The sequence below is a fragment of the Aulonocara sp. 'chitande type north' Nkhata Bay genome, linkage group LG13, assembly GCF_057382095.1.
Source record: "Aulonocara sp. 'chitande type north' Nkhata Bay isolate Kocher_YH1m ecotype deep benthic linkage group LG13, A_spYH_male_GT1.1, whole genome shotgun sequence".
Taxonomy (NCBI): domain Eukaryota; kingdom Metazoa; phylum Chordata; class Actinopteri; order Cichliformes; family Cichlidae; genus Aulonocara; species Aulonocara sp. 'chitande type north' Nkhata Bay.
Window position 1 is genome coordinate 7949281 of NC_141356.1, and position 252890 is coordinate 8202170.

Sequence of the window (252890 nt, forward strand, 5' to 3'; positions counted from 1 at the left end):
ACAAACTGCTGTATATGTTTTGTACGCTGGCCCTTGGAACTGTCTGCAGTCTGCGCTCAGGTGAGAGGACTGCACACCTGTGGCAACTCTATCCTGTTTGCTTTGACACCTCGTATGCCGTCTCCTTCAACAACATATCTGTCATGCCCACACCCTCCCACACCAAACACCACACACACATACACATACCACTTTTTTTATGGTATATGCAGTTAACTTGAAATGCACCAATTATGTCCCATCGCTGATTATTTTCTTGTCAGTTTTGGCAGAAAAATTATTAAAAAACAAATTAATTCCAAATATTTTACCTCAAGTGTGGCAAACTGTGTGGCAACCTCTTTCTGTGACAGCAGAATTTCTTTTCTCGCAGCTTAGCGTGCTGTTCTGCATAAAATGTGTTGAATTATGGGCTAAAACGGGCTTTCTGTTTGATGATGGCCTGCTTCCATCAACACTTGAACTGAGTCCTATGATCTGTTCTCTTACACTTCACTGGCTTCTTACATTTTTTTCCCTCTTTTTCCTAATTTTTTTCTTCAGAATCACATTTTCTCCTTCATCTGTCCGCAGATCACGCTAAGCCTTTGATAGAGATGGCAGTAGAGGGGGCATGGGAGCGACGGGGGTGGAGGTTGATGTGCGATTGTGGGTCGGGGTGTCAGTGGCTCCCCCAGGACCTACTATGAAAGGATGTGTCTGAATCCAGGGCCAAGTGAAGACAAAAAAAAAAAATGCTCTCAAAGAATAAAGAAGGGCTTTGTGTGTAACCATCTAGCCGTGATCGTGCTACAATCAGCGTTTCTAATTTGTCATAACATGTTTTGCCATTTGTTGACATCCGTCATCCACCCTTACAGAGAAGTTTCCACACTTGGATGCACGCTATTTGGATTACAATAAAATGTGGAAAATGTTCTTCAGAATTAAGTTTTTGTGGTAATTTAACCTCGATGTCACGTGTTTATCCCTTCAAATACAATACAAAAAGTGTGAAAATGTGTGAAGATGGAAAAAGGTGGAAAAAGTTGATTGCCTCACGGTGTAAGGTGCAATAAATCTATTTTTCTTTGTCCATTTTATGTAAATGTACTGTAGATATATGCATACATATTAACTGAGCCCCCAAAAAGTAGTGAAAGGTCCAAACAGTTTAATGTAACAGGTCCGGTATTTTCATTTAGTGCTTTCTAAAGTGGTTTTTAAAATAAATGTTCTTGTAGTGATGGATGTGTGCAGGGATCTGAATCAGCTGCAGCCATCTGGTCTTTTTTTTGAAGAGTCCCATTCTCAGGCCTACAGATCTGAAGCGAAGCGCTAGAATGTCTTCTCTGATATAGACATTCAAAACTAACGCCATAACAGCAGCCCTCTGACACTGGACATTCACATAACGTGACTTCTAAGTTTTCCAGCGTCTAGAAGGAAGGGAGGGCAGCAACAAGAGCCTCTTTCAGAGGCATTTCACCGTTGATTACAGCGGCTGACTGCTCCCCGCGTTTGAACAATGCGACCACGAGGCCTTCGTGATTTGTAGCTTTGCTGGATTCGGCACTTTTGATAAATCATTGAATCACCTTTTGGGGAAAAAAAATGAGGTAGAAAGATTAAACCAGCATGAGAACCATATGGAGACACGGGGAGGAAAACAGGGTGCACAGAAAGAGATATGCTCAGTATGTCACTCATAAATGTTAAATTCGCGACTTATATTCTTGTATAAATTAACTTTTGTCCAAATTTATGAAGCAGTCTCTCAAAAGACAGCTTTGTGCTTCAGTTACAAATACAGAGTTAGTCATAGCATGCAGGATTAATGAGGGAAATGATCACGAGACATGTTTACCGTTGGCCTGTCGAGTTGCTTTCCTGTTGCCTCTGGCTTGTTTGTGAGTCGTGTGATTTAGGACTCTATTAATCTACCTCTATGTTGTTCTTGATGTTTGCATCGAGTGACTGGCGGAGGGTTTATGTGAGGTGTACCTCCTTCGTCCTGGACTTGCTTAAAGCTAGAGCTCAGACAGGGAAAGTACAAAGCCTTGCCTGGTGGTCTGCACATATGCCTAGATGATCTGCCCAAAACAGCCTGGATGGTGGTGTGGCAAAGACACACCTGCTTTGTCAACACCATCTTCCTCACTACTGCGGCCAACTGAAAATCCATCCTGTATAATTGCAAAGACTGTAAGGCACCATAGATTTGAAGCAGATTTGATAGGAGAATACTGAATACTTAATCTGAACACTTAAATGGAGTTTGAGCCATGTGTGTAGATCCTTTGTTTCCTGCTGTTTGCTATTTACAAGCGAAGGTTTAAAGTTATTAGATTAGCATTTAGGTATTGATTTATTGCGGGAAATTTGAGAGTTGTGTTACAAAAAGCAGTTTAGGTTATTGTTTAAGATGTTGCAAATTATGTAATTAACCAAAAAAAAAAAAAAGACTAAAGCTATCATTTAAAGCCATGTGAAAAAAAAGTTTTCACAGGACCTTCATGGAGTTCTGTAAAAAACTAAATACTCCCCATGATTTAGTAGCTCGTAGAACCACCTTTAGCAGCATCAACCTGAATCATTTTACTGTCACTTTATTATCTCCCGTAGTTCTTTGAGGTTTGCAGGCATTCATTTATGCACAGCTGTTTTAAGGTCCGACCAATGTTGTCAGACAGATGTCGTTACATTTGACTCTAGAGTACTTTGGTATATAGAGGAGTTGACTGTGAAGTGCCCAGGTCCTGCGGCCCTTCATGCTTGAGAGTTAGTGTGCAGTGGTGGGTGCTGATGTGTTTTGTTTGGGTGGCACTGTGCATTATGGTCAAACATCTCCACTTTGTTCTCAAATGCCAAAAGAACATTCAATTCAATTTCAATTCAATTCAGTTTTACTTACAAAGCTCAAATCACAACCCCCTTTGAGCAAGCACTTGGCGACAGTGGGAAGGAAAAACTGCCCTTTAACAGGAGGAAATCTCCACCTCCAGCAGAACCAGGCTTAGGGAGGGGCAGCCATCTGCTGCGACCGGTTGGGGGTGATGGGAGGAAGTCAGGACAAAAGACACGCTGTGTAAGAGATCCAGAGATTAATAATAATAACTAATGATTAAATGCAAAGTGGTGTATAAACAGAGTGAAAAGAGATGAGTGGGAAGGAAATGTTCAGTGTATCATGGGAAGCTCACAGCAGCCTAAGCTTAATGCAGCATAACTAAGGGAGGATTAAAGGTCACCTGATCCAGCCCTAACTATAGGCTCTATCAAAAAGTAAAGTTTGAAGCTTAATCTTAAAAGTAGAGAGGGTGTCCATCTCCTGAATCCAAACTGGGAGCTGGTTCCACATATGTGGGATCTGAAAGCTGAAGGCTCTGCCTCCCATTGTACTTTGAAATATCCTGGGAAGCACAAGTTAGCTTGCAGTCTGAGAGTGAAGTGCTCTCTTGGGGTGATATGGTACTATGACATTTTTATGATACGATGGAGAGTGATGATGAGGAGAAAGATTTCAAATTTAGTTCTGGATTTAACAGTATGGGGGAAAACATGGTCTCTCTTTCTAGTCCCTTACTGGATTACTGATTACTGGATCAGCTGAAGGCTTATCAGGGAGTTTTTAGGACAGCCTGATAATAATGAATTACAGTATAAGTAATAAATAGCATCACTCTGAGAAGTCCTCTCCAGAAGTCTTGTGGCGTTCAGATGCAGCTTTGCAAACCTAGGTTGTTCTGCCATGCTCTGTGTTATGGCAAAGAGGCTTTCTCATGGCAACCCTTCCAAACAACCCATCCTTATTCAGTCTTTTTCTCACTGTACTGTCATGAACTTTAACATTTAACGTTCTAATTGAGGCCTGTAGAGTCTGAAATGTAGCTCTGGGGTTTTTGCAATTTCTCTAAGCATTACACAGTCTGACCTGGGGGTGAATTTTCTGGGACATCCACTCCTGGGAAGATTGTGACATTGTGTTAACACACACAAGAATGTCTCAGACTAGCAAACTGCCAAAACTTCTACCAAGAGTAAAATGATGAAAGATGAAATTGGCACACTCATCCAACACTGACACTGAAGCGTGCAACCCTATTAAAAAAACACCGTACCTACAGTGCAAGTACCTTGAAGAGCAGTTGTGAATATTTTTACTTTATAATTTACTGCTTTACTTAAATGGAAGTACAAATCTTTTAGACAGATCCCTTGTTTTTTATTTGTTTATTTTTTCCTTAGCAACAAACAAACCAGAAGTCTGTGATGTTCATCCAACAGAGTGATCCTGGTTTATCACCTTTGACCTCAAAGCCTCACCACCTGAGTGTTGCCGTGCCCCCTCCACACACCAACGTTCACCTGATGTTGGGACAGACAACCTGGTTCTCGAAACAGGGGAGGCATGACAGGGCAGGTCACCGGAGAGAGCGCAAAACAAAGAGTCAGATTTCACAGACCCTCTATCAATCAAACATCTTAGAAGCACAGTCCCACTACCTTCAGGAATCCCACTGGCTTCAAAGGGAAATGTGTGAGGGATTTTTTTTCCTCACTTCTGAACACAGGGTTGTTGTAGATCAGCGGCAGTGTTTATTGTCCTTTGTTGTAACATCCTCGGGCACAACCTTAGGATGTCACTAAAACCCTTTTGTGTTTACCCATATGGTAATAATACAACGCTGAAATAATACAGCAAAAAAAAAATCCTTTGTTTCCCATATTTGCAAAGTAATACTCAACGCTGCACAGCAAGCAGGGGCAAGATCTCGTACATTCCCAAACACAAATTAAGGCATGACAAATGAATTCACTTACGCTGTTGTGTGTGTTGCTAAATGCCAAGTCTGCTTTGTATACAGCTCGACGAAATGACTGGACTGAGACAAATGGGCATTGTTTTGGTGTGAAAAGCAGCCGAGACGTTTGTGCTGCTTTTCTAGATTTGCCACAGACTCAACTAAATCAGCTCAGGAAGGTGACTATAAGCATTGTTTGCAAAGTGTGTCAACCTCTGCCTCTATCTATTGTTTTTAGCAGTTTCTTTAAATGGTTATTGATCGGCCTGTTTTCAGGTGCTCTATAGGCTGATGTGGTTAGGCATGGATGTTTGCTTTGCTCCTTACCACCTTAGGCACTCTGTCTCCTTCGCACATCTACCCACCTCCTGCCTTGATTTGGCTGTGCACCTGTCTGGTGGAGGCAGCTGTGGGTGGGCGGGCCTTAGCTGTCAGTGGAACATTCCAGAGGAGAAGTCACCCCGTTAATCCCTTGGGTTTAGGCCAGACAGCTCCCCACCTCCTTCCCTCCCACCTTCATTACCTCCAGTACCCTCGGTTGCCTCCCTCTCTCTCTCTCGTTGTACTTTGCACGCGGTTCCCACTCTCAGCCCTGGTCAGGCTCAAATGGAATACTGCTATGTCAAAGTTGGACACTGAGAATGAGATTAAAGGACAAGTAACCCCCCTCCGCATGCACACCAACCCTCCAGCTCCCAGGCCCAGAGGTTTTAATCCCCCCAAATATTCAAGAATGGAAGAAAAAATCATGTCCAAATCTGTAGGCTTATTTTTGGGAAGGAAAAACATTAACAGACACAAAACTTATAGTGTCCATTTTACGTTTATATGCAATAAAACTGTGACTTTATCAGTCTTGAATCAATAATTGTTGTCATGAACACACGTTTTTAGAAATCTGCTGTCCATTCCCTCTGTTCTCCGAATGTGTGCCCGTGTGTGTAATTAGTGGGTGTGTGTAGGTGTGAAGACCATGTGTATAACTCTGTCTATTGGAATTTAAAACAAGAGTCTCTTTATCTCCCTGTGAAATTCTGATGTCAGGCCAGATCCCGAACTTGGCAGCCGCTCCATTCAGCTGGAACACATAAATGAGAAAAGTATCACAATTCACCCTAAAAGCACAGAAGATGACGCTCCCTTCAAGTTTTCCTTCGACTCTGCCGGCGCTCTATCTATAGCAGAACATTTTATCTCGCTCAGTCGGCTGTGCGGAAGGGGTGACTAATGCCGTGTGTGTCCGTGTCCAGCAAGGAAGGCTGAACTAGTTCTGGACAACAGCAACACTTGTGTTTTGGTGCAGGAAGTTTATAGACTACAGATGACTGATTGAAGCAGACAATTGAAGCAAACAGGGCCATATTAAATGTTTTGAAAACAAGTCTGATGTGTGTATGACAATACAGTGCATGTGGAAAGTATTCTCAGCACTTCACTTGTTCCACATTTTGTCAAGTTACAGCCGTATTCCACAATGGATTAAATTAATTTTTCACCTCAAAATTCTACAGTTTCTTCAGCATTGAAGGTCCCAATGAGCACAGTGACCTCCATCATCTGTAAATGGAAGATGTTTGAAACCACCAATAAGGCCTGTATGGTAGAGTGGCCAGACAGAAGCCATGCCTCAGTAAAAGTCACATGACAGCCTGCTTGGAGTTTGCCAAAAGGTACCTGAAGCACTCTTGGACCACGAGAAACAAAATTCTCTGGTATGATAAAACAAATATTGAACTCTCCAGCCTAAATGCCAAGCATCATGTCTGGAGGAAACCAGGCACTGCTCATCACCTGGCCAATACCATCCCTACAGAGAAGCAGCATGGTGGCAGCATCATGCTGTGGGGATGTTTCAGTAGGAACTGGAAGACTAGTCAGGGTCAAGGGAAAGATTAATGCAGATGAAAGATGAATGTACTGAGACATCCTTGATGATAACCTGCAGTCTGGACCTCAAAGGTTCATCTTCAAACAGGGCAACGACCCTAAACACACACCTAAAATAACAAAGGAGTGGCTTCAGGGCCACTCTGTGAATGTGCTTGAGTGGCCCAGCCAGAGCCCAGTGTTGAACCTGGCTGAACATCTCTGCTAATAAGTCTGAAAATGCCTGCGCACCCACACTCCCCATTCAACCTGATGGCACTTGAGAAAGTCTGCAAAGAAGAATGGGAGAAGCTGCCCAAAAATAGGTCTGCCAAGCTTGTAGTGTCATACTCAGATAATTTGAGGTTCATGCTGCCAAGGGTACTTCAACAAGGTATTGACCAAAGGCTGTGAATACTTATGTAGATCTTATATATGATTTATTTAGAATAAATTTAAAGCATTATGGGATATCGTGTGTAGATTTTTGAGATGAAAAATTAATTTAATTTGTTGGACTGAGGCTGTGACATGACTCAATGTGGAACAAGTGAAGCGCTGTGAATACTTTCCAGATGCACATTATGACAGAAAGCTGTATGAATAGGAAATAGATTGTCTGTCTTTGTATGAAGGAGAAAGAAAATCTACTTACCACTATTTTCCTATTTTATTTATTTAGCATTAGCATGTATTTGTCTCCCAAATGCACTCATACACTCTATGGACTCACCCTGCCTAAGCTCACTTTAGGCTCCAATAAAAACAGTACACACAATTTATGCTTACTTGAACAAAGTAATCCCATTTAAATTATATAATGAAAGCAAACAACCACTAAGAAAGTTGCACTAATTAAGCCACTGTAGCAAAAAGAATTATTCAGAGGGGAGGTAAAGTATGAAAAGGCCCCTTGTGTGAATTCACCTAGTCCTTTATGCTGCTTATTTTTCGTTTGCACCCCATTCATTAAAAAGTCACACCTCCTCTAGCAATTCATTTTCTTGAGTGTAATGTCAGACCGTGCTCTGCCATACTGGCTGGACTGCTGGGGAAGCAGTAAGAGAGAGGCTCCCAGGGTGCACGCTGTCCTCATGCTATTTACCCACAGACCAGAACCCCCTCTGAAGGCCAGGGGGAAGCCATGGCTGGGCCAGAGGCTATTAAAGCCCTGATGGCTTTTGACAGTAATTTCTTCATGAGTCCACAGCCCGCAGGGCCTGCCAGCAGTAAGATCGGGTGCCTCCTCTTGCCCATTAAAGCACACAAACTGTGCCCACAAATCACGCTCAATGGTATCTCTGTGCTCAGGGAGTGTGTTTGCACATATGCGAAAGAGAGAAGTGAGGAAGCACGACTAAGGAGAAGAGGAGGGGGGAACTGTGAGAAGGTCCTGGTAACTGGGCCAAAAGGTTTGGATGCCTTTCTTCAACTACTCCATCAGTTCAGGCAAAAGTCCAAGCCATCAGGGAAACATATTCGGAAAACCACACCTTGACGTGAAGCCAAATCATAAACTGTGTTTACATGCATTTGAGCCCAGGGGAGTAGAAACTACACAACAAAGCTCTAGCATTGTGTTGGTTATGGGACGGAGCTTTGGTAGCAGACATCTGGCTTGCTATAGGTTGATGCATTTGCTGGTACACCTGCAACTAGTATGGTGACCTTAACAGATTGTATGGTTGTTTGAGAAAAGCAAATGTTTTCGTGGGCATGGTGCTAACATCACCTTCAGGTTGACAAACCAGGAACATGGTTGGAAATTTAGAATTAGCAGATTGTATTTTAGTACATAGAGCATCACAGATGGCTGGAGCTAATCAAAAGGCGGTTTTTAAAATTATATATAGACAGGCTTGGTTGGATACTTTGTTTCTGGGAAACAGAAATCTAAATATCCTTACTACTTTAGGCCTGTTGCTTCAGATATAACTTTTCCTTTGCTGTGGATGGAGAGGGGACTTAAAAAGGCCGTAGGTTATCTATAGCTAATCCACCATCGGTTATAATCTCTCCTCTGGTTCCCCTGTGGTGTTAAAACCAGACCATTGGGTCGGATTATATCAAAGAAAGGAGAGCAATGTGCTAATCATAAATTAGAGGATAAGCCTGAGTGAGCAGGTCAGCCTGAGGTCAGCCGCTGAGCCCTATAGAGGATTGTATGTGTGAAAAGCCACAGCTTACCACTTAGCCTCAACATAATAAATAATCAGGCAGGAACAATGTACAGTAGTGTAAAGTGTCACGGCTGCTCTGAGCTCAGAGCTGTTTCTTAACAAAGAATCTATTGAAACTTTATTTTGACTCTTTGGGTTTACATTTAAGTATAGCATAATCAACCATACATGCGCGTGCACACAAACAGAAGCTCATATAATGCCCTTCTAATGGGCACTCATACTGTACAGAGCTGAGAATAGTCTATTTATCTGTCTTCAGTCAATATGACAAAACTGTAAAACAGTACCATCTATTTTTTTCAATTCTCCAACGTTGCCTTAGGGGAATTGGAAAACTGTCTTTAAATGGGATGATACACGACCTCTGCTATGTATGACTAATACTTGGCTCTTAAACACTGTGTCAACAAGGTGTTTTATTAAAGACACAGCAAGAAAAGACAAAATGGCAAAGACATTACAAGATTTATATAACGAGGGAAAATACAGAAGACTAATTGGATCCAAAGAAAGTCGCTGACCTGATTCCTCCTCTTTGACACATTAAGCAGACACAAGGAGCAAAATATATAAAAGAGTTCTTTATTTCTAGTAATCATGAATATATGCGAACATGTAGAATGTTGTTTATGATGCATCTTCCAAACATTCTTGCAAACTGCTTTACAAAGTACAGGAAAAGATGAAATAGGTCAGTACGTGAGAGATGGTAAGGTTATTGTAGCTGTGTAGGAAACGATCAGTATAAACACCTCGATATCATTAATACAAGAAGAAAAGTAAACTGGGGAGAAATGGGCACAAAAATGTAACATCAAACATGAAAACTTAGACAACTTTCAAAAGTACACTTTTTAGACACAAAAGGACACATACATTGTATGTGTTAAATATTTTTTGTTTTGTCAGGACATAAAAAGCTAACTACATAATTCACAGATTCAGCAGTCTGTTTAAATACCTCATTTCTACAAAGTGAATTTACATTTTTTTTTTTTAAAGTACAAAGTGCAAATACTATGGTTTCCATTTGCCGATTGGTGAGGGCGGATTCTCCAGATGAGAGGGGAAATCACTGTTGTAGGGCTTAGCCTTGCTTCTTTGAGGGATTCTAGGAAGAGGAAATTGAAGTTACTTCATTTGAATGTGCCCCTTTTTCAGAAATACACATTTTAAGGACTGCTTCAGTCAACACTACCGGAGACAATAACATTTCAGTTAGGCTGGAAATATGCAATGAAGGAAGAGTGTACTTACTAGTTTACTGGTTAAGCCTTCTCCTGGTATGGACCCTTTAGGATAAAAGAAACGTGACATGAATTTGAAGTATTATGGAGAAACTTTTGCAGAGTATAATTGTGCTGTGTAATTAAGCACTGCTGTTAGTGGATTCTGTTATTTGCAAGTACTGTAGCTAGGTGCTAGCTGGCTAATTATCACTTAAATGTTTTTAGTTGGTTAAAAACTATTGTTTTCCAGCTGACTCTGGTACAGCGTGCTGTAAAACATTATATTATGCCATTCAAGTGCTAATTAGACAACTTAGCTTACTCTTTTCAGGGGTGGGCAACTCCAGGCCTCGAGGGCCGGTGTCCTGCATGTTTTAGATATCACTCTGGGTCAGCACACCTGAATCACATGATTAGTTCATTACCAAGCCTCTGGAGAACTTCAGGACATGTTGAAGAGGTCATTTAGCCATTTGAATCAGCTGCGTTGGATCAATGACATATCTAAAACCTGCAGGCCCTCGAGGCCTGGAGTTGCCCACCCCGCTTTATGTCATCACTTGGCGTAGGTCACATGTTGCTGTTGGATTTTTGTTTTTGAAATGTGATTATAACTGCCCTTTGTGCATCACTTTGTCATATGGATGAACCCAAAATCTTTCTGGTGCCTCGTTGCCCCATTACTGGGCAATAACGTTTGGAGGAGAGGTTTAAAAAACTATGTAGCACAAATTTAGGGTGATTAGTTTACATTCATCTAACCTTCTTCCTTGGTCACCCCAAGGCAGCCCATGAGCTCCTGAAGAGACAGTGCTTTGTCATTGCTGATGTCGCAGTACTCCACGAACTTCTTAACACACTTCTTTGGCTTGGACTTCTTGCGCAGGAAGCGTTTGAAAGGCTTGATCTCCTTCTTTCCAATGTCCCCACTGGAGTTTTTGTCCAGCTGACTGAAATACCAGTGGACAACCCTCTCCTCCAGGGTGTGACTGGGGTCTGGCTCAGCCACCCTAAAGGTCAGGTACAAATCAGATTATCAGCAAGTAATCACATCTCTCTTTATGCAGCAACTAAAAAACAACTCAGTGAAATGCAGTCGCTCACTCTCAGTGGGGAAAAAAAGCTTTTCCCACTTTTCAGTGCACTCAAAATTGGTGAGTGGCATACATTTATGTGTTTGTGGTGAATGATTGAACCCACTGATCCATAACTAACCATAGCATGAATATACACACTTTGAAATGTCATACCTTCCCGCAGATGCTGGATCTGTGACAGCGTGCACCATGTCTGTCGACAGCGCGTCAAGAACACTTGTCAGGAACTCTGTTTTCTTAGCCCCGGGACAGCCTGGAAAATCAACCACAGATACATCGATGTGTGAAAGCAGGAATTATGCCCTTGTATGAAAGCGAGTGTGCAAACAAAGAGATTCTCTTGCAAAAAAAGCTTTGCAATAATGTTAAATGCTCTCATCATAGGTGGCCCAATAAATGTCTGGGGAGGGATGTCATGTAACAGCCGGCGTAGTTTTAATGTAGACGTCACATAAAAAGAGAAAAGAAACCCAGGACACTCGCAGTTGCTCCAATAAAGAATCAGAGCTCCCCTCCTGTGGAGGAGTGGAGGAAACCTGCCAATCATTGTGCAGTGTTTTTTCTTTCCACAGGTATAGGCATACCTGTTACTATTAACAAGATTTTACTAATTACTGAGGTGTTTGCTTTAAAGATATCCAAGCAGAGAGCAACAGACAAAATTTAGAACGCGATGTTCAACGTGTGGCGGGGTTACTCTATAAATGACTGACAGAGAATGGCAATATAATCAGACCATGAACCTATAGGGTGAAATGTGTCATTATCCACCCAGTAAAAACTAACAGTAAAGCATTATTGCATGCAGACTGATGGGAAAAAATTTAAATGAAGAACAACACTGGGTGAATGACCCTAATGACAGTAATTGTCTGTGAGCCCATTTTAAGGGTGAGGAGACCAAAGTTATTCCTTTAGAGCTGAAGGCTACAGAGACCTGAGGGATTCCAGCTCTTTTCTCCTTTCTCACAATCTTGTTTCCCTGCGCCGTTGGAGAAGAAGAAATTGTCCATAGTTTTCTGCTTTTTTTATGGCCCAGGCCTGCGGGGCCCGATTCTCCTGTGTTGGAGATAATAGCATGCTTTGCGTCTCTAACAGGTGGCGACCAGCATCGGCATAAACATCCAGCCTCTGCTCCACCTTTCAGGGCTTTAGCAGCTTGTACCGAGACCAAGGTTTTAAAAAGTCACATCCAAACTCTTCCGCGGTCTCCTTTACACGTTAAACAGACTTGTACTTAACTTTTAGTAGGCCCTCCCTGGCTCTTGCCCAGTAAAATATCTGACCCACCTGATAATAGCCAAAATGGTGCCTTGTGGACCTTCTTGTGGTAAATTAGTCTAGACAGTCAAATAATTGCACCCTCAGAAGGCAAAGTGTTTTTTTTATCTGGCTTCTAAATGAAGAGAGGTTCGTGGGATGCAGTGAGACTTGTTTGAGGCTCAGTGTTTTTCATGGAGAGCACCGGCGCTCTCTGTAATGCTGCAGGAATCTTAGCACGTCTGCAATTCATTCAGGGAGGGAAGCCATCATGTAATGTTTCAGTCGTTTCCTCTTAGCAGCAGTGCTTTCACTGTGGGGGTGGGACAGATCGGCTTCTGTATGTCTGGACACTGTTTAGCTGAAGGGAAGGACACGAATGTGCCTGCTGTCATTTGAGGGAAATTGTGTCTGGCCATTTTCCGTCCATTTCAAGGCTGCAGCAGTACACGGCTGCTGTCTTATTCCATAATAATTATAATTATGTAATACCAAAGTTTGACAGCTGCAGGACAGAATCAGGTTGAGAAAGCCTTCATGATTTCAATGTTTTTTCTTTTTGAAACGCAAAGAGCTGCACCACCATTCACAAGCCTCCATATATCTGCGGCCTGTAAAAAGTTGGCGTGTAAGTGCGTGTTTACATGTGTGTGCCTGTGCGTTACTGTCAGTAAGGAGCAGTGTTTTTGTACGGAGCCACATGGGGCTGAGCCCTGTCAGCACTCGCGGCCGCAGCTCCCAGCGCCTGCCCCAGTGCTGTCCCATGAGCCTGCTGCGGGGATAGAGTTAGCCAAATACTCAGCTTTACTTTCCTGGCTCTTCCTGGGCAAGTTGCTCCTTTCTCAAGTCTCGCCCCATAAACCTCTCAACACCAGCTCTTCAACAGCAAATGGGTTGCAGCAATGTGAAGGCAACGTTTATAATTATACCTGGATCGTACAGTAACACGGTTTACAGCCATTGACGCAATTGCTCATAAAGAAAACAAGATGCTACGTTTTTTTCTTCTTCTTCTTCTTCTTTTTTTTTTTACTGCATGAGCATACTGACTGATCAGGTGCAGATTTTTTTTGACAGGTTTAAAATTCGGTCTGTGCAACTTAACACATGCAGAGACATAATGTTTCAGTCTTAGGGTCTTTCTCACGGGATAGCGTCGCTGCTTTTTCTTCTTTTCTTTTTTTACCCCCATTGCCACCGCATACTTTCTGGAAAGCAAAAGATGAATAGCATTTGGTGGTCTACCAACCATTTATGTCTGTCTATGTCCCTCTGTTTTATATTAACTGTACAAGAATCATTGATGCTTGAGCAGAGACAGAGTGCTGCTCTCCTGCTAAACGCAGCACCTGCGAGCAGAGAGCTCAGCTCTGGCCTGGCGCACTCTTACATAAACAGTTGTGGAGAGGACTGGAACAGTGGTGGCTCTGTTCACATGCTGCTGGACTATTAACATGTTTACTAAACCACCAAAAAAAATTGCAAATTAGCCAAGCACCATTCATCTTTAAACTGTGATTTGGTTGTAGGCAGCGGTTGAACGCTGTATCTCTACTTCACCTATCTTTGGCTTAATGAGAGGTACAAGTTGTGCAGTTACGTGATGAGTAAAAAAAGCGAGTGCAGCCGAATGAAAGCTGGCGCATCTTTAAAAATGGTTTAGTCATCTCAGTGTGGTTTTGAATGTGAGTTTCATCACAGGGCAAGAAGATCATTTTAAGATCCACATGCATACAACAACTTTAACTACAACTTGACTTATTTTTAATGTAATATCTCCCTTGCTTTAGGAAAACTGGACATGAGACAGTTTTCCAAATTTTACTAACCACGGCAGAAGTCTCCTTGAAAAGAGTCCTGCAGCTGCATTTTCCTTCCAAAGTGACACATGTAAGTCAGATACTTTTGGCAGGTTACCGAGACCTGATTCTGTTTAGCGTCTCCAGCAGAAAGTTGTTAGTTCAAGTCCTACTTCCAGCATGAAGAGAAAGTGAGGCAGCACCAAATCATGTTTTAACTTTGTCTACATATAGCAATAAATTAGCCAAATGTTTTAGCCTACGGAACATGAATGAACAACTTTTTTGTGCGCATGTGTGTGCTTGTGTGTAAAAACAGTGAATGATAGGATAATGTAACACATTAGCTAATTTAACTCTGAAAAACATCTTAAAAACCCCTCAGTGCTTAGGCCCAGTAATGTATTGGCAAGTAGTTTGTTTTCTAAATATGCCTAAAAATAATGAAATATGCAGTAATTTAATTAATATTTAGCCCTATATGTTTGTAAGTAACATTCACATACTATATGCACCCAGCACCAGCAGAGTTTCACCTGTAACTAAGTCCGCTACATGACCTCCACCCCCAAAGTGATCTTCTGCCCTCAATATAGTTATCTACACTGTTATCAATCCCATGATCACCACCTATCTCTGGCATCCAATTATCCATTATCACTCACCTCCCTGCTGTTTCACCTCTTTGCTTTCATCCCACTATGCTCCAGCTTCCATGTCACTCGAAGATGAATTCTCCCCCAATCTGTCCCTATCTCCCTGCTTATTGACCAACGAAGGGCAGGGTCTGGCAATCCTCAACTTTTTAACAAGCGTTTCCTTGACCAACAGCACTAATGATGGTTTTACACACACGCATAGTTGCACTGTTATCACAACCTTGGAAACGAGGCAGCAGTTAGAGGAAGGCTGCAGAGGAACATCCCCGTGTGGTCTGGACACAAAGAAAAAACAGAGACCGAGTCCAGTTTTGAAAAACTTACCTTGGAGATGTCTGCTTTTATAATGGTCCTTAGGTTTAGCTGGGTGGGCCCTAGCATTGCCATCACATTTTGGCTGTTCATACCTGTGACAGAAAATGCACCACGTAAAAAATAAATAAATACAAAATCTGTTCAATCAAGGGAAATGGGTGAAAGGGACTGTCAATAACAGTGAAACTATCTTTACTGTAAAGTCAGAGAGGACTCCCATGCTTTCCAATTACCCATTGCAGTTAAATCTTAGGGATAGAAATAACTGTTTTGTGGCAAATCCAGGGGCTGTGAAACACATCCAATAAGAGGGGAAGGATTTGGAGCTGGTATGAGGATAGAAATGGGAAGGGAGATAGAAGTGTGGGAGACAGGGAGCGTGGGACACAAGGAAGCTTTCACAGTCTCCGTCGCAGAGCCCAGATTGCTGCTGTGCAAGTGGGCCAAAAGCTGGCCTGGGACAATGAAGAAAATCCATGCTTCCATATGCGTGCTAATGTGCTGTCTGGCACTCTGCCTGGAGCCTTGTTAATTTGATACCCAGCCATGCTGCTCAATAAGAGTGTACCAGTTCTCCAGTCTGCCAGGCTCACTGACCTATGACCTGCCACTCACCAGACCACCGAGACACTCTGCGCCATCAGCAATGGAGATGTCCATGTGTGTTCTTAGACGTGCAATCTCACAAGTCTGACATTTATGCAGTTTTACAAATCCCTGATAGAAAACCTGTTTTTAATCTCTGAAATTTATTTTTTTTCTAAGAGCTTCTTTTCAGTATTTTCAAAGTTTGCAGGGTTGAGAGCCTGCAGATATTAAGACCTGTTGTAAGATAATTCCAAATCTAGTTTTAGAACATTTAATGCAGAAGATGCTTGCCAAAGGGCAAAATGCAAGGTCATCTAGTTGAGCAGATTCTCTTTCTTGTGACCTCTCTGCTCTGTTAAGCTTGGCTAATGATCACTTACCTGCTTTGTGCAGCAACTTTTTAGTTTGTTTCCCACACAGAACAAGGCAATAAATGCCAAGGATATTTGCACAGGGTAATTAAGTACCACACATAAAGGTGCAAATATCTGTATACCACGTTGTTTTTTTTGTAGGTGATATTTTGCCCACCTTGTAGAGGTCCCAGGTATGGGCCGTCCAGTATCCACAAGCACACACCAGCAGTAGCCAGTAGAGGGGTGGCATTGGACAGGCTTGTAAAGTCCTCCTTGGGCACAGTCTGGTACAAATACAGCGTCGTTCTTGTGCTGCCTTGCCTCTTCTTGGGCAGAAAGCTTCTCCTGGTCACATGACGAGGCTGGGAAAGATCAGAGGTTATATAGGAATCAGCAAAGGTATTAGCGTATTGGTCACAAGAACGTAAGCACACATGCATGTGGTCTATAACCTGAGCTTTTGTTTTGATGGTCTGGGTTGTGTGACTTGGCAAACACTCACTCCAGAGAGGCACATTTGATATGAACAAGAGGGTATGTTTGAAGTTTAAATTTGGACTTAGTCCTAACCAGATCTGGCAACCACATTTGGAATTATACAACGTGCATTATGGTTGAATTAATTTCTGTATAAAAGCAAAACGCATGCAGCTGCTCTCTCATTCCATTCTAACCATTGCTGCAAATCCCCGAGGAGGAGGAGGAAGAAGACAAAGGGGTGGAGGACGAGCGCTCGGAGACAGGGTGTGTAGACTGCTATATCAGCCCCCCATGGCACTGTTTACGGACATTAACGGGCTAATGACTAAGCACGGGCTCCCCGTGCCCCAAGTTAAGTAAATATTTGGACACTCAACTGCCCTTTGTGGATGTGTGTGACAGCGAGAGAAACAGACAGGACAAAGGCAGCACAGTGGTCAGTTGGGGCTATGCTGTCAAACACCCACACAGACCGACACATAGCTGCAGGATACTGTAAAGTACCACAGACCTATATGTTTATATGTTCAGAATTCCCCTGAAAAAGTGCACGTTCCTGTCTTTTATCCATACATACAGAAAATGAAGTGGCTTGATGGGATTTTACTGAGCCTCACCAGGATCTAATCAGACTTTTTTTTCCTGCACAGCAGCCGCATTAAACAGAGGAATGGAAGGAGAGCTCTTCTGGCCATGAGGGATTTTTATCTCTTCCTCTTTTCGGTGCTTGCCTCAAGGCTCGCAGGCTTCTGCAGGATTATGGATATCCCTTTTCTTTGTTTATTTTCATTAGAGATCTTTACCCACACAAAAGAGACCAAATGAAATGCCTCCCCACTTTCTCAACCAACTTTCTTCGCTCCAGTTGTTCCGTATGGGCTCTCTTTGTTGGAGCGGGTGGGTTTTTTTTTCACCCCAATACCCCAAAGAGCATGTGGTAATCAAAACCATCAATGCTGCATTTCTCAAGCTTTTTATTGGTTGTAAATTATGATAATGGGATTCACACAGAAATGCACACATGCACAGAAGTTTCTCGTCTCTAGGCCAGCCTAAAATACTATTGTTTGTTACGAAAAGCTGCACATTTCCGAGACAACTGAGCTTAACGCGCGTGTTTGTAAAAAGAGAGCAGGATTGACCAAGCCGACTGACAGAAAATCATCTGCCCGTGCCATGTGAGGATATTTACAGGAACGCTGCAATGAGAAGAACCACAGAGAAGCAGATCCTCAAAGCCTGACGCACTCCAACACCAAGATGTATTGGTTTCACAACCCGCCATCTGTCCTTAAAAGACAGGAACAGCCTCAAACCACGATTGCTCACACAAGCTGGAAAAACACAGCGGGCTTTCAGTTGAGGTTTGCAAACACCCGCTCGCCATCATTAAGTAAAAAGCAGCCTTTGAAAACTCACATGGTGCTCTGGTTCTATTGTTCTGTCGGCTGCGAACCTGCTCCGTCCACAGAGTGGGGTACTGGGAATTGCTATCTGAAAGAAATCACCAAGGCAGCTTCATTAGCTTCAGTCAAACACATGCTCGTAAATCATCTGAAGCAAACCAAAACTCACAGCCTGTAAAATGCACATGAAGGTTATCATATCTCAAACTGCTGCAGTGGATGCGGATAATAAATTGCATATGAAAGCTGTGACCAGAGTTATAGCATCAAAAGATGGGTGGGTAGGCTAGAATCTATTATTTATCAAATGATCGCATTAGCGTGACGCCGTAAAACGCTACTTTGCTCAAAAAATATATAAACTAGTTATAAAAGTGCTCAAATGCAGCAGCTTTCCATTCTTTATCTTTGAAGTAAAACGTGGGAAGCAACTTTTCTACATATATAAGTACCACATCCTCCTGCTACTGCATAGCTGCTGGTTATTTAACTGACAAGTTCAATATTTCTGGCAGATTTCGATAATACTAATTTAATGACTCATTTTCTTATGCTACTGTTGGACTATGCTTTAGAATGAAATATGCTTCACTTGCTGTATACAATACACAAGAAAAAAATTTTCATCATATCTCATCATTACAAAACAGTGTTTTACTATAACGTTTTCCACAGTGACCTTTTTGGAGCATGGTGCTGTAACTGACTCGGGCAGGCTCTTCTGCCCATTTAAGGGTTTTTTTCTTTTGAGTCAGTCAGCGGTATGTCAGTAAACACAGGCACAGGACCAAACATTTTTTACTCACAGTCTGATGAATAACAGCTCACCTTCTTCGTGTTCGGGAGGCTGAGGATCGATCACTAGGTCGGTGTCATCTGCATTTAGAATGGAGAATATTTGCAAGGAGACTACAATTACGAGAGTACGCTAGATTAGAGAACACTTGAACTATGTGAGATTTGCACATTGCCCGGTCAAGAAGGATGGAAGCAGAGTTAGAGGGATGAAAAATGACCAAGAGAGGCTGCACGTGTGCTGAAAACTGAAAGATGTGACTTGCAATATGAGAAAAGGAAAGCTAGGAATGTAGTGGTCACATATTCCAATGGTATCACGTCATGCAACGGAGGGAGATCACAGTGCTACAGAGGACAGATTTTGATCAATTATAGTAAATTAAGAGAGAATTAGGACTGATTGTCCCTGATGTTCTTCTTCAATCTTTCATTTCCTGCACTTGGATTAGGAAAGCTGTGCGGAGGTGGCGGCGGCGCAGAAGAGGGTTAAAATGCAGTAGCCAAGTTTCAGATGAACCAATTAACAGCGGGAGAACTGAGTATGTTTGTTTGGTCTCCGTTTGTTTGATTTGTGGTGAGAGACAGCGATGGAGGTTTTGGAGCGCTTCGGGTGAAACCATGGCTGTAGGTGTGGTTAACCTCAGAACTGGTCACTCCTCCTGCTTGAAGTAAAGCCCCATTAATGTATGAGTCAGAGAATCTCTAATGGTTGGCTCCACAAACAGGGATTAGGCTCAAATACATTTTCTTTAACAATGACTTTCCATGGCAAAGTCAAATACAGTTATGGCAGCCATTCATCTCCTCAAACACGTAAGGTGGATAAAAATACGTAGAGTCTGTGTGCAGTGTAAATAACTGAGGCAGACGTGTTATTACTCTGCTCACTTCAAGGATGGAAATGCCATTTCAAAAAGTGCATTTATGATTTGGATTTATGATAAACCACTAATGGCCTATCTTTACTTTGTGGCCTTTTACATGACTGTAACACCTCTTTAAGCATGTGCCAGGAAACCCCCGTGCTATTTGTGGTCATATGGCATTAGTTTTACTGCTGTTTGTCAGTCGTCAGCTGCATATGATTCCAGCATGTGAATTTGTTAAGTCAAGTAACAGAAATGGCTTTATTGCAAAATGCTAAGTGCACATCTCTTCCTACTTTAAGAAATGCTGCAAAGGCAGCTGTGAAATGGCTTCTTTTTTCTTTATTTTTTTTTACTGATGGGCTTTTGCTGAATCAAAATATTGATGCAATCACTGCTATTTTGAGCGCTGGCACACCACAAACCTACAGTTTATTCTGCTTTTCACCACCCTGTTTATCCAACCAGTTCAGATTGAACCACAACCAACCCCTCCACCTCTTTTCCTCCCTCTTTCCTTCTCCCACAATCCCACCTCCTCTCTCAAATTTTGCATTCCCACTTGATCTATGCGTAATGACTTGGCTGGGTTCAGACAGACGCTATACCCAAGACTGTTTACACAGAGAGAAAGAGAGAGACAGAGCGAGAGAGAGGCACAGACATGAATGTCACACTGACAGGAATAACCCATCTGACAAACACAAGTGGATGTGCACACACTTTCTCTCTCTCTCTCATGCAACCATGCACTGTCACATACAATCACATAATGAGTCAATCTGAATGAACCCAAATTGGACTCTTTGTGAGTCAAATCACAGCAGTTAAACAAATTGTCTCTTAAGAGATGAGAAAGCTATACAAATTTTGGAGCGCAGTCACAGGGAAGCTTAGTGGTTGTATATCTGGAAGAGGGAAGATGCTTGATGAGAGACACAGAAAAAGTAGACTTGAGTGTGAACATTTCGCTGTATCTTATGACACTGTGGCTGAAAAAGGAACCAAAATGGAGAGAGGTTAGTGAAGGAGAACTTAAGATAAGTCAGCGGTCCTCCGGTCTTGCTCCTGCTGCTTGCCTGGTAAAGACAACAAGCAAGTTATAGGCACCAAAGCTGCCAGTGGTGTGCAAAGTTTATCACACACTCTTAACTCAAGACTGCTTTTATATCAGCCTTCAGGCAGCTCGAACGTTCATGAATTGACAAAATATTAGTGAGGCAAGCCTAAACAGGCGACCTGTCTTGAACATCTCTGACAAAGATGAAGACAAATAGACAGATACAAAGGAACACACACACACATTCTCAGTGCCAGCGTTGATAGGTACATACATGCACACGAACAAACACAAAAGCAAACATGCATCGCCAAGGAGCCAGCGTGCCTATGAGGGGGAACTTTTCTTGAATTCTCACCTGATTTACCAGGCTCTCTTGTGGTTGTCTTCTCCTGCTTTGATCCTGAAAAGCAAAAGGCTCAAATTAACTAAACATTCACAACCGTGCTGCTGATTTTTCCTTTTTGACAGAGACAACAGATTGGAAATCTTTGGCACGCTTTAAGAATAAAATAGGCTGACACACGGTAACTCTTAACCCCCTACCCACTTTTATTAAAGCCACCTAATTTAAAAGTAACACGCTGCAAGTCAGCTGGAATGTGTTTTATGAAATATTTAGGCTTCATATCAGCTTACCCCCATACCCTAACCCTAACCCTGCCAAATGCAGCAGAAACACTGCTGCAGCAAATATTACTTCTGCAGGCTTCTTACTATTGAGACAGCAACAAACTACAAGGCAGCCCCTTAGATGCAAAGGGATTTGATATTTTTAAATTTCACCTTTACTTATACAATGGGAGAGACAGTGCGTCATCTTCAAGACTGACCTGTTTTAAATATGTTAAAACATACACGTCATATAATCAGCTAACTGGAAAAATACAACTAAAACTAAAAAGACAGTAACAATAACACATCATGAACAGGAACGGCCATCCAGTAATCTTTTCTCCTTTGTCCTTAGAATTTGTTTAAATTCCTTGAGTTCAGTTAAACTGCACAGCTTCAAATCCTGTTGCAATTTGCTCCAAGTATAAGGAGCATTGTAAGAAAATGCTTTTTCCCCAAGTTCTGTATGTGGTGAGGGAACAGTGAATGTAATAAAGGCTTGTGAGCGGAGGCTGTAATTACTCTGTTTAGGTGACATACAGGAAGTTAGATACAATGGTGGCAATTCAGTTATTGATTTATAAATGAAAATAGACCAATGTATAGTCTGTGTGTAGACAGTGAAGGTAAGTTAACCAAAGAGTATAGAGTACAATGGTGGGTACAAGTTTTACATCCTGTGATGAATCTCAAGAGGATAAACCACATCCAACATCTGTAAAGAGCTAACAGCAGTGTTCATAGTGTTTGGCAGATGCTACCCTCCAGTGACATTTACATTCCTCGCAGCTGAACTTCGTTTCTCAATTCTGCAGCACAGATTTTCTGCCAGGCTTATTTTTACTAACGCCCCATGCCTTGAGCAACACTCAGTCCTCGTATGGCCCTCGAACCCTCTGGCCGTCAGTCCACTCGCTGACTGCTTTCCCACAGGACTGAATGCTACACCCCCACACAAACATAAAATGCCATTTTATGCTGTGCTGACTTTGATTTATCATCATTGCTACACTGAATTACTGAAACCAAGTGTCATACGTCAAGCATATTACAAAATTAGATGCCAAGAGCTGAGAACTGCAAATCTGAAAAGACTTGGGTTTTACTGACCTTGGCATCGAGGTTTCTTATTGGCCACTGCTGAGCCACTGATTGGCCGGCCATTGGGGGTAACACACCAGCAGTATCCAGTGTAGCTATGGCACTGAACCTGCAATCAAAACAGCATACACACACAGAGTCAGTACAAGCTGCATTTGGAAACCCATCATGTTAGAATCAAATTAAATGAAAGAAGAGTTTTATTTGTGCGGAACAAATGAGAATTTTTAGAAAAATGTTGACTGTTGGTATGGTTGTTAGCTTTGGCTTGTGCAGTAAAGTTAATATAATTCATAGAGTGTTGTTCGTTACCTCGCTGTACGTGCCATCAGGGTTGCAAACAGGCACAAAGACCTGTGGGAAGAGCTTCTTGGCCTGCTGCTCTGTGTACTTCTTCTCTGCTACACATCTGGATGTATCTGAGGAGCATCACAAATCAGCAAAATCACTAGACACGCTATTTTCTTATGGTCCACAACTATGTAAGCAACATACTTAAAAAGTCAGAAGAAGATGTCGAATTTTACAGACGATGAAGAATAGAAGAAACATGCAGGGAGAGAGCAGCGACGGAGGGGGAAACAATTCAAGACATTTCGGAAGCAGCAGATACTTGTGTGGCTGGGAATAGAACCAACACCCCCACTCTTATTAGGACAAGTCAGGCAAGCCTGCACACCGCCTGGTGGTAAAGCCATTACTGAGCGAGACAGCTCATGCTGCTCTTGTAAGAACATTCCAGTCACCCAAGAAAAGGGCTGATGCACGGGGAAAACCTGACCCTTCCTTAATGTCTGAGTCTGCCTCACTCTCCTCTAAAAACCTCGACCGTCTGAGAGGTTCAGCCAAGGTTGTCCTCTCAAGCTCAGCAACTTTTCATCCAAGTGTGCCTCCAGTTTTTGCACATCCCTCAAACCAGTCTTCCAAAGCTGCTTTATCTCACCTGGCCAGCAGCAGCAGCTGTACAAATGAGTATGATGGTAACTCAGTGTAATGCAGTAGCTACTGCAAAGTGCTGGATGGGCTTCAAATCGCACTGAAACAATAATTAATGCCAAGTTTAAAAACATTCACCAGTTTGATGGCAGTCTTGTTGCCAGCATGGCTTCTAGGTAGATTAGCCATGTGAGGTGGGATGTGCACTGCTTTCTCTTACTCTAGTGTGCACCCTTTGTGTGTGTGCGTTTTGCTGACTGGTGAGGAGAGCAGGCAAGATGCTGGATGCTCTGGAGGGAGGAAAATAGTGAATTGAGGAGCTCTAAAGTTAGCTGCAGTGGAAAACCCCAAAACCATCATCCTTCTCCAGGGGGCTCTGACCAAAAAGCTGACTGGAAAAAATGACAGGACACTTGAATCATCCTAGCACAGTGATAGAAAACAAATGTGGTGCCACTCTCACCATCTGCACAATCCCATCTCTGTGCTTTTAGGCAAGGCGAGACCTCCGGTTTATTTCGGGTGCTGTTGCTGTGTCTATACTCCGCCCCCCGCCCCCCTATCCAGAAGCAGTAGGGGGGTCCAAACTCTTATAGACCCGATGTTATTGACGCATACAATACGACTTTCATGGACCCTCGTGCCTTTCAGCTTCCTGGCTGGAATCCTCTATTCTGCGTCCCGGCACTGTCCGCCACATCCAGATGTCTGCTTAGAGACGTTGCCATGGAAACCCAGCACGGGCATAAAATTGTGGAATGCTTTTCCATCATATGACACCTCTTTTTAAGCAAACTTTTTTGCTCACATTCCCTGTATTAGAGGTCTAATGTAATGCGGTAAGAATGGGTCATTGTCCCCAGTCTACAGAGCGATGAACTAGCAGTATAGAGTGAGCCTGTGGGGCAGGGGTGAAAGGGTTCGGGGCTGAAGAACTGGGGTGTATGGGTTCTTCTTCCTTCCTTCAACGACTAACAATGAGAGAGTGTGTGAGCTTCCTGACCTCACAGGCTCTCCTTCCCTTTCCCTCTCTTCAACTTATCATATATATAAAGCTTTACATCCAGGATGATGAAATCTTTGTCACGATTTGTCAAGATATTTCTGCAATTTCCATAAATGAGGAAATCACTCATGTAATCAAAATAATTCATGATTTGTCAAATTAATGATGCGTCTCTCATCACACAAATGGTGTGAAATTATAAAACCACGCAGGCAGCAGTAAGCCCCCACTTCTACAGTGTCAAACCCACTTGTCCTCCCACCACTCAAAGAATCAATTATGCTGAAATGAATTTAACCCACAAGTTTCTACTGTGACCCCCCTCTGTGCATTTGAGAGCATCAGGCGGCGATGAAGCGTGACTCATGACCTGACCTTTGCATGGCCCTCGGCTGACCTCCAGCTGGGAGTCGCGGCACTTGGCTCGGAGGTACTCGCAGCGCGATGTGAAGGTCCTGCCATCGGAGGCGCACAGGGGCTTGCGAGGAGCTCCGCTGCATTCCATGTTGCAATCCTTATCCTGATCCACCCGCAGGAACTGCACAAGTGAGAAGGGAGGAGATAAGCAGAGAAATCAGTTGCTAAATGAGCCATTTCTGGGAATAAGTGTACTCTGCACCAAAACATTTTAATCTGCACACCAACAGGTAGGAGTTTTGAGGAATTTAGGAAGGCTGGGAGCTGGTGCTGGTGGAGCAAAATGTATTTTTGTGAAAACAAGCTACAACAGAAAAAAAAAAGCCTATTATTAAAAATCAAGTGCAAGAAGACACTGATAATCTGTACAAGACAGACACAAAGATGGGGCAGTGTTGCTGCAAATCTGCAAAGGTGCAGCTGTGCTTTGTCTTTGTCTAAAGGGCTAAAGAGGACTTGACTAACACTTCCTCTTTTCTTTGTCTGTGCCAACACCTGCACAGGTATTCACCTGGAATCACTGCTAAGGATGTTTTACTCAGCCATGAAAAGAGGAACAAGGACAGGAGAATCCAGGCTCAACGCATCGGATCACCTGTGTCAATGCCACCATTGTATCTGCCACCACGGTATGAAACTCCCTCGCCAGGCCACACAATGGGGCCGTGGTGGTGGAAAAGGTGGGGGGTGGCAACAAGCTGTGACGGCTACAATGAATTAAAAGACAGCGAATGGGTACCTGAATAAACTAGATGTCAGCGGGGTTTGTGCTGCTACAGTGTGAGCGGCTTCATAAAGTTTGCATGATTCATTCACTTTGGGCAGACTGAAAAAAACCCAAAAAACAAACAAACTTGATACTCATGCAGATGCAGGTGCACTTTCAGTCAGTCTTATCCACAGAGAAATACCTCGGTGAACTTTTGTCTCCTCTTTTAATAGAAATAATTGCACATATGAGACACTGTTGTTTTGTTCTAATTTTCCTAGATTCACAAACACCCCAAAAATCTCTGCATGTCATCTATTATACGGCAGACAGATAGACAGACAAGTGGGAACTTTCATCCACTCCCACTTATCAATCTGTGGCAAAAACCGTTTGCTAAAAAGGCTGTGGTAATGCCAAAGACAAAATTTGTTGTGTCTGACATCTTACAAATATACTGAGGAGGAGGAGGGGCAACTCCCCCTCCCCACCCCCCGCATTCTGACAGGCAGAGCTGCAGGGCTGCATGCACCTGGAAGAGGGTTAACAGGTAAGGTAAAGTTGCCCTGGGCCAGTGGGAGGGAGGGGTGGGGGGGGGGGGGGGGGGGGGAGGTAACACAGATACACTCTGTCAACCATGCTCATAAATCTCCCAATGGGTAGATCAGAGATGGTAGGCCCGTTCAAACACACTAGAAGAAGGAGCTGTGAGGGGGAAGATGAATGTGTTGGAATGAATCAAAGATTTTCGAAGGGTAAGTATAAAACTGTCACGAGGAAGACAAGAAGCTTTATACAGTGTCACAATGTAGATGGAGATGATTTCTGGGGCTACATTCATTTATAGTCTGTTGTTCTGAAATAAACAAGAGGTCTTACTCTTACTGTCTGTAATAACATGTCACAAATCATCAAACAGTTATCCTTTTAAGGCAGAACTGGGGAAATTATCCATTATATGTTTGCTCTCTCTAATTGATACCTGATCAATATAGAACACTTTGCTGTGACTCCAAGCTCTGATGTTCTTAAGATATTTAAAAGTAGAATGGGAGGCAGAACCTTCAGCGTTCAGGCCCCTCTTCTGTCAAATAAGCTCCCACTTTGGATCCCTTTCTACTTTTAAGATCAAGCTTAAAACTTTTCTTTTTGATAAATCCTATAGTTACGGCTGGATCTGGTGACCCTGAACCCTTTCTTAGTTATGCTGCTCTAGGGCTAGACTCCTGGGGGCTTCCAATGATGCATTGAACATTTCCTCCTCTCTCACATCTTCTAACTCTGTTTATACACCACTTTGCATTTAATCATCAGTTATTCTCAATCTCTGGCACTCTTCCACAGCGTGTCTTTTGTCTTGTCTTCCTCCCCTTATCCCCAACCAGTTGTGGCAGATGGCTGCCTGGTTCTGCCGCAGATTTCTTCTTGCTGAAAAGGACTTTTTCCTTCCCAATGTTGCCAAGTGCTTGCTAATGGAGAGTTGGTGTGATTGTTGGAGTTTTCTCTCCACCATGAGGTGATGGTTGTTATAATTTGGTGCTATATGAATGAAACTGAATTTAATTGATCTGTGCAGAAGATTCCTGTTCATAAAATATTAGTGAAATCAAGATTGAATTTGAAACAAACATCTGCACTTTTTGTCTTCAACTAAACACTTAAGATGTTCTATTTTTGGTTGCTTATGTATTTGGCTCGCTCTTGATAAACACAAGATCTTACATGTCCTGCCCCCACTCCCTCATTGCATCTCTCAGCTGTTTGAATTATTTGCATCATTGCATTTAACTGACAGAGTCCCATTAGTACAATCCTCCCTTCCTTCTGTTCCTCTTCTCTCCAGTGCTACTAGCTTCACACACAGGTAAGGAGGGCATACGTATTCAACACAGAAAGTCTCTCATAGCTCCCCCTTCACATTCAGACAGTTCTGAAGCCAATTACTACACTGATGGTGTCTTAGAGCATCCAACCCCACTTGGTGGTGACTGTCCAGCACTTGCCACAGCCAATGTACTGCCACTACACCAGCATTAGCCCCTGCCAGCCAGCAGACTGACATCGCAAACAGAGTCATTCAGCGGCTCAGCATCCTGCTAGAAGTCTGCTCTCCAGCACACACAGCATAGTGCCAAGCTCCAGCAAGTTTACAGTGAAGCTCCAAGAACGCAGCATGGAAAAACACAGTTGAAATCATGAAATCAGCCACCCATGAAATCAACCACCCAGACTCAGTTTCAGACATCCGAGTATTTATTTCTAAGTCGTTTCAAAGTTGGCCACACTGAAGGAAGTACAAAAAAATAAGATGTGAAAGTGAGGGAGAGGAAGAAACTTTGGAGACTAATGGTGCTTTGAGGGCTTCTTCCTCCTGTGTCCACCTAATTGTAGTTAGCTCTCTGCTACAGATCTCTGTGTGTTTTTTGCCTGTGGTGATGGATGGGTGAGGCTGAGGCAGAGCCCCGACACTCCCCTGATGTCTCATTCCAGCCTCTCTGAGTCGACACCATCATCCTGCACAGGAACATGGTGGAGAGTGATGGATGGCCTCTGCTTCAGCTACATGCGGCACAGACTTCCACCCTGAATTATCATAAAAGGAGACTCGTGCAAGTCTGAACACGCATTTTGACTCAAATCAATTTATTGCTCAAATCCCACTCCCGTCTACTTGCAGACATCTGGCGCTCACTTTCTCTGTTTGCCTTTCTCTTTATTTGGCCTCTCTCATGATTTTTTCCTTTTGTTCTTTGTGGGATCTCTCTTGGAAGATGCTTTTTGCATCTGCTCTAATAATACAGGAGGTTGGCAAAAGAACAAGAGACAGGCAAGAGAGGGCGAGGCGGGTGGAGTGTAAGGGAAATTTTTTTTTTCTAAGATCAACCAGCATACAAATCAAATCCTATTACCTCCCCCTGGCTCGACGGCATTGTGGGATTGAATGGGGTATGGAGGAGGCGAACCTCCAGCAGAGAGCGCATTGTAGGCTGATAAGAGCCTTCTGGGCTGGGAGGCCCCTGCTTCCAGCGCCTTGAGAGGCCCCTCACACCACAGCCTCACAGGGTCAATGGGGGCCCCAGCTGAGAGCTGTGGCAAACGTGTTAAATGCCCTTGCCGGGAGTTTCCTGTGTGGATGCTAGGATGCAAAGGGAATCATTAGTTTCCAGCATGGTGGAAAGGGAAGAAAGTGTCAGCCTTTAACCAGCCTACTAACTCAATCAAAGGAAAAAGGCATTTAATTGCTTTGAAAGATGTTAAAAAGAAAAGGAGGTGTCGCAAAAGGCCAGTGATAGTCATGTGATAAAGAAACCCGCCTCTTTGAGCAGGTGGAAAATTTTAGGAAAGCACTTGGGGGGCAACAGGGCCCATGTTAGATCAAGATTTCTACATAAAGATTTGAAAATGAGGCAGCCACTATTCTGTGTGCCCTCATCTTCTCACACACTATTTCATATTTCCATAAACAATGGAAAAAATTGGTCTCATGAATAACCCTGGGCAAATATCTCATATATTTAACTGCCTGTCTGACCTCAAATATGGACAAAATATAACATGAAGACATTTTCTTTTAACTAGTAATGGTCTCTCCTGTATATGTTAGACAATAAGCCATTAATCACTTGCAACCTTCTTTGTATAAGAAAGTTTCATGTGTTATTCCACTAAAGACAGTCTGATTAGCCCGTGTTGGGAGGTACGGCACACAATATGAAACAAAATTAAACTGAGGCACGCAACAAAGTAGAGAAGTTTCTCGTTCTTACACTCGTCTCCAGAGCACAGCAGATAATGTGTCATATCCAAACAACCACAAACACAGCTACACCTGTGTAACCTTTCTATTAAATGACAGTAAATGGTATCAACCATGGCACAAATAGAGAAACGCTCCTCACACTAATTATCTGTAGCCTTGGTCTGTGTGTGTGTTTGTGTGTATCAACTCAGTGAAGCATCTGCTCAGTACAACACTTCCTCCCACATTCCACAACTCTGTAGTGCCGTCAGGCAGAAAGGATCTCCGACCCTTCACCTGAAGGTTAACAACTCATGGCCATTTGTTTCCAATTGGATACCGAGGCATCTTCTCCAGAACCATAAATACTGGTGCTGGGAGAGGTGGCTGTCACATCAGCCTCTAAATCAAAAGGGGGAGCCTCTGACAATGCACATTCCACTCTCTATTAAGTGTCCTTTAGCACTGTACCTGCACTTGATCATGGCCATGAAATTCCCCAGAAGATGCACTTTCTGTCAGAGTTTAATGTAAGATGGAGAGGATGCTGCTGTAAACAATGCCATGTGCTTTAATGCAGAAGATCCCGGCAGCTCAGCCTCTGAAGAGCAACTAGAACAACAGGAGCAAACCAGACAGAAAGGCAGCAGAGCCGAGAAGCTGGCAGGCAGGTTACAGCAGCAAAACCAAACCTGCAAAGGATCTGCTGCACACCCACCAACTGCTTACAAACCTGTAGCCTTTGCTGTGCCAACACTCTGTAAGCTGTGGCGCTCAGTTTACATGACTGACAAAAAACACAGAGCCATTTTCTCAGTGCACAGCTCTAGTTGATGCTCTCTTGAGCTCTAAAATGGATTTCTGCCTCATATAAAACATCCGACTAATACAGCCCACTTCTTTTAGAGCAAGATAACCTCAGACTCAGACTTCGGTGTAAGAATGTGGCACAGTGTAGTAGTAATTGACTTCAAATGCGTCATTATAGGTATTGACTATTTTATTATTTCAGATTCTTAGACTAAATAGATCACAAGAAGCTTGACTTTTAAGAAAAGGGTGCGTAGGAACTATTTCTTTTATATTAAAAAATATTTTCCAGATTGTGAATTTTGGAATTTTATTCATAGAAAGCACAAGCACATCCTTTCCCTTTAAAACAACTTTTACTCATGAAATTGAATGACATTCATTCCGGGAGTTAAGTGCCTCCTCATACCTTGAGAGCGGAGAACTTCTGAACGCCTCCAGCGCACTGTAGACAGAGGAAGACCAGCAGTGGACAGATGCGCATCCTGACGCAGCGTGGTAATATACTCTCCAAATTACGCACGGTCCAAAATCGTGTTGGCAGGAGTTCACCTAGGCGCAAAACTGTCTATGGGAGAAGTCAAAAATTGTTTAAAATCCGCACCAGTCCTTTCGAAGAAGTCACTGGGGGTCGGTGGTGTATTTCACGTCGTTTCCTTGGTTTCGTCTGCCAGCCCGTTTGTGTAGACACGCTCCTTATTTCTGGCAGTCCGATAAACCCCCCCGTGTCCCTGACCTTTTCCCCTCCCACGGTGTCTCTTTCTCCCTCTCTTTAACTCAACTTCGTTTCTCCACACCCCCTTTTCTGCTACACTTGATTCTGTGGACTAGATCCCTTATCGGATGCAGGCGGGTCCCCTAGTCAGTCAGGTAGGCGTAAGCTTACGCCGTCAGCTGCTGGTAGTCAAACACGTCAGGTATTCTTTTCTTTCACGCAAGAAAGTGGTGTGAGGATGCTCAACCCCAGTGAAGAGAAAACACAGGAAGGGGTCAGAAAGTGTCTGCTAGGTGGATCAGCAAATACATTTTCGTTCTGGTGGACGCATACGCAATCACATTCAATTTTTTGATTATACGGCTATATACAATTCTCAAAACAAAGTTAGACAAGCCCCTGAGTTTCACACAATACAGATTAAAAAAACAAGGGGCGCCTAGAATAACAGATATTTAGGCAAACCATTAAACCATTCTCAGCTTTGTAACTATATGCTGTATGAGCACGAATCAGTTTGCAGTTTCTTCCCAATAACTCTCCATTCGCCGAGTCCACGGCCACTAGTGCAACGTTTCAGAGCGTCCCATTACGACTATAACGCCACCTAACGGTAGATGATAGTCTTCACAGCCTGCTCGATACACTTCATATGGTCAAATAGCTGTCGGGGATTTCGAAATTCTACACAGTCAGTTCTGACTTTTGCGTTTGTCAGAACTCCGCGTACTGTGTTTTCCACAAGTTTATTTTATTCTCCACTAGAAAAATTAGGCTGAGTTTTCAACATACATTTTTTTTGTGCAAGAATCAAAGAAACGTGACAAATAAGAACATAAAGCCTCAAATTATATCTGTTCCTCTTGGTGGTTTGTTTTTCAGTACCTGCACAAAAAGCCCTTCAGTAGGAAGGCATGTCTCGCCAAGAGTCCGTTTGTTTCCCGAATATATGTTTGGTCAAAACTGGTGTAGCCGAATTAGTATCATTAGTCATCTTTACAATACATTATGGTGAGTGAAAAGCACAGCTGTAAACAAATGGACAGATGCCGTCTCACGAACAGACACTAGCAAAACAATGAGGTTCATAAAATACATTTATGAAACCCTAATCAGAGCCCTAGCTTGCTCTTGTTCTCAGTTACACAGGTTTCATTCCCTAAGAGAAACTTAAGAAGAAAAAAACGCGGAAAGAAATGGTTATTCGTTTTTAAATTCACCACCCTCTACATATTTTTTGGCTTTTAGAAGAGATATGCGAAAGTTTGAGAATCAAGTGTTTCTTTTCGTGAACAACAAACTCAATTTCCCATAGTGCTCCAATTACGATGCGTGTCACTCCTACGTCACAGCTACTTCCTTCCGCTTCTTCCCATCTCTCCACCGCCAGCTGCGTGGTTTAGCGGCGGTAGCTAATTGAGCACATATTCTCTTTTTTCACTCCAGCATCTAAACTAGCTTGGACTAATAGCTAATACAATGTCATACCACGACGAAGAGGATGTAAGTACACATTTACTCCATCAGACATTTGTACGTTTTGACTGCAATAACAATGGCACACTGTTAGCTAGGTAGCTGTGTAGCTAGCTCGACTCCACCGGCATAGTATAACAGTGGCTTCAATGAGTTAGTGTGATATAAATTTACTCTTAAACCCTGCTTTAAGACAATGCAACCAAAAAAGTAGCTAATTGTCTGTAACTCTTTTTAGTGCATTTTTATTATTATAAAATATCACTATATAATCGATCAGGTGGTCGTTTCTCGCTGGGCAGATCAATATCAGATGCTGTAGCTGTATCAGTAACAAATGCCTGATTGCTTTGTTTCCTTACAGTACGATCCTTACTCCTACACAAACGACTACGATCTGCACACTGGTAAGTATACAAATAACCATCCCTTTTATACTCATACTATCTATTTTTACAGATACAATCCTCTTGTTTAGTCAGTCACACAACATAAGTAACTTTTAGAGCAGATTAAAGGATGTTCTTTTAATTTTCCTTGCAGGTGACCCTAAAGCAGACCTTGCCTACGAGAGGCAGTATGAGCAGCAGACCTACCATGTCATCCCAGAGGTGATCAAGAACTTTCTGCAGTATTTCCACAAAACCATCTCTGACTTGATTGACCAGAAGGTTTATGAGCTGCAGTCCAACCGGGTGTCTAGTGAGAGCATTGAGCAGAAGATCTACGAGATCCAGGACGTCTATGAAAACAGGTAAACTTAACTCTGTGCACATAACTCTCACACCGTGCGTGATCAATATGCTGACTTTTTCATGCTCTTACCTATTAAGCTGGAACAAGTTGACTGACCGTTTCTTCAAGACCTCTCCCTGGCCAGAGGCTGAGGCCATCGCATCACTTGTTGGCAATGGTGAGAGCGTTATCCATTACTTGTTCTACTTTTGATTTTGTATGGATAGTATCATTTTTATTCTTTATTGTTTGAGTGTGATTTAAAAAAAAAAAGATAAACTTGCACCGCTTAAGATTATTATTATTTATTTTATATATTTAAGATTTTATAAGAGTTTTAGGCCTCCTTTGTGTGGTTCAGTGGAGATGTTTCATGTTGTTTTTGTCTCTTGTGTTTTGCAGATGCCGTGTTTCTCATTCTCTACAAAGAACTCTATTACAGACACATCTACGCTAAAGTCAGCGTGAGTAGCTGCTAAATATGAACAGTCGTCTGTGTCTTTTTTATCACTGTCCAAAAAACTTTCTAGAATTTGGTTGGAAAAAAATATTTTCTGTATAATCAGGGTGGACCAACTTTGGACCAGAGATTTGAGTCCTACTACAATTACTGCAACCTCTTCAACTACATTCTCAGTAAGGAGCACATATTGTCCATACATTTTCTCTGATCCGTTAGTACAAGAACAGCAGCTATATGAGATCATTGTTGACTCTAAACAGATGCTGATGGGCCGGCCCCCTTGGAGCTGCCAAACCAGTGGCTCTGGGACATCATTGATGAGTTTATCTACCAGGTACATTACAGTGTTTTTAGAGTGCATGCTCAACAATCAATAAGATCCAAATAAAGAAAAGGGCTGATAGCTGTTGTTGTTAATGTTATCATTACTTTAAGCACCAGATAGGTGACATATTAATGAAGATATTCATGGTCTTTAATGATCACTAGTCCACGTGGCTAGAAAGCATATTTAAAATCCACTAACAAACATCTCTTCCACCTTCAGTTTCAGTCGTTCAGTCAGTACCGCTGTAAGACAGCCAAAAAGTCTGAGGAGGAAATTGAGTTCCTGAGGAGCAACCCGAAGATCTGGAACGTCCACAGTGTCCTCAATGTTCTCCACTCCCTGGTGGACAAGAGCAACATCAACCGTCAGCTTGAGGTCTACACAAGTGGAGGTAAAGAAGAGTGTTTTTATGATATTTATAGAAACAATGGAGTATTCATAGAAACCTAATTATTTTAAAATCTTGAATTATGTCAATTTAAGGCTTTAGAGTCCAGGACTGTATAGGTCGTGAACATGTTATGTGTTCTTGTAATGCAGGAGACCCAGAAAGCGTGGCTGGAGAATATGGACGTCACTCTCTGTACAAGATGTTGGGTTACTTCAGCTTGGTCGGGCTTTTGAGGCTTCACTCTCTGCTTGGTGACTATTACCAGGCCATCAAAGTCCTGGAGAACATTGAGCTCAATAAGAAGGTACGACCTTATTTAAGACCTCATGTAGAGAGAGGTCTGGTCTGCTCCCACTAGTGATGATGAGCGCTGGGATTGAGTGTCATTATGGAAATGTGTTGTTGGTGTTGTTTCCTCTTGTCCTAGAAGGATTGATACAATGCTGACAGATACTGATGTTTTTAATTTAAAACAAACAAACGATATTCTCCGAGGATTCTTGTGATAATTTGACTCGACACAGTTTCTGCTTTATCAGTCTTTATGCTCATGAAATTTAATGTGGGCAAAGTGAAGTTGCAGTAAAAAAGAAGGAACTCATTAATTTACCTGACACATTAACAATGAATAACTATTATAATACTTTATAAAGCAAATACATAATTCACAGTTCTCAGTTCTTCAGTAGCACGGGGTCATATAATTCATTTCATCTCAGAGTTTAAAGTTTCTATTAAATCAACCTTTGTAGCAACAAATAAAGTTTGGCTGATCTGTTGAAATTAAACATTAAAAAATGAAACTGCTCATTTTCTCTGTAATTCATATTTCTGCATATATTTTTTTTCTCCCTATCTTTCAGAGTATGTACTCGCGTGTTCCAGAGTGCCAAATCACCACATATTACTATGTGGGTTTTGCCTACCTTATGATGAGGCGCTACCAGGATGCCATTCGAGTCTTTGCTAACATCCTGCTCTATATCCAGAGAACAAGAAACATGTTCCAGAGGTCAACGTATAAATATGAGATGGTCAGTAACAGCAGTGGTTTTATTGTCTTATCTTTAGCTGTAGGTTCTTTTACTTATGTCTGTACAGAACGTGGTGAGAGAACTTCAGACAGCAACATTTGGGATGCGCTGATTTTCTTTAAAATGCTTTGACATGTGAATAATAATCAGGCACTCTCATTGTGTTGGATGATCAAACAGTATTATGTTTGGAACAGGTGTCATAATACCTATATGTTTTCTTCAGATTAACAAACAAAATGAGCAGATGCACGGCCTGCTGGCTATCGCTCTGACCATGTACCCGATGCGCATCGACGAGAGCATCCACACCCAGCTGAGGGAGAAGTACGGAGATAAGATGCTCCGCATGCAAAAGGGGTAAGACCTACACTCACTGCCTTGCTTTACAACATATTTGTTTAAGTTGTGAGTCAGTCCTTTTCTGTTTTACTGTTATGATTTTGTATTATGTAGAATGTTATATAAAGTGTGGAGCTTTGCTTATGGGATATGGAATCAGTAATGTATGACTTTATTAGCATTTGTGCTCGTAGCCTCAAACATTTCTTTTGATGCAAATGTTACTTTTACCATCTCAGAGATCTGCAGGTGTTCGAGGAGCTGTTCAGCTTTGCCTGTCCCAAGTTCTTGTCACCTGTAGTGCCAAACTACGACAACGTCCACCCGAACTACCACAAAGAACCTTTTCAACAGCAGTTGAAGGTCTTTGCTGAGGAGGTGCAGCAGCAGGCCCAGCTCTCCACCATTCGAAGGTGAGTCCCCCAACTTGTGAGTATGTGGAGGTTGTAGTTTTACCTGTAAAAGCTGGAGTAATGTACAAAAATATCCTGAATCTCCTCCAAACGTTTTGCCACACTTTACATATTTAAATCCTTTACATGAACTATTAGATTGTGTCTGAGTGCTTATACATGTCATCTAAGTCACAATATGTCATTGTAGCTTCTTGAAGCTGTACACCACCATGCCAGTAGCCAAGCTGGCCGGATTTCTGGACATGACAGAGCAGGAGTTCCGCATTCAGCTGCTCGTCTTCAAACACAAGATGAAGAATCTGGTGTGGACCAGCGGCATCTCAGCGCTGGACGGAGAGTTCCAGTCTGCGTCTGAGGTCGACTTTTACATTGACAAGGTGAACATCTTTTAAATGAAAGTGCTCTTTTTGATGTTTCTGTGCTGCTGTTTAAATAGCATGTCACAGGGCTGGATGGCTCTGAGGAATGCCTCAGGTGTTTAGTTTGGGTAAAATTAAGCATAAGATTTAAATTAAGTTTTACAGAAGTTAGATATGTGGATGTGGCTTGTTGTACTTTATATTTGATGGCATTTTCCCCACAGGACATGATCCACATTGCCGACACCAAAGTCGCTCGTCGGTATGGAGACTTTTTCATCAGACAGATCCACAAGTTTGAGGAGGTAAGCAATCGTCCATAATGCCTCTGAATGGGAAAATATTTAATATGTTTCAGATGCTAACTATTACAAGGTGTAACAATCTAATTTGAATATTAAAAGTTTGGAAATTAAACAGTTGTCTCTAATATTAAAATTAAAAACATCACCTGCTCCTTTGGTTTGCCCCGCACTGAAAAGATTTTGAATACAGGACTAATGATCACTTCTTGTGTCCCTACAGTTGAACAGGACTCTGAAGAAGATGTCAACCACTGCTACCACTGTGACATCAGGAACCGCTACAGGCCGATGAGACATCACATCACGTCTTCTAATGCCTCCTTCCAGTTTTTTGACAGCTATTATTAATGAAAAATTTTCTATGTAATCTAATAACAATAAAAGGATGGATTGGAGTGCAAACTAATTACTTGTATGTTTTTGCTCCCTAATACCAGGTGTGTTCCACTAGGAGGCAGTATTTACCACCTCACCACAGTTGCTAAGTCTTCTTTTGTAGTGTTATGTTCCTACTTAAGCTTTTGTTTGCGGGTAGAACAGACGTCAACTGTGAGGTAACTGGGGGACTAATATTTAGGTTTATTAATGTTTATTTTCAGATTCCCAAGCTTTTTGTTCCTGCCTGAGCTCGTTCTGCTGCATCAGACACCAGACATATGGCAACATCTATTGAGGTCAGAGGCCATTGCATAAGTCTTTTTATTACCACAGACCATCCCACAACATTTCCCAACACAGATCTCAGGGCTGGTGACAAAAATGACAAAGAAATAAAAACTTACAAAATGGGAATATAAAAAATCATTATTTTTTAAAACACACCACTCATCAGAAACCGCATTAGTTGTCCTGCAAAGGAAAACAGAACGACATGTCACCATAGCACAAAATACACATACTCAAACATCCAAAGTTGTTCCCTACCGATTTTGGTAAGCCAGCATATTTTTTTTTTCTTCAAAAATATCTTTTAATTCCGTCACATATTCTAGAAAATAAAAAAATAAAGCAAACATTGCTCATTGGAGCATGACTTTTACTCCCTCAGGTGGCAGTGTAAAGTCTCTGGGCACAATGCCTTCTTTATGTCTAGAAAATGGGATAATTCATAGTTTCCCCCATTTATAAGTCTTTATCAAGGCTTTCTCTAACTGCCCTTAATATCAAAGATTTATTTACTCCCTGTAACCCCAGTACCAGATAAGTCATCCTTCATCCACCATGTTCATCATTTAAGAAGTCTTCCTCTTCTTATGCAGGTTCTTGCTTTAACTGTGACTGACACAGTTATGCTCTTAAAAGTGAGCTGGACTAGAGTCTGAATGTTCTCTGCTGCTCTTCAGACGATCAAAAAGAGCTCAGGCCTCCTCATCCCTTTGTGTGAGGCGAAAACGCCACTCCGTGAGCATCACTGGGAAAATACAGAGGTTCCCCTGTATCCATAAAGTGTTCATCAATAAAGTCCCAACAACAACATCTAATATCTCATTCAACACAGACATAGGCATCTTTCAATAAGGAAAAATATCAGCGTGATAAGGAATTGTTATTGTCTCAGTCTCCCATTGACGGCCATCCGCTGGTCTGAGTGTGTGTAGCATCATTTTTATTCTATTTATTTATTTTGAGTGTGTGTGTGTGCGTTTGTGTGAGTGTCTGCAGTCCAGGCATGCCTTCAAAAAGTTTAGTGAGAATGAGGCACCTTCTGACGATTTTAAGGTCGTGGTTCAACAAGCTTCTCCCACAGGGAGGCTTAGTCCCTCTTTTCCACTCAGCTCTTCAAATAAAAGTTGATGAAACCAGTTTTTTTTTCTGTCTCGCTGAAGGAAAGTGTCAAGCTTGTCACTTTCCTTTATTAATATGTTTTCTTTTTAAATAAACCATCTCTTGACAAAATCCAACATGGGACCGTTTCCAATGCAAGATCCACCGACGCTGACCCAGTGCTGCGTTCGTCCTTTATCGGGATGTCTCAATGATGCACTGACGTTCGATGATGATGTTCCCTAGACTACACACACTGCTCCTCCAGTCCTTCCCAAACTTATCAGGGTGGCGGTGTGAAGGCACAAGGACACACACACACACACACACACACACACGAGTCGTGGTTTGCTCTCAGACCAGCGAGGCCTCGGCTAGTCATAACTCTGTGATCTCCAGCGGACTCTCAGACAGGGTGTCCCCATCCTTGTGGCGGTGCATCGGGGTGGACTTTGCAGACTCTGTACGGGCGTTGCGCTCAGAGTACAGCACCCCATCAGAATTTAGTGCCTCCAGAGAACGTGCCAGGGCCCGCTGGTCGTCCTCAGGCAGGCTGTTGAGGTCAGACGTGAGGAGCGTGCCTGTGCTGCCGTGGACCACGTGCACACCCTCAGACCCTTTCAACTCCACAGGAAGCTTGTGCTTGAAACGGAGAGTGCCCCGACCTCCACCCATACCCAGATGCTCATCGTCCTCGTCATCCAAATCGCTCTGGATCAGCTGTTAAAGGAGGACAGGAGAGGAGAGGGAGAGTGAATGAAGCTGCTAGCTATTAATGCTGGGATTAAAATGCATTAGGTTGACAAAGAAATAGCTTTGACAAGGTGCTAGAAAGGAGTAAATCAGTGGAATGAAACAGAAGTGAAATTAGTAGGTCACTGGAAGAAAAACACTTGAAACAAATAATCAGCAAATTTTAAGCTTAAACTCTGTTTGACCTGAAGTCTGGTTCACAGTACACGAGAAAGGAGAACCAGCAGGAAGGAATCATGTCAGAGTACTCAGACAAGCTGTCAGAAAGGGAACTGAGAGAAACAGAAGATCATTCTCCAGCAGACAGGAACACCTTCAGCAGGTGCAGAGAGCTCGTCCGTTTTTTGTAGCCCACCTCAGTGACAGATGAGATGTCTCCTTCGGTTGTGGATGCTGTGACAAGCCGTGCTGCAAAGAGCTTTTTCAGTCTCAGGTAGTCGTCCAGGACCACCTTGAGCAGGGAACCCTGACAGGATGGCAGTCATGATCAAACATAGTATGTAACACCATCCACCTTTGCACACCCGCGCTGTCACAGGACAGATAAATAAGAATCCAGAGCAGGAAGGCCTATCCCTGAAGGCACGTTAAAAGCCTATAATAGAGTCCTCAGGGTCTGCCTCTATATTTTATACTCAGGACCTCCTCCACTTCTTAAAAATAGGGGAAGGCTTGAGTTCTGGGAAAAGAAACTGTCCCGACAATTATGAGATGGATGGAGCAAAAATAAAAAAGAAAGTATGCGCATGTGTGAGTGCATTACTCCTGGTCTCACCTTGATAGGGCCCTCTCTCATGATATGGCCCAGTTTAGCAATGTTGTCGTACTCCTGAATTGCTGCCCTCAAGTAACAATCATCCTCAGGTTTCGCTTGAGGCTCTCGACCAAATGTGCCCTGTGAGAACAAATGATGAAAACGTTATGGTAGAGTATTTCATGGTAAACGATACAAACTCCCATATTCTACATCTCTTGAGTATTAAAACACATAGCAAAATTGTATCTATTAATATACTTGGGGTGTTATTGAGAAATACAAATGGATGTTGGTACTGACGTGAGTGCGTGCGGGGCTGTTCCACAGGTCAGTTATCTCACTCAGGTTCTCAGGCAGGTCATCCTCATGGTCAGCCTGAGCAGCCAACTCAAGGTTGCGACAGAATGGGTCCAGCCACACTGGATTGGCCCTGCAGAAGCATTAAATCCATCAGTGAGAGGTTATACAAAGGACCTTGCCTTTGAAGGCATCAAAATAAGCTTCAAGAAAATGGTTAATTCAAATGAACTTCCTGATCTATGGAGAAAGGAAAGAAATGATTGGATTATGTGTCTCTTTTCTCATAATTTGTTGTGCTATAGAAATGCTGAGGATACCTAATTATGGTGAAAACAGCTCAAATAGTCATGACAATGCAGTTAACTATGATTTTTACAACTATTTTGTCTGTAAGCTAATTATAAAGCTAATGTGCAGTTAGCTTAGTTTGATATAATGACACTGGAAACAGCTAGCCCGGAGCTATGCAGAGATAACACTTACTTACACTTAACACTTACTAATTAACATGTTAGTCTTGCTGTCACACGTTAAAACAACACTTTAGGGTTTTGTGGGGAATTAAATTCCAATAATATTTCTTGGGGTTGCAGGACGATGATTTTTAACTTTCAACTTTTTAGGTTGTTCACTAGTTTTGTATACTGGTCTTTTTATTTTCTTGAGCATTTTGGAGCATTTAATTCTTGTTATAATTTAGTCCTTTTAATTTGTTCCCTCTTGTAGCTTAAGATTAAGTTAAAACGTTTAGTTATGGCGCTTACTTCCTGTTTTATTTTGATAAAATCTAGTGGTGTCTAGTGTTTAGTTTTACTTCCCCTCCTGTATCACTGTCTTTCATTATTGTCAAGTGTCTTGTCTCCCTCCTGTGCCCTGCTCTTCTTCTGTCCTTTGTTGCAGTGTCTGTTAACCTCCTCTGTTATATTATTAATAAATACACTTATTAAGCATTTATTTGTTTATTGTTTTCTAAGTTAAGGAGAGGCATGCCTGAAAAAACAGAAGTTGTCAAACAACAAAAATCAAGTGAGACTTTGAAAAAACAGAACTTGTCAAAAAACAAACATCAAGTGAGAACTTTGTTGTAAGTGAGAACTTCTTGTAAATAATGTTAGCCAGTAAAATGTAAAAATAAAGCTATTATCTTACCCCTCAAAGGAGTACTTGTTAGTGTTGGGCATGTCCAGGATATCCATTAGTCCCTGGTTTCCTGTGAGGTAGAGGAAAGTTCAATGTAATGGAAAAACAGCTTTGAGTTAACTGATATTTTGTACTGTACATCAGCAGATAGCAAAGTCATTTCCTGATCAACAGATAAAGGGACCGTCCCATCAGTCGAGCTGCTTCTCACCTGTTGATCCTGCGACAATTGCTTTCAACTTCCTCTCATGTCTGCGTCAAACAAAAAGACACATTATGAGATCATAAACATGTTGATCAGCTGCTCAGACTGGTAGCGTGACTGAGCGAGTTTCAAACAATGTAAACAAATGTGCCTTAATACAAAATTCTTACACTCTGCGATAATGCCAATTCATTGTGACAAACAAAATCCCCGCAAAGCACAGCAGCACAGCCAAGATAATGATGACCAGCTGTGAAAGAGAAAAAGAAAGACACCTTAAAAGCACCAAAACCAAATAACATCTGCAGCAGGCTGGAGACTTCCAGAGTTGGCAGCTTTGCACACCTGCAGAGTAGAGATGTCGTCTGGCAGTTTGTCCCCAACAGCTGGCTGGACATCCACAACATTGTATTTTCTGAACAGGTTTCTCAGCTGCTCTTTGTTTTCATCGATCATCTGAATAACCCTGGAAAGTATTAAAAAAATCGGTTCAGAATGTGTAGTCCTTATATAAAAAAGGCCTTATTGCACTGGCCTTATTATTCCTAGTGTATGTGAATCAAAGTGCAACCACGCTGCTTTGGAGCGCTAGTGCATACACGACCTTTCAACGTCTAGGATGGTGTTGGTCTGATTGTTGACAACGTGGATGAGCATATCAGTCTGAACATAGCTCACTCTGCCCTTCTTGTCCACATGAAACTGAAAAAAAGGGTCAAAGATGTCAGATATCTACACACTGCAAACAAATCAAAGCATTTCTCTAAGAAAGCCTAACCTGTATGTCATCTAAATTGACAATAGCACCGGTGATGTTGGAGAGCAGGTTGATGAAATCTTCCTGGTTTGCACGAACAAAATCGGGAATCTCATTGAAGACTATCTTGACCCTCTGGTCATCCCGGAGAATATAGATATTCACATTAGTTGTTGTGCTGTGTCCAGCAAAATCACATGCCAAAATCTCAAGCTGAAAGTAGCCGGGATTAAAGGCTGTGAAGAGATCGTAAGTGCGGATGATGCCATCTGTCAAACCTGGGGAAATCAAGGGACAGCATTGTTTCTGTGTAAGAAATTTGCTTCACTCGGGAGCAAAAAGACTTTTGTCACTGTATGTACACCAGTACAACTGAAACCATGCAGAAAAGATCTGAAAATAGGCGGTGGTTTAAGTAACTTTCTCTGCGTCTGCGTGGGAAAATGGTTACGGGAAGCAAAATGTTCATGTGTGAGAACGCTGTTACTATTTGTTAACTCGGTTTTATTGAAGCCATTTCAATTCCTATAATTTGTTTGCAAACGAGTTCAAAGTCTGAACTTACTCATTTGTGACAGAGTCGTCCTTATCTTTTAAAACAATATGTGAACAGTTTTTCATCAAGTTTTTATTATGAGATATTTGACATCTGCATTTACTTTAAATCTCTCGCCATTGCTACACAGTGTTTTTGCCCTCTAGAATTCAGAAATACTTGTTGTGCAAGTTTCTTAAATTTCTTTTTTCTCACAGGTCAAAATGTACCCAAGATTAAAATACAATGCATTTTGGTTCTCCCTTCAGAGGATTTGCATTACAGCAATGCATTATAGAAACGCACCGATGATGAACATATTGCCAACATCCTCACTGCCGTTGCTCTGTGAGTGGAAGTAGCGGATCGTAACAATGTGGTACTGGACCACGCTGTTGTTGCCTATATCATTATCTATAGCCACCAACTTGATAAGCTCTGAGCCCACTTTGGCGTTTGCTGCAACTCCTAAAACAAGAAAGAAATGTATAAAGTAAATGTCGGCATCACATAGTCCATCATACAGATTTATGCAGGAAAGCAGGTTACCTGCAGTGTACTCTGTCTTCATGAAGCGTGGTGTCTGGTCATTGATGTCTTCCAGTTCAATCCGGACATCCAGCAGACTGGGGTCTTGAGCCGGATCCAGAGCTTTAGCCCGTAATGACCTCTGACCCCTGGGGGGAGTCCAGCTCTTGTTGCTGGAAGCCTTGATTATGATGGAGTAGACTGGGATCTCCTCTCGGTCCAGATCTTTGAGCACTTTTAACTCTCCATCTAGACTCAAGCCAAAGTTTCCGTCGCTGTTTCCTCCTTCAGGAAGAGACACATTTGGCCACATTAAACACTGAAGCTTCAAAGAGCGAACAAAGACAGCTAGATCCATACAAATGTCTTCATTATTCTCAAGCTTTTGAAGTACAAGGACTTTCATATGGCCACACAATAGAGATACAATAAGTTGAGAAAAACTTGTTTATAATCTTCCTAAATTCAAGACTTTGGCTACATCAGTTATTGAAGTGACTGAGAAAAAAAATCACAATTAACAGCAAAAACATGCTACTGTGTGTAAAGCACCGAGTGACCTGCAATAAAGTAGTAGACGATTGCATTGGAGCCCTCATCGGCGTCCACAGCTCTGGTTATGTTGCCCACAGTGGTTCCTGGAGGGGAGTGCTCAGGCACTGTCAGCTTCTGGTAAGGCAAGCCACCACGCTGGGAAGTGCACACACACACAGACCATGGGAAAATATTACATAAAAACACATGAACACAATCTCTTATGTACAGATGACCACATTTATGATGTATTCCTAGATCTGTGTGCTCACAGGCGGTTTGAGGAAGACAGGCTCATTGTCGTCGATGTCCGACAGCGCCACCTGCAGAGGCTGTGTGGTCTCATAAGGCACTGGCTGGCCCATGTCACGGGCCACAATAATAAGCTGAGAGAACAGTTTGCACAGGGTTAGCGTCACATACCTACAATTACACCAACTGAAAACACAAACAAACTCTGGTGACTCACGCTAAGCAAGGCCTGCTTCTCTCGGTCAAGCTTTGCAGTAGTAGTAATGACTCCAGTCACGGCATCAATGTGAAAGTTTTCCCAGTCTCTGTTACCGGCTCCCGTCTGCAGGAAGGCATAGCGCACTTCTCCATTGAGCCCCTCATCAGCATCTGTAGCATGCACTTCATACACCACCAGTTCTGGACGTTGTTCCTGTACAGAGCAAAGAAGGGCAGTGAGTGTTTGTGTGACTTGAACTAAATAACCTATCTATATTACTCAAATGCAAGAAATCTGTGGTTTATGAGAGGTTTCTATATTGTGATATGGTATGATGTCTCTCAGTTGGAAGATAAACAACTCTTGAAAGACCACAACCAAACCACAATAAGGGTTATTTTATTAGAGCCATTTATGATACTGATGGAGTGTCAGACAAATATGACTAATCCACATGAAATACATTTTATTAGCAGTGTATTAAAAAGGAAGTAAAAGTATAAGTTCAACTCTTCACAGTAAAACCAGTGACTCATTTCTTTTGAGCATTATAGTAGCACTAGAGTAAAGAAATCAGGACATATATATCCTCGCACAACAGAAGCGTACGGCAAAAGCACATGCTGACAACGATGACTTAAAGAAGGCTGTGAATGCAGATGGTACCTCTAAGATATGGATGATAGTTCCATTGGCAGGCCTAACAAACACAGGTCTGTTGTCATTGACATCTATGACTATGATGATCAGGTCCGCTGTGCCCCATAGGGGGGGACGCCCCTGGTCTGTAGCCACCACAGTCAGGTTGAAACGTTCTGACGACTGAAGCAGACGTCGAGATCGCACCAGTCCTGTGTTTGGATCCAGGGAGAACGCATCTGAAAAAGCGCAAGAGAAGACAAAGTTGTGATACTATTCTCTTTCCACCAATTATACAAGTGATTAAAAAGTAAAGTGTGGATATTTATTGGAAGAATTCAAGCTGTACCTAAGGTAGTAACTTTTAATTCAAAGCATAGTTCATTGAAAAGATTTAGTCATGTGACCCTATTGAGGATTTTATTGCATCTTGCGTTTTCATACCTGAATGGGGTCCTAACATGTTGTAGAGTACTGCACCATTCTCGCCTTCATCCAGGTCAGTAGCCTTTATTGTTATCACGGAAGTACCACTGGGCTCATTCTCAAACACACTGGTGTTGTACACTCGCTCTGAGAAGCGCGGCCGAAAGTCGTTGATATCGAGAACAGTCACCAGGACCTGATTTGACACATTATAATGCAAAAGGATATTAGGGATAGTATTAGCTTGGGCTTTAAGATCTGCAGAGTTTAGCTCAGCACGCAGTTAAAACAATAGTTCAAATTATAAAAATTATATATATATTATAAGATAAGCATTGGCTTCAAATTCATAGATTCTCCTGGTCGACACCCTTAATAAGTATTTGATCAAGTGTTTGCATGATTTGCTATTTTTTGACTTTGACAACACAACTTGTAAAATTGGCCTATTTCTCATTTCCATAAGGGTTCAATGAATCACCCAAATACTAAAGACATATTTACAATATTGTTTATGTGTAAACCAAATATTTTTGCCATCACGAACTACGATTTCTACCTGGACAGAGTTCTCTCGTCTCTTGTTTGGACTGTCGCCGGGATTGTCTCGGGCGACAGCTGTTAAAGTGTAGTGATCCTTTGTCTCTCTGTCTAGAGGGGACAGGATGTAGATCTCTCCCTAACGCAGAAGAGAAAGAATGATGAGGGGAAGAAGTAAAAGTGTTGACTGGGAGAACATATAGTTGACTCTGTGTTTATGACAGAACAGAAGTCAAATACGGTCAAATATGTACTGTAGATATTTTTAGATCCTTTTGCATAAACTTGTGTTTCCTGGTAGTATGCTCCTCAGTCCTGCCAGGAGAGATAACACAGTAAAACACTCCTCACTACTCAATAAATGTTTATTTTTTTCCCCAGAGGACAGAAATTCCACATTTTCAGTGGAACCTGCTGTTCAAAGGTTATGGATTGCTTCGCTTTAACCTTTCCACTAAAATCTCACACAGTGGAATGTTACATTTACTGTAACTACTCTGAGATGTTTTTGTTACACTTTAAGCAAAGCTTTGTCATTTTGGATTTTCTAGGAAATGCTAAAACAAAACTCTAATTGCAGAAACAAAAATAAAGCAATTTTATTTACACTAGATCAGATTTTGCTGGTGTATGAGTTCACTTACAGTAGATGGTCTGATTCCAAACTTGCCCTCTCCATCTACCAGGCTGTACTCAATCACTGCAAAGAGGCCAGAATCAGCATCTGTAGCACGGACGCGAACTATGGTGGTGCCTAAGTCTACATTCTCAAACACAGCCTCCTACAAACAAGAAAAAAAGAACAAAAAAACACTCATGCAGTACAATGCTTGATGACATTGCAAAGCAAGCTCATTTTTACAGTTAATACACTGGTGGCAGTTTACTGTGGTGAATTAATTTCATGGATTTTGTGTGCTCTTATTCATAATTTAATGACTTTGTTATTTCTCGGTTTGCTGTGTTTTGTCCTTTTCGGGCTCACATGCGCTGGTACTTTATTTAATTTAGACATAGATGTAACTAATGACACTAATAACACTGGCATCCTGAGGCTTGTACTTCTCCTGCGGTAGGCTCTTAAAATCTCCACAAATATCAAGTTTAAGCAGTGATCACAGAGAATATAGAAACATTTTAAGCAACAGTCCTACACAAATTTGCTTCAATTGTGTTCGTGTTTCTTAACGTCCTCTTTAATACCTGATATGACGGTTGTACAAAGACAGGGTTGTTGTCGTTGACATCTACAATACGCAGATAAACTGGCAGCTCAGCAATCTTGGGAGGAGTGCCGTGGTCCTGAGCACGAATTGTAAAATTCAGCCATTGAACCTGCTCAAAATCCACCGTCTGGTTGGCTACGATCTTACCTAGAAAAAATGGTATCACAATGATAGTCACGGTCAACATTCATATACTATAGCCTGTGTTTAGATTTTAAATTTGCATGACAACAAGTACGGAAAAGTATAATATAAACACAATTACAATAAAAACAAGTCAAATAAAAAAATAAAGCTAGTAAATAGTAGCTTGTAAATCTCATAAACCCATATTTTCACAGAACAGAACATGGCTCAGGCGGTTGGGAATCGCATCTGTAACCGGAAGGTCGCCGGTTCGATCCCTGGGCTCTCTGTCCTGGTCGTTGTGTCCCTGGGCAAGACACTTTATCCTACTTGCCTACTGGTGTTGGCCAGAGGGGCCGATGGCGCGATATGGCAGCCTCGCTTCTGTCAGTCTGCCCCAGGGCAGCTGTGGCTACAACTGTAGCTGCCTCCACCAGTGTATGAATGTGAGAGTGAATGAATAGTGGTATTGTAAAGCGCTTTGGGTGCCTTGAAAAGCGCTATATCAATCCAATCCATTATTATTATAGAAAACTTATTTAAACTGAGAAAATGTACCAGTTTAAGAGAAATAGTTTCTTATTTTGTTCTGTAGCTTATGAGACATTCAAAGTGTTTGCAATTTTAAATTAAGGAATATTATTCTGAAATCCTTTTACAGATGCAGTTTTTTTGCCTCTGCCCTCTTTACTTCTGAGTTTACTCTCAGTTTACTTCATTAGTTGCAAAATGTTTCAAAATGTGGCACCACCCCAAGTTCTTTGAGACATGTCAAATTCAAAATGAGCTAATATTTTTCATTAAAAAAAAAAAAATTTCAGTTCAAACATGTGTTTTTGTTGTATACTGTGAATAAAATAAGATTAGCAAATCATTGCATTCTGTTTTATTTGATGTTCCAAGTAACAGCATCTTAAATGAAAGCAAATCTAAAACTGGTGCATGCTGCGTTTGTTGACAGCATGCAGCCAACGACAGCCCACCAACTGAAGGGTCCTCCAGTCTAACGTATCCCCCTCGAGGCAAGTGAAGCAGTTGGTAGATGATCTGGCCATTGGGACCCTTGTCTGGATCTACAGCTGACACTGACAACAGCGTTGTGCCTGGCTGAGCTCCTTCTAAAATCTTCTCTGTGAAGTTAGTCACTCCAAAAGGCCGGAAACGAGGAGCATTGTCATTTACATCCAACACGTTGATGGTTAATCTTGCTGTAGAGGAGATCATGATATGAGAGATAAGTGGAAACTACTTAGGAAGTCACTTATAATAAACTGAAGGTTAAAGAGTCACTTACCATTGGGAACACTGCCTGACCTGTCAATAACATCGCTGGCATTGTCATGTACAGACACAATGATCTCAAATGTAGCTACCAGCTCTCTGTTGAGAGGGTTGCGTACAAATACCGCGCCTGAAAGTCCATATAAAGACACACAAAAGACCTGATATAGCCGGTATCCATCATCATTACTCAAAGTAAAGCTTTTTAGATCTAAACATACAACGCGGTAGAAATATATGTCTCACCTGTGTGTAGATCAATCCCAAAGGACTCCTGGAGCCCATCCACTGGGTTGTTCCCATCATCCTTTGCCTCCACGGAAATAATGTAATACTCCAACCGCGGATGCAGATCAGGGTCCTCGGCAGTCAGCGTGGCTACCACCACACCGGGCGGAGTGGACTCATTGACGTTTATCACGGTTACAGGCTGTATAAAACGTGGCCGTGAGTCGTTGACATCATCCAGGATAACAGTCAGGGTGGCCGTGCCAGACAAAGGGGGTGTGCCGCGGTCAGTTGCTATGATGATAAGACGGTATGATTCGCGCTCCTCTCTGTCAAGCGTGGTGTTGCCCACTAAGACAGCGCCAGACAGCGCTTCGACCACAAAGCGGTCCTCTGCGCCACTTTCCAACCGATACGTCAGCCATCCGTTAGAGCCAGAGTCAGCATCGGTGGCAGACAGTTGAGTCACCACAACACCTGGAAGAGACAAAGTAATGACTGGAGAGCAAATATACACACACACATTGTGATCAAGTATCACTACACCGAAGACAAAAAGCCCCTAAACCTCATACAGTGGAGGGGTAATACTTTTGTTTCAAAGTCCCTCCTCCCATCCCACTCACTGACCCAGATCATAGAAACAAAGCAATGCACACACCAGTCGGGCTGTTTTCAGGAAGTCGAACGCTGAAACTGGACGGGCTAAAGACAGGAGGGTTGTCATTTTGATCCAGGATGGTAACTGTGAGAGGTACGCTGTTGTTTAAACCTCCTATGTCCTCCGCAACCAGAAACAGCTCTACACGAGGCTCCTGAAATGCCTCTCGGTCCAACTTTGCTCCCTGGCGCACAAGTATCACACCTGGAGGGAGATACAGACTTTACCATCACACTTTTTAAAAAAAGAAATCTTCTTTCTTGTTACTGGAGAGTCACAATGTTACCAGTATCAGCATCTACGGTGAAGAGGTCCACCCTGGGTCCCAGCAGGCGGTACTTCACCACAGCATTACGTCCAATGTCTTTATCCTCAGCTAGAACTGGTCCATTTAAAACTGTTACAGTGGTTCCTACAAGACAGACTAAGATGTCAGGAATGAGGAAAAAGCTGTCCTCCCAATTTAAATCAATATGTGGTAAAAAGAAAAGTCATCTTAATTATTACACACTGAAAATTATTCACGTAAAATTCTTTGCTCTTCTTCTTTAAAAAGTAGTCCTTGTTTGGGGATAGATTTAGGCCTGTCACTTATGCTGACTTTAGTCTCACAATATTTCAAAAATAACATTGATCATCAGTCCTTACAAGGTAAAGGACTTTTGGAAGAAGTCTTCTGTACTGTCCCCAGGTCACGTGTTTGTTATTTGTGTTTTGAACAAATGTATTTTGTGTATCTGAAGTGTATTTATAATACAAGGCTATTTGTAAATCACTCGACAAAGTGAAAAAAAAAGCCTTTGCTGAACACGAACTGTGTGTAAACAGATTCAGGAAGTGGGTTAGACAGTGCTACAGACCATGTTGCTCTGCCATGCAGTTATAGGTTGCAAAGGTAGACACACACACACACACCCACACACACACGGATGCTACCTGCAGCAGAGTTTTCTGTGATTTCAGCCCTGTAGCTGCTCCTGGTAAACACAGGCCTATTGTCATTCTCATCCAAAATGGTGATAACCAAGAAGTCTGAATCCTGGTGTGTGGGACAAAAGATTCATGGAAAGAAAATGCTTAGAAGACTGTGTGACACAGCAAGCAAGAGACAAATATAGGTCAGTCAACCTGCAAACTAATATAGAGATATCAGACGTCAGATCAGACAGATTTTGCACTACTTTGTTGCATGCACTAATGGACTGCATTCAGACTCTTAGCGGTTCACATCTCTGCAGGCAAGAAGAACAGTTTCACACCTTTTCCCACAGATGCATGGTGCGTTTAAAGAAAACCTCACAACTGCAGTTTGATGAACTATGTTACTCTCGCTTTAAGTAAAAAGACCACATATGAACACGATGCAGGAAGTAAAGTATCAAAAAACAGGTGGGACATAGGTATAAACAGAAGTGTCTTATAACTCTTAAAGTATCAAAATTATGTAACTTTCAAAGATGAACTTCATTTGAACTCACGTATCACTGTACCTAGTAGAGCAAAATGGGCATAGAAAACCTTAGATTGAAAGTTTTTCTATTTTTCTTACATGAATCCACCGTTTGCACTTTGCACTTGTTACATTATATAACTTTTATAGTTGTGATCAAAGGTTTATATACAGTCATCATGGGCATGAATGTCATGGTAAATTTGTCACCATACAACTGAGTGGCGGGTGTGTCGGGGCTGGCGGTGTTCTTCCTGGGTCCACCTTGAGGCGGAGTCAGGCAATCTCCTTCACCTCCCTCAGTGGATTTCCTCCACTATCACTGCCTCCACCCTGCCCACTGAAGCTCTGGATTCCCTGCCACAAAACCATTCACTTGGGTTCACGACGACGCCTCCCAATTGGAAAACCGCTCTGATCCAAGTAAGCAGCCACACCTACTGAATCACTCCTCAGATTTCCTGCCTCACTTTGCCTCATTGTCTCTGTTCTCCCTGTGCCCTGGAGGAGACTGTAATCCTGTTCTGGTTAAACCAGTCATCTGTGCCCGTCTTCCGCTCCTGAGTTTCCCTAAGAAGTCTCCCCTCCACCTCACTGACGCTCCGCACATCTTCCCCATATTGTACATATTCATGTAAATAGTTGTTTAATATCTTGTGGGCTTGTTGTGGGTTTTGGTGTTTGTAAATGGCTTTGATATCACTGAATAAATCAAGTGTAAATTCATCGCTGAGCTTACTGAGTCTGCTTTTGGGTCCTTTCCCTCAAGCTGGCCTCCAGGTCACCTTGTGATAAACATGGGCTTTTAAACTTTTAAAACTTCGAAGTTTTCTTTTTCCAGTACAGCATGCATACATGCTTTTGGTAGACATTAACAAGCTTTTGCATAACTTAGGCTGGATATTTGACCATTCTCCTTGGTAGATTTGGTAGAATTCATATACTTTAGTTGGTTTCCTGGCACATGCTAGTTTTAAGCATGGGGTTAAGGTTGGGGCTTTAGGAACACCAATCAAAAAGCCTAACGTTTACTGCTTTATCCACTGGAAAACCAGTTTTGATGTGTGTTTGGATCATTTTCCTGTTGTAGCACCCAGCTGTGTCAAGTTTCAAACATCAAGCTGCTGATTTCAGGTGAAGTTGATGATGTCTCGTCTGGCCATAAAATCTATTCTCCAGAAGGCATTTGGCTTGTCCATGTGAGTCAGAACTCACCACCAACACAACGCAGAAGCTGGCCGCCCCTCCCAGAGCCTGGTTCTGTTGCAGTTTTCCTGTTAAAAGAGTTTCTCCTTTCCACTGTCATCAAATGCTTGCTCGTAGGCGTGTCTGATTGTTGGGTTTTCTCTCTGTTATGGTGGGCATCTGTTATTGTACAATATAAATCAACTTGAGGTCACTGTTGTTGTGATTTAGGGCTATATTACCCATTTGTGCCTTGTTCATCGTTCAAACTAAAGCAATCACCCAGAGTTTGAAGGGCTCATTTACATTTCATTCACATTATGGCAAGTGCTTTCGTGAAACAACTATTTGTGCATAACCTAAAAACCACGCTTGCAGTTAAATTCCCGAGATAAGCTGCAAAGACACACTATTTTATTTGCAGGCAGATGGGTTCATTGGTCTCTCTGTGAAACTGTCAGGGTGATAGCATGCAAACACTTGCAACAAATGCACACAGGAGAGTGAGCTTACCCTACGAGCGATGCGGGGATTCTCGGGGTTGTCTTTGACGGTGATGGTGAGTGTGTATTCAGCTACTCGCTCTCTGTCTAGTGGTCTGTTGACCTGGACGACACCAGTCTGTGATACAAACAAGAGACATATTTCACCCTTATCTAAAAAAAAAAGACAAATTCATATCCTGTCACATAAGCTTTTTATTTATAGTCTATACACAGCTAATGTATTTAGCTGGACTGCAGATTAAAGGGAGCCTAAACACTTCCATAGGTTAAACTAAACTGATAAACTGATCTGGGACTAAATCTAGAAGCTCTTGGATGCTTCTTTATCTTCCATCACCTGCTCCACCTTTTTCAGCCTAAACCCCACCACCCAGTTCTCTCACTGTGTCATTGATGTAGAAGGCTCCATCCTGGTTGCCAGCAGTGATGTTATAAGTGAGCAGTGCGTTGCGTCCGCTGTCTGCATCTTGCGCCCGGACTCTGGCCACAGACGTGTGTACTGACGCGCCTTCACTTACACTTGTGTTGTAAGGCAGGTTAAGGAGGACCGGGTCGTTATCATTGATATCAAGAACATAAACCCCCACCAGCACCTGAAAAAAATAAGAGCCACCTTTAAAAATAAAGGCATTCAGTTCAAGCTGGTTGAACAGCTATTAATAAACCCATAAAAACAAGACTTTATTATGATTTTTTTATATTGTGGGTTATGTGACATAAAGAGATTAAAAAAACTACAGCAGTCATTCAGGTGATATATAGTATCCTACATGTGGTTAATGTGTATAGTAAGCAAATAATAGAACTAAGCCACATTTAACACACAGTAACAGACATGGCAGAGTGTGTGGGTGCTTATGTGTGAAAGCGTGGCCCACCGAGCTGTTGCGAGATGGGGTTCCCAGATCTCGGGCTGTGACAGTGATGTTATAGAAGGCAGTGGTCTCTCTGTCGAGCTCTACATCCTTTCTCACTCGAAGCTCACCCTCCACTGGGGAAACCATGAACTCGTCTGACAGAAAAACATATAAGAGAGTGGAGATGCATATCAGTGTAGAAGGGGGTGTTCCTAGGCTTCTTATGTGACGTTATCTAAAGGTTCTCTACTTCACTAAAGGTGAAAAATGTCCCAGACCTTCACAGGACGCTGGGGATGTCCCTGAAACGCCCTGCCTCGGTTGTGAAAATGCTGCACGTCCCTTTTATACGACTATAAAATTTGGTTACTTAATAGTCAGGTTACAATGTTGCAAGGACATTTTGGACATGTTTCCAGGAAGTGTTACGAGACGGTGCCCTTCACAATAACTGTAATGTTCTCAGGATGTTCAGAGACGTTTTGAGGGATTTCATAACAGTTTACCGTCACCACAGCAAATCAGTCTGATACGAACTTTGGAAATCTCCACCGGTGATGCTGTACTCCACTTTGCCGTTGAGCCCGGAGTCTTCATCCCTGGCTCGGAGCGTCCACACCCGAGGCCCTGGCTGACCTTCAGTAACTTCAAAAGGTCCCTCGTAGGCTCTGGGAAAAGTGGGTGTCACGTCGTTTATATCCAGGACGTTCACCAACACCTAAAGAGGGGACAGGAGGGGAGAGTCAAATGAGAGCTGGTACACAGACGAAGGCGATCCTCGATAAAATGCAGAATGCATGTGGGAGGATTTCTATGTGTGTGTTATTCTGTAAATATAAATATGAGTGTTCGTCATCACTGTTGTGCTAGATGTCAGGCGAAGAGCAGGTTTTGGACACTGGTCCGTAGCTGTGACCACCAGCGCATAATGTCCGTTGCTGATCTCAAAGTCCAGCTCCTTCACAGCGGTAATTCTCCCCTAAATAAACACAGCATTAACAGAAGGTTAACATTTTTCTGCTGCTGCTTGTGACGCTTCAGCATAACTGCTCTTATGTCTCACCGTGATGCTGTTGATGTTAAAAGTCTGGATCAGGTTGCCTGAAGCGATGGCATATCGCAAGGTGCCGTTCAAACCCTCATCTGGGTCAATGGCCGTTACCGTAGCGATGGTGGCACCCACTGTCTCCGGTCCCTCGCTCAGCACTGTGACGTACTCCTCTTCGGGGAACTCCGGGGCGTTATCGTTCTCATCCACAATACGAACGTAGATGGTGGTTGAGGTCTGCATTACACACAGAGAAACACAGAAAAGCATTCACAGCTGCATGCTCTGTTTAGAGTGATTTTATTTATGTGAATGACAAAAAAACGATTAACTTGTGGCAACTGAAGCTGCAAGGGAGTCTCAATATGAGTTCATACTTCTTTTGTATTACAATTACAATGAAACTACAATGAGTTATCATCAGTTGGGCGTGCAAAGGTCAACAACACAACAAAACACTTGTGATGCTCTCATGTGACACTGGATATTCAGCATTCACTTTATATGAAGGAATAATAAAACAAATAAATAAAAACAGGTGCATTGTTTGCTGAAAGAATATCTTGTGAGAACCAAAACTGCAAAATCATGAAAGTGAGCCATAAAGCCCAGCCTGTTCCAACTCATTTCTGGTTGTTCAGATCTTGACACATCAGCAGAAGTAAAGGTATCACTGCAAGAGATAAAGGTCATGCAAGTTCCTGCTCCACCAGTTCCCCAACCAGTGCTGCAATAAGAACGAGCGACTAACCTGGCCCTTCAGGCTGGGGGGGTTAAATTCGTCATTCGAATTTTATAATGCTCCAAAAACAAAACCCACCAAGTGATAACCTGAATATCACCACAGCTTTGTTTACTCTAAATAGTTTTTGGCAAAATCAAAAAAAAGAAAAGACGTCAGTAAAACTTTCAAGGCCCAAAGGTGAAGTGCGATCGTTTTTCACAGGAAGATCAATTTACTTGTAAAAGAGCTCTCTTACTGTCACGTTTATGTTTTGTGTCCTCGTGATGCCACTGGGGTCATCTCAGTCTTAATTGTGCCTGAAAAAAATCTGATTGGAAACAAACAAAATCCCAGTTTGCTACAAACTGGATACTGAGCATTCGCAATAAACATTATTGAGATTTATCAGAAATATATTCTACCACTCCAAAACACGTCTTCCGGCCTGCAGACTATCACAGACTAAACGTCTAGATATTTCTAGACATACCTAACTAGAAGTAAAATCTTACAAGTCAGCAGACATTTCCTGATATTGTGACATCTCACAGATATAGTGGTCAGATATGCACCAGTCTGAAAATGTCCGTTAACAGAACAAGCTCATTTAGAAACAGTTTAATCACATAATTAGGGTTTGTTTTCTCCACCAAAAGACTCCAGCACCCTCAATACTATGTGCAACACATGTCGAGTCAACATATGTCTTGATGGTCATTTGCTAACTACCGTGTGAAAGCTAACAATAATATAAACAATGACTGAGCGAGCTGATAAGGTAATACTTTGGTGCGATTACAGTATGCAGATGTAAAAGCCTGCAGGCTGCCCCCAAAAATGTGATGATGCAACATTTTAAACTTTGCACCACTGAAAACAGCTCAAACTCTTTTAATATAAGTCTAACAGACAGGAACACAAAAATAAATATATACATAATTTTTAAATCCCTAAACATTTATATCAACATTGCCGTTAAAAAACAAACTAGTATCTGTGAGGCTCTTTTTGCGAGAAAGGATAGTGGGTGGGTCACTGAGAGCGAGAGAGAGAAAGGGAAACAATGAGGAGGAGCGAATAAGGGACTGTCACGCTGCTTCACAACTCAGAGAAGCTGGAGAGACAAGGGACGATAAACCTCCCCAACTGTTCTGGAGTAAAGTTCAGACAAGTCGCCTAGTTTTAGACTGAATGGGAAGAAAGTTGAACAAAGGCTACTTGTAGATCTAGTTGAAAGCCAAATGTTGTTTATCCGGACAGCCATGGAATGGGTCTCACTCCGTCGCTCATCAGTCTGGGGAAAGAAGTTCGTGTTTTGGTCGCTTTTGCTTTGCATAGCTGGAGGTAAGCACACACGTCCATCCTTTTAAGACTCGCTTAACTGGCTGATCCGGGCGTGTATGAACTTGTCAGTTGTGTTGTTTAGTGAGCGGCTAGTTGACTGGAGTCACAGATGGATTCTCTGTTTTAGAAAAGTCACCTGTCACACACTGATATATATATATATATATATAGATCTAAAAAGCATCTAGATGGACAAAACAGCCAACTTGCTGTGTCTTACGTGTCTGTACCAATGACAGTAAACCCTCTGCACACTCTGACTTTGATATTTTAACCTCTGTTAGCTTTTTACGACATGCACTTGAACGCAGCGACCCTGTAAGCCCGTTATTTTATCTCGCGTGTCTCTAGGTTTTTACTGAGTTGGTTTGTTGCTGTTTTGAGACAGAACATCTGGCGTGGAGCTGTTTAAACCGCCCGCCATGGATGCAGCCCAGTGGAGTGTAAATCCACCTTAAAGTCAGCGACTTTGAGCTTGACGAGATCAGAAGACCCCCCCCCCCCCTTCCCCCCCAGGTTTCAAAACAACTTGTAAAATAAATGCAGCGGACACGAAAAGAGGCGGCTGCAAAAACGCAAGAAGTTGATCCTCTGAAAGAAGTTGAGGAAAAGACTTCCTTGTGCGCAAGAACTGCACATAGTTTATCTTTTTAAGACGTCCGTAGGTTTCTGTTTTCTTGGAATTTATTGGGGATTCAGCTGGGAGCTGCGATCATACCCACACTTCATTTATTTATTTTATAAAAGGGAATTTGGGATTGGCTGAAGTTTAGGCAACTGACGGCGGAGGAGAGAAGAGATGCAGCTGTCGCCTCCGGGGTGTAGGGTCCTTCACTTCAAACGCCGCTTAAAAACTCGGGAGAGGTTATCAGCTTTCGCCTTTAGGATTTAAATAAGCTCACCCAAAAGCGAATGTAATGTTTTACTTAAACTCTATACAAATCAAAGCGTTTCTAGAGCAGTTGCTTGTGGGGATTCAGGTATAAAGCCAAAACATTCAGTGACTCAGATATACCATTTGATATGTTTCTGAATTGTTTATGCAGCACAATGAAATCCGTATCGTTTAAGACAGTTTCCTCCTTTCAGTCTTGTTATGTCTTCCTTGTTGGGACGTTTCCTTCCTTTCAGCTTATGATGAAAACAGCTGTTTTTGCCACTGCCAGCAGTGGGTGTCTTCCCCATAAAAAAAAACTGGAACCAAACGGTGCCAATTTTCCAACCAGTGAGTAAAAATAAAATTACTCATTCTTTCTCTGCCTCCTTTTCTGCTCGTGTTGTGGCAGGGATTGTGCTTGGTCACATGTGCCAGATGGGCAAATCTTTTACCTATGCAGCAATAAGCTGAAGATGGGGAGGGGGAGGCCCCGTCTTCGGCTTGAAATTTTTCTGGTCATCAGATTTTGAAAGGTCTGTGCATTTGTAGTAAAATCATAATATGAGTCATCAAAAGCAGCGGCCTTCATGCTGCTAGCAAGGGGTTTTCTCTCGCAAGGGCGTTTCTCTGAACAGCTCAAGGACACAGTGATGACCACTGTTGGTGGAACCTTGACTCTGCTTTCAACCTAATGCGACCTGAGATATGAAGACATTAAACTGTGCCAGAAAAGGTTTAACACTGGACGATGTAGTGAAAAACAGGAAGGCAAGGTCAAAGTAAAAAGAGGAAGTTAGTTTATAATAATGAAGTCAGTTTTTAAAAATGATGTAATCCCCGGATTTTTACCATTTTTGAAAAGACAGAAAGGCCCACGTCTGCTCATTTCCACGTCTGAAATGAGAGGCCACCTTCATTTTTAAAGTGAGGAAATAATTGTGCAATCGTGTTGTAAAACTTCTCACAAAGCTGTCATTACACAACCATTTACATGCCATTTATTATGTCAAGAAGAAAAGAAAGAGGAAGACAAATTAAACACACAAAGTGCACACGTTATTTTGGAAAATGCTGCCACAAATTTAGTTTACAAAGTACCAAGGGGCACATCAGATTATTATAAGAAAATGTAAATCTCTAAACGTTGACCTGCAGCTGTGACCCATAACCACTTCCCTTTGTGACAATGTAGAGTGTAGAGCAACATATTTAAAAGGCTTCCTGTTGCTGAAAAGGTGCATCTGTTTGCCATTTCATGCCAGGGGCTTTAACTGAAACTCTCTTACTTTAGAGAGGAGCTCGTCTCCTGCTGCTTTCACTAACACCCTGTAATGGGTTTGATCATCATTACCATTACAGTGGGTGTGAAAAGGGCAGGATATGTGTTGGGAAACAACACTTGCAAGTAGAGGATTAATGCAGTTTGAGAAAACCAGATTTATCTGAAGGGTTCAGCAGCTTCTGTAACATGAGGTAATATCACCGTGCAGACTCACCACAGGGTTATTCAAGACGTCAAAGGTGGGGAAATTTTAGCAGGGTTAATATATGTTTAATCAGCACAGACTATCATTCATGTCTGAACGAAAGAAAGCTGTCAGTGGCAACATGTCCTAAACAGGTGGCATTCTGCCTTAATACAAAGGAGGGCCTGTTTCTGGGCCCTCGGGGGCTATCAGGATTCTGAGAACAGTGATCAGAGGAGGAAACTTATATGTATAATTGAGCCAAAAACACGTCTGTTGTATACATGCAAGAGAAAATCAGACTGTTCCAGACACATGGCATAGCTTGTTGGTTTGGAAACCACATCGAGACAGCTCAGGTAGTACCGACACTGCAAACGCCACCCACTTGGCATGCTAAAAAAAATCATATTCATTTCCTTTGAATACCTATTTAAAGATCACAGCGTTGTCGGTAAGAAATGTGTGTGCACATTAGCTCTTCCAAGCTGTTCCCCCAGCAATTAGTTAACATTTAGCTATATTTACCGAAAAAAATGCTGTCTTTACTCTCGCCTTCGATATGCATCACTTCTGTGAAATAGGTCTACAGAAAGCTTAAAGAGCTGTCAAAATGAAATTAGGAGAAGAGGAAGGTAGGGTGGGTGTGAAACAGGAGAGGCGAAGGGCTTCCTCTCCTATTGTCCCACTAGGAAGCCATGAACAGTGGGGGGATAAAAGTTTCACTTTAATCACCATCCCAGGTCTTCCTATTGCTTTTCCTAACACACAATGGCTCCAGTAGAGTTCAGCCCCGAATACAGAATTATGGCATCGACCTAACATTGTGTTACACACACACACACACACACACACACACACACACACACACACACACACACACACACACACACACACACACACACACACAGGATGCACACATACTGTGCAAACAAATGTGCCAGCCAATGAAAGAGGAAAGGTGATCGACTGTTCTGCTGTATTTAACAGCAGCTGATTCTGTTAATATTTAGACAAAAACACTTGTGTGCTTATTAATTCTGGCTTGTTTGCACGGTGCAGCTTCCCCTTACAAATAAGTAGCACTGCCAGTAAGAGCCAGCAAGTAGTTAAATCCACTCTAATCACATTCAAAGCAAAAGTTTCTGCAGGCTTAGACGCATGTGGAAGTGCTTTCAGTGATTCACAAAAACATGGGTAGTTACTTTGGAGATTTAACTATCTAAATTATACAGCTACATAGAACAACATAACTGAACTTGTTAGGGAACTAATAAAACATGGGAGCTTTTAAATTACTTTTCTTTCTTTGATGAAGCTTGTCAGCTTATTTTTTTCATAACTAGCAGGGGAAAAGACTTTAAACGAAGCAGTAGCTCTCTAAGAAAACTATTAATAGAGAACGCACCGCAACAAGCAGGTCAGCAGAACAAGTTAAAATGAATCTGTGCAAACACAAAGAGTTAGGACCAAAGTTTTTAAAGTTTGGGATATGGCTGTAATGCGGCAGGCACAACAAAGTTAATCCCCCACTGTTTGAATGATCAAGTAATTGTGTAAGTAATGTGTAAACTGGTTAATGTATTGCCTCATATTGTAGGAAAGCTGATCTTTAGGGTTTTTTTTTAAATAGTTGTGTAGACAAATACAGTAAAGATGTGCTAGGAAATAATGACTGGCATTTTATACACATTTAAATAGTTTAATCAAGACTCTGATTTACAGGTTAATCCCCAACATTAATAGTGAGCATAAATCAGCAGGGACAGTCATCTCCAACGCTATAATTACTGGCATTGTGGGTAGTGGTCCAACCTGCTCGAGGTTTTTATCACATAAAGAAACACGAAGTTTGCAACATCTGAAGTTTGGCTTCATGGAATAATGAGCAAGAAACGGGGAGTGGAAGTGTTTATGTGCTGGGATAACTCAGGAAGGAAGTCCACTCCCCAAATTCTGGCATTGACTGAGACTCCACCCTGACTTTCCCAAACAGAGATATGGACACACACACATACACACACACATTTACTGTAAAATTTTGCCATGGTGTCATTATAAAAGATACACATACGTGGGCAAACTCTTCTTTCTCTGCAGTCCACCCACACACGCACCCGTGCATGCAGCCTTCCTGTAACTTTTGCAGCAGTAAGCATTCTTTAATCATCTGTTACAAAGGCAGATCATTACAAAATAATGAGTCCGTTGACAAAGCTAGAGAATGACAGCCTTTTTACGCTGCTCTTTTACAACATAGCGAGGCGTTATATAGGGTGTGCATTTTCCAGATCATGTGTCTGCTTTAAAGTGAGGTTCTGAGAGTGGCATCACACTGCCTAGCCTGAGGATGAGCTCATTTTGTTGTGTTTTTGCAATGCAATAATCATTGAAAGCACACAATTTATGTTTATCTATTCATGCATTCCACTGCAACACTGAAGAATTCACAACAGGATGTGGTTGAGGCAGAGAGTGAGAGAGGGAGAAAGGTTTATGCAATAAGCTGAGAACGGGCTCACAGCTGTGCAGCCGGTTTCCTGAATGTACATGAGTGTGTGCAGAAGATCTTTGAGCGTACCATCCTTTGAGATATTAATACACATAATCGATACACAACAATTGCTGTGTATTAATACCAAACAGCAAGATGATATTTAAAGTTAATAAACAGAACTTCAGTGGGATTTTTTTTTATACTGTCCCCATTTTAAGAGATGAAGAAGTTCCTGCCTATATTTCTGTAGCTCACAAAGAGGAACAAGAGATTTAACTCCCTCAGGACATTTGTATATTTTTCAAGACAGCAAACTATGCATGATTTTTAACCACAGTTTAAATGTACAAAATAGGAAGCAAACTTTGCACAAAAACCCAGGAAGCATGCAGAAGTGTGCCACTAAAGCCCATGTTAAGTTTGGCAGGTGATAAAATTACTGCTTTTACTGTGGTTACTTGTGCAATGACTCACTGTACCTGGCAGGAACTCAACTCAGCGCAACTTTTAGGTGTGCAACTAATTTCAGCAGACCTGCCATTTATTTTCTACATTAATTTCAAATTGCTCAAAACATGTTATTATCAAAATGTCACTGTAGGGTTTTATCCTTTGCTTTTTTAAAATCTTTCGTTATGTAATTTTTCCCTGGCAGTTTGTACCCTGGAAAGGCCCGCTGCCAAACCAGATGCGACTTATATTTGTACTTCCTTTTTTCCTCTGGTTTTTCTGGGTCATCTGTAATAGACAGCTATAGGGAATTTGTGTGATCTGAACCGAACAGAATAATAACAAGAATGGCTATTATTGCTTTGACCTTGTGACTCTGTGTTTGTCATTATGGTGAAATATAGTGCTGGAGACTTAGTTTAGTAAGTCTTTAGTAGGAACAACCAGAAAGGTTGCTTTGAGTACTTTGAGCTTTATGGGAGTTGTTGAAACAAAATAATAATAATAATAATAAAGCAATATATAAAACATCAGCAAATAAAAGACTCATTTTTGTTTTTGTTTTATTAGAATGAAGAAGTATAAACTTATATGATCCTACTTCTCCTTCCTGTCTTCTCGTTCCAAAGTTATACCAGCAAATGATCCGTCAGTGACGCACTCCACACTGATATGTATACGTAAAACATGTGCAGTTATACATCTATACATCCATTCAACTATACTATACATATCTGTACCCTTGGATTGACTCACACTCACAGCCACTTTCTTACACTTTACTCTACACCTACACTTTATCCCAATTTTAATAAATAATCATATTTATACTACATTGAAGTGTTATTAAATAAGCAAACAGAAATAAATCAATATGGCACAGTCTCACCCATGAGTACACACAGTGAAGATGCAAATGATCTGAGAACTCATTTGCATCACTGTTGTAGTTGGTGTGATCCTATTAAAAGCTGGCCACAAGTTTCACTGTCCCGCCTCTTTCAGTAGCGACACCCTAACATTAGCATCCCTAAACTTAAACATTTCTATGGATACGTAGAAAGGAGGAAGTACCATCTCAAAGGAAGTTGAATGCACTACATTCTTCCATTGCTTTTGTCTTTTCTCTCTAGCTAAAGGTGAGACACACCACGCCCAGCCCCATTCCACGCTGATTGCTTCTCCTCCCCACCTGTACTACACCTGTCCTGAAGGTGCAAGAGTCAACATGACGTGCGTCCAGAAAGGTACCCTGCTTTCCCCCAACGATGTTGTGAGGAGCACTTGGCTCTTCACAGCCCACAGTGACCAGCACTGTCATCCAGGAATGGGCCCAAGGAATTTTTCTCACCCACACCGTAACAGCACATTGCCACCAGGAGTGAAGATGGATCGCATGGGGCACAACCACTGGTTGATTCTAGAGAATGTGAAACCTTCGGACCAGGGCCGCTACTGCTGTGGGATTCTAGAATTCAATAAACATAGCTTGGTGCAGAAAGCCTACAACCATGTTATTCTACAAGTTATACCGCGTAAGTATGTCAAACGCTGTGAATGTGCACTAAGGTTATCAATAATATATTTTGCAAGAAGCTCAGGAGCTGATGTTGCTGAACAGTGAAACTGTTTTGACACGAGTGAGAACCGATTTATTTATCTCTTTCCAGCAAGGAAAGGATTTCAGAATTGCACTGTCTGGGATCCCACACCAACTGCAAGTACTGCAAGTAAGTATGAAACATTATTCAGGCCTTCAACCAATAAATGTCTGAGGCAGTTATTTCGTGATGTTATTAAACTCACAGCCTGTCTGTTGCTTCCCTAGGCTCTGTGCCAGTGGCCTTGGCTATAACAGCCTGCATCGTGGCTCTGCTGTCCCTGCCTCTTATTCTAGTGCTCGTGTACAAACAGAGGGAGAATTCACCGTTAGGAAGACGTATGTATTACTGATGTGCACAAACAGCTACACACACACTCACACTTAATTTCCACCTTTGGGCCACATAAGTCTCTCACACTGGACTTCCCATAGTGTTTGTTCTGACACGTTTCCTGTCAGTGAGCTCGATTAACTGTATTTCACACAGTAGGAAGCGCATTCATAGTCTTTTTGTAGTGTTCCGCTTTGTTTCAATTCATTTACAATGGCCCATTTCCTATTTCCTCTCTCCCAGGTGGACAAGAGCTAGTGAGGATGGACAGGTAAGGTTTCCCACAGGCAGCTGATCTCAGCGACCAGCTTCAAAACACAGCTGCTCCTTAGAATAATAGACTGTGAACACGGTGGCCACAACACTTGTGACACAATAGCTAGATTAAACCCACTAGCCTCATTAAAATAAACTAGTTAAAACCATGTATACATTTTTTTTCTTTTGCCATGATGTGTCCTGTATATGCAAATCCTACTGCTAATCATTTAAGTGTAGTGTTAAATTGTCATTACAGAAAATCCCTTATTAAATCCAAAGTGACAAACATGAAACTCTTGCATGTCTCTAGGAAAGTTTTGAAACAGTTTACTGGGTCATATTGAAAGTTGCTCACTTGTAATCATGCTTCTTCTTCATGTATGTGTGTGTGTGTTCAGTGAGGCTCTGGGCCATGAAAACCCAGTGTTTCGAGGGGGATCACCAGAAACAAAGACCCGCACTGTTTCTCAGATCATGACCAGGCAGTCATCCGAGACAGGTCGCCACCTGTTGTCCGAACCGGGAACACCCCTTTCTCCTCCGGCACATGGCGACGTATTCTTCCCAGCAGAAGGTAGGACCCCCCCCACCCTGCCTCACAACTTGTACTCATACAATATTCATGCTGAGACTGAGTCGCTGACATAAGGGACCTTCCACTGGTAAACATCAAAGCCCAAAAAGGCAGTGCAAGTCATCTCACTTTTAGAGGTCATTTACATGGCTTAGTGTGTTATATCTGTTGTTCCGATATTCTTATTGTTGTGAATGAATGCAAATCACTTTGTTCACATTTATTTCACACTCAAAAAAAGAAACACTTAAAAAACAAAAATGAAAAAGTACCGGAATATGCGTGTAACTGCATTGCACACAAGGGTTTTGCAAGACACCTATATCAAAATGTGCACTCAGTCTGGTAAAAGACTGATGCAATCAAGAACCACTAGTTCTTTCTGTGCTTTTGCTGAAACATCCTGCGTTTGGTGGAAGTGTTGGTGGAAAGATGCTCGTGAATTTGTAGTGCGTAGCTGCACACTCAAAAACAGCTGGGCTGAGTCTTGCATGACTCTGAAAATATATTGTGTAGGAGATTTCATCCCCCCCGCACACACACACACACACACACACACACACACACACACACGAAACCACCCCCTTACACTGTCCTCTTCTTAATTCTTCTCACAAGTCATTCTCCACCCATCAGCACTCTCATTGAACACTAATGGCTCCTTCAGTTGTTCCTTCTGACTCAACTTGAAATAATATTGAAACATTAGACACGGTTAAGGGGTTCAATCCTTAGTGTTTTTCTGCCGATTCCTGGGACACCTGTGCAGACATTCCAGGCATACTGAGGCGGATTGCCCCCATTTCCTTATAGCACGGTTTGAGATGTGCATGGGAAGAGGGTAAGGTACAACTTACTGAGTATACAGCCTTAAGCAACCCATAAAGGTTTCAACACTGTAATAGGTGAATATATGGACAAGCCTTCCTGAAGCTCAAACAGAAATGAGAAACATAAACATAAGGTAAAATTGTGCCATATGCTGCAGTTTTCGCCTCTTCAATCAAACATTATTCTTTTACTGGGGAGCTGGACGCCTTTTCCATTTCTTGGTGTGATCTCTATGTTTCCCGTCTGCAAAGAAAAGTCAAAATTATTGATAAAACCTTCATATGTTCCACATAAAAAACAATATCTTTGACATTTGTCAAGGAGGATTTTCCATGCCGGAGCTCATTTCCTTCAGTGGTCCACAGATGTTATGTTGAAATACACAGCTTCTCATAAGGTTTCATGTTACATGGATGGAGGCCACACTTTAGCTTTCTTCTTCATTTTTTCCAACTTGCTGACCTTAAACTTTGCGGAATTCAACAAGCAGCACTTCCCTGTTATCGCTAGCATGTCGCAACCCAGACCCAAGGCCTTGTTGTTCTGCTTTTTAATGAGTTTTCAGAAACACGAGTAGTTCTGTGGAACTGATCAGTCTCCATGTGTGTCTGTAGTACTCTGAGATGTGGGAGTTATGGAAAAAAAAAAGTTAAACAAAGGAAATTCTTTCAATTTTTTCATTTGACTTTTGAAAGATCAGGTATGTTTGAGGCAGGAAGTGCACATTTGCATGTTCGAACACCCCCATATCTAATTTTCCACATAACAAAAAAAGGAAAAGAAACGAATTGTATGTTTGTGTAGGTGGATAGTGATACCTACAATGATTTCTGTGCTCTCACTGACATGCACTGTCTTTGCTTGCAGCTGCCATCCCTGAGTTTCCAGAGTTCCTGTAGGTTTCAAGAGGAGCTGAACCTCAATCATCACTCAAACTGCTGATCTGGAAACAGCCCCGCAACTATCTTCCTCTTCTCTCTGCCTTCAGACGGACGCTCTCCTTCGAGCCATCTCAGAATAACCCCGGATTTTAGTCTGTACATTGTCTGGACCCAAGGAGGGAAAAAAGAAGGCTGCATTTCTTTGATTCATAAACTACTTCCACCTGCAACAACAGCTGCAGGCAAAAAGTGAACTTTGGCTCGTGACGACTTGTTGTGCTTCATTTTACATCCAAACACTGGCGATGGCTTGCAAACCATTCATTCGAATCAGGTACCTCGTTTGGATGAAACACACTGCTTATAATAGTGTTGGCATGTTTTTGATTCCAGCCCTAAATAACTCACTTTGCGTGACTGTCTGTATAATTTGTGTCAGTATTGCGGTTTCTATATGTCAGCAAGCACACCAACCATAGATCTATGCTATAGAAAATGTGCAGGGGTGGCATGTTGTTTAGGGCAAGTCAAACCCTAAAGAACTCACAATGATTTCTGTAAATTTCCTGTGTCACTCTTGTGGTTTCTTTGTAACTGTAAGGGGGCCAACCGAAGACTTATTGTAAATCTGTCTTTATGTATTTGCTAAATGCACAAGCTGTCTAAGAAACAATCCTATGTAAAAGACCCCACACAAGACTACTTTTTAACTTGTTGATGTTGTAACCTTTACACAAGAAGGCAGGAAGGTTACATCTCCAGGAAGCAAACAGTGTTGTTTTTGTTTTCTTTCTTCTTCATGTTTTTTTTTTTTAAAACCGAACAACTGGTGTGAGGACGACTTAACACCCTTTTCTCCCTTTAGTCATTTGACATAAGCCGTCTGCACCAGCGAACTCTCAATCATCAGAGAAGTGCCAAAGGTCTTGTACAAAAAAAGAACAGTTTTTGCTTTTACAGGCATTATGCTGTTCCTCTGTTTTAACTTGAACTTGCCATGTTTTCTATTTCTTCTTTGCTACCTCAGCTATGCGTAAACTCTGTTGCTTTAAATACTGTCTTTCCTTCCTGTGCTTCCAGAAACGCAGCCCTTCACAGTGGCCTTAAATATTCTCATAAAGTGCTGAAAATTGCAGGAAGAATTTAGAAAAAGCATTCAGAAAAGACGTTCTTGCTTGTGCTCGTGTACAGTTCAATAATTCTAAACAAAATGTTTATTGTTTTTTACTCTTGAATGTAGCTGATTTTTATTAAATAAAGAACAACAACAAAAACCTTAAAACAGTTTAATCACTGCAGTGGAAGTAAATCTTTTATGAATATTTTTGTTTTTTATTTTTTTTATTTGACTGTGGTAAAATATATTGTAGTATTCATTTGTATTTTATTAGTACGTGTGCAATGGGGCTGTTTGATAAATATCAAATATTTCAAGTGAAAGTGCGGGAAAAAAGCTTTAAAATGTTAACCTAAGATCAGTGAACACAACTTGGCTTAAGAGAAGAAGGGCGAACGTATATATGACAGCATTTTTGATATTATTTAGTGTGACTGTAAAAACCACCGGTGGGTTTTTTTCACACTGAGGTGTACAGGAGGTGCTTGGAGGAAATCCTCTCTAGAACGATGTGTAGCAAGTGTACAGTTCGGGTTATTATGTAAAGATGTTTTTATTCTCTAAGAGTTAATGATTGTTTTTTGTGTTTAAATGCTTGTGTTTTCCATTATGCCTGCTTATGTGTGTCTGTGTATGTGTGTTTTTAAAAAAAATCTGGACTGTGACCACATGTTGACATGAGCGCAAACGTTAACAAAATACAAAAAGGCTTGTAATTAGCATGTTTGTTCTGTATATTACCGCTGAATCCTGCTATTAGTGGCTTTTATAATAAAGTGGCACTTTAAAGCCTTGTGTCTCTCAGTTGTTCCTTTCAAATGGCAGGTCTCCAAAACTATTACATTACAAGGACATACTGCACTTCTGTCTGGGGAGCCATCACAGATAGAACAAGGTTGTTCCACTTGTGTGCTTCTAAGATGGTGCACACCAGAGGGAGACCGGCATTGAGGAGAGAAAATGATAAAACAAGCTTAGCATCTTGTTTCATGAGAAAAGACAGAGCTAGATGACTGATAAGTGAAAATCCCCGGTGATGGCCATTGTTCTCTTCCCAGCTTTTTCTCCAGCTTTACATTGACTATTTATACAATGCATTAAAAAAATGTGCATTATTATAGGTGTAAAGTAAATTTATAGCACAAAACTCAAGTACAAGTTACATGACAGTGGATGCCTTTGTGACTCATACAGTACTGTACATTATTCCTTCTGTATAAGCACACAAAGGGGAAAAGAAGAAATGTGAATTGTGGCTTTCGTTTTGACAAAATGAAAGCCATTTAACTTAAAGAGAATATCAAGAAACCACTATATTTGTCTTCCTGCATTTTATATTTGCCATATTTGTGCCTTAATTAGGTCAAGCAGATAAGAAAGCATTAAGCAGACCTTAACAGAACCCGTGTCTCGGACAAGAGTGTGAGTAAGATCAAAACTGTTATGTATAAGAAGCTGAATCCTCTTAACCAGTATTATTCAACTTTACTCATCATCATCATTTGTCCTGAAACTCACCTTGAAATTTCATTTAAGTATATTTCCCAGTTATTATTTTAACATCTATTTCTTAAATATAACACTTACATGTGTTATTTGAGAGCTTATATCCATTATTAGTACACTGAAAATAACCCATCTGTCTGCATACTGCTGGAGCCTATGCTAGGTATCATAGGGGCAAGAGGGAGGGTACACCCTGAACAGGTCGCCGGGCCAACACATGAGTCCAATTTTTAAAAATGGGGTAAATTACAAATCCCCAAATAGCGCTCGTAGGTGTCTGTTTTGTTTTCCCAACACAGCTGCAGTGAGTTTACTTTAATATCAAGTGCCAAAAATAACACATTCTTTTCATCCACTGAGCTGTGGCGTCTGGCAGTACTATTTACGTCACAACACAGATTGCGGCGGCGCTACGTGTTTGTAAATGTGGCCCATAGAGGCAGAACTATTCATGTCTACCTCATGCATGCACACTTACAAACACAAAAAATGGTTAGTTATTTATTATCCTGATGAATTCAGATTCAATACTCTCAGTGATCTGAGAGTAGCTAAAGGAAAAAATTGTTGGAATTGATATTAATAAGATATGTTTGCAGCATGTTGTAATGCCATGCTTACTGCTGTGCCCTACCGACAGAGGTGGCGTGCCGTCATCTTCCACGGTGACCGTTAGTCGGTACTCGGCCTGGCGCTCTCGATCGGGAGGGGATGGGCGCGTCACCATCTCTCCGGTCACTCGGTCCATGCGGAAGGTCAGGTCCTGGTTTCCAGCAGTGAGATAGTAAAACAGCATGGCATTGGGACCGATGTCCCGGTCTGTCGCCATCACACGGACGACTGATGTACCTCCTCCAACGTTCTGCAAAATACATCAAAAAAGAAGCCTTGTTAAATTATGGATCATCTGTGGTAGACTATAATAAAACTTACCAGCTGAATACTATTTCTGTATACACTGACATCACTGGCTTGCTTAGCTTAGATCGTGTGTCGAGTGCATCCCTACCTCATTCACGCTGACGTTGTAGCCCCTCTGGCTCTCAACAACTGGCGCATTATCATTAACGTCCAGTATGTTGATGGTGAGAGAGTGGTCCGTGTGTCTGGGAGGTGAGCCATTGTCAGTGGCACGGACCTAAAACAATACATGTGAACTGATGTGCATTAGAACACAAGCCTCAGCATGCATTTTGATACCTGGCATTAAACCCCACAGAGGATAAATAAACGAAACGCATGCACTTTGAATACTTTATTAAAATCTGTTTTCATTAACATCAATAATATTAAAACATGACGAGTAAATGAAAAACACTTGTGCCTTTTGTCTCTACAGAACAACAGTCTCAAAAAATGTCTATTTGGTTTTCAATTAAAAGCATCAAACATAAGGCCTGGGGGCCAGAATCGGCCCAGCAAACACTCCAATCTGGCCATTGAATGGCTTTGGAAAATGTGAAGTAAGATCTCGGACTTGAAACTGTATTTTCTGAACTTTTTGTACTAAAGAAAGACCTCCCCCATTGCCATTCATCCTAACAAGTGTAATTAATTAACTCTTTAATGGTTAAAAAATTAAAGATGTTTTTTCATAATCTACCACAGAGATTTTTCTTCGAATTAATAAGAACTTCATGTTTTATAATTACTGGACAGTCTGAGTCTAAGCTACCAGAACTTCCTCTGTAATTTTACACGCTTCTTAGAATTTAACCTCAATGCGTCATACTGACCAAGACTCAATGTTGAATTGCACTTCTTTTTCATATACAGAGACATTTCAATGATTTTAATATCTAATTAAACTTCCTAAACAGTGACAGAAATGGGGGTTATGTGTGTGGCCCAACATGTAAAATGTGTTTGGAGTTCCTGGTTAAAAGTATGACAAGTAATTAGTTCATTGTTGTGCTGAATCAGGGATGAGGTGTAAGTTTAGAGCATGAATGTGAAAGAGACACAGGTGTCTGGTAAAACTGTCCTATAGTAACTATAGTAATCTGACCTTCAGTAGATAGCGGTCTACAGACTCCCTGTCCAGAGGAGCATTGACATAAACCTCTCCGTAAGTGTTGTTCACAGTCTTGATCATGAACACATCTTCCATGTTGCCTGCCACCAGAGTGAAATTGACCTGGCAAAGAGCAACAAGTCAGAATGAGTGAAAGAAAAATGGGGGCAGACAGTCACTGACTGAATGTCAGATGATTACTTCTACTTACTGCAACCAAAAATGAGAGTGTGGGTATTTTTAATAGCTTTTCTTTCACATTAAGAAAGTAAATTAAGAAATAAGAAGTGAGAGTCCACAACCTGCGCAGTAGGAAGTAGCAAAAAAGGAAAATGTGATACTGGCAGCTTAAGTTGGCCATCGAGATGCCAAAATCTAAGAGAGCCGATGTGAAACTGAAATAAGTTTAATTTGACTTCTTGTATTGCAATCTGAGGAAGTAAATATTTGTAGTACTAGTGCCAGATTAAGAGATACACAACCTAAAATAAGGGAAACACAAGTTATAAATGTCACATTCACTTTTGAGATGCCGGGAAAGCACGCTTGCTTGATTCAGGATGTGTTAGGAACTAAGAAGTGAAAAAATAAAGCACCATATTTGGGAAGCAACGTCTTTTTTGCTCTTTGTCAGCTGTTAAGTGCAGTAAAACGTAAAGTAAAAGATATGATATTAAGCGCCACACACAGAAGATCTTTCATTATTTTCTGCTGTTTTAAAAAAAACCCTCACCAGTCCATTTAAACCAGCATCTCTGTCCCTTCCCAGAACTACTGCCACCTTTGTACCCTTGGGTGTGTTTTCCGGGATGGCGCGTGAAATATCAGATGTGATGTCAAACTCTGGACTGTTGTCATTCTCATCCAGAATGGTGATGGACACCTGTACAGAGGTACGATCGAATGGAGGTTAAATTCCACATTTGCAAAGTAATACTTACCTTGAACATTAAATAAACCCGGGCAAACAAAACATAATGATCACGTTACACAGCAAACGCATTTACTGTTGTACTTAACATTCCCCATAAAAAGAACGTCTTACCTTCTGCAGTTCCAGAGAGGGATGCAATTAATAAAAGAGGAAGGCCATTAGCTTTCTGCGCCAGAATAGACACAAACACATGAAGTAATAAATCCACAAGGCACAATAATAGGAGGGGTAGGCCCGAAACAACACCATTCACAACAAAGGGGCGTACCACAGTGGAGTCCTTTTTGGGTCCTCCATCATCAGCGACAACAGTCAGCGTGTACATATCACCCTTTTCTCTGTCCAGCAGGCCTGTCACTGTGATGCGGCCCTGAAACAACACACAGACACGCATCAGCAGATACGGTAACCATCATAGAGTCCATACAAGATGTAAGTCCCAGTGTGACAGCGACGAAAACAGAAGAAAATTAACAAGTATCACACAAATCAACAAAGGAATCCCCATTTCTCATCTATCAAAGGAATCAAATGACTTCAAAGCACCTAAAGCACTTTGATCAGCTTACAGTCATACAGCAACACGAGTGTTAGCCTAAATCACCGGGGACGAGGTGTTACTGAGTCGCATTGCGGTTAATGGATGAAGCACACATGAAAACAAGGCATGCACACTGTGATCAAATCATCAGTGACCTTTCTTCCACCTCACCGTGACGCTGTCTATCTTGAAGAGGGCTAGAGCTGCGGGCGACGTGTCGGGGTCGAAACGGTACTTCAGCTGGTTCAAGTTGTCGGCAGACTGCGCCTGCACCTGGACCACCTCTGTGCCTGTGGCGATGTTCTCACGAAGCGAAGCCTCGTAACCAGCGGAGAAGAAGGCCACGGCCTCATCCAGCTCATTAAGTAACGTGACGTAAACGGTGCAGAAGCCGCGGTGGAACGGCGGAGCTTGGTCGGTGGCTGAGACGTTCATGAGGTAGGAGGTCTTGGTCTCGTAGTCCAGGTAGTCCACAGTGGTAACCAGGCCGGTGCTTACGTCCACCTCAAACTTGCGGTCTGAGCCGGATACGAGGGCGTAGGCGACGGCTCCACCATCACCTGAACAGCAAGAGAGGAAAAAGGTGTCATTTCAAAGAAAAACAACTTATAATAAAAAGGTGTTTTTCCCCCCACCTACTGTTACTAAGAATAACAACTTTAAAAGTTTGTAACATTGTTTCGATGAAGCTATAGTTACAAAACGTAACCTTTTTCCTCAAGTCTATTTTTTATTAATCACAGTTGTCAACGCTGGTCTTTTGGCTATATGATGTTTATTTCGGTTTCAGGCCTGATCCTGATCTAATGTTTTGGAAAATGTATGTCACGGCACAAGATGCGTCAGAAGCTGCCTAAGCAACACTTTACCCAACGGGAAGTGAATAAGAGGAAGTTTGTGCCATGGAGCAGAAGTAGTGATTTAAATGCCAATTGCGATGTTTCGTGCGCACCATAGTTACAAAACCAGAGGGGAAAAAAAATAAAGAAGAGGTTGGTTTGTTCTCTTTGTGGAGGCACCCACTAGTGTTAGGTTTATTGATCTGCAAGCTGATGATCAAAGGCACAAGCTATGCTAAATAGCACAGCTAAATATGTATTTCCATTTGGTGTTAGATGAAGAAAACCTGATGCTGAATGGTTATTAAAAAGATCTGGAATCAAACATTCCCTTTTCTTGCCATATTTGAAACCGAACTTACCAGTATCACGGTCAGTGGCACGCACCACAATCACAGAGGTGCCGATGCCAGCGGTCTCTCTCAGGCCCAGACGGTTGTACTGTTGCTGGGTAAACACCGGCACCTCATCATTGGCATCGTCTACGTATATGATCACCTGAGGAGGAGACGGTTCACATTTCCTAAATAAATATATCGAACAGCCACATAAAAGACAATAATTTCACCTCCAAACAAATTGATTATAATGCACATATAATATATTTTTCATCGGATGTGGTTTCTCTGCTTCTCACCCTCACAGAGCTCCTCATGCTGCCCTCATCACTGTTGTACGCCTCCACTTCCAACATATGGGAGCTGCTGGTTTCTCTGTCCAGAGCCCTGAGGCCTCTTGTCACCAGTCCGGTGTCTCTCTCTATACTGAACAGATTGTTGCTGTTCCCTGCATGCATCACAAACACGAGCGCACAGACAGAGAGACAGTGAAAGGAAGGGAAGGTGAGATGAAGCCAAGAGACCTGAACAAAATTGCACATTTAACCTAGGTTTACTGAAGTCCACTGAGTGGGTCATTTCATTTGCTGACATGGCAAATTCAACTTGTTTAAAGAGCCCATCATCACAAGTACTCTGACTCTTTGGCAAGACCTGACTCATACACACTGAGTAAAGCTAAAGCACAGGAACCAAGAGGAATGATCAAATCAGTGAATCTTGAGAATTTTACTATGTTGACAATTTTCTAAAGAACGTATCTTCACAAAGCTGCCATCACATATTTTGAGACTGTGTTTAAACTTGTAGACATTCAATCAGCGAACAGGATGACCACGTGCAAAGGTTTTCTAAAGGACTGCGACACTTACCAGTGAGGATCCTGTACAGGACTCTCCCATTCTCTCCCTGGTCTGCATCTGTAGCTTGAACCTTTACAGACCAAAAATGAAAAAACAAATAAAGACATCTGCATTGTCTTAAAACATCTGCACAGGATCACGGAACTTAATCAAATGCTAAATAACATGGAAAAGCAAACCAGCTCCGGGAAAGGAAACAGCTCTGCAGTTGTTTTTGCTTTAAAATTGGCAAAGGCACGCTTTAAAAAAAGTGATAGTCTAATGGCAATTATTGCAACTTTATGTGAGAGCTATCATTGCTCAAAACTAAAATCATGACAGACTTAAACAGTTGGATTTGGTTACCACAAGGTTTGAGCATCTCAGTTTTTCTAGTCTCTTTCTCCGATGACAGACAGAACATTTCATATGCATTTTTAATAATTGTCAAGGCAGAGGGAGAAATCTGTATACTATCCCATGCACCACACATTGCCGGGTGCCCAGTGTCTTGTTGCCACAACAACCTCTTCGCAGCTTGGCAGCAATAAACTCTCTCTCTCTGTGTTACAGGCAGATGGCCAGAAACACCCAAAAAAAGCCAATCTCAGCACAGACAGCACGACTCCACAGCGTACACAGATAAACAGTGAAACCTATTGGGATGCTGGTGAATGGGCCATGTCATACGACTGACTTTCTGAATCCAGCATTGTCGCCGGCACTGGATGAGGCCGACTTTATGTCACACCTCGCTTCTCTGTGAATGTGTCAAAATCTGTGGAGGTACCTACAAAGTGCAGACTTAACTGCACACAGAAGAAACGCTCATTCAAGCACATTTACATGTGCAGTCAGGTGCACGCATATAGTGAGACCCACACTCTCGCGGTCTCTGTCTTGCCCTGTGTGTCCTCCTTTGCGCGCTCTCACTCCCTCCGTGAAGAGGGGCCCAACTTCAGTCTCATTAGTTTTATAAAGAGATGTAGAGAGGAGAGGAGAAAGAGGAGGTGAGGGGAGGGGGAGACGGGAGGAAAAAAAGTGGCTGGGGGTCAGATTGGTGAGTGATGAATAGGGCACTACACAGTGGAATGCACCACTTGGTCCATAAAAGGGGGTGCATGAAAGTGCAAGACTACATTGCGGAGCCAGATGTTGGAAGTGCAACCGTGTGGTGTAGACGCACAGCTTTTTTTAAAATCTAAGACTGTGTGTGACTGACAAAATATTTTATTGTCTTTGGCTCTGTGTCATTAAAGCAGCTGAGACGTATTACTTCTGTGATGCTGTTCCTGAGACTTTACCCCCTTTTCAACCCCGTTCCCCTCTTCCTCCCCAGCGTTTCCCCCTCTGTTTCTGGGAAAAGCCGTAGTTTGAGGGGGGAAAAACAAGAGCGTGCAGTTACAAAGTGTGGATCTACAAAACAGATCTGACCTCAACTACTGGAACGAAGCAAAGTTCTGCTTTAAAGTCTCCAAAGTGTCAGCGTGAGTATATATTTTCAAGGGATTTCAGCGTCAATATTAATTGCTAAGAATATACCACAACAGTAAATTATTGAAATCACTGGAGATGTTATATTGCTAGAATTCATTTTGTTTCTACTAGAAATTAATTATTAGTGAAATTGCGTGCACAGTCAGTTAAATTTGCAAATGTGAATCTGACAAACAAAGCGTGCTAGAAAAAAGTTTTGTTGGTTTCAAAACTAGCTGAGTAGTCAGATCTGGAGGAGCAACAATGTGGGGAGAAACAGAGGGAGAGCACCTTAGAGCCAGGCTGCCGAGCTTAAGAACAGCGCGTCTAATCACGAATATGTGCAAGCTACAATATGTGTGGGTGAGAAAGAAAGTTTGTGTTTGAATAGCTGTGTGTTTGTGTGTGTGCATGCATGCGAGTGCGGCGTATGTGCTTGGAGGCGCTGACTAATGAACTGACTCTCTAACGAGCCATCCTGCTCCACTGGCCTTTTCACAGCTTTCCTGGCATTTGGTCTTAAAAATAATTTCACGTCCCAATGTGTTTCCCTTAAACCGATAAGCCATGCTTTGTCTCCACTGAATTAAGGACGATGACATTTACAAATGTTACTATGCTGAAGATGGGAGGGAGGGATGGGGGTGGGTAATTGGAGACTGGGGTAGAAGAGGTGGGTTCCTTGCATTTTACAAGAGGGCAATTTAATAAACCCAATTTGTTTTACATTGAGGAAAGCCTGTCAAGCATTGACTGTTTTGTAGTCCTTGATTTAATAGCTACATAATTGCCGCAAATGCCAAACAGTCCCTGCATCTGGCTGTGCGTGCAGGCGTTTCTATGCATATTTGTGCATGTGTGTCATTGTGTATAATGAGCTCTTGAGTGTATGAGCCTAATTAAGCAAAAACATGAGAATAGGCCTAAAATAAACCTAGTCAGCAAAGTTAGGCTTGGCTGGAGATGCAAGCACGTCAAGAGAGCTGTTATGGCACTTTGATGGAGGCTGACCACACACACAGACACCCATACACACACACACACATGCATACACTGAAATTAGCCAAATAGACTAAAACCAACACTCACACAATCTCTGAAACATCCTGACTAATATAGCTTTCTCCTTCCAGAACCGAGACAATATGAACACCACTGATCCGGGCTCCAACGTCACCTTTACTTCTAACACAGAAAACATCACTCTGTCCACCCTCACCACCACTGCCACCTCTGTCACCATTCGACAGCCCCCATCTTATTCTTCAGACATCCACGACCCAGAATTCACCATCATGGTGGTGCTGGGGCTGTCGCTGCTGCTGGCAGGATTTGCAGCCTTCCTGGCAGTGTGCCGGCCCTCTGAACAGGACGGGGAAGCGAGCTGCGGGCCAGGGGAGAGTTCGACTCGTAGAAGGAGGACGTCCAGCGAGCCCCAGCTGAAGGTGTGGAAGAGGCTGGGCTCGTATCGGCGTTCGTACAATCTCTCCTTCAGACGGCCGCCTCATCGCAGGCCGCAGGAGCGCGAGAGCACACGCGCTCCCCTGCCTCCAACTCAACAGACAACACAGCCAGAGGCCAGCGGAGAACCCCACCTCACTGTGCCTTGTCTATTCGACTATGTTACCGAAATCTGACTTGAAGAGCACCTGAAGGACGATTGACTGTGCAGCAAACATCACTAATACCAGGAGAGAGTGAAGAGTGCATTTATAGTATTTCTCTAACCTTCTTTGAATGCTAGGTGGAGGAAACGCAGGAAAAGTATTTAAAATGTAGATAATCAAAAAGCATATTTTTGTTACTGATCCCAGGTTGAAGTTTGGATCACAGGTGATCTTTTTCATCACAGCTCTGTGCTATAGTCACAAGTGACTTTACAGTGAGCAAAAGAAATCAATACAGAAAATTTTAACACAAGACACCAGCAAAACGACTTGGAGGCGAAAATTAAGCCTCAGATGACAGAATATCACTTTAGTCTGTTTCTATATTTTCACTCAAATTCAAGCATCGCTACCCAACATCACACCTCTTGTTGCTCTGATGCACCGAAACCCATCCATCTGGAAATTCACACACCTTAAGACAAACACAGTCACGCTAGTCTCAGATTATGGGGGGACTCCCTGTATGGACAAGAAGACAAATGTAACTCAAGCCAAAAAGAGATCACTGTAACTCACTCAGTGTGTTTTAAGGAAATAAATTTGAGTTTTAAATTCGCTAACAGTGCCATTTCTGTCAGGATGTGTTTTGCAGTATATATGAGCGTGTGTTTGTGTGTGGTCGTGTGTATTTTTCACCTGAAGGATGCTTGTTCCTCGGGGAACACTTTCCAGTATGCTGGTCTCGTAACTGTTTTGGAGGAAGATGGGTCTGTTGTCATTAACGTCCTGCACCTCGACGAACACGGTAGCCGTGCCTGTCCTTCGGCTGCCAGCCGGACCGTTGTCTATGTGCAAAAACAAACACGTTTGCATCAGTTTCAAGGTTAACATCAATTTTAGACATTGATAACAGAAACAGACACACTCACTGACACAGACTAAATAATCTATTAATCCTCCTAAAAGAGATTTTTTATATAATATACTTGACTCATTAAAAACTGGGTCATTTTCAGCTGAATGAGGACAATGTGCACAGTTTTACATTATCTCTGCTTCTTCTCCCAGCGCTGGCGTCTCTGGCCTCTTCAGCAGATAAGCTACCCCCACTCAATGCTTTCCAAAACAGGAAAACCTCCGAGTTTTTGTTCTTTTTTTTCCACACAGGAACAAAGGCAGTTGAGCAATGGTCTGAAATCACTGCAGATGTGCAGGCAGTTTTTTTTCCTTACACCATTATCATGCATGCACAAAGAAACAAGAGCAGCTTTGAAGATAAACCACATTATTTAAATATATATATAAACACACAGTATGTAAAAATGACAAAGACAAAAGATCAAGTTTTATGACACACCTATAGCTTCTATGATCAGAGTGTACGCTGCTTGCGTCTCTCTGTCTAGACCGACCACTGTCCGAACAATGCCGTCTCTGAAACCCACGCTGAATTTACCATCCTGATTACCATCTAAAAATGAAAAGAAGTCACAGTTTTAGAAATTAAGCGCATTAATATCTGTACGTAGTAAAAGGCACATGCAAAGGAGCTCAGTACATACACAAACTCTCACATGCATGGATGGATTGAAGGAAGGTACGGGTGGCACACAAAATCTCCCGTGGCTTTAAAAACTTTAACTCAAGAACACAGAAAAACACCTCCCACCGTGACCTCTGACCTGTGATGAAGTAGCTAAGTTCAGCGTTGAGACCCTCGTCGTTGTCAAAGCAGCTGAGGCGGGCTACAGTGTGGTCTCTAGGGACACTCTCCTTCAGGGAAACATTGTACACGCGAGGGTTGAAGGTGGGCGTCTCATCGTTTACATCCAGAACTGACGCACGCCACACACAGAAAGACACGAGGACACACGGATAGATGCACATGAGGACAAATAAAGGCAGCAGGGTGGTGCAGTGAGTAGTACATTTTTTTTTCCTTTTTGCCTTTCTTGCTCAGGTGTCCTGTTCTCTGGCTAATGGCAGCAGATTTTCCAATCTTCTTCAGTCACATCCAGAGCAATCAGCCCAGTCCCCATTTGGGGTTTTACAAATCCCACCAGCAGGTGGCAGCATTTTATTCAGCAGATGTTTGAGAAATCAGAGGTGGGCTATTTGCCGTAATGAAGCAACTCTTTATTATTTCATTATTTTGGTTTTCAACTTTCCCATTAGGGTAATTTCAGAGAAAGCAAAGGTAAATTAAATCTGAATCTCTCACCTATGACAGTGAGGGTTGACGTAGAGGTACGAGGGAACTGTCCTGCATCATATGCAATTATCCTCAATTGGTACTGTTGGATCCGCTCACGATCCAGGACTGCTGATGAGGTGAGGACGCCAGTGGAGATGTTCAGGTAGAAATCGAGGCGAGGCATTCCCATCTGTAATGCTAGTGTAATCAAACCATTCTTATCTTCGTCAGGGTCCTCAACCTGGATCTACAGAAGAAAGAGAGGAAGCGATACAGAGAAAAGAAAACCCATAGAAGATTACTCACAGGGTAACAGATAGCAGATGGTGAATAAAATGTGGTTAAATTGTGTTTATTTTAACTGATTAAAACGTATTATTAAGTGTTGCAGTGTTATTTGGCAGTCAAGTCTTTTAAAAAAAGTGAGAAATTCCTTTAGGACTTTGTGTTTCTGTCTGTCATCGCCTATCTTCACTAAATATGGTGATAATATAATCCTCATTTAAAAGTTGGGACAGAAAATATAAATAAAAAAAGAATGAAATTACTTTGACATTTAATAATTCCAAATTTAATCACAATAAAATGCAGGAAACACAACAAATATTTAAATTGTTAAAATTGACCATTTTGAGAAACGTGTATATACGTATGTATGGATAGATAGAAACATATATATATATATATATACATATATATATATATATATATATATATACATATATATATATATATATATATATATATAAAAGAATAATAAAAAAAATTACACATGACATATAATGTAATTGCAAGGAGGTATTTCTGTAGTCTATTGATTACTAGATAGTGGAAAAGGGGTGGGATTAAATAAGCTTATGCTTCTTCCTGCTCCTTTTTGAACATGAAAGTTATTTGTAGTTGTGGTTGATCGTTTTACTTTTGTTTTGCTTTGTTCATTTGTCTCTTTTAATTCTATGCTGCTGTACTTTTTCAACATGTTCAAAATAAAGATTCAATCAAAAAAATCAAAAATCAAAAGTGTAAGCTCATTTTGAATTTGATGACAGCAGCAAGATTGTTGTTGCTCAAGACTTCTGAGTATTCTTTGTCCTATTTTTGGTTTGTGATGATTCAAAATGATTCATTATGATTCATGATGTTTCATGATTTTTCATCTTGTCCGCACTCTTCTGCTCTGAAGCCGTACTGTTGTATGACATTAACTGCGGTTTAGTATTGTCTTGCTGAAATATGGAAGGCCTTCCTGGATGTGAGCATGTGTCGCTCTAAAACCTGAATATACCTGTCGTCATTGATGGGGCCTTTCCAGATGTGCAAGCTGCCAAGCCAATAGGCACTAACACAGCCCCATACCATCAGAGATGCAGACTTTTGAACTGAGCACTGATAAGAAGCTGGATGGTCCCTATAGCGGCAACCTTCGGTCCTTCTTTGGCGCTTCTGCAAAACGTAAAGTTTCTGACTCGTGCTCTTGTTAAGTCTCTTGGATGCCTTCCGGTAGCAAAAAACGAGGCGAAGGAAAAAAGGGGCAAAATAAATGTTTTGCCCCTTTTTTCCTTCGCCTCGTTCTTTATCCTTCGATTTGTAAGGAAAATAAATGTTTTGCCCCTTTTTTCCTTACAAATCGAAAGGTACAAAACAAATGCCTCTGGTGGGAGCTCCGTTTATATTCCCTTTGTGTTACAACAAAAAATGACATTAAAACGGCGACGGTCAGAAAACCGTTGCTCCACGTCCTGCTTGCTTACCTAACCTTTTACCCACACCCCTCCGCATGCGGGTCAAATACACACCCCCTTTACGACATCCACCAACACTTTACAACAACAACAGACTAACAAAGCAGGATTAATTTATGGAGCACAGCATATTACATTATAACCTAAAATGATCAAGATTATAATAAAAACTTAAAGATCATGACAAATACTTAAATATGGCATGATGTAACTGAGTAAAATATTGGCCTGGACTTGGCTCCAACAGTCCCTGTTCCCTTTAATCCAAAGGAGTCAGTATCCATGTTTTACAAAAGGAATTTCAAATTTCAGTCAGTTTGACCACAGAACAGATTTCCATTTTCCCTCAGTCCATTTTAAAGTTTTGCCTCAGAGAAGATGGCAGTGTTTGTGCATCATGTTCACATACGGCTTCTTCTTTGCACGACAGAGTTTAACCTGCATTTGTGAATGAACCTTGTAAATGCAGACCTGTCTGAGGGCCTGGAGATCATGGACTGCACAGATTTTTAGAGACTTTTAATGATATTATGCACTTTAGATTTTGATATATTCAGTCTGCACAATGCTTCATCAAGGAAGATTCATCTGAAAATCTTCCACAATTTGTAGAGATAATTTACCAATAGTACCAGTAGTCAGATGGTAACAAAAAGAGGGAAATTAGTCCGAACAGAGGGGATTGCACTACCAGAAGGCAACATTGTAGACATCTAAAAAAGCTACAAGTACCTGGAAATTACAAAGGGAAATGGGAATCATAAAGAAGCCATTAGGAAAACTGCACCCCCCAAATACCTGCAGAGAGTAAGGCAAGTCCTGAAGAGTCAGCTGAATGAGAAGTAGAGGATCTGGGCAATCAACACCTATGCCCTGTCACTGATCAGATACCCTGCTGGGATAATAAGCTGGCCAAAGGAGGAGGTAGAAGCTACTGACATCAAGACAAGAAGCCTCCTCACCATGCATGGATTGTTTCAACCCAAATCCAGCACCTATGCACGCTAAGCGAACAGAAGGAGGCCGAGGACTAGTGAGTGTCAAAACCAGGATGTCCAGGATGAGGCAACAAACATCCATGAGTACATCAGGAATATGACCACAACCGACTGCGTGAAAACCTCAGCCAGAGAGAGTGGTAGGGTCCTCAAAGAGGACCTGAGCTTGAAGGATAAAGACCACCAGCAGGGCGAGAGGGGAAATTCTTAGATTTTTACACGTCCTAGTGCATTACTGGGTTATAAAATGAAATCCATGTAACAAATTGTAAGGAAGGATTTATGATAGGACAGAGCATAAAATAAAAAAAGTGACTAAATTAGTCACTAAATAGTATTAAATAAAACAATAGGGATTAAACAAACTTACGCTTCTCCTGAGTCCTTTTTGAACATGACTATTATGATTTTCACTATTAATTTTTTCCTTGCATCATTTTAACATGTACAAAATAAACCCCAAATGCAATGGAATACCATTTTACAAAGCACCAGTCTTTTATTTTACCCTAAAAAATGAGAATCCAATGGGAAGTCCCTCAGGTACTTCAGCCACAGATGGCAGATTAAGGAAGGTTGGGTCATTGTCATTGAGATCCAGCAGGTTGACAAATACTGTGGTGCTTGCTGATGCACGCAGTGGAGGTGTACCACCTAAAGAGGGCGCCAAAGGGATAGATAAAGATATATTTATATGCACGCACACACACACACACACACACACACACACATACACACACACCATATCTCATGGTCAAAGGAGTTTATTAGCCACCGTAAAGAGTTTCATGGTCAACATAAAACTTTAGGAATGAGGCTTGGAGGAAGAGGCTCATCGCTGAGAACTGAAAACTATAACGTGATAATGAGACATTACAATTTAAGCTTGCTTTTGGATCCCCTGTAATTAATAGGAGCATTTTACAAGCACAAACCAACATCATACTGCAACACACTACTCACGGTCGACAGCTGACACGACGATAGTCCTCATAAGAACCGTGTCCCTGGGGTTTGTGCTTTCCCTGTCCAGTGTTACCCCACTGGTGCGGATCTTCCCAGTACTGCTGTTGATGGTGTAGAAAGGATTTTCTGGATTGATACTGTATATCACTGTCCCATTCTCCCCATTGTCAGGGTCCACTGCCAACACCTGGACACAGAAACCAGTAAAGAAAACCCTTTACTTTCATTTGCCTGAGCTCTTCAGACAGCTTCCTCAAAACCGTTTACTATACACACATATATCACCCACATATAGAGATATATAAAAAGCTAAATTAGTGGTTTACTTTGCAAAAACAACTTAAAGATGAAGGGATGATCTGCAACAGAACTTTTCTGGTGAAAAAAGAAAGGAGGAAGAGGAAGGAGGAGGAACAAGAGAGGGAGGGAAAAGAATAACAGCAGCTGAGCATCGTGTACAATTCCTTTCAACTTTCCGAACACATCAGTCAGCTAAAAGAAAAATAGTAATGTCTCATTTTGTGACACAGAGTTGCGATGGGTGATGAATGCACGAAGCCGGGAGCCCAGCTAAAGCACAGGCTGATTTTTAAAGAGCTGATCAATTATTCAAAGCGCTGACTAAAAATGCTGGAAACTGGTTAATTGGTCATTAGAGGAACAAAGGTTTTGCAGGTATTTAATTATTAAGGGGACATGGTAGGCAGGCATCTCAGAGCCTCATTGATTAGCAACTGCACAGACAAAGGCAGGTGATATAAGACAGGGAGAAGTGCCTGACCGGGGCCCGTTGAAATGATCAATTCTGGCCCGAGCAGAGCACATTAAAAGATGGAGAGCAAATATATTAGCCTTGTCTATTGAACTGTGGTCCTCGTCTGACTGCAGAGAGGCAGAAAAGGGAATATTGTTTTGAAAGGCGATCTTCGAGGAGGCTTACGGTGTGTGTGTGTGTGTGTGTGTGTGTGTGTGTGTGTGTGTGTGTGTGTGTGTGTGTGTGTGTGTGGAGGCTGCAGCATTGATGGTGGGGTTCTCTGAGATTTGAGTGGGCTGATCCTTGCACTGGACACAGCGCCCAAATTCATCGGCTCACTGGACACCTCCAGGAGGACTCAGCAGGTGGCCTCTTGTCACCATGGAAACACTGGCTGGGCCAGGGATACACTGGGGCCAATTACAGGACTGTAAGCCTGGGTGGTCAGATTTATTGAAAAATGGTCAGAGGAGCAACTGTGTCTGTCCACTGTGCACATGGAGACACATACAGTATGCAGCGCAGTGCTGGATGCACCATGAAAGAAGTCAACTGATGAATAACTACAGGAGATTAGGAAAAAGTGGCAACATTTTAGCAGTGCAAAGCTTATCTACCATTTCTTTTTCTCCACCGTTTCTTCATTTCACTTTTTTTTGCACTGCAAGATGGGTTCTTGCTTATTTCTCTGCGTAGAAGCTGAATAATTTGCTTTGCGTATGACTGCGGGCTACATTTTAATTAGCAATTGGACTCCCTTAATTACACTCACTGACGCCTCTTTAATTAATGGACAATCAGGGCTTAATTAACAACAACACATTGCCAAAGACACCGGCAGGACAATGAGAGTTTGGGCTAATAGAGGAGTTTACTTTGTGATGACCTATGCATGACGGCCATTTGTCCATCGATAGCCGAGTATGTAAGCAGATCTATATTTCAAATGTTGTTCTTCAGTTAAAGCAGAAAAAAATGGATGATTCAATCTTCACACTTTGATCACTCTGTATCTGACACTGAGTATTTTTTTTAAAATTAAAAACACATCTTTGGCATGCGTTTTCAAAATCAGATTAATCAAATTAAGCTGCAAAATACTGATTCAAAACAGGAAAAAAAAAAAACCGAATCAAATGACAGCAGTGCACCAATCAAAAGATATAAAAAATTCAGTAACTTACTTCTAAATTCATTCACCACCCGTCCTACACGAAACTACTCCAGGACCACAGTACTGACTTTCAAAGTAATTGCAGTCCCAACATGTGCAAAGTTCAGGCTTTTGCCCCCTTTTAATATTCTCGACCTAATTTCAAGTGTTTTTTTTGCTGCTATGGTACAGGACGTTTTTGAAAAAATATATAAAAAATATTCAAAAACATGTACATGTGTTCAAATGGTTAGAATTTCTTACTGTAATGTTAATAAAAAAAAAGTCAAATTAGTCAAATTAGTCTGAAAACCTAGTGTTATTTTAAATAGCTCTATAATAACTCTCCTTCAATCACCGTGAAGGAGAGGTCAGAGGTCACACCCCACTCTACACCCCTAAAATATCAGAATTGATGTAATTGTGTTTACAGACAGAATGACACACATGCTAGTGAAAACATAACCGCGTTGGTGGAGATAATAAACATGTAATTTTAGTATTATTATTACAGTGTGCCAATGTTACTATTAGTAAGACCACCTAATGAATCAAGTTACAAGTTGGGCTAGAGACACTCACAGAGATGACATCAGTGTTGATAGGACTCATCTCAACTACGTTGGCATTATATGGCTCGTCTCGCCACATGGGGGCATTGTCGTTGATGTCCAGGATGGTGATGTTCACCTAAATTCAGCAGGAGAGGGAAATTATTGTCATTAACTGACTATACTGATGCAATATGATGAGCCAAGTCCGATTACTAGTACCTCATAGCTTTTATACGACAGAAAAAAAACATGCCATGGAGCGTCTATGCTGACGAAGCAGAATTTATTGATGTCAAATTATTGGTTGATGAGTGATATAAAATTGTTACCGTGGCAATCCCAGTCTTCTGCTGTGGGCCCACGCCTCCATCCACTGCTCTGACTATCAGGATGTACTCTGACTTCAGTTCACGGTCAAGCAGTGCTGTGGTAGTAATCTCTCCTGAAACACACATGGTATCAGATCAAAAGTGCCAAGAAAGGAAAAAGAAAACAACAAGAACAACAACAGCACACACTCAGAGAGTGCAAACCCCCGCAGAGACAGCTCACTTTACTTTAGCAAACAGTATTATATTTTATATGTATTCATTTTGTTTTATTTGTTCTTATTAAAGGTACTTTAAGAAGTTTGTAGAGTAGTAAAAAAAAGATTTCTTTTTCTTTTGATGAGGATCGCTGTGGACACGGGGTGCAAGCCAGTCACAAAGTGCACAGAAGCAAAGTAACCAAAAAAAGGTTGTGCATACACAGATTTAAGTAAGCCATCACTTCCAGCATGATCTTACAGTCAAATCTAAAATCAGTTTTCCCTGGTACAAAGACACACCATGCACACACATGTACCTGAGCGTGAGTTGAGACGGAACTGAGAGGAGCCCTCCAGGGAGTAGATGAGTGAGGCCTGGCCAAACTCCCGCGAGGCGTCCAAATCAGTAGCATTCACAAGCAGCACAGTAGCCCCTGCAGAAGGGGGGGGTTAGACATAAAGAAAGTTACAACTCACTGAAGTGAGAGACAGTATCATGGAGAAAACATGTGAAGTCTAGGAAAAGGGAAAGAAGGCAGGGATAGACGAGCAGCAGAGACAGACTGAAATGGCAAACACAGAGCTAGTGTCTTCACCGCCCCCATCCACAACTCGACTGATGGCATGACAGTGAGTGGGTTTATGGATTAGTGGATTATCAGCTTGTTTGGCACAGCCCATACTTGGCACAGACTTGATCAATACCCTGGCAGGCAGAGGGGATGAGAGGCTAGCCAGAGCCGCAGGGTTAGCCCTGAGCGCAGCCTTGCATCCCAAGCCTCGGGCCTTCAGCTCAGGGCCAAACACTTTAGACATAGTCTCCTAAACCTCGAGCCCCGGCCCAAGCAGCTCAGCTATGCGCTCCTTCAAAATCGGGCCCGAGGAATAAAAACTGGCCAGGATCTGGCAGAACTCGAGACAGAGAACAAGGCGGTCAAATATCTCATTTCCCTCTAGCGACTGGAAACTAATCTATTGTCTGGGATGAAAGAGTCTTTTGAATGCATGCATGAGAATGAATATAGCATCCAGTGATTTCCCTTGAATAGTCAATATCCTATTCTGACTGAGAATTTTAAAACATTATGCAAAATCAAAACAAATAAGACAGTGCAGGCCAGAGGATGGAAATAAAATAAAACATTTTAAAAAAGAAAAAAAAAAGGAAACACAGCCCCAAGACAGCAGAGCCATTTGTTGTATATCCTAATAGTAAGGCAATTCGAGTGAGTGGTGACTGTATGTGCAACACATGGTGTTTGTCTGGAGTGTTTAAGTGCTGTGTTGGCTGCGCCGACCAGAAAAATGTATTCTAGCAACTAAACTGTAACCCCAAACGTATGAAATGACTCACCAGCGATAATGTTCTCGGGGATTTTGATGATGTAGGACTGTTTGCTGAACTCGGGTGGGTTGTCATTTTCATCCTGGGGGAGGTACAAACATCAACAACAGCTTGAGTCAATGTGCTAAACAATGAGAAAATGCTAATGTTGCTTAAAAAAGAAGAGTTGCTGAAACTGTCGTCACACATTAACACTGAGATTAGCAAATTTGGGAATTAAGACAGTGAGAAGCACAAACGTTTTTAATAGCATCAGTGCTGGTGGAATCTCTTTGAAGATGGCTACTGAGCTGAAAGACCCTATAATATATTATTTTATGACTTCAAACACTTTGTCATGCCGGCTGCTGTTTTCACTGTCCAATCAGAAACTATTTTGTGGCTACTACACTAACTATCCCACCAGTGAATGCAATGTTAGGTGTTTTGTGGCTTTAGGAGAAAGAAAGTAGGCTGGACAATAAGTGGATTGATGCTCAAGCTGAGGTAGATATTAAAAAAGAAGACACTGTTGCAACAATATATGAGAAAATAGTTAGAAACATTATTATTATTGCTTCTAATGGCACTGCCTGAAGCAAAAGAGTAATCAGGGCCTGTATACTGATAGGAATCACGGACTAGAGCGTGCTACAGCTTCTGCTGAAAAACAGACTTTGTAAGAGTATTTACATTTCCTCACAACCTCCCACTCGCTGAATTAGACTATTTCACACCAACACATCCAGTTGTGTGGCTATTCACAGAGAGTTTCCCCACTGTGTGAGCCGCTGAGAAATGTTAACACTTTAACAACAGTCACTGGCACTATTATCTAGCTGGGCTCTGTGCTACGCTGGCGCAAAGCATTGTGTGTATGTGATGCTGCCAGCCACTGATAAACCCCTGTGGTGTGAGTCACGACACTGTGGAGGACAGCAAGAGAGAGAGAGAGAGAGAGAGGGAGAGCATAATGAATTTGGCACATCTCTCCCAGTTGTTTTACACAATATTTCTCTCTCTTGTAGGATGTGTACAGATATGATTACTGTCCGTGCATATCAAAGAATATTCCAACTGGATTCATCCATTCTACCGCCATTTTTTTCCCTCTTATGAACAAAAGGTTTCATGTCTAATTGATGGCTATCATGGGAAATGAGCTTAAGAGCCAGCAGAGAGACTGTTTATTAGTGTTGGGTTGTTCGTTATATTTTTACAGCTGTATTTATTGCACCTTAGCAAAGGTCAATATTCATTCTTTTTTTAGTCAACAAAAATACAATATTACACCTACAACCTGATTAATGTGAGAATTTGGACACATATTAGACAGCTTTCTGTGACCACAGTTCCAACGCGAGTCGTCTTGAACGTGCAAGCATGATGTCATTACTGCCTTTAATTAGGACATTTGAACGACCTCCGTTCACATCAGCATTCAAACATGGTTCAAAGATAACTTAAAAACCCAAAAGCATCATGAAATGAAACCATATAGGTGAAAATTTCCCGTGCATAGCATCACAATACGGTCTGTCATTACATTTGCAGGGAAACATGCATCAAAAGCTCTGAATCACTATCTTGTAGGATCAGAACCCAGAACCTCATGCAGAGTGTTTTCTTTCCTCCATCCTTTAATATATTAAAACATCTGTGATGCAGTGCGGGTGCGAGTAGACAGCTGTGACTTTTTCTAGTGCCTCAAAATAAGACATTTACTGATAAGACTGACAAGCGAACTGGAAGCTCAGATAGCTGCACAGACTGCGATAAAGCTGCAGACAAAGTTGCAGTGAGACACGGGTTAAAAGGATTGAGAAGGTAAACAGTGAAGGAATACTGAAAGCAATATGTAAGTCAGAAACATATGAAACAATCCACCAGATGAGGCTGGTGACACCTGTCACAAACTGCAATGTGGATTTTTATAAGTATAAGGAAGCTCTGTGTTCATTCACTACATATGATATAAGAGCTCTGTGGGCTTCTTTCCTATTTTTTAAAGGGTTTGACAAAAGTGTCTTAAAAGTGGGGAGACTGTAAGGATTTCTGTCGCAGGGTCTGGAATTAGAAAGAATCTCAGCTTTGATCAAAATAGTTACTATATAAAGAAGTTATTTACGTTGTGAAATATTAGTTGCAAATAAAGTCAATAAATGGGCATCTTTAAGTCTTAATGAATTACATGCAGGTTCCACATCAGCTAATCTTAAGAAAGAAAACAGAGGTTGAAGGCCGCTAGGGTACTAGTAACTTTTTTAAAGTTGTGTTTATAATCCTAAAAGTGCCAGCCGCTTAAGCATGCTGCACAATGGTAATGGGGAAATGCATGTTTTCTCTGATAGATTTAGCATTACTAACCTCTGTGACCTCTGTGCAAGCACTCTAGTTACACTGAACTGTTTGAGCCCTCTTAGACCTACCTTTCAGGTTTTATTTCCTGGAACAACTAACAAACCCCTGAACCCAGAACAACTAAACTTCAAATCACATCTGCTTGCGGGTTTGCTGTAAATAACTTTGGAAGAACAGCATTCAAATGTATTTGACATCCCGGGAAAAGATGCCATCCCGTTGGTGATAATGTGAGGTCAATAACATTTTTAGACATAAGCAAGGCTTCATAAAAGCTGCTATATGCCGATGGACAGTACATAGCAAGACGTGACAGTTGTTGCTTAAGGTCATTAGTCTTCATCTAAGAGAATGTACAAAGCACCGGATGGTAGAAAACGTTCACAGCTTGAATAAGGCTGCATACTTGTGATGTTTATATTTGGGTTATGCAGGTGGAAAACATGCTGAAGATTTAACCAAGTCAAAAGCTGTGTACTCGCAAAATACTGCTCTGTGTCTGCATTTGTTGACAGCTGTCAGCAAAAACTGCAGGAGGAACTGATACTTGAACCTCCAGTTGTGGCTGTGTGTCATTAAGTTGTTGCTGTTGTGTGTATGTTGCAGGGTTATACTTACAATCACCTCCACCGTAACAGGAACAGTGCTGTTGAGGGCTGGATTTCCCCCATCTTTGGCCATCACTGTCAGATAGATCATACCCTTGGGAACCATCTCATAGTCCAGAGGTCTGATGACACTGATCACTGGAGGAAGGTGCACAAACATCACATCTTAGTAAAATTGCTGGTCAAATAATTATTATAATCCCAAATAATCCAAGCAAAAACTTACGTATAAACAATCCTTGGATATATAATCTGTTTTTAGCTTAACGCGCACACTCTTAAACTCAACCACATCTGCGTACCTGCGTAACCTTCCACCATGATGATACGGAAGTAATCAGGGAAGGCCGACGCTGAAATGATGGTATATGTCAACACGTTGTTGGGAGGAGAATCTTCATCTGTAGCCTGTGATTGGGCACAAGGTGTGCGAGAGTAGACGATGTTAGTGACTTGTGGCTCAGTAGGCCTTTTTATACATCCGGTGTGTCTTAATGGTGGCAGACGTAATGCTGGAAGAGTGTGATAGCATGCTGGCTTAGCGGAATCAAAGGTGTGCTTTGTGCACAAAAGCTTCAGCTTTCTGGATCTGCTTTCTACACATGCATACAGTACATTACCACCTCCACTGCCGGCTTCAGGGCGGTACCTCAAAGCACTCTTATTTTGCCTTTTTACCTTTTATATGGAGCAGTGAGGTGTAATAATGGTGGGGTTTTCCCACCTTGAAAAGGGAGTGCAAAAGAAGCTATTGACAGGCAAAGTCTCGCAGAGTGCGATGGGACAGATGTTGCATTAGACAGTGATAATATTTATGACTATATGTCTGCACAGCATGGGTGTTTTTGAGTCTGAGTGTATATGTGCAGCCAGGAAAGTGTCAGTCAGCGTCGATATGTTATTGGACAGATTAAAGCTGATTCTGGCTATTAGTGGCGCAGGCGTCAATACTGGATGAACACCAACCGAGCCTAGACAAGCCAAGCAGGCAGAGGACAGATGAAACTGTACTTTGCAGGTCTAATCCACAACAACAACAACAACAATGATGACACCCCCTCATTATTCTCGAGTTGGCAGGAACTTAAACACGAGTCCTCCGGCTGTGAGGGGAGTCTACTGGGCCCTCACTGGCATCATTAGAGGCTGGACAGGCTGTCAAAAACACTCACTTGTTTCCCTCCATAACACAAATCTCTCCTCTTTGATTTAACGCCAGAGTGTTGAGTAAGCAATACCTTTCTTCCCCCACAACTTCCTAAGCTGTGGCTTTCTCTTCCAGACCGTCTTCCTCTATCAAATTCCGACAAATAGTTTTGCATTACCACTCAAAGGTAAGAGGAGTTGGGGGCAGCAAATCAAATAGATGAGCGGCTAAGGAAGCAAAGGAATAAGGAGTGTTGAGAAAATGAAAAAAGATTTAGCTAGAAAGCATAAGCGCAGTGGTAGGAGGCACAAATCTCCAAGGCAAAAAGCAAACAACACAAGAGCCTCTCTTTGCTTTGTCTCTCAAAACACCCTCTCCTTCTATTTCAGCGTTCTTTCGTTTCCTCCATCCCTCCCTGTTTTCCTGGAGTACTCTGTATGTGCGTGCGCGCACATTTATTTGTGTGTGCACAAGAGGTTCCAAGGCATACTGCTGACACACACAATTATGCGACCGGCTCCCTCCCTCCCCTTCCTCCTGAGGCGGCGTATTAATATCAGCAGCGTTTAAGGTTAGCTCAGACTAATCAAACACAGCGAGCCAAAGCACTGAGCCTGGCCATCAGCTCGGTTCCCACAATGCAAAAGGCAAACTGCCATAGTGTAACCGTAGCAGCGTAAAGCCACAAGGGATGTAATAATCTTTCTCTTGTGGGTGCAATCAAAGCAAACACTGACCCACTGGTTACCACTGTGCCTGCGCACCACTGCCTTATGTGTGGCAGTGACTGATGGCCAACACAGTAAGCTGACCTGTTCTTTTTGGATACAGTGCAGACAAACATATTACTGCGTGATTACAGTAACAGAGAAGGAACACGGAAGAAAGACGAGAAGGGCAGCAAAGCCAAAAGGTCTGGGAGTCAGATTTGTGGTGGGGTTTGAGTGAGATTCTGTATAGCAGGGTGTAGTTTTTATGTGAATGTACCAAATAAGTGCAAGAGAACACGGGGAAATATTCTGTCTCAGTGCTCAGTGTGTGGAATAATTTCATTTCAAATCAATAATAAATAAACATTATTTTTTATCTTACAACGTAGTTTGTTTATTGCAACCAAACAAACTGTTGCTATGCGGCACTTCAATACCATTATGGATGTTGATCTTAGTCTCGAGTGTTAATATTTAAAACCCGCGATGGTCACAGGTGTATGTTTATGGGGTATTTTACAGCAGCTATAAACGGGACACGTTTACAACACTGTCTTGTAAAGAGCATGTAATTTTGCCAACAAATTGTACAGTAAGCATGCTTTAAAAACTCCACCGCCTTTTGTGTGTAGGTGCTTCTTCGACCTTATGCGTTTATAATCACCCTGATTCGTGCCACTGACTGCACAGTCTGTTGGTTCTCTTGCAGAGAGCCCACGTACGCCTCCTTTTGGAAGAGTGGCGCGTTGTCGTTGACGTCCAATACGTTGACTCGGACCCTCCCCGTGGTCTCCTCCCCACCGCCGTCCTTCGCCAGCACAGTCAGCGTGAAGCGGCGCATTAACTCATAGTCAAGGCTGGCCTGCAGAACGACCCAGCCTGTCTCTTCGTCAATTGAAAACCTGCAAGAGAAAAGTGAGGTTAGAGGCCCATTTTTTTCCTCCCTGTGACTACAAGTGCACCGCACTAACTTTATTTCATAAGATTAATATGGCTAGCTCTGGCTGTAAGCACAGAAACCCCCAACACTGTCCCACGGACCACTCTCTACCACAGGAAATTTACATCTTTGGACTACAGCTCCAAAGGGGCCAATTAATTCTGGCAAGCAGCCCCTATGAAACTAGAAATCCAGAGAGTAGTTAGAAAATGACACAGCTCTGGGTGAGAGCCCAGTAGTCCCATGCAACTGGCACCCAAATCTTTTGTTTGTGAAAGGGAGCCAATCAGGAGAAAGCTGGCTTAAGAGATGGAGAAGGTAGCTAAAGACAGATTTTAAACTGTCATGCAAAGCTGCTCAAATATATATAATACAGAGTTGTGAGCAGGGAGGTCCCCGTATTGTGTTAAATAAATAATTAAATTATTTTGTTAAAGACAGAAAAATATACATATTATAGGAAGCCACAGTAATGGTGGTCTTTTAAAACACTGGCGATTATTAATGAGTGAATTATGTGAGTGTTAGTTTTTCTAGGTGTTTGTGGCCTGAAAAGAGCAGACGTTGAGATAAGCGCCAGACATTGTTGTAGCTCAGCTGTCTCTGGTGATGCTGTGTGCCAGAAACAGTGCGGTACAATTGTTAACAAGGGGCCAAATAAATGAAAAATTAATGTGTTTGTGTGTGTGTTTTTGTGTGTGTGGACTGATTGACTATGTGTAAGTGAGTGTGTGTGTGTAGCTGTGTCTTACTGGTCTGGCTCATCAGTGAAGTAGTACCGCACAATCCCAAAAGTGCCTGCATCTCCGTCTGTGGCCTAGACGGGCAAAAACCCCAAAAAACAAAAAGAAGACACACATTTAAAATCATGTTTATTTTTGTTTATTTGCTTCCCAGTAAAGTTTTACAGTATGTTCAGTTCCTGTCGTTTGTCGATTTAAATTTTTTATCCTGACTTTTTTTTTTTTTTTTTGCTTCTCATCCACTTTAACTTTTGAGTCACTTTCAATTTCAAGCATCATTTGGCTAAACTATTTTCATGTGGAAAAAAAAGTTTTGTGCCATGTGTCTGTGTACCTTGATTTTCTGTGCTGTAGCCAATTAGGAAGGGAAGTTAATGTTGAACTTTTGCGACATGATAGCAAAGACACATTATAATCTTTTTTTTTCACAAACCAGCCATGAAATATTCATCCCATTCGAGACAATGTATCTGTTATGCTATTCCTCTGCATACATTTGTGCCTGTCTGTGTTGAAGTGTGGGGCAGCATGAGCTCACTTGTCATGACTGCACTTTGCTCCTTTTCCTAAATTTCTCACTCTAACAGCTGTCTATGACTCTCTGATAAAACATGAAAGCCATGCTTCACGCTCCAAAGGTGTTGATTGGATTAAGTCTGATGGGAGGAGTGATACATTTTCCTCACCCGCATGACCCGCAGTTGCCTTAAAAGCAACAACAATTGCTGTCATAAGTTTTGCAGATAAAAGGGGTGTCAGAAGAAATACCATAGAAAGAGCAACACTTTTAGAAATCTTGTGCTTAATGAAATGCCACATTAAAGCAATCTGTCTTTGAAAAAACACACACAAACACACACGCCTGCTTGTGTACACGTGAACTGGCGTTGTGTTGGCGCTGATGGATCGAGGCTGGAGAGGGTGTTGTAATAGAGTTTCACTTGAGTGCCTCTACAGTCAGTTGAAGGGCCAGACTCAAACGTGTCTGCAGCCTGCTCTGTCAACCACAGTGCTGGTCTCTGTGATTCAGTGATGCCCCGATACCGACCTTATTATGTGGACCTCTGCGTACACGTGTGTGTCCAGAGTGTGTGCTTTTTTTTTCTGGAACGCAGCTGTGACATGTCCTTGTGAGCGCGGATAGCTGCAGCTATCAATGTGTTTTCCACTTCCTTCTAAAAATTACCCTATGCTGTTTAGCTGAAGCTTGTAATTTCACAGAGCTTCGAGTACATTGTCCGGGATGGCAAATCGATGTTTCTTTTTAATGTCCGAACGGCCCTTTCTCAGTTGTCAAGTGTAATGGAGCACATCCTGCTGAACAAGTAGAGAGCGGGTTGCTAAATACAAACGGAGTGTTTGGAAATCCAGTCAGGTTCTAATGTTAACCTTTGAGTTTTCATCTATTGAGTCTGAATGACTTCATCATTTAATGCCGCTCAGCTGGCTGCCCCCCCCTTCTCCGTCTTTGCATTCCAGCCCATCCCTTCTCCACTATCTTCCCCTTTTGCCTGCTGTCTTTTCCTCACTTTCCTCCCTGCATCCGAGCGCCTTTCCACGTTCTCCCCTCTCCTGCACGTATCTCCCTTAGCACACCCTTGGCCCTCGGTGCCTCCCTCCCTCCCTTTGCTCCCAGGTGAGTGACAGGCCCATAAGTGCTCCAATGATAGTGGCAGGGGTGTTAGCGTGACAGCTATCGAGGCAGTGACAGGAGCCCGAGCCCAGCCTGGGAGCCAATGTCGCTTCTGCTGCTACAGCCGAACTGCTCTCGCTACGACAGACAGACAGACGGGGCAGAGCGAGAGACAGGCAGGGAGAAAGAGAAATGAAGAGAGGTAGACGGCATCCACTCCCGTCCAGTCATTCACCAGCCAAACAATCGCCATGGTCCAGTCACTTTGCCAACTGTATGTCAAAGACTTTCAACTTTAGCCACAGAAGGCCCTCAGCAGATGGACGGCAGAGACTGGTTGGCAGAGGGATTTTGCAGCCACTTAGCATCCTGGGAATCGGAATCATTGACACCAGTGTATTATGCACTTGCCCCTCGTTGCCATGGCAGCTTAAACTTCTTTCTTAGTCAGTGAGTTGGAGGTGATAGAAAAGTTGAGGTGGGGTGCACAGGGAGAGAGTGAGCGTAGGACTTAATGAGGAAAGAAATGACATGGAAATAAAGCTGGGCAATGTGCCTTACTAATGTGACTAAAATCCTAGCAGACAATTACAACCACCATTTAAAGTGCAGTGATGGTTCACGCGGATAAATAGTTTTCATGCTAATGGATTCATGAAACACGACTTTTTAGGGAGCCACTGAAATAACTGAAAAGAGAAAAACTCAAAAAGAAAAAAAATAAACTGTAAAGGAGGCATTCTGGTAAGTGAATGCTGTATACCAGGATAGCACAAAACACTTTAGGTATATCACTACTGTGTTCTACTACTGTGTACAGACTATGGTGCAGATGTACTGATAAATACCGGGCCTAGACTGTAACAGCGCTGAGGAGGAGGGCACTGAGGTATCAGAGTCAGCGTCCTGATCAGAGTCCAAACTAAATTGTTAAGAAGTTTCTGCACAAAGAGTCACAGTGCTGCTGATTGCCACTATAAACTCTGCAAACCCTAGGGTCCTCAGGCAGTAACTACAAAGAAGAAATTAGTTCTCAGTTGACCAGTTTGGTTAAATGATGTGTTTCTTCACATCACAGGGGCAGAGCCAGTAGGCAAACACAGTTCTGTGTGTGTGTGAGTACCTGTGTATTTACCTTTGTATTTTGTATTGGATGGTGTGTGTATGTGTGCGCATATGTTTGTGAACATGTGAGAAGGATACACATGGACAGAGATTCATAGGTTCATTCAGTTTTGAGGTAAAAATGCACCCAAACCATTTACAGTATAAACAGCTATTATTACACTCAATTGCTTTCAAGAGAAAACGGAAATGAGAGCTTCCCCTCAAGGATGGCTGAGAGACAAGGCTAGTCTGTGTGCGTATGTGTGTAAGTTAGGGCTGGGATTGAGGGAGTGGGGGTTTGCAGGGCCGTTTTCCTTAGCGAGGAGGTTAAAGCTGCACGGGCTTCTCTATCTTGAGTGAGCTAAAATTTGAATTGATTGGCTACCAAAATTGCTTTTTCTGCAGGAGCTTTGGAGGCATGGAAAAGGAAACCAATTACTGCCTGTCAAAGCATGCTGTCAAAATAGAGATGACCCCCAGTCCCAACACAGACAACCTCCTCTGTCTCAGTGTTGCACACCTAAACACAACCACAAAGAAGGGATAGCAAATGCGGACCCACATGTGCACATAAACAGTAAAAGTAAAGCTGTCCAGTCTGTGAGAGTGACTGTGGAGGAGGCGGTCCACAAGGTTATCGTCCTGAACTTGGGTTCCTCTGCTCTGGTTAGGTTTCCACACTACTGATTGTGGCAAAATCATAGATTAACATTCATAAATGCTACGTAAGAATTAAGGCCCAGAGAACAATCATTTAATCAAACACTCCTACATCATTGTGAATACTTAAATCAGTACACGTACAGTACGTTACATGTACAATGTTCTTTGTGAATAGATAGTGCTAAACAGTTTTTAGTGTAAATTTGTGCCTTTTGTTTTACACAATGAATATGGCGCTTACAAAGAAGACGAAGAAGAACCTCTTTTGCCATCTCACTATATACGATATATAATTAAAATAAAAAAAACATGATAATTTAACATCCATGTCTATTTTTCTATACATAAGTAAAGTGAAAAATGGACATAGTTATATATAGTTATAAATAAAAGACAGAGGTATTTTCAGGTCTGAGACGTAAAACCAGTACAAGGTGTCTTAAAACTGCACTTTTTTTTAAAATGACCAGCAGGTAGTGAGTCCTCTGGATGCAAAAAGGGTGGTATACAAGTCTTTGGTAAAACGGCCATCGGCTTCCTTGTCTGTAACCTCAGGCTCATTTATCACGTTGTTAGGCAGTAAGCGTGTAGTGTCGGTTTCACAGTCAGATCGCATGACGCATCCTTTTTCAAAATAAAATGGCGATGGTGAACCGTACTTCACTAACTGTCAAAATATACTTCATTAAAAGAATTCTGTCACAACAGCTCTGCTTGTTAATCATCAGCAACAAACTTACAAACCAGCAGTCAGAAGTGATTAAATTGCTTTGAAATACTGTATACACATGTCACATGGTAATATCTTTTGATATGGCCATGTGGTCCACATAATAAGTGAAGATGCCCTTGCTAAAGTTTAGGAACTCCACAATCAACATTACGCAACTTCTTTAATGAACAGATTAATGCAGGCTGTAGTGGTCTAAATTAATCAGATCTAATTGACATTAAAAGCTTAATTAAAGCCAGTGTTTCCTGTGTTGTGCATTGGTGGAGTAATGTAAGTGAACTTACACTACAAAGTTTGGGGAACACCGAATTGCTTTGTTCAACTTGAATGCTGCTTTCTGGAACTTGAAATTGTATAAGCAGAAGTAAATGGTTGGATGGATGGATGGATGCAATGCTACTGCAGACAGGAGAAACAAAATCAAACTAAAGCTGTTTCATCATACATATAGGTGCATTATTAACATTATTTAATTTAAGTTGTTTTAAGTTACAGAACAATGTAATTCCATCCTTTAACAATCCTCTAAAGAACATGGATTTAAAAAAAATTGGCGAGCTGACTTAATTATTCTGTAAATTAACATCAACATAACTGACAGGGGACAAGTCAACAAGTCACATTCCAACCGAAGACGTGTGAAAAAGTGAATTAAATAATTTAAATGTAATTTAAATAATTTAATTAAATAAACAGGTGTTGGCTTTCACTCAGATCTCTGTTTCTATGCCCACAAACTAACATGGGACCGTATAGAGCCTGTCTGTGTCTCTGATCAATTCTACAGAGCAAGACTCAGCAGAGCAGCAGCCTGGAAAAAGCACAGAAACTCAGATACCACGTCGGGGCTATTCAGACATGTGTCCAATTAATGATCACATATCCTGAACATCTACTGACTCAACACTCCTGTGACTGAGCTAATGAGTGAATTTTATACATTCTTCTTCACTTTCATATCGGACACACGAAGCTGTGCGATAAGACACAAAACTCAAACCCCAACAGCAAAACTGAAATGAAATACACCTCCCCTCCTCGGATCGCACTAGGACTGACCGCTCCTCTCTCCAGCTGTGACCTAGAGCACCTGCTTGGGGTTGATGGGAGCTGTGTGTGTGTGTCTGTGTGTGTTTTTCATGGCAGACACTTTAGTGCAATGAAGATGGCGAGTGTACATTTACGACTGCTTTATTTCTTCAAACCATTAACAAGCAGGTGGGGGTGCTCAAAGCAACCGCCGCCTGCCGACAGGATTGAACTGCCTGCTTCTATTATCTCCTGACCACCCAGATAACAGCAAGACAACGGGAACGAGAAAGAGATAAAAGTTTAACGCTTTTCTAACAATGTCTCCAACAAAGAGGAGGGGATGTTTTCACGGCACACTGTGGCAGCTTGCAAGATAAATTCTGTCTTTGCATGAATATGTAGCCACTTTATCATTTTCCATATGTAGACCTCTGGAAAAGAAGTCTGTGAAAGTGAGAAGAGAAGCGAGGAGTAAGACAGAGAAAGAGAGATGACTCTAGTGTGGGCATAAGCTATAGACAGAGTTTGAGCTTAATGCAGTTCTCAGCGTCTGGCAGCTTCACTTTACCAGCAGGTCTTGATTTCCCCTCCTCTGTCTCCCTGTGTTCCTCTGGCCTCAGTGATGAAGGAATGACATTAACACAAGAACAGGGAGGATGTAGAGACACGATAAAGAGTAAAGAAAACTCTACAAAGGTGATGTATGCAAAGGGAAAGACAAAAATGTGTCTATAAATAAAAGTAGTAGAACTGAGGTCAACAAATTACACAATGACAATGGCAACAGCAGAAAAATGCGAACAAACAAACAAACCAAAAGTACTTTTAGATTTTCAGTAGTGATTTATATAAATGTAAAGTGAGCATCATAGAATTTAAGCTAAAAATATGTTAATTTGAAACCTTCTTCTTGAGTCTTGTATTAAAGATACATTATTTTCACATTTTATAGACCAGCTAATGCTCTGACTAAACATCACTTGTAATTTTAACACCTCCTGTGACCAAAAGCTTCCAGTTCTTAACAAATATTTCAATATTGTCCAGATAAAAATGAGCCAACATAGAAATCAAACTGGAACGGGAGCTTATAGTGTACCAACTCCTGGAAAGCACTCGCTTTTCATAACTCTCAGCGTCTGTCGATTCACCCTCTGCGCCGGACTCCCATTCACAGCCCATTTCACAATGTCAGGACACCCATGATGAGGGCCCCATTATTAACAGAAACTCTGTATGAGCATTCAGTAGCAGGAGAGAGCTGGTTTTCACCCCTTTTATTACAATAATGAATTATAATTGCTGTTGTGACTATTACCCTAAAAAACGCCTGTCTAAACAGTAGCGGTGGGTTCATCTGCAACTGTAATTTAAAACCACCCACTTGAGGCATTTATCACTGTGCCTTAAAACGCAGAGCATCTGCACAGAACTTGTAAAACACACATCACGGGAAGGTTACAAGACAGAAGGAGAAAGCCGCTAATACCAACTATACGAGGAGAGAAGGGGGAAGGCAAACTCCAGTATGCATAATGTGCATATTTTCAGTGCTCGGTGGATAGAAAGCACGAGCACTAGAGAACGTCATCCAAGCAGAAATGGGCAAAGAATCACAGAGCGAATCAGAGCAACACCTGAAAACCATTAGCAATCTAATGGTAAAACAGAAAAAGAGGAAAAAACAACAAGAACTGAGGGCATACGATAAATAAGAAATGAAAAAGGCAGATTTTCTGAAACCCAAGGAGAGGAAAAAAAAATCACAGTGATTCACTGATACGAGCAGCTGCTTGGTTTCCCCAGGGTAAGGAACAGACAGAAGAACAGAGCGAGAGAGGGAGAGAGAGAAAAAGACCCAGACAAAAGAGTAAATCACAATAAATATTTATAATGATAAGTAATGCTGCAGACCATAAATATTAAAGAGCCGCTGCTTTTGCGCATGTGTGTGTGTGTTTGTGTCTGTGTATCAGTGCGCGCTGGTATGTTAAGCATAAGTGTCCACGGGGATGCAGGAGCGGACACTGAGTAATGCATTTACTAACATTGTGCATAAGCTCTGATCAGATGAGCTATGAATATTAACCCAAAAAAAGCATTTCAGATTGGCTGTTTGGCACTTCTTTTCTTTTTTTAAACAACTAGGAACCAACATGCATACATTCAATTAGCATAGGTATAAAGAATTACCCGCCCTCTTTACATACAAGCCACTTTCAGCACAGTATTAATATGCTACACAGATACAAAAACATTTTCATTCTTAGGAAGCACAACAACACAACAAGCAAGAGAGAAACTACTATCAGTCTCTATGTAGTAAAAAAGTAGGGGATGAATCTTGACTGGACGATCCTCCCTGTTATTGTTGTTCCTACATGGCAGATCCAGACTGTCCTACAGCATTACAGAGGGTAATTTCTCACTTTATTGCAATAGCAAAAATGTTTTCAAACTGAATGAGCCTTTTTTTGACCAATAAAAGAGCAGATTCAACTCCGATACTAATCCAGGCATCATGATTGTCTAAAAAAAAGCTTTTCTTCTTTTCAGTATAATGATATTACCTCATTGCTGTCATATAATGACAAGAGCTTTCTAAAAAGCTTAAATGATGCTTAAAGCCAGGTTAACATTATTATTGTTGAGTCCCTAGGCGGGCACATATTCAGGTAGATACAAATACAAAGACTGTATGGATCAGTGAATTTTTCGGACATTTATGATGTTCCTTAAAATTATGTAAATTAGCTGGCTGATACACCAATCAGGTATCACACTATGGCCACTTAGAGGTGAAGTGAATAACACTGATTATCTCTTCATCATGGCACCTATTAGTGGGTGGGATATATTAGTGAGCTAATGAACATTTTGTCCTCAAAGTTGATCCTTTAAAAGCAGGAAAACAAAAGCACAAGTAGTAAGTCAAATAGTAATGGCTTCACAACTTGGTCAGAGCATCTCCAAAACTGCAGCTCTTGTGGGATGTTCCCAGTCTGCTGTAGTCAGTATCTATCTAAAGTAGTCCAATGACAGAACACTGATGGATGAGCCACAGGTTCATGGGCGGCCAAGGCTCATTTGTGTACATGGGGAGCGAAGGGTGAACCAGGGGGTTCAACCCAACAGACAAGCTACTGTAGCTCAGATTGCTAAAACTATACAGTGTCCATTCTGACAGTACACAACAAACAGTGTACCACAGTTTGTTGTTTGTGGGGCTGCCATGCCACAGACCAGTCGGGGTTCCCGTGTTGAAAGCATCAACACGGGAGGCTGTAGCTCAGGTGGCAGAGCAGGTCAGCCACTAATCAGAAGATCGGTGGTTCGATCCCAGGCTGCATCCTGGCTGCATGCCAAATATCCTTGGGCAAGATACTAACCCCGTGTTTGCCTACTGGTGGTGGTCAGAGGGCCCGGTGGCGCCTGTGTCCGGCAGCCTCGCCTCTGTCAGTGCGCCCCAGGGCAGCTGTGGCTACAATGTAGCTTGCTATCGCCAGTGTGTGAATGGGTGGATGACTGAATGTAGTGTAAAGCGCTTTGGGGTCCTATGGACTAGAAAAGCGCTATACAAATGCAGGCCATTTACCAAGAGTGAGCACATGAGCATCTGAACTGGACAACAGAGCAATGGAAGAAGGTGGCCTCGCCTGAGTCATGTTTTTTTTTTTACATCTAGGGAATGGCTGGGTGCGTGTGTGTTACTAGGGAACACCTGGCACCAGGATGCATTATGGGAAGAAGGCAAGCCATTCAGGTAGCGTGAACTGGACCATTGAGCAATGGTCTGCTGGGAAACCTTGGGCCCTGACATCCATTTAAATATTACCTTGAGACTTTTTGACATTACCACCTACGTAAACATTAGTGCTCCTTTTTATGGAAACAGAATAGCTGGGCTGGACGAACATGTCCGATCCATTTGGACTTACAGGATCTGTTGCTAACATCTTGGTGCCAGACAGCACAACACAACTTCAGGGGTCTCGTGGAGTCTGTGCCTTGATGAGTCAGAGTAGGTTTAGCAGCAAAATGGGGACCAGCGCTACATTAGGCAGGTGGGCATAATGTTGGTGTATCACTTAACATGATTATCTTAAGGTATATCTATGATATACATGATAACAAAACTGCACTACACTGCAGGTACCCAACAGCCTCCTAGAAGACACACCTATGGTATCAATTTCAAAATCCTATGTTGCCTGGTTCTTGAGTTATTGCATTCAAAACTTTGCGTGTCCACACCGCCTGCCTGACCAACGAGGCCTGGCCAATGAGATGATGACCACGTGTAAACTCAGTTGGTCCTTACCAGGTCTTAAAATTAGTTAAATACACGTTCAGATGAATAACAACACATGACATATTAAACTGGGTCATTACTTATTTAACAACCATTAAACAAAAATGGAGAGGCAACCTGGGAACCTTCCAGTCACCGAGATAACCACATACGCCTCTGTATACCACAGTACCCTAGTATCAAATCTGAGGCCATCTGTCCGACAGTTAAAGCTTGGATGAAATGACTTCACGCAACATGTCAATGATCCCAAGTTTAGCAGCAAATCTACAACAGAGCCACTGGGTGGAAAAAAAGAAAGAAAAGAAAAACAGAATCAAGGTGCTGAAATGGCCCAGTCAAAGTCCAGACCTCTACCTCAAGGAAAGTGTGCATAAACGAATGCCCACAAAACTTAATAAACTGAAGCAACGTGGCAAAGAAGAGTGAGAAAGAATTCCTCCACAACAATGTGAGCCTAATAAAGTATTAAAAGAAAGTGATTACTCCAAGTTATTGCTGCTACTAGGGTGTAATTAGTTTTTCACACACTGCTTCTGCATTTTGGCTTAGTTTTTGTTAAATAAATAATGACATTGTAACATGTCATGTTGTTCATCTACGGCTCTATTTAAGTCATTTTTGAACGTGGTAAGACCCAAACAATTTTTTTAATCATGTGCTGATATAAAAACATAAAGGTATCATATTATTTATTTTTTCACATATGTACTAATTTTCACATATTCTAATATGTGATTACCTCATTTTATCTTAAAGTTTGGAAATAAGGAGAAACCACTTACTTGGTTCTGACCAAGAGGGGAATAATGCAAACCAACAATGCAGTAAATAATCTTGTCAAACACTTATTTACCTATATGTGTGTTCAGTAGTTTCTAGCACAGTGTGTAAGTATGTGTGCCTGTGTGTTTGCGGCTGCATTTTGAAGATGGCCCACCAGGGTACACTGATTAAGAATGAAGGAGTTATCCTTCTGTTTGGTACAAAAACATAATTTGACCACCATCTGTTGCATTTTACAGCCACCTGACAGAGAGCACTGTGAGTTCAGTCTAGCCTGGTTATACTGTGATACCAGGGGCACAACTCCAGCAACTGCTGGTAAAGACTGAGACAGGTATGCAGAGTATCAGAAAAATGACAATGCAACTGCTGTATAAACAAGTCCAGCAACAATTAACAGCACAGTTGCATAGAGCTATAAAATATCAATGTTAAGTAAAAATGTAATAAGTGAAACACTAGCAAAGGTCTTTGTGAATTAATTTATTCACAACTAATGTTCCATCTCAGCATGATTTTCTGTGCTTGGGGATCAGGATAATTTGACCTTAACAGTCAGGTGATAGACAAGGTAGGTTATTATTTTACCTGGTACAGACCGACTTGAGTGGAATTTGAAGTGTTCTAGCATAAGATGAATATAGCCTAGGCCACTTTTGAATTCCTGCACTTTAAAATTTATGGCCAGAACAGAATATTCATTTAAAGACATATGATTCATTACATTTTACAAAAGGATCATGAGCTTATTTATCCTTTCTCCCCTTTATTTTCTCTTTGAACATTACGAACCAGAAACAACAGCTTGATGGATTTAACATCTTCTTGTGCCTCACTTTGGACATATTATCACTTATTTTATAAATACATGCACTGCCAGAGCCAAAATAAATATGTTATCATTCACACAAACACACGCGAGGCAGACGAAGCTTGTTTGCTCCGACTCCAGCATGAAAATAAACACTATCGGTGTTTTTCACTGGATCACAACCACTCTAACTTACTGTCTAAATTACTAATTAACTACATTATGACAAACCCACATAGGTAAACAAATCTATACAAACAGATTATTAATATGAGTCTTACAGAAAAGAAAATAGAGAAGAGCCAAAAATAAATAAGGACTTTGGTTTTAGATAAGATAAGATAAGATAAGATAAGATAAGATAAGATAAGATAACCTTTATTAGTCCCACACGTGGGAAATTTGTTTTGTCACAGCAGGAAGTGGACAGTGCAAAAGTTATGAGGCAAAAATTAGAATACAATAAGAATAAATACAGTACACAACTGTACAGAATAGAATAAAATAAAATAAAATACTATATACAGTAGAATAAAATAAAATAAATATACAATAAGATAAAAATAGAATACAAATACAAATACTATATACAACTGAGTAAAAATACAACGATGACAGAAAGGATTATTGCACTTAGTATTATTGCATATGTATGGATGTGTGTGCTTGATCAGTTAAAGTCTTTATTATGGAGTCTGACAGCAGTGGGGAGGAAAGACCTGCGAAATCTCTCCGTCCCACACCGTGGGTGCCGCAGTCTCCCACTGAAGGAGCTGCTCAGTGCTGTCACAGTCTGCTGCATGGGGTGGGAGATGTTGTCCATCAGGGATGACAGCTTAGCTGCCGTTCTCCTGTCACTCACCACCTCCACTGGGTCCAGAGGGCATCCTAGAACAGAGCTGGCCCTTCGGATCACCCTGTTCAGTCTCTTCCTGTCCCCAGCAGAGATGCTGCCGCCCCAGCAGACCACGCCATAAAAGATAGCAGAAGCCACAACAGAGTCATAGAATTTCTTCAGGAGTGGGCCCTCCACTCCAAACGACCTGAGTCTCCGCAGCAGGTACAGCCTGCTCTGCCCTTTCCTGTAGAGGGCGTCTGAGTTATGAGTCCAGTCCAGTCTATTGTTCAGATGAACACCAAGGTACCTGTAGCTGTCCACAGCCTCAATGTCCATACCTTGGATGTTCAGTGGTTGCAGTGGAGAATGCTTGTGCCTGCGGAAGTCTACCACCAGTTCCTTGGTTTTACTGGCGTTGATCTGGAGGTAGTTCAGCTGGCACCAGTCCACAAAGTCTTGGGTCAGACCTCTGTACTCCTTGTCGTCCCCATCAGTGATGAGGCCGACTATTGCAGAGTCATCAGAGAACTTCTGCAGGAAGCACTGGGTGGAATTGTGGGAGAAGTCTGCAGTGTAGATGGTGAAGAGGAACGGAGCCAGAACCGTTCCCTGTGGGGCCCCCGTACTGCAGACGACCCTGTCCGACACACAGCCCTGAGTCCTCACATACTGTGGTCGGTCGGTGAGGTAGTCCAGGATCCAGGTAGTGAGGTGATGGTCCACTCCAGAGTTCACCAGCTTGTCCTTTAGAACCGAGGGAAGAATAGTGTTGAAGGCACTGGAGAAATCAAAGAACATGATTCTCACAGTGCTTCCAGCGGTCTCCAGGTGAGCGAGGGAACGATGTAGGAGGTGAATGACGGCATCATCCGCTCCAATGCCAGGCTGGTAGGCAAACTGAAGTGGGTCCAGTGATGAGCTTATTAGGCGCCGAAGCTGAGCCAGGACCAACCGCTCCAGGGTCTTCATCAGGTGGGATGTCAGAGCCACCGGCCTGTAGCTGTTGAGGTCCTTGGGGCGTGAAGTCTTTGGCACTGGTACAACACAGGAGGTTTTCCAGAGCTGTGGGACTCTTCCCAACCTCAGGCTCAGGTTGAAGAGGTGCTCCATCACCCCACACAGTTGGTCCGCGCAGGACCTGACAACCCTCGAGCTGATGCCATCTGGACCCGCTGCCTTCTTGCCATTAATCCTCCTCAGTTCCCTCCTAACCTGGGTGGTTGAGAGAGACAGGCTGGAGCCTTGTGTTGAGTGTGTATTGGATGCTGTTGTTGGGGGTGGGGGGGAGTGAGCAGGGTGAATAGAGGAGGTGTGAAGTGTCTGAGGTGGAACAGCAGCAGTGGGGGTGGGTGAGTCTGCAGCCGATGTTGCAGACTGCCTCATGGCTGAGTCAAATCTGTTGAAGAAATGATTCAGTTCATTTGCCCATCTCACATCCCTCCCAGGCAGAGAGTTCTGCTGTTTGTGGCCCGAGATGGTTCTGAGGCCTCTCCAGACTTCACCAACGTTGTTTTGTTGAAGCTGGTTCTCCATCTTCTGCCTGTAGCTCTCCTTCCCATTCCTTATCAGTCCCCTCAGCTCTCTCTGCACCCTTTTCAACTCCTCTTTGTCTCTGGATTTGAAGGCCCTCCTCTTCTGCTTGAGGACGGTTTTAATTTCTGGGGTAATCCAAGGTTTGTTGTTGGAGAAACACCGTACAGTCCTGGTAGGTACAGTGTTATCCACACAGAAGTTTATATAGTCAGTAATGCATGTAGTAAGGCTGTCGATGTCCTCACCGTGGTCATCACAAATCACCTCCCACACAGTCGACTCAAAACAATCCTTAAGAGCCTCCTCGCTCTCCTCTGACCATCTCTGTACTGTGCGGGTGGCTGGTGGCTCCCTGCGCACTAAGGGCTCATACCCAGGGACAAGGTGCACCAGGTTGTGATCAGATCTGCCCAGGGGAGGGAGAGGTGATGAACTGTATGCCTCTTCTGCATTGGCATACAGTAAGTCCAGTGTTTTATTGACTCTGGTTGGGCAGGCCACATACTGGGTGAAGGTGGGCAGTGTGGAGTCCAGTGAGGCATGATTGAAGTCCCCTGATATTATGAGAAGGGCTCTCGGTGATTGTGTTTGCAGTCTGCTGACCACAGAGTGGAGAGAGTCACAGGCTGCATCCGCGTTGGCCGAGGGGGGGACATACGCTGTTATCGCGATAACATGCGAGAACTCCCGGGGCAGGTAGTACGGACGCATGCTAACGGCTAACAGCTCAATGTCTCTGCTGCAGAGTTGCTCTTTTACAGTGATGTGCCCAGGGTTACACCATCTGTAGGCATCTTGTGTTGACCTTGAGGGTGTTCAGAGAGATTGATGTGTCCATGCATATATACATTGACCAGCCATACAATCACAGGGGAAAAACAGTAACAGGTGAGGGGACTAATTCCTGGTCATTCTGCTACAATCCAATGGTCTGCTGGGAAACCTTAGTGCAAGAGATTCATTTTACTTATGCTCACTCCACCTAACACAGTGTTTGAATCCCTAGCCTCCCTAATGCTGGACAAGGCACTCTAGAACTGCTTAGGAAAGTGTTGCAGAACACAAAAGCATCCAAACCAACGACCCGAGTAACCTTAGCTATCCCAGATCCCAAGAGGATGCACAGCAAACACACCTGTTCAATGGAACAACCACCAAAAAACCTACAGGCCCCAAAGGGTCAAGCTCTGACCCTTCAGTACATGGAACCAGGGTCTCTGCATTTGATGTCATAGCATGTCTAGCAGAAAGAATGTGGCAGGAGATTTTTAGGTTCTGTGGATTGCTATATTTTTCCAAACATAGCCTGTTATGACAGTATCTTAGATTTTGCAGTATTTCCAGTTAGTTGTGAAAGGCAATCTGCTGTACCACTCCCAGCAAGTACATTTTCCCTTTCAGTGTAAACAGATCTGCCTCCAGGTCTTGGCAGGGTCTCTCCGGGTGATCTGCCGGGAGCAGTGGGTCTCTGTGGTTAGCATGCTCCTCAGTGCAAGTTTTATTTTCAAAACTAGTTCATTCAGTTGCTGACTCAAGCTAGACTGTCATATACTCCACTGCACGTGCCCTGAATTTGGCTACTCATAGATGTCCCTTATGTAGACCACTGAGGACTGTGTTTCTTAAACTTACAGCAATGACCAGGTATGCCCTCTTCATGCCTGTGCCAATATATTATACAAGAATCTTCCCGTGGACACTCTAAAATCACAACATCATTTATGTGACACATTAATCCATCCAGACCTACAACAACCTCTGACATCATGCTCTTTTAGAATAGGGGCCAAGTGATGTCATAAAGGTTGTTGGTTTAGCAAACTCTTTAGCTAGAGGGATTTACAAAAGACCCATGTTACAGTCAAGACTCAGTGAGCTTAGTGAAGTCAACACATATGTAAGGATCACTTGTCTTTTTAGACACCACCATCATACTGCTATCCAGTGGTTCATCAACTCTCCTTACTCCAGTCTTCTCCATTCACTCTAGGTCTTTCTTGGCTTTCAGAGTTAGTGATAAGGGAATCCATTGTGGGGTCTTTAAAGAGAACAGCATAGCACTGGGTTTCAGTTTGACGGTAAATAGGTGCTACCTCAGACCAAGACCATTGCACACCTTCAAATATTTGTTCTTCAGCGTCTCTAGGCTGACACTAACTACTTGAGCTACCAGGCCTAGCACCTCAACAACAGGTATGCTGAGCAGAGAAGAGTGCAGATGCCAAGGAATATGTTGTCTTCTTCCTGAACCTTATACACTGCTCTTGATGAGGCACACACTCTTTTATAATGGCAGATCGAACAGTTTGCTGGACACTCCACTTTTGGGGTCTGAGGGACTTTTCCACATTTCTAGCATTTAGACAGTCTACTAGTCTATACATGTTACTGGCTGGGCTTTTTTCCCCTCTTATTGAGTTTCTTCTTCTCGTGAAGATGTTTATCTCTGCTCATAACGCTATCTAACAAGCATGTCTCTCTTTTTCCCACAGTATCCCACCCACGTGTATATCTTTATATCCTAGAACCAGCCTGTCTTTGATTAGCTCATCATGAAACATGCAACATAATTGCAGCGTTCTGCCAAAGAATATAAATCAGTAACAGATGAGTCCACAGTTTCATTTTCTCCTTGTTTTCTCAAGTTAAAGGATGATTTTTCATATACCACATTTGTTTTGCCAATAAAAAAGCTGTGGAGTCCATCTCTCACCGTAGCATACTGACAGACAAGTTCAGCCCCTCCTCTTGGCGTCCGCTTCATCACCCATGCAGTACATGACTGAATGTTTACCTGGTTGTCTTCTGATGTTGTGTGGAGATTACTAGCTTGCTGAAAACACTCAAACTATCTACTCCATTTCACCCATTTCTAATGTTTGCTGAAGTCAAAAGGCTCTGGTGGCTTTAGCCGAGTGTCACACTTGGCCTGGAAACGGGGCCTTATCCACGCCCTGCAGCTGCTCTAACTCCATTGTCTGCGATCTCACCCAGGCTTTTCCAAACGCCGGTATATACTATCCCACTTGTCACACCATGTTTCCTTACCATTTAAACTCATGGGAAATCATAGAGATCCAGTATCCTGGCACAAGCATCCATCATTGTGCACAACTTTAGTCCCTAGTACAACAAAAATAACATTACCCAGAACCGTCTGGGCCTCCTTATATTTCCGACATAACCATCGCACCACAGAGGACTGCTTGCTGGCTGTGGCTCAGCTGTTTGATATGGGAACTGGAAAGGATTGAGCTTTGGGAACGGCCAGTTGGTCTAAAGTCTTGAACACAGTAATAAAGACTGGATTGTGTAGTAACATCTTGCTCCTTAGACTGGTGTAGTTTAATTTCATTTCATTGTATTAATATAAAAATGTATCTTTTCAAAAAAAAAAATTGTTGCTTCCCTTTGGACTTTAAATATATTCTTTATACAGATTGTTGTTCGTGTATTATTGTGGGGAAAAATAAAATAAATTCTTTAGTTAATATTGGTGCTCCCATCTCTGTCCTTGGGCTAGGTTGCGCTGCTCTCCCCTGTGGACCCAAAACAAAAACGAATAAACTAATAACTAATAAATAAAATAAAAATCATATATATATATATATATATATATATATATATATATATATATATATATATATATTTCGACAGCAGATGGCAAAAGCTGCTGCCCACAATAAACAGTTTAATGACTGTAAGGCACAGGTCTTTTCTTTGTCATCTCAAAGAGTGTAGCTGATGAACAGAAATAGAAATTCTGTGTTGTCCCAGTGGCTGAGCCTTAACAGCAGATGTCTGAGGCAGGCCACATTTGATTATTTCTGGACGACTTCCTCCTTTGTAGCTCATAGAGACGGTACGAGAACCTCAGCATTTCACTGGCCCAAACTTAGGCTACGTCCACACGTTTTCTCTCAGTTTTGGCCTCCCGTCCACACTGAGATAACGTTTTCCCCGAAGGAAAATGCAGCGTTTTGAAAACGCTCTTGAAAACGAATACATTTGAAGACGGTGCTTTCACGTTGCAGTGTGGGCAGCGAAAACGGAGACTTTTGAAAACGATGACGCATTTTAGCAATGTGATGCAGTCATGTGACCAATTAAACAAAGATAGCAGTGGGCATTATACAGCAATTTTGTTTGCTCTCAATTTTGACAGCCCTATTAAAGATTAATATCAGTTTGTACAAGCTTCAGATAGCTTTTCTTCAAATTCCTTAATTCTCACTCACTTTTGCAACTTTGTACTTTTGTGTTACTCGCAGCAACAATTCCACCTCATTGTTAGTCCATTTACAAAAACTCGGTGCTTTTCCTCAAAATTTTGCAGTGACGTTTCAATGAGCCAGAAAGTAAATAAACGAAAGTGGTGTGCGGATCGATACTGAAATATCGATTCTTCCGATACTAGTAATTTATGTTCTAGAATCGATTCTCATATTAAAATATCGATATTTTAGTACTTTGGGGTAAATTTGTAGTTTATCATTAACAGGAACACAGTGGAAAGAAACTATATCATTCGGATCTTCTAAATTTGAAGGAACTACTTCCTCTTACGCCTTTCATAGTCATATGCAAAATACGGCTGTATAAATGTGTCGCAGCCCCTGGCATGTGCACTCAGAACAATGGCTGAGCGTAAACGGAGTCATGTGTGGACGTATTTTACCTCCACAAACAGCCAAGACGCGGTTTCCGATACATGTGGCAAGACAGTGAGGTGTTGTGGCAACGCCACTAACCTCGTCAAACACCTCAGAGTAAATCATATCACAGAATATGATGAGCTTATGTTGAGGCGAAGTGAAGAGGAGGAGGACAGGTGCTGCTAGGGCGAGACAGGCGTCTCTCGTGGAGTCCTTTAATGCTGCAGGCAGGCAACGTGTTTAAACAGTGCACAACTTCAAGTTTTTTTTTATTTCTATATGATTATTCTGTACAGTAGTCTGATGTCCTGTAATCATTATGAAGCGATATACTTATATTATTATTACTACAATTACATAATACAATTATATATTGTGGCGTGTTGGGGGAGCAGCTAGTTCTCTCCCATCATGCCTTGGGACATGTGCTGCTGTTTAGATGTTCTTGTTTTATTGTTTATGGTTACGTTACTTTTAACTGTTATCTTGAATGTTGTGTTTACGCTGTGGTGCAGAGTCACTGACAGTTGTTGTTTTGTAGAGAGAGTGCTGTACCCTGAGTGAGTTCTGTTGTGCTGTTGTTGACCCCTGAGGCACACTGTAGCAATGGCAAGTGTTTTAATATAGAGCTCCCCCTACCAGTTTGGGGTTGAACAGCAAGTTCAATCTCTCTGTGAGCTTCTTTGTTAAGGTTCCTCTGAATGCCACATAGGTGTCAAAAGAGGGCTTCCAAGAGCATGGCCACTATTTTGAAAGAGGAAGAGGAGCTGAGGAAGATTGAGGAGCTTATCACCTGCCTGGAAGCAGTGAATGGAGCACAACCAAAGAAGTAGGGAGATCCCCGGGCAGCAGCAAACCAGCCAGGGGAAGATCTGTTGGGCTTACCAGATGGAGCCTCACACCCCTGCCCACTGGGAAGCTGTCGGAGCTGCAAAGGCATGCTGCAGGCTCCAAGACAACGAGCAGCCAGCCAGCCTCCACTCAGGGTGATGCCTGGGAGCAGCACACCCTCATTGCTGGCAGCTGAGGGGGACAACGCCAATGCCTCCTGGACCAAGTACAGCCGACACTGCCACCAGGGGCTCCTGTCTGGGGGAGCATGAAGCTGCCACGCTATAATGGGGAGGCACCTCCAGAGACCTACCTTATCCAGGTACAGCTGGCTGCTCAGCTAAATGGATGGTCAACAGAGGAGACAGCTGTCCAGGTTGCCCTCACCTTGGAAGGCAGGGCCCTGCAGATCTGCACAGATCTTCAGCCAGAAGAGTGTTTAAGTTGGCCTGCTGTTGCCAGAGCAATGCGGAGCAGGCTTGGCCTCCGTACACATGCAGATGATGCCTGAGATAAACTTGCCAGCTGCCCACGGAGACAAGAGGAGAGTCTGGGTGCCTATGCTGCCGACCTTCGTCTTTACGCACGAAGACGGTACCCTGGTTTTGATGCTGCAGCACAAGAAGAGCTTGCTCTCCAGGCTTTCGTTCGGGGTCTCCAGCCAAAACGACTACAAGAGCACATCCGTCTGCATGCACCGGAAACCCTGGCAGCAGCTCTAACTGAGGCAGAAAGAGTGGAGCATGTGCTCAGCTCAGGTGCACGCAGCCCTGGCACAAGTCACCGAGTGTGTCAAATGAAGTACAAAAGGAGCAACCAGGAGGAGATGGCCCTCCAAACCACCATCACACCACCCTGGCGATCTCGGCGAGGGAATAGGCCAGCAGGTGGCTAATCCAGGGACAACTGCCATCGGTGTGGAGAACCAGGCCACATTGCACGCCTGGCACCCCAGCTGCCGTTAAACTAAGGCGGGGTGGCACAATGGAAGAACTGCCCCCCCACCACCAATCTGTCCTCCGAATCACACTTGCGGGTTGGCTGGCTTGCCAGACACAGGGACTGTATCCGGACTGTGACCTTGCTGGCACCACCTGTAGAGCCCTGATAGAAACTGGATCTACGCTTTCCTTGGTACAGGCAGGAGTCCTCCCTGGTACTGACAGCCCAAGACTGCAGGGTTGGCAGCCTACTCAGCTCCACATCACCACAGTCACGGGGGAGCGTGCCAAAGTTAAGGGGGAAAGATCCCTCCTGGCGACTGTTGCTAACTGCACTGTGGACCACCAGTTCTGGCTAGCCGGCATCCAGGACCAATGCATCAGTGGTCTGGACCTGCTGGCCAAATGGGAGGCCACAGGGTACGTGTCCAGAGGAATCCTTTACCTGGGCACGGAGGCTGTGAAGCTCCACACCACCAAGGAAGTCCCGCTGCCTGCCTCCACTTTTTCAGCCAGTGTCAGGAAGCCTGAGGACCTGTCGCCGCTGGCGGTGGAAAGGGCCTCTCCTTCACCAGCAGTACAGCAACTGTCCACAGAGACCAAGCAAGCTGTCGAGGACTTATACCAGAGGAGCTGCGAGGGTCTCCAGGCTGATCAGCAACGGCAGCTGTGGGAGATACTCGACTTGTTTGCCGACATCTTTGCAGCCAAAGATGCGGACTGCATGCAAATCAGGCTGGTACAACATGACATTGACACTGGGGATGCACGGCCCATCTGCCTCTGCCCTCGTCGCCTTCCCCTTGCCAAGCGTGCCGCAGCAGAGCAGAAGATCAGGGAAATGGCAGAGGTGGGCATTATCGAACCCTCAGACAGCCCCTGGGAAGCCCCGGCCGTACTGTTTCGGAAAAAGGATGGTACCTGGCAGTTTTGTGTTGACTATCGTCTACTCAACAGCATCACATGCAAGGACTCCTACCCATTGCCCTGGATTGACGATGCCCATGACGACATTGCTGGGTCCTGCTGGTTCAATTCCCTCAATTAGCGCAGTGGCTACTGGCAGGTGGAGCTGACGCCAGAGGCCCGCCCAAAGACTGCTTTCTCCATTGGTCAGGGACTATGGCAGTTTAAGGTGATGCCCTTCGGCCTCTGCAATGCCCCAGCCACATTCGAGCACCTAATGGAGAGGGTTCTACATTCCCCACGACCGCTGTGTGGTCTACCTGGATGACCTCCTTGTCCAAGCAACAGACTTCGAGAAAGCTTTGGCTAACCTGACTGCTGTTTTCCATGCTATCCGCCAGGCTGGCCTTCGTCTCCACCTCAAAAAGTGCCACCTCTTCCGAAAGGGGACGACTTTTTTGGGTCACATTGTCAGCAGAGCTGGGGTTTCCACTGATCCTGCGAAGGTGGCTGCTGTGAAGGACTGGCCCATTCCAGGCAATACTGCTGAGTTGCGGAGCTTCCTTGGCCTGGCATCATACTACCGGCGTTTTGTCAAGGACTTTGCTACCATTGCAAGCCCCCTGCACTGGCTCACACAGGAGGGCCGAGAGTTCCACTGGAGTGAGGACTGCGCTGTGGCGTTTGATTGGCTCCGATCTGCACTGGTTGAGGCACCGGTGCTAGCCTACCCAGACCTGCATCTTCCTTTTGTCGTGGACACCGATGCCAGCAACACGGGCGTGGGGGCTGTCGAGAGCTGCTGACCATCATCCTGGGCCTCTGCCATTTCAGACCCTACCTCTACGGGAAGAAGTTCCTCCTGTGCATAGACCATGCATCCCTCACTTGGCTGCTCAGCTTTAAAGAACCGGAGGGACAGCTAGCCCGGTGGTTGGAGACGTTGTAAGATTACCACTTTGAGGTTCGTTACCGGGCGGGACGTCTCCACACCAATGCAGATGCCCTCTCCCGACGTCCTTGTGAGGAAGAACAGTGCAGGTACTGCCAACACCTGGAGGACCAGGAGGGCATGACTTTAGTGATAGCGTCACCACAGGGTGGCCATGAGAATGACTCTGTTCCAGGTGGGCACTGTAGCAGTCTTCAGGTCCAGTCCGCTGCAGGGCACACTGAGGGTCTGGAGGCCATGGATCCCAAACAGCTGCAACATGACCAGAACCAAGACCCTGCCCTTTCACAGGTTCAGTGTTGGATTGGGGCCGGTCAGAGACCATCATGGCCAGAAGTATCTGCACTGGACCTCAAGACCAAGGCTTTCTACTCCCAATGGGCTAACCTCACAAGCCGGAACGGCCTCCTCTATCACCGCTGGCAGGCTCCCGGGGGTCACCATGAGGTCTTCCAGCTCTTGGTACCTCAACAGTTGCGGTCCAGGGTCCTCCAGCTGGTCCATGGTGTGGCGGGGGCAGGACACTTTGGAGTTACCAAGACTCTGCGGCGACTTCGGTCTCGGTTCTACTGGCCCAGGTGTCGCCAGGATGTAGAGCTCCATGTCCATCTGTGATGCCTGCACGTCTCAGAAAGGGCCTTCCCAACACTCTCATGCCCCCTTGCAGCAGTATCAGGTGGGGGCTCCCATGGAGTGGGTCGGAGTCGACATCCTGGGACCCTTCCCCACCACTGGCCAGGGGAAGCGCTACATCCTGGTTGCCATGGACTACTTCACTAAGTGGCCTGAGGCCTATTATGCAGTCCCTGACCAGTGTGCGGGGACCCCGGGTTGGACTACCTCCACAACCTCCTGGCCCGGCTATGGGAGGTGCACCAGTTGACCAGGCAGGCTCTCCGAGACGCAGGCTCCCAGCAGAAGCGAGCTTCTGATAGCTGCTGCAAGGGGGAAGGACTCTCGCCAGGTCAGCATGTGTGGGTCTACAGCCCGGAAAGGAAGAAAGGGCTTTCCCCCAAACTGATGAGCCAGTGGGTTGGACCCTGCACTGTTCTGGAGAGGCTGTCCGACGTGGTCTACAGGGTGTGGCTGGTCAAATGGAACAGGGTGGTCGTACTCCTTCGTGATCGCCCGGCACCCTATCAGCCCTTGAGTCCAGAGACTTTGCTATGGACATGCTGGTTGCTGGGGACAGCTAACCACTCAGGTGGGGGCTGTGTGGCATGTTGGGGGAGCAGCTAGTTCTCTCCCATTATGCCTTGGGACATGTGCTGCTGTTTAGATGTTTTTGTTTTATTGTTTATGGTTACATTATTATGAAGTCACTGACAGTTGTTGTTTTGTAGAGAGAGTGCTGTACCATGAGTGAGTTCTGTTGTGCTGTTGTTGACCCCTGAGACACATTGTAGCACCGGCAAGTGTTTTAATAAAGAGCTCCCCCTACCAGTTTGGGGTTGAACAGCAAGCTCAATCTCTCTGTGAGCTTCTTTGTTAAGATTCCTCTGCATGCCACAATATTGTATTATGAAATACAATGAAACATTACATTTTTGTCGATACCACCCTGAATTTTACTTGGTATCGGATCGGAAAGGAAATCAGTGGTATCGCACATCACTAATAAATGGCAGACAGAAATGAGGCAGGTCGAATCTTCTTGCGTTTCACGCATGTGCAGTACTGGAATGTGGACGCACAACTCCGTGAAAATGACTGAAAACGCTAGTGTGGACGCCGAGCGTTTTGAAAACGCCATTTTCAAATCTATGTGTGGACGTGGCCTTAGAGCAACCCCCCACCTGGGATAGGGTGCGCAGCTGCTGATGAAGGTTAAGGTGTTAGGAAATACCACCATTAAAGGGGTGGGGGATGTCACAAGGTAGAATATTTGGGTTTATGTCCTTTGCCTGTTTATTTTGTGCTTGTAGCATTTTAGCTTTTTTTTCTGCTTGTTGTTGGTTTTATTTGTTTTTAGATGTCTTGATTTTAATTGATATATGTGTAGTTTTAATAACCTGCCAGATTTAATGACTGTAAAATTGACCTAAATAAAGAGTGTGAGAGAAAGCTGCCAAGGATTTCAGCCTGGGGCAGGTCACTGAGGAACATTTAGTAGCTGCAATATGGAGATATAGGTGGGAGATCTGATCAATACCCAGAGATATTATAAGTAGCCTAAAGCAGAGGAACATGGAGAATGCCAGCGTAAGATGCCAAAGTAGAAGATGTGCTGCCACAAACACCTTGCCATTACTAACCGACCATAACGAGACCCAAAGCTAGATGCTATAGTCAAATCTGGAGGAGCCAAAGGGCAGAGCCCAGAGCTTCGCACACCTCTGTTAGTAACCTGTTTCAACTCTTTGTAAAGCAGCTGGACTAGTGTCGGGATAGCAGGAGTTCCAGAGGGGCATTCGGGATTAGGAGCTGTGTCGGTATCAGAGTTGTTTGCAGCAGCTCTGTTTTACCAACAGCACTGCCCAGTGTTGTAGTATCAGGAGGGAGGCACAGTGTTGAGGGAAGAGGTGTGTTTGCTGTCTGTGGCAGGCTGTTTGATATGGGGATGGGAAAGGATCATGCTTTGATCTGAAATCTTGGACAGAGTAACACAGACTGGACTATGCTGTAACAGCATGTTTGTCAGGCTGGTGTAGTTTATTTTATTTCATTTGTTTTAATGTGTATATCTTATGAATAAAGTTTTTTTGACAAGTTAAGTTTCTTTTCCTTTAGTATTTTAATGCTCAACTGTTTTACTCTTTTTAGTCACTTTTATTGACTTTTATCGAGTCAGGTTACCTTCTATTTACAGATTGTTTTCCTTTTATTATCGAAAGGGAAATTAAAATGTGTTTTTTTCCAAACACATCCTTGCTCCAGTCTCTGTCCTTGGGCTAGGTTGCATTGCCTTCCCTTGTGGAATCAAAACAAAAACTAATAACTTAGAAACAAGATTTCCCCGGCTCTTTAAAACCTAGGTGGCAATATCATTAATAAAGCAAGTGGAAAGTTACCACTTAGCCTTGGCCCCACAGAGCAAAAGAGCACAAACTTCACCACAGATACAGAATTTGCAAGATGAAGAAAACACGATTCCAGTCAGCAAAAGCACTGTAATGGCCATCAAGTAGTATTACTGACATCAGACTATGTGTAGAAGTCTCTAAACATGAAAGCGTATAGATGACTAGAGATTTTAGAGGAGCTGCAACATGTCAGTGGGAATATTCAAGTCTGGAGCTGTTTGCCTTTTCCTGGAGTTGGACACCTGCACCAAATGGATTCCTCTCTTGCCAGAGACAAGTGCTCTTTCATTTCTGTAGAGACAGGAGACGCCATCTGCATCTTTGCAAAGAAAATTTCATAGTGCAGAAAAAAGAAAGAATCCCAACTGAAACAGAAAATACTTTCCAAGCACCATGTGAAGACCAAAGAAGGTCAAAGAGTACAGACAGTCATGGACTTTCATCTGACGTCAAAAGTATAAGCTCCACAGCTTTAATATTAAATACTGTATATACTGTACCCTGTAGGTGTGTATGTGTCTGTTATTTCTCAGTCTCAAAACCCACCTAGAAATGTGTACTATATTAAACGCCTCTTTAAAATGCATGTTACGTCTCAATCTCAGAGGACTAATGTCTATATCAGTGCAGTTTTGTGTGTGTTTGATAACAGGTCAGACAATCGAAACCTTTATCTAACAGGGTATACGAGTTCTGTCAGTCATGCCAGTGTATATTCCTCACTGAAGCCGTCACATTTCATTCTGTTTACAGTCCACTCACTCCCCACAGCCAGATATCAGGATTCCAAGGCAAACCACATGCTGCAGCACGAGGCCAACACCAGCTATACTTATTGGGTATTAGACGGCCCTGCAATCTCCGTTTCATGAACAACTGGTCTATAAACACTATTGATTTTCACACTGTGGTTTTTGGCACATGTTTCTAGTGGATTGTGGGCGTTCATCACAGCGATGACTAGTAATGAATAATAATGCAGACTTATGAGGAGACAGTCAGAGATGCTTTTGTTTTTTTGTTTCCTCATCTGATTAAAGCAGTGGCTGCAGGTGCTAAATGGTGGGACCCTGAGATCATGAGGTGGAGCAGCTACAAAGCTACTTCAAGCTATGTGAAACTACATAACAATGATAGACATGGAGGAAATAAATAATGCAACATATGATAAAAAAAATATCCTAAACTCAATTCTTAAATTGCATTATTTTGTATGGAGTCATGCCATTATTATTGACATCTGTAATTTCAATACAATATGAAAAGCAATACACCTTAACCTCCTCTGATAACAACAATCCAATTAGAACTGGCATTTCTACAATATGCTTCAATTTGTTACAGATCAAAGAAGTTTAGCGTAATATGAAACTTTAAATCTTAATTCTGAAGGTAATTTTATCTGGCCCAAACAATGATATGGACTAACCACACTACTGTTCTCTCCCTAAACCACTGTGCTGTCAGTAATTTGGTTAACTGTGGCCCAGTATAGTAGATGAGAAGGTAACTGCGTTTTTCATTTGTGTTTTTCAGTTTCAGGCACTGCCTTGCTTGGGTCACATTAAATTCTTACTCGTACGGGAAAGTCTCAAGAGAGTACCGGGTCACGTGGGCTAAACAAACACTTCAAGATTTCATCCCCAATAAAGCAAGCCCTGTAAAAGTTACTAGTACAAGCCAGGTTTTATTGTAATCTGTTTGGAGCCATGTTAAGTTTCTCTCCAGGAATAAATCCCCACTCTGTGAGTAATTTATCACGTTCCCAGCTGTGTAAACACCACACAGCGGTTCACTTAGAAACTCACCAGGATGCGCAGCAGCGATGTACCAGGTGGTGTGTTTTCAGGGAGGCTGATGTTGTAGAGGGGTCTGCTGAAGATGGGGCGGTTATCATTCTCATTGATTAGTTCAATAAAGATGCGAGCAAATCCCACATGATCCGACATGGATTCATTTGCATAAAGCTGAGAGAGAGAGAGCAAGGAACAGAAGCAATGAATACACACAGACACATGAATGTTTCCTCAGATATAAAGAATGATTAAAGGAAAAAACAACAGATTATTATGCATGGAGGCTGTTGGTTGCATTCTAAAAAGTGTAATCTGAATTTGCTACTGAAATAATTTATTTAAGATTTACAGTGCGCTACTCTGATTCTATAAACAACTCGGGGTTAAACTGAGGTGACAAAATAGCAATTTCACTGTTCAAACAACTCGGTGCTGTTTAGAAAGAGATATTGCTCCAGTCTAACTGTGCCTTGTGTCCAAACAAATCAAAACACTTTTCAAGAAACATAATGAAGTTACATTCGGATTTTCTTTTTCACAGCTCTGGCTTGGTCCACAGTTCATTTCCATTGATTATAAATCTTTAAGCTACTTTAGGCTTTTTAATAGATATTATCAAAAAAACCAACAGCTATGCTTTGTTGGGGTGATGCAGGTTTCTCAGGTAAATCTACAGGGCACAACTACTCAAACTAAGTTGAAAAACTTACTGAAAAACTGAAGCTGCGAATCTGTTCGTAGTCCAGCGGCATGGCAACCCTCATCCTGATGTCGGCACGCCCTTGCACCGCTGTGGGGGAGATGGTGAAGTATTCTGAATTGTTTCCTGTCAGAAACACTTGGAACATGCTGTGCACCCCCTGCCATAGGAAGGATAAGAGAGAGGATAGAATAAGAGCAAGAAAATTGTGTTTTTAAAAGATGGAGCACAGTCAGGTGGCAATATATACTGAGTCTAATCACATTTAATTATAGGGGGAAAAAACATGTCTATCTATCTCGACAGGATAGATAGACAGCATACATATTTTTCACGCATTTATGGCTGTTGTACCTAGAATGATGTATATCAAAAGCCTGCACATAGTCTAGTAGTGTTAGGTAATAACATGTACTAACAACAGTGTAATAACTGTATGATATTCATGTGTTTTCATTTAAATATTTCTCTGTCTTTGCTGGTAAAATGATAAAATTGCAGCTATACTAAAGATTAATGTATCGCTGATGACAGGACACGAGATACTTGTAATTTATACCTGTACAAATGCATGAATGATGTGGAAGGGTTATTCTCTTTTTCTGACAACGCTGTATTTTATTCTGTTGTATATAGTATCTTATTCTTCTTATCTTATCGTATTCCAGTGTTTTTCTTAATTTTTGCTACTGTAACTTTGCACTGTCCACTTTCTGCTGTAACACAACAAATTTCCCATGGGTGGGACTAATAAAGGTTTTCTTATCTTATCTTATTTTATTTTATTCCAAACTTTTCTTTCAATATGTCACATGTTTGTGTTCGTACTTTAAAATAATAGATTATTAGAGTTTTATATTTTCTAATTAGTTTTTTTTCTGGTTATTATGATCATATATCATATATAAATCTACATAGCCAAATACAAACACAGCCTCAACAGAGTCACTTTGATATGAACATATTTCATATTTCTGGTATTTTATTAGTTAGTTTTCTGAGCACACAATATTATTTCAGTTAGTTCATTTATTTTCTTGAAAGTCCCCCCCCACCTAGTTTTAATTTTGAGTTGTATTTAATTAACAATAATAAATGATCTTCAAAACCAGGATCAGCATGTAGGCAGCAGCTTTTTTATTGTCAGTCTTGAGCAGGATGTTTCTTTTCTGAGAACAACTGTGAAATATGTTGAACGCTCATAATGAAGCAGTTATAAAAAGGCACACCAAACAATGCACCAGTGAAGAAAATGTTAAATCGAGACGGAACAAGCCAACTCGAAAATTCCTTCAGGATGCATTTGGCGTGGAGGAGTGCACTTTGTACAAAAAGAACAAAGTGACAAGCCAGAATATTAATAACAGTAACACTGAAAGGTCCAACTGTGATCAGACATAAGAATCAAATCATAGCCCATACCACAGATTCATCACTTCTCCGTCTGTAAAACTTGGGTCACAGTTTAAGTGATACACAGAATTTATTCCCCATTTATTTCCCACAGAGCTCTAAGAGTAAGTCAGACTGCATGAATACCTAGCCAGAGAAGAAAACCATATGCTTTGCGCACATTGTGTGTTTTATGAGAGAGGAAAAGGGGTTGACGTGATCCCTGGTGACAACCATGACTATCTACCTCAATCCAGCTACATTCGTTTGTGTTTGCTTTCTAGCTCACTGCAGCGTAAGTTGCCAGCACAATGTTTATGATTATGTAGATTATGTGAACATGAAGACTGATTTAGAAATACTATGTTTTGTGTCATTGCAGTTATGTGTAATGAAAAAGTATATATATGAAATTTGGAATAATGGAGGGAAAAAAAACCCCAACTCATCTTTTCCTTCTCCACTTCTTTTTCCTCAGATAAATCCCCACGTGCAGATGCATTATGGGTAAATATAAACCAGTGACATCACATCTCTGAAATACCTGTGGCTTTCTTGAGCGGGAGAAAAAACCCCATCTCTAGGTCCTTCCTGTCTTGATGTATAAAGCTTCAGGGCAGCCAATCATGTAGCCATTGTGGCAGACAGAGGAAGACGGGTGGCGTGGTCAATTGGCATTATGCTGCCAGTTGAAATAGCCCCCTTGTTTTTGTTTTCGTCTGTGGGAGAACCATTGTGGCTGATGACTCCTATTTAAAAGACCATCCAATATGCAGGGATGTCACCTCAAACTGCCCATAAACGTAATTGCCCGTCCATTTGCTTCTGCCTTTAGAAGCCCCCAATAAAAGCATCCTGTCAGATGCAACTGCCACAAAGTTTAGTGACAAGCTCCAGCAGCAAAAAGTTTTTAAAGATGCTAGCCAAGTAGAAGAGGATATGAAGGCAGCGACAGGCAGAGAGGTAACTACCACTTGTGTCATAGTCTAAGAAAAGAAATGTCTGCCTATAATCCCTTACACATGGAAGGAGTGAGATTACAGAGCAGGTGTAGTGGAGTGTGAATGAGTTTGTGTGTATCGGCAATGACATGCAGGTTTAAAAGATCAAAAAAGCAATAAAAAACTGCAAGACAAAAAACACCTCGTGGGCTTTACTCCTTGCAATTGATGTACTCGTGGCTCTATCACAGCAGAGTAACAATGCAAGACTGGTAGAGTTTAAAATGCCCCGGAATACGTTTTCTGCATTTTCTCTTTATATTTTTTCCATGTGACACTTTGCTTTTTAAGCTCTTTTTGATGTCTTTTGTTTTGTTGCATGATGATGACTTAACAGTGAGCTGGGGCTGCTAATGCGCCGATTCTGGTAAGTGCTTTCGAATGCAGCATCTACGGCCAATCTAGTAAATTAAAACCGTCTCGGAGCCATTCCCCCATTTGCAATAAGCAATCTTAGCCCAGATATGTTAGGTGTCTGGAAGCCTCCCCTGAGCGAACGCTGATATTGGTGGTGGTAAAATGTTGGTTGCTAACCTACAGAGAGACCTCTTATCTCATGCCAAGGTGTCTGGGTCGTCACCCCACCTGTGTGCAGCAACACGCTTGCAGTGCTCTCTTCTCTGCTTGCTGCTGGAACACAGGCAGAAGCAAACACGCCATCCCTAGAATGGATAAACAGACCTGCTGCTAAATATTCCTGCTATCTCTCCTTTCAAGTGCTGTATTCCTCTCCTGACTGTTTTCTTCCTGCTCCACCAATTACTACGACTTATGATTTTGCTCCTCTCCTCTCCCCTCCGCAAGTCTGTTTCTCTTTATTCTCTACCTTCTTTTCTATCCACTTGACTCACAGTTATCTGTCAAATTCCACCCTGGCGGCTGCTGCGCCTGAATCAATCAGAGTTGACTAGTTTTCAGCTTATCTGCACCCTAGGTGATTGATTTTCCTCGTTAGGTATAATTTGATGCTCTATCCCATCTCTTCCAGAGCAAATTAAATTGTAGTCGAGTCCAATGCGCTGGTGTGAGCGAGCGTGTGCATATGTGAGCGAGGGAGAGAGAAAACGAGTGAGACAGAGCAAGCCTAAAATGTTTGACTTCTGTGTATATTTTGGTGTCTGAGTGTATGTGACTGCGTGTCACCACAGTAGGCTGATAGATACAGTAAATGGGAAGTGGCGGGCAAACCAAAGGAGGCTGTAGCACACTCCTGCTGACAATCCACACAATCCACATGACATAGTGAAATATAGTTTCACAGAGTGGCTGATGTTCTTTTTTGGCTGTGCATTTATAAACAAGATAACAAGATAGATTAAAATGTATCTTGTTAGCTTGTTAGTGCCGATCTATTCCAACTGAAAGTAAAAAGTCTGAAATCTGATAAAAACAAACTTTGAACTATCAATTCTGCGTGTTCCAATCAGGTTTATTTATTGCACTAATCACATTCTCTTCATACTGAATATTGGATCTGCTTGTATGATGCAGGAATGCAAAAATACATCTAACATTTTGTCACATCCTGATTTACTCTTGTTCTCTTTTACACTAGCATACTGTACTGTACAATAGAACTATGTAGCAAAATTAAAGGTCTAAGGCAGACAGAATATTAGAATGTGGTAAAGACAGCATCTTTTATCTGATATAATCTTTAAAAGCATGCCAGGATTGAACTAATCAGTATCCCACATGCAAAGACAACTTACAAAAGATCAATGATAATATTTTAGTATGTCTGTATCTTACCAAACAAGAAATATACTGTCACATTTACCTATTTTCCTCAGTTATGGCACTGATGAATGCCTAAAGACATGCTTTGTCTTTGTTGCATGATTTCATGATTTTATCCAGTTAGACATTTCATGTTTCCCCAAAATTAAATTAAAAGATTTCTAACAAAACAAACAACAGATTTCGTCTATCTTTGCTTATTTTCTATAAATTTTTAGCTTGAAGATGTCACACTGTGTCCATTATTCAAATTATTGCAGTTCAGTAATGATATGAATAGATAAATACTCACTTGTAGCATTTTGATTAATTACCACATTTCTGACAAAAGCCCCACCAGGTTTACAAGAAATGGTCGATTGATCATAATCCACCCAGGGCTATCACCACAGGTGGGTAAGCCATCAGCATTACTAAAGGGGGAAATTTCACCGGCTAACTGGCCACCCCTAGATGAGCCTGGCTCACAGCCCTGAGGATTGCTAGATGAGGACTTGGGGCAAAAAAGTGTGTTGAATATTTGCAGTTATTCATCAGAAATTGTTTACTACTCCTTTTTGGACATAATTTTGAAAGGTCACTGAAGTTGTCACTGGAAATACTTTAATGTTTGATTGTGTTATTGTCTGCCTATTTTGTGCACCAGGACTTTTGACGTGTAAAGTTTTGCCAGCACTGATCTAAGAAGTCTTCAGTTGTGGGCAAAAACTGGTTTTGTAACCGCTAAATTCAATCACTGACATGAGAATATTTGCAACAGATGCCATGAAAGTCACTTCAGATGTTCCGGACATATTGCATTCATTCCTGAGTCTGATCAAATGTTCTTGTGTAATTAAAAGAAAGGTGTTGATGAGAATAGAGAAGCCAAAAACGTAATGCCTCCCACTACAGCTGTTGTCAGCACAGGGGCATACAAATGTTGTGAATAGTGGAAACCATTAAGATGTGATCTACCCACCTCGTCCTTATCTTCTGCCTGGATGAAGAGGGGCAGGGCAAAGCCCACCTGTGCCAGTTCGGTGATGCGGACCCGATATTCAGAACTGTTGAACTTCGGGGCGTTGTCATTCTTGTCAATTAACAGGATGGTGAAGGTGGTCACCACAGTTGCCCTAGATGGACTGCGGTCATCATTCAGCTCGGTGGCCTAACAGGAAGCCAGAGCAGGAAATGTTCATCAGAGAGAGAAAGAGAGAGGGACACAGAAAAAAGAGAGAGAGAGACATAGCGAGAGTGAGAGAGAGCGATCCATTTGATTGGACTGAAAATGTCATTCTGGATGGAGACGGTCAGCACGCAATCTCACTCGGTATTTACAGCTGTTCATTTATTGGATCAAAAGGTAGACAGACGGCCTAAAAGCAATCACAGAAATAGGCTCAAAGTGAGGCCAAGAGAAGGCCAGCACATGTACATCCACACATACACACTCATACGCATGAACACACAATGAGATTTAGGTGAAAGAAGTCCAATTGAGGAGACACAATTACACACACTCTGTTTTTGCCTGCCTCAGTTATTGAAGATGGCTGCCCTCTGAAATGAAAAAAATAGGAGGGAATGATAGAAAGGGGCAACCACTGTCTTTTATTGACGAACGAGTGTCACAGGCAATAGGAGGAGAAGCAGAAACAACATGCTAGTCTGGATAATCAGATAGTTTAGCCTCTTTCGTAACAGTGCTCCAGAATAATTTGACCTCCACCTCCACGTGCTCAGTGCTATCTAAGCTGCCTGAAGTTGACAAATTAGTTGTATTACTACGGCACACTCCAATCAATAGCAGCACCGGCTAAGAAAGCACAAGAAGAGGAGAGAAAATTTAGAGAGGAGGGAGAAAAATCCATATCTTATAAATAAATTTTTGGGTGACATTTTTTTCTTTTCCAGCCTTTTTGCTCATTCTACTTTTCTGGTTAGTAATTATTGATTTCAATTAAAAAGACAAGCCTGAGCCTGGAATATGTTTGCCAGAATCTCTTTTTGTATTAAACCTCAGAGCCAAATGTATCTCAATGGTCTCTCGTATAAAAATGTCACGCGACCTGCTTTTTATTACCAATAATTGCAGCCAAATCAGTAAATGCACAAACGCCAGAGAGGCCATTTCTCTTAAGGTGTGGCAGATTTGACTTGTCAAGCTATCAAGATCACGAATGGAATATTGTAACTACACAGAAAAATGAGGCCTTTGTTCACAAATCTTTCCGCTTTCAGCAGGACTTGGAAATCCATTTCACGCGCCCTCACACCCTGTGGGAACCACTCGGTGTACAATGGTGGAGGAGAAGAAATAATGACAACAAAAGTGGAGGACTGGACAAGGTGGCAAGGCTCCGGGTTGGGAGGTGGGGGGACAAGGGGGGGGCGAGAGGGAAGGAGTGACATGCTAAAAAGCCAAGCGAGACAGACTTGGCTCATGGAGGGATAGAGGGATTCAGAGATCACACCTACTTCAAACAAGAGAAAAGGGGAAAAAATGGAGGAACAAAGGAGGCCTCAGCATTAAGGAGGACTCTAAATCCTCTTCCTCTTTCTTGTTCTCTGCTCCCCTTGTTCTAATATCTGCTCATTCAGCACGAGCCTCTGGAGGGGACATTATCACAGAATCGCAAGCATGAATATGACCACTAATGAGCCCAATAAAAGCACTTGAGTTTGTCAGAGTCTCATTTGTGCAGAAGCATATTGACAAAGCATCTAAAGATATACTGCACGCACATCATACATATCTAGTTCTAACTGATTTCCTGCATAAGCGACAGACTGTATATCCAGTCTAAGAGATCTGTTTAGTTGGTCTTTGGAGACTATATAGAATACACTTTCATATCAAAGTTCTCTCTTAATCCAGCGGTGAAGCAGCCTTTCAGTCTCTTCTCTAGCCTACGACAGTCCCTCCACACAATAACTCCCCCCACATTCGGCAGCTCACCCTGACAGTCAGAGAGAATCCTGCTGAGTAGAGGGGGTTTTCTCTGTCCAGCTGCCCATTCACTGTCAGGGATCCACTGATGTAGTCCAGGGCAAAAACACTGTTTGTGTTTCCTAGATGGAGTGAGAGAGAGAGGGAGAGAGGGAGACCAAAGAAAGTCAGAGAGAGAAACAAAACCTGCATAGTTGATAATTCAACATGTCTCCTGGGATACAACAAGAATCCTTTGGAAGGGAAGGTGGTGGATGAGCCATGTGCAAGTCTCTATTTCATGTAATATGGATACTGCATTCACTGTGCTGTCTTTTATCTCTGTACCTCCCTTAGGCTGGCTGACCTCCTCCAACCTGTCCACAAGCTGCTTCTCCTAAACCCGCTTTATTTCTGTCACACTCCCCTTCCCTTTTTCACTTCTTTATTGAGTTCATCTGTAATTTATGTAGTGATAATGCTGTCAGTAACTGACTGCAAGCATAGTTACACATCCCGGGAACTACAAGCATCGTGGCTGATATCGGAAAGATCTTTTTTTATTATCACTGTTAGTGTCACGGAGACTTTTTTAAAAGTTAAATAAATGGGCTACTGTTTTGTTTGTCTGTGAATTCTCATATGCAGGCATAAAACCATTTGTGCGTGCACCATGGGTCTCCTGTATCATTTGTGCTGCTGATTGGCAGTTAAGTCGCGATAAAAGCATCAAAGACGACGCATGCTAGTAAGAAAGGATGGGATGGGATATAGGACATCAAATGTTTTTAAGTTTGAATTTAAAACAATCTTTACTTAGAAACTAAAACCCACAGATGAACTTCAAGAACATATTTGGATGTATAATTTGGTATTAATAGAATCTTATAATTCTTATAAGAATTTCTTAAACTGTAACATAATAGGCTTACAATACAGATTGACTGCAGTCACCCCTTTTTGCATGGGTTGATAAATTGCATTAACTTTGTCATACTCCATGCACTCCTTCAGAGAGGAGCATTTCAAATTATGAACGCTGCACTGTTCTCATTAACAAGTTCAAGTGTGCCTGGTGTTATCCATTCACTTCAATTAAACAGGTTAAAATATTAGACCGAGGCCCACTTGAGTCCTCTTCTAATATTTTCTTATTCCCTCTATTCCTTTTCAAATTACCGTCCTTCTCGTTAACTTTCACACCTCTCTCACACTTTTCTGTGACACTTTCTCTTTCTGTCTCTCTCTCCCTCTCTCTCTCCGACACCCTGCTAATTACACCCAGCAGATGGAGAGCACAAACAAAAGTACACCCAATGGCCCTCACCTCTTCACTTTTAATGTTCTCTTGCTCCAGCCCCGCACTGCCTGGTATCTCCCTCTCTCAGATCAGATGCTCAAGTCTCACTCAGAGAAGCTAATGCCTTTACACTTTCAGTGTGATCCTTGGCGCCGATGATGTGTTATATGAGACGTGAATAGCCCTTTTGAAATCTCTGGTAAGTAGCACTTTATAAATGTGAATGTTATTACAGCAATCTGTTCAGCTGAAGGCAAACAATGGAGGAGACAAGACTAAATGAGATCAATGAATGAATGGGAAACATACCTAGGACTAATTCAATTACGCCGTGTTAACATGGAGCACTTTAACACTTTTAACAGCGGCCACCACAGCAGGTCATCTGTGATGTCGCACACTGCAGGTTAAACAGGTTAATGTGAGGGAATGATCAAAAATCGAATAATGCTGAACAGATAAAATATAATCCAGCCGCAACCAAATCAAAAACATCTGACAAAAATGAGTACTACACATCAGCACACCATTATGCTGCGTGCCAGGGTGGTCAAAAATAAGGCCCAGGGCACTAGAATTGGCCTGGAAAAGACTAGCACACTGGACAGCTTTAGAAAATATAAAGGACGGCATCGCTTTTCAATTTTTACCTGTAGTTTCAGAGGTTTTACAGCTTTTCCTGCTAATAAAGACGTTTCCATACAACAGTAAAATAATAGATACAGTAAAGTTTTTTTTTACTATTGACTATAGAAATTTATGGAGTTTTTATTGATTTGTTTTTACAATGGCTCCAGTTAAAAAAAAGTTAAATTGTGAATTAAGAAAAATTTTCATTTTGAATTATATTACACAATTTAGGTCGTAGAATTTAAGTCATGCTGACAGATTTGTTTCATTTTTTTGGGACACATTTATTTATTGGTTTTAACAAGTTTTACATAATGCACCATAGGTTTCTTTCCTTTACTACAGCAGTATTTTTCATAATGTAGAAAAACTAAGTCGCACTGTTGAAATTGCACTTCTTTTTCTTATACTGAGATATCTGAGACATCTAATGTGTATTTTAACGTGCTTATACTGAGATAGGAGAGTTTGACTAGTCTGGTCCATTTGAGATTAATGTAAGCTGTATGTGGCATTCGATGTAAAACGACTCGACATCCCAGCTCTAGTTTAAGGCACGTACACTACTAATGTCCCTGTTAGCCCGCTTTGGGGAAATTTTTAAAATTTCATTTTAACATTTCCCCATCAGTGAATTGCGTGTACCAAATTCATGCATGTAAGAATTCAGTCAACAACTGGCCTGCATTAAATGACCTGTATTCAAAAATTAAATTTGAACATGCTAGCATCATAGACAGGTCACATTTAACTAAAACTTGTTATTGAAATCTTAAGCACCACAACATTTAACATGTATCGCTTTCAGTATGGCACAACTCTGAACGAGAGACACTCACACGATTGGACTGTGCATGCCTCCTGTGTCAAATTTAATGCTATGTTTGTTATTTGCAATAGCATTAAGACATTAAAGCATTTGTTTAGGATGCTCTTTTGCTATTTCCATGCAGAAAACTGATCGTTCAGTCTGCACCTGTGTGGATGGTCGGAAGCACCTGCTGCAGTACGCACACTTAGAGGGACTCTTTTGGTGGCAATGACAGCGAGAGCTAAACATTTACAGGTGTGGTTACACTTCACCATAGTTGATACTGAAGCCTTTTGCACATATGGCAGGGTGTTTTGTGGCACACATCAGTGTTGTGTCTGAAGGAGAGGGCCTAGAGAAAAATAAAAAATGAGCTCTTGAATTTATTTGGTTTCAAGGCTAACATTACTCCAGTTTTGGCAGATTACAAACAAATGTATACTGGATTTACTTTAAGGTCTATTCAGTAAAAATGAAACAGATCTGTCTGAAATACTATTTGAAGTTCTGGCCAGAAATTTGTTGTAGCTAATCCCCCGGTTTTGTCCTAATAATATAAATCAGTCATAGTTTTTGTAGCTTACCAACTATTACTTCTTTTACTTTACTTTATTCTTCTTTTTACATTTTGAGACATGATTGCTTTTCATTAGCTTTTGCATGATTAAACTAACTTCCTTTAACTATATGACATGATAAATGCTATTTTCCCTTTTTCTGAAATCCTACATTCACAAGTAAGAACACTGTGAACCTTGACCTACACTTTGAGCGGGATTAAGAAACATTCTCTTTCAGATAGGTTAGAGTAATAGCTGAGGTCTAGACTTCAGAGAAACATGTTGAGGTAAGTCTATAGTATACAACGACTAGGGGTCAACAGATTAACCCATGCCTGCGTTCCCCACTCCCCAGTCGGCACTCTATTATTGCCCTATATCTAGTCTGGAATGGAAGGGAGGGAAACTACAGAAGAATGAACATTGAGGAGAGGAGCCAAGCTAGCAAAGAGAGCAAAGCTTTGGGGTAATTGGCCTGGACTGAGGCCAAAAGGTGGAGAGTAGGATGTAGAAGGCACAGAAACTACTGCTGATCATATCCAGCCTACATAATGAATTTAGTTATGTAACTGATGACAAGTGGCATCTATCTATCTATCTATCTATCTATCTGTCTGTCTGTCTGTCTGTCTGTCTGTCTGTCTGTCTGTCTGTCTGGTGAAATATAAAGATGCTGACAAGGATTAAAACCATCATAAAACCTATCCTTCAGCTTCGAGACTACCTTATTGATGAACTGCACAATGACTAGTGAGCCAATAAGCCAGTAAGTCTGATGTTTTCCAAGCTGTTGGCTAACATTAGACTTAGTGGCTTATTTGCCTTAAGTCAAATATAATACTTAAAACCCCCCAAATTTTTTAGAGGCAATCGCTATGATTAAAACAAACCAAAGAAACACAAGACCATCAGTATGAAACAGCCCCTCATGGTCAGCATTAATAATTCCTATGATCACCAAAATGATTCCCAACATTAATTTGACCAACAATCATTTTGGGCCATTTGCTAAAACGGCAGATGCTCTTATTTTTCTTTGGCCGACAGTCCTAATAGGTCTGTGAAGGTTCTCAGTCATCCAGGTCATCGTAGTCAAAGGAGCTTGCAAAGAAAAGCGTCTGGACTTCTTTAAGTTGCTTGAAGACGTTTCACCTCTCATCCGAGAAGCTTCTTCAGTTCTAAGGTCAAATGGTGGAGAGTCCCTGATATAAACCTAGTGGGAGTGACCCCCCACAGAGGGACAAAAGGACCCCCTGATGATCCTCTAATCGCCTGAGCCAAGGTGTGAAACTGGGTGTGGGTCCCAATAGGCCAGAGTTTCGGGTGTGTTCATTGTGAAACCTGGCCCCACCTTATCATGCGAATTCCTGAGGTCAGATGGCCCAGGATGTGAGTGGGCGTTAAGGCGTCTGGGAAGGGATCTCAAAACTGGATTATAGATGGCAGAGAGTTGGTGTCGTAAACCCCCGCCTCTGTTCAAAGATGGTCGCTCACAGTGGACATAGATGCTTCTTTCACTCCTCTTTCAAACCATCTGTCCTCTCTGTCCAAAATGTGAACGTTGGCATCCTCGAAAGAGTGTCCTTTATCCTTAAGATGCAGATGGACTGCTGAGTCTTGTCCTGTGGAGGTGGCTCTTCTGTGTTGTGCCATGTGCTTGTGAAGTGGCTGTTTGGTCTCTCCAATGTAGAGGTCTGGGCATTCCTTGCTGCACTGTACAGCATACACCACATTGTTAAGTCTGTATTTTGGCGTTTTGTCTTTCGGGTGAACCAGTTTTTGTCTGAGCGTGTTGCTGGGTCTGAAATGCACCGGGATGTCATGCTTGGAGAAAACTCTCCTGAGTTTCTCTGATACACCGGCTACATAGGGGATGACAATGTTGTTGCGTCTGTCCTTCTTATCCTCCCTCGCTGGTGTCTGGTCTTCTTTTCTGTGCCTCTTTGCTGACTTTAAGAACGCCCATTTAGGGCGTTTAGGGCGCCCAGACACCAGCGAGGGAGGATAAGAAGGACAGACGCAACAACATTGTCATCCCCTATGTAGCCGGTGTATCAGAGAAACTCAGGAGAGTTTTCTCCAAGCATGACATCCCGGTGCATTTCAGACCCAGCAACACGCTCAGACAAAAACTGGTTCACCCGAAAGACAAAACGCCAAAACACAAACTTAACAATGTGGTGTATGCTGTACAGTGCAGCGAGGAATGCTCAGACCTCTACATTGGAGAGACCAAACAGCCACTTCACAAGCGCATGGCACAACACAGAAGAGCCACCTCCACAGGACAAGACTCAGCAGTCCATCTGCATCTTAAGGATAAAGGACACTCTTTCGAGGATGCCAATGTTCACATTTTGGACAGAGAGGACAGATGGTTTGAAAGAGGAGTGATATGTCCACTGTGAGCGACCATCTTTGAACAGAGGCGGGGGTTTACGACACCAACTCTCTGCCATCTATAATCCAGTTTTGAGATCCCTTCCCAGACGCCTTAACGCCCACTCACATCCTGGGCCATCTGACCTCAGGAATTCGCATGATAAGGTGGGGCCAGGTTTCACAATGAACACACCCGAAACTCTGGCCTATTGGGACCCACGCCCAGTTTCACACCTTGGCTCAGGCGATTAGAGGATCATCAGGGGGTCCTTTTGTCCCTCTGTGGGGGGTTACTCCCACTAGGTTTATATCTGGGACTCTCCACCATTTGACCTTAGAACTGAAGAAGCTTCTCGGATGAGAGGTGAAACATCTTCAAGCAACTTAAAGAAGTCCAGACGCTTTTCTTTGCAAGCTCCTTTGAGTCCTAATAGGTGTGGAACACTGAAAATGACCACTATCGGAAGCAGGAAGACAATGAAACACAGGATCAATAACACAGAATATTGCAAAAAGGCCACATGTAATCAATGTAATAATCCTGCAGTAACCGCTAGACCCAAGTATCTTGTTAGGAGAAGTGTAGTAGTGTGTTGTTGTAAGAGTGTGCATGGGGGGGAAAAAACACAAAAAAACTGCCACTTTGTGTTACGCACTAGTGACACTAAGCTGACACAACATTCATTGCAACATTTCTTTTTGCCTGATGGGAGAGGCAGGCAAGTTGATGTTGACAACAATTGTTAGAGGTGGTGGGAGGGTAACGCGCATCAGGGACTTAGACCCACTCAGTGTGGGCATCTTGCCTCTAAATTGCTTTGTCAGCTTCAGTGGCCTGACTAGAATGCCAATCTTCTCCAACAGCCGCCCCTTGCCCGGACGACTGGGTGCTCACCTGGCCGAGCGGCTATCGTGCATACACAAACACGCGCATCTACAAAAAGCTCTAGAGTGCCGTGCTGTAATGTACATTTGCGAGATAACAGCAGGCTGCTGGTTGTACTCTCTGCATGCATCCGTTAAGAGGCTTTGACTCATTGCTTCAGGTTCCATTGAAGGGGCCTTCCACCTAGGCACCGCTGTGTTGAGCTTGACCAGAGAGACAGACTGAAATTACACAGGGTGACTCAGAGGTGCCACTGAGAAAGAAAATATAATCATAATCTAATTGCTGATGCAAAGTGTTCTCCAGTGCTCTGCTAGGACACAGTGATTAGACCCCCAACGGATGAAAATTGCTGTTCAAAGATACACACGCACCCAAATTATACACAAATAGCAATAAACTCTTTATTTGAATTTTGAAATTCAAATTTGTTACTTCAATTTGTGTTTTGTGTGTGTTAATATTTTGCTGTTTCAATTTCAAACTCCTAAGAAGAAATTCAAAGATTTGTGTACGTGTGTGTGTCAGAGTGCATCTAGTGTTAACCAGGAGAGTTTGACTCTGTGATGTGAGACTCCAGGGGATTAGCCATGCTCTCACATTACCAACAGTACTGGACTGGAAAATGAGAAAGCATGGCATGATTTTGTCTAGAGTGGGCCTGCACACTCAAATTCATCCACTCACGCACACACCTCGAGAAATGCCCACAGGCACTGAGACACACACAAACTCACACAAGCAGCTCTTATTTTCTGGGAATTTATAATGTGCTCAACAGCTTCAATGGCCAATGCTACAATTACAAAATAAAAGAAATCCAAATAATTTGCCACTTTTGAAGAATCTCGGCATTACCAAAGAATAGGTGGAAAACACGAGTGTAGATCTCATATTATGTATTGACAAACACATTTACACCCTTGCATCATTAACATTGGAGTGAAGGCTTATTTCCTGAGAACAGTTTTGTTATTGAAATTCACTCCCTCACAAACAGCAAAGGAGCGAGTGTAGACACAGGGGGGAAAACATGCTAGTGATTCTGGGCGACTTCCGTGTTCTAAGTTGCAAAAGTGGAAAACTTACACGTGTAGTTATTATGGGAGGATTGCCCTGGAAGCAGAAGATATAAAGGATCTGATCTGATGAGTTCAACTGGGTGTGCGACGTGTGGATAACAATGACTTTCTCCAAAACTCGAGCTTTTGAGGACAGCCGAAACAGGACTTCTCCGAGTGTAATCGCCATGACTAAGCTAGTGACAACTGTTTTTTCTAGTTGGTGACAACACCATGGGGGCGCTGGAACATTCTAGTAATGTGATATGGCAAGCAGCCAGTGCTTAGAGGCTCGGGGCTAAGATTTTGTGTACTTTGCTAAATGTACACAAATTAGTGTCACTTTTAAGGATTACGCCTACAGGCATTCATATTAATGATGAGGTTTTAGTTATTGTCTTCAAACTACACTCGCTTCAAAATCTAAATGAACAGCTTCTCACTTACACTGATTTGCTTATGCACGTGCTCATCCGTGCATTCACACAAACCCTTTAGTGTATGACAGCTACTAGTGCATATGCATGTGCTCCTGTGTGTCTGCGATGTGAAGTGATAATGCCATTGGCAGACAAGCTGCATTTCATGAATACTAAATGAATAAGTTTCATCAAAAGTTTTTTTCTTCAGAAAAGATTCAAGGACAAGTATTGTCTGAGAATGTGTGGCAGATGAAACCGACTTCTGTTTGTAACCACAGATCACTCAGGTTGACACAGCTAGTAAGATGCACGTAAGCGGTCTTTGTGCTTTGACCCTTCCTGCCACCTGAAGCCCTAAAGCCTAACTTATGCTGTAACCTGATGTGCAGCTCCAGAGACGTGGGTCCCCTTCATTGCCAGCAACCTGTGTAAATGCTGTTAATGGTGTTGGCCATTTGCTAGGCTACGTTGCATGCTCTGCACAGGTTCTACAGATGTATAAATTAAGCTTTACTTTCATGTACATACAACCCACTTTGATTTTAAGTGGGCATCCCATTTCTGTCAGTATATTCAGCAGCATGTCTCACTTTTTGTACATAATAAAACATACTGCTGTAGAAAATAAAATAAATCTGTCAGCATGACTTAAATGATAAGTAATAAATGTGAACTTATGGAAAAAGTACTGAAAGCTCATTGCCCAGACAGCTGTAATTATAAATAAGATTTTTTTTTTTTTGTATTTTGCAAAAAATGTCCTTTTTCTGGACGCATTGTAAAAAAAAACCAAACAATAAAATCTCATAAAGTTCTATAGTTGATAGTGAAAAAACAAGAACTTTTCTGTCATTTGATTCTTTATCTATTATTTCACTGCAGTATGAATGGGAATGGGGAAGGTATTTATTAGTAGGAAAACTTAGTAAAATATAGTTAAAAGTCTAAAATATATGCCCTCCTTCACATTTTCCAAAGCTCTCAAATGAGCCAGACCAGAGTCTCTGCTAGGCCAATTCTGACCCCCGGGCCTTTTGTTTGACACCCCTGCTCTAAACATTTAGACAAATGCTGCTTTTCCAGTAACGAGTGGGCGGATTGCTGAACAACAGTGGAATTTTTTTCCATAGCAGTACTTATTGACTTGATTTTACAACAGGCACTTGCAGCCACTTATCTTTGAATGTGCTTAGTGAATCCAATGAGATGTTAGCCTTTTGCGCCTCTACCAAAAGAACTAGTCAAATTTGCTTGTTCTGTGACATTGCACATGATCCCACACCCATCGACGTGACATGATCAGGCCAAGCTTTTGGCTCTTCTACCTGCAGCTGAACATTTTCTCATAGCTTAATTTTTTATTGACTTATGTGTGAAAAGTGAAATTAACAGCTAAGTAAGAACAACAACAAACAAAAGAAAGAGGAAGAGAAGTACAGTTTACCTCTACCCTGCTGGCCAACAACAATACTGTTGGTTTGGTAACGTTACAAATAATTGAAGACACAGTCATCCCATGACCATTGTTGGAAGTGTGTGGGTGGAATGGGAGAGTGTCCAACTGCAGTTTGGACAGGGCATAAATCCTACTTTATTACATATTTATTAGGAACAAACAGCATTAAAACATTCTGTGCGCTTCCTCCAATGACTTTAGCTCAAGATGCCACTGACCTAACCTAACCTCAGACCAACACAATTCTCATCCTGGTCACAGATAAATGTATCCACGATCTACAATCTTCAGGTCTCATGAAAAATAATTAGGCTTACAGCTATTGATTCCTGGATTTGGTCTGTCAGCCCAAGACGTCACAGTCTCTTTTCAACTGAGTATTGAACTGGCAGTGTGGTCTTATCGCTAGTGTGTGTATTTGAAGTGTATTTGTAGCAGCGTGTTTGCGAAAAATCTTGTCGGTGTCTCTCAGTGAGACTAGGCTAGACTGATTTACCCTATTATCTGATTTTTTGCAGCGTGCTAGACAACACAAAGTCAGTTTTTGCACAGAGTACAAAACAGCAGCGGGTTAGAAGACAGCAGAAGAGGAAATTGGATTTGACATTGGGAAATGCTGTTGTTCACAAGCCAATAGCTTAGAATATCACTTCTTAAGGCCAGTGGTGTCCTCTTTATCCAAAGGGTAAATGAACAGAACAGCAATTGATAAACCTCCAGTGTATGCTGGAAATATAACAAAAGCAAAATAGACCTTTTATTACAATTAAAATACAGACCAATAACTGAGATCAATAGTGGAAAAGAATTTGAACAGCTGTGCAGTTTTTGTGCTCTTTCACAATGCATTGCTCTGCTAGCAGGGGCTGATGCCTTTGAGGAGGGTTGTTGCCATGCGGGGTGTCCTTGTTCTTCCACCACATCCAGTTGGCTAGCACATGTCAGAATAACATCCACAAAGATGTGAGCATCATGTCCTCACAACGCAGCAGATTTTGCATCGTAAGGAGATGATCAGTATTATTGACTTCACATTTTAGTTGCTGTAAAGCTGAGGCTGATCACACCATAACAAAGTGAGGCCTGGACTTGGCTGTGATTGCATTTGATTGCTGCACTCTACTAGACTTCACTAGTCCTGGGATTGTGTCACAATCAGCATCCCGCAGACTATCTGCCTTCCCTGAGAGATTACATAGCACCGGGCTGTGGTGAGCCTCAGAGCGTCTAATTGAAAACCAGGAGAAATCCCCGTGATGCGACAGTGACAATAAGAGCTCCCTATAGAATAACAGGTATTAGGCTTGTCCATATTACAACATGTCTGCTGATACAAGTTAGGCAGTAGTCGCATGGAATCAGAGCATCAGGGTGTAGCAGTACTGAGAGATAAAGATATGTGGGGAAAGACAGACAACGGGAAATAATCGCCTTTACAACTTATCAGTGTGTCCAGGCAGGAAATGGCATGGCCTTTGCTGAGGGCAGGCTAGAGGATGCCCCCCTAATACTAAGTGCAGTGGACAGTGGACACCTGTTCTGTCTCTGTGTCCATAGGCAAATGTGTACGTGCAATATGTGGTCCTGACAGACTTCAAAATACCCAGTGATGATATTGTAAATCTGTACTACTTTAGCTGCAAATTAAATAACATCTTTGCTGCAGTTTCCCAGCACGAAGACGCTACAATGAGAAAGGAAGAATGGTCTAAAAGGAAAGAAAAGTGTAGCGATGGAAGGAGCTTAGAGTGGGATTAGTTGTGCTTGCATGTGACAAAAGCGATAGAACCAAGCACACAAAGATAAACAAGAGGCTGATATGAAAGGCTTGGGGGATGTCCTTTCGTTCTGTGAGACGCAAGGCTGACTTTTATTCTGCTTATTCTTACACTATTATTACAGCGCAGAGGAGAGGCTACAGAAACTTTACATAAGCTTAACTCTTATCCTAACGGACAGCAGTATTTTTGGGGCAAGACTGCTTGCCTCAAGTCCTCTATAATAGAAATCACAGAAAGCAAGACAGAAAGTTATTTTTAGCAGGTAAAATATGTTCAGTAGGTCAATATTGGGTATTTTTTATATTTCTTAAGATGAATACTGTGCTTTAATATCTGTCTGTAAGTGTGAAGTAGGTGATCTGTCCGAGCATATATGTGTGCAGATAGACATGAGCATGTAGCGAGTAGACATTGTGCTAAAATGAGTCCATCTGGGCTTTAGAGTGATAGTTCCTCAGGTCATTGGGGGTGTCATTGAGACTGACTAGTGTTGTCTGTGTTTCCCCCCTGTCGTCCTCAGGGATGGGTTTGAGCAGATGATGGCTGACGTTTTGGGATTGTTTATTGCTTGAGTTGCTGTCCAAAAGCTATGATGTAATGCTATAGATGTGAATAATGTAATACAATGCTATGGCAGAAGCTCATTGGTGTAGAAGCTCATCAGTCAGAAACACCCCGGGTTTGTGTACTCTTTGATCTTTACCTTTCTTTTTAGTCGCAATTTATTTATGTGCTTAGTTTCTTCTTTAGCTCTGCTGTAGCTTGATAGCATAGCTGAGCATCATCTCAGTGATGACAGAGGTGCAAAGCTGTTATGATCTTATCTTCTAGAGGGATTAATCTGACAAATCTTTCCAAAGATCTAACAACTTGAGTCAAAGTTGAGATGCTAGCGTTAGAGGAGAACTGTCATGGGAACATGTAATCTGATATTCCTGAGAGGAACAGGAGTCACAGCAAGCGGTGAAACAAGACTAAGCACGCAGATATTTGATTCCAAAGACATCTGGGTGCCAAGTATCCATCCAACCATCCATCCTGAGGTCAAATGTTTTCATACAGAAACACCTGAAGCACAAGCTACCCCAAGGAGGAGGAGCCACAGATCTACTCCCTAGTCTCCTGAATGACTAAGCTTCTCTTTCTTCTTCTTTTTCTTTAAAAAAAGGTTTTTAATGTGTATTTAAATTTTATTACATGGCAGATGTGTGACTGAATAAGTAGGAAGAAGGACCACTAAGAGTAATCAATAAGGATCTGCTGCACAGCTTTCCCAAATAAAAAGCCTTGCAAAAATGACAAATACAATAATCGCAAAAAGGCATGCTGGACTGATTTTATTTCAATTCAGCATGCCTCTCAGCACTAAGGAGCATGCTAACATGATTACTACAACGTGAATTAAGTATTGTCTTTTAATCTTGTTTGCAGGCACATTGCATGGTCAATGCTGCTTTTAAGCTGCTTTTAAGCTGTTTTGATGATTATACTGCACGCCCCATTTAAGATATGCAGGAATCAACATCATTAAGTAATAAATGCATGAAATAAAAAGTAACTTGTATATTTGGAGCGACTTTAGTACCACTGACAATGATGAGCATTAAGTAATTTACCGACCATCAACTCAGAAGAAAGATTGTGTTTTAGCCACACTTAAAAAAACCAAAACTCTGTCAGGAGTATACATGAATATGTTTGTTTGTTTAAGGCAACAGCCACTATAGGTGTGCGATAAAACCTTTCTTTCTCATTTCCAGTAATTGAGGAATTGTTGGAGCATTTTGGGTCAGAAAACCCCCCACAGATGTTAAGAGCAGGAAAAATCCAGTGGATAGTTCAGCAGTGGGCTATTGCTAAAGTGATATATAATGAGAGCAGTGAGTCAGAGGTCCAATAAGAGGGCTAAGTCTCACCCTGTGGACCGGGGATTTACCATCAGAACCGCTACCCTGAATCTCCATCATAACAAAAAAATAACAACTGCAACACTGCGGGCAGAGCGCTGCTGTGATTCTATCTCATGTACACATCAAATCCCAGATACACTCCTCTGATTGGAGGAGGGAGAGGAAATCCTCATCTTGAGTACCACAATCATTAGCGTGAATCACAGCTGCAATTAAAACCTCGTTTATCTTAATTACTGAACTAATGAGACGAGTCCCGCAGGAGTGAGCCGCAGTCTCAGAGGACACTCGGGGTGAGGAGCGGGAAGGCAAGAGAGGAGTCATGCAGAGTCCCACTTAAGTCTGCAAACAAGCACGCCCTCGCACCAATCTGAGCAGATAGACAGAGGCATATGTGTAAGCGTGCATGTACAAGCACACACATATAGAGGCTACACACACATATATCCATGCAAAATGCATCATCATATAACCTTACCCTCCCACCTTTATCTCCTAGCACTACATCACCCTTCAACTTCCATTATCTATCAAACTTATAATGATTTTATCAAGCCTACAGACTCCATCTCCATAAGGGCTTAGTGCGGTGCTATAACTCTTGATTTTGCAACGACCGGGAATACATCGCACCACCTAATTAATGTCTTTTTAATGCTTTTCTCCTCCAGAGCTTAACTCAGCCAAGCTCAACTTTGCAACAAGCACAACACACACAACAATACAACATGTGGCAGCAGACGGTAAGTAAGACTGAGTAGGTGTGTGCACTGAATGGGAGCAGCAGGTTTATGGTGAGCTCAGTAAAGAAGTGGGCTGGGCAGTGGCCTCTCTGTCCTGAGCATACAGCTATCAAGCGCACACACTCACAAATAATGCATGGCTGCGCACATGCGTGGACAAAGGGTCAAATTCCTTCGTTCAGCTGTGAGATTGCGCAGTGACTCAGCAGATGGTAGAAGACTGAATATCTTTATCACCACAAATTCCCATGGTGTGCCAAGCATATCAAGCGGTGCCAGCCCTTATCAGCCAGCTGGCAATAGTGGAGGCACCGATGTCCCTCCATCCTGGCCATTCTGGGCTCAACAGGGGGCAAGCAGAGTTTAAAGGATACAGTCCACAGACGGTTGTAATCCTCCCAATGGGTGTTTATTTTCCACCACGCAGATCAATGTTTCAGTCCTGAAGGATCTTTGAGGGATTGTTCGTCCTTCAGGACTGAAACACTGATTGTGGTTGAAATAAACACCCTGCAGGGGTATTAAAGAAGCATTGCAGCAGTGGATGGACAACAGAGTCAAAAGTGTTTGTGTGTTTTATCTTAATAGAAATAGAGATGCTTCATGTCTCTCCTGATTAACTATGATTCAGGTTTGTATTCTCAAACAGGCCGCACAAGTCTGACTGATACGCTCAGCGGCTGTGATGCATACAAGCAACACAACTGGGTCAATTACTCAGATATAAATCATAATTTAAATTGACTATTTGCCGCTCACAGAAGCTTTGTGACAGTCAAGAATAATTTATAATAGTGCTGTCAAAATTACTGCATTCTTTTTTGTGAGTCAATTGTAATATCTGACACATTAGAAAGAAAAATGAACACAATTAGCACGGCTAGATCACTTCACAAGTTGTGTAGGGTTCTGTAAATTGCACAGGTGGCTCACCGTCCCCGTGTCAAAACAGGTGTTAATGTGCATCAATGAGGAGAAAAAAAGAAACAGCTGAGGGTAAACTGATGGAACAGTCATCAGGTAAACTTGTTTTCCATTCTCTTCAGATACGATGTCAACAAATAGCACTAACATTAAGTTAATGTGCAGTCAACTCTCGATCTGTCTGTGTCTGGCCTGCATCCACTTCCATGAGTTCTGCTTTTCTGGCACATGAAAATACATTCATATCCATGTGCACAAAAAAAAGTCTGCCTTCCAGTAATTAACTCTATAAACATTTGTCCAGGCCAATTACCCTGGGGAAACGTCGAAACTTAAAACGAGCATGCTTAAGTTTAAAATAAGGAAATGGACTCAAGCAAGATGGCGTCACAGTGACTACTGATTTGGAGAAAATTAAAAAAGGTTGATTAGCTGGGTATACTGGGCAATATGATTACATTTCTCTCAATAAATATTACTAAGTATTCATTCAAGCCACAGGACTGTGCAAAAGCCTTCAGCTACCTGTCATTTATTTATCATTTGATAGGAAAATAGGAGATAAGTGCATCAATTTATAGAGATATTAGACAGTCAACATGCTTTTAACGAATTCGGCAGTGTGTTTGGGATCATCATCAAGCTGAACTGGCAGATATGCAGTCCCAAACCTTGACGGAGCCTCCACCGTGTTTTACAGAGGGCTGCAGACACTCACTGTTGCACCTCTCTCCTGTGTAATTTGATATACTTCAGCCTTTCTCACAATAACCAAAGAAAGTCTTTGAAAGATGTTCAGAAAGTCTTGATAAGTATCGCCTCACGAGCTCTTGAACAACAGTCTTGCTACTTTGAAGTAAAACATAAAGAAATGAGTGGTGATTCAAGACTTTTGCACATTACTGTAAGTATGGGTTATTTATATTTAATGTTAATATTCACTTCCACTTATTCCACTTAGAGGAAATTAATTCAATATTAATTCCATGCTTTTTTCAGTCTTAAAAAGGTAATTTATTGCAATTAATCCCAGCAAATCTTTTCATTAATACCTTTTCTTTTAAACTGATTAAGAGTTGTAGTTACAAAATAATAGCATCTTAAAAAAGAGAGTAATTGACTACAGCAGGAGGAATTTAGGATATTGTCATCATTATGTCATTAAGCTGTTCTGAGTTATGCTTCCTGCATTAAGAGCTAACTGTAAGATAAATTGGCACAGGTGTAAACATGACAGCTGAATCATTCACTTAATCTAGTTATATTCATAATACTGGGGTGCATTTAAAGTTTATCCTGTTACATAGTCAGTCAATATTACTCTTGTTGTAACTTCTCCCAGATATCCATCTGCACCTTTAGCGCAAGCTTAACAATGAGTTTTACAGGATTACGAAGCATGTGAAGCCAGTTTTACAGAGCAAAGTGGTGCAGTGGCGCATAAAGATTAAGACACAAAGCTACAAAGTGTGTGCAGAGTTAATACGCAATGCTTTTGCTGCATGCCGTTAGTACTCATAACAATAATTATTTCACGAAATCTTTATATTAATTTGATTCCTTGAGCCTCGGAAGGATGAATATAGTATTCATGTCATTACAAATACCTGTCTATCCCCAGATACGGATCAACACCAAAGTTTAACTTTAAGCAACCTTGCCCCAGGGTCAATCTGTCCACCAACTTTCATGAAGTCAGTTCAGTTTGTGAGATATCTTCCTGGCAGACAGACAGACAAAGCAACTGGCAGGCATAAACATCATATCCTTGGCAGAAGTAAGAAAACTGAGTATTTAATGCAGGATCACTGCTTCATCCTTATCAGCACCATACAAGCTGTACAACTCCAAAGTAAAGCTCTCAGATATAGTAACACCAACACAAGTCAGGGATTTCCGAAGTGAGCTTAATATGGCGGTCATTTGTTTTGGCCCTTTATCTCAAATCTAAAACAAAATCTTAAAGAAAACAAAACAAAAAAAACCGCAAACGGAGACGACAACAGAAAAATCGTGGCATCCTTCTCGTCTGCCGAAGGTAAAATTTGTCACGCTGACAAATCATAATCCTGTTTTGATGGCACAAGCCAACTTAAGAATGATAACACAAAATGAAAGCTGACTTCTGCATAACTGAACCAAAACAGTGATTAATAAATGCTCAGAGCCAAGCCTATTCTCCAATTCTGAGGCGCTCCTCTCTGCTGTTATTGACTGTTGTGCTTGATGAGACTTGTCTATTATTACTGCGGAATTATGATAAGAGGTGATCGATTCCCCTCTATGTGCTGCGGATGTCAGATCGATTATGTGACTCAGACCTGTGATGATGGTGTAGCCGATTCCTCTTGGTCGACCAAGATCCTGGTCAATGGCTGTTATCTTCCGCACTTCGTATCCCTGCAGAGACACACACGCACGCACAAATATAACCTGTAAGCTGCATGCAGTCTTCACAGACACATTTTTTTAGTTGTTGAAAAGTAGTTTCCACTTTAATCAGAGAAAAAACAATAACATCAAACCCTTGGGACACAGTTAGCAGTTTTTGCTAAATAAAATACAACTACATGCTATTTTGTCCTCTGCTATGTGCACACAGGATGATAGACGCCTTGAATGTGTTTGAAATCTCCCTTTCTCTTTTCTTCTTTTAAAAATCAGGACAGGATACCTTAGTTTATACCGGTGAATCAAATATCTGTAACCAAAGCATCAACAAGCTAACAGAATATTCCTAGGCATATCAAAACCGTAAATATCCACTTATCTCTCACAAAGACGTGCCCATCAAATTTTAAAGCATAACAGTATCGTATTTCCAATCCTCCTTTGTATCTCTTCAATGGAGAGGGTGGAAAAAAATGTAAAAAGTGCAGGCAAATCACAAACTATTTTTTCTTTATGTGTGTTATTAGCATTTCATTGGGGTTTATTTCTCCTTTCATTGTTTAGAAGTTCCCCTGCTGCGTCAATGACTCTGCTACTCAACAAAACCACAGTGTGACAGCTGAAAAAAGAGAAGAAAAAAAATCAAAACGAAAGACAGAAAGCTATTTGAAAAGTCTTTGATCCGCTGAGCTTTCTCAGCCTTCTTGCCTCAATCAGACGCAGCGGTGGTACTTAAAAACCCCTGTGCTGCAGTGTGAGATTGAGAGACCTTCCCTTACTTCCTTCCTTCTCTCCTCCCTCCCTCCCTTACTCCCATCTCAGCCCTCTCACTCACACCCGAGCAGGCTGCCTCCCATTGATCCTGCAAATTGTGTCTAAGACGTGTTTATGCTCCATTTCTGCCAAAGCATCTCCTGTCATTGACCAATTACAGCAGAATCAATTACAAGCCTTTTAGAGAGACTGATTCGCACCTATCACAAACTGAGGGGGAAACACACCCACACACACACACAAACGAGAAAGATGCAGGGACATACTAAGAGAGGAATAGAGAAAGTGAGTGTGGAGAAGTGATGCTGAAGTAATATGAGCAATATTCTCGAGCTGTCCACACAAGTGCAATATGTTCAATCAAGCGTCAAAGATACAATCCCTCCCCTCCTTCACACACATGCAGACACACACTAACATGTATACACTGAACCTCTTCTCCCTCTTTTCATCCTTTCATTTCTAGCTATACAGTGCATTACCCCCCCATCCTCCTCTCCTTCTCCTCATTGAGTTGACAGCCAAATTGCGTTTGTCCTAGAAGGGGCTTAAACGTCAGTCCGAGCACAGATTCACAGCTATAACAGCTAAAAACCCTGCCCTGTGATTTCATCTGAAAATAATAATAATAAAAAAAAGCATTTCTTCTACTCCTTTGTCAAACTTTTCCCTGGATGACTGCTTGATTGGCCCAGGAATAAAAGAAAGACAGAAACAGAGAAACAAACAGGCCGCCAGAGAGGGAAAGGTAGAAACAGAGCGTGCGCACTTACACCTTTGAGAAATGACCTATGACAGGGACCCAAGTTTGATATCTCTACGTGTAAATGTCAAGGGCCTTGAGAACAGTTGACACTCATTCCGTCACTGTACGCCCTCGGCTTATCACCACCAAACACTGCATAATGGAAATGACACAGAATACCACATGAGGTCATTGAAGGAGTGTCTGTGTATAAGTGTGGTGCTGCTGCGGGCTTGTACTTATGTGTCTGGCTTTAAGCACTGTTGTAATCCTGTGTCTGTAGTGGGGTCAACAGGGCTAAGTAATAGATTTCTGATTTTGGCTGTGTATCTGCCGTGACCTGCTCTTACATTGTAACTGTAATAGGATTAGACACTGCCCCCTACTGTTAGAGGTAAGAGATGAGGCACTCCGAGGCAGTATTACTGAGGATTAAAGCTTCCAAGCTGCTGTGATCTGGAATCCACTTACTAATGTTAACTTTACAATCCAATGTAATTGGACTCTTTTTAAAAAAATCTTCCCTCTTATTCCCTCATCTAACTTTATACCTGGCTTTTTTTCTTCTCTCCGGTCACCTTTTTCTCATTCCACCCCGACATCCTATTCTCTTTCCATACCCTCACACCTCCCCCCTTCCTCCTATTGTGACCTTCCTGGTGACAGTTGATGAATCAGAGAGTCCGGGAGACACCGGGCTTCGACTCCGTCACGCCCCGTTAATATGCATGCAAATGTAGCACTTGACATTTCTACTACAGCGCATTCGGGCTGGGAACGAGGGACGTGCGGGTTGTTGTGTGAGTCGGGGGGCTGATATGGGTGAGAGACTGGGGACGAGACAGAACGAAAACTGATAGAGTGAGAAACCACAATCGGGACGGACAGTGTTATGCCCCTGTGTGTAATTCTCTCTCTACAAGTGGAAACATCAGTAGCTGGACCATTAGCCACCTGGGAACTGAGTTTAAGAGCTGAGCCAGGAGAGTGAACATAATGGTGTACAGAGAAACAGACATTTAGTGTATCACATACCCATTATAAACCTACTTGAAACTGAAACAAAGCTACGGCCATTTTGAGTCCCTAATGTACTTCATGTTATACCCAGACTTCATACACATGCCACAGTATGAGCGCATAAGACCAGAAATCCTGTAGCCCTTGTGACCTTTGGCAGGGGCTTCGCATCTATGGATGAGGATTGTAAATCTATAACAGTAATTACCATCTTCAACCACCACAGTGCTGTATATGGGGGCACTGGACTGAATTTGGGTGCATTTCCAACATTTCCAGTGTTGGAGGCTCAGGAGTGACGATAAGATGTGAAATATCATGCCGTCATTCAATTAGAGTCAATTCAGTTTTTTTTATAGATGGGCGATCGTGGCTCAAGAGTTGGGAGTTCGCCTTGTAATCGGAAGGTTGCCGGTTAGAGCCCCGGCTCGGTGGCGCCATTGTCCGGCAGCCTCGCCTCTGTCAGTGCGCCCCAGGGTGGCTGTGACTACACTGTGGCTTACCATCACCAGTGTGTGAATGGGTGGATGACTGGATAGGTAAAGCGCTTTGGGGTCCTTAGGGACTAGTAAAGCGCTATGTAAATACAGGCCATTTACCATAGAGCCCAAATTACAACAACAATCACCTCAAGGTAATTTATAGTGTAAGGTATGGCCCCAAAAATAATACAGAGAAAACCCCAACAGTCAAATGACCCCTCTGAGCAAACACGTGGCAAAAGTGGGAAAGAAAAACTCCCTTTTAACAGGAAATAACCTCTGGCAGAACCAGACTTGGCAGTGAGGAGAGGGAGACAGGACAAAAGACACACTGTGAGTTCAATTGTAAACACATAGAGGTGAGTGAAGGAGAAATGCTCATAGCATCATGGGAAACCCCCACAGCCAAGACCTGTTACAGCCTAACTAGGGGAGGATTCATGGTCAGCTGATCTACTATAAGCTTTATCAAAAGGGGGAATTTTAAGCCTAACCTAAAAAGTACGAACCATCTGTATCCTATTCAGATTGGGAGCTGATTCCACAGAAGAAGGTCCTGAAAGCTAAAGGCTCATTCTCCCATTCTGCTTTTAGAAACTCTTTGTTTTTAATCATATTTCTTTGCACGAGTTGTATACACCTACTGAATAATCAAAGAGCAACATGAGCATGAGACAGGAGGAGCGGGATATGAGAAATGAGGTAAAATATAAGTTGAATGTTCTGGCATCAGAGCAGGATGGAAAGAAAGAAAAGACGAAAGCTGCTTGAAGAGGGTACACACTGTGGTGGTGAGATGTAAAGTGGGACTGTATTACTGACCAGGGGAACATCCTCCTCTATGTTGGTACTGTAGGGCAGATTGGTGAAAATGGGATCCATGTCTTGGACATCAGTGATGGTGATAGCCAAGCTGGCAAGCCGTGACAGAGGTCTGATTTTGTCTTGATCCTTTCAGAAACCAAAAAACACAAACAAACAAACACAGTATACATTTAACAGCGCTAATGCAATTTTGCTAACAGAGACTAAGTTTTGATACTGTATGTGTGCTGACCGTAGCGTTGACGGTGAGCTGGTAGGCTGTCGTCGTCTCATAGTCCAGAGCTCTGGTCACAGTGACAGTGCCTCGGGCTCCATCAATGGCGAAAAAGGCAGAAGGTGGCTGAAAGGAGAAGAGAACACTGCCCCCAGTGCCTTGGTCTGGATCGGAGGCGTTTACCATGAATATGGATCTGCCCACTGGTGTGTCCTGAAAGACACATCAAAGAAGACACACAGAGAAGTGAATATATACAAACAACAACCCAAGTGTATGCAGGAAGATATAATAATAATGGATTGGATTTATATAGCACTTTTCAAGGCACCCAAAGCTATTCATTCACTCTCACATTCACACACTGGTGGAGGCAAGCTACAGTTGTAGCCACAGCTGCCCTGGGGCAAACTGACAGAAGCGAGGCTGCCATGTCGCGCCAACACCAGTAGGCAAGTAGGGTAAAGTGTCTTTCCCAAGGACACAACGACCAGGACAGAGAGCCCAGGGATCAAACCGGCGACCTTCCGGTTACAGATGCGCTTCCCAACCCCCTGAGCCACGGTCGCCCACATATCTCCTATAATTACATTTAAAAGTCAGAGAAAAATAAAGAATGAAGCAGGTACAGGTTTTATTAACTACGAAAGCAACAGATGGCAGTTTAACTTAATTAATAATTATTATTATCCAAAACAATTTGGTTGTGATTGCGATTGATCCCCAGCAGTGTTTCCCATGAATAATGACATCTAATAACAAAGTATTTGTAGTCCATCTGGATAAATAAAAGCAATGATTTCAGTAATACAGCTAAACTGACGCGAATGTGAAACAATAACCCCAACGTTGGTTTTGAGTTGTCCGTGGAGATCAGGCACACAAGACAAATTTATGGCAGACTTAACCCTCTTGTTTGCAAGTGAAAGAGCAACTTGCCGGGGTAAGGCAAACTGTTGTTGTTACAATAATGCATCTATCCCTACAACAGAAAGTATTTCTTGCGCTTTGCTGTCTGTAAATATATGCATTGCCTATCTGTGTTACCCACAGAAATGGTCTTGGGTATCAAAAAGCTAAAAGCAAAGATATATGAAATGCCCAGAAAGGCTGCAAGATGCTACACCAGAGGGTCATGTGTGAAATAAAAAACCAAACAAACAAAAGAAAAAATTAAATAAAAAAAAGAGAAGGCTGTATAAAGACACACATTTTCCAGGTAGCCCGAAAAGTCTGTGGAACGACGGCATCATTAATTGGAATTTTATCTCAAAACAGCCACAAATACATGCACGATTAATAAGAAATGAGAATGTGTACAGGTACAGAGGGGAAAGGACGTGAAGGAGGATGGGACGCATCCTGATATTCCACTAAAAAAGAAAAATAAAATCCACTTGCACAGGTCTTCTACTCTCTCCTCCTGTTTACCAGACCTGTAGACACAGACCAGAGAGTGTGTGTGTGTATGTGTGTGTATGTATGGGTGTCTACGTTTACGTGTGTGTGTGGTCTTGTCTATCGCAGGGGCAGAGTGTGACCACATGGGGAGGTCATAGTGTTGAACTGAGCTGGGCCCTGAGCCAGAGCTAAAGTGACACAGTAAGAGAGCAGTTGACCCCACAGTCTGTCTGCACTGGTGTCAGGGGAGTGTAGAAGCCTATTTGCATGTGCATGTGTGTGTGTGTGTAAATAGTGGTGTGTCAGAGTCCATGAAACTGTGTAACTGTGTGTGAACGCCTGGGTTAGAGGGGGTAGACAGTATGAGCAGAATCAGACCTCGCGTGGGCATATGTGTGTACGCATTTGTAATTTGTGTAATGAAATGTGTGCTCTGCTCTCTCGGAGTGGTCTCTGCATGCAAACATAAACAGCATCGCAAACGGGTCTGTCCAACCACATTAAGCTAGACTGCCATATGAGAATTTAAGGAGAGCAACAAATGTCAACGAGAGTAACAGAGCAAGTTTTTTACCCCTGGAATCCTCGCTGTGTTGTGTAATGTATGCAGACGGGGTCCCGGATCGTTTCTCAGATTTATGTAGTGAAAATTAATATAATTTACTTTTTTTTTTTTTTTTTTTTTTTTAAAGTAGGTCTGAAAGTTGTGAATGCTCAGATGTAATCGGAGGCCTCGGGTTAACATTATATTTCTTTTAGTGCAGTTGCTCTGACTACAGGGAACGACACTGTGGCAATAAGAGCGAAAAAGGAAGAGCAGAAAATCTATTTCTTGTTAGAAAAAAATGAAAATAAAAACTAATTTTTAAAAATTGAGAACAACAACCAGAGCTGACAGCTTTCAGTCACTTTCCATGCTCTGCTCTCTCTTTTTGGGTCCCTGAGAAGCTCTGCTGCATCACTTTGAGTGTAACCTGGCTGACAATTGCCGAGTGAAGGAACAGAGTTACTAATCCACTCCCCCACAACAATAACTGCATTTGAATAAACATCTAAGCTGCATTTCTCTGATATATTTAATATGTTTGTCAAGTTGTCTGCTTAGGAGGAAATTGGAAACACCTCTAAAGGTACCCCACAGCCTGCAGCGCGACACCCGAGCACAGCAACAAATTAATTGGATGAAAATATACGCAATCAAACTCTAGGTGAATTAATTAAATACTGTTGCATGTAACGTGTGTGTGTGTGTGTGTGGAATGGATGTCGACATTATCAATTCTGCTTTGATGTCAAGGAGGCAGTTTGATGGTTAAGTGTTGTGTTGGGTGAATGCATGTATGTGTGTGTGTGTGTGTGGCACTTTTTGGAAAAAGTGTTAGGATGATATCTAAATGTGTGTGTGTGGGTGTGTGGATAAAGAATGTGATCTGATGTATCCTTTTCTTCCCCTGAAGCATGCCACCTTCTATCTCTCTTTGCGCAGCAACCTGTGAAACAATAACTCATAAACACCGCCAGGGTCAAACGCCGCAAGGTTCGGTAAATAACGCAACGCGCTCATATATGTAAACGCACACGCGCGCACACGCCAGCACCAGTTTTGATCTCTCAGATTTGACAGAGGCACAGCATTCAAAGCACTTCAAGCAACAACAGTTCAAAGCTTTGCCAGGATGTGCAGATGACCAACTCTCAGCAGAATGTGTCAGTGTGCCAGTGTGGTGCTGCTCAGGTTAGCGGGCTCGCCTGCGTGAGGGTGAAACTCGCGTCTGAGCCGCTATTCGATTTTTTTGGAATCTCTCCCTGAAAACTGAATGCAAACATTAACCAGTCACATTATTCAGTCTTATCTTCTTGCTTCCCTTTAGTCTCTGAAGGTCAAACTGCTCAGTTTGCATAAACGGTGCATTTTAATACTAAGAGCAAAACAATAAAGCAACCTATTTAAAGAGTTTCCTTGGATCGTCAGCTCCTCTTGATGGATTTCTCTGCATTCCAGCAGTCCAACACTAAAGAGAGCTCCACGGCCTGAAATATTCTCTAAGCAGCCACTACACAATACTGTCTTCTACTAGCACTTTTCTCCTTTCCAATTGGTCACAGTACCCTTCCTATTGGGCTATTGATTGGACTCGTGTGAAGTCGATGTGAGTGACCAGGCGCAAAATACAAGGCAGTGAATAATTCTGGTTTTATTAACCTATAAGACTACGCAATCATTTCTCCATAAATGAGACAGACAGTAAACAACAAGGACACAAGAATGGGTGAGCACTGGCAGCTAAACTGGATACTACTGAATGCTAGTTGAGAACCATGTATGTGTCACTACCTATACCTTCAAAAGAGCAAAAGCCAATTGGTTTGTCACGGCACATATTCCAGCATATAAGCCTTGACAGTGCTTTGCAGCTTTTGAATAAATGGGGCTATTTCCTTGGGAAGAAGAATGTTAAGTGGAGAGATGGTTGAGGAGGGATGAAGACAGTTCCCTGCTGTCTTATCTGAAGTGCACTGTGGGAATCACTCTTCTCCCTCTGAGAACTGCTACTTATGAAAGAAGGAGAAACATACAGCAGAGATATATAGAAAGATAGAGACGGAGGAGCATTCTGTTTATGGTACAATTCAAATATTAACTGAGAGCTAATACTAATTTTGTGTCACAGTAACGCTGAAATCCATAAAAAATGAACATAAAAAACCCTCAAATGCAAAAGTGCTCCCACTAAATACTCCTACTAATATTTAAAATGAAAAAAAAAAGACATTTTTAATTGCTACCTGTGTTATTGTAATCAGTTTGATAGATTTTACAGAACCTACTAACCTAATAACAGAGCAAAAAAAAAGTATCCTTACATTTCTATAGTCCAAAAAATTTCAAAATACAATTATGCTGCAGCACCGATCAATGAAAGAGTGAGAGAAACTGCGGCATCGATGAAACTTCCCAGGAGCTTTGTGGGCATCATTGTGAAAAGGAAGAAATCAGGAAGCACATTTCTGACTTGGCCTTTCAGCCAACTCAGTAAAAGTTTAAGGAAGGAAGGCAAGTGACCAAGAAAGTAGTGCTCACTACAGTAATACCTCTGAGATCCTCTACAGATAGATAGATGCTGGACAGTTGCCTGTGCAGCATTACGTCAATTAGGCTGTAGAAGTGTGGCTAAAAGAAAGTCATGCCAGTTGTCAGACAGCACTTAAAAGGCAAAGCGCTGGACGAAGAGTACTCTATGTCATAGATAATGTATATAATATCAATATACGTCTGGTGAATTTCTTGGTACATCACCTTTCTTATCAAGCATGTTGTGCACAGTTTGCAGTAGCCAAGGATTCTTATCAGGGACAGAGACAAATCCTTGAGAATAAATAGCTTATGCAAGACACACTTAACCAAAATATTTCAGATCACATCCTATCATGCACACCCAGAGGACGGTGCTGGGACCGTTTCTGAAAAATCGAACAGTCCAAGATTAGCTGAACACCTCTGATGTGCTCAGTGAAGTCCTCTGACTAACATAGGCAGCAGAATTTCTTAGGAATGATTTCCAATTAATATCAATTAATAAACCTTAAACAGTGTAAGTTCTACTCCAAAGCAAATGAAAACGTACTATTTCAGTGTTTCATCTTAACTCTGCAAAGACAAAAGTATGAAGAAGGTCGTAAATGTGACACGAAAAACAGACTACAAGTTGTAAGGAGACTGAAAGAACGCAGACTGCGATAAAAGGAAGGGGAAGACAGAGAATACAGATGAGGAAATCAAACTGAAGGCCTGTCACTAACAACCATGAGACATTTCTAATAAAGAAGGGGGTCCCCATTCGCTTTTAACTTTGCCTCTGCTTTATCGTACGGTGTGTTTGCCCTGCCTTCTCCACTACTAGTCCTCCATGTTTAAAATTTCCGGTTTTTAATGGCAGCGGCACTTCTGAGGCCGCAGAGAGTCAGAGCTGGATGGACCAGGACTACACGCCGCAGCTTCTCTGTCGGACTTTAACAGGGCTTGAATCCCCTGAGGGCTGGACCTGTGAGGATTCCACTGGTTAAATGTCAGCGGTCTCCTCTAGGAGTCCTTGAGGGAGCAGTCCCTACAACGAGATTAGACTCTGTCCAAGAGTGCACTTAGTTAATTCATTAGTGTGTCACTCTCAGTATGGAGCCAAATTCATTCACACTGTTGTGTAAAGGTAAATTATGCTCTTCAATTGGACGAGCTTAAAAGCTCCAAATTACTCTATTATTTATTCAATTAATTCGACAAATAGTTAAACACGGCTCTTACAAAGCAGAAGAAAATACAGCGCTCGTTAAAGAGGAGAAAAACAAGTAAAATATATAAAGTTAAACATTTAAAGCTTTTGATATTACAGTTCCTCAAAGACCGAGGATGTGATATTTAATACAGCTCACGCTGGTAGCATATCGCTGCTGCTCATTAAACAAAAGACTGCAAAAACAGCACCAATACTTTGCACTTTGCTTCTCTCTGAGGAAATGCAGATTGGTCTCCATCAGCCCCTGAATTTATGCCATAATGCGTGTATTTTTTGAACAAGATAAACAATGTTTCATCACAGCTAGTTAGTATTCTTCTAGTATTCTTCCTAGCACATACTGGATATGTTTAATACATTTTCTGACGAAGTCTAAGTTCATTCGTCTTGTAAAAATAACCCGAAGCCCTTGATGCTACTTTGGATTCACGCCACCATGCTTCTTCCTTCTTAAGTGCTTCATTTGCTTGGGATTTACTTATCTATGATATTTATAACAGCACAGAAACTGCATTGATTTCACTGCTCAGAAAAGACAGGTGTATTGAGTGTGAGCTTTTCTAGCCACATGGTCTAGAGATCAGTGGTGATAAGCAAAAGATGCGGCTCTTTTAAATACTTTTAAATGTTTTATTGATTGGGCCTGTGTCAGCTGGAGCTTATTTATCTACTTATTTAACATGTTTGGGTGGCAGAAGCTTCGAAGTAAGTGAAAATTTTTTAATGATGGTATACAAGCTGAATAAACCACACTCTTGCCCAACATGACAGTTTTTGCAATGTTTCTGAGTAGAGCACCTGAATGCAACTTAAACAAACCTTAAAAAAAACATCATATCTGAGAAAAGTGTAACGACTTTTTTTTTTAATGAAAGGGATATTTTATAATAATTAGTATTTATAAATCAGGCTTAGCAAAAAATTTCAACAGTTGATTGTAACATATAGTCACCTTAGATCCTAGCAGAGTAAAGCCAGAACAAATATGAAACTTTGTCATTTCAAACCGTATGACGATGTGATTCACTATATCTTAAAAAAAACCCAACTTAATAAGACAAATGGATTGACAGAAAGCAACTAACTGAACGTCCAACTACTCCAAATGTGTGGCCCTGCTGCTGTCGGCCAAAAATCCATCTGCGACCCGTCGATTAAGCGAGTAACTTGTAAGTTAAAAATGCTATCACTACGATAAAAGTCACGCTAAGTTTTTTTATCCAACCTAGTAAAGCCGATGGCCAGCCTACAGACTTCTAAGTACAATGTTTTGTTCTTATTTTGTCAGAAATGTTAAAGACATGGTGATTTGAAGGGGCAGCGCCTGGGTTTCGGCTCCCTGCTGCTCGCAGCGCCAGAGGCCCAACTGTTCACTACAATAGAGCCATGATTACACCTACACTGCTCAGAAGGTTTTCAGTTCCTCCCCAGCTGTCTGCTCTCCGCTTGCAACCCAGCAGGCATGTGATTGTACCAGCTCAGCTCGCCCTTTCACTTTCTGCCTCGCACAACCTCTGTCCCTCCATCACTGCCTCCCACATGTGGCACCTTGTCACACTACCCCGACATTATTCCGACCTATGTGAGGGAATGTATTTCAAATGAGGAGAAAGTGCAGAACTGCAGGGCAGACAGATGTTCCCTTACAAAAAAGGGTAAATGATTTGACCAAGAAAACATGGCTTTGGTTTCTGATTAGCTGATTCCTGTTAGTGTGACAACTTAACGGTTTAAAACATATTTTTAAAAATTAATGGTCCAGTTCTCCAGGTAAGAAGAATAAAAAGCACTATTGCTATGTTACCAGGAAACTAAGGCTACGTTCACACTGCAGGCGAAAGTGCATCAAATCCGATTTTTTTGACCCTATGCGACCCATATCCGATCATGCTATGACAGTGTGAACGGCGCAAATCCGATATTTTCAAATCCGATCTGGGTCACTTTCGTATGTGGTACTGAATCCGATACATATCCGATGTTTTAGAAAGCGACTGCTGTTTGAACGGTCAAGTCGCATTAAATCCACCTTTTACGTCACCGACACAAGACTGAAGCCAATTATCAGCGCCAGAGAAGCGCCCGAGAAGACATCGCGAACGCTTCCTGGCCATCCAGCGTAGATGTCAGTGAAACTGTTGGGAAGACAACGTAAACATTTTATTTGTACTGTATAATCTGCAGAGTCTGACAGAAATCTGCAGCTATCCTTTGAAGCACCGCTCCTCTCTTAAACAGCAATAAGGATCATTATTAGGTTATTTACATTATTATGTAAATAACAAAATAACTTAAAGCAAAAATTGGGAAACGTGAAGTCCGAAGTCTTTATATTAAGGGCCATCAGTCAAACAATACTGTTGCTCTGGGTCTAAACAGAGCGCGTTGTGTGTGACATCTTCTTTTGCGTATGCGGGCCGCTTTGAGCGTTCACACTAGAGCGCGTTTGCTGTCGCATTTTATTTGTAGTGTGAACGAGCAGTAAAAAAAATCGGATTTGATCAAAAAATCGGAATTGAGCATTAAGACCTGCAGTGTGAACGTAGCCTTAGAGCCAGTACAAGATCTCGCCATGCTGATTACTAAAATTAACAGTCAGTGTTGTCGTACAATAAAGCAACATTTTTGCATTCAAACATGATATTTTTATTGAAACCTATGCTACAAAACAGTCGGGAATTCCCACAAAGTGGAAAAAATTTGCAAAAAAATGTCCTCTCTAATGCAGGTGTCACAAAGTGCTTTACAGCTTAGTCAAAGAATATGAGACAAGTAAACAGGAGCCGTCCACACTGACGTTAGGCGAGCTGTTTAAAGTCATTTAGAGGGCAATCTGAGAACAGTGCCTGTGCTGTGTGATGCTAACATTTCTCATTGCTTCCTTTGCTCCTTCCTTGCATCTCAGCTAATCTCTACAAGGATGTGAGAGAAACATGTGAGGAAGAGATTCAAGGTGGAGAGATGTAAACTGTCATGGTTCCTGGGTCGTGGACTCAGTGCTTTGAGTTTTGTCTTTTCTTTATTCTAGTTGTGTTATTAGTTCCAAATTTTGCTTATAATTTGAGTTTCATTGTATATTAGTCTTTAGTTTCCTTAGTCCATTAAGATTTAAGTGCCCTTTAGCCCTTTTTTGGTTCTCTGTTTTTAGTATTTATATTCTCAGACTTTTTTTAAGATTAGTTATCTGGGTTCTGCTAATAGTTATAGTTCATAATCAATTTCTTGTTTTTTGTTCTTCCTCCTCCTTTTCCTTCTTCATCTCTGTGTCAGGTGTTTAGTTACTTCCTGTCTTATTTTGTTTGTCTCTTGCTTTGTGTGCATTGTGTTCATTTTTGCTTCCTCTTTGTCTCGTTAGCTAGATTCTGCTCGACTGTGTCTCGTTTTCCCACAGTCTTCTTTCTCTATTGCCTCCAGTTTGCCATCCAAAGGTCACAGCAAAAATCCAGACTCTTCAGGTCAGGCAACATTTTTAACATTTTTGGTGTTCTTAACTGTTTAACAATTTTTCACTGCTTCAAGGTTCAGTGTGTTGTGTTCGAAGATGCTCTACTGCATACCTTGGTTGTAACTCATTGTTATCTGAGTTACTGTTGCCTTCCTATCAGCTCAAAACAGTTCGGCTAGTTTTGCTCAGAGAAGCGCCACTTGCTGGATATTTTTTTTTTCCAGACGATTCTTTGTAAACCCTAAAGATGGCTGTGTGGGAAATTCTCAGTGGATCATCAGTTTCTGACCTGCCTGTCTAACATGCCAGACAGTTCCCCAAACCTTCCTCACTCTGATGCTCAGTTTGAATTTCAGCTCAACTTGACGATGCCTATATGCTGCTCCCATGTTACTGCCTGATTAGATATGGGCACTTACAAGCAGTGGTGTACTGAATAAAGTGGTCAGTGAGTAAAATAGATCCTGAAAAAATACAGGCACGAACTGCACAGTTACATGGTATATACAGTATGTAAGACTTTCTCATATAAATAGGTGAGGCCATGAGCTGGCAATAATTTCACAGTATGCAGTTTTGGCAGAGATGCTGAAGCAGGTGAATCACAAGAGTACTTAAATTAATCATAGAGGTGACACACAAAACCATATTTCACATTTGAAATTAGCTTATCAATAATTCACTGGTATTGAAACAAGATAAAGTGTCCTTCATCTGCGAGGTTTCGATAGCAAATGAGGAAAATTATACAAAAATGATTTATACCCTGCCAAAAAGAGTGCGGTTCATCTTACTTTAAAACTTTGGGGTTTTTAACCCTTATTTCTGTTTGTGTGACTAATACTTGTTCAACTATGACTTAAGTCCACATTACTTATCTCATGGCTATGTTGCGTGTTATATTTATAACGGTGGCCTGTAAGTTTCCAGAAACATGTCCAGGATCCCGAGCTTCGGGAAACCTAGCTTGTGGCTTAACATTCATTATTTATTGCAAAGAAACTCAGTGAATAAGGTCGGTGATGAAACCATGTAGCAAAACAAGCCCACTTCTCAAGGGAGGTAATAGCAAGTTTAAATACTGTATGTCATGGCAGTAACATTTACAAACCAATGAAACAGCCCGTCTCATAAAAAAATATGTCAGTAATTACAATTCCACTCATGGTAAATGTTGTGACAGGGCTTCCTTCATAGCCCGTGATTTCCCAGGGGCAGTGAGCAGTAGTATGTACCTGTGATAATGCGATGGAGACTGGACTTGGGGCTGAGGTGGAAATGGGAAACCCACCTCATAAAGCCCTCTAACCTTAGGAGACCCACTTGTAAAGCTTACGTGTCTGATACCATCATTTCAGCCAGAGTATTGAGTGTTATCTTGAGCCAGGTTTGAGCTAAGAGACTGAATGCGTGAGTGACAGCGTGGAGTCTACTGCAAACTCCAATTGCAGGTATGATGCTTTCTCGCAGTATAATTACTGTTAGTGAGCTCAACTCTGAACATGAGGGATGGAAACTGTGCAGACACCCAGTGTGCTTTGTTCATAATTCACTGAATTAGCAGTGATAAGCCAACTGCCTGTACTTGTCTAAGTGTGCTTTGTCGAGTAGAAGTAGAAAGTGAAATCTGTCTAAAAGAACATTTCCAGTTGCTTTGGATCAATTCTCAAAGTGTTTTGAATGTTTAAATGTGGGATCCTTTAAGAGAACACACATCAGAAAGATGTGGGTGTTTTAACTGTTAAGGATTTTAGTGCAACTATTTACAGTGTGGACAACTATTGACTGTCTTTTAGAGCGAAATAGCTGAGATTAAATTTACCTAAATATGCTACCATTATTATTTCATGGTGTAACTCATCACCTGCAAACAGTCTCTATAATCTAATAATCAAGATTGACTTTGCTGTAATGCAGGTTGTCTTCGTTTACACATGAGTAACTGTGATACTATTTGTATATCTTTTATTGATTGATGTTTTTCTGTAGTTGCTTCCTTGTGGATAGACTTCCAGCTGGTACTGGTGAAAGTCTGCTCTAGGAACAGAAATATACATTAGTTTTAAAGTTTTAAAGTTAAAATAGTTTTAAAGTTTTGAAAGATTTTAAATGCAAGACTGTTTTCTTTACCTGTGTGTTTGAGCCAAAAGAGTTCCCAGCCATCCTGAGTGTCATTCAAAGGTAACCTGATAGGCATATCTGCTCTCATTTAGATCAAAGCTTGTAGGCCAAGTGGGGAAATGTGAATTTAATAGTTGCTGCCTTTTCTGTTGTATTGATTTAATGTTAATAAAGACTGTTATGCAAGCTGTGTGTTGCCTTTAGTTTAGTTTAATATGTAACCTTATACAGTTGTATCAGATATGGCTTAGGACTCAATTAGTAGCAGTCAATAAAAGTCTGGAGTCTGCTGCTGGACCACAAGTCACTGGTGGGCAACATATTTTTATTTTGTTTTGTTAGATTTTCTGTGTCGTTGAGTGTTGCTGAATAAATCCCTGGTTGGTCGGCACCTTATCTCTGCCTCAAGGATCCCACTTCAACCCAGTCACCAAACCAATGGCCATCCTAACCAGGGGCGTAATTTCAAGGGAGGTTAGGGGGGTTATGACCCCCCCCCCCCCTATAATAAGACCCAACTAATATATAACCCCCCCCCCCAATAAAATTATGAATTACGTTGCATAAATAGGCTGTTGATTTTCCTTACTCATTTCAGGTATTACCAGCAAAATAGTTGCACGTTTAATCATCTAGGAATTTACCCAGATTTATTTATTTATTTAGACAGAGATCTTGACACCCCCCCAATGTTCAGCACAAAGTTACGCTGATGATCCTAACACTAGCCCCAGAGTCGTACATGTATAAGACTTATGCAGGACTTGAGGGCAACAGAATTACCAGTCCTGTGTAAAGTTTCTTTTTCTGTTACTGCAGTTTATTGTACTGTGTGACCATAGGAGGAAAAATATTTCCCCTCACACACTTGTAAATCTAAGTCATCTTCTTCTTTACAAAGCAGAAGAGAAAACATTGTGCTCTTAAAATCAAGATCCGAAATTAATTTTATCAATGAAAGTAACTGGGCTAAACCACTATTGTACATTATAAGATGAAGAAGAAGCACTTATCTGAAAACTCTGACCACAAGAATTTGTCATTCTGGTAGCTTGTTTTGAAAGCCTTCTTTCTTTCTTTCTTTCTTTCTTTCTTTCTTTCTTTCTTTCTTTCTTTCTTTCTTTCTTTCTATCTATCTATCTATCTTCAATTCATATCTTTATCCACTTTGACCTCCAGATCACAACCCAAATAAACATTTTCAAGCTGAATTGGAGACAAATTAAATCAACATAATAATGGGCTGGATTGGCATGAGCCACCAGACTCTCTGGATTAAACACATTCAAGACTGACCTGAAGCCATCTAACCATGTATATACTGACAATATTTTATAGGCATGCCTCTCTAACAGTTATCAGTCATTTTCTAATGGCAGTTAGTCTTTCCTCTCTAAATCGTTTGACCCCCCTCTGTTAAACTAGTCAGTAAGGCCTAATACGCTGCAGTAATGTGGTGCAAGTCTTTGTGTACCATACAGGAACTGATGTCCAAAAAGTGTCTTACATTATAACCTGCTTTTATTCCTTCTTGTTCTCTCTCGCTCCACTCTATGGTCCGTCTGCGATTTTCTGGAGAAGCACTCAGCCGAACAAAATGATTCCACACCAGCAGACAGGGAGAGGGGCCACTTTTGAAAGGCAAAGACAGCCTCCCAGTGTGTGTGAGAGCGTGTGAGTGTCAAGGATTCATGATGTGTTCCTGTAATTTCCATTTAGATCTTTTTGAGGGGCTTTTTTTGTTTGGCTGATATTTTTCAATTTTAGTGTTTACTATTTTCAATAATGGAGTATTAATTGAAAAGTCTTATGTTGCTTCAAGTTTGGGTGACTATTTAAAATAATATATTTTAAAAGTAGGACTTTGTTTGGGGAAAGGTTTGAGGTAGCAGTAATGGTTAAAGTAAGAGGATTATGAGATAGGGAATCAATGCCTCCAGTGGATGGCGTGTGTTTGTATGTATGGGTTGGCTATTTTCTCCGTGGAGAAAAGACAACATATTTATCTCCTTATCAGTCTTCTCCCAAAACTGCCTAACCCCCTGTCAAAGCTCATGGCTGACTGCCTCCAAAGAGCTGGAGCTGTTTGTTTAAATGTAAAGGTAATCAGGCCCAGCATGCTGCAGGAATCCACAGAGCCAGAGAGAGACAGATGGGTAGATCCCAGGGGAAGGGTACAAGGACAGGCCAAATCACATCAGCCAGCTCTGCAACCTTTTTTTTTTTTTTTTTTACCTGTTATGGAAAGTTATCCATATCGGTTTAGAGTACTAAAAGTACAACTCATTTTTCCTGCCTTATTTAAAGCAGTTACCTGTAGCTGTGGTTGAAACTATTGCTGCTTGGAGGTAGGGAAGCTCCTTTTTCTTAAATTTCTCTCAAATTCAAATGCAAAAGTTTGTAGATGGAATGCACATTTTAAAATTGACTTTGACAGTCTCGTGAGGACAGCTTAGTGTACATAGCATTCGGGTAGCAGCAATTTTAGCTCACACTCACGGAGGTTTTTGCCAGTTAAAATGTCATACAGCTGCTCGTATTAGCTGACACGAGCTATTATATTCATGACTAACTTAACTTAGAGCTCTACAAAGGTTTGTGTGTGGACGGGTGAAACATTGCTTCAGTCCTCTGAGACTTGAGGCCATTCATTTATGCTCTCTTAAGGTAGAGATCAGACAAACTAGTTGAGCGAATTCTTAAATCCTGAAGTCTACATCAGAGCATAATGCATTTCTGGTATTTGTCAGGCTGCAAATAGATCTTATACTTCTAAATTCTTCTCTAATTGGTTAGTTTAGTAAATTCTGCTTTTTAGCATAGTGCATTTTTAATGATTTTAGGCAAATTAATTCATGTTATTCATGTTATAAGCCGAGCTCCCAACTAATGGCTTTCCATTTCAAGGCTGTTATTACAACATAAGAGGCATGCTGAAGGTGTTAGCATCCCAGTGTCCAGATAACATTATAATGCTGCTATCAAGAATAATAAAAACGATCAAACAAGATAAATGAGCTTCATTTGCTTCATGCAAAAATGTAGTTGACATGAATCAGTGATTACCAGATTACCAGTGACTGCTTAATGGATAACAGTGAAAGATGATGAATCCTGTTTCCTTTTCCTACTGTTGAACATCTTGTTCTCATACACAATTTTCCTGTCCTCCCCAACTCCCTTTTTTAAGAAGTCATTTTTTTAAAATAGAATTAAATGCAAATTAGAGTAGAGCTGATTATCATATAAACGGCTGTTGCCTAGGGGGCAAGACACTCTGGCTTTATTTATTTATTTGGTCATATTCTTCACAGTTCCCCATAAAACTCTGACTTTAATCAGTCTGCACTTTCTTTTAAAGACATAGGGGAATTTGGGACTGGTTGAAGGGAGGCGCGCATTTCTGTGTATGTGTGGGCAGCCTGTATTTGCGCTTCTGTGTGTACATATGGGAGGTATGTGACCAAGAGCAGAGCGTACGCCTGTACAGCTTCATTCTGCACACTGCTCAATTAGCTCTTGATGTTTTATTTTACAGGTGAGCGCGATCACCTGTAAAGGTACACAGCTGGAACAATAACGCAAAGCCCCATAATCCAGTAGTGAATGGCAATTTTACATAGTGGTCCAGAGGCTTTTTATGGCAGCTGGATTATGTTTGCAGTCACCCACCAGTGCAAGTGATCTGATTTGAATTCACTGGGAGTGAGGGAAACACTGTAAATGGGTAATTACCCAGAAGTAACATAGAGGGGAGAGATGAAGTGAAGTAGTGGGAAAGGATTTAGGCAAAGACCTGCAGATTAAAGATTCCTTGTAACTTAAAATTTGGGAACTGACCTCCAAACGGGCTGTTGGATCCAACGTGTGTTGGATGCTAAGACTTGGTATCTTTATGTAAACCTGTGAGGGCGGGGCTTCACTTGAAAAATTGTTAATTTGCTAATTTGTTAAAAAAAACACAGATGCTCAAAATTTGATTTGTGGTACTTATTTGGGTTTTTGGGGTACATTTCAAGGTTTTAACATTTTGCATGCATTTAATGAGATGTCTCAAAACCCCTACTGGGGGTCAGAGTATAGTCCTCTCATTGCTGTAGTTTCTTTGTAGCGTGACCATAAGTCTACTTTTCTCTTAAAAATCATCAGTGATTGATATATTTATCTTGTCAGTATTGACACACAAATTTCACTATTTAAGCAAAGGGCTACGTTTTCTTTTCTACCGTTTCTCAATGGGTTCAAGGAAACTAACCGTGTAAAGCCTGAACTATGAAACTCACTTAAAAAAGAAAACAAAAAGCTGGAGTTTATTGAACCTTCTGACCCCCCCCCCCAAAAGAAAGCATATCAACTTGCATATGTGTGTTTTCATTTTGTATCAGTTCTTTCTAAATCCAACGTTTTTGTGAAATTAATTGCTCACAGTTTGTTTAACTTAAACAAACTAAGGGTTTAAGTCAGCAGTCCCCAACCCCCGGGCCATGGACTGTTACCAGTTACCAGACCGTGAGTTGCTTGTACCGGGCTGTGAGATTTGAGGCTCGGGTGTGAAATTTATGGTTTTCAGCGCTTTTATCAGTTTTTATCATTATTTTTCATAGTTTTTATCGTTAACTCATTTTCCCTAGGTCTTTTCCCATGTGTTAGGAATAAATCTTCTTTGTTTTTTGGTGCCGCACTGGTTTTATTTTGTTCTATTTATCCGCGACACCTTAAAGGCTGGTCTGTGAAAATATTGTCAGACATAAACAGGTCCTTGGCGGAAAAAAGTTTGGGGACCGCTGGTTCAAGTTACAAAAAACCAGCTGATGATGTAGATATAGAGGACTTAAAAAACATAATTAATAGGTTAATAGGTCTTATATATTTTTGGTCACCTAACAACAGTCTGGATAACTGTTCTGATCTCATCCACCTGTCACCATTTCTCTGCCTCTGGCACAAAAAGATGACATCCCCACAACATTAAAACATCTTGACAGAGTGCGCAGATAGGTTGGACTAACTGGCAACCGGTAGCTCTGACTGAGGGTGCGCATGCTTGTCTAAAAGTGATGATGCTGAAAGACTGAAAACTTGTCCAATCTATGACTCACTAAGTTTGTTCTAGGATAGCCCCCAGCAATGATGATAAGCAGTTTAGAGAAAGGACGGAGCGATGGATAGGCGTTTCTATCCCTGCCCCCCACATACTCATGTCTGATCGAAGGAATCTTCTACAATTCTAAAAACTCAATTTTTTTACTATTTCATGCTTTTACCCAGGATATTAGTGACCTCGCATCGCAATTTTCATGTTCTGATTCATCACCCTGCATGGCCTGTGTCCACCACTCTTTTACAGTGGAAACATTTTGGTTTTAAAGTAATATTTAAACAATCACAAGTGGAATTCACCGTGCATGTGCAACAGTGCTAGTGTTTAAGGCTGATGACCAAGGGAAGCTGCACTTTACACATGCCATTATCAAACGAACTGCGATGCCAGGGTTGCTGTTGAGGCCATCTCATCTAAACAGCACACGGGATTTGATGCACTCTGTGCTATTCAAAAGATACCCTGCTCTCTCTCTCCCTCCCCCAGTGCCTTTCTTTACTCTCGCCTTGTTTCCCAGTGTGCCCTTGATTTCAAGCTTTTTGTGTGTTTTCACTTCACTCTGAACTCTGTAGCCCTGAATCTCTCCATTCTGTAGTCTGGTCCTATAGGTACGCTGCACTCTATATCAACAACTCTCTCTATCTGTATACTCGGGCATGGGGTACCACGAGGGCATAAGGGGGCTCTACTTCCATGAGTCTTAATGTCTCAGGTGTCTCTTTGCACACACCCACTCACACAGACACCAGTAGAAATCTACATGCTTCTTTTTCCAATGCATAATTCACAGACTTCAAGCAACTGCAGACACATCTGACCACATATAAGCAGACTGTCCTTCTCCTGCACTATGAACCCCAGTACCCCTTTCATTTTCATGCATTATTCTAGGATTTTAAAAGGCCAGTGGTTACTCCCCAAAGGAAAGCTTTGATTTTCAGCAGGGACCCAAACAAGCACAATATTTTTTAAAAAGTTTAAAAAAAAAGGGTGTTCTTTGGATTGGATGGGTATTCTTATCAGCTGAGGGACTTTACGAGATATGTAGTTTTCATTTTAACAACTTCAAGGGACATTGCATTTATTGATATGTTTATAAACAGGAGGCAGCAAGGACGGCAAGCAGACGTATCTGGTAGAAATGATAAAAAACTAAGAAAACAAACACAGATAGTTTGCCACCTCTGCCACTCAGGTGGTATACTATGATGGGTTCTCATAGAAATTTGCTGTCATGTCAGTATAGAAAATGCATTGTTAGGCTAGTAGAAGCACATCTACATATAACATAGTCCTCTGTCCTGTAGTGAATTAGACCACTCAGAATAAACAGATTTTTTTAATGTGAGAAAAAACATTTTTCTGTCCAGTAGAAGCATTCCCAATCTGGCAACAGATGCAGCTAACTTATCAGCATAAAGGGAAATGGGCCTATTTTTAATTCACTCAGTTGTCCTACATAACTATCTATGGAGCTGCAGTATATTTCCCGACGTGTCAGTATGTAGCACTCGTGACTAAGAAGAATAAGATAGACGTATGATGATACATCAGCAGTGTGCTGCAAAGTAAACATAGCAGTGGTCCTGCAATCGCACCTTCTGTTTATCTGCCTGAATAGAATAGAATGGAATAGATGCAAATAGATGAAACTAAATGTAAATGTCAGATACGGGAAGACAAACAGATCTGAACAGACTGACAGCCAGTACACAGAAACCACTGCACTACCGGGGTCCGTTTGCAATCACTTCATGTAGCTCTGCAGTAGAGAAGAGTGGGACAGAGAGATAATCGAGCAAAGAAAAGTACTGCATGTAGGAAGAAGATGGGCATAAATGAGACAAAAACACTTTCACAGCCTCTTTATTACAGCAAAACGTAGCTGAGAATTACTAGGTGGGCTTTGTGTATATTACATGATGATAGCTAATTAAAAAGCAAGGCAGAACTAATAACACCAGTACAGAATGGCAACACATATAATCATCTCCCTTTTCTTTTCCTGTCTTTTTTTAAGAGGATCATTAGATGAAAATTGGTACTTCCAAAGCAAATATCTCCACCATTTATTTCCATTGTCTCATTTTCCTCCTCGCTCTATCTTAATCTCAATTATTACAATGTGATGTTGTCAAATTAAATTAACATCTTGTTGATGAGACGTGACACCAGTGATGGAGTGCTCAGCAAGTGGAGTGTCAAGGATTGTCTGTGTCTTTAACTGTCTCAGCCTCCTTTGCTCATTCAGCATTTCATAACACCATTTTATTATTTCATTTGTAGGAAATCTTATATTACCTCATGGTAACTAGAGACTCGGTTTTCCTCCCCACATGTGCTTTATCTATAAGTTAAGTCCTGGCAGGGCACTGGGGGGAAAGGAGTGGGCGAATGCACTGTTCAGTTATACATCAAAGCTCTTATTTTGGGCACATCACACAATATGGAGACGAGAAGGGGGCCGTCGCCAATAGGGGTTTCACAAAAATGAAGTGGAATCTTGGTGACTGTTGCTATTATCAGTGTTCACTGGGGACGGGCAAAACTTGCTTATAACACAAAATATCTAAATGCAATAAGCCAAAGATTTGTATCTGAAAGACTGTCTGAGCTGTCATTCAGCTCATTGACTTTAAACAAAGCAAACAAAAGCAAACTGTTACAGAATAACAAACTCCTCATGACTGTACAGTACATTTTTACATTATCTTTTGTTCATTAAAAGTGAGGAGTGGTCTATTCTTTGGGTACCTAATTATACAATGTCAGTGTGCAGCATTCCTTTCCAACTTCCAGACCTCAGTAATGTGCAATCCTACAACCCGTTGTCCTTTCTTGCTCGTTTAGTTTGACACAAAGGGTTTTTTTGCTGAGCTTTTAACTGTAATCACTGGAAGGAATATAATTTTGAAATGTACAAACACTAAATGATCACAGAAACAACACAGTGCCATACTGAGACAGTGAAGTCTGACAGAAAATAAGAAAACGAATGGTGTGTGAATGGTGTGTTTAAAGATTAAATCAAAAAATCCCCAAAAAGGAAAAGTAACCTGCTAGAAACCAGCACGTGCTTATTTACAATATATAATTAATATCCCTTTTCACAGCTCTACTAGGAGCGTAAATGAAATATGACATTTGCTAGTGGTAAAATTAAAATAAAACCAGTTTATGCCCTCCAGGAACAAAGACACGCAGGGCAAATCTCTTGCAACGATATACAATCTAAAACCTCTGGGGCATATGATCAAGCAATGCTATGATTGGTGATTCAAAAGAATGAACAAAACAAGTAACATTTAGTTACATTAGAAAAATACTATCACTTAATCCTTTCAGCTGCTGGTGGCGGGTTGCTCAATAAGAGGATGTGCCAGACAAGATGATACTAGACATATCTGAGTGACTAGTATGACAACCTGAAAATGAAGCAGATATCTGACAATCATGGGCTGTAAGCTGGAGCTTAAACATCTGTTTGTCACTTTAATTAGTTAAAGAATTGTTTTTGTTACTGCAGTGCATGTCCGCTGCAACACAGCTCGCTTAAACCTGGAATCAAAAGGTAGGTACCATATGTAAGTACAGTATTTCTAAACCTGTTATTCGATTTGCACTGGGTGAGAAGCAGGGATGGGTTGGGTGGACCACTGGCAGACCACCAGACTATCACAGGGGTAACACAGAAAGTCACACCTACAGCTAATTTATAATCACCAACAAACCTAATATGCACATATTTGGACTGCGGGAGGAACCTCGACAAAACCTATGAGGAGTGCATGTCACACACAAAAGTCCCTACCTGCCAGCTGGTTCAGACATCCCTTGTTCTTGTATGTGGTGACTCACACGACTGTTAGAATAACACCAGTCTCTAGGTAAATTTTATTCATTTGTTGTTGTTGTTTTTCAAGGTAGAAAGTCTACAATATTAGAGAAAGAACCCTAAAAAGCAGATGATATCCTATGAGCAAGCAACTGGCGTCAATGGGGAGAAAGAACAGGATGGGACCCCTTGCACAGCTAGATTCGTGGAGGGGCAGCTATTTGTGTATGAGGGTGAGAGAGAAGAGATAAAAGCAGCATAAAGAGACTATAAACAACAAACAGGACAAAACACAAACTATGGGAGAGCGTAGTCAATAGTTTTACCGACATGCAGCGATACAGATAAACAGGGACTGAATGTGACTGAAGGGGAAGGGTTGAGTGAATCATTGGAAGTTCCCCCAGCAGCCATAGCCAATTACAGCATAACTGATGGAGGATTCGGGGTTACCTGATCCTGAAGCAAGTTTTAATCCTAATCTTAAAGGTAGAAAGAGTTTCTGTCTCCTGAACCCCAACTGAGAGCTGGTTCCACAGGAGAGGGCCTCGATAGCTGAAGCCTCCCATTCTACTTTTAGAAACTCTAGAAACCTGAAGTAAACCTGTGGTCTGTGAGTGAACTGCTCTACTGAGAAATGATGGTACTGTTAGGTCTTTGATCCCTTTCTAGTCTAGTCTGTTAATACTCTCACATTATTGTTATCGATCAACTTCTTCTTCTTTCTCCTTTCCTCTATAGTTCCACTATATGCATAATTTTTCTTTAGACCCTCTATCCTTACCATTTCAACAGTGAAAGTGACAACCAAAACAGATTTGCAAAAATTGGAAAGGTTATAAAAGGGAGGGGGGGAAACAAATGTGTAGGCAGGGAGGGGGATTCTGAAACACAAAAGAAGACAGAGAGAAAGAGTCACTGAGGATTTTGCATAATGCTGAATGGAGCCATGGTGAGGATAAAGGCACTAATTGGAGCTAAACAAATATTTTTCAGACATTAATTTCTTCCCTTTTTTAGTAAAACTCTTTTTTTAATAACTATTCTATGATAAGCCCCATTCAGATATAGGATGCATATCATCAGGTTATGACAGTTGTGACAGTTTTTTGTCATTCAGGCATACAGATGAGTGGCAAAAGACGAAAAAAATAGAAACTACTGTGGCTGTCATACGCTTTGGGGGAAATTTTGCTGTCAATGTTTTGGCCCCTTACAGTGAAGGTTCTTCTAGGGTGACAGTCTTTTCAAAGAAAATGATGTAAATCATATACTGTGGCACACTGCAGACCCCAGAACCCAAGCTAACTAACACTTGTGAAAGATTTTCTACATATATAAAGACCCATGTATATATGTAGATATTAGGGGTGCAACGATACACAAAATTCACGGTTCGGTTCGATACTTTGGTGTCACGGTTCGATATTTTTTCGATACAAAAAAAATGTTCATGCCTTTTTAATTTGTCATTTATTAAAATTATAAATATATATTTTAACTCAAAAGTACAGTTTTTAAATTTAATGTTGCTGAAACAAAAGTAATTAAAAAAATAAATATATCTCAGGGCTCTCAAAATTTCAAAATCCCTGGTAGCCCTTCGGGCAGGGACTCTTCAGTTTTTGGTAGCCCAAAATAAATGTAAGTAGCCCGAATAAAAAAGAGAGCAATTTTTTGATTGATGTTTTGTTTCCTGCTTTGTTTCCTTTACAATATTATACATTAAAGTATAATATTGTAAAGGAAACAAAACATTAATCAAAGAATTGTTGAAAAACAAATTACAACATTGTATAAAAATTACAATCATCAACTCAAATACTTGGTTCTAATTGAACAGAAATTTCTATGAACTTGTAAGAACTGTGTAGGACATGAATCAGTCTGTGTCAGATCCTGAATTTGAAATTTCCACTGAAGTCACGGGTAAGAGACAAGTGGAACCAAGATCTAGGCCATTTGCTTTTTGAAGTTTGCAAAGACTGCTAAATTGTGCCAGTGGTAGTTCACTCTTTGCAACATAGTACGCTGTTCTAAACAGATTTTTCAGGTTTATTTTTAGTATGTTATTTGCAATTGGTGTTTGTTCTGGGAAAGATATTGCAGACTGAGCAATAATGCATTTCTTGCATTTCTCATGGGTTCTAATGGGGGCTTTTCTTAAAATGACTGGTCCCAGTAACAAAGGCGCTTGTCGACTCAGAAATCGAGAGAAAACCAACAACACACCCGGCAGAACATTATGTTATTTACACGGATGCACATAAGTGGTCCGCATGTGTGCATTCGCTGTCAAAATAAAAGACGCGCACCAGATAAGAAGTTGCAACGCGCGTTTGCGTCCATATAAAAAGCACTGTTTTTGTCCGCTAGAGTGGGATTTTCACGGCACATTCCGCACCACATCTCTGTGCGTTCATCATTTGTTTGAAGCCAGCTCACCTCCTGCAACCACTTTTCCGAGAATACGTGCTTCTTTTGTGGTTCGGACTCCTTCTGACATTTCTTTGGAGGTAGAGGAACACCAAAGTAATTGCTTAAAGGAGCTTCTTCGACATCTTTAAGAGTTTTAAACAAATGTCTGTCCTCCTCCAGAAAATCTTATGTATGCAAACACGCGTTGCAACTTCATATCTTGTGCGCGTGTGCTGGTATCATCAAAGATGAGCTTGTGGGGCCTTTTCGGGTTGAGGATGGAGTCAAGCTCAACTCCCAGTCCTACTGCCGGTTTCTGGAAGACACCTTCTTCAAGCAGTGGTACAGGAAGAAGTCTGCATCCTTCAAGAAAAACATGATTTTCATGCAGGACAATGCTCCATCACACGCGTCCAAGTACTCCACAGCGTGGCTGGCAAGAAAGGGTATAAAAGAAGAAAAACTAATGACATGGCCTCCTTGTTCACCTGATCTGAACCCCATTGAGAACCTGTGGTCCATCATCAAATGTGAGATTTACAAGGAGGGAAGACAGTACACCTCTCTGAACAGTGTCTGGGAGGCTGTGGTTGCTGCTGCACGCAATGTTGATGGTGAACAGATCCAAACACTGACAGAATCCATGGATGGCAGGCTTTTGAGTGTCCTTGCAAAGAAAGGTGGCTATATTGTTGGCTGATTTATTTTTGTTTTGTTTTTGAATGTCAGAAATGTATATTTGTGAATGTGGAGATGTTATATTGGTGTCACTGGTAAAAATAAATAATTGAAATGGGTATATATTTGTTTTTTGTTAAGTTGCCTAATAATTATGCACAGTAATAGTCACCTGCACACACAGATACAGTGGGGCAAAAAAGTATTTAGTCAGCCACCGATTGTGCAAGTTCCCCCACTTAAAATGATGACAGAGGTCAGTAATTTGCACCAGAGGTACACTTCAACTGTGAGAGACAGAATGTGAAAAAAAAATCCATGAATTCACATGGTAGGATTTGTAAAGAATTTATTCGTAAATTAGGGTGGAAAATAAGTATTTGGTCACCTCAAACAAGGAAAATCTCTGGCTCTCACAGACCTGTAACGTCTTCTGTAAGAAGCTTTTCTGTCCCCCACTCGTTACCTGTATGAATGGCACCTGTTTGAACTCATCATCTGTATAAAAGACACCTGTCCACAGCCTCAAACAGTCAGACTCCAAACTCCGCCATGGCCAAGACCAAAGAGCTTTCGAAGGACACCAGGAAAAGTATTGTAGACCTGCACCAGACTGGGAAGAGTGAATCTACAATAGGCAAGCAGCTTGGTGTGAAAAAAATCAACTGTGGGAGTAATCATCAGAAAATGGAAGACATACAAGACCACTGATAATCTCCCTCGATCTGGGGCTCCACGCAAGATCTCATCCCGTGGGGTCAAAATGATCATGAGAACGGTGAGCAAAGATCCCAGAACCACACGGGGGGACCTGGTGAATGACCTGCAGAGAGCTGGGACCAAAGTAACAAAGGTCACCATCAGTAACACACTACAACGGCAGGGAATCAAATCCCGCAGTGCCAGACGTGTTCCGCTGCTGAAGCCAGTGCATGTCCAGGCCCGTCTGAAGTTTGCCAGAGAGCACATGGATGATACAGCAGAGGATTGGGAGAATGTCATGTGGTCAGATGAAACCAAAGTAGAACTTTTTGGTATAAACTCAACTCGTCGTGTTTGGAGGAAGAAGAATACTGAGTTGCATCCCAAGAACACCATACCTACTGTGAAGCATGGGGGTGGAAACATCATGCTATGGGGCTGTTTTTCTGCCAAGGGGACAGGACGACTGATCCGTGTTAAGGACAGAATGAATGGGGCCATGTATCGTGAGATTTTGAGCCAAAACCTCCTTCCATCAGTGAGAACTTTGAAGATGAAACGAGGCTGGGTCTTCCAACATGACAATGATCCAAAACACACCGCCCGGGCAACAAAGGAGTGGCTCCGTAAGAAGCATTTGAAAGTCCTGGAGTGGCCTAGCCAGTCTCCAGACCTCAACCCCATAGAAAATCTGTGGCGGGAGTTGAAAGTCCGTGTTGCTCGGCGACAGCCCCAAAACATCACTGCTCTCGAGAAGATCTGCATGGAGGAATGGGCCAAAATACCAGCTACTGTGTGTGCAAACCTGGTACAGACCTATAGTAAACGTTTGACCTCTGTTATTGCTAACAAAGGTTATGTTACAAAGTATTGAGTTGTATTTTTGTTATTGACCAAATACTTATTTTCCACCCTGATTTACGAATAAATTCTTTACAAATCCTACCATGTGAATTCATGGATTTTTCTTTCACATTCTGTCTCTCACAGTTGAAGTGTACCTCTGGTGCAAATTACTGACCTCTGTCATCATTTTAGGTGGGGGAACTTGCACAATCGGTGGCTGACTAAATACTTTTTTGCCCCACTGTATGCCCCTAAATTAGCTAAAAGTAAAAACAAACTAAAAACTACTTCCAAAAACATTCAGCTTTGATATTAATGAGTTTTTTGGGTTCATTGAGAACATGATTGTTGTTCAATAATAAAATTATTCCTCAAAAATACAACTTGCCTAATAATTCTGCACTCCCTGTAGTCTGATTTGTCATAACTTTTCCGTTTTGTGGTAAGCTTTTCTTTGGCTGTCACTTCTTCACCCTGACGTCTCTTATTTGGCTCAGCAGAACTAAAATATATATCCTGCTGCTTTTACACACACACACATAACGGTCAGCGATTCTCTGCGCGATCAACCTCTCACATGTTTAAGCTTGCTGCAGGAGATTTCACTTGTCATGTTTGCATAGTAAGCTAACGATTGATAAGACGATGTCAGAGGAATTGGTGCGCAAATTATCATCACTCACCAATCAGTACAGTCGCTCTCTATACACAGTTCGCGCGACTGCAAAGTGAAAGCAAAAAACAAGCGCAAATTCAAACGCGATTTCAATATGTCACATATTGACAGTGGCTCACCGATGCCAATGACATAATTACCCAGCTACATTTCCGAAAGAATGCAAAAGCATTGACATATATTTTTCCTTCCTACAATAGCCCGACGGGCAGGGCAGAGATAGATTTTGGTAGCCCGACTGGAAAAATCGCTAGCCCCGGGACGTCGGGCTAGCGATTTTGCAAGCCCTGTGTTACAGGCATGGCCCTTTAAGGATGAAGCCTGATGGGAAATGTATTCGGGATGTGTGTAGCGGGACTGCCTGGTGTGTGTGTGAAGAGAGAAAGCGGAGAAGGGGGAAAAGTAACGGTTAGCTACAGAAGAGACGAAAATAAAATAAATAAAAGGAATATAATAACTCCCTCGACAGCCAGAGTTGTGTCGGCGATGCTCGCTGTGAGTAAACTGTTTCAGCCCACTGTACGCGGTGTTCGTGCCTTAGAGAAGAAATAAAGTTCGGTGAAGCAGTTTCCTACGCCTCCTTCGATCTTTTTGCTAGCGGAGTTGACCTGTATAGTAAGCTGTTGCCGGCTACGAGTCAGTTACGGAACCTTCAAGTAACTGCCAGAGGTTTCCTTACTACGGTTCGGGGCCGCGGATCTGGCGCGGTAACACCTGTATCTGATTGAGGAGTCACTCATCTTTGGAAAAGAGAGTTTATTACAGAGAAATGGCTCTTTCCAAAATAAAAGCTATACTATACGCTTCTTCTGGGCTATATTCTCAGCAGCATATTGTAGCGGGTCAGGGCTGTTCGGGGTTCTGTTTGTACAGTTATGTTTTGTTTATGTTGCCATAGTGACGGGTGACGCCCTCTCGCTGCGACGGTGTGTCCTTCCGGGGTCAGAGGGCGCCCTGTGTGTTGTTGTTGTTGTTGCTGTGCGGTTGCCGCGCTGAGCAGTTAGCTAGCGGCAGTGTTCTTCTGCAGATGTCAATAAACGGCTGTGCTCCCTGGCTAGCTCACGGGAAGCAAGACCAAACGACACCTCCGTCTCCTCGTTGTCTGAGCTCGCCACATTAGTGTCAGAAGTGGGATGATGGTGGCACCCCATGTTCTGACCCGAGTGACTTTTCCCCCGCCGGTGCGCCAAAAGAAGGCACCTGGACATTTGCAGGACTTTGTGTGGGGCAATGGGGTCGTCAGGGACGACTGACCCCTTAGGTGGGGGGCTATGTAGCGGGTCAGGGCTGTTCGGGGTTCTGTTTGTACAGTTATGTTTTGTTTATGTTGCCATAGTGACGGGTGACGCCTTCTCGCTGCGACGGTGTGTCCTTCCGGGGTCAGAGGGCGCTCTGTGTGTTGTTGTTGCTGTGCGTTGCCGCGCTGAGCAGTTAGCTAGCGGCAGTGTTCTTCTGCAGATGTCAATAAACGGCTGTGCTCCCTGGCTAGCTCACGGGAAGCAAGACCAAACAATACCTCCGTCTCCTCCTTGTCTGAGCTCGCCACAATATTAAACATATCAGGTCCCCACAAGGAGAATCATGTGCTAACGGCTGTCTAAATGACTCGGGTAAAGCTTTTAGCATGCATGCTTGTTGTTTTTGTCTGCTTCCACTTGTCTTTGCACTAGGATGATGTCGGCGTAAATGTGCAGTCATATTCGTTGTGTTCCCACTAGTGCTGTCAGCGTTAATCTCATTGAAATGACGTTAACGCCACAACACGGCAAATCTCCGTTAACGAGCTACCCCTGCGTGGGGCTAGACGGCCAACACATTAACGAGCTAACTGCGCTAACACACTAGTTCCCACCCATGTAATTGAGCATTGCGTGGCACATCCAACATACTGTTTTACTTTAGTCCATGACGCGCTTACCTTCAGGGTCATACGTCACATGAAAACCAAAAGAATTCCAAACGCCACATCTGAATGAGGGTGGTGGAGGTTCAATTTGCCATGTTGCAAGGAGAGCTTAACTTCTGTCTCGCTAGCTTGCCCTGCGCTCTTCCTTCTGACCATGCTGTCTGTGTTGAACGCTCAGTGGATCTGCGCTCGACAGTGCAGCCTAGGCGGAGTAGTCGAACGCAGATTCACTGAGCGCTCAACACAGACAGCATCGTCAGAAGGAAAGTTGATAAAATAAATTACAAATGTTGTATTGTTCGATACATATGCGTACCGAACCGAAAGCACTGTATCGAACGGTTCAATATCGATACGAGTATCGTTGCACCCCTAGTAGATATATATATATATATACACACAGAGTTTCAGAGAGGTGTAATGACGCTGTCGTCGTGGCACATGGTGGCCAAACTCTGTAGGTGACTTTCACGGCAATGTGTCTCACAGTTTCATTCAGCCAGTGATGGAGAACGTTTGTCATACACCGTAGATTAGACGGTACAACAAATGATGTGGTTGAATTAAGTAAAAATTTTCTTACTACATGATGGACAAAAATCTATATTTTCCCATATTTCTGCGGCATATCCTATTCACCAAACTTTTAAGTGAGCTGAACAACTCAAAAGTGACAACAAACATCAGCGCTCACTACACACAAACACGTCCCATTATAGATCAGACTGGTCTAATCTTTTGTGCCGATCCGTTAAATGTGCTGTGTTGAAAGAGATAAGTACTTATGGAAAAGACACCGGGGTGCTCATTCATACATGTAGCCAACACGTACAGATGCTGTCAGATTAAATCGTGTATTTGAAAGGTCTAAAAAACACAAAAGTGCCATGAGAGCTAGCACTCTATCTTCCTCTGTCTCCTATACACACATAAACATTAACACAAGCAGCTACAAAATATGGAGGGACTGACAACATGCGTAGCTGTCTTTTATGTTGGCAAAACTCGTCAGAATTCACAATTCTGCTAACGGAGTGTTAGAGAGAAGGAGAGTGCCAAAGGCAGGGTGGGGGTGGGCACAGAGAGGTAGGAACCACAGACTTGAAAGAAAGGGAGAGAGGGAACGACAGGTTGATTTATTCAAAGAGTGAGGAGTGGGTGAATCAAACTTTAATGGCTTTTGGGAGTGCACACTGTTCTCCCTCTCCCTTCAATCTTGCCCCTTTCCAGGCTTTCCTTGTGCGCTCTCACCTTACTTTCTTTACTCCTCGCTTTTTCTCTCCCCTTGTCTCCCTCTCCCCGAAATACACTTTCCGATGGTCACTCGCAAACATGAGCCCTCCCTTTTTTTGACAGACAAATTCTCCACCCATCTCTGCGTAGCACACAAATCAAGGTGCTCTTCATGCTCAGCGGGATAAAGTAAATGACAGAAAGATAAAGAGAGGAAGAGAAGGTGATTTACCTTCACGAATGGCAGAGTATGTGATGCCCTGGCAGTATGTGTTGTGTTAACCCTTGGACTGGAAAGGATGCGGGAAAAAATTGGTGTACAGGCTCGACAATCTCTCTGACAACTCCCTTAAGTAGCTATTTTGTCCAGAAAGGCTCACTGAAGTCTAAAAATTAATCAGTCAAAAAAGAAAAGAACCTATTCCATTCAGAATGAGCAATGCAGACATGAAGTTCAGCTTACCTATTGCAACACTTCAGAAAAGTAGGCATGATGTAAACTGTTAGCTGACAACAGAGGACAAAACATAGATCTCAATTTTCCACTCCCCACACCCAGTCCTCAGTGTTGGGTGTAAGGCGTATTAATGTGCCACGTGCTAATTTTTGTCATTACATTACAGATACAATTATGTTGTTACTTGCAAAGTAACAAAGATTCTGCCCCTATCTGCACATTGGGCAAATTAAAAAACACGTTTTTTTTCTTCTGCGCGGTTGTGCTACAGTCAACTGATGTCAGATGTGTGTGAGGGCAGGAAAATAAATGGTGGAGCAGTCTACTGCAGAGATATGGACTTACTTTAAGGACAAGAGAGTGATGGTAAAGCACAAACTGTGTTCAAGATGGAGACGACTGCATTATACTGCTGACAGAACTCAAGTCCGCTGAAAGCATTTGCACAGACAGCGAGCTAACGCAAAGCTAGCCAAGAACCCAGAGTGATAAAGATGAGTGCATTCCCACCCCGGCCCAGCAGCCAGAGCCTGAACTTCAACAGGTAAAAAACAGCAGTGACGAGCAGTCCTGTTTATGTTTCTGAAATAGAACCACTGTGTCAACTGAAGTGTCTTTAGGCTGGTTTTGATCGTTGCGTTGTCGGTTTATTGTCGGTTTTGTGTTCATAGGTCCTATGTGTGTCCTCATTACGATAGGGTCTGGGACAGTCTGTTTGTATAACATCATTATGAGCCAATGTGTTTCAGGTCATTTTATAGATTAACAAGAGAGTAACGTAATGAGCAGTGTAATGAATGACTTTCTCTGGTGAGTAATTAGGTAATGTACTGCACTACTTTTAAGAAAAGTAACAATTACCCCAACACTGCCAGTCATATTATTCATCGCCTTTCTGCTTAATTAGTTACGAGATTTTCAAGCGGACTTTATACTATTTGCGCCAAAGGCTTTACGTGGTTAGAAATCATTTTTGGTTTTTCTCTACATTTCGAACAGCATCCCATTTCTTCTCCAAAAATGGGGACGTACAACGTTTCCCTAGGATTAGATTCTGTGCACCAAAACTGTAGAAAGTGGAAAGTTATAAATGGTGCCTTAGGTGAGTAAAATATTGACTGCTTCCCATTTAACCTTCTCACTTTATCCATTTTTTTCCTCTTTCTTCATAAATCCCTCCATCCCTCCCTATGGGGCTCAGGGTCTTAGTGTCAAGCAGAATTCTCTTCGAGGCCTGCGCCTGTCAACCAGCCACCACTCAGCTCTGTAACCACTAGATTCAATTTCACCATAGGAGAGACCAGGAGAGATGATACTAATATAATTATGGGCCAAATCCGACTTTTAGGAGGTAAAAAGAGAGAGAGGGGGAGAAAATGAAAGAGAAAGGGAGTGAGTTTGCGAGTTTCATATCGAAAGCAGGTGTGTGTTTCTGTGCAGTGTGTTTGTGTTTGCGTGCAGTGCATATGTGGGATATGTAAACACTCAGTAACACATATTTCATGAGGATAATTTCAAAAGAAATGTATTTCACAACAAGCAAGACTTTTGTTTTCAAGTTCTCAGACAACCTTGCAAATGTAAAGATATAAGGCATCCATATACTGTATTTGCTTTTTAGGCTAAGATATTTTTTTCTTACCTGGTAAACAAATTACCTTCAGATGCTGCAACCCGCTAAGATACAGGGCAGAAGGTGATAAAATAGTAGAGATTGAATTTCAGCTTTCAGAAGTGAACAAAGGCAAAGAAGAAAGGAATATAACAGATTTGTCTATGTTCTACCTGACAGCGACAGAGGGCACATCAAATAGCAGGTGCCTCTGCTTTGCTGCCAAAGCCTACATCAAGCACTAAACAGCTCATTCGCAGGCATAATAGGAGCTCTCAAACACCCTCTGCCAATATTATCTAAAATATGAGTGCATTTGCCTCTGTGTTTGTGTGTTTAGCATGTGAAATGTCTTCATGCTATCCATCTCAAACCTGTGGGAGAAAGTAGTAGCCAACAACGGAAAGCTAAAACAATGAAGATTTGAATTCCACACGTTTATAAAACAAACGCATAAACAGGTAAAACCCTCTAATTAATCAAAAATATGAGAAAGCAGATAGATATTTGTCTAGCTAGAGTTTCTAAGAATGAGTCCTAATAGTATATTTCTATAAAAAAGAAAAGAAACAAAAACAGGCACAGCAACTCGCCAGAATGGAGGGCTTTTCTTTCTTTAGATGTCTGACTTTCACCTGAAGGGTTTCCACCTTGGGTTGTTCTGCTTTATATCATCAGCCATAGTTCATCAGAGATTACCGTAGGTTAGAGAGGGACACTGAGATATGGCTGATAGAAAATAGAGGCTGAGGAGGGATTTGCTCACCTGCCTGACATACCTGAGAGACAGTAAACAGATAAAGTTTGGGTATATATCACTAGGAGCCTCTTGCCTGTCTGCTTGTTTGCCAATACGTTTAATCCATCTATGCACCGCATTACAGCGCTGGTCAGAAGTCGGCTATACAATCTCATGTTCATCATTACTGCGTTATCCAAGACAGGATTCCACTGCATTGCATATTTACTGTAGGGAGGGGTGAATGAGAGTATTGACTAGAGGACGAAAAAGATATGCTATCTGAATTCTGCAATATTGTGAGTGGAGGGCTCAACCAAAATAAAGAAAAGCACATTTTACTATAGTGATGCTTTGCAGGGGTCATTGGAAACTGAGTAGAGATAATGGCTATAAACTCTGAATAAATGTATCTGTGTGAAGTGTATATATATATATATATATATATATATATATATATATATATATATATATATATATATATTAGGGGTGCAACGATACACAAAATTCACGGTTCGGTTCGGTTCGATACTTTGGTGTCACGGTTCGATATTTTTTCGATACAAAAAAATGTTCATGCCTTTTTAATTTGTCATTTATTAAAATTATAAATATATATTTTAACTCAAAAGTACAGTTTTTAAATTTAACCCTAACCCTTGTGCGTGTTTTTTATTTTGACAGCGAATGCGCACCTGCGGACCACTTATGTGCAGCCCTGGTTATTTAGCTCGTCATATCGCAGCCACAGAAATTCTTTTGTCCATGAAACCATAAAGCTGCACTTTCTTTTTGCCTTATAGTCTGATTTGTCATAACTTCTCCGTTTTGTGGTAAGCTTTTCTTTGGCTGTCACTTCTTCACCCTGACCTGTCTTATTTGGCTCAGCAGAACTAAAATATATATGCTGCTGGTTTTACACACGCACTCACATAAGCTCAGCGATTCTCTGCGCGATCAACCTCTCACATGTTTAAGCTGAGGGAGATTTCACTTGTCATGTTTGCATAGTAAGCTAACGATTAATAAGACGATGTCAGAGGAATTGGTGCACAAATTATCATCACTCACAGATCAGTGCTGTCGCTCTCTATACACAGTTCGCACGATTGCAAAGTGAAAGCAAAAAAACAAGCACAAATTCAAACGCGATTTCAATATGTCACATATTGACAGTGGCTCACCGATGCCAATGACATAATTACCCAGCTACATTTCCGAAAGAATGCAAAAGCATTGACATATATTTTTCCTTCCTACAATAGCCCGACGGGCAGGGAAGAGATAGATTTTGGTAGCCCGACTGAAAAAAATCGCTAGCCCCAGGACGTCGGGCTAGCGATATTGCAAGCCCTGTATCTGATTGAGGAATCACTCATCTTTGGAAAAGAGAGTTTATTACAGAGAAATGTCTCCTTCCAAAATAAAAGCTATACTATCCGCTTCTTCTGGGCTATATTCTCAGCAGCATAAGGAGAATCATGTGCTAACAGCTGTCTAAATGACTCGGCTAAAGTTAGTAGCATGCTTGCTTTTTTTTGTCTGCTTCCACTTGTCTTTGCACTAGGATGATGTCGGCGTAAATGTGCAGTCATATTCGCTGTGTTCCCACTAGTGCTTTCAGGTTAATCTCGTTGAAATGACCTTAACGCCACAACATGGCAAATCTCAGTTAACGAGCTACCGCCGATCGCCCCGTGCATGGGGCTAGACGGCCAACACGTTAACGAGCTAACTGCGCTAACACACTAGTTCACACCCATGTAATTGAGCATTGCATGGCACATCCAACATACTGTTTTACTTTAGTCCATGACTCGCTTACCTTCAGGGTCATACGTCACATGAAAACCAAAATAATTCCAAACGCCAGATCTAAATGAGGGTGGGGGAGGTCCATGTTGCAAGGAGAGCTTAACTTCTGTCTTGCTAGCTTGCCCTGCGCTCTTCCTTCTGACTATGCTGTCTGTGTGGAGCGCTCAGTAGATCTGTGCTCGACAGTGCAGCCTAGTCGAACGCAGATTCACTGAGCGCTCAACACAGACAGCATCGTCAGAAGGAAAGTTGATAAAATAAATTACAAATGTTGTATTGTTCGATACATATGCGTACCGAACCTAAAGCACTGTATCGAACGGTTCAATATCGATACGAATATCGTTGCACCCCTAATATATATATATATGTGTGTGTGTGTGTGTGTGTGTGTGTGTGTGTGTGTGCGTGTGTGTGCGTAAGCGAGAATGACAAAAAAATGCTGGAGAGAACGAGGATTAGATGAGAATAAATGACTAAAAAAATAAAAAAGAAGGAAACTGTGTTCAAGAACAAGGATTGTCTGAACAGCAGGAGGTGGCACACACTGGGCGCACTTAACAGAAGCTGTTTCTGGTGGCGTTTGATATTATTTCAGTGGCACTGACCGGCTCCCGGTGGGTGAGTGTAAGGGTCAGGCAGCTGAGCTGAGGAGTGTGTGAGGTATTGGGAAGGTTGGTCTTTAAATAACGGATGGGCTCCAAATTGCTCAGATCTCGGTGCTGCACAGACGCACACTCAGCAAAAGCTTTTGAGCTTGTCAACAGAGGGCTCCCTTTATAGAGGACTATTTGTTGAGTTTAGGGAATGTGAAAAAATGCTTCTCAGTGTGTTGTACGTTCACTCTGCCTTCTCATCCTGTCACGGACCCGGTTCCGGGGACTCGGGGTTCGTGAACAGTGTGGACCTTTATTGTTATTAGTGTATTGGATGTATGTTTGCTGCACTGTGTTCTTGTGTTCAATGCTGGTGTGTGTATGTGTGTGAGGCTGGAGGATGAAGGACAGCCACCTGCAGGCCTGATGGGTGTGGCCCTGCCAGCTGCTGGTCACGCCTAGCTTACCACACACCTGCTTCTGATCAGGATCGTCGGGGGAGCTACTTAACAGAGCGATGGAGCTTCCTCCGGCGCAGGATCGTTGAGTTAGACTCCATGTCAGTGTTTGTAGTGCTGGTCAGTGTATGCCTGCTGGAGTTGGTGCCATAACGGCTGTGTCTGTGTTTTTTCCTCAGGAGAGTGGAACACAGGACTGCAAGACACACGGGGTGTGTGAAGGCACAGGGGCAGAGAGCACGGGATACCAGCACTTGGGAGAAGACACGTCACGGGAGTCGAGGGAGCACTTTTGGAGATTCAATGTGTGGTGTACATTTACCTCACTGTAAATAAACCCACTGTTCATTTCATTAAGTCCAGCGTTTGGGTCCTTTCTCCAACATCCCCCACGGTCTGCCCCCCAGACCGTGACACATCCAGTAATGGATTTGTGTTGTAGCCCATCTGCTGTTCCATCAAAACATTATTTTAGGTAATAGTTGTCGCTCTTTGTATCCGGTCTCTGCTGCTGGCTGCCTAACTGTGTGGATGCTGTAAATCTGGCGAGCTCATTAGCACTGACAGAGGGAATGCTAGCAGCCCACCTGCTCCCCTTCACCCTCTTTATGGCTCTACAAATTAAAATGACATTTACACACACTCTCTGCTATTCTGCCTCCTGCACTGCTCACCTTGCCACTCACATTGCTTCATCTGGACAGTGCCGTCGAGCCTCACTTCATAACACCTCCTGTCCTATTTCTTCGAAAAACCCACGAGAATCTTTGTGTTGTTTCTGGTCTTTTCTTTCCGTCCTGCGTTCTCTGTCACTTGCGGTAAATCTCATTGTTTGAATCCTTTGTTTGTCGCCTCTGCTTTGTTACTTCTGCCACTCTTTCATCCTCCACACTCATCGCCGTTTCCCATCTTCTCCTTTGATGCGCTGATGGCACTTTAACCCGCAGTCATTGTGGCATGTCCAGTGAGTGACAGCATGATGAAGTGATGTTGCAGCATGTTTGCTTTGCCCGCTAAAGGTCGCTTAGGGTCACGGAAGTAATGAGGCCATAAAAATGCAGGTAACTAAAGTTGCTGAGAAATAATATAAGGTGGCGAAAAGGGTAGAGGAAGGAGAAACAGGGCAAAATGAGGAAGAGGCTGACTTGAAATGAAGGAAAACAGTTGCCAAAACTGGCAAAGGATTTAAGTGGAAAAGAGAGTGGCTTAATAAAGAGCTCTGTGCGTACAGATTGGACTGTGTGCTGCATTGTGATTGCAACGCAGTCGTGAAAATATGAATGAAATTGCAGTGTCTCATTTTGTCGAGCAAAGTACGCAGTTTAGTTCACTGAGATGTGTGATAAAACATATTTCACTTGCATTAGTCTAACATTGTGTTTGCACACACACACATGGTTTGCATGTTTTCTTTTCAGCGATGGCTCACTTTACAGGCTTACACTATTTCCAATGTAAAGAAATGCTGGGGAAAACTCGGATATATGTACTGCCTGGGACTACACTGGAGTATGATTTATTTCCACTCTCTATAGCCTCAAACAAATAAGCTTAAATTTTTTAATCAATAGGATGCCAGGATTGACAGCAGTAGTAATTCAGTAAGTGATGCAAGGGAACTAACAGTATGTGAGTGACTGAGGGTCAAACGCAGCCCTGTTTAATGGCTTTCTCAAGGCTAAACTGAATCCTGTTGTTTGCAGAGCTTGAAACGTCTGCATGTGGACTATAAGTGAGTCCCACACAACTTAGCGGCGGTTCAATGCAATGGCCTGAGAGAATCTTCCCTGGTGGGTGATCTAAACAGCCTCGTCTAAACAGTCCTTATTTCTCCCATTTATTTGCCTGACTTTATGGATTGGGAGAGAAAAAGCCAGTGGCTTTGAAGATTTGGTGAAGACTCACAAAGGGGTATGTGCTCAATATAAACACAACAAGACTTGTGGATGTGTGTGTGTGTGTGTGTGTGTGTGTGTGTGTGTGTGTGTGTGTGTGTGTGTGTGTGTGTGTGTGTGTGTGTGTGTGGATTTCAGTCCCTGTTTGAAGTCCTCCACTCTGGCAATTACTTCATATCAAGGATTAGATGAGGGAGAGGGCATAGACGAGACACAAAGATGGAAAGAAGTGAGAGCTGAGAAGGAAGGTAGCCGATTCAGTGGGAGGACAGAAAAAGGAGAGAATAGAGATTGAGGTTTGCACTGGAGTTTTCTTTTCCCTGCAAAGGAGGCTGTACACATTCTCTAAACATTAGCTGGAAGACAACTCCTGAAATCGTGGGAAGATCACAGGTGCAGCAAAACACTGCTATTTCCAGCATGGCGAAGACAAAAATGCACTATGAATAGGAGATGATCACCATAAATCAGACGTAGCCACCGTGCAGATACAGCTGTTGCAATAGGCATGACGGTGAGGTGAATTTTATTTATGTTTTCTTAGTGTTTCTGAAAATTCATTGCAGCTCTTTGTTTTCCAAAGTTTTCATCAGTTTGAAGTACAGATTCCAGAGAAAAATGTTCTTCTACTGGAAATAAAAGTTTTTTGTTTACTTTGACATTGTTTTGATGTTCAAAAAACCAGCAAATTATACAGAAATTGTCTTGCATATGATGACTTTTCTTTTTCATGTATACCAGAGTAATGAATAAAATCACAGTCTCATTTCCACTCGAGTACAATCGGTAAATAATGTCCGGGCATCCTCACCTCTGGAATATTGACAGTGTATGGCTGCCCGTGGAAGTTTGGGGCGTTATCGTTCACATCTCCGATCTGGATGTTAACTGTGTCTTTGACCACCTGGGGAAAGAAACACCTTGGTTAAATAGTTCCAAAGCCACTGCCACACGTTTCCTGACAAAGAGTCAATGTAAATGTGACACAAAGCCACGATTCAGAGTCAAAGAAAACAGGACAGGTGTGTGACAGATTTCTCGCTGGGGAGAGTAGGTGGAATGTCACTTGTTTCAGCAACTATACTGTGTTGAGTCGGACAGGTGTCATGTGAGGAAGAGAAATAAGGGTAAGTGTAAAAGTGAGAGACTGAAAAAGAGACAGATTGCAAGGCCTCTGTGTGATATGAGGTCAGGCTATATGCAGGATGTCAGCGTGTGAAGAAATGTGTCACAACTATGAACGCAGTGCAAATCGGTCTCTTACCTCTTGATTGTCACTCACGTAGAATTCAACCTGCATCTCTGACTTGGTCTGGTGGAGACAGAGATCCATATCAGCACAAAATTTGCATAGACATGTAAAGCAAAGGAGCAGAGCAGAAAATCAGAGACAGAAAACAAAAAGGAGCTACAGAAGCCACTCTGAGCTCGACGTCCTTTGTGCTTTTCCCCTCACATTGTTTTGCACTTTTCGGGACTCTTTCATCATTTGATAATTTACGCCGCGTATCCTATTTTCAAAATTGTTCTGTGTGTCTTTTCTTGTACCCGGTGCATTTGCTTTGGTAATGTATGAGCGTGTGTGTAGCATTTAGTATGTGTGTGCACGAGTTTGTTTGTTTGTACCTCACGGTCGAGTTGCTGTCGAAGCCAGACCACACCGGTTTCTTTGGTCACAGCGAAATACTTCATGGCCTCTTCTCCTGAAACCCCATAGATGAGGGGTTCGCCTTCAGGATCATCTGCCTTCAGCTGGGCCACCGATGAACCTGTCAGCGAGAGAGTCAAAGGTCAGAAGTCCTGCAAAGTCAAAGTAGGCATCAACAAATTTTTAATGACTGAGCCAATTTAGAAAGCGCTGATTTGTGAGAGCATGCAATTCCTGAATATTCACACAAATGCAGTTGTCCTATCAGAATTTCCAATTTGCATGTTACATGTAAAAGTTAGCCTTGCATTAAAAATTGATCAAAAAAAATATATATATATAAATAAATACATCAAAATAAAATGCAAAAGAGTTAACAAGGTACCATGATTGTGACAGAAACTCTGACTTCTCAACATTATATTCAAGGAAACCTACTAAAAAAGAGAGAACCACAACAACTATATGTTGTAAAACTCCAGATGTCCTGGTAGTGTAACGGCTGAAGACGACTTGAAAACACACAAAGGCTCAGCACAAAGAAATGCAGTAGCGTGCAGGAGCAAAGGATTTTTAATTGGAGCTGCAGCAGCTCACGGGCTTCATTCATCATAAACAGTAGAAGCTGGCTAATCAAAACCAGAGGTGGCGTGCTATCATGCAGGTTAATCCGCCACGCTGGACAGATGTATCATGAGGCTGTGTTTAAGAGCGGCACAGAAGACGGTATCAAGACCTCCAAGCTGGTTGGCAAGGCTCATTACCCTCCAGGGTCAAACTGCCTGTGCACAGCATTGTAAATAATATTATATATATTAAAAAAATTAAGAAATATATGAATCCGGGAAGGATTAGAAGCTTTTTCACAAATATCAGAGGCAAGGTTTTCCTCACTAAAGTCCAAAACATACAGTACATAAAATACTTTAAGATACCAGTCACTGTCACTTCACAGATACCTAGTTTGAAATTCCTATTCATTTCTGCCCTGTGCCTCTGATCTGTCCGGTGACAGACTTTGCCCGTGTTTGTTTCCTGCCTCTCAACCTATCATAGCTGGGATGGGCTCCAGCACCCTCCTCACTAGCTGCATAAGTGCTTGGGAAAATGAATGGATGGACTAGAGCGAGAACCCAGCCAAGCCAGTGTATTTCCCTGGTCCCAAGCCCAGATAAATGTGGGTTATGTCAGGAGGGGCATCCGGCAAAAATCTTTGCCAAATCAAACACACGGCTCATCAATGATCGGTCGGGGTCCAGGTTAAGAATGACCGTCCTCAGTGTTGTTGGCCAACAGGGTGCCGGTGGAAACTGTGCTTGTGTTGGCCAAAGACAAAGGCGGAGGATTGTTGTCACGGGTTGGATGACATGGAGGGAGATTAAGGGATCGGCCGAAAGAAGAAGAAGAAGAAGAAGACTATACCAAAACACTGTGGGCTTATCTTTGCCTTGTAACTGCTATTTGTGCTCACACTGTTAATGCAAAAAATGCTGTTTGTAAATTCAAAAATGTGAGAATTTATCCTAAATGTCAAGACAGGATAACCTCACGGAAACACAGAAACTTAATCTGGGGTGTAATTTTCTTTGACTGCCTCTTGACCTCAGGGTGATATATGCTGAGGTAAGCATTTGACTGTTAATTAGGAACAGGTTTGTTTTTTTAAAATGAGTGCATGGACAGAAGAGAAAATAAACAGATCATTCAATAATTGCACAGACACAAACACTTGTCCCCCCTCCCTGGCCAGACAACAGAAGTGAAGCCAAACTAAATCAAATCTGTCACTTGCGCACCACACTGCTTAATACAGTGACCAATTAGGCTTCACAATCACACACCCCTCTCGTTTTATTAATACACCCCATTTTCTTATGAAAGGGTGGCAAAAATGACTAATTAATATAACGATTTATGAACCCCTCTCATTGCAGTCTAATGAGATTTATGCAAATTCAGCTGCTTTCAATATGAGTTATAATTTGGTTGAAGACGATGCAAATTAAGCATTTTACCCCATAGTCATCAATAATAACTGTTTTTTTTCCTCCTCCTTTTGGCCCTCTCGACTGTGAACGAATTGTCTGCTCCACGTGGGTAGACATACACTTGAGTGAAGGATAACAAATGTTCATTTCAGACTATGTATGAGAGACAGTCTTGTGGAAGATTAACTCTTACTGCTGAGAAGAAAGATGAACCGAGACCAACTTACTGAGAATATGAGTTAGATTCTCTGCCCTGATTAGACAAACGAAGGGCTGCTCTAGATGCTAATATATTATATCACCAAATATGTGTGCAGTTATATATTATTGCAATAAATAAATTTTTTACATAGAGATTTAGTGCAGAGACCAATAACACTGCCTGAGAACTTCTTTTCTGGCTCCTGTGGGTCAGTTTTGTTTTATTAACAGATTTTTTTTAACCTTGCCTAAGGTTATAGACATTAACAGAGCAAAATGGGTGTACTTAGATAAAGACAATAGGATCGACATAATTTATTTTGTCCTCAAATATGGAAATTTCTGAGGTATTAGGATATTATACTTTGGTGAAAGACATTCTTAGCATAAATTAAGGTAGAAAAAAAGATTTAGACATTTCAATAAACGACAAATTGTAGAAAAGTGGTTAATTGTATCATTTTGTTTTGGTTTTTTTCTTACAGATTTTTGAAACACTGTGTTTTTTCATTTCAAGTTATTTATGCTGTGTTAGTTTAACATTAGGATTCATTTTCAGGATTGTGGGTAAAGAAAAAAGGTGTAAAATACTTTGGGTCATGATTTAGGTTGAAGTATTAACATGTAAGGTGAATGTTATGTTTTGGTTAACGTAAGGCAACTAATGGTTATAGTTTAGGTTGGAGTAAAGAAAATGAATGTAAGTCAGTGCAATGTCCTCTAAAGTCACATATACACAGCTGTGTTTGGGTGTGTGTGTGTGTGTGTGTGTGTGTGTAGCGTAGGTATCCCTCTAATGCTTATCTCTAACACTGTGACACCAAGCCCTTTCGCCTGACAAATGATGCTATTTAGCAGCAAGTGATGCCAGTATTACTGTTATGAATGATACAGTGCACATTAATATTGCCCCCTCCCCATCCCTTCTAGTCTGCAACACTGCATTCATGACAAGAGCAATGGGCGAGAGGAACCATCTCTCTACTTCACCTTTCTCTCTACGATTGTCCTCGGAACCTCTTACTTCCTCTACTTTTCTCTCCACTTTTTGGTTGTATTCACGTTTGTAAAGTGACACTAAAGTCACAAAGTCAGAGACATCGTCATTACCAGGACAGCAAGAACTGCCATCATGAACTTGATCAAGATGCTTTGTGTGTAAATATAACTAACAATCAGAGAGAAAAAAGTTAAACAGCATAAAACATTAAAAAAAACCGAAATTAGACTTAAAGATTTGAGTTAACTGATTTGAGTTTTTTTTTTCTGTTGTTGTTTGTTGGTTGTTTTGTTTGTTTTTGTGTTGTGAAATGTTAAAAACAAATAAAGACTTCAATTATAAAAAACAAAACAAAACGAAATTAAATCTAGCCTCTCATACAGCATCCTACACTGCTGCAACCAGTGAATCACAGCACAGATCCTGAGGGACACCTTGTGCATATCTCTGTGACATCCGCTGCTTCTGGCAGCATAGGAATGAGAATGAGTGGGTCAGAAACACAGCAAAGGAAGGTAAGCCCACAAAAACATCTAGGGACTGAACTGAAACAGCTACCGCATCTTGTTAGATTTGCAGATCAAGTATCTGAGACTTTCTTCTTAAGACCCCACAAATTTCAGATTACTCATTCAAGCTGTGAAGGTTCCATAAAGATGTTGAATGAATGTTAAATAAAAACACTTTCCACCTGCTTACAGAATCAAAGAGGACAGATACCTAACTGAGAAGCTTAAAGAAAACAATGAGAGCATTTAGGTTTAAATGTCTGGGCTGGAGTGTGAGATGGCCACAATAAGGAAACAGCGAAAAATGAGGGTAGATGTTAGTGGAAGGGAGGAGGAAGAACAATGATGTTTCTTAAAGGGAGTAACAAATACACCCCATTACTGCAAGCACTTTTCCAAAAGCATGAGTTCGTAAAGACAAACCATTTTTGCTTCACTATGTCAGGACTGAAATTCACACTACCACTATAGGCATAAGCCTGAAACTGAGGAAGAAGAGGAGGAGGAAAAAAGCAAGGAAGACTTGCTAACCTATAGAGAGCAACACCTGGATGTTTTACTGAGCCCAACCTTTTAGAAAAGGCATGGGGGCCCGTGGGGGGAGCTAAATCAGCCGCTGGAGGACATCAATCCCTGCTGGATCAATAAGAGTCGTGCCCGTTAGACGGGGACTAGCCTCGGCCCTGCCCTGGGGCCTCAGGCTTGGGAAAGAAAAGGGGCTGTAGGCCAAAGCCCTGTTTATTATGTTGGTGACATCTCTAGACCTCTCGTTCATCTGAGTTCTGATTCACTGGGACAGGCACTGTCAGCACTGCAATTTCAGGCATGCAGTGAATTATAGCTTTAAATTTTATGGAGCACAGAGGCTTAATGGATATATGGGCAATGTTCAGCTGTCTACCAGCAGGGGCAAACAAAAAAAAAGAAGAAAAAAAAGAAAGAATGGATGAAGCCACCTCGAACTATATGAGATTGACTGACTGTGCAGGATGGTGCTGGAGAGAATCTTGATCTTTACCTGCTCTGTATAAATACTTGATGGGTTGTCTTGAGGCAGGGCCAGTAAGACTGAAGTCATGCAATCACTTGGCTGATGAGTCAGTATGATGCCACTCATGTTACTGCACTGTCTATCCGCTGACAAAGAGAGCCTTCAAACACATCAGCAATGCCAAGCTGAAGCCGCGCTGCCTCACATCAATCACTGCCATCAAAAATTCACACAGGAAAACACTGTCATAAGTTAACTGGCAGCATGAGCTAATTTCATACAGCGCACTTCTACTTTAAAGTGAAGCATTTGCCACTTTATAGATTACCACGTGAAGAAAATTTGAAAACAGATTGTGGTGAGAAGCAAAAATAAATTTCACATCTGTCAAACAGAACAGTTGTGATTATGAGAGTGTGACTCCAAGCTACAGTGCCGTACACTTTTCAGCATCACAGATAGCAAGCGCAGAGCTAAAGCACAAAAGCAAACGAGAGCATGTGCAAATTATATGCCATTGCAGCACAATGCAAGGACGCAAACACTCATATCATAAAAAGCGAGAGCGATAGAGTAACCTGAATGAAGCAACAGGGTAATATCCGATAATGTTGTTCCATAAAGCTGTGCTATAAACTTACACACATACAGAAGGAAATTCTACTGAATATACTCGGCTGCAATAGCTATCAGCAGTCTCTGTTTGTGGTATATCTGACAGTGTGGTAACAGAGCATGCACACCCCAATGCACCAGTCCCTGTTCATGTATATGGAATATGTGCTATGGTGAATCTTGTTAATCTGACCTATTACTGACTTTGTCTTAGCTGAGGTAAATACTTTACTGTGACACTGAATTTTAGAAAAATCTCAGTCTGTCATGGACATGATACTGAAGAGGTAAGTGTGAGAGACAAAATCAAGATGAAAAGAGTTTGGATTTTAAAGAAATCAGGTATGCAAAACCTGACTTCTGCATATTCTGGTCATTTATATTTTATGTTTTATAGAAGATCCGTTTTGGTGCTGAGATGTGGACAAAGAATTTCTGGCCAGTGTCAGTATGTGAGCTGAAATCACAGAATACCTCACATGCATGTGGAATATTTCTATATTCACCATATATAAAAATATATAAAAAATACGGACAGAATATGTCCCCAAATCAGATATTGAGACTCAACAATAATAATTTTATCAATTTTTTTAGACCACTTCCCAATGTAAGGTTCATGATACAGTCATGTTTTTAATGGTTAATCCACCTGTGTGTGCAATCTTTTGAATCAAAATGATAATTTTTGTTGGTATGCATACATTTTGACATTTACCGTTTTACAAAAACTAGTAGTTGATTAAATCAACAAATTACGGTTATTTACCTGCATTTCCGGATAGAAAAAAAGTTAAAATAAACAACAATATATAAGTTTTAAACACATTTTGGAGTAATTTCTAAAATATTTGCATTTTCTAGTCTTGTTGTGCACTGTAGAGATGATATGTTTAATACTTTCATGTGTTTGTAGCTGTCTTTCTTATGAATTCATTATATATATCTGGAGCATCAGACAGCAGCAGGATCCATATGAGCATTTCTGAAACAAGGGAGGTATTAATTTGTTAGTTACAATAAATGATCAATGATATGGGGAAAGAATTGATCTGGATGTAATAAAATAACTTTTTGCTCTTTTCCACACCTCACACAGGTGAGGTGCAATGTGAGATCCTCACAACACATCCTGAGTGAGTGAAGAGACAGAAATGGACTCTCAAGCATCAAGCACAATGCACTTCTCAGTTAAAACCCTCGGCAGTCATAGCAACGTACAAACTTAACTCCATCAGTCAATTTGGCTCATGTGAAACACTTTGAGACTAATTTATGAGTCAGATTCCATCAAGGGATTTAAGCAGTTTCAGACTCATGCTTTTAAGAGACCTCTTGGGGGCATATGCAATGAGTTACACCCTTGCCACCAGTCAAAAACACAGCAAATGAATCTTTCTTCTATTCCTTTAGAAATAAGATGGAAATGAGTTAAAATCAACTCATTGCTGCTTTCTATGCCCACGGTGTTGTGCGCTTTGTTAACGTCTACAGATACAGGTTGCCTCGGGGAAGCCAGTTGGACGTAGAAGTAAACTAAACAGATCTACCTGGAATGACAATAGTGTGGTGGCCAGAAAATAAGTGCTTGGACCTCCATTTCCATATAAAGAGAGAAGTACGTGTTTGGGAGGCATCTTTAATAGCTGAAAAAAGGATGCATGCTGTTAGTTTATATCCCCGTAGGATGAAAATAAATACGGAGACTGACAGTAAAACCTTTTCCCCCACGGTGGTCAGTTAAATAGCTAACAATAAAAAGATGGGAAAAAAGAGAAAATGGCTCACCAATAATGTTTCCAAGTCTTTATGTCTCAAATAAACAAATGCAACCCATTTGTAAATTGAAAACTGCAGAGGACTACAATGTTCCTGTTGGGTAGTGGACACAAATCACAGCTAGAACCCTTTAAAGGATGTTATATCTGTCTGCTGCTGCAAAACAAAGTAGATTTACCACACAAAAATCTTCCCAAAAGTTCCTCTGAAACAAAACATTTGCCGTATTCCATTTCATCTTCCTCTCATTCACCTTTTCTTCAGCTTCCTTTCTCCTGTATGCACGTGTACTTATGTTTAAGTGTTCACACACGTGTTGGTGACATCAATAACTGCGATGTGGAATCGAGCCAAAGACAAATTGTACCTTGAGTCTGGCTTTAAGTGACTCCTGTGTTTCAACAACATACACCATAAGAGTCCTTGAGAGGCTGTGTATTAATCCGACAGATTTATGACTAAATCTGTCACGGATGAGCGGACACCCTCTGCCTTTTCTTTAGCCACTCCTGAGAGAAATACACGCCTCCTAAAGCATACACTCAACATCTGTGCGTATAACTTTTGTGTACAGCCTGAACATACTCAGTAACACAAGATAAACATATTTATAAGCTATGAAAATGTAGAAGTACTCATATTGATATACATTTCCTGTGGAACCTCTGTTTAAGTGATTAATGAAATGTCTGAGAGAAGCACAAAGAAACATGCAGTTTGACTGTGAATGTAGCATATGTAGTGTACAGATTCATGGCTGTCTTCTATAGAAAGGAGGCAATCGCTATTAGAGAGCTTAAAAAGGAGGCGAAGTGTACTGGAAACAAATGGTTTGGGTACCTGTTCACAGCTTAAAATAAAAATTCTTCCTCACTATGCTGTAACCTTGCCAAAACAGAACAAAGTCAAAGTGATCTGTTTGTTTCCTGTTGAGATTCCAGAAGAAGAGGCATCAAGGTTTTTGTGTATTTTAAGGTGCACAATGATGAATGTCATAGGGAACTGCAACTCTGTGTTATGTGACGGCTGTGTGCAGGCAGGAAAAGGACCCAAGGTGCAGACTCCAGAGACAAACGTAAACTGAAACAGCTTTAATACTGAACTCAAACAGAACAAAAGTAAGAATCCAAATAACTTATACAGGCAGCCAAAACACACAGCAAAATAAACAGCAGATCACAACACAGACACAGAGAAACACAGGGCTTAAATACACAGAGGGAGCAATCAGGGAATGGGTAACAGGAGGGAAACACAGCTGGGGCAAATCAGGCCTAACGAGACAAAGGGAAGCGAAACCAGATACATTAACCTCAGACAAGGACCTTCAGAATAAAACAGGAAACATGACACAGACTGAACTAAAGACACAGACTCACACGCACTGCAACAGAGGAAACAAAGACGTGGGACCAGGGCAGACACAGACACTGACTGGACACGGGGATATAGCAACTAAGGATACACAGAGACGCGAACTAGACAAGGGGATACAGCTGACAGGGGAGACAGAGCAACTAGAGAAGACAGAGACATAAACCATAAGACAGAACTCAAAGAAACCAAAGACTAGAAATAATAAATAATATAATAAACTCAAAAACCCTGTGTCAACGACCCAGGCATCCTAACACTCTGATTATTTTAAGTATATTTTAAAGACAAAAAGAAATAATTCACATAAAAGAATACCATTAGAAACTCTAGCAAATAATTTTTGAAGCTGACTTCCGTCCAGACACGAATCATTGGTTGCCTTGCGTATGATAAGAGCGATCGCACGGCGATCTGAGGAAGAGGCATTTGATTGGATGTCCGGCTCAGGATTGGCTTTCTAATACACCCAAATGTTGAAGTGATGAAAACACTGACTGACAAGGCTGTGACTAACCAATCACGCTGAGAAACTTGGAGGACAGTGAAGGACATTAGTGGACAGTCATCCCACGCATTGGTGAAGGGGGACAGACCTGTCACTGCAAATTCACACGCAGCTCCATTCGGTCTCCGATCACACAGTAAAGCTCTTTGCTCTTGCTATTTTCTGTTCCATCCCATCACAGTCTTGCTGTTCCCCCACTCTCTCTCTCTCTCGCTTTCGTTTTTTGTCATCCTCTCGTCACGCTCCGTCCTGCTTGTGGAGGCCAGACAGAGGGACACAGGCAGCGCTGATAGGAGTGGACAGGTGGCTGTGTGCTGCTAAGGCTTCTGCAGTGACGGCTCAGCCAGCCTGGCCTGTCGTTGTCACAAAAGCAAATGCCTGCCCAAAACACACACATCCAACCCAAACCGCACCACTCCTGCCAATATGCCAAAATGTCCATCAACAACGGCACTTTGTGAAGAATGCCCAGTTTTTTCATTTTCTTTCTTTCTTCATGTCTTGCTCTTTTCATCTGTTTTTTCTTGCTAAGCTCAATTTTCAAGCCAGTTCTTATTCTGTTGTTTACCTCTCGTTTCTCTCCCTACATGCCCTCCTCTCCCACACTGGCCCTCTGCTGACCCCTCCAGGACTGACTATTACCTCAGAGTAAGCTAAATCATGGTCGGGTAATGGAACATGCCACTTTCACCGTGAAGCCACACACACATAAACACATCCACACTAAAACAAAAGCTTCTCCCTTTTGACCTTTTCTCTCCCGTTTACATGTTTATCATTTGTCCCCTGTATTGCTGAAATATAAGGTTGATGTTGTTTCTGTCAGCCCTGCGAATGTGGATGGAGATATTGGGGTTAAGGCAGGAGCTAGGGTCAAGAATGAGGCTCTGGCAAGTGAGAGGTGAGCTAAAGTTCTTGTTGTCACTAATATGGAACCCTTCTGAAATAAAAAAAAAATGTCCTGCTTATTCTTTAAAAAACAAACAAACAAAGAATAAAAAGAAAAAAGAACAACAAAAACTGAGACAAAATGCAGAAGTGTGTGAAAAAACTGAGTGATGATCCAGTAGAAAGACGGCCTCATGTTTGACTTTAGAACACTGTGGTGTACAGAAGAGGATGCCCAGGTCCTTTTGGCTGTGAAACAATCCCAAATCATCATCCCTCCACCACTATGCTTACTGTGACGTATTTGTCTTGATATGCTGTCTTTGGCCATGATGCACAGCACCACATTTGGAGAAAACCAAACATCTTATCTGTCCAAAGGACATTGTTCTAGAAGTTTTGTGGTTTGTTTAGATGCAAGCTTGCAACCCGTGCTGCAATGCTCAGAGAGGATTTCTTTCTCCAGGCAACCCTTCCAAACAGGCCATACTTGTCCAGTCTTTTTCTCATTGTACTGTCAACAGCTTTAACATTTAACATGAGGCAACATTCAGCTGAGGCCTGTAGAGTCTGTAGCTCAAACTCTACAGGCCTTTTTGCAATTTCTATGTATATATTGCAAGGAACTGCATGGAGACATGTTGTAGACTAAGATGAGTTGCACTGAAGTGCATTCTAGTTCCTGGAAAGCTTACAAAATGCCCATGCTTTAAATATTTATTAAATAACTACCAAGCTATCTGAGCACCTCAGGTCAGTAAAGTAATTATTACTGGTAATACTAAAGCTGCCAATCAATAAATACTTGTCATCCTCTGTTATGTGGCATGATGTTCAAGAGAGGTTCCAAGTACAAGACACAGTCTGGAGAGGTAATGAGGAAATGTCTTTACTGGCAAAGCACAAAAATTAGAGAAACAGTCCAAAAGGTACGAGCAAAAAATACAGAACCTAAAGGAACAGGATTCATGAGGAACACTGCATGTACAAAGACAAGACTATATACATTTACAAAAGAGTGATTACACAGTAAAACAGGGCTACATGTAAAGACAGTAAAACACACCTGTTATTTTATAAAACTCTTCTCAAGTTTTATAAAAAGCAGCTTAATGGAGACTTGTCTGTGGAAATAAATGTTTGTTTTTTTTGTTAACACTGAAAATACCGAAAATGGTGTTGAAGTATCCACTTCAGTGTCTATCTAAGTGTCCCGCCTTGTCTAAGGAACAGTTCCAGCTGAAATGCTTCAGACAGCAATGGTAACCTTTCTGTTTTTATCAGCAAGTTCTCAAGTCGCAGATATCTCTTAACAGCAAAGGAACAACACAACTTTCTCAAAGCAAAATTGGAAATCTTGGAAGTAGCATTGATGCTGACCGTCCATGCTGCTAACTGTCGACTTCACAAGTTGCCACCGACATGTATGGATTGGATGGGTTGTTACCGACACCTGGAGAAATGTCAATAGCACCCTGAGAAATATATTTAGTTTGGAAAATGGTGATGTTTTCAATACTTATTTTGTAATTTTTAACTATATATTAAATATATTATATATTTTCAACAATGTGTCTCACTTTTTCTATGTGACAAAGAAATGCTGAAAAATTGCATTTCTGCAGTAGATGATGAAAAATCAAATGAACGTTAGTGCAGCAAGAATGGCCATGTTAGTAAAGAGAAAGCTGTAAAATTTATGAAAATACAGCTAAAAGTCCAAATTTTATGCATTTCTTCATGTTTTCCAAAGCTGTCCAGTAGGCCAGATTGAGTACCGTATTTCCCGGACTACAAAGTGCACCTGAATATTAGCCGCACAAGCTAAAATCAGGGGAAAATCCTGTTTTGTACATACATTAGCCGCACCTGACTAAAAGCCACAGGTGTTTCAATGTTGACTTATCATATGTAAGAGAATATGCACAAAGGGAATTGTCAGGAAAGAGATGGCTGTTTGGAGACACACCCCTTTTATTAATATTTTGAAAAACAAGTTATGGGTACATATTTGCACATGTAGTACATAACAGTAGCCTACAGCACACCAGAAAAATAGATTCGGACTACCTTTTAGGCTCAGGTGCAGTGACACGGCTTTAACAAGAAGAAAAGTCAGTCATTCACCACCATCTTCCTGCGCACTAAAACCACAAAAGTCCTCTCCTCCAGTGTCGGATACAAACAGGCTCAGGATGGCTTCGTCATCCACTCTCCGCTTCTCTCCTTCGTTGTCACTTTCAAAACCAAAGAAATCCTCGTTGTCAGTGTCAGAGTCGAACACCCTCTGAAGGGCCGTGGCGGTGTCCTCCTCTCCATCATGCAGCAGTCCAGCCCTTCGAAATCCGTTGGTGATCATGGATGCTTTCACACTTTTCCACGCTGTCAGAATCCACCGGTGGAGTTGAGCATAACTTGCTTTTCGCAAGTTTATCGCCGCTCATCATCCACGCCTCCCGCTGAACGCGTACCGCTACTTTGAAGTTTGTTTTTCGCGCTACTTCGTACGGCACTACGTTGCCTGGCGGACGGACATGTGACTAACATACCACTCTTGAACCCCGATCCTTCCGCCAGGCAACGTAGTGCCGTACAACAGCGGAACAAACAAAACAAATCGTCTTACGATATCACAAAAATCATGGACAATCCATAGAAAAGCCGCACCTGACTAAAAGCCGCAGGGTTCAAAGCTTGTGCAAAAAGTAGCGGCTTATAGCCCGACAATTACGGTAATTGCCAAGCCAATTCATGCCCCCGGGCCTTATGTTTGACACCCCTGGATCACGTTATTATAGCATCACATTACTCCTATTTTATTGTTGGAAACTTAACATAACTTAGCGGCAGCAGCCAAGCTCGGGAATCTCTCTGGGACTTCGGCCTCACCAGACAGGTGTACCGTAACAGTTGCAAAACGACACTCTGGTCTGGATGCCGCCCGAGCATGTCTGATCCCGGTCAGCTCCAGCTCAGTTAGGTTTAGCTGACTAACTGGCCAAGTCAACGCCAGCTGGACTTTGTCTGGCTGGGCAGAGGTACAACCACAGCTCTATCTTCAGCTTCTCTTTCTCTCTTGCTCTCTCTCCCTCTCCCACTGTCTCTCTCTCATGTCCATCTGCTGTGAAGCCCTCTTGCTCTCATTGCCTCCTTTGCCAGTATCTATTCCAATTTCTCCATGTGTGTATCACTTTCACATCCATGTTTTCCTTCACCCCCTTATTGCTTCAGCCTGCCTCTTCCCTTCCATTAATCCTTCATTCTCTCTTTTTCATTTTTTTCCTTCAATATTCCTCCAGCACTTTCCTCCCATGATATTTCCCCCCCAATTTTTCTTTTCATTTCTTCTTCTTTTCCCTCCACATCACATTTCCTATCTGAACTCCCACTGTTTTCTGTGTGAGACAGGTAACAGCTGGAATTACAAAGGTAGAGAGAAGGGAGGAGATGCACATAGAAAATAAAGGGGACGAGATGGTCACTGTCTGAAAAGCTTGGCTGAAAATATATTAAGCTGACCAGTACAGGACTGCAATGCAGACATGCCAGAGCCTTAAGTGTGTGTGCGTGCATGTATGTGAGTGTCTGTGTATTAGAAAGAAAAGGAGAGAGCATGAGTGTGTTGAAGAGGATGCCCTGTGTGTGTGTGTGTGTGTGTGTGTGTGTGTGTGTGTGTGTGTGTGTGTGTGTGTGTGTGTGTGTGTGTAAACGCATATGTCCAGACTGTTTGTTACGCTGCAGCTGAATTTGCCACCATCACAGTTTTTTTCCCTCCATCCCATAACACGCCGCAGTTGTTTTATGGATTATAAATGAGCTCATTATCTGTAGTACTCATTAGCTTTAGGTCCTAATTAGCCAAAATTAATATTGATTCCTGACAAAGACATTGGCACTGGCAAATTGGCAATTGACCTCTTTGGTCAATCTGGGGAAAGGGACACAGTGATGAGGGGGGGCATAACCCCCCCCCCCAAAAAAAAAAAACAGGACAGATCTGGACAATGACAGCTGCTCTGGTTTATCGGTTTGCGACGCCGCCCCCCTCCGCCGTGTCGTCCTCAAACTCGCGAACAACAACAAACTCATGAACAAAACAGCGTCTCCTTCAGCAAGACGCACTGTCATCACTATCACCCGAGAACTGTGACAGGTGTGGGTTAAAAGTGAGCACAAACAACCTCGTATTTTGTATGGTAAGTGTGCGAGTTTGTGCTGGCGTGAATGCAGGTACCTTACAATACACAATGACTGACAGCGGAAAAGCTCAGAATCTGTAATAAAAATAAATAAATAACTGGAGACAAACAGCAGAGAACAAAAAAAACACCAACCAACCAAAAATGGGGGCTAAAAAGAAAGGCAGAGAAGACAAGCTTGCCTAATTCCTTAAAAAAGTGATCCGCACTTCTAAGTAGGCCTTGTGTCACACATCATCTCGGCTGTGAGATAAAAGGGACGAGTTCTATTATACTGCAGTCACTCCAGCTCACCACTGCACCAACGTGAAAAACCACATAAACATTACAGGATACAGATACAAACACACTCACATGCCCTCTTGGCCTTTTACGGAGCTTACAGCAAACACGCACATATTTAAAAGAGCTACCGCTAAAGTCACAATGTATGAACGTGTTCTGAAAAGGCTGTAGTGGTTTTGCATGTGAATGTAAGTATACTGAGAACATAATCAGACCAAAATTATTAAAATAGAATAAATCAAAGGAAGCACATTCGAGCCAGGGACTGGTCCACAAAATGAGGGACAGAGTGCAGGCACCCCACATGTCAGTTAATTCCATCTGGCACCAACACAATGGCCTTTATGAGAACAAATGTCAGCTTTCAAGACAAGGACGAGATAACCTTTCTTCATAGAATGCACACCAGCCTCTGACGACCCAACGGTGATATTACACACTGCAAGCCGCAGGATATAGGCTGATCTAGCATGTCATCCAAACAATAATTTGAAGGTTTAGCAAATATCTTGCTCCAGAAGCAATCGCATTTTTGTGATATGTAAAGCAAACAAAAACGTAGTATTGTTACTATCGCAACTTTGATGCTGCTGATGGCAAAAATGAGGTGTTGCAAAAAAAATGTGCACTAAACTCAAGTCCTTGCCTCAGCTGGAACTCACTTTCTTCTATCATGCTCGGGTAATTTTCAGAAAATTATCCCAACCTAGTTAAGCGATTTTTGAAAATCATCTCTTGTGGTATTTGAGACCTTCTGAGTTTCAAAGACCATTAAGAGTTTTCCATGACATTTAATTTCTCTTTTTTTGAACTTACATCTTCTTTATAATTAAAAAGAAGGCCTTTTTCCGTATGCATAAAAGAACCCAGAGCCTATCTGTATCAGCATTTGAGTCACGACACTAACCGCCATATGCATGTCCATCTTCAAAGGAGCAAAGAGAGACAGCAACAGATACATTCTCACAAACACACACATGGAAAGAAATGCGCACATATATGCATACCTCCTCCTCAGCTTTCCTGCACTGGAGCAGAGAGAGGTGGTCGCTGATGTGAAACATCAATTTCCAGGTTAGCTGCTCTGCGTGGCTCAGGCAGGTATCAGCCGTGACCCACCTGGGCCAGATAAGCAGCTGCGAGAAGCTGATCCGCCATCCAGCAATGCACCCCTCACTACAGGAGAATGGGGTAACATGTGCACACATACAACTAACACATACACATGCTCAAATGCATAAGTAAACAAAACAGTAAAACCTGAACAAATAAGTACGTTTGAGGAGAAAGAATGAAAAAAAAGAAGCTAAATATAAAACTACATAAATGCATAAGTACTGATCAGGTGGAAGGCAATTCCTCTGGATACCACTGCGATTAAACTGGGTTTAAATCCGAGGCATTTCATTTGCACACACACACAAACGGATCAACAGACTGAACTTTTTACCAAAGCTGATATATTCGGGTATTGATTGATGATTTTGATGTTCCCCCATCTCACACTCTAAACTAAGTAGCTCACAAGTAAGTGTCTTGTCCAGTGACACAGATTAGTTTGTCTAAATTCTTGTGCTGTATATTCTTCAAACTCTAGAGACCCGCATACAGATGAATTTCATTCAAACCTAAATTTCATTTGGGGTCTAAATATGATTATCACGGTGTGAGAGCCCAGCTTCGATTAGTCAGCTAATCTAACAACTGCCACCGTCGCGGTGAGGCCTGTCAGCTGGGCGCTGGGCGCACTGGCAGTGCTGCTCAACCTGGTGTCGCAGCACATTCCCACAGACAATTTCAATTAACTTTTACAACCCTGAGAAAGATCTCACAAACAGCCTACAGTTATTCACACTTCCGCCGCCTTTGTATTTTTCTCAACGTTCTTACACTGTCTGGTCATAAGACAAAAAAACTGTCACGGTTCTGGGTCAGTTTGACCCAGTATTTTGAATTATGCTTTTGGTGTGTTTTGCATTTTGGATTCTTTTCTTATTATGATGATAATGATGATTATGACTCTATGTTTCGGTTATTCTTGTTTAGGGATTAGTTCGTAGGTTTTTGTGTTCTCATGTTTATTGCAGGTTTAGTTCAGTGTCTAGTCTATCTCTCTGTGTCGTGTCTGCGTGTTTGTTTAGTGGTGTCTTGTTTCCTGTTTTACTCTGAAGGCTCATGTTCCCGTCTTATGTCAGTGTTTCTAGCTTTGTTCCTTCTGTCTTATCAGGTCTTATTCCTCCCAGCTGTGTTCCCCTTCTGTCTCTAATTTCTTGATGACTGCCTCAGTGTATTTAAGCCCAGTGTGTCTTTGTGTCAGTGTCAGATCGTCTGTTATCCTCACCTCGTATTTTCCCTTATTGTGACACTGTGTTCATAGCCTGCTTAGTTACTCTGTGTTTATAGTTTTTTCCATAGTTCCTTCACAGAGTGCCTTAGCCTTCTTAGTTTACACAGTGTTCTCTGTCTTCTTAGTTTTCCCAGTTTCAGTGTCCCCTAGTGTTTTTGTTATGCCTGCAGCCACAATAAAGGCTTGCCTTATTTTGGAAACCTAGTTCTGTCTCCACCGTGTCTGCTCTTGGGTCTACCTCATTCCTCATTTGTTGCACCTGCCGTGACAGTAACCCTGTATGGAGCGGGGCACACCACAGAAGCAGTATGTGTTAAAGGAGATAGGGAGATAAAGAGAGATCACTACACTCTGAAATGTCTAAGAGTCCAACTCTGACGAATTACAGCTAAACAAACCTTAAAAAGGTTGCTGACCTGTGAAGATGATTCAGAGCATGACAATAAACACTTTTATATCACCTCCACAAAGACCTGTTTCAAGGTGAGCCTCAAATGACCAGGAATACCTACAAAATTATAAACAGTCAACAGTAATCAGGCAGTGAAATTAAATGAAAAATTACAGTTGAGCTTGCCGAGTCGTTCCCGTTATTCAAGTCAAAAGTGACATATCAGAGCCAATCAAACGTGCCCTTTCTTGATATGATGGTTTAGCATTTAGAACAGGTTGTTCACCAATTAGGAGGTTGGTAGATTGATTCCCCAGCTATTGCAGGAACTTGGGTATATAAAAACGTGCTGGTCTGATTGGGTGAATGAGGCGTGTGAGTTTGGGAGCTCACAGTAGAAAAGCACTATATGAGAACCAGTCTATTTAACATTTACACTGCAGCATAGATTCAGTTTAATACCACCCATAGAAAAAGTCTACACTGTTGGAAAGATAGTTTTAAAGGTATAACGTTTGCTTTAGAAAATTTTCATGCAGAACGCATGACACTGCTGCTAAACAGCAGTATATACAGACAAGAAAAAGAAGTCACTGAAAAGAAAAAATGACAGATGGTTAAAAAATCTTAAAATAAAACTTGCAATGATTTTGTTAGGTTTTTCTTTTTAGGTTGATGTTGTTGCGACACATTTCACATTAGAACATGACAGATGTGCCCAGGATTAAGTTGGCTAACTAAGGCCAAAACTGCTTTAGTTAGTTCATAATAATTTCGCTTCATGCAGCACTTTTCAGAAATAGATGTTGGAAATATTTGGGGGGAAATTTTTGTGGTTGGCTGAAGTAATAAACTGTTATCTTTAAGAATGACACGTTTTTTAAAAAACACAATCGTAACATGTTATTATGGATTAACAATTCCACAATATATAGCTCTTATATTTACAGATAACGCTGAAAGCTATTGTTCCAAACCTGGTCTCGACTACAGTTTGACAATGAAATATATCAAATTACTGTACATCAACTGTTATTTGAGTGGTGAAAATGTTACTTTTCTCCTGGACAAAAATTAAATATTGAGTGGCTTGGAGGGCACATTCCTGGAAAACATGCCAAAAGGCTGCATTGGAAATGCATACTGTGGGTAACATTTCACTCCACCACACCACCAGTATCATTTATCATTCCAAACTGAGTAAGACACAGCATACCGTGCGGGCAGGAAAGCAATGACGAAGTCAGATACTTAGAAAGAAAAAAGACGAGTGAAAATTAAGCGTGTTCACGATGTTTAGCATTCTAGAAAAAGCGGAAGCAATGTTGCAATGACGACCTGTGTGTTAAGCGTTTGCACGGGCCATAATAGCACTAACATATCACGTGCTGGGTAAGCGCAGACAATATAGCACAGCGCAGCGTCATGATGGATGGTGTGTTTGCAGACACTGCTGAACTGTGGACCCCATTATTTCCTGGGGGAGGAAAGGGGGAGCAAAGCACCACCGGGGAGAGATAAGGGATGATTGACTAAACCAAAACAGAGGTCCCTCTTGGATGGCAGTCTGCTGGCATTATTGGTAAGCCATTGTGGGAGTCAATGCACCACCTCAATGACAGCAGCGAGCTGTCACAAGATGTAAAAAGATCAAGTGTATCCCCTTCCTAAACCGAGGTAGGCGAAGACTCTTCATGTGGAGAGGAAAAACTTCCAGTCATTAAGAATATCTCCCGGACATGTTAGGACTCATCTCCTGCCGAGATCGGATGGTTCAAACCTCAGCAGGAAGGAATACTTCACATCTGCAGCTGGTAGATAGGATTTATAAAACCAAGACGCGCATGCACAGCCAGAGACACAGTCACTGTCGTGCACAAAGCACATCCACCAACTCAAACTCACAGTGACAGATGCAAAAGCAGTTGCCAGAGATTCAAAAAGAACACATACACAGCTTTCTGATTTGGCTAAATGAGGACTAAACGTGGGAGTAAAAACAGACCAATGGGCTGCCCCGCTAGGAGTAACAATAACAAACATCTAGAGCATGCATGCTGCCGAGAGACGGTCCCAGATACCAGCTGATATGCTAAAAACAACTAAATAAACACTCGGAGGAACTTCTCCTGTCATTTTCTCCTGACAGTACCCTAATTACCCTTTCTGTTTTTTAAAAAAAAATCACTACTCATATTTATTTACTTCTTCTTTTATGTCTTCTGTTCTGTTCCAACATCCTTTGTCCACAGAAAACACAAAGGACGGGCAAAAGATTCCTGGGCATGTTCCAGTCCTGTTAAAGCCCTCCAGTGTGTTGAGGTATTTAATATGTCAAAAAAATTAAGGGTTCACAATCGTTCTAAATGCTTTTGACTATGCTTCCTGATGAGCAAGTAAAAGATTCACGGAGAGATAGACCCTTTCAAGGCTAACACTAAATACTTGAAAACATAGCAACTTTCTTGAACTCAGTGTTTTGCTTTTTTTTTCTATATATTTAAATATATATTTATATATTAAATATATATTTAAATATATTTAAATGTGACAAAAAATGTGACAATTGAGTTTTTGATTGAATGTTTGGCTGATTACTTTAGAGCACGTGTGAGCTCTTTGCACCATGTTGAAAACGTGTGTTAAAACTGTGAGATCTTAAGATTTTTTTCTGCAAGAATGGGACAAAACCTCAAGTTTAATATTATTCAGCAGGTTTAAAAAATTTCACACATAACTGTTAAAAACATTACATCTTTAAAATGTTACACATATTAGATTCCTGCTTGTTCAAAAATAGATGTTGCTGTCCACCAAAACAGAGCGGTTTGGTGGACAGCAACATAGGTCAAATCAAAGTAGTGCAAAGATCATTTTAAGTATATTTATAATATACAGTATATATACAGTATAATATAACATCTATGTGGTAGGAGGAGCAGGTGTTAGTGTTAGGAAATGCTACCACAGTGTAGTTGGAGCCTTAAAATGAGAGAAAATGTATTGCTGGATGATGCAGAAGCTCAGAGCCAAAGATGGGGGAGTCTGTACCTCAGTCAGTGGTTCACACCAGTAGTGTCAGCCAGGTATGAGGTTTTTCTCTCCAAGCAGGTAATAGTCTGGCCAATTATTTGATCAGCAGCAGAAAAAAAGCAGTCCTCATCTGCAGCCAGGTGCAACAAATGGGGAATTAGATATGATTTCCAAATGCCTCTCAAGGAAGAGAAAAGCCTCAAAGGAGCATTCATGTTTCTTTAGTCATTTTCTGAACATTAAAATCAGTCATGTCTGGTTCCCGAGAGATTTTCATTGCTGCAGAAATATGGTTCAAAACACTATAGTGCTACACTGAAAATGTTATTTTCAAGGTAGCACAACTGACCTTGAAGTCTGTCTTATCTTTCCAACAAATCTTAACAAAAGAAAGTCATTTGCACACTTGACTAAACATCAATACAACTTCAATACAACAAAATCTTTAAAAGGATAACTTTAGAATTTGTACTGATGTAACATAAGTAAGACAACTGAAGTGTCAATAAAACATAGGCAAATTTACACCCTTTTTCAGGGCATTCATGCATGCTTAAATCCTGTTTCAGTGACTCTAAAAATAACTGATATTTTTGCATCTCTGTGTGTGGAGTGAAGCTGTGGAACAGACTAAGTAAAGAGATGAAGCAATGTCCGAGCATGGCACAGTTTAAACAGCGGTTTAAGGATATGGTTTTTGCAGGGTACAGGGAGGAGGGAGAGATTTGATGGGGTGTTCTTGTCCAATATTTTCATGTGTGTGCAGGTGCACGGGTATGTTGGTATGGGTATATATATCTGTAGGTTGTGTATCCTTTGAGGTGTTACTGGGGTTATTGAAAATGTGTATATGTGTGTATGTGTATATATAGGATAAGATAAGATAAGATAGAACTTTATTAATCCCTCGGGTGGGTTCCTCTGGGAAATTCGACTTCCAAAAAAAGCACAGCAACGACCAAAGTTACAGTTACAGAACTGTTATATATACACACACACACACACACACACACACACACACACACACACACACACACACACACACACACACACATATATAAATACAGAGACAAATATAAATAAAATATACAAAGGGGATAAATAGAATAAATAGGAATAAAAAATAAAAATACAAGTGAATTGCACATTTCAAGTATTGAGTCTATTGCACTGTTGACTATTTACAAAAAGTATTGCACAAGGTATTGTACAGTGAGGTGCAGAGGCACCATATATATGTATGGATAGATAGAAAGATATATATATATATATATATATTAGGGGTGCAACGATACACAAAATTCATGGTTCGGTTCGATACTTTGGTGTCACGGTTCGATATTTTTTCGATACAAAAAAAATGTTCATGCCTTTTTAATTTGTCATTTATTAAAATTATAAATATATATTTTAACTCAAAAGTACAGTTTTTTTATTTTGACAGCGAATGCGCACCTGCGGACCACTTATGTGCAGCCCTGGTTATTTAGCTCGTCATATTGCAGCCACAGAAATTATTTTGTCCATGAAACCATAAAGCTGCACTTTCTTTTTGCCTTATAGTCTGATTTGTCATAACTTCTCCGTTTTGTGGTAAGCTTTTCTTTGGCTGTCACTTCTTCACCCTGACCTGTCTTATTTGGCTCAGCAGAACTAAAATATATATGCTGCTGCTTTTACACACGCACTCACATAAGCTCAGCGATTCTCTGCGCGATCAACCTCTCACATGTTTAAGCTGAGGGAGATTTCACTTGTCATGTTTGCATAGTAAGCTAACGATTAATAAGACGATGTCAGAGGAATTGGTGCACAAATTATCATCACTCACAGATCAGTGCTGTCGCTCTCTATACACAGTTCGCGCGATTGCAAAGTGAAAGCAAAAAAACAAGCGCAAATTCAAACGCGATTTCAATATGTCACATATTGACAGTGGCTCACCGATGCCAATGACATAATTACCCAGCTACATTTCTGAAAGAATGCAAAAGCATTGACATATATTTTTCCTTCCTACAATAGCCCAACGGGCAGGGCAGAGAGATTTTGGTAGCCCGACTGAAAAAAATCGCTAGCTCCAGGACGTCGGGCTAGCGATATTGCAAGCCCTGTATCTGATTGAGGAATCACTCATCTTTGGAAAAGGGAGTTTATTACAGAGAAATGTCTCTTTCCAAAATAAAAGCTATACTATCCGCTTCTTCTGGGCTATATTCTCAGCAGCATAAGGAGAATCACGTGCTAACAGCTGTCTAAATGACTCGGCTAAAGTTAGTAGCATGCTTGTTGTATTTGTCTTTGCACTAGGATGATGTCGGCGTAAATGTGCAGTCATATTCGTTGTGTTCCCACTAGTGCTTTCAGGTTGAACTCGTTGAAATGACCTTAACGCCACAACACGGCAAATCTCCGTTAACGAGCTACCGCCGATCGTGCATGGGGCTAGACGGCCAACACGTTAACGAGCTAACTGGCTAACACACTAGTTCCCACCCATGTAATTGAGCATTGCATGGCACATCCAACATACTGTTTTACTTTAGTCCATGACTCGCTTACCTTCAGGGTCATACGTCACATGAAAACCAAAAGAATTCCAAACGCCAGATCTAAATGAGGGTGGGGGAGGTCCATGTTGCAAGGAGAGCTTAACTTCTGTCTCGCTAGCTTGCCCTGCGCTCTTCCTTCTGACGATGCTGTCTGTGTTGAGCGCTCAGTGGATCTGCGCTCGACACAGACAGCATCCTCAGAAGGAAAGTTGATAAAATAAATTACAAATGTTGTATTGTTCGATACATATGCGTACCGAACCGAAAGCACTGTATCGAACGGTTCAATATCGATACGAATATCGTTGCACCCCTAATATATATATAATTCATATAAAAAATACACGTAACATATAATGTAATTGCAAGGAGGTATTTCTGCAGTCTACTGATTAGTGGATAGTGGAAAGGGGGTGGGATTAAATAAGCGTATGCTTCTTCCTGCTCCTTTTTGAACATGAAAGTTATTTGTAGTTGTGGTTGTTCGTTTGCCTTTTGTTTTGCTTTGTTCATTTGTCTCTTTTGATTCTATGTTGTTGTACTTTTTCAACATGTTCAAAATAAAGATTCAATCAATCAATCAAACTATATATAATATATAATAATAATTATTATTAATAATAATAATAATTATTATTATTATAGGAATAACACATTTTAGTATTATTTTCTGACAATGTGCTCTAATCTTATATTTTGCCATCTTGTCTATGGAAGTGAACACAGAGTGAAAACAAGTTTAAATGTCTGATGTTCCTGATGCTTTGATGCCACAGTGCACACACACAGAGGCCTCGCATTCTTCGACAGCTAGGTTTGTCATGAATAAACGAGACTTACTTTGCGTCAGCAGAAAGAAAATGAAGATGTAATGTCACGACACAAATAAATGATGCACAATAATTCAAAATACATACTTGAAACATTAGTTCTGATAACACAGGGTTATTGCTGTGTCTGCTCATTTAATCTCTATATACTGTTGAAAAACGTTAGTGCTAAAGTAGGTTAGACTGCTAAGAGATTATTGGCTATTTTACCTTTCTGATCCAATTTATTTGCTAGCATATTTTTACATGCCAGACAGGGAGCTGATGTACTTTTTTCATTGGTTGTTTGCAATAAATAAAGGGAAGGACGCTTAAAGGGAAGAAAGAAACTTTGAAGTTTCTTTTTCTTCCATCATTGTATATATTTCCTTTTCTTAAAGAAAAGGAAAATTGAAGTTAAATCCAGGTGAGACCAAGTCGCACGTGCGCAATTACGCACTGCTGGCACGGTCTCTGCGCACAGAAAATCTGCGTTGCGCACAAAAAAAATCTAACCTGAATTAAAATTAAAATTAATACTTCAACAATCCTGTTTTGCAGTGTTAGTCAGTGAGTGACTGGCTGCTCCCATTTGGGATTAGAACAATGCCAATTTATCCCATAGTTTAGCCAATAAAGCATATACGCAGCCAATCAACGTCATTGACAGGCTATGACAGCGTCCTTATGTGCCGACACCGGTGTTTTAGTTAGCAAAGCGGCGTGGCTGATGTGGAGTGAAGCCACGTTAATGACAACGTGTACAACCATTGGAGATGTGAGCAGGACAGACGGAACAATTGATGGAAAAAGTGTGGACTTTATAACAGTTTTTAAATTGTGTTGATAGGCCACGTAAAACCAGAGTTATGATAAACAAAAATATGCAATGTTTGGTTTTCTTCCTGAATACTATCGTTGTTTATATTTACTGCGGGAAGAAACGGTAAAAACGGCGTTTTATAAGAAAAAAGGCTCGAAAGCTCTCTCCGCCTATGAGCAAAAACAAACCCCACCCCCCTCTTCCTTTCCTATTCGTCCAAAAAAGTACCATGTCGATCAATCAAAAAATGATATGGCAATGTGGCATCTAGTTGTTAAGAAACGGGGTGAATTTTTAGGACTGACGGCGGTGCTTTGAGATATGAGAGATTTGCGCAATTTAGCGCAAATCTTGTGCAGTTAGTGTGTAGTGTAGTCAATAGTTTTATTTTGTGTGTCAGAACAATGAGGCGACTACTGAATGTTACAGGTGTTACAGGAGTGATACATCTCCTGTTGTCAGGCCTGCAGGTATACGGCTGTTGTTCTCCTTTATCTCATAGTGGACAGAAATTAGAAATAATTGGTGTGGCATCAGCTGATTGTTCTGTAAATAGTTTGAAATGTTTATTTAAAAATGCCTTGGCTGCATTAAAAAAAAAATAGCTGCAAAAAACTTTGTTGTTTGCCAAACTGAGTTACTTTTTTGAAGAAGTAACTATATAATTAATTGCCCAACATTGGTCATTATATACTGTATTTTGGAGACAGAGAGTTACAGATTCTCTCCCAGACCACAGACTCATATTACAAGTCAGAGCCTTATAAAAAAAAAAAGAAAAAAAAAGAAAGAAAGTTGAACTCCAATTTTGAAAACACAAGTTATTTTTACTTCCAATAGTGTTAACATACTACACAGGTCAATGACTAGATTTTTTAAAATTTTCATTGTAAGTGGGCTAAAGCAGTTAATTAAAAGTAGTCTAACATAAATGTAAATGCTGTAATTTGATTATTTTAATAAACCATGTAACTTGGATGGATTAGATGCCGGCGTGACCACAGTGCACGCGTCTGATGTCGCTCACAGTGGCCCAAGGGACCGCTCAGGGAGTTTGTGTGTTCGCTCAGACACGTGAAAAATTAGAGGGAACATTGGTCGGAAGGCTACCTCATATGTTAATGGCCAACAGCAAATTCAATTAGAATATTATCATACGTTGATTTGAATCAAATTATGCCTTTATTGAGTTGGAATGTTTTTTCAGTGTTACATTTATCTTTTTATTGACAGCACAAGGGCACAGAGGAAGAGAATGAGAGCAGGATGGTGACAGCAAAAGAGAGAGAGAGCAAAAAGAAAGAAGTAAGAGTCAAAATCAACCGCATAGTTATAAATCCAAAGTATCTTCTGTTTTGACCACATTCACTATATTTATATCATTACACTGGGACTTTTTAGGACAACCTGACAATAAAGATTTGCAAAATTGAACAAGTCCAGGTTTATGATAGATTGTTTTTTTTAAAATATCTGAATAATGTTGCGTTGATGACTTGGTTGAGTGCCTGTATGTGGTTAAGAAACTGGTATAATGTTGTGCATGTTTCTCCTTTGATATTGCATCTCCTCTACTACAAATAGTTAACTGGCTGTAGAAAATTCTTGTCAACATGATATTTGTCTTAGGTTTGACAATAAGGGTGCACCCTAAAACGGGTGTGTTATTGAAATCTGGGATTATTTTTCTGAATGATTCAGAGACACTATAATAGGTAATACAACTATTTAGGTTGCAGAAAGTTGACAACATGTGCCAACAGCATATTCCCTTTAACCCTTTATATTAACTTCAAGCACACTATGATTGGGGGCTGAGCTCCCCTAAATCTAAATGCTTGATTCCACAATCGCCCCTGCCATGACCTGTTTAATACCAAATTTGTCTATGCCGGTTCAAACACTTGCTTTTAGATGTCAGATAAAGACAACTCTATCAAAAAGTATTGATCCAGTAAAAATAAAAACCATTCACATTAGGACACCATCAACCCACAACAACCCACAAAAATTATAAATACCGCTTTTTCAATGCATGCGGGCAAGCTGACAGAGCCGATCGACCGAATTAGAAGGCTGAGAAAGAGACAGTGTCCAGAAAACAGAGAGTTGACGAGCCACAGTTAATGCAGAGCATGCTTGACAGTGGGGAATTGGCTGGGGAGAGTACACAGACATTATCAACACATTTAGGGGAACACTTTAATAAGTTCTTCCTTGGGGCTACCTCTTGCTCTTTAATTATTATTGAATTGGGTACGCCACAGAGCTAATTAAAAGTGCAAGGTATTTACTGTGGCAGTCGAGGAATGTGAGGGTGCAGAGGAGAGCAAGAGAGAAACGGGAGAGGGAAGACGTTCTGACAGAAGGTTGTTATTTTAATTGTTTTAATAGTGTCCTGGTAATGGGAGATGCAGCTATGGCTCTACATCCTTCATGCAGACTAAAGGAGAGAGGGAGGGGGGGAAAGTGACTCGAAGAGCCATGCTTCAGGTCTCGTTTAGCTTCTTCTAAAATCAGACAGAAAACATGAGAAAGAAGAAAATACACTGTAAGATAGGAAGATCTAGTTTGGCTAATAAAAAACCTGGCATATATATCATATATATCATATATGCCAGTCATGTATGTCCATTATGTGATCTATAGGAAATAAAGACTTTTTTCTCTGTTCAGGTTGATGATGAATATGATCAACTTACAATAACTCAAAGGGTTGCTTCAGAAACACATCTCCTACATTCATGCAAACAGCACACAGAAGCTTATCTCCTGTTGTTTTCTTGGACCTCTGAGGATTCTCACTTCCTTGGTAAAAAAAAAAAAAAAAAGAAAAGAAAAGAAATTATTTTGAATGATTATAAAAAAACCTTATCCCACATAAATGATCATGGGTTGGCATGAGGTTAAAGCACGAGCCAAATTGTTGAACAGAACGAGGCAGCAAAGCCTTTTGCTTAATTGGCATAAACTACAAGACATACACCAACCTTCCCAGCAGAGTGTGGAAGTTTTTGCGACAAATGTTGTGTTTCCACAAGTTAATTACATAGTAGAGAGCTTAATCTGCCGAATCAGGGCAAATTGGATTAGGAGATGAGAGCATTTAATCAAAGTGTTCTCTCTGTCTAATTACACATCCCATTTCCTGACACAACACACACTGTTATCTGCCATTGCATTTAAACACCAGCTCTTCTGTTTAGCTGCCCTCCCCTCCAAGACTGAATGATCGCACTGCCTGGATGTGACAAAATAAATAAATGAATAAAAGTCACTGAATGTGAACACATGTAGACTCGAACTAAACAGAGATGCGCACACAAACACACGGACATGCAGAGACTGAACATAAATGCGGAGAGGATTTGGTTCCAAACAAAACATTAAAATATATGTTATAACATGTATCACTGTATAACTGCAGTGTACAGCAGACCACTAATGCAACATAATCACAAGCATCGTTCATGCCAGGGTGGGCAAAAGATTTCTCCTGGGTCCTCCTCACTCGTGTTTTAAACTGAAATTGTTCTTATTTTGGGCATGAAAAACAATGGAACCTCTGTTGGACTCAAAATAATCAGTATAAGGAGAAATCTGAAGAAAATAGCGTAGGAAAGAAACAAGCTTTCTGGTTTCTGTTTGCTTGCAGACTGATTTCTGCTGACCAGTCATGCGTTTGTGTTTGGTGCAAAAAGAACTGTAGTTGCTGAAATATAATCTCAAAACTACTGTCTATCACCTGACCACAATTTTGCTTCCTAAAAGCAAAATTTTATTTATTCAAAATGGTCAGAGCACGTAGCAGGAAGATTTGGCTCACCGACTATATTGGAAGCGCCCACAAGTTAGCCGTTGTCCCCGGAGTCATTTGACCAGCCAGTATGTTGACAGTATACAGTATATGTCACTTGTGTGAGTTCACACCAAGTCACAGCGTAATCCCACTGTGTTACATATGCATCTTCAGCACACATCTGCGCAGCATCCTTCAAACAACTTGTGCCAGTTCCCAAATCAAATCCCTTGCTGCTGAGAGGAGGAGAGAAGTGAGTGAAATATCCATGTTTGGATGTGTTCCCTCATCTGCCTGATAAATATTGTATTGAATGTGTTTTTGCATGGTGTACGAAGGCATGAGGATACTGACTTAGAGGCCATGTGCTGAAGTTACCGATCTGCTGAAAAGACAAGGCCAAATAAAAGGTGTTTTAAGTGTCTCCACGAGTATCCATGTACAGCAATTTTCCCAGGCTGTTTTTCTTGTACCTGTTATACTAATTCTTGGTGTCATCTCAGACAGCCCGCTCACACGAACCACTGTTACACCACCACAATGACTTAATCCAGCAACCTCCATGGTAACCGAATGTAACCAATCACTGTGGCTGTGGAAACCTGATCATTGCGCTCAAGTTGAGCAGTTTGGCTTCCAGTCAGCCAGACAGGTGCTCATTTACGTTCATCAAATTTGTGTGAAAATAATGGTCTAATGAAGTACAGAGGAACATATTAAGTTTTGAATATGATTAAATCGCCTCCACTGTGCCCTGAAAGGCCAATTTAACACTTCTTTATTCTTTGCACAATCTTTGCACCGAACCTTGAGATGAGAAAATATGCGGGTTCTTTTTCATTATGGCCTTTTATTCAAATGAAAAGCAAGCGTAACGTTAATCCAGTGCAGCTGTAATTGCTTCTGTACACCTACACTTGTAGGTGTTTAGGTTGAAAAAGAATCTTAAGCTATTATTCACTAGGTCACATCCTTTCCTCACATAACACACCAACATTTGACTCATAGGCTCGTGTGGTTGTGTGAGTACATTTGTGTGTTTACGTGTTTATGAATTGGAAGGCCTCCTAGAGGAGGACATCTGCTGAGCTAATAAACGATAATCTTGACAAATTGTCACTGTCTGATCATTCAAGCCGGCTTCACAATCACATTACTGAGTAAGCCATTACAGACCGGGCCAAGGACATGACTGACAGCTCTCTAAACCAATGGAGGGCGTTGCTGTACCAACGTCCAGCTGCTTGAGAGGAGGACAATAATTCATGGCCTAAGAGCAATTGGAATGTGGAATGGAGTAGTTAGGGAAATTAGTAATGCCACCCACTAACATATCCATGCCCTTCACTGGTTAGAACAGCAGCTGAGTTTATGAAGAGATGGCCTTCCGCCAGAACCGACTTTGTCCTTTTGGATAAATATGGCACACCAGGCAACTATTGAGGGCAACGGTGTTTGAGGTCATGATTATGCAGATTTACAGTAGGTCCTATTGTGGGATACAGTAGTCTGGCTATAGTACAAAACATTTAACTGAGATGATGACACTGGAGATGACATTGACAGCTTGATGGTGCATTTTAAAAACGCAAGACAATGCCCGTGACATGCAACCACTCGCAGAAAACAGCTCTCAGGGTGTAGACATAAGTGAACAATTTAAGACTCAGACTAGGAGTGTTGACAGACTGGTAGAGTGTAAAGGTCATGTGATAAAAAACAAACTCCTAGAAAATCAATCCACTATAAAGGATTTTAATTCCAAGCCACTGACACCCTCAGAGATGATGAAAAGCCTGACATCTTCAAATTGCCCTGTCAATCACCACAACCAACAGAAATGACATGGAAAAAAAAGAGAAAATAAATACAGGGTATAATAGAGCCAAAACTAGTGGGACACGTAATGAACAAGCTTATAATCACACAAAGGTACCCGATGTGGACGAGTTCTTTCAGACATCAACATCAAGAGGAGCTGTTGTGCAAGCTTAATATTATATAGCATAAAGAATCATTCAGACAACCAGACTCATACATATACACGCATCATGATAACGGACATCCATTTCCATCACTGTCAGCGTTTTTTATGACATTCCTCTTGACTTGCTTTTTCTTCCGCGATTTGTATTCAAGGAAGAGAGGACGGAACATATCTGTGCAGCGAGTACAGCGACGAAGCCAAAACAAAGACTAACTTACTTTAGACCTTGTAGACGCATCACACATAACAGTGTATCCCAGCCTTTTGGAGCCACAGCACATATTTTACATTAGAAAAATCACACTGCCAAACAAAAATGTCACAAAAAGTACATTTTCAAAATACGAAGTATAAAAATGTACTGATGTGTGCTGAATCTACTCACCAATAGGTGTGTCTTCATAGATGAGAAGGTAGGTCGAGAAGAAGTAGTTCAGGAAACGTGGTGGCTGGTTGGAGCCTTTGGGGAGAACAGAACAATTCAAGATACATTTCACTTTTTTTTTTAGAAAACTTGTCCTAAAAACAACAAAAAGAATATTTTAGAAATCTATTAAAAACTTGAACTTTTAATCCCAGGTTAACTTCTTCTCTCAGAAGTCAGAAGTTTACCACTAAAAGCATTTTTAATGTTCACGAATTTAAGTAATAACTGCAATTTGGCATTTTTATCAAAAAATAATAATGTGCTTTGATGAATTTGAGAATTCATGAATAGCAAGTGTTGCTCATGGTCTCTGATTGGTCTTCCTGTAATATTTTTGCACATAGCTGCTTTTGTTAAAATAAAAAAGGGGCAACAGCATGTTTTGATTTCTCTCCCTCTCAAATATTTATAGAGCAAACATCATAATATGAATGTCTATAAATCAAACTGCACTACAGCTGTGTGTTCAGTTCATGATGTTAGTCTTGCAGGCAGCATTAAACTTTGATTTGACTGCAAAATCAAACTTTGGACATTTTCTATTTTCCCACCATTTTATCTTGGATTTTGTAATCAAAGCTTTCTTTAATAACCTCAAGGAAGCTTTTGTGCAAGTTGGGTGTTTGGGTTTTTCCTGCTGTTCTGTCCGTGTTCGCTTCCCAAATCTCTCCCTCAATTTTCTCAACTGCTTATCCTTCTCAGTGCCACTGGGTACCTGGAGCCTATCCTAGCTGTTAATGGATGTGGGCCGGGATACATCCTGGAGAGATCGCCAGTCTATCACAGGGCTAGTCTTTCCTCATCCTTGATTTTGTTATCGTCACTCATCCAATTTTCTTCTCGCCTGCCTTTTATGATCCAATCAGCTTCTCTTCCCTGGTCTTTGATGGTGAATCGTTCATATTGTGTCCTACATGTCTACCACCTGTCCCACAATCGCTACCAGAGTCTAGACTCCTGGTGTCCTATCCTAAATGCCCAAATAACAATTTTTTATTATTATTTTAATATTATAAAAACTTTACATGAATATTTTTTTAATTTTAATGGTGCACATCTAGTGCAACGTGTAGGTACTGTGGTATAAAATGCGTCAATAGCTGCACTTTTTAAAAATGAGCTACTTTTTAATTCCTTTAAGATAAAGGAATTAAAAAGTAGTGGAGCAGTGGAGCTTTATCTTTGATAAAGCTCCACTGCAGCTTTATCTTTGATGTCTTCTCTTTGTATTAATTTTTAATGACAACTGCTTAAATTTAACAAACAGAAAAACCATCTGCAAAGACAAAAGTAGGAAGATCTACGTATGGGAGGGATTGCCCATTACAACACAACAGGTTAAAAGGGCCTGTTAAAGGGTTAATAGCGTCCCGTGTTTGGCGAGTGTTCTGTAATGTCAGAAGGCAGAGCAATACAAGCTGTTTTTTAGGGGGAAAGATCAGCGAACAAAGCTGATGGTCTTTGATCAGCTGAACAAGCCGGGAGACCACAGAGACAGTGAAGCAAAAGAAAGGGGAGGCCAACTTGTTTGAAGTGAGAGTGCTTGATAGAGTGAATAGGTGCTTTGAAAGTACGAGCTTTTTGTTCAGTCATGTGCCCGTCTGTGCAGAAGAAGATGCTCATCTCTGGCTTGCCTCTAGCGCTCAAGTGCCAAGAACATGGAGCGTGCTTGACAGGGTTTGAAGATAGTTAGGGTGAGGGTTAATAAGCTCCTGTCCGTACCTGTGGTTTACACCAGGCTTGGTTAAAGTAATGCGGATTGATTACAGCTACAAAATAATCACAATGATGATCATAAATCCAATTTGCTGGATCAGGGAGGTAATGCTCAAGAGAAGCACAAGGTCAGTCTGCTAATGGGGTAGTTAGAAGAGGCAAGAGAAAGAGAGGGATTTAAAAGGTGAGGAGAAGAAAGAGGGAGCAACACGGAAAGAAAATGTGCGAAGTGAGAGACTGGAGGACTCCAGAGAAAGAAGATCTTGATAAACTCATTGCGCTTGATGGAAAGAGGTTGTGACAATCGCTTAATAACTTTCCATGCTGTTTCAGCGCTGCGTGTGATTGGAGGTGTCTCCTGCCTGTCACTGAGAGACAGTTACCATGACGTTCCACAACAGCTGAGCTCTCCCTTGCTTTATCTGCCCCCCCCCAAAAGCCTTCATACTCAGCAAGGAAGCAAACCAGACATTTTTTTCTTGGTGGTGCTTATGGCTTAACACTAATAATGTGAGACATTATGCAAGAGACAGTGGGGGAGAGTAGAGAAGGAAAGCGTGAGCGAAGGAATGATAATGAGAAAAAAATGGGAAATAGGATTGAAAGGTGCACAGGCCAGGAAAAAAGTGTGGGAAAGCATCATTTAGCGCAGGAAACAGAGAAGGAAGCAGGACAACTACTCCTGCTATCAACCTAATTAACATAAACTAGCATCTTCCTGTTTTGCCTAGTAACTGATAAAGATACTAGAAAACCCATAGTTATTCGTGATACCTTATTTGACTAACAAAGGTAGATCTGCAGTTAAATGTTGACACCACATAAATTTTTTAAAGCCTTTTATTCTGGGAAGTTTGACTGATTTAAAACCTTTTCAGTTATTCAGTTTCAAATTCACACTGTTCTACATATTCACAAAAATAGCTGCCAACTAAAACCACAATTTGCTACTTTTTATCCACGGTCATAAATCAAACTGAAATGCATCCACTACTGCAGGGATTTATGGTAACTGTATAAAATATGCAGCATAAAGACCTTTCCCTAATAACCAACACTCGACAAAATGAAAGTCTAGTCTGTGGATTTACAGATCCTTATTCTTCGCAGCCAGGACTTACCTTCACAGAAAGAGTGGAGAAAGAGGAAGGCAAGGAGGAGCTTGGCGACTGCCATCCTGCCACCTAAACCCACACTCCTCGACATCACCTGCACCTGATAAAAGACAAACACAGAATACAGACAGATCATTTTGTTTACCAAAACTAGGCCTGATCCTCAATATATCAATGAAAAACAACATTTCATCCTCAATTTTACAAGCATTTTCTTGGGTTAAGCCCGATTTTCATTGTTTATTTCCAGATGAATTGAGCCAGAAGTTCTTAATGGCTTTTAATTTTTTATATGTATATATATACATACTGCTCCAATTTAAGTTACCACTTACATGTTTATAATTATTATTATTGGACTGCTTCAGGTCAATGAATAGCTTGAACCCATATGGCTGTATGTAAATGGCATGTGGGTGTAATGTATTTGAATTATATGACTGGTGCTTTAGCTTTTTTTTTTCATTATACTTGTCCTATTTCAAATGGTGTCTGCAGTATGTTTTATGGTGAACCTGGTGAAGCCCACAAGCTGAAATGTGTGTGTCAAATAATACAGCTGTCCTGTACACTACAAGTATTGCTGGAGCTCTCTGGCCATATAATACCCCAACACAAGCACAGGGTATATCACAAACAATCAACTCATTTCAAAGTCCTTTAATTCACCAGTAACGATCACCGCACGTACTGTTAGAAAGACAGTTTCCGTGAGTTTCATGTGGTTGCTGGTACAGTAGGTAGCATAACAACAGCAGCGGCTGCAGTGTCTCCAGACATGCTCGCAAAACTATGGGGCGAGTTTGACTATCGTATGGACATATGCAGTGCAGGGGACACACTGAGCACTTCTGAACATTCGTTTTGTATGTTAAACTTTATGTTAAGCCAAGTATTTTGAAATGTACTTCTATGTCCATATGCCGTGCCTTGTTTCAGCAGGGCCTCACAGGTAGGCAAACTCATTTGGTGACAACTTAATTTTTGAGTGTTATCTTTCCAAATCCTCCTCCTTCCTGAAGCCCACTGTGCCATTGCTCACAGTAAAAATGGTGCAAATATAGGGCTGCTTTTCCTTCACGTATCTAATAGCGAAGAATGGCAAATGACTAAAGAGACACCAGCGTAAGAAGCATGGATATACAATTCAAATACTGCTGTGGTGCCGTTAAAGGTGTTCTGTATGCAGTGGATTCAATTCCAGCAAGGCAGCTAAAATTTACAGGTGAGTGAGAAAGAAATTTCAAGTAAAGAATAGGCTGTCATTGCTTATTGTATAAATATGTGTGTGAGTGTATTTGTATGTGTATATGTCTTTATTTTAGCTATGCATGTGTGTCCCTTTCAATAGGCACATTTGTTTTCATTTGGATTCTAGTTTCCTCGGCATTATTTTTATTTCAATTCCTGTAACAATGCAGTCTGTATGGCTGTCACTATTATTTGTTTTACCTCATCCCTTCATCCTTTCCTTCCCCCCTCTTTTATTCACATGAATTTATCTCTCTGGGACCCTGAACACCTGGCTTTCAGGGGAGTTTTGTTTTGAATCCACCAAATACTGACATTTAGACAAGACCCCTTACTGCCACATCTGAACACACTGGGCAATTCTTCACTGCAACAAATTTCCCCATGTAGGACAGAAGTCCTTTAATGCTGTGAAAGGGGGTTTCCTATGACAACCGAACTAGATAAATGTAACCAAACAGTAACTGAAAACAAAACACATCAGTGTCATTATTTATAAAGGCTGATAAATTAAAATTTGATTGAGATGGAAGAAACACCCTTCAACCATCTTAATGTGGGAGAATTTGTCCACCAGAGGGCACTCTGCAACTTCCCTGTTGGTAACACAGGTGTAGAATAGCAGGAACACAACAACTAACTGATCCAAGCAGAGAGTGTGAACAAGAAACTCATGACCCCTCACGAAAGTATTTATAAACTCTACAGTCAAGTAAATAACTACACATAAAAATTATTAGGGAAATCCGTTTATGTTTCACATGTCCGATAGAAAAAATGGCGGTTAATAGTATATCAGAATATCACATATTTGAATCAGCAAATATTGTTACTGGTCTTAATTGGTATTTGACACAATGTGTCAAACTTGTTAAATACAATACAGCTGTACTAAATATCTGTTGTGCAATATAAATCATTTTTATTTACCCTGTCCTACATATTAATGGTGGATATTTACATTGCTGTCTGAAACAGATCCCTCAGTCCATTACCTGCACACACACAAACACACACACACGCACACACACATATAATCCAGACCCTTACTCAGCCATCCTCCAAATGCTAACGGACATTTCTGAGATGACAAATGGGTGAATATGACTGACGGATACTGGTCGAGACTGACACATTAGATCTGAAAGCGTCGGGAGCAGCCATGGAAAATTTAAAAAAGTCTTACTGCATCAGCATCGCTGCTGTGACCTGGATGCAGGTGGATTCGTTATTAAACATTCTCACAAACATGCATTCCCCCAAAAGTTGCAGATGGACAATGCTGTAGCTGGAGGACGAGGGAATCTCACACATCGACCTGCCTCCTGTTTTATCTATGTGTGTAACCTGGATTGTGCCTATCACTCCAGGCTCCTATCACGGCCTGCCTGAGGCATAAGCAAAGTAACCAGCTGCTAAGTACTGCTTTGAGCAAATGACAAACTTGAAAGTTATTCATAATAACTTAACTCTAAAAATTCAGTAAAAAGTAAAAAACTGCATTATTTAAATTTGGCAACTTTTATGCACTGATCTTCTGCAGGAGCACACTGTTTCTAGTTCTCCAGTCTATGCTAAGAATGCTTCCTGTCAAAGCTGTGGCCCTTCTACTTAATTTTAATTTCTGTGAAGAGACAAAAGTTGCCGCGAGCTAAATCCGATGAGTAGGCTTGGTAATGAGCAACGACTGCGTTGGTCCAGCCAAAGAAATTTACACATAAACACACTGGAACAGTGTGATGCACCACAGCTCAGGTTGGTTCCAGAATTTTTTTTTTTTACCTCAGACCCTTCAGGACATGCTATGACTCTATGATAACAGTCTGACCCTAGGGGACAAACTCGTGGCGCATAATCCTCAAAAACAACAAGGATAATCTTGGTTATGTTCCTGTTCCTGGAGCCTGCATGCTTTTTGCACTGTAAAGACTGTTGTTGAGTCCCCATGTCATAGCACGTAATGCCAATGATGAGCCTTGATATGCAAGTTGGAACTAATTATTAGAACCTTTTGGGTAGTGTGCTCCCCAGGGAGAGCAGATAACAGCTACGGGGCACCAGAGTTCCTGTTCCACACACTGGTTTTGGTTTAGGAAGCGTGATAAAGTTTTAATGATTAGCTGCACTCACAACAGTAACAACATTTATAATAATGCAGTATTTCGAAACTTTTATCTATTTTTCAAAATTCCTGTTCAGAAATTAAGATGACGGTCTGCATCAGCCACTGATTACTCCTATTTTTATACCAACATATGAGCCACAAGACAGTTAGTGAACCATCAAACGAATACACTGTAACTGACATACTGCTGTCAGCATGTGCTGAGGTACACTCAGCTGCTCCTGCACCTTGCGGGGCTCTCGTCATTCATCCAGCTGTGAGAGAATTATGCAGCAGCAGATGCCAGAAGCCAGATCCGTTTTCACTTTCTCTTTCCATCGTGAATTATGGCCATTTATGATCTCACATAGTTATGACAGTATTGGCCTCATTGTTAGAAGAAGATTTGACTCTCTGTCTGATGTTCACACCTCTGCCTGCCCCTCAGCGTCTACAGTATCTGCGGTGTGATTCTTTTAGATTAATGTGGTTTTGATACATTTTGCCTTTTGGCTTCCAAACCTTGAAAATTTTATAGATTATTACAGACATATTACACATGTTTACATATGATGGACAACATGTCTGTGGTCAAAGCAATAAAGTTACTTTCGAATATACATGGACAATCTCCCTCATTAAACTGTAGGCATCAGAAATAGGATGATTTTACATGTTTTGTTTTTATCTGACAACACATAAGGATGAGAAATGAATCAAAAATAAGTCAAAACCAGCGTTTAGAACTTAAGCCCCATGTTTGTTAATTCTGTGATTTTTTTTCCCCTTTAAAACATATTACTGTGTGTAGTCAGCTTTGGACACGTAACAAAAAGAAGGAAAGTGAAAACTCAGTAAAAAATCATTTCAGCAATGCTTGTGTAGGTTTGCAGTTTGATTGACTGGTTTAATGCTTGTTTTGAAACACATTATATTATAAATTTAGCAAAAAGAAGCATAAATAAATGTATACTGTATTCAAGATGGCAGGGCAACATGGCCGCTTCCACAAATCAACTGTGTTTTTTTAATGGATTAATTTTAAGTTTCTGAGAACGTATCAGTTTTTCAAAGATCTAATCACATAATGTGATCTTATCACACAAGCCAATTAGTCTGAAATACAACATATTCCCAACCACTCTTGTTAGGTTGTAGTGCAGCTTGAAACATTAATGAAAATGAAATGGTAATTAGATTCGTTAAGTATTTAACTCAGCCTATTGTGTGAACATGTGCAGTTCAACATGCATACAGTATGTATCACTGCAATCACTTCACAGTAGGGGAGTGTGGGAAGGTGAAGGGTTGCAATCAAACTCGGCATAGCTCCACGGGAACACTAACCATGGCCACGTGTCTTACACACTCCAAACTTAAAACCAATTCTTTGATAGCAGACTTTGTATAAACGATGTACAAAAGCGAAACTGGAGAATATTTCTAAGCATGTTCAAGTAATATGTGTCCACAAACAAAAAAAACAACTTTGTATAATCAAAGACACAGATTTAAAGAATATATTTGTTTTTAATATTAAACAAGTTTTTAAAAACTGAACTCAAAATGTGCCAATTAAACTGCAGAGGACATGACTCAGCAGGAGGTGGTCCTCAAACTAACCTGGGTCCTTCTCCAGCACCGTCCCACTCCACTGGTAATACTGTCACCATATATCAATCCTTCACCACCAGCTCCCCAGTTTCTGTCAGAGCTACTGTTCATCTTTCTCCCATTTCTGTTTTTTCTACCTGTCTTTTCCATGTTTTTCACTTTTTAGTCATCACATTTTTCTGCTATTAGTGTTTTCTACATTTTTCTGATTTACCACGCAACTCGATTCTGAAGTGGGGTAGTCCAGAAAATGTTTGAGGACCGCTGTGCTAAGCTTTGGAAGAAATCATATCTACTAAAATATAGATCAGCAACACAACAAATACATATTTTTAAGGGCCGTGCTCTTTTTATTTGTGGGTAAGTACATCTCATCGAAACTACACTTCAAAAGGAGAACCTTGGGCTGTTCTTGAGACTTGCTTGTTGTGGTTAAAGGAGCTTATCTTTACCTGTAAATGTTGGATCACAAGTTTCTCACACTTACGCACACCACAATTTAAGTCCAATAGTCCACTTACTGTCTGTTTAATATTTAGGGAAACATTTTTATACACGTCGTGGTGGTAAAGTTTAGGATAGCGGTGATCCATGTCTGTGTAATGGTTTACAACCCCACAGTTTATCTGACAGTGATATACCTTATATAAAGTTAAGAGTAATGTCTGAACCCAGTGTGTTCTGTCCAAAGAGGCTTGCCTTCCCACATGGTGTCTCCTGGCTTACACCACTCAATATTATTGATTACATGGCAATTGTGTCTGACTTGCTTTAATCTCAAAGGCACCGTTTTCAGGGGAGAGTGTTGGACCTCAGCAGGCAGCCAAATCTGGGTTATTACAGCAAATCAATGAGTGATTTCGGCTTGCCCTTGGTGCTCATAAAAAAGCCATCACTCATTAGCACAGTGATCACAGACAGATTAGCAGACATTTGGCTTTGTCAGGGAGGAGGGAGGGGCAGCACCGCTCTGATGAGCTGAGTAATGTCTTCCTTCCCGCCCTCCTGATCTCTTCATCTCCAATATGACATGACTTTCTGAAACCCTTAGTCAGCAAACCTCACTTACATGACAAGAGTGCAGTGTAAACAGGATGCCATTTGGACTGCAGGGCATGCAGTGCTTTCTGAGTAGAAATTGTAATCAAACTGGCACAGATCCCTGATTATGAGTGAACTGGTTTCGTCAAAGTTTGGAGAAAATCAAGCCAATAGCCACTGAGATACTATATCCTGGAAAACAACACATGTCCAGCAAAGTACCTAACAGCATTGGTAATAATCAAAATCACTTTTTATGCTTCTGTAATGGTTAAATCCACCAGTGTGAGCAAGCATTTAAATTAAAATTATATTTTTAATGCTCAGAATTTTCAAATTTACTGTTTTACAAAATAACATTTTGAAAATTAAAAGGTGTTATTTTTTTTATTAAGATGCTAAATTACAGTTGTGTACTTTCAGTCCAGAACAGAACAAACTAGCTTTAGTGTTTAAATGTTATGCTTGATTAGTTTCATACTTCTCAGAGAAGTCCGGGTGTGCCGGCTCAAATTTGAGAATAAAAATGTGAATACTGTTTATTATTTGCTTACTGAATAAAAATGTAATTTTTTACTTTTAATCAGGTTTTTGACTGATTTTTTAAAATATTTCTGTTTTATTGTTTTTATGACAGTGACCTAAGCCCAGTCTTCTAATAACCATGTGAGTTGTCATTCATACAGGGAGTGCAGAACTATTAGGCAAATGAGTATTTTGTCCACATCATCCTCTTCATGCATGTTGTCTTACTCCAAGCTGTATAGGCTCGAAAGCCTACTACCAATTAAGCATATTAGGTGATGTGCATCTCTGTAATGAGAAGGGGTGTGGTCTAATGACATCAACACCCTATATCAGGTGTGCATAATTATTAGGCAACGTCCTTTCCTTTGGCAAAATGGGTCAAAAGAAGGACTTGACAGGCTCAGAAAAGTCAAAAATAGTGAGATATCTTGCAGAGGGATGCAGCAGTCTCAAAATTGCAAAGCTTCTGAAGCGTGATCATCGAACAATCAAGCGTTTCATTCAAAATAGTCAACAGGGTCGCAAGAAGCGTGTGGAAAAACCAAGGCGCAAAATAACTGCCCATGAACTGAGAAAAGTCAAGCGTGCAGCTGCCAAGATGCCACTTGCCACCAGTTTGGCCATATTTCAGAGCTGCAACATCACTGGAGTGCCCAAAAGCACAAGGTGTGCAATACTCAGAGACATGGCCAAGGTAAGAAGGGCTGAAAGACGACCACCACTGAACAAGACACACAAGCTGAAACGTCAAGACTGGGCCAAGAAATATCTCAAGACTGGTTTTTCTAAGGTTTTATGGACTGATGAAATGAGAGTGAGTCTTGATGGGCCAGATGGATGGGCCCGTGGCTGGATTGGTAAAGGGCAGAGAGCTCCAGTCCGACGCCAGCAAGGTGGAGGTGGAGTACTGGTTTGGGCTGGTATCATCAAAGATGAGCTTGTGGGGCCTTTTCGGGTTGAGGATGGAGTCAAGCTCAACTCCCAGTCCTACTGCCAGTTTCTGGAAGACCCCTTCTTCAAGCAGTGGTACAGGAAGAAGTCTGCATCCTTCAAGAAAAACATGATTTTCATGCAGGACAATGCTCCATCACACGCGCCCAAGTACTCCACAGCGTGGCTGGCAAGAAAGGGTATAAAAGAAGAAAAACTAATGACATGGCCACCTTGTTCACCTGATCTGAACCCCATTGAGAACCTGTGGTCCATCATGAAATGTGAGATTTACAAGGAGGGAAAACAGTACACCTCTCTGAACAGTGTCTGGGAGGCTGTGGTTGCTGCTGCACGCAATGTTGATGGTGAACAGATCAAAACACTGACAGAATCCATGGATGGCAGGCTTTTGAGTGTCCTTGCAAAGAAAGGTGGCTATATTGTTGGCTGATTTGTTTTTGTTTTGTTTTTGAATGTCAGAAATGTATATTTGTGAATGTGGAGATGTTATATTGGTTTCACTGGTAAAAATAAATAATTGAAATGGGTATATATTTGTTTTTTGTTAAGTTGCCTAATAATTATGCACAGTAATAGTCACCTGCACACACAGATATCCCCCTAAAATAGCTAAAACTAAAAACAAACTAAAAACTACTTCCAAAAACATTCAGCTTTGATATTAATGAGTTTTTTGGGTTCATTGAGAACATGGTTGTTGTTCAATAATAAAATTATTCCTCAAAAATACAACTTGCCTAATAATTCTGCACTCCCTGTATATATGCACACCAAACTCCAAATAACCACAAGCCTTAAGGAACTGGAGAAAACATAACATAAGCAGCTTCCAGTTCTCAGATGAGCCGAAGCTGGTCCCTGCTGATTGGCTTGTTGAGAAAGCAGCTGGAGTGAAACCTCCCTTCAATAAAAGATCACTAACTCCCCACTAGCAGATATGGGGGACTGTAGATCACATGCCAAGACAACACTGTTCTTCCAATGGAGATGCCTGTATCGGCTTTGATCCTGTATGGGCTGACAGTAGTGCCTTGCAAAACACGGTAGGGGAGAGGGAGCAGCTTACACAGAACCTGAGGAGATGGTAATAATCCAGAACAGCACGGGAGCACTGAATGGCGCATCATTACAGCAGCCTGTAACAAAACGCTTGAAAAGGTGCAATTGATACACCCTGTCCCGTGTTGACCAACGCCACAACGTGTGAAAAGCAAGTTACCATCAGCACTGGGTGCAACACATTCAAATGTATAATAAGGTTTTGCTGTTCCTAAATTCAGTGATCACATTACAGTTACTAATAAAACAATTATGGTCTTACTGGCGTGACCCAAGAGTCTGTCCTCAGCATGTTCAGTGTTACATGGGATAATAACAGTAACAACAGGGTTTCAAGGATGTTGGAGCAGGGGCAAGGAAAGAGTGCAAAAATAGTGTAGTGCTTAAAAGAGACATCTGGTGAAATATTTCACAACTCAGTTAATTAACAAGATGATTCAATATAAGAAAAAATTACCATCCCAGAGGGATTTTACATGGAAAAATCTAAAAAATGAAATGCCTAAACATGAAATGATTGCCAGAAATCCAAGTTTCTTACAAAATTGAGAGTTCATTGAACTATCTCGCAAATCTGTAAATAAAAAAATTTATTAAATGTTAATTTCCATATTTAACGGTTAATTTGCATCTTACTTGCTGCCATTTTTTTATTGTTCAAAAATGTATTGTTTTTCGGGGGGGGGGGGGGGGGGATCACACTGATGATGCAGAAGTCTCCAAGACTCACAAAAAACTGCCTGCATCAAATATGATACTCAAAGAATTAAGGGGTTAACAAATATGAAATAACAGCATTACGGCCAAAAACCAATAAAAGCCCCTCAGAGGAAAGGTTCTGCAGTGAAAATCCCTACATGGGCTCAGGGATAATTTTTAAAAGTCTAGTGAACTGTTAGCAAAGACAGTGTATCACTCCAACTACAAATGCACTGAGAGTTAAAAATGGTAAATGGCCTGTATTTGTATAGCGCTTTACTAGTCCCTAAGGACCCCAAAGCGCTTTACACGTTCAGTCATCCACCCATTCACACACACCTAAAATTCTAATATGCAAAGAAGAGAAAAACATATAACATAGATCCACAAAAGCTGCTGCCTTCTGAGCTCATCTAAGATAGACTGGGATGAAGCTCTGGAAAATCCAGTGCTCTAACCAATCAAAATTCGAATACTTTGGGGAAATCACGGAGGCTGTGGGCTAAAGAGCACAGGGACAAAAATCAACACCTGTGACAGAGTAGGCATGTGTTATTACAGTATGGTAAAGGAGCACATTTGTGAATATACAAGTCTTTTAAATGTTTAGGTGATTGAATGCTTAAGCGTGGATGATAAATGATGATGATGTATGTACGCTATGAAAGCCGAGAACGGTTCTGAAGGAATGTCTTTAATATTAATTTCCCAGAAAAAGTGAGAACAGTTGACTAGATCCATATTCGACGCAGTGAAAAACAAACACAAAATGATGCACAAAAAAAAGTATCATAATGGGCTTTTGTGTGGGGAAAAAAGATAAACATTACAGCTCGTTGTCTCATAAGACTTTCATTTAAAACACCACGGCAGAGTCAGACAGCTGTATCTCCTCCTGTCATCTCCTTTTTCCTAAGTGCACAGTGACAACGCAATCTTAATGCTCTTATTTTAGGCTTTTATGTGGTATAAGTATGTGGTGTGAACATAATGATATACTAGGTGACTTTTTCCTCTCATCCATCTACTGCTAAAAAGCCAAGATCCATATACTGTCACGTCCTTGTTGTTCTCAACTCCACTTTCATTTTACTCGATCACAATGTTTTTTATCTCCACTCCTGTCAGCCATACAGTAGATACCCTAAAACAGCTCTTTTAAATTCTTTCCCTTCTTTTTATACCATAATCAGAGAAATATTTCAATATACACTAAATTTCCCTCAATTCAGGGCTAACCTGTGATTTTTCTTTCTTTCACGCTCAGATTCTGTGACGCTAAACAAATTTAACTCCCTCATAATCTGAACTGATTGCTTCCTTCCCAAATTTTCATGTCAGTCATAAAACGCCTGTATTGTCACCAGGCTCTTTCTCCACTTGGCCTTCATGCGCCGCGATGAGCTTGGTAACGCTGTCCCAGCAGAGGCCCGAGTGTATATCAGACAACATAAACACAGACAGCTGTGTCACAGGGCAGCCGATAGCCTGTAGAGACTCATTCATCTCCTTTTGTCTCTGTCTCTGTTAGGATACAGTCATGCTACTCTGCCTGCACTTGACTGTCTATTCTGTTTGAAAGATTAAAACACAACATTTAGCAGCTCCTCTCCGACACTTTGCATCCCAACCATTCACCTCAACGAGTCCTGCCTCCCATCTTTCCTCGCCCTCCCTGTCTCTCCTCCCCCTCCATCATCTTTCATTCTGTTCCACTCCGACTTCAGGGCAGTATTCCAGGCATAAATACCAACAACAAGGATTTGTCACAGAGCTGCCATTAAATTGCTGTTTTGTTTGTTTTACATGGCATGGTTTATTTCCAGGGGAGAACGCATTTCAATATGGTAAATGCTACTGGCTTAGATATGAATCCCCAGTGTTTTCACTACAATGAATAAAAAGCTTCAGTCTTCTCCGTAGGGAAATTTCAATTTCTAAATTCCTTCATAATGGTTTCACACTTACACAATAAAGAATCAATACAAGGATTAGTAGCAATAGACCAGAACAGGATTATTGTGGATTGTTGGGTTTACAACCAACTCTTTTAGCCATCTCCTTCACTGTGTTCACATCCGTACGGATGGCAGCACCTGTAAAACAACTGGCTGAGCTAAATCGTCTCCTCTTCCCTCTCCTCTTCTCCAGCCTGTTTTCTTCAGTTCTGCCCAACTGCCTTGGCTGATTTAATGACCACACGTAGTTGGACCAGGAGAGAGGCTGGTGCAGAAATTGGAAAAGTGGGAAACATGCAATGGCTATAATCATAGGGAATGTGGTGTAGTTATTAAAACTGAAAGTCAAAAGGCCGGAAACCTTTCATCTGTGAGCTTTGTGCTGAAAGCTGTCATATGGAGAGCGCTGTGTTTAATATACATGTGCACTGTACATAGATGACAATTTAAAAAAATCTGTTAAACTCAATTCTGACTTCTAGAAATCTATTAATTCAAAATAAACAAACATACCAATAACTAGTACCAACTCAGCCATCACTTCTTTGTCACTCAAGAGCAGGTACACAGCCTGTTCAGATGCTTTTACACCTGATAATTAACAGCAGCCCTTTCCCAATGGTTCCACTCACAATTTCCACAGATTAGCTGAGCTGCAGCAATTATGCCAACACCACAGAACAAAATGACTTGCCTCATTTTAATATCTATCACTTTTCCACACTCTTCATTATCTTCCCACTTTTTCCTCTTACGCAAGTTTACCTTTCTTAAACTTTACAGTACTACAGCTTTTTCTTGTCTTTATCCTCTGCTCTGCTTCCTGCCTGAGACCTCATACAACAGTCCAGTACAGTCACCATATCTGCAATTCATTCCTCTATCCCTCATATTGGGTTTCATTTGAGGCTGTCAGTCAAGGCGTCTGTCAGATATGGACTCTCCGTTTCACTATTTTTTTCTCCTATTTTTGAACTTAAAGAATGACAGTGACTCAGAAAGGGCAACTGTCAAATGCGTGCTTTCCCCACATAATGCATGAAACACTGAAATAGTTTCTCTTCAGTTTATCACACGCAGAATATAAAACATGAGATTCTTTGAACAGAAGGTCACGTTCTAACAATCGTTTTAAAGGCTTATGAAACAAGCAAATATAGTTTTTATGGTATATTTTAACATTATAACCAAAGTCACAATAGCATAACAATTATATTTGCACTTACAGTATTAAGACAGAATATGGGATTACCAAGGCCAAAATGATCTTGCAGTGGATTACAATAAAAGTAGTGACACTCTTTCAGTTCTCAGAGGCACAAAAATCTTGGTGACTGTTTAATTAATTAATCCCGATTAAAATTGCAGCTGCTGGTTACAATGTTTAATCTGAATTATACTGTTTAAGGCAAAAAGATATTACTATATTAGCCTTGATCGCAAGTGATTCATTACTGCTTTGGTAAGAAGCTTGCTCACATAAATAAATACATGAAAACACATATAAAGTGGATTTCTGTCCACTTTATCAGGTTTACAGTTTGAAAAGAACTTGATTGGGCTACTCTTTCCTCATAGTCACATATTTCACTTTGCTAGAGGCAAGCATATAAAGATGTCATTCAGCTTCATAACAACCTCAAGTACACAGGCGCTACTATGCAAAGCTGCAGCATCACCTATTTATGAAGCAAATCCACACACACGCATTTATATATATAAAAGTTCTAAGTAAGCGTTGCGTCGCAGCGGTGTTCAGGTGACACATGAATAAGTAAGTGGGCACCGGGGCGCTTCCCAGCAGGCACCTCTAGAGTCGCCAGGGCTACCTGAGATAACACCGTACACCTGACACCTCTGCGCAAGAATGCACCCTACCTCACATGTACGGACTCTTTAGTTACTCTGACAAAATAACGTAACAAGAAGATACAGCAGCAACAGTTGGACGGAGGCATTCCAGAAAACGACCCAACTTGAATGAAGTGCAGGTGCTGGTTAATGTCCAACATTTCTGTAAAATTTGACCACATTAAAACATTAATTGCATCACCAGGCAAGTAGTTCCAAAACTCTTCTTTGTGCGGAAATTGAAAACGCACTGCCTCACCAAATGCCGAAGTCAGAGACATATGTGAGCATAAAAAAGTCGCAAATTGCGGCACATGGTGAGTGAAGTGCTAGAGCAGATCACGCAAAACATTATTGATTATGTGGAAAGCTCTCCCCTGTTGCAGTCATCACTCCATTTCTGCTTTGTGTCCACAAACTCATAACTGTGTGATCATGTCATTATCATATTGTCCTACCTTCCTCGTCCGTGTCCGTCGCTGGCTGGGCGCCTTTAGACTCGATTGCCTGTCCTGCTGTGATGCGTTACCAAGTATCTGCTCCCCTCTCCCTCTCCCTCTCTCCTTTCTCCCCTCTCCCTCTCTCTCTCCGTGTCTCTCCCGTTAGCTTTACTCTATCACCACCAACGCCCCGGTGATTGCAAATTTCAAATCTCAGTGTTCAAAATTGCCACTGCAAACCCACCAAGCGCAGCATAAATCATCTCTTCTCCGAAGCTCCCATAATGTCCAGCGTTATACCCACTGCTCCATAGCCAGGGTAGCACTCCAACAGGCACCATAACTTTTAAATATTTTTTCTTTCACATTTTTTCACCTGCTTTTCGCATAAGCCCTCGAGCACAAATCCTTTCCCATATGTCACCACATGATTTGCATATTATGCTTTTATTGGGGCATTGACTGACTGCAGCTTCTTTTGCAAAAGCAAGCATACAGGAATGGCCCGGCTGCTGCGTTTAGGTCAATGGAAAAATGTAAAACAGATATTTTGAAAATCATCTGCGCGCTTCACCAAAGCAGAATGAATTTGGTGCGATTACACAGATCTGTTTATGAGCTTCTACATAAGCTCATGAGCTGATATATCGCACAGATTAAATTTGATATCAGTTAATCACAGAGCTCATTGATAAGAGGCGAATAGTCAGTGCGATACCACCACCTAGTGTACATTATAGGAATTACACGTATTACATATTATAAGAATTGTCGAAATAAGGCAACCTGTGACACCTACATGAGAAAATTATTGGGTTTCTCTCTTTAGTATTATAGAGGCTTTTTTTTTTTACCCTAAAATTATAATTCCACGAATTATAACTGTAATATCAAAGATTTGTTTTTAAATGAAAATTTTAATGCAATCTCCTTCTCTCACAGTTTTATTACATTATACTAACTTACTCTCACATTTTTAATTAGTTTGTCTGTACAACACTTTGAATGGATTTTGCTATGTAACGTAAATAGATGTCTTTGATCATTTTCTTTAACTTTCTTGGAAGATCTGCAACTGAAACTGTGAGAAATATGTGATGTGTTTCAGCTTTTCTGAAATCAGTAACACTAGCAGGTGCCTGCCAAAAAGAAGCTGAAACTTGGTTCTGCTAATATATGCCATATGAATATGGCATATATTAGCGTATATTAGCCAAGGGCAAGAATAACCCCTTTATTACCAGGCCGGTGATATATAGAACACTTGCCTCCATCAAGAGACTGCAGAATTCACTGCAACATGTGACTACACAAGGGCTATAGATCACACTGTACCTGTGCAAATATAGGACTGTATTAAACTTTTGAACTACCCCTCGTTTTTTTTATATTTTGCTTCCAAGGAGCCAGATTTTCTAATACATTTTTAAAGTGGTCTCCAGCAATAGTTCTCCAGGCTTTGTGAAGTTTTTTTTTACCTCACCATTTTCAGGTCAAGTGTATTTATTAAGACACTTAACACTGCCTGAGTCATTCAAGCACAAAAAGGGTACCTAATGCAATGGATGAACACAGCAAAGAACCAATTTTAAATTGTATCTTTAGGCACTTTGTTACTATCGGCCTCTCTGGAATTTCTGTTTTTATTTTATTTTTTTTCCCATTTCTTTAGCTGAATAGAAAATTCGACAGCCATAAAATTCCCAGATTCCCAGAGAACTATTAGCCAGAAAACTTGGCATATTTTGACATGGATTGCAGTGTAGATTTTAAAAAAAATCTGAGGAAACTTGATGGGTGGAAGACAAAATAAGAAGTGGCAGGTGAAAGAAACTGTCTACATCAAAGACTTGTAATGTGACCTCAGATCAAATGAAATGTTGATTCCACTCTCAGTGGAAGAGTGACCATCATATAGCCATTCCTAACAAATGGAAACAGAGACAAAAGGCTCAGGTATGCCAAAATACACAAAAACTAGACTGAAAATCAGTGGCATCACTCTTATGGAGTGGACTGGAGAAGTCAGCAGAGACACACGGCCAGTGCAGTGAAAGCCTACCTGGACAGTAAACAAACAATGGAACTCCCTCAGTCATGAATTGGCCTCCTCAGTGGCGGGACATCGACATTACTGAAGCAGTGTGGGATCATCTGGACAGAGAACAGAACAAAAGGCAGCCAACATCCAAAGAAGAGCTTTGTGCGTCCTTCAGGAAGCCTGGAGGACTATTCCTGAAGACTACTTGAGAGAGTTCAGGCTGTGTTTAAAAACAAAGGTGGTCCTACCAAATTTCCCCTTTTAATCTCTTTAGAATTGAAAAGTCTTTGCCATATTTTTGGACAATAGCATCTACAATACTGCACTGTGCCGACATGACAAGACTATCATAACAGTGCCTCCGGTTGTGTGTGCAGGTGTTTTATTTTGAACTTTAGATTATTGAGGATCAAATGCCTCAGGATAGATATCAAATAAATAAAACTTTCTTATTTGTGTCCTACCAAAAGGAAACACACATGAAAACCAGTCTGGGAGTGATTTAGAGTTTGCTTGTTTGTGTTCAGGTAAATATGCTGCTGTTCTGAGGATATTTGTTTTTCTTTTAAAATACAAGTGATACAGGCATGGAGCCTAAAAACAGAAACATACAGTTTCAACTATTTTCTAACTAGGATTCAGTGATATTTTGCTGCTCTCTAGTGACCATTTTGCAAAACTACACTTAAAGTAAATGTTCTGCTGTTTCAATTTGACTGCCACAAAAATCAAAATTATTATTTTTTATCATTATCATCATCATCATTATTATTATTGTTATTGTTATTATTATTGAACAGGCAGTCTCAACATTTGTAATATGCCTTTTTAAGCTTTCCCATCACGTTCTTGTCTAACAAATATCTGACCAAGATAACACTTATCAAGACACTGATGCTAATGAAAACACATGCTAATGCTTTCCAGTTACACTTTTATTTTATGATCAATATTGCTAACGTGGTTAACACAGGCCAAGAAAACCCGAGTCACTGCGTCAAGTATGAGCCAAGGAAGAAATAAAAATCCAATATTCTTACAAAAACAAATCCTTGCCAGAATGATAACACGCTTACCTTTAACACATTTTCAGAAACAGGAACTGTTGTAACCTGAAGGCATTTCAAGTATTAGCAGCATGTCCTTTCTATGGCAGCCATTTTTATTTGTCATACCAAGACTATCACAGTTGAACAAATAAAATTGATGATGGCTGTTAGTTTGTGTTACATTCCAAGTTAGCCATGTTAGTGGAAACGCACACTTCTAAGGTATAACCGGAATGACACCATTGTAAACAATACAAGAGGCTTAGAGTGCAGTTTAAACTGTGTGTAGCATTCTCTGAATGAACAAGTTGTAGCATATACCTAGAGCAAAACAAGACATTAAAATGTTAGATAAGATAAGATAACCTTTATTAGTCCCACACGTGGGAAATTTGTTTTGTCACAGCAGGAAGTGGACAGTGCAAAAGTTATGAGGCAAAAATTAGAATACAATAAGAATAAATACAGTACACAACTGTACAGAATAGAATAAAATAAAATACTATATACAGTAGAATAAAATAAAATAAATATACAATAAGATAAAAAATAGAATACAAATACAAATACTATATACAACTGAGTAAAAATACAACGATGACAGAAAGGATTATTGCACTTAGTATTATTGCATATGTATGGATGTGTGTGCTTGATCAGTTAAAGTCTTTATTATGGAGTCTGACAGCAGTGGGGAGGAAAGACCTGCGAAATCTCTCCGTCCCACACCGTGGGTGCCGCAGTCTCCCACTGAAGGAGCTGCTCAGTGCTGTCACAGTCTGCTGCATGGGGTGGGAGATGTTGTCCATCAGGGATGACAGCTTAGCCGCCGTTCTCCTGTCACTCACCACCTCCACTGGGTCCAGAGGGCATCCTAGAACAGAGCTGGCCCTTCGGATCACCCTGTTCAGTCTCTTCCTGTCCCCAGCAGAGATGCTGCCGCCCCAGCAGACCACGCCATAAAAGATAGCAGAAGCCACAACAGAGTCATAGAATTTCTTCAGGAGTGGGCCCTCCACTCCAAACGACCTGAGTCTCCGCAGCAGGTACAGCCTGCTCTGCCCTTTCCTGTAGAGGGCGTCTGAGTTATGAGTCCAGTCCAGTCTATTGTTCAGATGAACACCAAGGTACCTGTAGCTGTCCACAGTCTCAATGTCCATACCTTGGATGTTCAGTGGTTGCAGTGGAGAATGCTTGTGCCTGCGGAAGTCTACCACCAGTTCCTTGGTTTTACTGGCGTTGATCTGGAGGTAGTTCAGCTGGCACCAGTCCACAAAGTCTTGGGTCAGACCTCTGTACTCCTTGTCGTCCCCATCAGTGATGAGGCCGACTATTGCAGAGTCATCAGAGAACTTCTGCAGGAAGCACTGGGTGGAATTGTGGGAGAAGTCTGCAGTGTAGATGGTGAAGAGGAACGGAGCCAGAACCGTTCCCTGTGGGGCCCCCGTACTGCAGACGACCCTGTCCGACACACAGCCCTGAGTCCTCACATACTGTGGTCGGTCGGTGAGGTAGTCCAGGATCCAGGTAGTGAGGTGATGGTCCACTCCAGAGTTCACCAGCTTGTCCTTTAGAACCGAGGGAAGAATAGTGTTGAAGGCACTGGAGAAATCAAAGAACATGATTCTCACAGTGCTTCCAGCGGTCTCCAGGTGAGCGAGGGAACGATGTAGGAGGTGAATGACGGCATCATCCGCTCCAATGCCAGGCTGGTAGGCAAACTGAAGTGGGTCCAGTGATGAGCTTATTAGGCGCCGAAGCTGAGCCAGGACCAACCGCTCCAGGGTCTTCATCAGGTGGGATGTCAGAGCCACCGGCCTGTAGCTGTTGAGGTCCTTGGGGCGTGAAGTCTTTGGCACTGGTACAACACAGGAGGTTTTCCAGAGCTGTGGGACTCTTCCCAACCTCAGGCTCAGGTTGAAGAGGTGCTCCATAAACTATGAGTATGTCCATAAAGTAAAAACATACAGCAAAAGAGTAGTTTTAAACACAGGTGTTACTAATGACATTAACAGAGTTTAGCCACAAAGCTTTAATTAACGTGATTACAGTTTTTGCTCGTTGCTTGAACACTATAAACCCATGCTTAGACTAAAGTAACACAACTTGAAGCTTTTGTTACCATACCTCAAACACATGTACCCATACCTTAAACAAAAGTGCTGCTTTGCACTCTGGTTGCAATTATGCAACACACTTACTCCTTTATGCAACACACATGGTCCTGCATACTACACTCTATTTCATACATAAGACACTTCGTTCAAAAATGAAATTTCAGGGTGCCATTTGGAAAACACATGTATCCAAAATACAAAACACATCGGGTAATTGCAACCACTCAAATACACACCTGAAGGCACTTACTTGCAAAACTGAACACCAATTAGCCAACTACAAAAAGCCCTCAGTTTAGCCAATTCAAGAACTTTGCAAGCATGGATGGAGGGAGAGCAAGAGGAAGAGGAGGAGGAGGTCAAAGAGGCCATGCACGGACCCATATTTCTGATGATATAAGAGCAACTTTGGTGGACCATGTCATCAACCACGGCCTGACTATGAGGGAAGCTGGGCAGAGAGTCCACCCACATCTAAGCCGCTTCACAGTGGCATCTGTAATAAGAAAATTCCGACTAGAAAACAGGTCTGTCTTCATCTCACTGCCTTCTACTCTACTCAGATGGTTTTCATAGTACTGTTCTACAGTTACCATATCAAGTGTACAGGGTATTGCAGGGTGCTAATGCTCCTTTTGCAGCCAAAGTGGTAGTTTCTGTGAAACATACCATGATTACTTATATTGAAGTACAGTGTTGTACAGTGGATGACACAGTACATACAGTGAAGTACTGTAAGAAAAATAAGCAAACCGATGACAATATGTGGTTGTATTTCTCTAGAATGACTCGAAGACCTTCTGGGGGAGGACGCCAACGCCTGTTCACACAACGGCAGGAACTTGCTGTTGTGGACCTAGTGAGGGCAGACAATGCCATCCGTCTCCACCAGCTACGACGGAAAATACTTGCAGACAGGCGAGTGTTCAGCAACATAGACCATGTGAGCATCACCACCATCAGACGCATCTTGGGTAAACACAGCATCACCATGAAGCAGCTCTACAGAGTCCCATTCGAGAGGAACAGTGACAGGGTCAAAGGACTTCGAGCTGAATATGTACGGGTACGTGTAACTGTCCCTTACATTTACAATAGAGTATTGGTGAAGTCCAGTAGCAGCTGAATATGTACCATATCAGTACCACATGGATCCATTCTGAGAGCTACACAGGTACCTGTGTGATGGGGTGAGGGTGCTGTATGTGTAGCACTGTAGTACAGTGATATGTTCCCCTTTTTTTCAGAGAATCTTGGCCATGGATGGAGCTGCACAGCCTCATGAATACATTTTCATTGATGAAGCTGGATTCGACCTGAGCAAAACAAGACGACGGGGTCGTAATGTAATTGGCCAAAGGGCAATTGTGCACGTCCCAGGGCAGCGCGGGGGAAACATCACATTATGTGCCGCCATATGCCTTCGAGGGCTTCTGCACCATCATGCAATACTAGGTCCATACAATAGCCAACACATACTCACATTTCTAGATGCTCTCCATGATATAGTTGTACAGAACAGACCAGATCAGCCCAGGTTTGTGGTGATATGGGATAATGTCAGTTTCCATCGGGCTGCTCTGGTCCAGGCCTGGTTCTCCAACCAAAGTCAACTTGAAGTGGTATGCTTGCCCCCTTACTCACCATTTTTAAACCCTATAGAGGAATTTTTTTCGGCTTGGAGATGGCGTGTATATGACCGCCAACTACATGCCTGCATGCCTCTTCTGCAGGCAATGGAACAGGCCTGCGGCGACATTCAGGTGACAGCAATCCATGGATGGTTTTGACATGGAAGAGGATATTTTCCCCGGTGCCCAGCGGGAGAAGACATTGCTTGCGATGTTGATGAGGTCCTGTGGCCAGACCCCAACAGACGGCGGGATCCATGAGCCCACGTATGCACAATTGTCATGATTTTTTGTTTACAGTATAGTGTTTTTTCTATTACTGTATTATGGGGGTTTTTTTGTTTTGGTTTTTTTTGCTTTATCTGAATTCATGGTACTGCAATGTACAATATTGAGTAGGTCTATTTGCTTTTTTGGTTGTTTGCAAATGTGTCTCCTGAAAATATGCCTTCTGAATGAACAATGGAAATCAAAGACTGCAGTGCTTTATATAAAGTAGACTAGTGTGTTCCTCCTGCTCTGTAAGTGTTTGCATATGATGCAAGTATGTGTCATTTTGTCAACAGAGTTACATTTTGACAGAGGAATGTTAGGTTTTGATAGCAGAGTTTAGGTTTTGAGAGTAGAGTTTCAATTTGGTGCAGATGTGAATGGTATATTTCCCAGTGTTGTGTCATGTTTACTTGTGTTTAGGGTTTTGGCACAATGAGCAAAGTTTTGCAAAATGTGTTCAGGCAACGGGCAAAAACTGTAATAGCAACTGTGTTTCCATGCTATGCTAATATGCGCATTAGACAAGGTGGGCGATTACTATTCTTGTAAAATTAAACAAATGTGTTGCTTACTTTAATATGTATAATGCTTTATTGGGCCACACTTGCATTGTTCTTATTTAGTTTTAGAAGCTAGATCACACCTCGATTACCACTTTATGAAACTATTACTTGGAGGTATCCATGCTGTATTTTGGTGTTTTGACAGTGGGGATAGATTCATTTACTCATGTTACATTCATTTTTATTAGAGCTACATCGGCCTTTAAATTATTAGCATTCAGCTCAAAATGAAAAGATTTAGGCTGAACCTGCAGAAACAGTTGATCGTTTTTCACATAGTTCAGGGGGAAGCACTTGTATCCTGACATCGAGCGGTTGCGCCTTTATATGTCGACAGAGAGAGGTCCTTCTGTATTTTGAAGAATGTGGTAGTTTGCTAATTACTTCCCAGCTGTCATCTGGAAGAAGCTGGTGCCAAAATGGGCAGGAGGGTGCAGACAGCTCAGTCTATCATACGCTGGTATTTCCAAGGCAGCTTCCCTTGGCAGTCATGAACACCTAGACAATTGCTGGGCTGCAGGTTAATGCGCAGCCCTGTTAGTAGGGGTTACCTAACACCTTTGGAAGGACTTACAGCAAGGCCATGCCAAGCAGCTCTGGGTTCAGTATTGCCGCTACTGTCCCATCATTCTTCTTTGCCAAAGGTGTGTTTTCTGTCTACTCCACAGAGAGGCTGATGCACATTAGAAGCACAGCTGCTCTTGTCAGCTACATACAGGATGAAAGCTTACCTTAGGATGCCATTGCAGTATCTGTGATGGAAAGATATGATACAAAGGATCAACGACAAAGAATGGATGTCGCCTCTGTGAGTTATAACATGTTTTTAGAGAGAAGGCTGAAGGGGGATTGCTCCGGGCTAGCCAGTCAGATAAAGATAAGAAAAAAAAATCGTGATGTTCTAAAGACACTTTCAGCAACTGAGAGCACAACAGAACATCATGCAGTGTAAACAATAGAATCAAACAAGTAATATAGTTAAACTTCATATAATTTCCCATCTGATTACTTTGCAATGTTTTGCTGTTAAACTTGGCATCACCGTTGTTCGTTCCCTCAGTCAGTGGAGAGTAACCAGTTTGCCTAAAAATAATTCACTCTTAAACAGAATGAATTATTTCCACAAAAAATTAATAAAATATCATTAACCTAAAACTTAGACCTCTAGCCATGCCAAAATATGCATTTACATATTGCACAGGGATTTAGCAAAAGGAAAGCCTGAGCACTCACTAAATGTTCAAAATCCTAGGGGCCAGTCTATATTGGAGGGATGTAATTGCCAATGTACTTACCGCCTTTTACAGTTGATTGCACTTGTAATGTGATGCAGACTGTAAAGGAGTTCAGTTTTGGAAACATCTGTAACTGATGAGGTTTTAAAGCGCCTACAGGGGATGAATCACTTTTTAAAAAAAAGCATAAAGGGCAGTAACATGATTCTACTTTTGTTGTGCATCCAAAAAACAGAAGCGCCCAACACATCGCAGCCGACAGTGTAATACATTTAGGTTGGTTTTTTTTGACAGACTTAGTTGCGATAACAGATGGTAGGCTGAGTTCTCATGAATAACAAGGAGCATGGTAGACCTTGGCTTGTTTCTTAGAATCGTATTAAAATTAAATTACAGAGAGCAGAATGGCATGAAAAGAGAGAGCATAATTTGCTCAGAAGAAGCACACGCTGGATAGCTGTCTGTGTTTGATACTCAACCCACTTCTCCTTCTCCGTTACTTAATTACAGTTGTGCAGGGATCCCACACCTAATGGAGTTTCACTGTCACTGGCGAGTTTGAATTAGAAACGTTCTTTGGTAATAACTTTAATTGGACATTTTTCCAAACACAGTGCTGGTCATATTTTAATTTTGTTCTTTTATCTCTGTCAGTATGTATTCTTTTTTTTCTTTTTTCTTTTACCATTGTAATAGGATTGTATAGGACTGGAGTGTATGGTTTTGTTATGCAATCGAAATTACCATGTGTGAGGAAATCTGGGGAAACACAGAGTCACAGACTGAAGATGATAGTGCCAGTGCTGACCTTTACCAAAGATTTGCAATATTAAGATTTGCAATATTAAGACGCGATTAAGATTCACGTTGTTCAGTTAACTGTTTAAATTCTCGATTAAACAGGAAAAAAACTTTGAAAGCACGACAGCTGATTCTGCCTAATTTGGGTGTGAGGCAAGGTATTGTTATTAACATCATATTACTATAATATTAACTTTTTAATTTTTAATTTTGTATTGTGTGTCTCAGTGTCCTATGGGAGTATCTGTACTGATCCACCCTGAGTTGTTGCTTGTGAGTGTTTCATATTTTTAGAATTAAAAACTGGAAAAGCACTTTAATGTAACAATCTCACCTTTACTGGACCCAGTAAGCAGATACAGACAGTAATGTTGGTGTTCAGGTGTTTTTATTTACAAGGTGCAAAAGTGAAGTGAGCGGGCAGAGGGCCGTTACCACGTCGGGGGTCAGGGAGGGTCTGTGGACAGGTAAAAACAATGTTACGCCTGGCAAACATAGAAATAAATGGGTATGGTGTCTGTAGTGACTGAATTAGAAATCCTTGCTTGTTGTTGAAAGAGTAAAGGAAGTGAGGGACTAAGTCTCCGGGCAGGCTGGGTTCTGGAGCTAGGATAACGAGTGCAGTGGAGAGTTTGTGGGCAGATGCCAGTCCAGGGGGTATTGAGTAAACAGGAGGGTTCTTGTAGTGGGTGAGCAGGTTGTGGGTCAGGGATTCTAAACAGGAGACGAGAAGCAGAAGGGAGTACAAAGGAGATGAAGAACAGAGCCACCATGGTAGATAGTACAGATCTCCTGAATAAATCTTGCAGGTGCAGAGAACAGGAAGGCCCCGAAGGTTACTTCATCCGAAGGAAAACCCTCCTGGAGAGGAAATGGGGGGGAAAAAAACCCATCCAGACTACCTGATCCTGACACTTGAGAATATATTTTAATAATCCTACACAAACTTTCTGACTGATTAGACCTTTTTAAGTCATTGTTTGCTTTTAAAAGCCTCCCTCTTTGGGATGTGACTCCCTTGAGTGACAGGTGTATCCATGTAAGCAGCTGCAGCAGACAGATTTCTGCTAAGCTTTAGCTCCGTGGGGTGTCCGAGTATCTTTAATAAAATTACCTGACTATTACTATGGCTTGCTGTGTGGTACACAACATCTGTTGAGTCTGCTCTTAGCTAATAACTTATTACATCTCCATTTTATCTAAATATAGATACTTCTGGAAAACCATAAAGCTAAAGAGGAGGTTATAAAATGTAACCAATACAACTAATGGAACTAATAGCTGATATCAGAATTGATACAGTTACAACTTACAACAGAGACTTTGAGGTTTGGCCCCAAATATAGCACTTTTTACAATAAGCCATATATTAAATGTCTTTTTACAACAGTGAAACTTACACCCACACTTCAGTGTGAGCCAGGGAGCAAACCACTAACCATTTAAATGGTAGGTGAATGACTCTGCCTCCACAGTTCATAGAGCGACAGACGCAGACAAACCTCCACACCCTCGCGCTTTGGAACAGAAACGTTCTTAATAGTATGCAACATGGCATGCGTCACATGTATGGATGAGGTAACATTTTTTAAAAAAAAACATCTAATACTGTTTATTTAAATTTAGAGTCTTAACTGTGCTTAGCATTTTATAGAAGTCTTAGACATTCTAGGGCTAAACCTCAGCCCTTGACAGAAGTCCATGAGGAAGTCTAGTATCTACGTCTGTAACAGCAGGCGGAAGAGAGGAGATTACAGCTTATAAATTCCTGACTAGTATCTAATTTAGTGAGATCTTTGTATCTTACAGCATCTTACAGCATATGCTTTGAATACTGATCATACTCAATAAAAGCTAATGCAACAGTGGCAGACGCAGATCAGCTTTATTTATAAATTCAGTTTTTGGGCATAAACCAGTGATTATACATGTCATTAGTGACCAAAATTGAATTGGAAACATTTTAGTAATGAAGTACATGTAACTTCTAGGAGACACAATCAAACCATTTCGTTCAAACACTCCTGAGAAGAGAGCTAATCAAGTGAATTAAGTGAAAACATCTGTGTGCATGGGGTCTGCTGTGTAGGGACTTCAAAGGGATAAGATAAAGAGGTGGCTATTTCAAAAGCTGTACTTATATAGCTTAGACAGAAAAGGATTAGACAGAAACGAATCTGCCCTTTGAGGGAGCTTTAAAAGATCAAAGTAATCAAGATCCAGCTGTATAAGCCATTATCCCCTAATATATATACAAAGATCTGCTGTAAATAAAAAAATGAATTTTATCCATAAAACTATATAATGCTGATGCACAAGATTAAAAGTGTATGTAATTTGTATGTAATCTAGTAGCCAAGTTAGTTGAAATAGCCAGTCAGAAGCATCCAGTAAATACCAAATAGCTAATGAACTATACATAAATAATTTCCAGTATTTTACATTCACTGTTTTTAAAAAGCAACATGTAAAACAGATTGTTGTTGTAAGTGGTATGTTTACAATAACAAACCGATGTATAAATATACATTATATATGGGTATACGTTATACCCTGATTAGCTATTAAATTGTGACCACCTGCCTAAGGTTGTGTTGGTCCATCGTCTGCTGCCAGACTCATCAAGGCATGGACTTCATTAGACCGCTGAAACTGTGCTGTGATATCTGGCTCCAAGATGTTAGCAACAGATCCCTGAAGTCCTGTAAGCTGTGAGGTGTAGTGACCTATCAGACTTGTTTCCCCAGCACATCCCAGAGATGCTCAACTGAATTGAGATCTGGGAAATTTGGAGACCGAGTCAACACCTCAGACTCACTTATGTGCTCCTCAATCCATCCTGAGCATTTTTACTTCATGGCAGTGCGCATTATCCTGCTGAAAGAGGCCACAGCCATCATGGATTAGAATTTCTATGAAAGGGTGTACACGCTGCGCAACAATGCTTAGGTTGGTGGTACGTGTCACAGTAACAGTCACATGGATGGCAGGAGCCAAGGTTTCATCAAACGTGGTTCATCAGACCAGGCCACCTTCTTCCGCTGCTCAGTGGTCCAGTTCTGATGCTCACGTGCCCATTGTTGACGCTGTTGGTGGTGTACAACTGGTCTGGTCTGTGGCTATGAAGCCCCATATGCAACAAACTATGATGGACTGTGTATTCTGACACCTTTCTATCAGAACCAGCACTAATGAGCTACAGTAGCTTGTCTGTTGTCTGTTGACCACACGGGTCAGTCTAGTGGGAACACCCCACAAGGACCTTAGTTTTGGAAATACTCAGACCCAGTTGTCTAGCCATCACAATTTGGCCCTTGTTAAAGTTGCTCAAATCCTTATGTTTGCCCATTTTTCCTGCTTCTAACACATAAAATATCCTTAAACTATTCATCTGGCTTACCATAATTAGAAGATACTCACTCTTCGCTTCACCCCTCAGGCCTCTTCTGTGTCCCATACAATCCTCCTATTTGGGGATGATTCTGTATCTCTACAGGTGGTTGAACTACAGAACCATCTCCAAATAGGAGGCTGTGTACTCAGTACAAACCCAAGATAAATCAATAGATTTGCTTTACTCAACAAGAAAGTACATCTCAGAGTTTAATCGAAGTATTTTATCTTGCACTCATTTTAAGAAAGAATTGAAAAGCCACTTTAAAATCCCACCAATTTTCTGCTTTCAGTGGTTGAGAGATTAATCACTGACAAGATTCTTATTCCAAGAAACTATTGACTTATCTGTGGAGCTAAAGAATCTGATCCAATTATGAGCAGAGACAATAAAATACTTCACAGTCACACTCTGTATGTCTGCATCCCAGTATGCATGCTGTGTATAAATGTAACTTGTAAATATCATTGCAAAAAAAAAGACATATAGGCATTTTTTCATGCATGCTGCAAGAACATGCAGACAAATGAAACGACAGTGTAAAAGTTTGGCATTTCAGCTCTCTATCACTTTTTCCTTTTTCCCTCATAAACCAATGATTTATCCACCCGAAAGTAAATCCCTCTCCGCTGTAGCTGTCTGAGAACTTGCATTACAATAAGACAAATGGATGACACTGTGACAGAGTGATCAATAAAACCACTGTAGGCCTCGACCAGACAAAAAGAGCTCATTCCTATTCTTGTCGCAGTTTAATATTTCATCGCTGTGTGCCATTTTCAAAGGCAGAACTAATTTCTGACATTAATTACTAATTTCACTGATGGCATTAGCACTGATAAGTGTGATGATGATCAGATTAGTCAAGCTGTATTATGCTCAAAGACCCACAGCAACACTGTAAGAGTGCTAAAATAGAGGACAGTGACATGACAGGCATTTCACTAAATTCTCCTGTTTATGCATTATCACCAGACGAAACTCAGCAGACAGTAAAACCTTCAGCTAAAGATATTTTCGTATATTTAATTGCATTTGCTCTGAGCAATGAAGTCTCACTAAAGTAACACAGCAGAAACAAATCAGCCCTGTTTCACTCACGGATTATTGTAAATTCTTTTATAAGTGATATTTGGGTTAATGCTAACCTTAAGTCTTGTATATTAAGCTGGTTGGAAAATTTGGAATTAATGCAATGGGAAAAGCAGATTACTGGCAAAAGTGCTCATAAAACACCTGCGTTTCCAGACTTGCAGATCACTGAAACTAATCTTCAGGAAACTTTGACCTAGAATCGATCACATGTCAAGCCCTTCTGTAGCTTTTCCTTGTTTTTGCTCCTGCTAATCAATAAACTTTGCTCATGAGCCCAGAGAGAAATCTAACCGTGACCTGCTGCATCGCAATTCATGAAAGTTTCATTTTAGTTTTGACAGCTGACATTTGAATCCCAGCACCGTCTCGCCGACTGAAGATGTTTGTCATCTTCAATTAAATCTCTTTCAACGGGCTGTCCAAGCTTCAGATGCAGTAGATGAAGGGTATATTTAATTTGAACAGGTCTTTGCTTTCATGCTCATTTACAACTGTCATGTGGCCTCGAGTTCTCTGTTTTTTGTTAAAAATAAATTTGTCCTGGTATAACGTGTGTTTGATCCGGTGTTTCTAAAAAGAACTGCACAGCATACTACCAGAAATACAGTCATGGCAAAAACAAAGTACTGTTACTGTAGGATCTGGGGCAGGCCGGGGCTTCTTCCTCTAAATTCCTCCTTTCTCTCTCTCTCTCTCTGTCTCTGCCTTTCTCTCTTTTTCTGTTTTCTCTTAGGTGGGGAGGTGGGTGGATTATCTGTGCTTCTGCCCGTGGGCGGTTGTCTTTTCCCGGGATTACTCTCACACACCTGCAACTCATCAGTGCTGTGTATTTAGGACTGGCTGTGGCAATGATTCCCTGCCAGATCATTGTCTTTATTATGATGGTAAATTGGTCAAGTCATTGGTCAACTTGTAAGACTTTTGCAACTTCTGATCAGCAACCTTTCGGTCTCGTCTGCTTTCTCGTTATCTTCCTGGAGTTCCCTCCTCACTGTTTGAGAAACTTTCCTATCTGGAGTCCCTCCTGGAGTCTTAGGCCCACAGCAATACTTGTACAGCAACATCACTCGGGTTTTTGAATCTCTTCGGAAACAAGGACTTACCTCAGTTGCCTGCTCACCCTCTACTGACTTCCTCCCTTCATCTCCAAGCCTCAGCCTGCCCACCAGGTACCCCTCTCACAGCTCAGCATTCATCTTTGACAGGTAAGGACCCTAAGCGTAAATCCAGTGAGCTATTGCCGCCCTCTGCTCCCAACTGGCGTTTGTTAAACTACTGGTCCCCCTCTTCACAGACCCTGAACACCACTATCAGCCATCGCCTGATAAACCCCCGGTCTGTTATTCACCCTGATAAACCTTTTAAACTGTACGTCAGTTGTCCGAGTCTGGTCCATTCTTTGTAAAATTAGATGAACAACAACATACAAAATACGACATACAACGCGGTGTCATTATTTATTTACCAAAAAATAAAATGCAGAAGCAGTGTGTGACAAACTAAGGACTAAGGATCCTTACTGCTTTCATAGGAATGGAGAGAGTAAATAGCAGCCAGGTACTGATAATCCAATCGACTTAATTAACCCTCATCCTCCCAAAAGCCACAGCACTCCATGCTGCATTAACTCACCTGGAAGAGCATGGTAGCTATGTGCGGATGCTCTTCGTGGATTACTGCTCAGCTTTTAACACCATCCTTCCACACAAACTGGTGGCCAAGCTACAAGACCTGGGGCTTCCATACAGCACCTGCATGTGGATCAATAGCTTCCTCTCGGGCCGTAGACAGAGAGTCAGAGTTGGCCATCACACATCCTCAGCCCTGAGTCTCAGCACTGGCTCACCCCAGGGCTGTGTGCTCAGTCCACTGCTCTACTCTCTCTACACACACGACTGCACTCCTCGCCACCACAGCAACATCTTTGTGAAATTTGCAGATGACACCACAGTGGTGGGGCTCATTTCCAAGGGAGACGAGTCTACGTACAGAGACGAGGTGGAGCAGCTGACGTCATGGTGTAAGGCCAATAACCTCCTCCTCAACACTTCAAAAACCAAAGAACTCATAATAGACTTCAGAAGGAAAAAGGCAGAGATCCAACCACTATTCATAAATGGGGACTGTGTAGAAAGGGTGGCAAGCTTCCGCTTCCTGGGAGTCAATATAGAGGAGAACCTTTCCTGGAGTGTGAACACCTCCGAGCTGCTGAAAAAGGCCCAACAGAGACTGTACTTCCTGAGAATTCTCAGGAGGAATAACATCACACAGAGACTGCTGGTGTCCTTCTACAGAGCCACCATTGAGAGTGTTCTAACTTACTGCATATGCATCTGGTACACTAGCTGCACAGGGGCTCAGAGGAAAGCACTCCAAGGGATCATTAACACCGCCCAAAAGATCACTGGCTGCCCTCTCCCCACACTGGAAGTTCTACACAACGCCCACTGTTTTAAAAAGGCCCAAAACATCATAAAAGACACCTCACATCCTGGCCACTCCCTGTTCGAACTGTTGCCCTCAGGCAGACGGTACAGGGCAATCAGAGCAAGGACTAATAGACTCAAACACAGCTGTTATCCAACTGCAATAACACATCTGAATACTACAAAAAAATGTCCATCACGCCACTCTTGTGTTAATCTATGCACGGTCTGAAGCATGTGTGTGGGAATGTATGTGAATGTTTTACTGTTATATCTTATTAGTATTTTAAGTATTCTATCTATTTTATTTATTGAATTTTATTGTTTTATTTATATTTTGATATTGCTAGGGATGATGCAATGATCGGGGACCATTCTTAATTTCGTTGTTCTCATGACAATGACAATAAAGTTTCTGATTCTGATTCTGAAAATATTTGACATTCATAAACCAAACTTGGTGCCTGGGAACCCCAAGAATAATTTACTTGTAATGATAACAAATAATAAAAGCAAAATGTATTTTAATTCATGCCATGTAAAGAAAAAACAATACAGTTTTTTAAATTATCATTTTTGCAATGGTACAATTAATTTGAATACTTTATAAAACAAAAATCGATACTTTTCTTTAATAAAACATTCAGCTTTATCTCAAGTACATTATGCATTATTACCGAAAAGCTTTTTTTTTTAAGACAATCCTTTGAGTCTGGTATCACTTATAGTTTTCATCAGTTTCAAGTAAACATTATTCGTGTTGTTTTTGAATGAAATGAATTCAGTCATTTAGGTCATTTAGGTCTAATATCTTGGATCTGACCTCTAAAGAAAGTTATGACAGTCTGCTAATTTGGAGCATTTAGGTGTGAGTTAACACCAACGTGAAAAGGAGCTGTCATCACAGTTGTTGTTGCCCATTGGTCTGGGAAGGATTGTCAAGCCATTTCCAAACAAGTTGAAGTCCATCATTCTACACTGAGAAATATTACTGACAAGACAGCTGCCACTCTTCCTAGGAGTAGACGTCTCAGATCAATGCTCATAGTTACTGTAGTTCATTATAGCAGAATGAGATGAAGACTGAATAAGTACATCTTATTTGAAAGAGCTGTCAGGAGAAAGCCTCCATCCATCCATCCATTCGCATCCGCTTATCCTTTTCAGGGTCGCGGGGGGCGCTGGATCCTATCCCAGCTGTCATAGGGCGAGAGGCGGGGTATACCCTGGACAGGTCGCCAGTCTGTCGCAGGGCCAACACACAGGGACAGACAACCATTCGCACTCACATTCACTCGCACATTCACACCTAGTGGCAATTTGCATTATCCAATTAACCTATCCCCACAAGCTGCATGTCTTTGGACGGTGGGAGGAAGCCGGAGTACCCGGAGAGAACCCACGCAAACACGGGGAGAACATGCAAACTCCACACAGAAAGACCCCGGCCTGATGGAGGAATTGAACTCAGGACCTTCTTGCTGTGCGGCAACAGTGCTAACCACCGTGCCATCTCAGACTGAAGTGGATGCTAACTATTAAAGTTCATTATAGTACAATGAGATAAAGACTGAATAAGTACATCTTATTTGAAAGAGCTGTCAGGAGAAAGCCTCTCCTCTCT

The 252890-nt window shown here is 41.6% G+C and overlaps 6 protein-coding genes across 7 annotated transcripts; 4 read left to right on the forward strand and 2 right to left on the reverse strand.

Moving 5' to 3' along the window:
• Positions 1–9388: 9388 nt before the first annotated feature.
• On the reverse strand, positions 9389–30966 carry smoc2 (SPARC related modular calcium binding 2). 2 transcript variants are annotated; one of them, XM_086258523.1, is made up of 13 exons: positions 30489–30966; positions 24780–24942; positions 22775–22881; positions 22472–22571; positions 21105–21149; positions 18851–18931; positions 18036–18110; positions 16312–16498; positions 15202–15284; positions 11313–11412; positions 10825–11072; positions 10091–10125; positions 9389–9944 (listed from the first exon to the last, which is right to left on the reverse strand). In XM_086258523.1, exons 1-13 carry the CDS (start codon positions 30561–30563, stop codon positions 9921–9923), a joined length of 1323 nt encoding a protein of 440 aa, XP_086114649.1. In that variant the 5' UTR covers positions 30564–30966; the 3' UTR covers positions 9389–9920. The 2 variants fall into 2 exon arrangements, with proteins under 2 accessions (XP_086114649.1, XP_086114650.1); XM_086258524.1 differs by having other exon boundaries at positions 18851–18898; positions 30489–30960.
• A 1176-nt stretch (positions 30967–32142) lies between these two features.
• Positions 32143–37055, forward strand: eif3l (eukaryotic translation initiation factor 3 subunit L). Its single transcript, XM_086258527.1, has 15 exons — positions 32143–32297; positions 32635–32677; positions 32814–33024; positions 33104–33183; positions 33408–33469; positions 33572–33641; positions 33729–33802; positions 34016–34187; positions 34337–34491; positions 35051–35221; positions 35448–35581; positions 35803–35976; positions 36167–36356; positions 36563–36643; positions 36864–37055. The coding sequence occupies exons 1-15, from the start codon at positions 32274–32276 to the stop codon at positions 36933–36935; spliced, it is 1713 nt and encodes a 570-aa protein (XP_086114653.1). The 5' UTR covers positions 32143–32273; the 3' UTR covers positions 36936–37055.
• Positions 37056–37324: 269 nt separating this feature from the next.
• Positions 37325–234750, reverse strand: cdh23 (cadherin-related 23). The gene is made up of 69 exons (XM_086258526.1): positions 234660–234750; positions 221149–221242; positions 218270–218344; positions 187785–187927; positions 187423–187470; positions 186970–187062; positions 149951–150145; positions 149716–149844; positions 145803–145881; positions 128646–128758; positions 126666–126854; positions 121582–121731; positions 120884–121042; positions 94329–94393; positions 93301–93538; positions 91082–91187; positions 90790–90917; positions 87841–87913; positions 86804–86920; positions 86287–86399; positions 85986–86093; positions 83494–83683; positions 83039–83184; positions 79818–80037; positions 79279–79431; positions 78954–79067; positions 78293–78441; positions 74541–74601; positions 73968–74116; positions 73693–73828; positions 72663–73051; positions 72219–72320; positions 72062–72064; positions 71750–71899; positions 71011–71139; positions 70012–70140; positions 69637–69864; positions 54556–54777; positions 54352–54471; positions 54030–54210; positions 53514–53647; positions 53019–53228; positions 52643–52750; positions 50431–50533; positions 49781–49906; positions 49495–49698; positions 48852–49310; positions 48619–48735; positions 48308–48532; positions 47176–47345; positions 46617–46754; positions 45992–46111; positions 45451–45628; positions 45034–45245; positions 44386–44580; positions 44189–44302; positions 43943–44072; positions 43404–43667; positions 43161–43322; positions 42341–42597; positions 42167–42264; positions 41908–42028; positions 41733–41812; positions 41569–41609; positions 41367–41427; positions 40218–40347; positions 39936–40055; positions 39516–39626; positions 37325–39127 (listed from the first exon to the last, which is right to left on the reverse strand). Exons 2-69 carry the CDS (start codon positions 221231–221233, stop codon positions 38786–38788), a joined length of 10107 nt encoding a protein of 3368 aa, XP_086114652.1. The 5' UTR covers positions 221234–221242; positions 234660–234750; the 3' UTR covers positions 37325–38785.
• vsir (V-set immunoregulatory receptor) lies at positions 56354–68283 on the forward strand. Its single transcript, XM_086258525.1, has 7 exons — positions 56354–56608; positions 63032–63433; positions 63569–63628; positions 63727–63837; positions 64076–64103; positions 64492–64667; positions 66366–68283. Exons 1-7 carry the CDS (start codon positions 56506–56508, stop codon positions 66395–66397), a joined length of 912 nt encoding a protein of 303 aa, XP_086114651.1. The 5' UTR covers positions 56354–56505; the 3' UTR covers positions 66398–68283.
• LOC147315618 (uncharacterized) lies at positions 75859–78269 on the forward strand. The gene is made up of 2 exons (XM_086258528.1): positions 75859–75997; positions 77120–78269. The coding sequence occupies exon 2, from the start codon at positions 77132–77134 to the stop codon at positions 77621–77623; it is 492 nt and encodes a 163-aa protein (XP_086114654.1). The 5' UTR covers positions 75859–75997; positions 77120–77131; the 3' UTR covers positions 77624–78269.
• Positions 234751–240133: 5383 nt separating the features above from the next.
• LOC147315619 (uncharacterized) lies at positions 240134–242033 on the forward strand. The gene is made up of 3 exons (XM_086258529.1): positions 240134–240375; positions 240632–240914; positions 241096–242033. The coding sequence occupies exons 1-3, from the start codon at positions 240170–240172 to the stop codon at positions 241636–241638; spliced, it is 1032 nt and encodes a 343-aa protein (XP_086114655.1). The 5' UTR covers positions 240134–240169; the 3' UTR covers positions 241639–242033.
• The last annotated feature ends 10857 nt before the right edge of the window (positions 242034–252890 follow it).

Excerpts from the sequence above, each read along its gene's own strand:
- LOC147315619 (XM_086258529.1), top strand. The coding sequence starts at position 240,170 with ATGGATGGAGGGAGAGCAAGAGGAAGAGGAGGAGGAGGTCAAAGAGGC. Across the intron at positions 240,376-240,631 it reads AAATTCCGACTAGAAAACAG|AATGACTCGAAGACCTTCTG; the intron begins GTCTGTCTTCAT and ends GTATTTCTCTAG. Across the intron at positions 240,915-241,095 it reads TTCGAGCTGAATATGTACGG|AGAATCTTGGCCATGGATGG; the intron begins GTACGTGTAACT and ends CCTTTTTTTCAG.
- vsir (XM_086258525.1), top strand. The coding sequence starts at position 56,506 with ATGTTGTTTATCCGGACAGCCATGGAATGGGTCTCACTCCGTCGCTCA. Across the intron at positions 63,629-63,726 it reads ACCAACTGCAAGTACTGCAA|GCTCTGTGCCAGTGGCCTTG; the intron begins GTAAGTATGAAA and ends TTGCTTCCCTAG. Across the intron at positions 64,668-66,365 it reads CGTATTCTTCCCAGCAGAAG|CTGCCATCCCTGAGTTTCCA; the intron begins GTAGGACCCCCC and ends CTTTGCTTGCAG.
- eif3l (XM_086258527.1), top strand. The coding sequence starts at position 32,274 with ATGTCATACCACGACGAAGAGGAT. Across the intron at positions 32,678-32,813 it reads CGACTACGATCTGCACACTG|GTGACCCTAAAGCAGACCTT; the intron begins GTAAGTATACAA and ends TTTTCCTTGCAG. Across the intron at positions 34,492-35,050 it reads ACATTGAGCTCAATAAGAAG|AGTATGTACTCGCGTGTTCC; the intron begins GTACGACCTTAT and ends CCTATCTTTCAG.
- smoc2 (XM_086258523.1), bottom strand. The coding sequence starts at position 30,563 with ATGCGCATCTGTCCACTGCTGGTCTTCCTCTGTCTACAGTGCGCTGGA. Across the intron at positions 21,150-22,471 it reads TAAGAAACCTCGATGCCAAG|GATCAAAGCAGGAGAAGACA; the intron begins GTCAGTAAAACC and ends TTTGCTTTTCAG. Across the intron at positions 18,111-18,850 it reads GCCTCCCGAACACGAAGAAG|ATAGCAATTCCCAGTACCCC; the intron begins GTGAGCTGTTAT and ends GATTTCTTTCAG.
- cdh23 (XM_086258526.1), bottom strand. The coding sequence starts at position 221,233 with ATGTCGAGGAGTGTGGGTTTAGGTGGCAGGATGGCAGTCGCCAAGCTC. Across the intron at positions 145,882-149,715 it reads TAGAGGAGGATGTTCCCCTG|GGATACGAAGTGCGGAAGAT; the intron begins GTCAGTAATACA and ends GTGTCTCTGCAG. Across the intron at positions 90,918-91,081 it reads CATGGTGGAAGGTTACGCAG|TGATCAGTGTCATCAGACCT; the intron begins GTACGCAGATGT and ends ACCTTCCTCCAG.
- LOC147315618 (XM_086258528.1), top strand. The coding sequence starts at position 77,132 with ATGAACACCACTGATCCGGGCTCCAACGTCACCTTTACTTCTAACACA.